Below are 234,549 nucleotides of genomic sequence, written 5' to 3'. Positions count from 1 at the left end.
CGCGTGATGTAGGGCTGGGTAAAAATATAGATTTCTCGATTTTAATCGATTCTCACTTTTACAAAGCATTATCGATTCTTAAATCCCAAGAATCGATTAGTCATCCTGTTTTCAGTTAATGAATGAAATAAACATTGTAGCACGCCTCCCATCCAATACATTTCAATAATCTTTGTGCTTTATTACTATTGATATGAAATAAAGTCTCAGATTTCAAATTACATCTATTTTATTTTACGAAATTCAAAAACATAAATACCGTTTTGGCGCGAGATCGCTCTGCCGCAGCTCAGCTCAAAAGAGGCAGCGCGGAGCGCACATGAACGGATCTTCCCTTCCGCCTGTAACAGCGCGAAATAAACATGAATGAGCTTCTGAAAGTGTGTTAAAAGATACAGGATAACTTACCGAAATCCATTTCATGTCACATAGAATAGCTCAATCAGTGTTTCAACCGCAGAAAGATGTAAGTAAAACAGCATGTAAACCATATCATGTAACGTCACATTTACCTCAGAAAAACCAAACCATAGCCAGTGTCCATAAACTCGTAGTCAGCTAGAAAAATTAACTCAAGAGAGGAGCATTTTGCTAATTATATGCAGCACGTTACATAGGATATTCATTGTCAATGTTCTTCAATATTTAATGCATGTAGGCCTATGTATAAATCTGGCAAGTTTTTGTGACAGCCACCATTAAATGTTTATATTTCAAAAACCTAATTGGAGTAGAATTATGATTGTGTAATTGTAAAGTTAATATTAAAACTTTAAATTATATATATATATATATATATATATATATATATATGTGTGTGTGTGTGTGTGTGTGTGTGTGTGTGTGTGTGTGTGTGTGTGTGTGTGTGTGTGTGTGTCATTTAAGTGTTTGTATACAAATATGTTAATTTGTACCTTCAATATTAGTAGGCTAATGTAGTATCAACTGACTCCCATAGTTTACAACATTAGTTCAGAAATTTGTTTTCCTGGAGAAAATTGTCCATGTATTATGATACATATCCAAAATCATCGATATTGAATTGAATCGAAAATCGAATCGAAAGCTTGTGAATCAAAATCGAATCGAATTGTGAAATTTGTGTCAATACCCAGCCCTAGTGTGATGCTGACGCAGGAGCTAGCCAATGGTGAGCTGCCGTTCTGCCGTAGTGCTTCGAAAGTGAACTAAGTAGGAGACTGGCGCAGACCAGTAGAAATTGTTGAACAAAGTCACTATATTTGTTTGTTTTTTTGCACACAAAAATTATTCTTGTCGCTTCATAACATTAAAGTTGAATCACTGGAGTCACATAGACTGTTTTAACGTGTCTTTCCTACTTTTCTGGGCCTTGAAAGTGGTAATTACATTGCTGTTTATGGAGGGGTCAGAGAGCTCTCGGATTTCATCAGAAATATCTTCATTTGTGTTCCGAAGCTGAACGAAGGTCTTAAGGGTTTGGAACAACATGAGGTGAGTAATCAATGACAGAATTTTCATTATTGGGTTGAACTTACCATTTAAAAACATTTCCATCTGCTTAAACAAAGGAGTGAATGTTTTATGAGCAGTAGGATAATTAAATTAATCTGCAGAGCCGAAGCACAACCACATATGTTCTTCCGCAAAATGCATGCAGTTTTGTTTTTTAACCATTATGTAAAGTTACAGAGTGTACCTTTAAATCAATACAGTGAGGAAAATAAGTATTTGAACACCCTGCTATTTTGCAAGTTCTCCCACTTAGAAATCATGGAGGGGTCTGAAATTGTCATCGTAGGTGCATGTCCACTGTGAGAGACATAATCTAAAAATAAAAAAATTCCAGAAATCACAATGTATGATTTTTTAACTATTTATTTGTAAGATACAGCTGCAAATAAGTATTTGAACACCTGAACGCCTTTGTTTGCAATTACAGAGGTCAAACGTTTCCTGTAGTTTTTCACCAGGTTTGCACACACTGCAGGAGGGATTTTGGCCCACTCCTCCACACAGATCTCCTCTAGATCAGTCAAGTTTCTGGCCTGTCGCTGAGAAACACAGAGTTTGAGCTCCCTCCAAAGATTCTCAATTGGGTTTAGGTCTGGAGACTGGCTAGGCCACGCCAGAACCTTGATATGCTTCTTACAGAGCCGCTCCTTGGTTATCCTGGCTGTGTGCTTTGGGTCATTGTCATGTTGGAAGACCCAGCCTCGACCCATCTTCAATGCTCTAACTGAGGGAAGGAGGTTGTTCCCCAAAATCTTGCAATACATGGCCCCGGTCATCCTCTCCTTAATACAGTGCAGTCGCCCTGTCCCATGTGCAGAAAAACACCCCCAAAGCATGATGCTACCACCCCCATGCTTTACTGTAGGGATGGTGTTCTTGGGATGGTACTCATCATTCTTCTTCCTCCAAACACGTTTAGTGGAATTATGACCAAAAAGTTATATTTTGGTCTCATCTGACCACATGACTTTCTCCCATGACTCCTCTGGATCATCCAAAAGGTCATTGGCAAACTTAAGACGGGCCTGGACATGTACTGGTTTAAGCAGGGGAACCTTCCGTGCCATGCATGATTTCAAACCATGACGTCTTAGTGTATTACCAACAGTAACCTTGGAAACGGTGGTCCCAGCTCTTTTCAGGTCATTGACCAGCTCCTCCCGTGTAGTTCTGGGCTGATTTCTCACCTTTCTTAGGATCATTGAGACCCCACGAGGTGAGATCTTGCATGGAGCCTCAGTCCGAGGGAGATTGACAGTCATGTTTAGCTTCTTCCATTTTCTAATGATTGCTCCAACAGTGGACCTTTTTTCACCAAGCTGCTTGGCAATTTCCCTGTAGCCCTTTCCAGCCTTGTGGAGGTGTACAATTTTGTCTCTAGTGTCTTTGGACAGCTCTTTGGTCTTGGCCATGTTAGTAGTTGGATTCTTACTGATTGTATGGGGTGGACAGGTGTCTTTATGCAGCTAACAACCTCAAACAGGTGAATCTAATTTAGGATAATAAATGGAGTGGAGGTGGACATTTTAAAGGCAGACTAACAGGTCTTTGAGGGTCAGAATTCTAGCTGATAGACAGGTGTTCAAATACTTATTTGCAGCTGTATCATACAAATAAATAGTTAAAAAATCACAGTGGACATAGCAGGGTGTTCAAATACTTATTTTCCTCACTGTATATGAGTGTAAATCAGATTTAGTTGTGAAAATAAGTAAAGTACAAAAATAGCCAACCAACCTCTAATGAAACTCACTAAACCTTGCTGAACTCAAGCTGATATTACTTGCAACAGAGTTATACTGTGGCCAACAGTTTTTTTGGCACTGACAACTTTGATAGAGTGACTTTATAATTAATGACAGAAGTGCAATTGATTTTTTAATGATCATAACAGAAATAGGTCGGGTTGAGGGTAATGATAATGTTGTTTTTCAAGATAAATATATAATTAAGTTGGTAATTATAAATTTGATCATGTAAAATTATGTGATAAATAGCAAACAGATAAGTATTTCCAATAGACCCTTTTCACATCTCCGGGTTTCTCAGAGCGGAAGTCATCATAGTTGGGTTAAATATTATAGCTGTGAATGAGAGAATACATTAAATATTTTTTTGTGTGCCCATTTGCTCACATAGCAAAAGAAAAACGCCACATTAGTGATTTCACAACTTTCAAAAAGAGGGAAAAAATAGAGTGAGACTGAAAGTCAAATGGACTAATAATATTAGAATGTTTCAAGACAACATGATCACCATAGAGGATTATATAAAGTAAATATGATGATGAATTGATAAGAGAAAGCTGAATTCTATAAAGAAAGTATCCGGTATTCATAATAAGAATAAAACTCGATCCTGTAGAATTGCCTCTGGAATTCAATACCAACGTATACCCTTTTCTCTCATGCGCAACCACTGGGGAAATAATTCTCCCCAAGCCAGCTAAATACTTAGGCTAAATGAAATTCCATTTATTTATTATCACAATGACTCCAAGGATTTCACAAGAGAATTAGCCACATTTTAAAGCACATCCTGCTGAAAGACAAAATGAACAGAGGGTTCGGCAGGCAGATATGGTTTCAGCTAGTGATTGCCATGACATATTTGTGCTATTAACTGGGTATTTAAGCCTGATCTAAAGCACAAGTTAAGTGTAATTGTCCAAACTTATAGGAACCGATGCCAAAGGCATTGTTCCATCGTATAGCCTATGGCTAACAAGTAAATACATAAATGGACATAGGACATTTGTTTTGAGTTTAAATGATCTTGTAAGAAGAAAAAAGAGAATGTGAAACGATACGTCAGTCATGAAATAAGCACAACAATGTAGAAAATCGGTTACATTGCACTCAGAGCAGGGTTATTATAGTTAAAGGCACAGTATGTAAGTTTCGCCACTAGAGATTGCTTATTCAAAACAATAACAAAGGCGTAGCTTGATGACACCATGAATGAATGCACGTGGAATCATGGGAGTTGTCGTCTTCTCCTCCACAAACGATGGAAAGCAATTTGATGGGACTCAGGCAGAAATCACGTTCATGGATGAGCTAATGTATTAAAGTTTTATTAATGTTACTGTGGTAAGAAGCCGGGTGGGGCTGAGAGCCTGGGACAGTTCACGTTGCTGTTTTTATTATGCTCATATGCCGCAGTCGCCCCGCTACCGCTCCTTTTACTTTGTTGTTACATTTAACGTTCGCCTCCTTCCCTGAACTTTGTTACAGTTACATTTAATCACTTTAATTCACATTATTTAATATCATTCTAATGAAATAGTGTGAGTGCTGATTTACTATTCATACAGGTCACTTTATTTGACAAATTAAAACTGTGGGGTAACGCAGCTCTTTTTTACTTCGTAGCCAACAGGACTAACCTGATAAAGGCATCCAAACAGTTGCTCACCTGTCTAATAAAACACATAATATATTAAAGCATTTTTAATGTTTCTACGGCAATAAAACTGGAAAGTACACTAGTCAACAAAATATATAACATTGTTCAAGTGGTTTTAATCCAAAAGTCTTACATATTGTTCCTATTAACTAAAACTATTAAAACATTTTCATTACTTGAAATGAAATAAAATATAAAAAAAACTTATTTTAATTGAGCTAGCTGCCAAGGAAATATTTCTCATTTTCATTTAGTTTAATTTGTAATAAGATAAAACTCAAATAAACATGAATAGAAATTATATTTAAAATATTAAACAACTATAAAATCTAAAAATAAAAACTAATTCAAAATATACTAGTATCTCAGTGATACGAAAATACCATACCACAATATACTGAAATGGATGACCTGCTTTAATCTGTAACAGTGGCTGTCTCAGAGGAACGAGAGTAGGATCCAGATGCAGCAAACATTTATTCAAACAAACATAATTAATGTAAATCCAGGCAAAACTGATAAATCCAGACACGGTCAAAGCAAACAAAACTGACAACAAGCGCACACACGTAACATCCAAGACCTGACAAAGAACACAGGAAACAGGGGTTTAAATACACAGGGGAAAACAAGACACACCTAGGGAAGACTAATCAAAGAACTAATGTACAAGAAAAGCTACAAAGGACTACAAAACATGGCGATACACAAGAAAAGTTTGCCAACTGCCATAGAACACCAAAAGAAGAAGAAGAAGAAGAAGAAGTAGTAAGACAGGAAAAAAGTCCACACAAGATCAGGGGAAAACAAGACAGGAATCATGACATAATCAGTCTGACTCCTGACTGAGCAATTACTGAATCTACAGTGCATCCGGAAAGTGCATTCATAGCGCTTCACTTTTTCAGAGCACAAACCAAGCCATGAAGTCTAAGAAATTGTCTCTATACCTCCGAGACAGGATTGCATCGAGGCACAGATCTGGGGAAGGGTACATAAACATTTCTGCAGCATTGAAGGTCCCAATGAGCACAGTGGCCTCCATCATCCGTAAAGGTTAGAAGTTTGGAACCACCAGGACTCCCGGCCAAACTGAGCAATCGGGGGAGAAGAGCCTTAGTCAGGGAGGTGACCAAGAACCCGATGGTCACTCTGACAGAGCTCCAGCATTTCTCTGTGGAGAGAGAAAAACCTTCCAGAAGAAGAACCATCTCCACCACTCCACCAATCATGGTAGAGTGGCCAGACGGAAACCCCTCCTCAGTAAAAGGCACAATGCAGCCTGCCTGGAGTTTCCCAAAAGGCACCTGAAGGACTCTCAGACCATGAGAAACAAAATTCTCTGGTCTGATGAAACAAAGATTGAACTCCTTGGCCTGAATGGCAAGCATCATGTCTGGAGGAAACCAGACACCGCTCCTCACCTGGCCTACAGTGAAGCATGGTGGTGGCAGCATCATGCTGTGGGGATGTTTTTCCACGGCAGGAACTGGGAGACTAGTCAGGATCGAGGGGACGATGAATGCAGTAGTGTTAATTTCGTCAGACGAGACGAGACTAAATATGTTCGTCAACGACCTTTTTTTCCATGACGAAGACGAGACGATGACGAGACTGCACTAATGTCCAAAAACGCTGACTAAGACTAAATTAACATGCATTATTGTTGACGAAAAAGGACGAGACTAAAATGTTTTGCATAAAATAAAAACTAAGATAAAATCTCTCTTCATTTTCGTCTACAATTGTCTCTACTTTTTCATCATGAGATGAATATTCAGCTGTTCAAAATATTCAGAAAGAGTTCCCGCTGTTGCTGGAGTACAGGTCTCTCTCAGACTCCGCCTGTCATCTCGCGGCCGCGCGCGTGTGGTCACGTGGTTCCCGCAGCGCTCAATACTTCTAGCGCTGTGTCCGTATATTAATGGCTTAAGCCGCGCAAGTTACACAACAGCTTCACTTTACAGGTGTTTGCAGCAATTTTTGTCAAACCCGTACAGCATAGTGTGCGTCAGCCACATTTACAGTATCATTTTATTATGGAGAGTGGTAGAGATGCAACATTGTTAACATTAATATTAATGTTTTTCTTGTATTTAGCCCTCAGGTATTCCTTACTAATTAAGTCACACTTATACTCATTGGTGGTCAAATGTGACCATACACCTTAACTATTTTAAAAATAAATAGCCTATATTTTAATTCAATAATATTTATTGAATATTTTGAGGAGATCTTTTGGTACTAAATACTATTTGTGCAATACTTATGGTCCATTAATGAACACTTAAAATATTTTTCTTCTAATATTTTTATTATTTATATCACAATTAGTGTATTAATTAAGGTTAAAATAGAGAATTCCACTGCAAAAAGGCAAATTAGAGCCATTTTGTGGCTGGAAAAATAAAACATTTAACTTGTAATGCCATTAATGGTGCCTGGCTCTTTAATTAATACACATGTAGTCTAGTTGCTCAAAGATTTGCAGATCATAACTGCTGACTTATTTGTGAAATTTTGAAATGTTAATAATAGTGAATAGTAAAGAATGCAAGCAAACATAATATAACCCCAAAAAAGTGTAAAAAACTTATTTTTCCTTATATGTACAGTAGCTATATACATATGAATTCATACTGAATCAAGATCGAAATCAATATTTGTGCCCATCGTCTCATAAGCTAATGCTGATTTTAGGCATCTACGCTGTAAACCAACCAGTTAGCTATGGTGTTGTGGCACAAACATTATGCAGGTTATATGTACTTTATGTAACTTATTTTGCCACACAATATATTGAGTTTTCCTTTGACTAAAGCTAGACTAAAATGACTAGACTTTTGGTCGACTAAAACTTGACTAAGATACCTTGAGTTGTCTTTTGACTAAAACTAGACTAAAATGATGAGACTTTTAGTCGACTAAAACTTGACTAACAAAAAAAGATTTGTGAATGACTAAATATGACTAAAACTAACAAGGACATTTGGCACAAGACTAAGACTAAGACTAAATTAAAAATAGGTGACAAAATTAACACTAGAATGCAGCAATGTACAGAGACATCCTTGATGAAAACCTGCTCCAGAGCTCTCTGGACCTCAGACTGGGGCGAAGGTTCATCCTCCAACAGGACAACGACCCTAAGCACACAGCCAAGATAACAAAGGAGTGGCTATGGGACAACTCAGTGAATGTCCTTGAGTGGCCCAGCCAGAGCCCAGACTTGAACCCGATTGAACATCTCTGGAGAGATCTGAAAACGGCTGTGCACCGACGCTCCCCATCCAACCCGATGGAGCTAGAGAGGTCCTGCAAAGAAGAATGGGAGAAACTGCCCAAAATTAGGTGTGCCAAGCTTGTGCACACCTAAGCTTGTGCTTAGGTGTGCCAAGCTTCTACTCAAAAAGGAAATTGGTGGCAAAGGTGCTTCAACAAAGTATTGAGCAAAGGCTGTGAATACGTTTTTTTTTTTTTTATTTGCAAAGATTTCAAACAAACTTCTTTCACGTTGTCATTATGGGGTATTGTTTGTAGAATTTTGAGGAAAATAATTAAAGGGGTGGTAAAACACATTCTTTTGAAGGCTTGGCTGTGTTTGTGGGGTGCACTGTAACATGTGTTCATGCTTCGTTTTAAAAAAAATTGCCTTATTTTTCATATATTTGACCTTTATTCTACACTGCTCTGTCCCTCCTTGTAAAACGGTCTGATGCTTTCCGGGTTGTATGAAGCCAGTCCCTCAAAAATACGCAGTGGGCTCAGATTGGTTAGCTGGCCCAGTGTGTTGTGATTCGCTAACCGCAGTGCACGTCGGAAACGTCACGCCCCTTACCGGAGGCTGTTCAGTATTAGAAACAACGGCGTCAATAAAACCATATGAGCTCGAATCAGACCCAGAACATTTGAGTGAAGATGATCGAGCAGAACCTGCTCAGTCCTCGAGAGTAAAGACTGCGGATCTATAATGATCGCTACTGAATGGCACTTTAACTTTTGTATTTTTAGAACGATTATAGCCAAATATCTGTCGCAAGAACTAACGTTAACCCAAAACGAACACTAAGCACTGGCTTTAACTAGTAAGTTAGCCAAATCACACACAGAAGCATGTTTAGCATGCCTGTAGATAAACAATACATAAAAGCTCTAATCAAAGAATCATTTACACTAATGCCAGGTTCGCTGTTGAGATTTTAACGTTAATGTTTGTAACGTTAGGTGTTCGTCGGATAACGTTAAGTATGAATGAGCATTTAACAGACTGGTTTGCAGAACAGCGTTGTCATCTGTTTACTTCCTTGCTACAACCTATTACAGGAAAACACATCGATGAAAAATAAATCAGACTTACAGGTTGTGGCCCGTAAACAGCTTCTGTTTGTAAATCCAGCTTTCAGGACAAGCCGTGGTGCATATCCTGTATTGAACTCGCGAAGTTTGTGGAAGTTTGTGTTGTCCTCCGTGAAATGTGCAGTGCGCGCGTCGTGCATCCACGCACCGGCAGTGTTTTTTTCACGCAGCTGACGTTGTGCAAATCCGGCATTGAAATCGCGAAGACGGTGGATGTTTTCCTCTGTTAGATGTGCTGCAGCCAGGGAGCCCTGCGCGCGCCTGATTCCCCGCTGACTCAAACACACGTGCATATAACATGCTGTGTGTTAAACGCTCTGCAACGCACCCCCGTCCCAAGGAAGGCTGAACAGAGCAAGTACCCCAGACCTGCAATCCGGATGAATATAACAGCGTTTCCTCGGCATCGCGGCAACAACACTCCAGCCTACTATACCACAACAGCGCCGCGATACAAAATGGCCTCACCCCCCCCCCCCCCCTATTTAATATTCTCGGAGGAGGGGTTTATGTAAATATTGAGCCTGGTGATGTCACCAACCCTGGAGGAATGTGTGTAGTCGCCTGCTGGCCGTTTGCTGTAGTTCTTAGAAACTGATTTCTTTAAAAGCAAATATCTCCCTTTGCTTTAAACTTTGAACGTTGTAACTTTGCAGATGTTGTTTATGCTCAAGCAGCAACATTACACGCTAGCTAAAGTTAGAATAGTGAAATCGTTGTTTACCACCCCTTTAATTGAATCCATGTTGGAATAAGGCTGTAACATAACAAAATGTGGAAAAAGTGAAGCGCTGTGAATACTTTCCGGATGCACTATACATCTGATTCACGCAAGTTATTAGTTATAATTTTCAGTGATGTCCAAATCATAATGGAATTATATAAATATACATATATAAACAATTATATATTGACAGTTATATCAATATATTTAGTCACAATGATAGTCATATATTGTAACTGTAGGTCAAATAGCTGCATCTTCAGCATTACTTTACACTTTTTACACTGCAACCCATGGTGTGCACATAAACATAGGCACTTAAAAGCTTTAGCACGCTCCACCCTCTATTTACATACATAATTACATCGTCATAAAAGCACTGTAAAGCTTAGAGGGATCGAGAATGTAATAAATTGCAATTGCGGGACCGAAGGATGAAGCTGTCCATGGGGTTAGAGGGGATCAATACAGCTCTAAACTGCAACGATCTGCAGAGGTCAAACTGGATGAAGTGTCGGTCCACTTTACCCCCGATCTCAGGCAGCTGTCTGAAGAGTACTTGTGCGTCTTTGCCTGTAAGTGCTTGATGCTTGAACGAGTAGAGGAGGGGAACTGTGTTTGAGAGACCTCAGTGGTCTCAAAGGGCCACTTGTGGTCACTCCGGTGGACTGAAGGTGTCTTAGTGAGCCAAATCAGTTTTAACGAATGCTTCCATGAGACTCCCATGAGAAAACCGTCATCAATCTAATCCAGGAAGCATTCTGACAGCATCTTTATTATTCTATTGCTTTTGCATGTTACAGTAGTGCTTGCGCTCTTTATCCTAGGGATTTTTAAACTGTTTTTAATAATATGAAAAACATTACTTATAATTAAAAACATTTTAAAGTATTAATATTATTCGTATTACTGTGAAACAGTATTATATAATAATACAAAATTACACAGTAAAAATGTTGTTTAAAAGTAAGTGTTCATGCTGCCTTAATTTGAAGTTTAGTCAACTTGAAATGTGAAGTAATAAGTGACAACTTGGATATTTGAGTTGACTAAACTTAATTTTAAAGGGATAGTTCACCCAAAAGTGAAAATTAGGCCATGATTTACTCACCCTCAAGCCATTCTATGTGTATATGACATTCTTATTTCAGATGAATACAATCGGAGTTATAATAAAATATGTCCTGGCTCTTCCAAGCATTATAATGGCAGTGAATGGCAGCCCAAAATTTGAAGCCCATAAAAGTGCATCCATCCATTATAAAAGTAATCCATATGGCTCCAGTGGGGGGTTAGGCCTTCTGAAGCGAATCGATGGGTTTTTGTAAGAAAAATATCTATATTTAAAACTTTATAAAGTAAAATATCTAGCTTCCACCAGACCGCCTTCCGTATTCAACTTACGGAAAAAGTGTAACTGGCGCGATGAAGCCGTTGGACGTAGCATAAAAAAGTGTAACTGGTGGGACGATGACGTCGGAAGCAGTGTAAGCATTTTGAACTGTGAGAGGCGCTACACTTTCTTCATAAGTTGAATACGGAAGGCAGTCTGCCGGAAGCTAGATTTTTTACTTTATAACGTGGTAAATATGGATATTTTTCTCACAAAATCCTTCAGAAGGCCTTTATTAACTCCTGGGGTCATGTGGATTACTTTAATAATTTTTGGTCTTCAAAATTTGGGCTGCCATTCACTGCCATTTTAATGCTCAGAAGAGCCAGGACATTTTTAAATATAACTCTGATTGTATTCGTCTGAAAGAAGAATGTAATATACACCTATAATGGCTTGAGGGTATGTAAATTATAGGATAATTTTCTTTCTTTTTTTACGTGTATAATAATAACAAAATAATATGTAAAAGGTTAATAAATCTAAAATAAAACACAAAAATTAAACAACCAAATTTAACATTATTAATGTTTTTTCTGCATTCTAAACATGGAAATCATGGGATCATCATGGGATTTTATTCTATGAAATGAATAAAATAGTTATTCTATATTCATTCTATCCATTATTTATTCTTTTATAGACAGATACAATACCAAAAATACAGTGTCCACTTACTACACATTTAAAAAGTCAATCATAGAAATCATATTTGGGCATTAAAAAGCTTGAAACCCCTGATTTACAGTACACTTAAATTCATTCTACATTTATGCATTTCTTCCAATTTCATTTACAGACCTGGATCTTTATATCCTGTTTTATTTTTCCCTAAACAGCCCCATCCCTTTCCCTCAATCACTCTCTCTCTCTCTCCCTTGTCATTATTATCGATCATGCCCATCTTACCCTGTTAATTAAAAGCCATTGATCGCCGGCTACATGCCAGCAATATCGTGGACGGCGTCACAGGAGGAGCCATTCAGAGATCAGCCGGTATGTGTTTGTATGTCAGTGTCTTTAAGAGGGACGGTGAATGACACTGGAAAATAAGGAACACGATTAACGCTTTTAGAAAGTAAATGTTCATGTACCTTTAATTATTACACCCTTTCATGAGACCCTGCTTGTTATCTTAGCTGAATTAATCTGATTTTAAACTGACTTTGCGTCATTAAGGAGTCTCAGGATATAATTTCACACTTTGCCGCCCAATCTTGAGCCTTCATTGCCATTCACACATCTTATAGTTATAAATCATATCGAGCTTCACAGTTCCATTCACGTCTTTATCTTTCTCACACACCGAGACGCCAATCTATCAATCTTCTACTCATTCATGCTCAAATCCACACTAGTTTCACCTTCACACAATCCTAGTTCCGTCCTTCTCAAGCTCATAATCATCATCTCTGCCATATCTCTGCAAACACATGTGTGCCATCACCTTTATTTGCCACACGCTCACACCCACTCTTATTCCCCTATATCCTCTTTTTCTCCATCTGAGTGAGCACGGTAAATCTGGACAAGTCAATGTGCCAGCACAGCACATTCACGGAGAGAGGCGAGTGAATTACTCTGGCAGACGAGCCATGGCTGCCGCAGTAATGGTAGACACACGCAATCTTTATTCATTGATGCATTGACTGAGTGCCATAGTGCATGTTGAGATAGGAAATTGAGCTATATAGAATTTCTTAAACACTGAACTCTGTGGGGATATTGTGGCTCATATCATCATCAGGTTGTCAAAATAGCAATCAAAATAAGCAATGGACATTCACTTTTCTAAACTGCCATTTTTGGCCCAAAATCCTGAAAACGGTGTCAAAGCATCAGTATTTTGGGTTAGAAGCTAGACTGGGGAAACCCAGCCCGATCTGCCGGCGATTTGATTTCGCCCTGCAGCTCAGGCTGGAAACCTGTACATTGTTTTATCATGCTTCTGTTACAAATTTGCGGAGACCAATCACAAACCGGCTTATCCACCTGGCGCGCTATTGGCGGGTTTAACACAACGATGGATAGAGAAGCGATTGGTCTGATTGGTTGAAGGACTATCCGATTGGGTACAGAGTCATTTGAACTATGCCCGTTGATCACGCCTCTTGTGCAGTAGAAAATACAGAGCAGACTCCCCAGACCAATGTTCAATCTTAAAAGACTGAGCTTGGTCTGGTGATAGCCAGTCAAGTTAGAAGCTGTACTGTAACAAAATAGAAATTTGTGAATAAAAATTCATGTAGTTTCACATGCCAAATCACAATACTAGCGCTTAATTTACCAACTAAACCAACTTAATTTACAACTTTTACGGTCACAAAGCAAGTTTTAGTGAAATTCCTATTAATCTTTGTTAACAATCAAGTTAATTGTTTAAGAGATTCTTAAACGCTGATATTATTCATTCATAAATTAAACTATGAATACATTTTATCAAAGACGAATGTTCTAAAGGTTTTATACAAAATGAAAGGTACACTATGTAACTTGTTTTGATTAAACGAGAATCAACATTGGCTTTGCTTTTTGGAGATGGCAAGAACTGAGGGATTTGAAATGTTGTAAAAGCGGTGCAGATATGGCGTTTTTATTGCTCATTAGCGGAGTGAGGTATTTTATTGAACAGATAAATTGCTTTATATAGCTCTCTAACAGAGTTAAACACAGTTTTTGTAGCGCTGTGCTGGAATTTATTTTCAAAGAAGCACAGTGTCTATTAATAGGTATAGCTAGCTACGGTAACATCTTCAGCTAGTCAGCTTTGAGATCCTTTCCATCTAAACTGGTTATATCTCTTAAGCCTATATAGGGAATGTTTTATAAGAAGTAGGATATTCTCTCTCTTTTTTTTTTGAGAAAAAAACATATTCATCCGCACAGTCATGCAGAGCCAAAGCACGACCAAAAATATGTCCTTCCCATGTGGCAACCTCCCGCGGTCTGTCTTGAAGCCAACATGGAAGTGACTTAAACTGCAATTCATTGACTGGCCTCTAGAGACAGGCTCCAAAATTTAGTCAAATCTGTATCTCTCCATGTTAAAATGCCCAACTTTACAGAAGAAAAAAAACATGTTTACAGCCTGGTACAAAAAGTGGTTTTGGTCTATACAGCTAATTTTGCCCTTCATGACAACTGAGAGGGGGTGAATTGTTTTATAACTCATCCGTTTAAATTATATTGAGCCTTAAAGTTCTGCATAAATAAGTGCGTGGCCACTTGAGTGACAGGTGGATTGCCACTATGGTCGCGCTAGGCGGGCGTGGTTTCAGCAACCAGGCACCTCAGCTCCACCCACGTCCCGCCTCTTTGCCCATTTTCGGTTATCCAGGAGTGGCGCGTTGCCAAAATGACAACGGCCCACTTTAGGCTTAAAAAAGGCTCTTCAGAAACCTACTGGTGACATCACAGACACTACGCCCATATTTTTCACATAGTCTATGGTTCTTTTCTTAGTTTTTTCAACTGCTAGAGGGCCAAAAGTTACATAGTGTACCTCTTAAGTCAATCATTCAGAAGAAATAAAAATGTATTGCTTGATTTATATGTAGAATGTTAATATAATTACATCCAAATCTAATAATCCCATATTCAATTACAGGTCATTGTAGTTAGTAACATTTTGTTTGTAGTGTTTTGGCAGTTCAGGCAGTTTTGAGGGAGGCGTAAGCAATGTGCGACTGCTTTCCCTCATAAATCCAGTCAAGGCCTGAGACGCTGCCCTCTCTCCCCACCATTAACTTTCCACCCTCCCTTGCTCCATCCCTCCTTCATGAACGAGTGATCAATTAAAACCTTGTCCAGCCGGGACCGCACGTCAGCAGAAAACAGGTCTACTTTAGTCCCTCAACTACTTCACGATATGATAGACATTGCAATGCGCCATGTCACACTTGATAGACTTCATACAACATACTACAATTGCTGCAGGATATAGTATATTCAATCTCTCAAATGAGTTTTTGCTTCATTATGCTCATTTACAGGTACATAGTTTTGTTTATGGGGGTTTATGGGGTCTACTAGAATCCGTTTACATCATTTAATGTTCAAAAAAACTACAATTTCTGATTGGTCAGCTGGCCCTTAGTCTGTTGTGATTGTTTTTCCACTTAAAGGGCCCTATCATACACCCAGCGCAATGCGGCGCCAGATGTGACGCTAGTGTTTTTTGATAATTTCACATTATTTGAATAGCAAATGCACTCGCGCCCATCTGTTCGGCCATGGACGTGCTGGTCTGAAAATGATGTGTGTTTAGGCGCATTGTTGGCGCATTGCTATTTTGAGGCAACTGAAAACGACTGCGCCATTGACCAACTAAAATCAGTGGGGCAATATTTTTTTTGTTATTTAAAGAGCACATTAGTAATATCCACCTATAGGCGGGTCCACAACACGCGTACACTCTGCTTATTACACACAGGGTAATGAGTCGGTGATAATTGTCGGTGATAATTGGTGATAATTGGCTCCGGAGGTTTCCTGAGGCGCTGTAAACACTACTGTAACTACGCTAACTATGGCAGCAGCACACAAACATTTTTAAATATTAAAAATAAAAGGATTCCTCTCTGAAGAAGTGTTCAGGTTTTCCACTCGCAAATTTCGGTTTTCTGATTGGTTTATTGTATGTTACGCCAAAAACACACCCATTACTCATTAAGAGAATAGTGACAACACTTTTAGACCATGTGCCGGGTGCGCCAACCATTTTTCCCATCGTTAAACTAGCAAGAGTGGATGCGGACACGCCCTAAGTGCACTTGCGCTTTAAACCATGCGCTTAGATAAAATAGGGCCTAAAGTGTGTGTCGGAAATGTAACGCCCCTTACCATAATCGGTGATAATTGGCTCCGGAGGTTTCCTGAGGCGCTGTAAACACTACTGTAACTACGCTAACTATGGCATCAGTTTTGCCAAATCAGTTTGAACCAGAGTCCGAAGACTCAAGAAGAACAGTCCCAAACGACATGTGCAAGCACAACTTGTACCGAGGTGGACATGTCTCTTGGAAATGGCAACAACACACTACTAACGCAACTCAACCAGGCCTCGCCCCCCTTTTTTTGCATATGCCATGGGCAGGAATTATTTAAATGGGGAATATTGTGATGTGTACGTTTTCAGTAGAAAACTGAAGACTGCAATTGAGGCGTTTGAAGGAGTTCAGAAACAGTGCTTACTGATACTTTGGAGTGACTTTGCAGACCTTTTTCATGCTCAAACAGCAACATTACACACTAAATAAAGTTGATTCTTTCAAAATGACTGTACAGGCAGAGTCCTACTCGTCTCTCATTCTGCATCTGTGCCGTCATATTGCCCACTCTTATTTTCAGCTCTGTCATTTTCCTTAAGCAACAGCCAGCCATGAAATGACGAAGCACAGACTGCATATTATTAAAGAATACTTTATTCAAAGATGGGAAATTATTTGTATCTGCATCTGAGAGAGAGAGAGAGAGACAGAGAGAGAGAGAGAGACAGAGAGAGAGACAGAGAGAGAGAGAGAGAGAGAGAGACAGAGAGAGAGAGACAGAGAGAGAGAGAGAGACAGAGAGAGAGACAGAGACAGAGAGAGAGACAGAGACAGAGACAGAGAGAGAGAGAGACAGAGAGAGAGAGAGAGAGAGAGAGAGAGATTTGAAAGTAATTTGCTTGGTCCCCCATTAAGATGAGATGGCTGGCATTTCATAAGAGCACAGCGAGCAGCAGCAATCTTTTGGCAGCATATTTTTTGGATGAACTTTAATACCATAACAACCACTAATTGCTATAATGACTTTAGCAATAAAGTAGTACTTGCAATGAGAACCACAACTGTTTGTAAGGACCACATATGTGCTGTCACCAGAAATGTTTTGCAGGAAACAGAAAAAAAAAGAAAAAAAAAAGGGTTTCCCATCTGATATATCATAAAAATTTACCTGAAAGATGTACGGGCCCCAGAGGCAGATTTAGAACAGTATACAGTCCATTCAGTGCAAAAACGACAATATGCTTCAGTCATTACTTCACCTTCACTGTGAATTGTTCATCTGCAACTCTATTTCTATATTTCTGTAAATTTCCTAGCCGAACAAGTCACATAACAAGACTCAAATTCAACAACACAATAGCCATGTTTTCTATCAAACTCAACTACAGCCACTCAACCTTCAAAGGAAAAGTCTACTTTATGTACAACTTGGTGAGGTATGCATGTCATTTCTACTCCACCAGCATCACCAGACGCAATTTCCCTGAACACGTACCTCATCTAAAACCGCTTTCAAATGTATAGTAGCAATCAAAATGACTCTCGCCTCACAGTTAAAACAGCCAATCACTTTTTAGAGGCATCTCCTGTTTGATTACTCTTAAATCTGAAATCTTGCAAGATTTGAGCTAGAGAAGCTCAATTTATTAAACCAGATTGAACATAATAGTGACCAAAATTGTTGTAGATTTTGGTCTTTCCCCATTTAATATGCGCTGTACAACATGGCCGCAGAGTGGACTAACTTTGGACTAATGTATTTGCTGAGCACTCCTAACTACCAAGACTGGCTTACTGGTATTGGTTTGGGGCAGGAGTACCTGTTTGCCCAAACAATGGCAGATGGGGGGGATTGTTCATGGGGTTCTTTTTATTTTCAGTTCTGTATGGTGCCGCAGAAATTACACCCAACAACTTTAAAGGAACAGTTCACCCAAAATGAAATTTATCCCATAATTTACTCGCCCTCAAGACGTCCTAGGTCTATAGGACTTTCTCCTTTCAGCCAAACACACTCAGTTATATTAGATCATATCCTGGCTCTTCCCAGCCTTGTAATGGCATTGAATAGTGTCCGAGTTCCAAAAAGTGCATCCATCCATCATAAAAATAATCCATATAACCCTTCTGAAGTAAAGCGATGGGTTTTGTAAAAAGAATATCCATATTTAAAACTTTATGAACTATAATCTCTGGCTTTCGTCAAAGGTCGTATGCACGTTGAGAGTCGAGTTTCAGTGGAAGGGTGACCTCTGACCCAAGGTAGGATGTAGCTCCTCTTCTCTTATATAGAAATCCTCCAACATTTTCCTTTAAGACATACCATTTTAGACTTCTAATTCGTGACCGGCGTTTTGTTTTACTCTATCCTCTGTGCTTCCGTGTTCGGCAATACTCACCTAAGCTTGTGCTACGCCTACGTCATACGTCAGGTCAGAGGTCACCCTTCCGCCAGAACTCGATTTTCTCATGAACACGCGTATGGCCGTTGCCGGAAGCCAGTGATTATACAAAACTCTGACACTATCCAAAACCATTAAAAAGTTGTGAAGAGCCAGGATATTATTTAATAGAACTCCAATTGTGTTGGCTGAAATAAAAAAGTCATATACACCTACACTCTAAAAAAAAAGGTTCTATATGGCACCAAAAATGGTTCTTCGTCGTAAAAGGAACCACTTTTGGTGCTATATAGCACCATATCTTAACATTTACTGTATATGGTAGCGGTGCTATATAGTACCTTAGTCAAAGAACCGGGGAAGAACCTCTGAAGAACCGCTGAAGAACCACTGAAGCACCAACATTTTTGGTGCCATATAGAACTTTTTTTTAGAGTGTAGGATGGTTTGAGGGTGAGTAAATTATGGGATCATTATTTTTGGGTGAACTATTCCTTAAAGTTGTAAATATAGTCAAAAATATTAACAAACCAACTGAAAGCTTTATATAGCTAATAGTAACATTCTGCCTTATCTTCATACAGCCATCAATTCTCCAAATTGCTTCCTTGGTGTTTAACCCCAATGCTTAACACCAACGAACAATTCAATTCCCCTATGCTGTCTGTTTTTGGATTGTGGACACGGGGAGAACATGCAAACCCCAGACAGAAAGGCCTCCTGGCTCAGTTGGGACTCGATCCGGGGAGCTTCTTGCTACGAGTCAACAGTGCTACCCCACTCAATCACCTTGCCCCATACAGTGCCCTCCAAAAGTTTGAAAACACCCCAAGGGACCATTCACAGAGATGAAATGTTTGCGTTTAAAACGTACATTCTATAGACATAATTTGTAAAAGTTGAAGTTTTAACTTGACACAGCATTCTAAAAATGCAGCACTCATGCGTGAGACACTGCAAAAGATGTGAGGCGTGAGAGCAAAGGTCAAACACATCCAGCACATTAATATGGAAAAGCAGTGCAGTGGACCGCAAAAACAGATTCTGTTTCACCAACCCCTAAGGTTCAAAGTGGGCAAAAACAGTATAAATCTTTCTCAATCCTTTCTTGGCATTAAAGCATTGTATTAACTTGCAATTATGTTTAAGACATGATGTCTGATTACTGGATTAAACAGGCCAAGGTTACTTTTTTGTTATTTACTATTATTATTATATTTTTGAAGATTATTAAGTCAGCACAACTTTACTGATTGACAGACCAATCGGAAAACAGGTTCAAAAACAGATCAAGTATGTTCTAAATTCATTGAAGGGGCTATATGTAAGATTTTTCATGTCAATGTGTGAAAACCTTGTAACGAAACTTTGAAAAAACTGTCAAAGCCTGTAGACTGATTTTTATGTAAAAGGCTCAGGGGAAATCCAAAGGATGTGATGGTTATGCGCTCTCCAGAGAACCTCTCATCCATTCAATGACACATTAAATTAATTCCGAAAGATCTATTCTGTACTGTAGTTTGAATTAATCCATTTTGTTTGACACATTGACATTATAGTCTCACATAGCCAGATCTATAGTGTATATAGTCTCAAATATACTTTATAATCAAAGTAGCATGTGTCATTTTTATTATCTCATCTGTCGACATGATGCCAGTGAATTGCAGAGCTTGTGCAAACATATCCACTTCGCTATGAACCGATGTTTTCTTAACTGCTGTTTTCTCACTGTTTTTGTTGTGTGCTTCTTTTGTTATTGAAAGGAAAGCACGCAGCACATATATATTCATCTAAACGTCACTCTCAGCAGCGTCGGTATGTTTGTTAACAGCGTATATATTCAAAGGTATTCCCAACTTCTGTTTGCTTCTTAGCAAAGGGCGAAAATCACGACTATATCGGGGCCTTGAAACACATTCAAGTGTTAACATGTGCACAAATGCGAGCATGAGCAATAAGTTGCTGGCTGCAGTTCCGTTAACGGCCAACGGTGTCGCTAATAACAAGGGTTTCTGAATTCTCCATAGAGCCTCTTTAATATATTATTTACTGATATGTCTTTAGAGTTTGTGTTGACTTGTATACATCCAAATGTCACACAATAGCTATGTTTACATGCTAGGGTGCGTCTAGATGTAAACACATCAATTGATCCGATTGGGCTTAACCCGAATTAAATTTTGACAGGAAAAAGCATGTTAAGGCATTAATCTGTTTTTCTCAATCAGACTGAAAAATATCTTCAACACTTGCGCAGTACCATGAATACATATGTTTACGTGCATTTTACGTTATACAAATGTGCGTATATTTACGTCTCATCTCATGTCTTACAAACTGGTCAGTTGATAAGACTGAATATTTACTAAATATTTGCTAAAGAACCTCTTATGACATAACCGCTTTCTTTTTAGCTATATCATCTAGACAAAAATGACAATTATATTTGCGGTAGCTCCAGTGACATTATCGCGGTGGCTTTCTCCGGTTCTGAACTCACCGGCATTCGCTCAAGTTTCGTTTTTAAAAAAACATGTAATGCACATGTAAATGAATTTGTGAATCATAATGTTTAGGAATCATATAAACACAACTTTTGGAATCTTAAATCTAAGGAGCCCCTAAAGGGAACTTTTCATACTTACGCATTACAGTTTCTGGTTTAGATATAGACGTTTTGCCTCATTGCTACAGATGATGGGAAGGAGAGTGTTTTCGAGCTTAATCTTAATCTTATTTTTCATAAGGTCGCAACATGATAGAAGAATTTGTTGATTTATTTTGAGATCACAAGATATTCCACAAGATTCAATTGAGAAACTAAGAGGATAAGGTAAATTGTGTTATAACAAGGCCAATTATAATTATCCACGAGTCTAATGTGTTCATGACATTCATATGCATTCACTGCAAATGTATTTAATAGCTGACCTTTCCTTTTAGACATGGTGTCATTGTCAATTATTACTGAAGACGACCTTTGAAAATCAGGTATGTCATCAGATATGAGGATTCATAAAAAAAAAATTTGAGCATGTAAACATACCTAATTAAAATCACAGAGATTTATGCTAATATTGCGCAAACCCCCATTTCACCCAAGACATTTTCCAAACATTTGTAGGACACTGTATGTGTAAGCAGGAACAAGAGAGCAAGAAAATATTGAACTTGTATACTTGTTTTTTTAAAGGTGCAGTAAGCGATTTCTTGTAAACGCTGTGTGATATTTGAAATCACCAAAACAAACACACCCCTACCCAAAAGGACCACACCCCTATCTTGATGTCTCCGCCCCCACATTCACGTACCCGCTGTGCAACACACGCAACGACTAGCGGAATCAGGGTATGATTTGTGTATGAGGGTATGATTTGTGTAAATATAATAATTTTATATTACTCTACTCCTCCAATGGCAAAGTCAACCCTTCAATCCCAAATTACAAATGTGACAAGATTAAGGCGTTATAGCAATCACTAAAAGGGGAACCAATAGAAAACAACATTAGTAGTACGTTCTCTCACTTTTTGGACACACTTTGGGAGCCGACGGTGGAAATGGGCGGCTGAGGAGATTTAGATGTTCCAGGCTTATAACAATAATAATGCAAATGAACAAACAAGCGCAGATGACACACAAGTATATTCAAGCACAGCAAAACCAACACAGCAAAACCAACGTTACTCACGTATCAGGAAGAAATAAAGCAAGTTTGGCGTCCGTTTTCAGGCCTTCCCCCTCTTTAAGGTCTCTCCAGCACTGGAACGCTTCTCCGATATTAACGCAGGTCCTACCTCTTGCCTGATCGTAACCCTTCTTTTATAGTTACATTTCCCTGGCCTTTTCCTCTTTCTAAAGAAAATTTTACTAATGTCTGTCTTGTGCACTGAGCTCTCTGTCCTCCCCCATCATGTGTGTATATACGTCCCTTACTGCTGATTGGCGACAAAACACTCCAATCCTAGCCTGACAAGCCAGACCCACATCAAGATGTTGGGTCTGGGAACACACCATTGGCAGGGCTCAATCCGAGGGGCGGGATAAACGGTTGTCTTTCAAATTCCCGTCTATAGGATAGCGCTACAACCAACCAGAGCAATGAAGAGGGTGAAGCGTAGCTAGTTGAGAGATTAAACTTTTGCCGTATCCGGTCGGCAAAACTCCGAACACATCTTCCTTTCTTAAGAATGACTTCAGTGCTGTTCTTTGTTCTTTTCTCACAGAAAAGCTTAACTCCAAGTCTTCCAGAGTCGCGGCCAAAGCCGATTCGAAACACAGCTGTTCGCCAGCTTCTTTTTTTTCAAGTAGCACGCGGAACCGCCGCCATTATGTTACGCCCACCCACTGACACTAGAGTTTGGTTTTTCCAGCACGCACGCCAACGGAGAGTTGTTAGACAACCCTGGCTGCAAATTATATTTGCTGCCGCTAGGGTGCGTCTAGATTTCTAGGCTGCTCCAATCCACTTTTCGACAGTGTTTTTCAAAACTGGCTTACTGCACCTTTAAGTGACAGTAGAGAATCAGGACACGGTTACTATGGTTGTGGCTCTGCACCTACTTAGATATGCAGAAGATCATCTCTGCTGTTTGAGAACACCACACACTGCCTGTCATTTCACAGAGATGATGGGAGAGAGGAAGGGAGATATAAGATTCTACCCATGTCTCCACTGTCTTTGTGCCATTTCTCCAGTATGTCTCAGGGGATTATTACTCTTTCTTCCCACACTCTCTCCCCCACTTCCTTTCTGCATTGTGTTTTTCTCTCCTCGTCTGTTTTGTGACGGATTCACTCACTGTTTGGCTTTTTGGGGCATGATGTGCTATTTCTCTCCGACAGCGAAGCCATACTTCCTCTTGCCAGTAAATGTTGCTGAGTCTCACTTACTCCCAACTGCCTTCTCTGTCTGTTTCTGTCCATCCCTCTCTAATTCCCCTATCACTCTTTCATTTTCTTATCCACTTGTCTGATCCACTTCTTCAGCCCATCCTTCTTTCGTTTTGCGCTGACTGTGTCTCTTTCTCTAATACACTCTGTCTCATTTTGTCTTTCATTACCCTTGTTCTGCTCTTGCCGCGTCTTCCTGTGAGGCCCTAATCTCTCCATCGGTCTACATCTCTGTCCACGTCAGGGGGGTGTTCCATCTTTCACTTCTGTATCTCTCCATTAACCGAACCACTCAAACCCTCCAGCAGTTCTCCCATCTGTCCTTGAAACAGGCGCCTTTTTCATTTTTTAAGAAGAGCATTTTTGATCTGGGTTCATACAAGCCATTCACAGCGCGTCTGCCACTATTATCAATATTTCTCTCTATCTCTTCTGATCTATCCCTCCCTCTCTCCTCGCCTACCCGTAGATGAACGTTACCAAAATATATTTTGACATCATAGAGAAGTTTTGTACTGTGCTAGATGTTAGATGTACAATGTCACACAAGTTTGAGTAACACGACTGGCCATTCCTCATGTCGGGTTATGAGGCGTTGGACACAGTTGAAAGGTCATTAATCAGTGTTTTCACTTTTTTTATGTTTCGTTTTTCATTCATTCCATAGCCGAACATTTTACCATATAGCGAACCAACCCCTTTTTCATTTACAAACACCTTTCGGTGAAGGTCTTTAGCGTTCCACCAACAAAGTTCAGTCTGAGATGTCTGAGTGGGCCTTAAATCTCCAGGATATTAGCCATTCAGAAGCATTCTCGATTCAGACCTTGGGATCCTGAATTATTCCAATCACAGTCTTGGGAAAAAAAAGCTGAGTCACTGTTTTGAGGAGAAAAAATTCTTCCCAATTACGGTCAAACCCAAGTTTCCCGAATCCATGTTCTCTTCCAACACAGCAATCAGATGAAGTCCTTTGAAACTGCCTCCACAAAGTTAGGGGCTGACATAAGAATGGAGATGGTGCAGATGATGTTGAAAACACTGAACGCCACCAGACAAAGTCTGTCAATTACAGCTGCAGCAAACTTCCACTGTTCGGCCACACTTTCGTTCTCGTCCTGTCCACGGAACCTATCTGCAACAAAGCGAATCTCTTCTAAAATAGCCTGAAGCTGTGGGTCTCCTCCGCTGCTGGTCCCAGAGCAAGAACAGCCTCCGCCACCGCCGGACACCGTGCTCGGACAACCCGTGGCCTCCAGATTGGGGGTGGGAGGCGGCGGAGGGCTGCAAAACTGTGAGGGCAGGTGAGGTGGCGGACTGGAGCCTACCGCTGGGGGCGACACCAATGCAGGACGTGGGCCGCCCGACATGCTGTTTCTCTGCACAGACTCTGCGAGCAAGGATGGCGGCGAAGCTTCGTCCAGACTGGAGAACCCGATGTAGAGCAGGTTGCCGTTGTTGTTGGCGCTGTTGGTCTGGTTGTGAAGATGGTGGGTGTGCCCAGCAGCAGCGGCGGCTTGAAGGAGGCTCTGGGGATGAAGCGGGTGGAGCGTTGAGGACGTGTGGTGGTGATGGAGATCTGCAGAGGCGGAACCGGGTGCGTTTGGCAGGCTGCCGCTCTGGGAACCTGAAGAGCAACGTCGTAAGTGGGGGGCACAAGGAGGCCGCTCAGGGTCTTCGCCCTCACCTGGACGCTTCATGCGCAAAAACCAGGCCACCCACTGGAGCAAAACTACCTGAACCTAAGAGAAGGAAGATGAAGAGGGAGAAATGTGTAAAAGAGAATGGGTAATGGTGTTGTATAAACATTTTTTGTTATTTTTTGTCATTTTGAACATTAAAATTCGACCTTTTTATTCTGACAGCAAGTATATAAATGTAAAAAAATAAACGTCATATTTTATATCAGACATAGTTTTTAAATCCTTACACCATGCTACTCTTTTATAATGAATTCTTATTTATGCTTTATTCAAAAATGTATGATAAGTAAAAGCCTTCTGTCCTGTACCATATGGGTTTCTTAGGGCTACTAGTTTCAGTGTTGTTAGTTGTTGTGGATACTGTACGGATTATTTATTTAAAGCTGAATTAATAAAACGGTGTAATTGGAGACATAAAAAAAAATGAGATCGGGAGATACCACATTTTTTCCCTCAGGCTAAAAGAATATTATCTTTATATAAATCTCCAAACTTACTTATTCCCCTACGGAACCAACTTTTAAAACGAAATCAGATTTCCCCCATATCCTGTTTTCTCAGTAAACAACATTAGCTTTGAATATTAAAAGTAAAAACCCCCTCCAATGAAGTGTAAGCTGATCATTTTATGTATGTATGAGAAAGCAAGCATTTCACAGCAGTGCGTCAAGCCATTTTGAACTATATATTGCACATGCTCTACACGTACTGTCAAAACTAAAGGATACAGCTCTGACTGAACAAAACAAAACAAAAAAAGCTAAATAATCCATGCTATATTTTTTTCCAAGCACTAGCTAGCGTCTGCTGAGTCAAGAGAAGAGAAGTTTTGGAGTTGTAAAACAGATATGTTTGTAAAACATAGGACAGCAAGGACTATGACACAGAGAGAAATAAAGAGGTGACAAGCTGGAATTATTTAGTTGTACTGCCAAGTCCTGGCCAAGGAGAGGCATAAAGCATGGCAAAATGTACGACTAGTGGGGTTGGCAGTGCTATCATTCAGAAATTCTGCAGTTTAAGCAACTAGGACCTTCTTTGGCACCTTCACACATATTACGGAGTATTAAAATATCACCGAATGCAAGCCAATGCATGTTTGGCTACATAAACACAATTAGTGCCACTAGTCCAGTTTCACAGACCTTGCAGAATATATGCAATGAAAGAACAGGTTCAAGACTAGACAGCCTTGAATCCGTTTCTCTTTTATTTTCTTCTATAAGTACAAGTCTAGAAGCCCTTGAGGGTTAGACGAGTGTTGCAAAAACATCTTTTTCCCCGATTACTCTCCACCTGACCCTTCTCTTTTAGCATTTTCTTCTGAACTGGATCTCTTTTATTTCTTTAGATAACTATGATTGCTGTTAAAAGCATTGCTTTTTCCAGGTTGTTCAGAGAAAGAGGGTTTTCTTTTTGAGTCCTGGCTCTGATGGACATTTTCAATAACTACACATGCCGAGTATTGGGTGTGAATGTTGCTAAAAGCTGATCCCTGGATAGGATCCTAGGACGTTGTGCTAAGGCAAGCACAACACTATTATTGTTTTATTAATCCTCAGCTCGTGTGGCTAAAATGTGCTGTTACTTTTCTAAGCAATGAGGCATGCAATTTTTGTCTGGTGATGAAAAATTCCCATAGTTTTGGGGAGTTTGGGGTCGATGAGATTTTTATTCTTCCCAAAAGTGACGCAGTATTCCTGTTTTTAATCAAATAAATGCAGCCTTGGTGACGCGAGAGACTTTCAAAACACATATAAAAATCTTACCGACCCCCAAATTTTTGATCGGTAAGTGCATATAGGCACTTGAGACCACTCACATTTTCTTCAGAAACATGTAAAAATCTTGTTTTGATGCAGAATTGATGTTAGTCTCCCAGAGTAAATACACCTGTCAGCTTCCTCTTGTTGTTGCGTTTGGCTTTGTAAGCGAATGGGGTTCGATCAGCACGACCGGGGCACATCAGCTGAGCTGCTAATTGGCTTGCAGAATACAGTCAAATACGGTCATTCATCAGCGCGGACAGATTGCAGATCTATATCCATCTGCATCCCAATTACTCATTTAGTCCCCTTCTGTTGGCTTTATCTCTATTATCATTGAATAAGTAAATTACTGCTTTCAATGCAACTGACATGAGAGACATTGTTGCATGCTTAAAGGGGGGGGGGGGGGGGGATTTGTCAGGCACAGTGTATGTGTTTGTGTGTGAGTAGACGTACCCATTTTGGCATGTTCCCTCCGTTGGGGTCGTGATGGTGATATTGGAGCACAACCACTGTCGCAATAACTGACATTCCAACAATGATCATTATACTGGCAAAATACTGCCCTAAGAGAGAGACAAAGAGAGAAAGGAAGATAATATGGTATGCATAAACCTATCATTTATTACTCTCTATAGCTTTTTATCATCCAGTCATACTAGTAAAAATCAGGGCAAATGTAACAAAAAAGGGGCTTTGATTATAAAAGAGTGACGCAGGGAAGAAAAGGAGACTGAGGAACAGATGAGTGAACCATAAAAACTCAATCATAAAGGAGAGGGGGAAGCAGACAGAAGAGACAAAGCGCGGTGGGTGAACACTCTTCCAGCAAACGCATTTCTGCAGATTACATCCTTGCGGCTTCTGAGGGCCTATAAACCAGAGGATGGGAAAAGAGAATGTGGGGTGAATTGCTTTTTTTTTCCTCAGAGGATCATCTCTATGTCTAGGTCTGTTTCATTTTTATGTTTCTCCTGCTTCTCTCTCCTGACCTGCCCATCATTTCCAGTTAACGGTCTTTTACGATTCATGTTGCAAATTACTATGAGAAGCCGAGCGTATGGTTGCCAAGACCAGGGCTTTTGGCCACGATACAGAATAGTGATCAATTTATACTCCAGTGCTGCAGTGTGTGGATCTGCACACACAAACTATACGTCCTTATGCACTAAATTTTACATATCATTAAGTTCAAAGGCTCGCATATTCAAAGAGCCCTCTGTTTTTTATTTGCAAATGAACTAAGTGGGGCAGACACATTCTGAAATATACTGTACAAAATACAGAGGAAAAAATATGTGCGTTAAAATATGCAAAAGAAAATGGACTTGCGTGCTTTACCTATTAGCGGGATGGAGTCTGAGGTTGCTGGCATGATCTCTGCCACCAACAACATGAAGACTGTTAATGAGAGTAGCACAGTAATACCTGTGAATGGGTATAAAAAAAGAGAAATGGACTTCATGAAATATACATGTAATTGCATATAATGAATTCTACACAAATGCTAAGACATTAGTTGTTTACTGATTTGTTGGTCCAAGAAGGTCAATATTTGGCCGTTTTTACACATTTATAGTTTCTTTTCTTTTCATTAAGTTCATTAAACTGTATGAAATGAATTTTATTTAAGATAGTTTCTGTATCTCTTATTTACAATAAATCACATCTACAACATTCGATAATCAGAAACATAAATTTAGGCCTGGTTTCACAGACAGGGCTTAGATTAAGCCAGTATTAGGCCTTAGTTTAATTAGGGCAATTAAAGGTAGCCTGGTCCTACCAGACTCTCGTACATTTCATTTGTCCAGAGAGTCTGGCCACTCTCCATTGACAAGCGTTAACTTCCTTGAAGACGGGTACTCTGTTGAAGTTTAAAACTATTGGATCTGCCCAGAGCCACTCTGGATCTGCCATAACCAATCGCTAACATTTGGTCGTGACGCATGTCATCTCAAACTAGCGCACGACATCAACGTCATCGTTCTCAGCCACTCCCTCTGTTCACTGATTGGACCGGTTAAAATTTGACCGGAGAAAACCAGAGAATCTACCACAATCCCAGACGGAGTACTGAAGAAAAATTTTAATTGAACGGAAGTACGTAGGAGGGCGGAGCCAGGCTAAAAGGGATAGTTCACCCAAAAATGAAAATTACCCCATGATTTACTCACCCTTCTTTCAGACGAATACAATCAGAGTTATAATAAAAAATGTCCTGGCTAATCCAAGCATTATAATGGCAGCGAATGACAGCCCAAAAATTGAAGCCCAAAAAAGGGCATGAATCCATTATAAAAGTAATTAACACGGCTCCAGGGGGTTAATAAATGCTTTCTGAAGCGAAGCAATGGATTTTTGTTTTTGTTGAGTTTTAAAATTAAATAGCTTCCGATGGACCACCTTCCCCTTATTTATGAAAAAAGCGTGACGATGACGTCTGACGAAGCAAGCGTTTTGAGCTGCGCAAGGCGTTACACTTTCTTCATAAATTGAATACGGAAGGCGGTGCGCCGGAAGATAGATATTTTTCTTTATAACATGTTAAATATGGATATTTTTGTTACACAAACCTATCAATTCGCTTCAGAAGGCCTTTATTAACCCCCCGGAGCCGTATGGATTACTTTTATAATGGATGGATACACTTTTTTGGGCTTCAAATTTTGGGCTGCCATTCACTGCCATTATAAAGCTTGGATTAGCCAGGACATTTTTTAATATAACTCAGATTGTATTCGTCTGAGAGAAGAATGTCATATACACCTAGGATGGCTTGAGGGGGAGTAAATCATGGGGTAATTTTCATTTTTGGGTGAACTATCCCTTTAAGTAGCTTTTATAAACGCACCTTAAAAACAAACATTACTTGTGTGCATCTTAAGACAAAACAATGGCACTGACATATTTTAAGATATATCAGCGCAAGTTTAATTTAAAACAGCTCAAAAACGCATTTTAGTCTGGGACTAGGCTTAAGCCTTGTCTGTGAAACCGGGGGTTAGTGTCTCCAAGACTTTTTATGGCATTATATATATACATATATACATTTACATTTGTGTATATATATATATATAGTAGGCATTAAATCTCCCACCCTGCAGTCTAGATATCAGCGTCTGCCACTGAAAAATCAATATCAGCTTACTAAAATAAATGCATAGTTATACAGCATCTCTAGTTATGTGCGACATTGGCACTACATAAGATGCCCAAACACAGCTTCTTATTGGATGTAACTCATCTTGACAGAATTTGATTGGATCTGATTGGACGGCAGTGCAGGGTTTGATGGAGTGATACATAAAGTGAATTACATCAGGCCATTTCTCTTCCTCAATTGCTCTTTAGTTCAGTTCAAGTCATCTCCCTCCCTCTCCGGCTGCTATCCATCTCTCCCTCCTCTCTCACCACACACACAATCCATCCATCTCTATCTGCTGTTTAAATCTGCTTCCGCTCTCTCACTCCACCTCCCTCCTCTTACATGTGTTTTTGCTCAGATTTATAAGTGCTATCTTGGCATAATGAACACTCAATAAAATTATTGTCACAAATACTCTGGCAAATGAGACTATGAGACTACATTGTGAGGATGAATGAGTCGCTGAATCATTCACTCATCCGATTTGTTCAAAAACACTGATTCATTGAACTGGTGTAAAGCAAAATAATAAATATAATAAATTAAATTAACATTGCGTTTTCTATCCCAAACACTTATCAATTTGAGGTAGAGGAGGTTATTGTTTCTTAAAGGGATATTCCAAACAACCTTATGTTGTTCCAAACCTGTATGGATTTTTTCTTCTGTGGAACATAAAAGATGGTTTCCATTGATTTCCTTTGTGTTTTTTTATCCATATAATGGATGTAATGGATATATCAATGGCAACCAAAACGGTTTGGTTCCCAACATTCTCCAAAATATATTTTTTTTTTTTTCCCATTCATGTTTAGAACAACATGAGGGTGAGTAATTTTCATGTTTGGGTGGATTATACCTTTTATTATATATTTTATTTTTTAAGTCTGTCCTAAAACTAGGCTCTGAAACTTTGTCAATCAAAGATGTTTCAATATTGCAGGCCTGGTTCCTGGAAAGTGCAATGCATTCTTTCTCTTTCTCTCTCACACACATTGACTCATCCCTGCTTTAATTACATCAATAGATTAATTGCCCATATGAGTGTACAGCAAAGCACTTCCCTTCACCGTGCTTGCAGTGATACGCATTCTTGAATTGAGGAAACTGCCTCATTTCCTTTCACTTTGGTTGCTTTAAGCTTCTGTCTTTTTGCTTCTCCACTTAAATATATTGTGAATACCCTTCAGTTCACGCCTCTTCACATTTCCTGACAGTCATGTCTAAAGTTCCTTCCATTCTATCTCAGATGGCTTTTTTTCTCTTTTGAACTATATGTTTTTTGATGGTAAAGGTCTCTTGACAGAGGGTGAAAAAAAGATGGATAAGAGCCCTTGATGTGAACCAAGAGATCATTTGACATGACACAATCAGGCGATGTCTTTGAAATGAGCACCCACACATTTTCTGTTGCATGTCCCTACTCTCCATTATGTGACTACACCTTGGCAAGGCTATGGATATTCAAACATATTCTTCTTCTAAATCAACCATGTTTATTTATGAAACATACAGATAATCTCTTTCTTTCATAATACCTAGTGAGATCTTCTCTCCGGAGTCGGCAGGCAGTAGGAAGATAAGCAAGGTCATGGATGAAAGGAGGACACAGGGAACAAGAAGATTCAAGGCGTAGTAGAGCGTCCGCCTACGCATGGTCACCACAAACGTCACATCTGGATAGGGTTCCTTACAGCAGTCATAGTACAGCTCGCTTCTTGAGCCCGGCACACCTGATTAGACACAGCATGTGAGGAGAACAATGAGTAGCTATATAATGATGAAGGTATAAAAAGAACACGTGTGTGTGCTTGTTTTTCTGTGGATTGGTCTCATGTTCAAAGAGAAGCTGTTGTCCTCAAGAGCAGCCGATGCTGCTCTTCCACCTTTGATCTACTAGGAAAAAAACATCCTAATCAGCAGATGCCAGCCAGAGGCAAGTTCTTCCCTGAGACTGAGCATCCCGCTTTTGTATGAACATCATTAGAGAACTTCTTTTATGCTGTCCTCTATAGCCTCTCATGAACGTGAAAGTATGAAAGCAAAACTAAGGGAGAAACCACTAAAAGAAAAGCTTTGCGTGAGAAAAAGACTCAAATATGGTGCCATTGCTGGTTTAACATCTATTCTGTTTCGTCCCGAGGGATAGAAGAACCAATGTTGTTCTTCAAAAATGTACCTTTTATGATCCGCAGATGAGAAAAAACTCATACAAACATGATGGTGAGTAAATGACAGAAGTTTCATTTTTGTGTGAACTATTCCTTTGAATCATCAGCTTAGCCAAGGTGGTCTACCTGCCTGCATTAACCAGGGGCCAGTTCAGTGGCGTAACTTGGCGTAATGTGGGGCCCCAGTGCAGGCTGTTACGACGGGCCCCTTCGGCTGCAGTTATGAAACACATACAAACACACACACACACTGAGCTCATGTCTAGAATTTGTGTGCCTAACCTAAGCTACTTAATTTAGACCAACTAAAATCAGTTTCTCATTTTAAATTGAACAGCTCTCTTTGCATGTGTATCTCAACACACACACTGCAAAATTATTGATCGTACTTTACTTTGGGGTAAAAAGAAATACCTTCGCAGCGTTATACTGTTAATGAACATCCCGACGACATACACACTGCTAAGAGTGCCGTTTAGATGAATATATGAATATGTTCTGCGCGCTTTTCTCTCAATAACAAATACACACAACTACAGAGCCCCGCACATGACATGCAGGAAAAAAATAGGATAAATCGTGTGTACGATTGACTAATTTGTTCCCTCGATTTATAGATTGTGTGCACGATTTACTCATTCGTTCCCGCAATTTGCTAAATCGTGCGCATGATTTATAAATAGAGGAAACAAATTAGTAAATCATGTGGACGGTTTAGCAAGTCGAGGGAACGAAGTTGTAAATCGTCCACACGATTTAGCAAATCGAGGGAATGAATTAGTAAATCGTGCACACAATTTTTTTTTCTTGCACGTCATGTGCGGGGCTCCGTCTGTACACAACAAATATGACAGCGGTGAAAAAAGCGTCTGATCTGATCATATGGATATGGATATGGATATGGATATGTATGTTTTTGGCCATACATAGAAGTGCTTTTGTAAAATAAAGAAAATAAACAGGGTGCGCTTTCAGCTGTCTCTGTAAAAATCTTTCTGAAACACGTCTGAAAAATTAACTGAAGCTCAGTGAATACTTATGACACAAACATGAAACATACGTCTAAAGAAAGCTTTAAATCGCTACTTTTAATGAAATCAATTCACATTTTAGAGTGAATTGTGGAACATGTTGGCATAGAGAGGAATATTGAGCACTCACATGCTCTGATATATAGTACGAAATGGTCGACAGTAAGCAGTAGAGTGTGAATAATGTGTGATTTCGAATCTCAAACCAGCGCATTTCATTTGAAATGTGAGTATCGCAGGATCCTACGTAGTCACTTCTTCACCAGGGGCCCGCTTGCAATGTGGGCAGGATCACTATTTCTGCGTAATAATCAAGGAACTTTGTTGCCGTACCATGTGTGCAACGTTGCAATGATATTACGCACAACGCCTGAAAATAGGCTAACTTCCATCAACATAATCAACGTGACAACCTGCTTGCACAGGGAGCGTGCTGGGGACTATTTTCAGATGCTGCGTAATATCATTGCGCCGCTGCACCCATGGTACGGCAGCAAAGTTCCTTGATTATTACGCAGGAATGAGAGTATAGTTCCTAGCCATATTGGTCTAGAAAATCACAACTTTTCATTTTCCGTCAGTCTTAGTACACAATGTAACTACAGAAGAGTCAAGTTTTAAATAGGAAAAATATTGAAAGTCTTTGGTCATTTTTTGAGCGAGATGCTAACGGTCTAATCAGATTCAATGATCTATGCTAAGCTATGCTAAAAGTGCTACCGCCAGACCCAGAGATCCGCTGAATGGATTCACAGGCCTCCACTCACAGCAGCTCAGAGATCCATTTGGTCAACTTTACTGAGGTAAACGCTGCACAATGATATCCCTCTTTAAAACGTCGGACACATAACGGTAATGAATATGATTAGCCTTTTGCTTGACTACGTTATCAAACAGCTAATAAGGTGTTAATAATGTTACACAAACCAATTTCCCGTTGCCGTTCGCCATCTCAGCCTGCCTTCTAAAAATCAGTATCCTTAGAAACGCTTTGAACAACTTAGAACATCAGTGGAGAAAGGCATATAGTTCATTATAACATCGTAATATACATCATATACATAATTCACCCCCTATATTGCTAAATGTACCCGATTTTTCATATCAACAGAAAAATAGACCAGGATAATCTGGCTTCTCTTGAGACTCCCCTGCTTTGCAGCACAGTAATGATGATTTGTTAAAGCCCGCCTGCCCTGCACGTTGACGTGATTGGTTACACGGTAGTTTGTGATGTAAGAAACATCAGCGATTTTTAAACCACATTTTTGAGACTGCCTTTGGTTCACTTCAGTTTTAAGCAATGGTGTTGACTTATGTATTTGCACATGGTTTGTCTTAAAGCACATTAACAACACCACATAGACAGGGGGTCTTTAAAGAAACCACCACAGGGGTCTTCGAAGAAAAGTTCAAGAGTGTGACTGGCATGATTTTACAGATGTGCACAGCAAGACAGAAGCAAAATAGAGAATTGCGCAATGAGGCAAAACAGAAAATGGTCAGTAAGAGACAGAACTGTGCCGTGAGAGATGTTTTTCCAGTCCGCTTCCTCTTATGCACTCAATTTAATTACAATAATTTGAACACTTACAGGCTCATCGGATGGACTATCAATGAATATGAACGGAGATGAATTTAACAAGGGCTGGATATTTTCTTTTTTTATTTTAAGGCAGATTTCTGTTCCATATAGGAGGTAAGAGTTATTCTCAGGCCTGTGAGTTCTACTAAAAACATTTACACTTTAAAAAAATATGCAGTGTGCATTTTAACCATTTAAACATGAAGCTGCCAAACTGACCTCTCACTGCTTGAGTCATTGTCAGTTACTACAGCAACACAAAGCGCACATCATAATCTGCCTGTGGGCGTTATGTTCGCTTGATCGTAAGAAGTTTACAGGAGATGTTGTCTGTTCTCACTCACCCACAAGGTCCCATTCTCCGTTGGGCATGTAGCCAGAGATATCAGCATCATTCATCTGGAGATCCAGCAGCCATCCGTCAAACGTCCACGAGCCGAATTTAAGCTCGCACTTCTGGATGTCAAATGGAAACCAGCGTACGTCCACGTTACAGGTGCTCATGAAGATACCTGGGGTGAAGAGAACAAATAAGAGCAAAACATATTTATGCTTTTAACTCTGATCCAGTATCAGCATTCAAACTGCCTGAAGAATGTACTGCCTCGAAATGCCACACTGCTTCTTCATCAGCACCGTATTGCGGTAACCAACTCCAAATTGAATCCAATTGACCTTTTCACTGGAGTAAAACCAGACAGTTAAAAGATACACATTCAGAAACGGCAGAGCCGTAGGAAACACCATTACATAAAGACCTTTATGCACCGTACAAATACCCAGGCTGACACTCTCATTATTATTACACACACGCACAGACACCAGCTAAATGAATCATATCACTAACTAAATAGACTCACTCAAGTTTAAATAAAGCAATATAGGCAGATAAACTCATTATTGTTTCAAACAGCTTGCAAATAAGCCATTTTGAATACTGAAAATGAGAATTATGACAGATATGGATGAGAATGGTAATAAGTGTAATTTATTTTATACCGCACAGTAGTCGAAGCCACCACCTCAAAGAGCTTCCTAATCGTACACTTACATATTTATTGAAGAAAATCACACTTGAGATGGAACAGAAGTTGGAAAAGGGAAGCTCAATAGGGCTTATGTTGGCTCTGAACACTGATTGAACAGTCCTGCAAATTTACCCAGATCAGCACGCCATGAACCATTTACGGTCTGTTCTGAATAAGTGATTCTCAGGCAGCAAACATATTAAAAAACATAAGGACCGAATCACCACAGATGTGTAAGTGAACAGTACTTGTGCTTGAATGAGATTATTGAAGAACAACTGACAAACTGCAAGCTGCAGCACTTATACTTTTCAGTTGCTAAGTGTTCAGAGTGATTGCTAGCTGGTTACTTAATGGCCCTAAAAAGAGCTCATCCTGATTTCAATCACTTACCAAACTAATTGCACATACATAGCTCATGTATCTTTCATGTCTGTAGCACATATCGTGATAATAGTGATGCTTGCTTGCCTTAGCAAACACCTCTAGTATTGAATGAATATTTCAAAGACAAGTGCATTTCAAAGGTAAAAAAACAGAACATGCTGTTCGGTACCCTGACTTTGCTAAATACATTGCGTTTGAAAAATAGTTTCCAGAGCTGAGAAAAAGAAGGAAAACGAAGAAACAATGATCTCCCAAAAGAAAGTGATATTTTTCAGGTCATACATAACGTTCTGCTGTACTGACCCAATCCACAAATCTCTTCAAACTGATCTACACTGCTTCAGAAAGTTCCTAAATAATTCACCTCTGATCTGGGCATCTGATATGAGACACAAGTTCCCCTTTAATCTCTGGTCCAGATGAAGACCAGAAAGTCTTCTGAAAATGGTCCCAGGAACTCAATTCCCAGTTTGGCCTGATCATACCACAATCGTAAGCCACAAACTTCATCACTTCTTACCAAAGAAAGAACGAGAGCAAATTTCTTCTATATGCTCATCATATAGAGCCTAGAAATCTAGACGCACCCTAGCGGCAGCAAATGTAATTTGCAGCCAGGGTAGTCTAGCAATTCTCCGTTGGCTTGCAAGCTGGAAAAACCAAACTCTGGTCAGGCCAATCACATCGTGTATAGAGTCGGTGGGCGGGCTTAACATAATGACAGCAGAGTTGTGGCGGTTCCACGTGCTACTTGTAAACAAAGAAGCTGGCGAACAGCGGTCTTTCGAATCAGCTTTGGCCGCGACTCTGGAAGACTTGGACTTAAGCTTTTCTTTGAGAAAAGAACAAAGAACGGCACTGAAGTCATTCTTAAGAAAGGAAGATATGAGATAGTATATATTTCGGTGTGGGGTTGTGCATATTAAGCATTATTTTACTAGATTTTTTTTTATTTTATTCGATTTTGTGTTCAAACCCAAAGTGAGATTTCGTTGCTTAGTGCGCTTAAACAGTCAAATACACACAAAATAAAGTCAAAATGCCGGTCTTGGCGAGTATTCACGTAAGCACAGTCAGTTATGTGAATGTAAACAGAAAGAAAACGCATGTGTAACAGTATAATGGATCCGTATGTCAGGTCTTAAAGTGACACCAGCCTAATATACCTGTTGCCAAATTATGAGATAATATTAAACATATATACATACATATATATATATATATATATATATATATATATATATATATATATATATATATATATATATATATATATATATATATATATATATATATATATATATATATATATATGGCAGTTTTTCCCCGTGGTATCAATGTCAAAATTGTGGCCAGTGAAAATGATAATTGGCTAGTAACTTTGGAAACCCACTAGCCACAGTGAGATAATATGAGATAATATTAAACATATATACATACATATATATATATATATATATATATATATATATATATATATATATATATATATATATATATATATATATATATATATATATATATATATATATATATATATATATATATATATATATATATATATATATATATATATATTATATATATATATGGCAGTTTTTCCCCGTGGTATCAATGTCAAAATTGTGGCCAGTGAAAATGATAATTGGCTAGTAACTTTGGAAACCCACTAGCCACAGTGGCTGGTGAGCAAAACATTTTTCATTTTTGTTGTCAGAGAAGTTAATTTTTGTTGAGTAGCACAACTCTTCTCAACAAACTGCATAAAGTCTCAATTTATATGACTAAGTTTAGCTTTTCTATTTAAATCCCTAAGTATGAGCAATTTGCCTTATAAAGCATCACTAATTACATTTAGGCCTACTTATGGAACTGGGGTCTTCCATGTGGCTAGGATCCAATGCCAGTCCTAATGCATTTGCAAGAAAATTATTCTTCCTTCCGGGAAAAAAAACAAAACTGTGTAGTAGGCACAAGCTAAAATATGCCTAGTATCCGCTGACAGTGAAATGAAGTGGAGGGGGCCAGTGTGTGACTCACTTATAAAAATTAGCCAATGTTGCATTTCCAAAGGTTTCCCATCCACAAATATCATTCCACTGAGAATTACTCAGCATTTAAACTGACATTCACTTTTGTCTTTGCTAACTGGACCCCCTCTACCATATATAAAAACCTCCTCTGGTACCTTGACAGAAATCTTATCCAGGGCAGTTTACGGCACGCTCAAGAGTACAATGGTCATTTTTTCAAATCAGTCTAAATCTAAATCGATACCGGACTTAAACACAGCTCAGTCTAAGCATCTCCGATCTCCGCTGGATTTTTGCTGCCTTTCTTTTCCATGTCGACGGCTTCGACTCCAGGGAACCAGGTGACTAATCCTAAAAGCTAATCAATAACGGCTAGCGAGCTAGCAAACCCACTCCCGCTTAATGGATTCTTTAGATGAGAGGCATGGGGCAAGCAGTAAAGATTGTGAAAAATATTGGATGAGATGATGCAGGGAAGAGCAGAAACCTCTAGCTGAGTGAAGCAGCCAGTGCATGCCAAAAACCTGTTATGAGCTCTTATACACCTGCTAATCACATTTCCATATGTCTGGGGTCATATGTAATCTATAATATTTTTAAGTGTTTCACTGGTCTCCACCACATTTTTTTAATAACATGGTAATTCTACAGGATTCTACCTGATCAAACCCTACTTTGTATGGCAAAAATAAACAAACTGCACCAAATACACATCCCAACTATGTGTAATACACACATGCAGGCACTGTAGTTCGCTTTCTGTCAGGAATATGAGTCACCAGCCCTACAGGGCATTTCCTGTCAGTACCAACAGGAACGCCAGCAAAATGCTCATGAGTCAATATTAGACTAGCGTGATCTACTCTGAAATGTACTTTGCACTCATTGCAGATCATTCTAAATGAGTCTCTGATCCACTGCACACTTATAGTAGTCGTGTTCATATCATTCAAAATCTGAGAAATACTGAGAGTACTGAGTAATCATGATAAATGTCAACATGGTCAGGTCACATTTCATTCCAAATTTAAAATGAAAGAAAATAAAATAAGAACTTGCATTATATGCATGACAATTAAGCACAGCAATTAATCCATATTTTCACACTCAGGGCAATTGAGGGACTCAAACACAAGAGGTTACTGATGCTCCAGAAGGAATTTTTAGAAGTTGTGTTTGAGTCCCTCAATTGTCCTCATTGTGAAAAGACGGATCTCAAAATCATACAGTCATTGCTGGAAAGGGTACAAATATGCAAAAGATGCTGGACAACTGAAAATTTTGCAGGACCTGAAGGATTTTTCTGAAGAACATTGACCAGATTAACTTTTGAACGGGATCGTTTTAATAAATTCAGCCATTTTTTGTTATGTGGGCTATATGTAACATCTTATTCAGGAAAGTACTATATAAAAAATAACAAGCAATTTGTATATATACATACAGTCATGTAAAAAAGATTGACACCCGATTGAATTCCAAGGTCATAATAAAAAATCATCTGGTCCATGGCAGGACTTTTGGAAAATATTTTACAAAAGAATTTGGAAAATAAAAACTCAGATGAACAACAACACATGACATATCACACCATGTCATTATTTTTATATAGCAAAACCTAGGCCAAAATGGAAAAGCCATGGGTGACAAACTAAAGGACAACCCCTACTGTTTTCATATAAGAATTAAGAGGGTAAGTAACGGTCAGGCACTGCAAATCAAATGTCTTTGATTAATTGATCACCAGCAAGTGTGATCACCTCTATAAAGGTAGACGTTTTGGCAGTTTGCTGGTCTGGAGCATTCATGTGTTAACACAATGCCAAGGAGGAAAGACATCAGCAATGATCTTACAGAAGCAATTGTTGCTGCCATCAATCTGGGAAGGGTAATATGGCCATTTCCAAACAATTTAAAGTCCATCATTCTACAGTGAGGAAGATTATTCACAACACAAGTGGAAGACATTCAAAACAGACACCAATCTTCACCTCAAGATCAGACCGTGTAATGCTCAGAGAAATTGCAGACAATCCAAGAGCTACACCTCAGACTCTACAGGCCTCAGTTAACATGTTAAATGTTAATGTCCATGACAGTACAATTAGAAAATGACCATAAAAGTATGGAATGTTTGGAAGGGTTGCCAGGACGAAACCTCTTCTCTCTAAAAAGAACATGGCAGCACTGCTTAGGTTTGCACCCCCCGGCTCTTAATGTGTCGTGTTTCCTTCTGAAGCATAAGTGAATGTTTAACCCTTTCATGCATGAATTATGGAAAACATTATTTCGATTTTTTTTAAGATTCTTTTTATTACTTTAATATGAAAAATTTAAAACCATTTTCATTTTTACAAAATTCAGTTTTATTTAAAAATTATTTTACTGTCCACGTATGTGGACACCATGCAAAAAAGGCGTAAAATGGGACAAAAAGCCATAGATGACAATATGGAACATTGTGTTTTTATTACGTCATGTTATGCTATGTATATCAGCTCTGTTATTAAAAACATTAATATTGCAATATAACAACTATAAAAAACATATTGCAGGAACTATAATGGTAGTTATATGCGGAAACCTATATGGACTGGGCTTTGCTGGCACATACTCTTCATCACTGCTTTCACTGTCACTTCCACTGTCCTCTGGGATATATTCTATATTATTCTGTACTGAGTGATTGACCTATGCTGTCCCTATTTAGACAACAAAATGCAAATCTTTCTCAGTATGTATGTGTAAAGTTGCCATTTAATGCCGTAATATGTAATTTTGAATGGTTATTTATGTTGATATATTTGTTAAATGTCTGTTTTATTACAATATAAGACAATTCAAAACATATTTGCAAATAGAACAGATATATTAGCAGGTTACAGAAATCAGACTTTATGCAATCTGACTCCACTGTTGTATGACGTCCACATACGTGGACAGTTTTTGGTGAATAAAACTACATTTTACTTTAAATTTCAGTTTATAAAATACTAACATATTCATCATACTTTACTGTACATAATAATGTTTTTTTTAGCTCAATTGACCTCCTTGTATAAACGTTTTTCACAGATATGCCTTGGGCATTTGGCACATGGCTATCGCTGTCAGCCATCTTGGATTAATGATGTCATCAAGCAATGAATATTTGGAATATAAGACGGTAGCTATTGTTACAATATTGCTGTCAATCTACTGACACTGCCCTCAAGTGGTTTGGAGAAAATTACCATGATAAATTAACCCTAAATGGAGTTAAATGAACTGTCCCCAAATGTGGACTCCATGCATGATTAAACCTTTTTTTAATAGTTGTGTTTGAGTCCCTCAATTTCTGAAGGACATTGGGCAGTTTAACTGCTCAGGGCAAACAAGGGACTCATGAACAACCATCACAAAACAAAACAAAAACAGCCGTGGATTATCCAGGGAACGACACACAGCACTGAGAATCAATGGTTCATAAACTTTTGATCGGGGTCATTTTAATAAATTCAGCTATTTTTTGTCTTGTGGACAATAAAATGATTCCCATTTTCACAGATTCTGGAAGCGTTTCACATACTTTTTCTTGCCACTGTATGTACATTTATAAATATGTGGTAGATTTGCAGATGCTGTAACACCTTTCATTGTAAGTATGTACTCATCAGCATCCATGTCTATAATATCACTGACTGACACAGTCGCCAGGACAAACAGTTGCAGCAAATAAACAAAGCTTTATTTTCCATCAGACTTTGTCTTCGTGTGCGTCCTTGGCATCTGCCCAGAACACTGGATTACCAAAATCTGTTCACACCCACAAGCCAACAATGAATAAACATATTTCTGGAAAAACACTATTTATGTCTCTATTTCTGTCAGTCTTTTTCCTCCCCGCTCATTTCCTCTCCTCATCTCTCTGCCTGACTTGACTTCAAAAATGCATTTGATTTCTGTTTGCTACTGAGGGACTGGATGACTTTAATGCAAGGAAGAGAAAGGCAGCGTTAAATTACAATGAAATCAGCGTGAGGAGAAAATACGAGCCATTGGGGCACGATCTGCTTGAGATAGCGAATGTGTTTGTTTGCATCTGCAGTGACTCTGATGGTTATTTAAAGACTCCGGCTTCATTGCTGAGTGAGTTGTTGTGTATGAATCTGCATGTGTGTGTAAGAGAGAGAAATGTAAGAGAGATGTTTTTCTTCACAGACACAAGCTGAAGAATCGCGTGACTGGAGAAACCATGTTATTGCTTCAGCCTGTGTTTAAACATACCAATGCATATATTTTCATCAAAGGGAAATTCTCGTTCTCGTTCAGTTTTCCAAAAATAAACGCAATATGCATTTGCAATGCATATTCTTAAGCACTACTTGCCCTCAGAGGAAATAAAGTAGCTGTAACATAATTCATGAACTCCCTATTTCCTTTTGCACCATAAACGTCCCTGTTTCTGATGTGCAAATCTATAAATTGATGACCCATGAACCATCATTTACTATGGAACATGAAAGAGGGTTCTTTGATTTCCCTTCTCGGCATGCAGAGAACTCTTTAATACTTAAACGGCTTCACAAAATACGTGCACTTCTACCGACAATATTATATTCATGTGTGCTTCAACTGTTGCACTTCCCATAAACCAGATGACCTTTTCCTACTTCCTTTCGAAGTTCATTTCCATGCAAAAATCATTTTATAGCTTAACGCTTTACTTTGAATGCCACTGGTGTTTTTGTGTTATGAACCGCAGCTTACTATTGCTTTTATCATTATATGGGACATAAACCTTAAGCATAAGCGTTCACACTGACCTGGAGGCAAGTAGTTGCAGTAGCCACTGGAGTTCACTACAATATTCGACTTGAAGGTGGAGTCAAACTTGTCATCTGCACTGCAAACGAAGAGAGGGGGGATATTTTTAGACATTTATGTTTAATAGTTTGCCTTTTTATGTTAAGTTGATGCAAATAGTATGGAAAGGACAGGGAATTATTGGGACTGGATGAGAGGGGCAGGGATCAGGAAGGCCAGATTTCCAAACATCAATGTTCACATTCAATATCCAAAGACAAAGACACGATTAACAGTCAGACCCAGTAATAAGGACAGAATCTTGATGCAAATTTAGGCAGTCATCAGATTTAGGGCTCTGATTAACTCAAAGTGAAAACTAAATATGTGAAAAGATTCCTGCGGTTCATAAGGTTATAACTATGAATGAATGAATAATGTGCCTTTCAAAAATTAGCTTAAGGCCATGATTAAATTTAATGTACAACTAAGCAGCAAGCTCCCAAGTGAATCAGCTCCGAATGAAAAAAAAAAAACCCGGAAAGTCTACAGCGAAGGATGTTAATAGGCTGTTTGGACACCAGCTCTTCGACTAAACTATCTGCTTTTGCCCAAGGACCAAATTTTCAGTTCATTGATCTGTAGTTGCTCTTCTGTTTAGCCTCACAGTTTGAATTATGGCTCCAATACCGCAATCCTCAATCACACGCACACAAACCTACGTCTGCTGATTCTGATTCCCTAGGATTCTTTACCCAAGCACACGCCGGGTTGCCATTTTTGATGTTGCAGCTGAATGTATCATCTCTTCTTATTCTGAAGTGTGTGCCTGCATGATCACTGTAATTACTGGGTTTCAGATCTATTACTTTACATCTCGTTGAGGGACACACCATATACTTCATTTCATTTAGCAAACACTTTTCCCCCCCGAAGCGACTTACAAATGAGAAATATTCAGAATACAAGACAAAGATAAAAATGTTTCACAGTATTTGGGCAGGTTTTCATTCCCTTAAAAGATCAAAGCAAAGCCTTACAGGGAAATAATAATACTATTCAATGCAATAATAACGAGAAAAAAAAGTATTGTTTCATAAATATAAATGCTTACCTATTGTACAGCAGGATGTCTGGCGTCCACACTTGGTCTGTGGTGAAGCGAAGGTTTTTGACACCTGGATATTCAGATTGGTTCCATTGCAGGTAATGATCATACCAGTGCTGAGGAATAAATACAGAAAGAACCATTTCAACACATGTTCATATACTAAATAAGTGGGATTTACATTTTGATTACCACAAAAATACATATTTTGACTCGTGGCCACTGGAGTTTTTATAGTACTTATAAATTCCTCTGTTAAAATGTGTGTATTATTTGAGTTTTAAAGCTGTTTCAATATTTTTTTACAGACATTCTCACAGTAATGTTGTCATTTCAACAAAGTTGTAATAGAAAAGGATAATAAGTGATTTGTTTTGTGACGCAAGTATTTAGTATTTAGGGCTTGGCCCCATTCACTTCCTTTGTAAGTGCCTTACTGTAACCCAGATTTTTGCTTTTTTAAAGAAAAGGGATGACAAATGGAAATGAATTTGTTTTCACATTAACATTATGCCACAAATGCTATCAATTGAGCAGAACTTGTACTGAACCTAGAACAACTGATGTCATTGGTAGATATATTAGGTCAATTAGTTAAGCAAACGTTTACTAATATGTGGCTTACCATGTTAAGCCAGATATTGGAGGTCAGTACTTGATTTTTCTCATCCTGTATGGGCAAAAAAGGTTTAGAGCGAGTTTAAAATCCATTGTGAGCTTAAAGATGAATGTCACAGAATGACAACTGTAAATACCACTTAGGGAGTCAGTCAGACAAAGCCAAATTTTAGACAAAGAACATTAATATGTTGGTGGTGACAAGAAAAAGGAAAACAAAGTGAAACAAACGGATAACAGATTTCATGAAACATCCAGAACCAGATAAAAATCTAATTTCAGACAGGCTCAGAAAGCAGCAAGGACAGCATTTGAGAAGTATATTGCATATGGATTTATACAAGACTAACTAGATAAAATACACCTTGGCTTCCCTACCAGATAGCCATACTCCAAAAAACACTAAGGAAGACTGAGAAAAAAGTGTGACGTACCACATCCATGATCTGTATCAAGCTCATAGACAGAAAGACAGTAAGAGGTTGAGAATCGTTGGCAACAGGCCTCTCCATGCGGTTATAATCCTTCAGGAGGTTTTTCAACAGGGTCCGCTGGTATGGACCTTGCACAGACACTGACAGAAAGACATGAATGTACTATACCACCCAGAACAGAGACTTCAAATCAACACATCAGTTCACTGAGTCAAGACACATACAGAGAGACAGTTAGTATGATGATGACAGACAGATCCAGATAGATACACCGATCAGGCATAACATTATGCCCACTGACAGGTGAAGTGAATAACAGTGATTATATCTTCATCACGGCACCTGTTAGTGGGTGGGATATATTAGGCAGCAAGTGAACATTTTGTCCTCAAAGTTGATGTGTTAGAAGCAGGAAAAATGGGCAAGCGTAAGGACTTGAGCGAGTTTGACAAGGGCCAAATTGTGATGCTAGACGACTGGGTCAGAGCATCTCAAAAAATGCAGCTCTTGTGGGGTGTTCCAGTGGTCAGTGTCTATCAAAAGTGGTCCAAAGAAGGAACAGTGGTGAACTGGCGACAGGGTCATGGGCGGCCATGGCTCATTGATGCACGCGTGGACGAAAGCTGGCCCATGTGGTCCAATCAAACAGACAAGCTACTGTATGCAGTGTAATGCGAAACCTTAGGTCCTGCCATCCATGTGGATGTTACTTTGACACATACCACCTACCTAAGAATTGTTGCAGACCATGTACACCCTTTCATGGAAACTGTATTTCCGGTATTTCTCTTTCAGCAGGATAATGCGCCCTGCCACAAAGCAAAAATGGTTCAGGAATGGTTTGAGGAGCACAACAACGAGTTTAAGGTGTTGACTTGGCCTCCAAATTTGCCAGATCTCAATTCAATCGAGCATCTGTGGGATGTGCTGAACAAACAAGACAGATCCATGGAGGCCCTACCTCGTATCTTACAGGACTTAAAGGATCTGCTGCTAACATCTTGGTGCCAGGATACCACAGCACACCTTCAGGGGTCTAGTGGAGTCCATGCCTCGATGGGCCAGGGCTGTTTTGGCAGCAAAAGAGGGACCGACACAATACTAGGAAGGTGGTCATAATGTTATGCCTGATCGTGTAGACAGACAGACAGACAGACAGACAGACAGACAGACAGACAGACAGACAGACAGACAGACAGACAGACAGACAGACAGACAGACAGATAGATAGATAGATAGATAGATAGATAGATAGATAGATAGATAGATAGATAGATAGATAGATAGATAGATAGATAGATAGATAGATAGATAGATAGATAGATAGATAGATAGATAGATAGATAGATAGATAGATAGATAGATAGATAGATAGATAGATAGATAGATAGATAGATAGATAGATAGATAGATAGATAGATAGATAGATAGATAGATAGATAGACTGAACAATAATAGAAACTGGTCTGAAGATAAATCATAGAGGTGTAAACTTTCCCATTTGATAATTAGTTTTGTTAGCTTTTAGCTTAACATTTGCTGTTGTAAATTCTCAAGAAATATATCAGTGAAGGACTAGAGTTGAAAAAAAACTCTAGCCTCAGAAATGAGGTTTAAAAGCAGTGTGAAGAATATGTATGTGCGTGGCATGTGCGGATAATGTATGACTAAATGGAAGAGATTAAACTTAGCATACGGTTAAAAGCAAGAATGGACCCGCTCTTGAATTTATTACTCTCATTCACACAAGAAAAGCAGTGCCAGCCTCCAGCAATAACAACAGGTTTAATATTAACAGATTCCCACCGGCATTCTCAACGGACTATGACCACTAGCAGCGATGAAGGTATTATATAGAGCTTGTTGTAGCATTACTGACATGAAACATCCTTCAGGGCGATTCTGTGTTGTTCAAAAGTATAAAGCAACGTATGACAGGTTTTCCCTAAAGCATCTGCAGGACATATCCACACAATCCGAAAACCCCTCAGCTGCATAATTACTAAGGTTAAGAAATAAATAGAAATATAGGTGGAGCCATAAGCATTGTTTACAGGAGTGAGGTTAAGTGATTGCCAGAATTAGACAAGCATGCTCCGCCGTCCGCCCACCTACACATCTGCATCTATACACCTACACATTTGAACCTTCACTTTTCAAATAAAACATCAAATGTGTATATTCAGTGAGGGTGCACGGGCCACGTGTTCACCAATGACTTGACACTCAATCAAGAAGGGTAATTAGACTCAAGAAAATATTTATATTTGAGGATAATTAAATTGAATAGTTAAAATGTTCCTTCACCATGTCTATTTCTCTGGGAATTATATTACAAGGTTTTCTTCATCAAAACTCTTAAGGTGACACTTTAAGGTGAAGGTATTTATTGCTTTCGAATTGCATCTCTTGAATTTTATAATCATTCTTCACTCACAGGCAAAAACTGATCACATGAAGGCATAAAATAAATATTTTTAGTTTGAATTTCAACTCAAAACTCACACAAAACACTGTGAATATGCAGATATATAGAGCAAATGTTCTGTTTGGGATCTGACAGACTCTGATACGGATGATTATTTTTAATAACATATAAATATAATTGACAAAAAAATAACATTAAACTATCAGGTTGATACAGCATAATATTTTCTTAGAAAAACTATTATAAAATGGAAGCACCGTTCTTGAAAAATGTAAAAAATTTTAGTGGTCAAAAAGAGGGAAAAGATTAATAGATTTTCACATGCAAAGACTCTCTGTCTTTGTATACAATTTTGTTTGTTTTGATGTCTTTTACTTGCCTACAGTGCGTTTAAACAGAAGCAACATTACAAAAATGAGCACCAGTAACACTGTAAAAAGTGATCAGTTGACTTAACTTAAAAAAGTGAGGTGAATAAACTTCATGCGCAATTGAAAAAATTAAGTTATGTGGAAAAGTTAAGTCGACTGATCACTTTTTACAGTGTACCTTTCTGAAAAGTGCATGAATAATTGATGGTAAAAGGAAGGGTTAAAGCTTCAATAATATCTGTCGACTGGTCAGAGGAACTCAAATTCATTTAAAGTCAGAATAAGGAGTCTAAGATTAGAAAAGTCAACAGATTCCTATGTAATTTCTATCGAAACACTTCATCTTCTGCAACCGTGAAAGATACATGAATGTTCTGTGATGTGACATTAAAGAGAATTCAATATCAAGAGAATGTACGTGAAATGAATCCAGATGACCTGGTGTGAGACCGACAACCCAAATAAAAGTTCTGCTTTACGACAGACAGGTGAAAAGAGGGGGAAAGAATGAAAGATAAAATAGAGAGAGGCTTTCCATGGCAACACACACACACTTTAGTCTTTCTTCTCCACTGCAGCAACATGTCCAAAAAAAACAACCGGAGGACTGGATCTACAAATGCATTCTGTGCCTCTGTCACCTCCATGCAGTCTATGTACTCATGGGTTTAGAGGAATGAACGAGAGAGAGGGAGAGAGAGAGAGAGAAAAGACGGGAGGGGGGAGAGAAGGTGCAATTTATGATTGCAGCTTCTAATTCTTCATGGCAAAGCAATTTTGTCTCATTCTCCCTCTTGTTCCCTCTGATTCAATCTGATTTTTTCCCTTTTTCTCTCTCTCGACTGCAACAGTGGTAAAAAAAAAAAAAAAAGAAACATCTGGGGGCACGAGGTAGCCAAAAGGCAAACAGGTTTACAGAGCACACATATGCTAGAACCGAAAACAAAACAAGATCGTAAGCTGCTTTCTCTTAACTGTGCACCTGCGTTCAAGTCTACATCTGTTTCCTGAATAACTGTATCATACACACACAGAATTAAATACTTACATGCATGTGAACATAGTGAGGAACCTACCCTGGATCAAAGCGGAGATCCCACAGAGAGTGAAAGCCAAAGAGTGCCACATTCCAGGAGATATGAAGGAAAAGCAGGGCAGAAAAACAGGAATATGTTCGGATATGGAGAGAGGAGGAGGAAATATCCTGGTGGAGTGAAGGAGAGGAGAGGAAAGCAAGAGCTGACTTGATGCAAGCAGTGGACAGAATAAATGTGGAAGAGAGAGAGAGGGAGAAAGAGAGAGAGAGAGAGAGAGAGAGAGAGAGAGAGAGAGAGAGAGAGAGAGAGAGAGAGAGAGAGAGAGAGAGAGAGAGAGAGAGAGAGAGAGAGAGAGAGAGAGAGAGAGAGAGAGAGAGAGAGAGAGAGAGAGAGAGAGAGAGAGAGAGAGAGAGAGAGAGAGAGAGAGAGAGAGAGAGAGAGCTTACCCAGTGATGTCTGCAAATGTGATGCAGCGAGTGAGAGAAAAGGGGAAAAAAAGACCTGACTGATTCGAGACTCACAAGTCAGCTCTCTCTCTCTCCACCCAAATCTCTGAGATTCCCTAAGAAGGACAGATGAATGGGAAGAAGGATTAGGAATACAAAGGCAGGAAGATCAAGGACAAAAAAAGGGGGAAACTGATCTTCCAGTCTACCTAAAATAATCACATTCGGTTTAATCTCCCACTGTTTAGTCTCTCTTTGTCCTACTTTCCTTCTCCATCATTGCTTGAATCATATGCATTCTCAAAGTGAGATCTCGAGAGGAATTGAAAAGTGCCACACTAGAAAAACTTTTGTTATGCAGAGGAAAATGTTTTTCTTTTCAAAAGTTTATTTAGAGATCATTATAATTTCACTACAGCCCTTGTGTAATAGATGGATATGTTATGAACAACAAACAGCGCTTTTAAATATTATAATACATATTTTTATATTTATATATTATATTAAAGGCTACATTATATGTTTGGGGTCAGTAGGATTTCTTTTAAAGAAATTAATACTTTGATTCAGCTATGACGCAATATATTGATCAAAAGTGACAGTAAAGGCATTTAGATTGTTACAACAAATTCTATTTATTTTTGTAATGCTGTTCTTTTGAAGTTTCTGTCTATCACAGAATCCTGATCATTACGGTTTCCACAAAAATATTAAGCAGCAACTGTTTTCAACATTGATAATAATCAGAAATGTTTCTTGAGCAGCAAATCAGCATATTAGAATGATTTCTGAAGGATCATGTGACACTGAAGACTGGAGTAGGCTAATGATGCTGAAAATGCAGCTTTATCACAGAAATAAACTACATTTATTTTAAAGTATCTATATTAAAGTAGAAATCAGTTTAAATAGAATATATATATATATATATATATATATATATATATATATATATATATATATATATATATATATATATATATATATATATATATATATATATATATATATATATATATATATATCAGCACAGAATAGGAAAAATACAAAGAAAAGTAAAGGTCTTAATTGCCACAACAACAACAAAACCTGTCAATATCTTCATCAGCGATAGGCTATTTCATCATTATACAAACGTTTGTGTTGACCAAAAACGTTGTAGCCCACTTTTTGACCCTAAATGAGATAAAGTAAATTAATTAGTTTTAATATAACACACAACGTTTGCCGTAAATGGTCCGTCTGTTTTCTCTTTCAACTAAGTTACTGTCATAATGGCTGAGGCGACCAACACTTTGAGGACACTTGCCAAACAAATCAATTAAAGTCTAAACATCTTTTCTGTTTGAACAATAATATTAATTTTATACGCAAAGCGCTTAAACGTGTATGTAACTAAGGTTTATGTTTGCATATAATAGCCTAATTGAAAAAGTAGACAGTACGTTTTGTAGCAACCTACTTCCGGTTTAATGTCGGATTTTGAATATGACTATCGCCCCGCCCGGAATACTGAGATATTACCGCCAGATCAACGCAAGAATGTTCCATCTTCGGGCCGCGCGGTTGTCACGCATTCTATCCAACTATGGTTCTGTCAGGTACTTGCATTTCGCGAATAAAGACTATGCATCACCCGCCTGTATTTCCGGACTGACAATGCCTGCAAAATGCGGTCAGACACATTTCGTAAAGCCTTGAACATCACCACACAACAAATAATGTAAAAGTCGAAATAATCATTTATCAGTAATATCACCATAAAATTAGAATTGACCATTCTTTGTTTTATGGAATCTTTGCCCTCATAATGTAGTCAGAGAGTAACCCAAAGGAGCGAGCTGATTCCATTCTAAGGTGCCCTTGAGGCTTGAGCAAGTCAACACCTAACCCCGAATTAGTTTCTGCAAAATTTGGAGTAATGTTGCACATTCATAATAATTCACATTTTTAGTGGCCTATCTCAGAAAAAACTAGATACAATGTAGGCTAATTGTTTTTTAACAGTTTGAAATTGCCAAATTTGACCAGTAGGCCTACAAAATAATTGTGAGGCATAGGCCTACCAGTAGTCAAGCATGTTCAGGCATGTGTGTGTGCGCGCCTTAATGGGATAACGGAGATTATGTAGGAGGGGGTTTAATTGAGGAAGTGCTGGTATATGCAAGTGGCCCACAGTAATGTGCTTAGTTAAACTCCTCCTCTCATTCGTCCTGACGAAGTGCTGAGACAGGGGTCTGGGAATGGGGAAACCAGAGAGCGAGTGAGAGCCCTATAATAGATTACCCTATTACTACAGATGCCCTTCGGTAGCCTCTTCGCATGGGGAGGGAGCCGAGGTGAGCGGAGCTCACAGTCAGGCATCTGGAGAGGCTTTCACACCCCACTGCTCTCTGAGAGAAAGCCTAACAGCGGTATAACATATAGATATGTCATGGAAAACAAGCGTTTAATATATCACCTAACGACAGCGGCATTAAAAATGATGATGCCAAGATGTTTGATTGCATTTAGTAGAGCTACACAAAACTGTTGTTCTTTAAAAAAAAAAAAAAAAGAAATTATTGTTGAGTCAACAAATAAAGAGTGGAAACTGAAAGTCCCGCAGGAATCGTGGTTCATGGAAATTGGTGATTGCATAACAGAATGAGAGTTTCGGGATTGTGGCGGCTGAAGGTCAAGTTCACCCTTGAGAGCATCCTGATGTATCACAATAAATAAATGTGAGGCTATTGTTTAACATGAACAAATATCCCACACAGCCTAGGGGTTTTCAACCTTTTAGATGCGACAAACACCGAAAATATATATATTTTTTCTCATATGAGGGACGCCAATCCTATAATTGAAAAGGCATCTTGCATAAAGACCTATTTATTCTGTAATAAAAATCCTAATTATGTCTAAAATATTATTTGTAAAATATTTATTTTCTATTAAGCTACATAATAATGTTCTTTAATGTGTTTATTTTTTTATTTTAATCTTATTTTTTATTTATTTTTACACTGTTCTCTTAACTTCTGGGCCGTCTGTAAACTCTTGTGTCCCTCTGGGGGTCCCAGAGCCCCTTTGCTCACCCTGTTTAACAACTTTTTGTCAACAAAGCATGATTTGGTGACCAGTAAACGTATGATGTAGTCGAAACAGAAAACCACATGTGCTAAAATGTGCAGACTTCTAGGTTACATATTTTCTGACACTATGTGGTCATTTTGGGAACTGCATCTGTGCTGGACGGTTGATAGGGCTCTTGCTCGAGTGTATGAAATGAAGAGAGAAAGTGTGGTACTTAGACTAATGTTCTTCATAATGGGAAAATTATTATCCATAGCATGACTGCATTGTTCCATAACATGGTTCATAGGAGAACACCATGTGGTAAAGATGCACCCTGATGATTTCATAAAGACAAATAAGAGAAAGTTCTGGAATGTACAAAAGTTTTGACTCATGAAAGTAATCATGAGATCCTCCCACAAGGCATCATTAGGCAGCCACAATTTGCAGTTGATTTGGTTAAAGAGGGACACAGACATTTTAGCCCACTGGTCTCGTTCCTGGAGGGCAGAGAATACAATTGAATTGATTCCATCATATTATCATTCAGGAACCACTGAAGATTGCAGTTCGGCAGAGAGAAGCAATCAACTAATGATCTCGGAAACTAAATGACATGACACCACTGTTTCCTGACAAAGGCTGCTATCTGTCAATGTGCTGCACTGTGGGAATTTAAACGCTGCGTAGAGGAGTTGGAGTATTCTAGCACACCGACACGTTCTGCACTTAATAAGGAATTATTGACGGCTCATCTCATACACTATTGTAAGCCAAAAAATTACAAGATACTTAACTTCTTTAGCACCTAGTTATTACCCAGTTTTTGCAATTACTATAGCAAGTACATACGTACATTGGGAAGAGGACTGTAAAATAGTGCATCACTTTATCTTGCAGTCCTTCTCTCGGGTATTAAGAAAAATGTCATATGCTGATGCTATTTGAACATTTCTATTCAACACAATGGGTCACTAGGTTCACTAACAACCTACTCATCGGTCTTCAGTACCATGGCCTTGATAATGAACGTCATCTCTATGAACCTTTTACGAATAGGAGAATGTTTGCACAAAAGTTGTTTGAAAAGCTATTCAGAAATCCATACACTTTGAGTTGTATTCAATTCAGCCACAACCTCAGCATTATGGCTCTTGCATTAAGTAATATAGAATTGCATTTTCCCACAACTTCAGGTGAATATACTCAAGGAAAACATGTAAGGGTTTTAGGATTATTCAAATTTGAATACTTGCTTCCATTCCATGCTGGTCAAATTAAATGTGCTGTTGAGTTTTTTACCAGAACCGTGGACTATTAGTTTCAAACTTGATTTGTATGTGTTTATATTCTAGCAATAAATATTTTTGTTTATCCTTTATTTTTCCAGGTTAGTCCTATTGAGAAAAATCTCTTCTTCCAGGGAGTCTGCATGGGCCAAAATGGCAGCACAAAGACTTTTGAAGAAATCGACTTTTATTCAGCAAGAATCCATTAAATTGATCCAACGTGACAGTATTAAAGGGATAGTTCACCCAAAAATGAAAATTGTGTCATTTAATCACCCTCAAGTTGTTCCAAACCTGTATGAGTTTCTTTGTTCTGCTGAACAGAAAAGATGATATTTAGAAGAATGTTTATAACCAAGCAGAGAGAGCAACCATTGACTACCATAGTAGGGAAAAAATACTATGTAGTGAATGGTTGCTCTCTCTGCTTGGTTACAAACATTCTTCTAAATATCTTGTGTTCACCAGAACAAAGAAACGCATACAGGTTTGGAACAACTTGAGGGTGAGTAAATGACAATTTTCATTTTTGGGTGAACTATCCCTTTAAGACATTTAGAAAGTTAAATATTTCTATTGCAAATAATTAAATATAATTAAATGCAAAAATATTAAGCAGCACATTTTCCGACAATATGTTGCAACAATTCAACATACTAGAAAGATTTCTGAAAGATCATGCGACCCTGAAGACTGGAGTAATGATGCTAAAGATTCAGATTTGCAATTACTTTTTTTATAGTATTTTTTTTATCATTTTCCTCATAATTTTAGTCACCTCTGTGGATGAAACATGACAGCTGGAATAAAAAACTCATCACAACATCATTGTAGCCCAAAAATTTTATTGAGAGAGAGAGAGAGAAAAATAGACACAAGGTTGGAGGGTGTTCCCATCAGTTCTTCAGACCTGGGTGTTTGGTTCCATCTTCTCATCTCTTGCTTGAATTCATCAGGCTGCTGTCACTGAGGCCAGTCCGTCTCCTTCCCCTCTCTCTCTCTCTTTCGCTCTTGCTCTCTGAAGACGCATCCAGAAAAGATCTTAATGCTGCTTCCTTCGGAAGGAACACCCTGGAGGAACGAGAATAAAAGAGAGGTCATTATCAAAAACAACCGCTAAGCTCATTAACAACAAAAGCTTGAACACCCCACAATGCCCTCAAACATTTGGAAGGCTGTACTTCTCTTTATACTGTACTCTTTTGTGAAGTGTAATTTCTGTACCTTTAGCAGCACCAAACAAAAGGAAAAACAAAGATTGCAAACAAAATTTGCAAAATACCACATCTTCTATTAGTTGGACAAACAGAATCCCTATGCTATACAGAACTTGTACTTTTCAGGAAACTCAACCTACGAACAGCTTGTATATACATTACTACACACTTCACCTTTAAATGGACCAATGCAATTCTTTGCTTTGTGCATTTCTAATCTCCATTTGCTTCTGCCAGCACAAAACCACACAAAGATCATCAGGATTCAACCAAATAAAACGGTTCCAAAGCATACAACCTCAAACATCCATCCAAAATATAGCTGAATATCTATTACCATCAGACAAACATTTGCAAGACTTTTAAGGTTTGAAAGATACCAGAGAGACTATAATGAACTGCCGATATGACAACAATGAATATATGAATATTCAGGAACAATATCATGCACAGCAATATTACTGCAATAACCACAAATCAGACAAAATCAGCTAGTGCAAAACATCTAAACTCACAATAAAGACTGCAAATATTGTCATAGTCAATGAAAAACTATTTTAATCTGCCATTATTTTAAGTCAGAGGCAAAATGTTTGCATTAGTCAGCTGCTAACTTAAAGAATAATCTGTAGTTCATATAGTTCAAAGCCATTTACAATATAGTAGTGTCAGTTTAAACCTAAGTTTCAATGACATCACACATCGTCCAGCATCAAAAGTGCATTTCCATGAGTTCAACCCTTAGTTTCGCATTTCAATTGGACAACTTAGCTTATGCATCATTCCTTAAAGGGCATATCGCAGGTTAAATTTCTCAAAATGATTATATAATCTTGTATGAAAATACCATATGAAAAGTTAAAGCAGGATTTAAAATGTTTTAAAAAGGCGTGAGGGCAAAATTCAGTAGATAAAGTGACCATTTTTTTGACTGTTTGTAAAAACCCGCTTTTTTTTCCTCGACATCATGTCATATTACGGCACGAGAGGGAATCGTTTGCCGGGCTCTGCGTTGGCTCAGTGCAGAATAGGTTGGTATTCAAAAGGAGTCAGCATCCCGGCGATATGATGGAGTTCAACATTGTAATACTCATGTAACGGATGATATAAACTTCCAGACGCGATGCTTCTTTGCCGTTGTTTTACCGTGAATCAATTTCAACATCGATGAATACAAAGTATGTACATTAACAAATGCATACAGTCTCTCACTTTTCAAAACTGTTTTGAATTAAGCAACTTACTGGTAAATATTTTATTCATGTACTGTATGTACATTCAGGTTCACTCAACTACACACTCATGGCGTCATATACATCCTCACACTATCGGTGAATAGGCACGAAATAAACCCCGAACACAAAATTAACGAATAAAGGATAACATGAAACATACAACAGTAACACTATAGTGTGACGGTCACGGATCCATCAGAGATGCAGCTTGAAGAAAACATGAACTGTGCACTGTAAGGCCCCGATCAGACAGAACGTGGTTTTTCAGTGAGAGACGTTTTTTTGGTTATAATTTTCTGTTGGCAGTGAGCGCTTTGCGTGCTGTTTATGCGCCCCCCTTGCGTTTTTGAAGGAGCGCTCTGAGCACATGAAGTAAAAAAAAAAAAAAATCAACGTTGAGCAGAAAAGAGCCCAACGTCTTCGCATTTTTTTTTTTCTATTGTCCAATCAAATGAATGGAGAAGCGGGCTTTTCGTTGTGGTGACCGTTACCTTGATTAGACTGACAGGAAAGCTGATTCAGGGGTTTCCTAGCAACATAAAAAAAATGCACCACACTGCTCTTTTCTAAATTGAAAAATGTCAACCAAAAAAAACGCCTCGCGTTTTTAACCGCTAGTGTTATATCATGTAAGGTTAGAATCACGTAACGTTTAGTGTGGACGGATATTAACGAGTGTGACATACACTTGATCAAGCTTATTAGTTTCTGTTATTGGGAAGTATCAACACTCCTAGATGACCAATACCAGCTTTGCTGTTGCTTGATACATGATAATAATCTGTACAGTATTGTGATCTGTGCGTGTATATATCTAGATGCTAACACTGGTCTCTCACCGAGACACCTGTTCTGTTCTCCACTAGTTCTCCTCACACAACTCAATTTGTCTCCTCTAATTGTTGTTCTGTCTAATCCTGGGCTGTCCCCAATTGTCTATCATAATTGTATGGCTGTGGTCCGTGATATGAGTATGAATTAACATTTACAATTTCTTCAGCGTCCGAACGGTCATTGTGATCCATTGTTTTCCTACTGTTGAAATTGACCGCACTCCCTCCCGTTACGTCACTTCCGTTTTTGGCTTTTTTAAATGCGCAAGTAAAATTCCCTCACAAAAACAACTCCAGAAGCCTTAGTAGCGCACTTATAAGTATATTTTTAATAAAATCTAGTTCCTAAATAATTTTTCTATACATGACTCACAGGGGTCTCTAACCTGCAATATCCCATTTAAATCCAAAGCAAATTATTCAGACATGCGATAAGCTAACAACAAAAATGGTCTCCAATATGACTACACAATGATAAAAATAGTAACTATTACTATTATTCAAAGTGTTTTTATTTTATTTAAATTGTATTATATTGAAACTGCAATACTAAATACTGTAAAATAAAAGCTGAGTATTTAATAATAAACAGTAACTACTAATATTTATGGAAGATACAGTATCCAATACATTAATTTCTAACATAATATAAAAAAATATATATATATTAAATGTACCGTATTTGAAAACACAGCACATTTCCCCTTGGATAATACAATTCACTTAGGACATATGCCTCAGGTTGAAAAATATGGTGTGGAAAAAAATTCACATTCCTGATTCTTATAAAGTAATGCTTTATTTTTACTTTAAAAACAGTGCTATTACAGTTAATGTCAAACCTAATTTCTTAAGGAAATATGAGAACAACAGAAACCCTCATAACATCAAGAAAATGTTGTGATAAACAACCAAACAGCTTATTTGATTTTTCCATTCAACTTTTGCTCCTAAACAGGTCTAATGTATGCACATTGTATCATTTTGGGCTGTCCCAGATGAAAGATGACCAATCATGGCATTTTCTGTGGCCATGGCTCAAAGACGGCCGGTGTCACGGTCTCGCAACCAAAGATAGCCTGCGATCATTTTCTGACAGCGTAAGAAATTAATCATGATCATCTCAGTGTTTGCTGCTATGACCAACTGACTAGCCAATAAAAATCCAACATGAAATGGCTTATTGATCAATGCAACATGGCGCTAAAACTTAAAACTACTTCCCTCAAGCTCCATTTACAAAATTGGCATGGCAAGTTGTCCTCTTTTCCCTAGAAGTGACCGCATCCATATTATCTTTTGCTTCCTCCTCTCTTTTTCAGTGCACATAAAAACCACAATTGCTAGTGCGATTGATCTTGCTCTATTTGTTTACCACTACCGCATGCTGATGATGTTTTATTCTACTATACTAACTTGTAGGGCTGGGTATTGACATTGTAGCACGCCTCCCATCCAATAAATCACAATAATCTTTGCGTTTTGTTACCATTGATATTAAACCAAGTCTCAGATTTCAAATAACATCCATTTTATTACAAAATTCAAAAACATAAATGCCGTTTTGGCGTGAGATCGCTCTGAGATCAGATTCTCTGAGCTCAGCTCAAGAGAAGCGGGAGCGCACGTGAACAGCGCGAAATAAACATGAATGATCATCTGAAAGTGTTAAAAGATACAGTACAACTTCCCAAAATCCTTATCATGTCGCATGAAATCGCTCAGTGTTTCAACCACGGAAAGACGTCAGTCAGTAAAACAGCTTGTGAACAATGTTATGTAACTTCACATTTACCTCAGAAAAACCATATTCAGTGACCATAAACTCATTTGTCAGCAAGAAAAAATAACTCTAGAAAGGAGCATTTTGCTAATTATATGCACCATATTACATAGGCTATTCAATATCATTTTTAATGTTCTTCAATATTTAATGCATGCATGTAATGAATAAAAGTCATGACAGCCACCATTTAAATGTTTATATATATATATATATATATATATATATATATATATATATATATATATATATATATATATATATATATATATATATATATATATATATATATATATATATATATATATATATATATATATATATAAAAAAAAAGAATTGGAGTAGAAATATGATTATGTACTTGTAAAGTTAATATTATAACTTCTTATTTTAAAAAAAAGCATAATTGAGTGTAATTTAAGTGTTTGTATACAAATCAGTTACATTTTACCTTCAATATTATAGTAGGCTACAACTGACTCCCATAGTTTACAGCATTAGTTAAGAGATTTGTTTTCCTTGAGAAAATTTGCCATGTATTGTACCTGATATATTTCCAAATAATCGATATAGAATCGAAATCGAATTGAAAGCTTGTGAAATTAAATCGAATTGTGAAATTTGTGTCAATACCCAGCCCTAATATTTAGCAAAATGCTCCTCTCTAAAGTAAATTTTTCTAGCTGACTTAAGAGTTTATGGTCACTGGACATGGTTTTTCTGAGGTAAATGTGTGAAGTTACATGACATTGTTTACAAGCTGTTTTACTGACTGACGTCTTTCCACGGTTGAAACACTGATCGAGTGTTCCATGTGACATGATACAGATTTCGGTAAGTTGTACTGTATCTTTTAACACTTTCAGATGCTCCTTCATGTTTATTTTGCGCTGTAACTGGTATTAAGGCAGAAGAGAAGATCAGTTCATGCGCCAGAGCGATCTCACGCCACAGCACCAATACTGTATGTTTTTGAATTTCATAAAATGGACGCAATTTGAAATCTGAGACTTTGTGTCATATCAATAGCAACAAAGATTATTTAGATTTAATGGATGGGAGGCGCGGTACAATGTTCTGTTAGTTCATCTGAAAACAGGATGACGAATCGATTCTTAGGATTTAAGAATCGATATCAGTTCGTAAAAATGAGAATTGATTAAAATCGAGAAATCTGTGTTTTTACCCAGCCCTACTAACTTGCACCGTAGCCTACAATTCAATAGGTGCCATCCTCGTACAGGCTACATACATTATACAGTACTGCCAAAATCTGTAGCAGGAATAAGTCTTAGTAAAAACACAAACAAACCTTCTGTGAGTCGAGCTTTTCCTCCGGTGGGCTGACACAGGACAGTTGAGCAACCAACACAAAGCACGACCGTCTGTGCGTGGCTGAACACCGTTGTGATCTTATAACATCCTGAAACACAAAATAACCAAAAAGACATGATTAAGACCATCCATACACTAACATGTACAATCACCCAGTATATTGATTAAGTGACACTCACCTGGACACTTGACATCCATGAAATAAGAATTGGGACTCTGTACGAGACGCTTCTTTTTGTGCCTCCTCCTCTCCTCCTCAGGGGTGGGGTGCAGCAAGTCTTTTGCGAGCTATTTACATAAATAACATGGTATTACATGAGAAAAGTGCTTTTAAACCTCATTTGACCAGCAACTTCACATTAACTTGTATTGAAATATGGTGAGCTGGCTAGCCAGACAGCATCTTTATTGCGTTACATATGATTTTTTTGGGCGCATATGATGCCCAAAGATATTGTCTTGGTAAGCAGCTCACTAGATTTTGAAGCAGTCATTCATAAGCCTTTGCGTCTTGATCATTTTGGCAACTTCAGATAAATGCGTGGAATCGTTTACAGCCTTTAATAACTTATAAGATGCAGGCATTAAACAACCTAGCAGTTTTAAAAATATGATTGAATAATGTAACACTGTATAAACACACCCGACACTTAAACGTCCGTCACGTTATAGTTAAACGTCCAATTTTTTTGTTCTATGTGCGCCGCCATCTTGATGCAGAGCGCGAACGCACGCTGCCGAACCATTCAAGACTTAACACTTGTTTTTATGTTCATCTCCTCGTTCAAGCGGCAACGCGCACATCCAGGTCAGTAATATGGATATGTTCGTGAACGCGCTTCGATATTTAGGTCTTAATGACTTGTAAGTGGTGTATATTGACATGTTTTTGCTCTCTGGTACTCACTGGCATGTTGGCGAAGATTTAGCCGCTGCCAGAAAGGAAGTTCCAAGCGGAAGCAGACGAATATCATCGGGCGAGCGCGGACGTGAACGGAAATGCGTCGGCGGACGTAGAGCGCGGACATGTTGGTAGAGGCAGGCAAGGTCAATAAAAGAACGTAATCGGGTTATTTACTTTTATGTATGTATTATTTTTTTTCTTTTATATATTTTTGGTAAATCTACTCCCTCCCTTTTTTATTTATTCTCCCTATTTTTGAGTGTTTAGGCTTTCTGAACGAATTAAAAAATATATAATAAGGACACATGTATAATAAACAGATTTAACATGTATAAAATATATGCTGGAAATATATGGTAAAAGATGACTATTTATTTTGATGATTTTTAGACATTTTTTTAATAGCCTACCAAAAAGTATGGTATCTGCATGGTTTTTTTCAGAGAAGATTTCATGGCTAACTTTGTATTTTACTTTTGAAGTCCCTTCATGAAGGCCATTGTATTGACATTGAATTAGGCCTCAAAATACTGTGGCATAGGCACTGATCTATCTAAATGACATTATATAGATCAGTGGGCATAGGCTACTATTTGATACCATGGTGTTTTTGTAAGCGTGTTTTTTTTCTGTGTGGTGTTTTATACATTTTAGCTTGTCATTAGGCCTATAAAACAATTTTAAAATGCAGCTGGTGATGGGGAGCGTCTTCTTAAAGGGATAGTTCACCCAAAAATGAAAATTATCCCATAATTTACTCATCCTCAACCCATCCTAGGTGTATATGACATACAACTTACGAAAAAAGTCTCTCGCAGTTCAAAACGCTTACGCTACGTCCGATGTCATACCTCGTGCCAGTTGCGCTTTTTCTGTAATTGAATACTGAAGGCGGTCTGGAGGAAGCTAGATATTTTACTTTATAACCATCGATTTACTTCAGAAGGCCTTTATCAACTCCCTGGAGCCGTATGGATTTCTTTTATAATGGATGGATGCACTTTTTTGGGCTTCAGATTTTGCGCTGCCATTATAATGTTTGGATTAGGCAGGACATTTTTTAATATAGGCCTAACTCCGATTGTATTCATCTGAAAGAAGAATGTCATATACACCTATAGGATGGCTTGAGGGTGAGTAATCCATTTTCATTTTGGGTTGAACTAACCCTTTAAGTGTTAGGCCGCCTCAAGTACACTAATAGTGTACTTGATCTGGAGTGAGCAGAACTCTTCCACACAACATCAGGAGGAATCAAGCCTGCTCACTTCCAGCTAATCATGAGAGACAAGTGTCTGCAGATGTGTCCACCAGAGACTTCAGACACTGGCAGCTGGGAAGCATCATGGGTCACGGCAATTGCTGTAGCAGCTCCTGATCAGCATTCCAAAACCAAGGGCAATTTGCCTACAATAGAACAATGAGATCCTATGGCTACACGCCCAGGGTTTACAAAATGTAAAAGAGGATGTTCAGGAAAAAAATGTTGGGTGGGTTAAAAATGATTGCCTATTAGTTTTCTCTGGTTATCTGTTACACATATCGCTGCATTTATTCAACACCCTGAGGTAAATGAGCCAGGTGTATTTTATCAGATAAGTGACTTGTGGTCAGGTTATTTATGCATGCTGTCCAGCTTTGGCAGTAATCTTTGAAAGATCTCTAGTACATGTGTAGATGATTTGGTTCAAATGGTAGAGTGCCTCTCAGTTTGTGAGACAGCTTGATCAATGCCTGCCAATCTGAAGAGCTGAAAACCCCATTTAGATTGTGGAAGTCACCAGCAGCAGCATCACTTATGGAGGCAAAAGGACTTTAGACTAATTCTTTTTACTTGATTGGGCCTAATGAAAATCCCATGATATCTCATGAAAAAGAGGGTATTTTAAATGTGATACGGTTGTCCTGTAAATGTCTTCACCTAACTTATAAATAACAGTTTGGTCAACCATTTAGCCTATTGTCAATAAAAACGAGCCTAATATTGATTAGCTATAATTTGAAGACACTTACAAATTTTATTAACATAATCACTAGAAACATCCGGTTTATTCCAACTTTTACTTTACTTGGATTTTTTTTATTTTAGGCAAAACTTAGGCTATACTTTTACAATCATGTATGATGTGTAAAACTATTTTTACACATAGGTTGTTACTTAATTTGGTTGTTTAGAATACAAAACAAACTATGGCAAGCCGTTTTGACTTTAATTAATTCCCAGAATATGAATTTGTGATATTAAGAAAGCCAATTCTTTCAGGAATTAGATTTACACTAACAATGGCAATTTTTGATATCAAGTATTACATTTCCACTAGTAAAAATATAAATTCTTGATATCAAAAATGACATCACTCACAGAAATATGAATTCTTGATATCAAGAATTGAATTTCAACTAGTAAAAAATAAAATTCTCACTAGTAAAAACCTTTATTTTTGATATCAATAATTATGTGGTTACTAGTGCAAATGTTTATTTTTAATATCAATAATTCAAATTGTCACTAGTACCACAATGTTAATTTCTGATATAATGAATTACATTGAGTGAAAACTAAACTAGTGAAAATTTAGGCTAATTCTTGATATCAGGAATGTATATTTTTTACTAGTAGGCCTATCAAAGTACTAATTATTGATATATAAAAATATTATTTTACTAGTAAGAACTGTATTTCTGATATGAAATTGGTAAAAATCAATTCTTGATATCAACAATTGAATTTGAATGCACTCAATTATACAGATATCATGAATTACAGTTTTTTTTACTAGTTGAAATTCAATTCTTGATATCAAGAATTTGTATTTTTTTTGAGTGATGATGTGATTTCAATGTTGATATCAAGAATTGACATTTTTACAAGCAGAAATCTTTTTCCTGATATCAAAAATAAGCATTTAACTATTGAATTGTTGATATCAAGAATGCATGTCCTGTAAACGATTAAAAGTCAAAACGGCTTGCCATAAACAAACTGGATTAAAATTCTAATTGAATCCCAGTTGTATTAGGCCAGTGAATAAAGATCTAATATTTTCTAATGTTTAGAAATTTTCTCAGACAAGCACAAATAGCCTAAGTTGTTTCTATCATAGCCTAGGCTACTGTAGCTACATCTATCATGGTCACTCAAACACTCTCGTTAACAGTAGATAACGCCGGTTTCACACTATAGCCTTATGCGTCGTTTGTCATTTTTCATATTTTCCCCTCAAATAGCTAAGACGTAATGAAAATTGACTTAAATCTTGCACTAGCCTACTTTCGTTATATGTACTGGCTCGTTGGTCTAGGGGTATGATTCTCGCTTAGGGTGCGAGAGGTCCCGGGTTCAAATCCCGGACGAGCCCGGTGTTTTAGCACTGAATCCAATAATCACCCCCGAGCCTGTATTTCATTACGCGTCTAGTCACGTACAGCTGCCCCAAGGCGCCTGTCAGACGTCGCAAAGTGTAAAAAAAAAAGTGTGAGAAGACTTCTGAAAAATACCGTTGGCTCCTTGTGCTTATTATTCAACTTCAAAAAAACAGCAGGTAGCTCAGAGTGTTGTAGCAACGTGATTTGTTCTCTGTATTTTTAGTCCCTTTGGCAGGAAAGTGTCTGATATGAATCTAAATGCAATGTAAAAGTCAAAAGACAGGACACAAAACAATGATACAATTTTAAAGTGCCTTCTGTTTCCAGCTTGTTAAAACATTTGGCCATAACTGGATGACATAATTAGCATTTTATTAATTTCCGGCATAACACAGACCTCATTTCATGTTTAAAATGATGTAATGATGTCACGTAACAAATGCACTGAGGGCATTTGACAATTGTTTATCATTGCATAATGCATAGTCTTCCATTCTGAACACATGGACGCAGTTCTCATAAAATCCTTTGTGTTTCATCCAGAGTGTCGGATTGGCGCGATATCACAGGCTATCAGTTATTTATCTGCTCCTCCTGATAGGTGGAGGTGGAGATGGCTCCGTATGGATCCACAACGGTTTGAGCGCAACGCACGACAGTAACAAACAAGAAGAAGCAGAGAAGACAGAGAAAAAAGAGGGCAAAGCCCAAATCCACATCGATCTCCAGCCAGGATACTGGCGGCACTGGCTGGTCCATCTGTGATGTGTGCGTTGCTCCAGAGATTGCTTGTGTTGAGAGTCAATTAAAGACCCGCCAGAGCTTGTCAATTATAGTCAGCACCAATGTTGAAGGAAATTAAGATGTTATCCATCCTACCTACGTTATTGTTTCCTTGCAATTTAGTCAAATTCCTTCGGTAGAACCGGGACAGAGTACAATGGCAATCCCTCTGGCAAATGTGCAATTTCAAGGTTTGTTTTTTTGACAGGAGATCTTCACTGCGCCCTTGCGAACTGGATCCCAGAACACGAGAGTGCTTGCTTACGGTGTATAAAGCCACATCACCCTGATTAAAAAAGAACATCATTATCAAAATGAAGCAGTAACATCATACAGGCAATGTAACTAAATATTTGCCGCCCACATTTGATGTCAAATTAATTAAGGCATGATTGATCTTTGAACTGTGAATTATAAATTAACTGAAATCTTAATAAACTTGACTGGCTCTGTTCCTATTACTTCATCAAGATATTGATGCTGAAGGGTGAGATGTCACCGTCATTGGCTCTGTTAAATCTAGAGGTAGCTAAGTTGCAGTAACGAAACTTCAGCAATTTGTGAAGCATATCTCACACAGAAGTCACTTTCAAACCAAGCAGCTTTTTGTTTATCAACATGGCGCGACTAATTTGAACCTTTCGAGGAATTTGTGGGGGAAAATTTTACCCTCACATGAAATTCCTGATCGCATGGATCCGTGACTGTACTTGCCCGCAAACATTTGCCAAACAATGGTAAATGGGATGAACAAAAAGTGCAGCTATTAGAGTTGTTCCCAGGTCTTACAAATATTTCCATCCCAAAGCAGATTCAAAACTTAGCTTGGCTCCGCCCTCCTACGTACTTCCGCTCAATTTTCATTTTCCTTTATATTCTCTGGTTTTCTCCGGTCAAATTTTAACCGGTCCAATCAGCGAACAGAGGGAGTGGCTGAGAACGATGACGTTGATGTCGTGCGCTAGTTTGAGATGACATGCGTCACGACCAAATGTTAGCGATTGGTTATGGCAGATCCAGAGTGGCTCTGGGCAGATCCAATAGTTTTAAACTTCAACAGAGTACCCGCCTTCAAGAAAGTTAACGCTTGTCAATGGAGAGTGGCCAGACTCTCTGTACAAATGAAATGTACGAGAGTCAGGCTATCAAAACCAAGCCAAAAGGAATGAAAACTAGCCTAATTTCCCCCCCATCCAATAACAGTCGACAGCTTCAGGATTCCTATAAATGGCCTAAAAATAGACTTGCTAGGCTATTTAATTCCTCTTCAGTTATTTTTTTTATTTTATTTTGGTAGCCTTTTAATTCTTATTTTACTCTGTCTTTGATATCACTTTGCATATGTTGTTTAAAATGTGAGCTATAAATATGAATGACACTAACAATGTAATACACTGAAAAGCCTACCCATAAAATGCTATGGCAATTTTTGCCCTAAAACACGTATTGTCCTTTAATTTCCACAATTAACTTTTTATGTGGTCACGATACATTATAAAACAAACACAACCCGCTGCTCTGTTTTTATTTTTCTCACGATTGCATTTTAAAAATAGCGCAATTGTGTGGGAAAACTGCGACCCTGGCAACAGGCGTGGCGAAATCCAGCCATTTCAAAAGGAATAGAGTGGTGCATGCATAGATATACATAATAAAAGCTAGATGTCTTACGGCGGAGTCTCTAACATCATCACCGGCAGCCATCTTGTCACAGGCAGGGCTCTGTGGTACCTGATGTAAGGCGAGTGATCTGCATGAACACAAATACTCTTTTCTCACTGAAATCTTGACGGATTTACAAATGGTTTGGTTTCTTACAAACGTTATTAACGTGGCTATAATTATGGATGCTTGAACAAATTATGAATCATTTTTCATAAGTATGCAGTGTCATAACTACATCTCAGACGTTTATAACAAAGCAAACAGTTTGAAAATCGGTAGAAAATTTAGCAAGTTATGGTTATTTAAAAAGTGCAAGCACCCAAGAAAACAATGTTACGAGTGAGCGAGCTGCCTGTGACAAGATGGCCGCCAGGTTTGGACGTCAACCTCCAATGGCCAGCAGCGCGGACGAGACATTATTACGGTATGTATTATTTATTATGTATATCTATGGGTGCAAGTATGACGTCACTTTGTAGGCCAATCGGAAAGTGTCTTGAGCAGTGTTGCCAAGTCCGCGGGTTTCCACGGGCTTCCGCGGGTTGATGCGACCCCAATTATGTGATATTTAGCCCCCGGAATGCTCATTTTTGCAGGGAACCCTGCCAAAAAAAACACACATTTTACCCCCCCGAACGCAATTTTTACCGGGGAAACCCCCCGAAACGCGATTGGGCTTGTTTTGGGCTAGTTTTGAGTAGCAATTGGGCGGTTTTTTTTGTGAAAACCTGGCAACCCTGGTCTTGAGCTTGTTGACAGCCATTTAACCAAAACCCGGTTCAAAAAAGCCATTGACTTCAGGATAATGGAACCGGAAGTGCTAAAATGCTAACTCGCTTCCGCATTTTGGCCTACAAAGTGATGTCATACCTGACAAGTGGTGCAGTTATGACGTCACTTTGTAGGCCAATCGGCAGTTAGCATCGCAACTGGTTCCCTCAACAAAAACTCAATAGGATTTTGCCATAGACTTTTGGATTATCGCTAAAAGCTCTTTGATCAACAAAAATTTATGATACTTACAAGTTTTGTCCATCAAGACAAATATCACCGATGAACACAACTTTTATGAATTTTGAAGCCGAAAATGCAGTCGCCAGAAGTAAAAAGCTAAAGGTAAACTATAAATGAACTACACCACCACGGTCGCTAAACTTCAATGTCACCAGCACTGCTTCTGACAATTCTTCCAGTGTTTATCTAAAAACATTTCCCCAGAGCTTTTGAGTTAGAATTATTTATAAGAGCATATAGAGACTGTAAATCGGACTGAATTTACCTGTTTGGCGTGATGACGTTTACTCTCCTCGACAGTCTCTGTAGTCCCATTTAGCCACTTAGCAACCGGCTTTTTCATGACACTTAACAGCTTCAAAAAAAATCACAAGTGGTGTAATATTGATGTATTTATGTTGTAGAATAAAACTTGAAAGTGTTTTGAGCTTGTGTTTACCACAGACCTTATTTTCAGCCATTTGACCAAAACCCAGTGACTTCTGGACGATAGAACCGGAAGTGCTAAGATGCTAACTTGCTTTCACGTTTTGGCCTACAAAGTGATGTCATATCTGCAACCACTCTATTCACACGATTGGGAATTTTGCGAGAGCGCAAATTATTTCCTCACGCAGATTTGACAAGTTAGTCAAGATGATCACAGAGATTCGCTGCGCTGACCAACAGCAAACTGCTTGGTTTGAAAGTGACATGCTACATACATCGCTACACTACTGACAACAGAAAATAGATTTTTTTTTACCACAAAATTAGACTATTTGCACTGTTAATAAGGTTACATAACTGAAACCTAAAAAAGTGACACAATTTGTGACAAATTTTGGGAAACTTGTAGCAATTGAGCATGTTGCTAAGCTAACAATATGCATGAAGTGGCTAAAACAGTCATTTTTAATTAGATGGACAATTGTTTTATTTTGGGGGTATGTACAGTATAATGGACATTTCTCTCACTTATTGGAGAGAACAATCTTTTCACTGAGCTCATCACAACACAACATGGGACTGGCTTTACTGCAGAAAGATATATGCGACCTCAGATCTCTGGCTATGTTCAGTTCCCCATGCTAACCTCTACATGACACACTTCTACATTACCATCTCTGCTCTCCCTCTGACAATCTTTCAGTCAAACGTCTCTGTTCTTCAAAGTACACCTGGTGTGGACATTCATCAAACAGAGCATTTGAATATTTGCGGCCTCCTCCTGGCATCTAAGCCATTATGAATAGTTTAACAGGAGTTGAATGACATTGGGTTTAGCCTGGCCGTGGACCAAGCTCTGCCCTTTGCTGAAGGCCGTGGTCCAGTCACCCGCCTGGTTCAAATGCGTCCGTAACTCAAGCAGGCCTCAGACCGAATAGGTAAGGACACGTCACACCGAGGGAAAAAAGCAAGGAAGGACAAAGAAGAATGTGACAGAGGGGAGCGGCCAAGAACAGAAAGACAATACGAGACTGCAATTAAGTTCACCACCAGGGGCATCGTGAGGGGAAATTGAGTCAATGCAGGGAGGCAATAGCTTTAATTTGATTGGCCGCCAAGCCAGAAAATGAACAGAGAAAGAAAGAGTGAGGTGATGTAGTTGAGATATCCTTTTCAGTTGGTTTCCACACTCTACAAAGGGAGGGAGAAAGAAGGAAAGAGGAAGTAATTGTTGAGTAAGCTAGAGAGATGGAGTAATTTCCAAAACCTCTTATAAATAATGAACAATCCCATAGAGATTTCATTAGGGTAACTGAATAAAGCTTAGCCAATGCACAACTATTCTGATGCCCCATGGAGGGAGATCTCATTTCAGGCACTATATACACCACAGCTGTTTAGGAATAAAATATTAAAATTAAGTTACATATTAAAACATTGAATTATTTAACGTTAATTGCTGATAATATTAATATGAATTAAAGAAGAAATATTTTATTTTCATTACACCGCTTTAAATATTTATCATCACCATGAACATAGAATTTTTCAATAGTGCAATTTTGACTTAAAGACTAAACTTTTAGAATTTTGTTGTATGCTTATGTATAATTGACAAGGTTTTTAATCATAAAATGGTCAGAAATGGTCCATTGCTCCTGGTTTTCCGGACAAAACACGTTTATAAAATCTTAGAAAATACCCTCAGAATTAGTTAATAATAACAAAATATGATTGCTAGTGATAATATATATATATATATATATATATATATATATATATATATATATATATATATATATATATTCCACAATAACATAACATAAAAATAAGAACAATTAACATTTTTTTATTTAGCATTGATGATAAGAAATGTTTCTTGAGCAGCAAATCAGCATGAAAGAATGATTTCTGAAGGATCATGTGACACTGAAGACTGGAGAAATTATGCTGAAAATTCAGCGTTGCCATCAAAGGAATAAATTACATTTTAAAATATATCAAAATAGAAAACAAAATCTAAATATCACAGTTTTTTCTGTATTTTTAATCAAATAAATGCAGCCTTTGTGAGATTAAGAGACTTATTTCAAAAAACACTTCTTTCAAAATCTTATTTATTCCAAACTTTTGACTTGTAGTGTATATATGCATGCCTCATTTTTGCAATAATTATATTAAGTATATTAGAAAATATTTCTATATTGTCAGTCTCTTTCCTGGAGACCTTAGCACAAAATTAGGCATGTTAGATAACACTTCCTCTGTTATAAATTAATTTGGCATCATGCACTCACCTGCTTTAAATGTCCCATCCCATTCTGGTCAGAGCTGTATAGACCTTACACATATAGCACATGATTAAAATGACCCGTAGGCCAGTATCACAGTGATATGGGACAGCGCTGGATCACTGCTGAAAGACATGGAGAACTGAACTCCAAGTGTGCAGCCGCGGTGACCTTTGTGTGTGGATGTGTGGTTAAGTGACACGGCCACATTACCATAGAGGACCAATTACAGTCAGTGTGTGATCACGCTAATTGCTGATCTGAGATCAGATTTCAGCCCATAACCCTGCATTAAGGCTAAGAGTCATAGTGTGGTCGGTAACTGATCAGATATTAAAGTGGCAGTTAACTGTAATGTGGCCCAAGGTTCATTACACAGGGGAGAGTCAGGTAGCCACAACAGTGGAGAGTTACAACGGTGGTATCAGAGATGTACGGCACAAATATTTAGTATGGAGCCCTGAATATGACATGCATGAAAAAAAATTATGTATATCATGGCCACAAATTAATTACATTATGTCGGCATTTTTTACTAATTCGTTCCCTCATTTTAAGTGATACATTCACATATTACATTTAATTGGCATATTCTTTCTTAAAAGGGGTTGGGGAATTGTGACAGTTGGTATTTATGCATCTACTACTTTTACAAGCATCAAAGAAAATTAGAATGATTTCTGAAGGATCATGTGACACTGAAGACTGGAGTAGTGATACTGAAAATTCACAGGAATCAATTACATTCAATTATTTTAAATTATAATATTATTTCGCAATACATAAATGCAGCCTTGGTGGGCAAGAGATTTCTTTCAGAAATATTTAAACAAAATCTTACCAACTTTTGTGCTGATTCAAAGCCAAACCAAATCTCCTAAAAAGGCCACATATTGAGGTCTGGGTAGATTAATGGTCGGCAAAATCATTTCTCGTAATCAACGTGTTGGATGCAAAAGAAATGGACAGGAATAAAGATCTGAGCGACTCTGACAAGGGCCAAATTGCTATGGCAAGGCGACTGGGTGAGAATATCTCTGAAACAGCGAGGCTTGTGGGTAGGGCTGGGCGATAAAATAATAACGATATGTAACGCGATAGACATGTAATCGGTATCAATAAAAAATGCGTTCAATAAAAAAAAAGATTTCCGTCGGAAGAAACCAGAGGTTGCGAAGCAAGTTTGGTTGCATGAACAAAGGCACTCGCTCTCTGGTAACCAAGCAACGTAGGGAGTGACAGGCTAACAGCCAATGTATCACGTTTGGTTGTGCCATATCGTCGTCTCGTGTTGGTTTAATTCTTCAGTAAACAGAACCGGCGTGGAGTGATAAGTGGAAAACGAGTGCCGCAGCGAGCGAGGACATTTTTGATAAAACAGAAAAACAAGTCGGCTCGCTAGTATGGCAGTTTTTTGGATTGTATAAGTCTGACCGTAGTTAGACCAATGTCATCTGCAAATTATGCAAGACTGTCGTCCCTACCAACACTGGTAATACCACAAACTTGTTTTACTAGCCTTGTTATACTTTCGTCTGGATCCGTAGCACGAGCCTCCACTGACAGCGCGCACGCCTCGTTCGTTTGGGGACGTGTTTATACTCGACGCGCTCGCCGTTGTGCTATTCTTGACTTTGGCTGAATCCGAAATCCTCAATCACTATTCCCTACTTTAATCCACTGATACAGTTCACTTGAAGGAGTGAATGAAAACAAGTGAGCAAATTCAGACATTGCAGTACAAAGTAGAATAGAATGAGTGCACTCAATAACGTCCACTATCGTTTTGGACACCACTACAAATGGCTGTCCCCTCAAAGAGCGCCCTATTTAAGGGTATAGGGGGTGATTTCGGATTTATCCATTGAAACTACATGGAGAGGTGCTCTGCATCAGTGCCTTATGACAAAGCATCTAAACGGTAACGGTTACACGCTTCAAAGCTTCATGAGGCCGTGTTTTGAAATCGTCATCACTATATAAGTCGTTATTTAGGGGTTTTTTTGCGCACAAAAACTATTGTCGCCGATTCATAAAGTTATTTTTGAACCACTGTAGTGAGATGGACTTTGTAACGACGTCTTCAGTACCTTTTAAGGGTCTTGAGAGTGTAACGTGCCATTGAGCCAATGGAGGCCTTTCAGAGCCATCAGATTTCAACTAAAATATCTTCATTACTGTTCCGAAGATGAACGGAGGTCTGACGGGTGTCCAACGACATGAGGGTAAGTAATTAATGACAGAATTTTCATTTTTGGGTGAACTAACCCTTTAAGTGTTCATTGTGATTTTAGATTGGTGTTTATATTTTAATTATTTGAGTGTTTTCCATGGTTGTGTTGACATTTCTGCCTTTATAACTGAGAGGATTATAATCAGAGGAAGGTTACGTTTAAAATAAAAATGTTCTTTAAATGTTCTTCTGGTCCTCATTTTAAATAGGTCATAAAAATATCAATAATTATCGATATCGACCGATATGAAACACTTATATCGTGATGCAGTTTTCAGCCATATCGCCCAGCCCTACTTGTGGGTCGCTCCCGGTCAACAGTGGCGAGAATATACCAACAGTGGCCCCAGGAGGAACAAACCACAAACAGGTGACAGGGTGTTGGGCGGCCAAGGCTCATCGATTCACGAGGGCAACAAAGTCTATCTCATCTGGTCCGAGCCAACAGAATGTCTACTGTGGGACAAGTCACACCTGCCCACAATTGAAATCTACAAACCTTAATGCAAATGTCGGAACTGGACCTTGGAGCAGTGGAAGATGGTCGCTAGGTCCGATGAGCCCCGTTTTCTTTTACATCAAGTGAACGCCGTGTACATGTGCAGCATTTACCTGGGGAAGTGATGGCACCAGGATGCACAATGGGACAACGACAAACCGGTGTAGGGAGTGTGATACTCTGGGCAATATTCTGCTGGGAAACCCAGGTTCATGTGGACGTAAATTTGACACTTGCCACCTATCTAAACATTATTGCAGACTAGGCCTCTTTCAGCAGGATAATGCACCCTGCCATAATGCACACGTTGTTCAGGAATGGTTTAAGGAACATGATGAAGAGTTTAAGGTGTTGTCCTAGCCTCCAAATTCCCCAGATCTCAGTCGAATTGAGCATCTGTGGGATGTGCTGGACCAACAAGTTAGATCCACGGCAGCTCCACCTCAAAAACTACAGGACTTGAAGGATCTGCTGCTAACATCTTAGTGCCAGATACCACTGCACACCTTCAGAGGTCTAGTGGAGTCTATGCCTCGGTGGGCCGGTGAAAACTAACAGAGCATATTAGGCAGTCATAATGTTTAATGTATAATTTCATTAAAAAAAAAATTAAATAAACAAGCAGACAAGAAAACTGTCACCCACAACAATCTTTATCTTTCATCATTGAATAATGACGATACAAAATACAACATAAAACAGGCAGTTGGGAGACTGATCAAATAGTTTGTGTGGTAGACCCACAGTTGACAGGACATGGTGGGGGGATTGGTCTTGGCACTGGGCCGCGAGGAGAGATGAAATTGAATGGATGTAAACAGAGGAGGAGTGAGAGAGAGGAGGATGGTCAAGCTTAAAAATCTAAAGGCGATGAGGTAAGGAACACAAAGACAACAAGCACACGTGGAAACAACACAAATAAACATTTGCAAATAAGGCACTTGTGAAAACATTTGGAAACTTAAAAGAACTTTTTAAAGCCTATACAGATGTCCTGCTCCACTTGCAAAAGTGCACCTGTATTGACACCGACTTTCATATACTCATATATCAACATAAAAAAAAAGAAGAAGAAAAAAAACAAACAAACACTGGACCACAATTTGTAAAACTTTTGCTTAAATTATTATCATAAGAGATCTTGTGGAAAGATGATGTTATACCTGACCTTACAGTTGACTATGCCACTTAAAGGGACAGTTCACCTAAAAATAAACATTCTGCAATCATTCATTCACCCTCATGTCGTTCCAAACATATACGACTTACTTTCTTCAAGATGATATTGTTTTAGTCCATACAATTAAAATCAATGATGTCCAAAGTTTGTCTACATCCCCCCCACACACACACACAAGACAGAAAGTCAAACAGATTTGGAATGACATGAGGATGAATTGTAATTTTTGGGAATACTTTCCCTTTAAAGTTTCACATGACCTCATGTAAAGCAGCAGACACTGGGCAAACAGTACATACTGGAGGACATATTGAGTAAATTCCATAACTGAACTCGTTTTGTTTTTTTTGTTGAAAACTATGGAATTCATTTCCAATAAATTCCACAAATGCAAGCCAGAGATTCAGTTATGTCAAAACGTTTGCTGACAACACAGTCATTATAATGCATTTTACATTAGACAGAGTTACAAAGTGCATCCAACAGTCAATACTGATTATTATCAAAATAATTTATATCATATTAATGGAAAAGACACAAACATCAATTACAGGTTTTGCTGCCAAGTACTTTGTTTTGTTTTCTGCTGTTTTCATACAAAGCAATTTTCCACCTACTGCATAAATTATCAGCTTATTAGGCTTGCTAAAAAATCTGGACCTTAAATAAAAAAAAATCTTAAATGAAAAACCAACAAAGAAAGATCTTTAAAATAACTCGTATGGGTTACTGATATAACTAAGAATGAGTCTTTAACAGAAATGTGTTACAGGACACACGCTGGCCAAAAATCAAATATTAGATATGAGACGCACACATTTGTTGCTTCATCACAAGCACAAGTTAACGGACAAACGTTAAATGCGAAAAAGCAGCATATCGATTCAGCGACTTTGGAACGGGCTATCATGGCTTTACAAATCTTTGTGTCTCTATAAGGTGGTAATGTAGCAAGACCGGGTCAATAATGTTTATTAGTGCAATTGCATTGGAGAAAGATCAGTGAGGAAGACCCTCGGTATACACACGCCTGCGATGAAGGTCACGTGTGTTTAATAAGGAAAGCAGGCGTGTGAAGGTCACTTGGTGAGACCGTTATTGACAAGCGAACAAGTAAGACACGAACAATGAAAAAGAATTCCAGTCAGTTTCTGGCAACTTCAGAACGCAAATACTGGGAAATCTAACAGTCGACCAGAAAAAAAAAAAAATGCCAAAACTTACTGACAACTAAAGGGTGGATAATAATGTGCGTGATGCCCAAAAAGTCCAAAAGGAAAAGAAACGCATGAACAGCAGTACAACTTTGTACTAAAAAGGTACGAAACGCGTACTAAACTGGAGGGAATATTTCCAGTAGAACAAGTGAATGTTGGATTCACTAACATTAGACAATCTACAACAGACTCTGAATGGAAGAAAAAAAAGGTTATTTAAATGATACAGTGCCTGTTAATAGTGTTTTAAATATTTTGCAAGGAGGAAGAGGTTATTTTGCTCCTCTTTTCTGAAGTATGTCTGTTTCCAAAAATTAGTATCACTTATATCGACATGTATTGTATGTTTGTGTGTTTGCTCTGGGCCTTTTCAATCTATCAAACACCCCTGACATTAGTTTGTTGGTCTCGTCCATGTGCACATGACGGGGAGTGTTGTACCTCCTCTCTCGTCTCTGCTAGTATCACTCATTTTTGCGGTGATGGTTGTTGTTTAGGGGAGAGTGGCCGTTCTGCACTGCTCCGTTTTTCACTGGTGTCTCGTCGTCCTCCTCATCATCAGATTCCGTTTCTTCTCGGTCACTCCTCTCGTCCTCCACAATATTCTGCAGCAGGACAAATTGACTTTGATGAAGCTTTAAAATCCTTGCAATTCATATTTCTTATAATTATATGCATTTTTTCAACTCAAACCATTTAACAAGGATAGTTCACCGAAAAATGTCATTTCGCATGAACACGAAAAAAGGAACTGCTCTTTTTTTTGTAGAATGAATTAGATTAATTAATTAGACCTTTTATTTTCATTGTACGGAGAAGAGCAGCGTGGACGATCTGCTAAATAACTTTAGTTTTTTCCCCTGTGTGAAAAACTGTTCAATGGCAAGCAACTGAATTTGAGAGTCAACCAACCATTTAAAAAAGGTACAAGATGTAACCTTTGGCCCTCTAGCGGTTAAAAAAAACATGTGCTTTCGCTCTTTGTGACTGTCCGGATGAATATGGTTATTTCTCATAACTAAAAAAAAGAGAGAGAGACACAAACTACTGCTAATAAGACATTCACTACCAAGCTTAGCAGTTCCATTTTAGAAGGAAATGATCTCAAGCCAACTAGCTGAAGATGTTACTGTAGCTATACAAATTAATAGACACAGTTCTTCCTTAAATTTATTCCAAAAAAATCATATTTCAAATTGTAATGCATTTTAAAATGTAACTACGTATGTACCTGCTGTACATGAAGGAAGACAATAGCCCCTTTCACACAGCAATCCTGGTAAATTACAGTAAAATTACCAGATTGACTTTACCGGTAAATACATAAATATGCTGTTCACACAAGCAACAGCGTTCAGGCTTTTTAACAGTAAAAGACCATTCACACATCGGCAGCAAAATACCGGTAAATTATGTGATGTCAGTCATCGGAAATTATCTTTAAACGCTGCGCCGTTGTCTTCATCCGCCCGCATAACAACATCTGTTTGACGTCTGAGTGACAGGCATGATGATCAAACAGAATGTGTGTTTGCTCTTAAAAACACAACACTCGCATATCCAACTGCAAAGCCACAGCGCTGATGAATGGAAAAGAAGGCTGGGACTTGAGCACGTTTACATGCAACGTGTAAGCTGATAACTCACAAATATCAGCTAATTGAAATAACCAGTTTTCCCCGTTTACATGCAAACCAGTAAACTGACAATGCAAGTAAACTGCATTTACATGACTTTATTAATAAATTGGATTATTTCCTTGTAGTGACGTCAAAAATAATAACTTCCATATCTGACTCTGAGTATTCCATATGTTATGTCGGTTGTGATGTTAAGTAAAGCTTACAATGTGTCAGCGGGAAACTTACGGCTCATATACACTCTCATGCAGTTACAGATGCAGCGTTTTGACTGAACCATTTCTACTGCACGAGAGATGAGAACACATTTTTACAATTTTCTGGGTCTTAAAAGAGTCTGCGTTAGTGATATATTTCCTTCTTTCTTTCATGCAAAATGCTCGCTCTGTCTAGATGCGTTTAAATCTGCTCTGAGTATGCGTTTCTGTCACCTATCACACATGTGCACTTCAATAAGCCGACAGAAAGCAGGTTAATGTGTTTACATGCCGCGCGAAATCGGGATAAGAGGCAAAAAACTACCTGTTCTGACCGGTTTATGCCTAAAGGCCTGTTCACACCGGGACGATTTTCGCGTGAGTTTATCGCCGACGTTTAACGCCTCGTGACTAAACAAAGGGCGCCACCAACGCGTAAAACGCCAGGCGTAAAAGCGTCATTTTTAAAAAAACGGCTAGGGTTTGTTTTTTTATTTTGACGCGGCACGTTAAAAACTGGCTGACCAATGAGATCGCCGCTTTTGTTCACGTGCCTGGAGCTTCTGAAGTGACAGTAAAACATGACTTGGTGGTGCTCAAGCACAAAACGGTCTTGCCGAGCACACATTGATACGACGAAGAAGTAGTAAGAAGACAAAGAAGAAGATGAGCTGCTAGTGCTGCTTGCCAGTTAGCAAAAAGTGTGTGTGAATGGTTTTGGCCATAGACATAATATGTCTATGGTTCGGGCAAGCACGTAAATACTGTCTCTCTTCTTCTTCTGTGTGAGAAGCAAGTGTCAGTGCTGCAGCACCACCTTGTGTACCGGGAGCGCTATCTACCGAATGTGCACGTTCACTCGGTGCGTCGCCAGTGGAAATCGCTTGGGTGTGAACACTCAAGACGTGCCGAAAAACGTCACAAAAAACACTGGCGATAAGCGTACGCGATATTCGTCCCGGTGTGTACAGGTTACCGCGTTTACATGACCATGTTCGTTGTCGGCTTATCAAGCATAATCGGCTTAAGAACGTGCATGTAAACGCACTCATTGAAAAAGCTACGAGACACAACCGTCAAAATGTATCATTTAGCGCATATTTAAAAAGAAAAACTATTAAAAACCTTATTGTAAATAGCGCAGAGTAATAAAGTCATCTTCATAAGTCTTTATGATTGGCCAAAGCAGACTTCTTACGTCAGCACGTTCTGATTTCATGTGTGAATATACTGGTAATCTTCATTCCGAGTTCACACAGCGCACATTACCTGCAATTTACTGGTAAAGTTACAACTTCCTTTATTGGAAATTAGCTGGAACCAATTTACCGGTATTTTTTTAAAAAGGTTCTGTTCACATATGATCGGTTACCGGTAATTTACCAGTAAAGATTGTATGTGTGAAAGGGGCTAATGTAAGCATCTGATATTTATAACTAAGGGAAGAAAATCATATTTTATGGGATTTTTTGGGGAGGGAAGAGGGCCATTTTTGCCTTCTGGGTTTGAAATCAGTTACTGTTACAGAACTATAGTGCATGAAATGCCAAAATGAAATATCCAAAGCAGTGCAGTCTGTGTTGGTTAACTTACATTGCCTGGCAAGAATTTGATCGCCATACGCAGGATGAGTACGGCCCAGAAGATGTGCAGACACAGCAGTACAAACAGCAGCCCGTTAAAGAAGTAATATCCAAAGAACGGACGATAAACAGTCACTGGATACACCCAGGTAGTATGGATGATCCTGAGAGACACAGAAAAGAGAGAAAGTGAGAGTTTTACATCTGACATTTACCTAGCAGTGAAGAGAAAAAGGCAGAGTCAATTTTCACAAAGTTTTATAGCATAATTAAAGACTGGCATTTCCAACAATCTTTGAGATGAGCACAAATGACTATTTATAGAGCTTTCATTTGATATTTCATTTGATGACTCTTGACACATACAGAAAGTGGGTCAAGATAAATTATTGATTTAACCTTGGAATCAAAATAGAAAATTATTTAACTCACCAAAATGGGAAGATGACGAGTCTGGTGATTATGAAGCTGACAGCAAAAACGATGAATATGTAGTTGCACGCTTTTCTCCAGCCGGCATAGTTAAACATCTTGGCAGACTGTTATAGGACAGACAGAGACAGGAAATATGTCTTTGACTCTTGCACAAAAGCACCACTAGGGGGCAGTGTTACACACCATGATGACAGACTGAAGTAGATTTACTGAATTAATTCGGGCTTTTACAGGGTCTACATGAATTTAAAAGCATAAACTCAGTAACAGCACTGGACAAGATTTTTTAATATTTAAAACTATAGCTTACAACTATCAATATAGGACACCTGTGAAATCATGCACTGGAAAGACTGGGATCTGGATGTGGATGTTGCGAAACTCAATTAAGTAGGCAAGACCTATGTATGTGATGCAATTATATTAATGGAGACTAACATTATTTCAAATGTCAAATGTCTCCTTACTGGTTTCATTGTTACATCGAATGGGATGCCAGCTGTACTTGAACCACCACCAAAATGGTATTTATTTTGCTCAGAATGTTTGTTTTCAAAAAGGTCTTAATTCATTGTAAAGATGTACCAGGCACTTTTAGTTAAGGTGTTCAGCAAAGAGCAAAATAAACAAGGAGAAGCCACAATTCCAGAAGATCTGGATGGGATTAGACTTCTCCGAGGGAGTTAGCAGAAAACCCATTTGTAATTTGCTCCATGATGTTCACTGAAATTGTGAGGAAAAGCAGATATTAAAAATCAAAGCATGTCTGCAAAACACTAATATCCCAAACCTCTTCAGAGACAACTAGTCCCATCCAAAAAGAACAAATCAACTCACCACAAGCATTCTGTTAAACATTCTGATATAAATACATTTATTCTAATGTTGCTTGAAAAACGTTTGTTTTTCTGAACTGAAGTGTAACAAAGTTAAAGCTCCACAGACACAGTCTCAGCGCTAATGTTCTTTAGATGTTCCATTACCTCCAGGAGATAGTCAGAGGCGTCGTGCACCAGCATAATGAGGGTTCCTGCTCTGATGTAGTTCACAACCCAGGAGAAACTAATCAGCAGGATGGTGGCAACATGGTGCACTATTTGTTCTTTAAAGTCCTGAGGAAGAGAGAATGAGAGGCAATATTACCTTACCAACCAAATAATACAATGGCTTTGGACATGGCATTCCTTGGAGTAATATGGAACACTACCGATCAAAAGTTTGCAGAAAGATTTTTTGAACGAAATCTCTTAAAGTCACAATATGTAATTTTTTTGACGCTAGACGTTGCTTATTCAAAAGTGCTGTAGCTTGATGACGCCATGATTTCGTGGAGCTTTTATCATGCCGCAGACGGCCGCTTCCGCCTTTTCCGGTCATGTGTATGTGGGGTAATGCAGCAATGTTTTATCATATTAGATTATTTGAGTGGAAATCGAGGGTAATACAGGTATGTCATTGATAGGTGACGCACGGAAATGCTCTGGCCTGGTAAAAATGGCTTATTTCTCTGGATTTAAACATTCCTGGAAACATTTGAGATAAGTACACAAGTCAACAAAATAAATAACATGGTTCTAGTGATTTTTTTCTTAAATATTGTGCCTTTGAGGCCTCATTCATTTGATCAAAAATCACAGTAAAAACAGTAATTAAAAAATTACAATTTAAAATAAATGTTTTCTATTTTAATATTCAGTCGTGGTCAGAATTACTGGTACCCTTGGAAAATATTATAAAAGGCGGCTGTGAAAATAAATCTGCATTCTTTATCGTTTTGATCTTTCTTTCATTACCAAAAATTGTATGTTAAAAATCTAAACAAAATGAAATTATACATGTTGGCCACAATTATTGGTACCCCTAGAAATTCTTATGAGTAAAACATATCTGAAGTATATTTTCCTTCATATTTACAATTGTTAGCAAACCAGCACTAGGAACATGATATCCAGCCATGACTTCCTGTTTTACAGTAGTATAAATATGTAACACAAAGGCCAAATTCCCTTAATCATCACAATGGGTAAAACCAAAGAATATAGTTCTGGGCTGGGTTTCTCAAAAGCATTGTGAGTTGATCATATACCCCTTTTCCACCAAAGCAGAGCCAGAGCTAGATCGGAGCCAGAGCCTAGTTTCAAATCGGTTCTTTGTGTTTCCACACACAAAGCCCCAGCTCCGAGCCAGGAAAAGTGGTTCTTAAGTAGCACCAAAACATTGCTGGGCTAGAACAGGGCTAGAAGTAAGAACCGATTACGTCAGGCGCTGGGGGCGGGGTCAACAAGACGAACACAAACTTTAGATCCACCATTTTTGAAATAGCAGCTAATGGAGCTAACAGCTGCTGCTCGTTTGTAATCTCCGTCTATACAAATTACGGCGAACTACATGAATGCGTTGGATTCGCTGTGTTTGTGTTGTGTTTTGATGCCGATGTAGGATCGTTAAGCCATGTGAATGAATAGTAACGCAACGTTTGCATTGTTGATGGATGGCTTGTTCGCAGCGGTGCTGTGCAGAGACCGATCGCCGTATGATAACGAGTCCAGCGAGAGCACACGACTCCTTATGCTTTTGATTCACTCATGCGTTTTTTTATATCATACGTGGATCGGTCTGCGCAGTGACGATGCATCTCGAACAAGCCTGGTTAGTTTGTGTTTCCCGCTGCCCAGGGTTGCCAGGTTTTCACAACAAACCCGCCCAATTGCTACTCAAAACAAGCCCAATCGCGTTCCAGGGGGGGATTCCCCAGTAAAAATCACATTTGGGGGTAAAATATGTGTTTTTTGGCACTAAAATTCGCATTCCCGGGGCTAAATATCACATAATTGGGGTCGCTTCATCCCGCGGACATGAAAAAACAGCCCGCGGCAAAACCACATACTTGGCAACATTGCCGCTGCCTCGCTAGCGTTGCTGAGAAAGATGAGACGTATACAGTGACGTAATACATGGCTCTGTTGTGGCTCTCAGCCCGTGGAAAAGCAAACCGGTTCTTAGAAGGCTCCTCAGTCGAACCAACTATGAACTGGGACTAGCTCTGGCTCTGAATTAGCTCTAGCACTGCCTTGGTGGAAAAGGGGTAATAGAGACCATTGGTAGCAGTGGTTCTACGACCTACTTAGCTTATGATGCTTTTGAGAAACGCAACCCTGTTGTGCAGCAAAAGTTGTTGAGTTTCAAAAAGAATGGCTGTAAGAAAATAGCTAACACATTGAAAATTCCCATTTCCACCATCAGGGCAACAATTAACAAGAAATGTTATTAATCTGCCTGGAAGAGGACGGGTATATATTGCGTTAATGCACGGCGAGGAGGATAGTTCGAGTAGCCGAAGACTCTCTAAGGATCACAGATGGAGAATGACAGAAAATAGTCTTGGGTTCAAAAAGCACCTACAACAGCAAACGATGTTGTTTGGGAGGGTTTCAAGAAAAATCCTTTGCTCTCATCCAACCTATTGTCAGACTACTGGAACTTCAAACAGGACCTGGTTTTGGCAGCAAACCAACAGAGATTAACCCTTGACAACCTCTGCTAGAAATCTTATAATGATCGTGGCTGGATCTTCCATCAGGCAGTGATCCAAAACAAAAATGGGACACTCGGCACAAAATTAAGGTTCTGACATCCCAGTCCCCTAACCTGAACCCTACAGAAAACTGAAGAGGAAAGGGTTTTAACATGGACTTGGGAATTTGAAGGATCTGGACAGATTCTGTATGTAGAAATTATGTCTGATCTCGTCAGATGTTCTTCAAACTCATTAGGTGTTAAAGAAGACTAAGAGCTGTTATCTTGGCACAATGAGGTTGCAAAAATTATTGAATAAAAGGGTGCCATTAATCTAGGCTAATGTGTATTAGAGAAAAACATTTATTCCATAATGAGATTTAATGGTTTGATGCTCAAGAAACATTTCTTATTATCAATGTTGAAACTAGCTGATTTCATTAACAGAAAGTTCAAAAGAACAGCATTTTTTTTAAATAAACTGTAGCATGTAAAATTTTGTACATTAAAATAGTGTCTCCTGACTAAACCTATTAATTAAAAATATATAACTGAAGGCAAACTTTTGAATGGTAGTGCATATTACAAAATATCATGGTATTATAATACTCTCACCAAATCATTGCATTTCTTCACAAACAAACAAAACGCATACAACCTTGTACATAGTGCATCATTGTTAGGTTATGCTTGTTTATTTTTTGCTAAACTGCATCTGCAATATAGCTGTTGCATATTCCTTCTCTTTTCCTATGAATTTAAGGCACTGAATTTGGATTTCACATACTCTGTTGAGTGATATGATTAGTATGATATTGCCACAGCTTTAGAGTCAAAGTTCAGGATGAGCACCATAGACTAGGTGACTGATTAATCTAACAATCATGTCAAATAGATAACCTATTAAAATTCAGTTTGTGAAAACATCACCAGGTGACATTCGATCTCTTGCATTTTATTACCTCAGGCAGGTGTTTTTTTTTTCCATGTTAGAGGAAACGTGATTTAACGTACAACCCAGATGTAAATAGGTTTTGGGTGAATGTATCAATAGACCCTCAAATGTTTCTTCAAAGTTTAGAAAGTATGTACATTGATGCATGCTCTTTATTCAGCTCAGTTATGAAGCTATGCTTTATTCACCCAGTTGGTTAGAAGTTTAATGGATAGCACTAAATATGAGACACACCACATGAACAGCTTTAAAAGATAACCTGATGTGCGAACATACTGTTCTGAGACTCCAATATCACTGCTTTTTAAAGTAGCCCAAGTTTGTTTGCTGATCTTAGAGGGTTTAAGATGGTCTCCTACTTTGCCAAGCTTGTCTTCAGCCAAGTTGAAAAGCGCCCAAACCCCCCTCTAAATCCCGCCAACAGAATAGCCAAAACCAGCTTAGGCATGTTTTTTTTTTTTCATAGGGGTGATACTAAAACAATTAATTAATGATACTAAAAATTACGCAAATGATGTAGTAGAACTGCTGATATACTTAATCCTGCCATTATTTTCCTGTTGTGGCTTGGCTAGCATTCTTTGTGCTGGAGACAGACTTAAATTTATGTTTTTAGGCTCAATGAGATGAGATTTTCCAGAGGTGCACAAGTAAAATATTAACTATCCTCACATGCATACACAAACACGGCAGATAACATCACACCTGATAGACATCTTGTGGAAATACTTGTACAAATCAGTGGTACATAATAAACTTTTCAAAACGAATGCTATGGAAGCTTGTTTAAATTTTTTTTTTAAAAAGGTACCGGTATAAAAAAAAGGTAATTGCGACATTTTAATCTTACAAGTCTGACTACTCACAATTGGTACTGTTTAACTCACAAATTGCGAGTTAATATCTCACAATTCTGAGAAAAAAGTCAGAATTGCAGCATATGAACTCACAATTCTGAGAAAAAAAGTCAGAATTGTGAGATTAAAACTTGCAATTGTAAGTTATAAAGTTCAAATAGCAAGATAAAGAATTGTGAGCTGACTTTTCTCAGAATTGCAAGTTTATATTTTGCAGTTCGTACTATATAACTCACAATTGAGAGACAATTAAAATGCAGATTTGTGAGATATAAACTCTGAATTGTGAGGGGGGAAAAAGTCAAAACTTTAAGAAAATAATTCACAATTGAATTAAGATAAAAAGTCACTATATAACTCACAATTGCAAGTTCATATCTCACAATTTTGAGAAAAAAATGTAAAAATTGTGTAGATATAACCTGAATTGTGAGGGGAAAAGTCAAAACTGTAAGATAAAAAGTCACAATTGAATTAAGAAAAAAAGTCACTATATAACTCACAACTGTGAGTTTAGATCACAATTTGGAGAGAAAAAAAAATTGTGAGGGGAAAAAAGTCAAAACAGTAAGATATGAAATGTCATAATTATCCTATTTTTATTCCGCGGTGGGAAATTTGTATTAAAAAGATTTTTGATATGCTTTGATATGCTCAGGACACTCACTTTTCGCTTGACGTCCGACGCTACACTGAAGAGGAGTGACATGTAAAACCCTAGTTCGATCATGTAGTACCAGTACTGAGAAGGCAGCAGCGGCTGGAGAGAGAAAGAAAACAAAGAAATGATTATCACGTATGAAAGATGTCATCTCAGTGTCACAGACGTCATCATGACCCGAAGCTGTAGAGTAATCTGGCATCAGTTTGCATATTTCCTATGGCAAATTCAAAGTTCTCAGATCCTCCTCAAATCCTTGCTCTTATTTACATACTGTAAGCTTATCAACATGAAAATTCCCTGAAAGATCGCCTTAGATTAGGACAAGGTTGTGAAGATGCTTTTCAAACCTACAATCAATGGAAGAACAATGAAAGATGTGAACATACTAGCATTGGAAACCCCGCCCACATCTCCTCCATTTTGTAGAACCAAGGTTTCTGCAGAACACAAACAATAAGAAGAGAATATGAGTCAAGACAAAGAAGCGCTCACATTTCATCTCAACAAAAGCAATGCAGGTCACAAGTATGAGATTACACAAGTTAAACATCACTCCACCATCATGTTAGGAGTGATCCTCCTCCATCACTCCTAACATGATGTATGACATGATAACATGAGTAAATGGTCCAGTCAATAAACCACCAGTCAAACATTTGGTTAGTTGGTGTTTTAACGGCATGCCAGCTTACTTGGCTATTTTTGTGGCGAGTAACAAGTTGAAATACTGTAAAAGAGCCGTTTAAAAAAAAAAAATGTATTTGCTTTGGGGAAAAATAGAGATTAGCAAACGTTTGGACACTAGATTTAAATTTAGGTTCTAAATGATCTTATCTTATTTTGAGCATTTAAGCAAAAGACCTCAAATGTAATTTGTGCCCATGAATGAATTTCTTTTTTTAAAATTCTAACAACTTTTAATGTTTGATCTTCGTTTGCTCATAACTCCTATATATGTAATTTCATAGTTTTGATGACTTTACTTTTATTCTAAAATGTATAAAATAGTAATAATAAAGAATAAGTAGGTTTGTCCAAACTTTGGATCTGTAGGTTACATACACCGATCAGGCATAACATGACAGGTGAAGTGAATAACACGGATAGTGGGTGGGATATATTAGGCAGCAAGTGAACATTTTGTCCTCAAAGTTGATGTGTTCGAAGCGGGAAAAAAAATGGGCAAGCGTAAGGATTTGAGCGAGTTTGACAAGGGCCAAATTGTGATGGCTAGACGACTGGGTCAGAGCATCTCCAAAACTGCAGCTCTTGTGGGGTGTTCCCGGTCTGCAGTGGACAGTATCTATCAAAAGTGGTCCAAGGAAGGAACAGTGGTGAACCGGCGACAGGGTCATGGGTGGCCAAGTCTCATTGATGCACGTTGAGAGTGAAGGCTGGCCTGTGAATTGAGCTAAAATTGCTCAAGAAGTTAATGCGGATTCTGATGGAAAGGTGTCAGAATACACAGTGCATCGCAGTTTTTTGCATATGGGGCATAGCTGCAGACCAGTCAGGGTGCCCATGCTGACCCCTGTCCACCACCGAAAGTGTTAACAGTGGACACGTGAGCATCAGAACAATACCACGGAGCAATGGAAGAAGGTGGCCTGGTTTGATGAATCACGTTTTCTTTTACATCACGTGGATAGTCTGGTGCGTGTGCGTCGCTTATCTGGGGAACACATGGCATCAGGACTATGGGAAGAAGGCAAGCCGGCAGAGGCAGTGTGATGCTTTGGGCAATGTTCTGCTGGGAAACCTTGGGTCCTGCCATCCATGTGGATGTTACTTTGACACCTACCACCTACCTAAGCATTGTTGCAGACCATGCACACCCTTTCATGGCATTCATGAAAAACGGTATTCCCTGGTGGCTGTGGCCTCTTTCAGCAGGATAATGTGCTCTGCCACAAAGCAAAAATGGTTGAGGAATGGTTTGAGGAGCACAACAAGGAGTTTGAGGTGTTGACTTGGCCTCCAAAATCCCCATATCTCAATCCAATCGAGCATCTGTGGGATCTGCTGAACAAACAAGTCCAACCAATGGAGGCCCCACCTCGAAACGTATAGGACTTAAAGGATCTGCTGCTAACATATTTGTGCCAGATACCACAGAACACCTTCAGGGGTCTAGTGGAGTCCATGCCTCGAAGGTTCAGGGCTGTTTTGGCAGCAAAACGGGGACCAACACAATATTAGGAAGGTGGTCATAATGATATGCCTGATGATCGGTGTATATAAATATGCTAGAATATACATATAATGTTAGCACATAAGACATACACAATATTCCTGAAATTAAATGGATAAATTTATGGATAAAAATGGGACATCAACAAATATTTCGGTGAAGTACGAATAGGTTTGTCTAGAGATAATACACATTTTTGGATTTCAAATAAATTAGTGAAATTTCAGCAAGTATTGTTTGTTTTATACAACAATACTTACTCAAAATTCATTAATATATTTGAAACCCCAAAATGTGTATTATCTCTAAACAAAGCAGCAATTTGAAAATGGCAGAAGTGCCAACCAGCTAAGATTCATAATGACTACAGCCATATTATAGGAAATGTATAAATATTATAGGCCAATGTAGGTTTTGGTTCATGCCGATAAACTCTAAATGACCAAACATTGTCGATATACTTATATACCGCTAACAAATTGGAAAAGGGAAGCATTTGAAAAACTTACATCAACAAGTGCAGCAAGGCCAGCAATGAAAGCAAGAAGGTAAAAGGTAAATCTCCAACTGTAAGAAAATGTACATCCATTTCAGCAAATGACATCCAAAAGTAAAACACATTATCAGCAACATAACATACAAAGCAAGGCATCTTTCATATCAATAAAATACATCATTATTTGTATTATTGGTTCCAAAACATTATTTGAACACCAGCCATTCAATGTAAGCGTCTACACTTATTTTTGCATTATGAAGTTACTACAGTACACACTGCGACAAAATGTACAAAAACAAGCCAAAACAACACTGATAGAGTCCACTCACAATACAAACTGTACTATTACAAGCCCACATCACGAACAACAGCCCCTACGCCTATATTTAAACCATCTAAAGACCTAATGTTGTGACTGACAGTAGGAGACGGCATGAACAACCTCATTTAAAGGATGTTTTCAAAGCTCAATACAAGTTAAAAGCTATCGACAAGCCTTTGTGGCATAATGTACATTACCACAGGAAAAAAAGATTCAATTACAGTAGTGCACTTATAAGTAAACTGGGTCATGCACTTTTGAAATATGAAGCTTGTTAAATCACCTACATGAATTATATTTGAACTGTAAGGTTGTCTGAATTGTAATTTGTTTTGTAAGTGGATGAGCTTCAATGGTATTGAAAAAAGCTTTACATGGTCGTGAATGGATAAAACTGGATAAATGGATGGATTAAACTTTGCACAAACATTAGTAAACAATACCACACTAGATTTATGTTGACACGTATAATATTGAAAACTGTACTCTCAAAACATTGTGGATTGTGATGTTTGCTGCTCAGATTGCTGCACTTTTTGAAAATATTTGAAAAGGTAAATCAACATTATCCCAAATGCTTCGGATAAATCTTAACTTGTATTGAACCCTGCACATTCCTTTAATCACACGTGATGGATGTGTTTCTGCAGCACAAGACAAATAGATGTTGAAATGTCAAGGGCGAGATATTAAAGGGCCAACCCACAGTTAGTAAAACACTGAATTTATTTTATACATGGGGACATTAGCCAAATTGTATTCCGTTTATTAATACCACATACCGTTTCTCCAGTGTGCAATAGACTTCCTACCACCTAATGGAAAATGTATGTTTTTTTTTCTCTGTTGTACAGTGAATATTGTGTATTCTGTAGAATAATTGCACATCGTACCATTCAATACTCAATCATGTTACTCAATCATTTTATGATGTTTACGACATTAAGCAGTCTATTGCTTCTTGCAAGACTAATAAAATATACAGCATGATGCAATTTATGGCCATTTATGAAAGGATGGGATTAGACAGATTGTGTACCTGGCCTCTCTGAACTTCTTCAGCTGGTTGGGTCTCTCTTGGTTCCTTCGTCGGCGGAACCATCTGTGGATCCGTCTCTCCGAGTACCCGGTCTTTTTACCCAAACTCTCGATTTCACCCTGTAGAGTTACAGATAACATGAAGGGTCCGTTAATGGTGAAATATGCGTCTGATATGTCGATCACGAGTGGACTGAAAAAAATCTGAAAATGTGTATATACAGTACATACAAGACTTAGCGAACACTTAGCGTTCTGTACTGATGAGTCGGGCAGTGTAGAATATGTTGAACAGTACCTGTTTGGGGTTTTTACTTGTGATTTTGAAGTATGACTCCAGCACGGGGTCGTGTGCCACATGCACTCGGACTTTCTCCTTTACGCCCATAGTTGCGGCCAGAGGAATGGCCACAGTCCTAAAGTTGATAAACAGTATTAAACTCTAAACACTTGAGTTGGAAAAATCTGCATCAATGTTAACCATATTTAAATATTGATCGTTCAAAGGTTAAGTTTTTGAAATGTCATACCATGTCAACTAATTCAGATTGATTACTAAATGTTTCCATTTAGATGATGACAGATGTTGAAATATCAAATATCCTACTTCAGAGCTGCAGCACACAGTTGCTAGTTTAATTCACTGCATATTACACTACCTTTCAAAGATTTGGGCTTACTAAGAATTAAAGAAATCTCTTTGAAAGAAGTCTCATATGCTCACCTTATTTGAACAACTACAGAAAAAAAATAGTAATATTGTAAAGTATTACAATTTACAGTAGTATTTTAATACATTTAAAAGCTGAATTTTCAGCAGCCATTACTTCAGTCCTTCAGAAATTATTCTAATAATCTGATTTGCTGCTCAAGAAACATTTCTTATTTATCAATATTGAAAACTGTCACGTTGCTTAATATTTCTGTGGAATTAAATGTTTTTCAGGATTCTTTAAAGGGGTACTTCAGCGCTGGGAAGATGAATGTGTATTTAAACTGGGTAATTTATGTAGTAGAAATTTAAAATTATTTTTGAATTGGGTGCCTTCTAGACTGAGAAAAGACAGAAAATGTACCGGAATGCACTTGCTTCGCTGCCCAATGAGGCCACTCCCAAAGACACGGCTACTGGTTATCACTTGCCCACCAAGACACCGCCCCCACCGTTGTTTTGATTTTCATAGTAATAAAATAATTTAGTTCAGTTAGAGAATAGACACTACAATTAAAAACTGAACGTGTCTTTTCAACAAAGTGTGAGTGAGCCGGATGAAAGTCACGGCACAAACGCAGCAGGAGTCAGATTTCATTCATCACGAAAGCGAAGAGCTGAGCAGAGCTGAGGTAAGCGTGGCAGTCATTCACGACGTGTGTCCAGTCTGGCGTGTTTTCAGATCATGCCTATGGAAGCTTAAATTTCATAGGAATTCAGTGAAAAGTGGAAACTCTCACTTTGCTCAGCACCGCTCCGTTATGAATGCCCGAGCCGAGCGGCCGTGCGCTTTTACATTCTGTGAGTGAGATCCCACCCCTATGGGCGGGTTGATAACATGCGGAACTAGCTCCTACTGGCTGTAGTCTCTAGCCTCTGGCCAAAAAAATCATCCGATGACGCAAGGATTTTTTCCAGAAGTAAAATGCATAATTCTCTCGTCTCAGGGGGACATGAGGGGGGAAAGTACGATAATTTGAATATATTACCGGGTTTCTACTGATACAAAGCTTAAAGCTAATCGCTGAAGTAACCCTTTTGCACTTCTGATAAAGCCCACTGCATAAACCATATATTGCTAATACAATATTGACATACTAACCTCTCAAAGACCTGTCGTATGATAAGGAAGGCGAGGGCAATGGGCAGGGTCACCCAGAGGTCAGCAGCCTTGGAGTAGATGACACCGTCGCGATCCTCCAGGTTGGCCCAGCCGAGGCCTTCTGGAAACCACAGCCTCTCATTCCAGAACCACTCGCTCAGCCCGAACAACATCTTGATGCAGAGGAAGACAAAAATAACACATAATCAGACATTTTCTAAGACTATTATTATTAAAGTTGTTTTCATGGGGCTTCTGTGAGACACACACACACACACAGATCACTCGCACACAGAGATCAGAGATGTAAAAATGAAAGGTGCTTCACATATCCTGTCGGGAACTCAAAGAACGTCAAAATGCCTCAAAACTCTTTCTCTGACAACAGGATTACTGGTGGAACTATTGGAAGTCTTTGCAGTTCTGGGATCCTTTAAGCACTTTGTATTCAGTGCTGAGTTTATGGAGTCACCTTTTCATTACCATGAGACCGAAAAAGTGCTTCGGGGAAAATAGAGGAACTCAAATTCCATAAAAGGGTTATTGTAAGATCTGTAAAAATGTAAGTGGTTCCTGTAAGATCTCTTTTGTAAAGGCCATTTTATTATGAATAATAATAATTGTATTATACTTTTCAACACATTCATATACACACATATATGTAATTTATTATACAATGTTTTACAGTGTTTACCACTTGTTTATAGCACACTATGGCATATGAATGATTAAACCGTTTTAGCTGTGATGCTAACTAATCTAATGAACGTTGTGCTACAAAATTATCTTATAGACTTATTAGTCTTTTTATTTTGTCATTCAGCATATTGTACAACTATGTTTTTTATTTAGGCGACATGACTATTTTTAGCACCCGTGTTATTTTTAGTGCATGGATATAATCAGCTTTGTTCTTTGGTTTCCCCAGAACAACCAGTAAATGTCTGAAATAATGTGAACATTTCAGAGGCTACATTGAATTACAGTACCAGCACCACATGTAAGTATTTGTATGACCTTTTCTGTATTAAATTGTATTTTTGGTGTACTTTGTGTATATTTATTTTTATTTATTCTCTTTACCTACCTAATGTGAATTTAAAGTTCAATGACAATGACTGATAATGTTAGACAAGGTGCCGTTATGCGTAAAGTCTCAGAAGTAAATGAAACTTTAAGCCACTCTTGTCCAATCATCAAAAGTAAATGGGGATAGAAGCTTTTCAACTTTAAAATCCACTTAAAACGATCCATACACTATATTCCTCGTTTTTAGAATAGCTATGTTTATGAGAATCAATTACTCTTCCCTCATTCCGCAGTTCTCAAATCTCATCTACGTTACTCGGTTAAATAATATGATAGCTTTGGCGTCAATAACGCCTGATACCTTTTTTATGCAAGCCTTAATCATTTGCATTGTGACCAATTTGAATAGAATACATCCCTGTATGTGGTTAAGATTATTAATGAACTCAAATTTTAGTCTTTTATATATACATTTAATATATAAAAACCTATTATACGGTTTCAGAACACTTTTAACAATTCATTACACATGAGTTGTGGACTCATATGAACAGAATACTTATCTATTTTACATACATTGATGTATTGAATTGAACGAGACAAGTTTACGTAAGAATGGATTCATGAATGATCTACGAAAAACATGTTTCTGCTTGTGTGTCATGCAGTCGAAGGGAATGGTGACTGGGGTTGCATTATCCCCGAGATCTGCTTTTGGGTTCCACAGATAGAAAGTCAAACAGGTTTGAAACGTCACAAGGATGAGGAAATAGTTTTTATTTTCACAACTATGAAGTTAATTACATTACTAACAATAAATGTTAAACTTTGCAGGGATCTTGGCATAGTATGCTGAAAAACAAGTTTCAACAGGAATGAAAACCTCTTGTAGAGCTCAAAATCAAGTGCCATCTACAAGAAAAGAGAAAAAAGAAGCCTGGCAGAAAACGAAACTGCTGCATCTTTTCACTTTTCTGACTCAATTACATCAAACTTTGGTGAGGTATTTAATGCTGCTCCGGGTGTTGTGTGTCCACGGTTTGCAGTGTGTTGGTGTTCACTACTCACTATTCCTAATGTGTGTGCACTAACTTGGATGGGTTAAATGCAGAGGACAAATTCTGAGTATGGGTTACCACGTCACGCACTTGGCCTTCACGTCACATCTGTCAAAAATGTCCTTTGTGAATATATTATTTATATTGATTGCATTTTATGTTGTCAGGGCGTTTCAGTGAAATGTTGTGGGCAAAAGGGTCCATTGTTCAATGTCAACAGTGTAACGATGTAATGTATGAGGTTATGATGTTATCCGCTTATGTTGTGACGTAAGGAATACTGTTTCCGGGTCCAAGCCTCTACTAGTTTCTAGTGAGAATACCCAACAGAGCACTTTATGAGCACTGTTGATTCATAATCACACATTTAAGATAAGCTTTTTAAAAGTCAAGGTGTACACTTACAGTCTCGCGGCATCCCAAACTTCAATATTTTAACGATTCATAAAAGCTGAATAGGTGTCTGGCCATCTGAGATTTCATTATGGAGATAAGAGTTAGGATTACGAGTTTTCAGTAGTATTACAGTAGCACTGTGAGTCTACATTAGCATTGTTTGTTGTTTACTTATGGCAGCTGATAGAGCTTTTAGACCAGGAAACAGTGACGTCAGACTTAACAAAAGAGGATTGAGAGACTAATGTTTTAAAGTGGAGTATGCAAAAAAACATTTGATTATTATTATTTATTTATTTTAAATGGAACATTTGTGTTCCCATGCATTTTGCCGAGATGTATTGTCTTGTATAGCCTATTGCATATAAATGGTTGATTTTTCATGTTGCTTATGTATTATACTTTTTTTCTATGTATTCATTGTTATTTGGCCTATTACTAGCTTTTTCCCAAGTTCATGCAAGTGCATGCTTTAAAATGTATCTAAAATATGCTATAGACAATTCTTAATTTGTATATGGTTCAGTTTTTAAGTTTATTATAATAGAAGTTAAATGATAACTATAGTACAATAAAATAAAATACATTAAAATACATTTCAAATTCAGTTCCTGGATAGCGTGACGGTGTCATACTCAGATTCTAGTCAGAATATGAAGGTGCGACCCAATTCACATACTTATGCACTCTTCTACAACATTTTTAAGTATAAATAGTGTAAGTAGTGTGTTCACACTGAAAATTCCAAAAAGAAAAAGTGCACTTTAAATACCCGGATGATGCACTAAATTAACGGAAAAAAAACGAAGTGTGGAATTTTGGACACTTCATGCACTCAACTGTCGCAGCTTTAATTACGTAGTGGGGAGGGGGAGGCACTACTAGATTCCGATGTTGAATTACATAATAACCATGTAAAGTTCATATGCTAGACGGTTGAGTACATAGTGCATAGTGTATAGTGCATCATTTGGGACACAACTTGAGTCTGATACTGCTCCATTGGGCTGTGATTATGAGGTGCTACAACCAATCAGAGTCAAGTGACGTGTTGAGCGACGCATAGTTGTCAACAGAACTCTGCACGCACGCTGGAAGAAGTAGAAGAAGATGAGTGTAAACGATCTTTGCTGGTGTTGTAAAAAGAATTTAAGGATACACGGAGTACTTACCTACACGGTCATCATTTTTGAGAGAAATAGTAAAGGTGAATGCATATACGAACAAGTTCTCCGTTTAGGATTAGAACGGATTCAACCCAAGCGCTCTTTGGTGACGTGGATGATTACGTTACTGTCGATCATCTGTCCATCATCGTATAAAGCCCGCCCTGACAATTTGATTGGTCCGAACAGCTCTGGTTCGAGTATAGTTGCTCCACAACGGATCAAGTCCAGACCGAACTTCCCGACCTCAAATGTTGTGGGCGGGGCTAAGTTCTGCTGGCATCCAGGCTAGTTCCTGGAGGCACTCAAAGCAGTTCCACACTGCTTCATATAAGGTTGTGTTCACACTTGGCATGTTTGATTCAATTCAAATGAACCCTGGTGGGATTGCTCTGTTAGTGTGGGTAATTTCAATAAACTGTGATGGGCAACATGACGACTATGACATAGAAAAAAACAGGCATGCGTGAGCATTCTGTCCTAGGGTCTCATCTTTCTGATTTTGGTTCGTCTTTGGTCCGTGTTGCATTCATATATCATTCGAACCACACCAGTTAGTTTGGAAGTGGTCTGATCTTTTCACCAGAGTCCAGATGGCCCTAGTGCGGACCAAACAAGCGGACCGAGACTGCTGAAAAGATCGCTCCACTTCCAAATGATCCAAAAACAGGAAGATAAAACCCTAAAAAGGGCAGAATGTTCACGCATACCTGTTTTTTCTCATCACAGTTCGGTACAGACATCAGAACCGCGTCTCCTCGCAGCGGATCTTCGTTTGTGTGCGTGATGGAGGGATTCCTGCCGCTGTTTTGACTCCTTATAAGCTCTTCACGAGTTCTCAGCTGGTCAAAATACCATCATATGCAGGCTATGCGCATACAACAAGAGCATTTATCCCAGCACACAGCATTATTTTGGACGTTCGGTAAGTTCGGTCTCAAAACAGGCACGTCTCGAAATAGGTTCGGTATCTTTAGGTTCAGTGATTAAAAAAAAAGACCTGAACACTAAGTGGACCAGGACTAAATGTTTTGTTTTGGTCCGGACCAAACGAACCGACCTACAAGTGTGAACACACCCTAAAGTCCAAAGTATACTTCGACCGTGTGACGTAAACGTGTGCATCCCAATTTTTGTGCCCGTGCAGAAGGTGCGCATACAACAGTGCATGTGCGAGTGACTTGAGCACTTGGAAAAAGTTGGAAAGGCCAAAAGGCTCCTTTTTATTTTTACAGTGATCAGAGGAATCATGTAGGAGTCACAAAATTTGACTCAGACGACCCAATCGTGGCCAGATTCGTGAAGTGTGAACCCATCTTACATTGTTTCCTTGAAACGGCGTTTAGATTCAGGAGCACACCTAATAACGCCATACTGTCTATGCAGGCAGCTCACTAGTGTTTGAACAGAGCACGTGTTTAAAATACAACATTTACACAATACACAGTCAATAAACCTTCACAGAACACTAAAGTAACACATTAAGAGGATTTAATACAGATACAAAGCTGCCATTCCCTTAGTAAACACTCAGGTCAACCAGCCTCATTACTGATAATCCACATTATTCATTCAGAAACTAAAATGTGAGCTTAAGTGCACTGATGAGCTATCATTTCAACTTTCTTTAAAAGATGAGCTCTCCTGGGAGGGACATGAACACATCCCTGGTACAGATTGGTGAACCATTCACACGGGTCCAAGAAAAAATGTGGAGGACTTTTCAATGAAAGCCACTCCTTATCTTCGTGCTGTCAGTGACACGGTTTGAGCGGATGGGCCGGCAGCTGTACTAAAGCCTGCTCGGTTTCAATGGAGTCATTCTGAGAGGTCAGCATGACATCATGGCCACTGTCATTGGCTGGCAGCGGCTGAAAAGCTGCACTGTCACCTGTGGTAATGAGTACTGCTTGGAGCCGGCCAGGCTTGAGAATGAGACAGATTCTCTTCCTTGCTGGGCCATTCTGTGTGAATGAAGAGCTAAAAGCACAGCGATAATACAGACTGTTAGAATGTTATCGGAGCAAGGCTTGAATATATCAGCAATGTCATCATTTCTTCAAAATTTCGAAGATTTCCTATTCAACAATATCCTTTTTTTGTCGAGCGGCAATCCAAAACACTGTTTATTAGAAATCACCACAGCTACTAATGGACATTTTTGCAAACTTTGGGGAGTTTGAAATTGCAAAAATGCCTCTCAAAGGACTTAATTAATCGCCAAGCATGAAATAAGAAAACTGGACTTTGAACAGGGAGTCTGTCTGGAAAAGACAGCTTTTGTTTGTATTCAAACTCGGCTTTGAAGAATTGTTTGGTTAGCAAATACCCAAACTATTAAAAGCAGCTGGAGAGCTCTAGTGGTGTTTTTGTTTGTGAATGAATCAGTGACTCATGTTTTTGACAACCTGGAGGAATCACCTTTGCGGTTTTGTGTGGGGAAAAAAACGCATTTGATGCTTAAAAATTGCAATGTAGGGGGAGTAAGATTCTTTATTCTGTATTGTGACGTCCATCCGAGTGTAGTGAAATATGGGAAAAGAAAAAAAAGGACGGCAGGGATTGATTCTATGCATCAGTTTTTGATTGGATTTTGAGATGTGGGCTTGAGCTCGCAGGGACAGGATTTAAACCATAGACTGTAAAAAAAATATGGACGTAGGGACGTGACGTCACCCATAGGATTCTGAAGAGCAGTTTTGAAGCGTAAAGTAGGGTCAAGCTGGCCATTGCCATCTTGGCAGCGCGTCACTCCAGGGTAACTGAAAATGGGCAAAGAGGCGGGACGTGGGTGGAGCTGAGGTGACGCGATGACTAACAGACAGGAGATAAATGGCTACCCACCTGTCACTCAAAGTGGCCACGCCCTTAATTATGCAGAACTTTAAGGCTTTATATAATCTAAATGAATGAGTTATAAAAAAATGCACCCCCTCACAGTTGTCATGAAGGGCAAAATGAGCCGTATAGACAAAAAACACAATTTGTACCAGGCTGTAAACATGTTTTATTCTGCTGTAAAGTTGGGCATTTTAACATGGGCCTCAATGCGATTCTGCTCCCTTCTGGAGCCTGTCCCTAGTGGCCAGTCAATGAATTGCAGTTGAAGTCACTTCTGTATTGGCTTCAAGAGAAACTGCAGGAGGTTGCCGCTTGGTTTAAACGGACTAAAAGATTGGAGAAAAAATTAAACGTGCACAATAAGATTTATAACATGCATTTCGAAGTTTCATTTCATGCCGACTTTAAGACGACATATTTGAAAATAATGAATCACTTCAGTGAATGATTCATAAAAACTATGCACATTTGAATACAAAAGACATGTTTCATGTCCAAATATGCCTACTTCCATATATTATACAAAAAGTGGTAGGTCAAATGAGTATTATGTCTATTTACGCAATTTTTTCAAAACATAAGGCAATTAATATCGGGATGACATTAATGAATCTTTTAGTTAACGATTTCTTTAAATGTGTCAATTTTAGCGGCATCTAGCACAGTGAGGTTGTGAATGCAACCGCTCACCTCTCCCTGAAGCACACAGAGAAGCTACGGTGGCCGACACAGGACAAAGATGTGGTCGTCTGAGATAGCAGAGAGTAGTGTTGTCAAAAGTACCGACCGGTACTGAAATGTAAAAAATGTGACGCTTTGAGCGTTGTTGAGCTGGAATCATAAACACCTCTGACTGGCCATTGTGCTCAAGCGCTCATCGGATGTGTCTGTGATTGGCTACAATGATCAACGCACAGGAGCGTTTGAAAGTGTTTTGGAAGCGGGAGCATCTGAAAGCACAAGCAGGCGTCGACCAGCGGACCGGTAGGCTGATAGGCGCGTGCATTCAAACGCTCCCGTGTGTATCTGTGAAAGCGCTCTGTGAAAAGCGTCATTGATGTATATTTACAACATGTTTTTGAAGCACTGGTCATTGTAGCCAATCACAGACATATTTGATGAGCGCATGAGCACAATGGCCAATCAGAGGTGTTTACGATTAGGACTCAAGTTACTCGAATTCAAAAAATAATTTGCCTCGAAGCTTTGTGTAGTCCATTTAACTACACACGGTCATGTTGCAGAAAGACAATTCTTGTGTGAGGACTAGCGCATATTGCGGTTATATCCGCAGGTCAGGTGGGTAAAGTAATAAAATGTAACATTCTAAAAATTGCGGGTGGATGAGAGAATATTTAAAACGCTTAAGCTTAACATTTGTGGCAGTTCGCGGAACTTTACGCGTCAGCTGAAGAGATACCAGCACTCAAAACACACAACCAGCATGAGTGGAGTTTGCACATGCATCCCCGTCATTGTGATGTGTATGTGAAATGTTTAATGGGACTTTATATACTTGATATCACCGGAATACACCATTCAAATGTTTTTAAAGCTAAGCGTAACAAATAGCAGAACGAGCTGTAACTGCTGTGTGCGCTCCTGTTTTCAGAGTTGCGTGCTTTCATTGATTTGCGTAATTTAAATCTCACACTTTAAATCACAGGCAATTTATAGCTCCTAACTTAATAAAACAAGCTGCGTTACTATGATGAATGATTAGCTCAAAATGTAGATCTGTATGTGCAATGAACTTTATTTGAATTAAAAAAAGTGAAGTCAAGTAGAAGCACTCACTTCCTGATGGCTGAGCAGTACGTACTATTTTTTACAAAAACGGCTTCTACGGGGCGATAGTGTAAGCTACAAGGTAATGGAGCCTTTTATACATTGTCGTGTATCTTTAGAAATAAACCATGGACAAATGGAGTCTTTAAACGCCTCAGATGCAAAGTTATTCGCTGTCAAAGTGACGCCAAAATGAATGGGAGTCAATGGAATGCTAACTAGGGATGGGTCGCGATTTTCGAATATTCGATTAGTTATTTAATTATAGAATATCGAATAGTATGTGCGATTATCGTCCCAAAAAAATCCCCATGTTGTCGGTGCTGATGTGGCGCCTCCGCAGTGTTGGTCTGGTTTCACACTCAACTTGAACCCTGGTGCGTTTGTGTTCATCTTACGTCATCACAAACGTGCACGGGCGTGATAGAAAACAGAACGCGGGTCAATATATTGAGCTTTTTTCAATTAATTTGGTGCTATTATGTGCAGCTGAGTAAACGACACTTGGGTTTACCGTATTTGTGTCGCTTGAAGGCGGCTTTGCTGCTTGCAAAAAGACTCTTTTGAGGAGACGGTGAATTGCCATTCATTTGTTGTCCTGATTGCACTCTATGCGCGAATACACTGCAGGCTCGCTCTCGCGATCGTATCTCAGCTAAATCATCAACACTATCATCTCTTACGTGTATGTTATTGAACTAATGACATTGTAATCGGCTAAAACGCATGCGCTGGTTACTTTCTTCCAGAACAAGTGCGCACCCGAGTGTTGTTTGCACATTCACGTGAATCACGGCTCAGCTCCGAGAGCAACCGAACTCCGGTTGAGTGTTCTCGGGTTCGGTACCTCAGTGCACACCAAGCTCTGTAGGTAAGCTTTCACATTAGCAATTTTTCATGCTAACCGTGCCCCATTCCGAACTAAAATGCCAGAGTAAAAAATGCCCTGAGACAACAGAAGAATAACACATCGTCTCACGCGCACGCTGTAGACTTGTGGCATTTATCAGGTAACTTGGGGCGATGTCACATTACAGTCATATGTTTCAGCATGTTACAATAAATATATGGCTTGAGTTGATATAGCCTATTCCCTAATGAATTAAACAGTTTGTTATCCTACAGATTGAGAGCGTGAATGGTCTCTCTCCCTCTCTCTCTCTGTTTATGTGTGTAGCCTTTACACGCGTGCATGCGGTGGAGGAGTTGCGTTTTTCGAATAAAAAAATCGAATAATTCCCAGCGATCTTCGAATATAATTTTTGGTTAGCAATGGCTGCCCCTATGGAAGGGACGCTTTCCGGGTGCTGGATTACCCCCTTGGTAGGAACCGCTGCGGAGGAGCACAGTCCCTGTGTGACTCGCCAAAGACATAAACAGAGAGAAGTAGCTCCGGCTGCAATGTTCTTCCGCAAGACACATGCAGTTCTGTTTATTAACCGCTAGAGCGCAAAAAGTTACGGACTGCAGCTTTAATGCATGCAATTTCAGCAATAAAACTTAAAATTTTTCTAAAAAGGAAACAAATTAGTTGTTCATTTTAAGATACCGGTCTTGTTTTCTCTTGTATATTTAGTATCGCTCTTTAATGAAGAAAAAGTACGTCTTATCCGATTAATCGATAGGAATAAATGGTAGAATACTCAATTACAAAAATATTCAATAGCTGCAGCCCTATTTACGGGCTCAACAGCGCTCGAAGCGTCACATTTTTATAATTTCAGTACCGACTTGGTATCGCGGTCTGTACTTTTGACAACACCAGCAGAGAGTGACAAGCGCTCTGTAGAGAAGTTTGTCCGTTACGGGCTACTGTAGAAACATGGCGGTGCAAATTGGTGTCTTCACTGTAAGGGGACCCGCGGTGTATGGAGATAGAAATGGCTCATTCTAAGGTAATAAAAACATAACAGTTGATTATATATGGTTTTTATACACCACTGAAAACATTGTGATGTATATTGTATTGCATTTCTGTCAATAGATTCTCATAAATATTACACACTGCACCTTTAAAACATATCAAAGGACATAGTTTGTTCTTTTGCGTTTAATATTGAATATTAATATTGGAACATCAGGTTAGGTCTTAGTTCAATTAGAACATTTAAGTAGCTTTTATAAACGTGGCTTAGGAAAAAAACATTGCTTGTGTGCTTCATGAGACAAAACAAAGGCACTGACATATTTTAGGATATGTCGGTGCAAGTTGCTTTCAGCTCAAACACGCATTTTAGTTTGGGGCTAACCTTGTGAAACCCTGCACTTATGCTTATCCTTATACTCCACGTCCGCCATGACGTCATACATAGGCATGAGAGTCCACTTCAAAGCCCTCGAGGCTCCAGTGCAACACGAGACGACAATCACAAGTTGATACGTTGACGAGGAGTGCTCTGTTAGCCTTCCATTATAACGGTTTGCATACATTAATACCTGTTTGTGAACAGACGACGTCCCTTAGCGTGAAAACAGTCGTGTCTTACAACAAGATTCGCTCCTGATAGTCTGCAAAAAACGATCTAACGAACGTAAAAACCAATCCTCAATTTTGCACTGACAAACAATGCATTATCCGAGCAGCTTTCAAACATGAAACCCGCTACTTAAAACCAGGAACACTAAGTTTCTCGACGTATTGTTCCATAAGCGGCGTCGGATATATAAGTTACGACGGATATTTGTTCGTAGTCTTGATGTAATCACTAGTTTATACTCAACATCACGCGCTACTAAATTGTAGTGTGTAACTTTACTTCGATTGCGCCGTTCCCAGTGTAGGCCGTATACATCAAACAACCGACTTCAAGAGGCGATTGAGCCAGAACCAAACATTAGGTTAAAAACCCAACGAATATGAATGTTTGAAAAAACATACAAGAAAAGGACCGTTCAACTACAAAGAGCGAAGCAGGAATGAGCATAACTGCGTATTACGGTACTTACTTTCAGCAGTAGTGCGAAACAAGGATGTGAGTAGATGAGATGAGATGGATTTAGGAAAGGTGCATGAAAAAGGAAGTAATCTCGCAGTTATTCAAGGCAATGTGTACAATTGTGATCGTCCTTCATAATCCATAATCCAATCGGTCTGCATAGTTTTCTTAAATCCCCGTAATAAGAAGAAAAAAAAACCGCTAAGGGAAGTCAGGCGTTAAAAGTGACGTTCAAACTCTTCCACTTTGTGGTGTTTCCCCCGCTTCGTTCTCCGTTGGTATCCCGAATTATAAACTTTACTCTTCACATGTCCGAGTTGAAAGTGTCGACGTACTTTTGCCGGGTGTTGTTGAGAGCCGAAACGAAGCAGGCGAATGAAAGACAGAAGAGGAGGGCCAAAAAAACGAGGAGTGCGCGATACTAAATCTGAAGGGCGGGGCAGGAGCTATTTAAGGTGACGTTTAACCGCATGTGAGTTATGACGTTTTAAAGATGACGAAACCTTGGAGGAAGCGATTACTGACTGTAAATGACAGCTGTAAATTGCTAGGGGTGATTATTTATGTGTCTCAGTTGCTCATTGAATTGGAAGTAGTACATAATAACGTAAGAATCACATATATATATATATATATTTATGTATATATGTATTTATGTATGTATGTATGTATGTATATATATATATGTGTGTGTGTATATATATATATGTGTGTGTGTGTATATATATATGTGTGTGTATATATATATATATATATATGTGTGTGTGTGTGTATGTGTATGTATATATATATATGTGTGTGTGTGTGTATGTGTATGTATATATATATATGTATGTGTGTGTGTGTGTGTGTGTGGACTAGAGTAGCCTAATCTTATTTAAAACATGCTGCATTTATGTGCACCGATACAAAAAAAGTATTAACTATTAATATTAGTTATGCATTTGTTTGTTTTTTGTTTTAAATTAAAATGATTGCTTTTTAGTTGAATATTAAAAGTTGATATTTTTCAGTTTTCTGTTGTAATGTTTTAATCCAGAAGTTCAATGAGGTAAGCACTTCGCATTTATAGCCTTCAATGTGCATGTCTTTGATTAATAAAAGAGCAAATTTAGTCTCGTACATCTTACAGTTGTTGGAATTAGCAGGATAGACACCATAGACACTAAAGAAGAGTCTATTCAAATCATAAAGTTACATACAGCTACTATAAATATGCAACACTGCCTTTTCTAAAGCCAATGCATACATAATTAGCATACATAAATGAGTGAAAATGTTCTGCAGCAAGCTGGTAACAATATATATGTGACCCTGGACCACAAAACCAGTCATAAGGGTCTTTTTTTATTATTATTGAGATGTATACATCATCTGAAAGCTGAATAAATATCCATTGATGTATGGTTTGTTAGGATAGGACAATATTTTGCCGAGATACAACAATTTGAAAATCTGGAATCTAAGATATCTATAAGATATAAAATATATTGAGAAAATTGCCTCTAAAGTTGTCCAAATGGAGTCCTTAGCAACACATATTACTACTAATGATAATTTTTTTTATATATTTATGGTAGTAAACTAACAAAATATCTTCATGGAACATGAAGGCAATTTTACTTAATCTTTCAATTTTACTTTACTTAATATCCTAATGATTTTTGGCATAATTGGATAATTTTGACCTCCTACAATGTATTGTGGGCTATTCCCACAAATATACCTGTGCAACCTATGACTGGTTTTGTGGTCCAGGGTCACATATTTGAAAGATTCTTCTAATGAATTTCATATTAGCATTTTAATCTGAATTTTCATGCGTCTACAACCATCACAAACAGCTACACATACATTTATTCCAGTAATCACACACAGACACAAACAAAAAATATTGTTTAAAATTTTATTCAAATTTTTTTTGACAGGTTGTGAAACAACAGTTGAAGAAAATAAATATAATAATAATAATAATAATAATAATAATAATAATGATTGTTCATTAATGGTAAATCTGTAAATAAAATGTCTAAAAATACATGGATTCATCGGAACATGTGCCAATGATCCTCTATCTTCATAAATAATTTAAAAAATGCCCTCCAAGAAATCGATAAATTAATTGCAAAAAAAGATAGAAATCACTTTCCCTAAATAATAGTAATAATAATAATAATAATAATAATAATAATAATAATAATATCCCAAATGTTTAAATCTTGACCTTCATTTTAAAAGCATGATATATACAATGAAATACATTTTTAAATGTTTTTACCATTCATGAATCTTCTCGAATCATCCACAATTTTTTTTCTTAAAAAGAAAGAAAAACTAAAAAACAAACAAAACAAAAACAAAAAACTCTAACTACAGCCTCTCTGTGATAAACTATATTCAGTCATTTTAGGGAGGATTGCAATATCGGACCAGCATCCTATACCACAGGTCATTCGTTTCTGTAAGAATTAAAGATGAAGAACTATGTATAACCGGACTCCGATTAGAGACCAAGAGCAAATCCTTCAAAACTTCTCTAGCTACCATACATACCACCCATGATTCTTTGCTCTGATCGCATTGACCCAGTCCCACCCTCCCAACTGTTTCGATATGTCTACACATGGTCCCCTGGAATTTCTATATACATATTTTAGATTGCTGCAGAAAGACTTTACTAGTCCGTGGTTCGTTTGAACCCAGAAGTGAAACTTGTGTAGTACTGACATATTTGCATTGGTCCCATTTGTGTGTGTGTGTGTGTGTGTGTGCGCAGGGCGTAGATGTGTGGGTCGAGGGCAGAAAGGTCACGACCCACAAGCACACGGCACAACAGCTTGTGAAGCAAAAGAGTGAGTGGCGTTGCGTTGCTGATTGGTCCTATATCGTATACTGTTAAGGTAGTAAATCATTCTATTTCACCTGCACTTCCTGCGATAAGTCTCGTCTTTATAATTATTAAATGTATATTTTTTGTTTACATAATCTCGGTAGGTCTTATACTGTAGTTTTGCGAAAGTTGTTGGTCCCGTAATTTGCAGCAGAGGAAAAGTGACTCCTTTAGTCCTCTCCTTTCTTCCCTGTGAGAGAGAAAGAAAAGGAAAACGGCAGTTAGGAGCAAGTCACATCGATCCACAAAAAACAAAACAAAAACCACACTCCTAGTTGTGTCACAAAGTTATTGTGCATTAGGGAAGGTTATCTAATCTTACCATTCTATACTTCCATGCAACCTATGTTGTGAGTCAGTGAATGGGTTTTTTTTTTTTTGTAATGCAAGTGTGTGTTTTTCTGTGTTAGTGATCGTTTAAAGTGGGGATACATTTCTGGCAGGCAAACAAATTTCCAACATGCACCATAGGAATTCTGGGCTGTATCGTGTTCACATGGTGGCTTAACTGCGTCTTTTTTGAGTGCTCAAACAAATGACTGGATGTAAATGAGCTAGAAAAGAGTTTGACTGTAAAATAACCCAGAATTCCTACAGAGGAATGCTGTTCTTTGGTCGGCACAATGCGTCACTTATTTCACCAAAACAACCACAGAGTGTCACCTCAAACCTCAGCGTGAGAGGTTTGAGAGGTATAATGAATGAAGTTCCCTACCTCTCGCTCTCACGCTCAAACGCACGGTTCGTTCGCATCATTCACGCAAGCACGTACACAAGCTCACTCGTTGGCACGAAACAGCATATCCACTAGCACAAACTCTGAGAAGGTCCTCACTGCAGAATACAAGATCCAGATCCAACTCCTCCCACTTTATATGCCGTGCTTCGGTATTTTTTCTATTTCGTTGTGCTGTTAATGCATTTTGCATTTTGCGAGATGCTCTTATTATAATATATAAATTAAGTCAGATGCCCATGTGAAGTAATTTATGTATAAAATTACAGAGGACAACCTGACTGCTGCAATACTTTAGTCACAATTTTTTAAATAATAATATGCATAATCAGAGGTGGAAAAAAGCACACATTTTCTATTCAAGTAGAAAGAGAACTTGATTTAAAGGATTAGTTCACTTTTAAATAAACTTTTTCTGATAATTTACCCACCCCCATGTCATCCAAGATGTCCATGTCTTTCTTTCTGCAGTTGAAAAGAAATTAAGGATTTTTCTCCATATAATGGACTTCAATGGGCTCCAAACAGTTCACGGTCCAAATGACAGTTTCAGTACAGCTTCAAAGGGCTTTAAACGACACCAGACGATGAATAAGGGTCTTATCTAGCGAAACGATCAGTTTCCGCGAGAAACCGAGCAGTATTTATGCTATTATTTTACCTCTTATCAGACGAACGTGATAATCTCTGAGCTGCGCCTTAACTTCCGCTAAGTGAGGTCAAAATACGAGCGTGGTGTTGTGAACTTCAGTTGTTTGTTGAAGAATAGACCAGGAGACGTCGGATCAAGACAGAATTATTCTTTTAATGAGAACCTTCTGTGCTGCAGGTCGTCCGAAAACAGTCTGATTTTAACAGTACAAAATAAGGCAATTTATCTACATGTTAGGGGGAGTGGTTATACAGCAGAGGAGGAGACATTCAAACAAAGGAAATGCATATGTTGTGTCGGTAAAAGACACACCCTACTATGAAATCCCTACCAGTCCCATTGAATCAGCATAGCTATTCGCATGCTGATACTAGCCAGGCCAAAGAGCCATAAAAGATCAATGTCTGGGCTGGGCTCCCAAAGGTGGGCTTTGACTCATTTAAAACACAATAGAGAATAACAGGTCTGGCAGGAAAGGAGACTCTTGTTAGAGCCTTTGAAGTCAGTAAAACAGGTCTGGGAGATTTGCGTAGCAGACTAATTCATCTGACATCATCATTTTTACCTAAAATCCTAAATGCAATGTACTTTCTAAAATGTGTAATCCCACAATTGTCATAGATGTATATGTAGATGCCTCATTAGCGCCTGCACGGATCAGTAGAATGAGGCATCTACGATCGATATATCTATGACCACACTCGTATTTTGACTATGTTATGGCTGAGCTCAGAGATTATCACGTTCGTCTGATAAGAGGTCAAATAACAGCATAAACACTGTTCGGTTTCTCGCAGAAACTGATCGTTTCGCTAGATAAGACCCTTATTCATCGTCTGGTATCGTTTGGTATTGTTTAAAGCCCTTTGAAGCTGTACTGAATCTGTCATTTGGACCTTGAACCGTTTGGAGCCCATTGAAGTCCATTATATGGAGAAAAATCCTGGAATGTTTTCATCAAAAACCTTAATTTCTTTTCGACTGCAGAAAGAAAGACATGGAAATCTTGGATGACATGGGGGTGAGTAAATTATCTGCAAAAGTTTATTTAAAAGTGAACTAATCCTTTAATATTACTCCGATACATGTAGAAGGGCTTATTTATTAATCTACTTAAGTCAAGGTGCACGTGGACTACTGAGAGTGGTAAAGGATCAGCCAATCAAAGAATACACATCTTTTAAGAAATATTTATTTCTTGCATGTAACTACGGGTTTTTTAGGGAAGGTGAAGGGTATGTTTTTTTTTGTTTTTTATGTTTTGCGATAAAAGCAAACATTTTTCCAAATGAAAATATTCTAATAAAATACTTGGTTATTGCCCACCACTGTACGTAATTATAGGTGCACATTCACACAATATACAAACTACAGTTTGTAATTGTAACTAAGCATTTTAAAACGTTATTAAAATTATTAAGTTTGTGTTTCTGTCAAAAGAATAACTTTCTTTAGTACCGACTCAATGCGGAAGCGCTAGAGCAACAACACGAGTAATTATGACGTGAAATCCATCGACCAATCAAAATGCAGTGGGAGGAGTTCTGGTTCTAGCCCCGCCCCCCCAGATCTCGTATTCTGCAGCGAGGGGCTACTGCAAACTCTCTTGGAATCAAATACAACCACACTGAGACCCCCCCCACCCCACATTCACAGTAACTATAACACCACCAGACTACATATGGGAGTATTTTGTAGAAGAAATAGAGTCATGACCAAACAAAACACAGAGGAGACTGATCAAAAACAAAATCCACCCAAAGGTAGCACATTGAGCTGGTTGATTAGAGTTCAATGGATCAATTTAGTTTGAGTAACTCCATTAGCTACGAGTTACGTTAAGAGTAAATCACAGATGTAGTGTCAGTTATTGATCAGTATTTATAAAACAAAAAGAGAGAGTCACAACGCACCAAACACAGTCCATAGTCACCACGGTAACCCGCCATGCACTCTCAGCATGGAGGATACATGACAAAGGGCCAAAAAACAAAACTGCTAATGGCAACCATCACAGGCAGGAATATCGCCACAGCAACCAACACAGGCCAATCAACTTACAAACCAATGCTGTGGGAGGAAGGGGGAGCTTTATCGGTTGCTAGGCCACCGCGACGTGGTCTCCGCATGAGTTATGATTGGACGGGGCAGCCTTGGTGTGGATGAGGTTGTGTTTGTTTGTTTTGATAGTTTTTTTTGTTGCAGGAGAGTGAACAATGACACAGCACAAAAACAATAAATGAAAGTAAAAATTAATGAGTGTTTTTTTTCCTTTACGTTTTTCAGATCTAATGCTGATGAGTTACGCTTTTATTTAGGTTACAATTCTTTTAATCAATCAAAACAGAATATTCTGGCTAGACTGGTTAGTTTAGAACTGGTCACACATTATAAAGCATAATACTGAGAGATTTAGTGAAGAGGCGCTTGTTGTCTTTTCTGGTTTTCCTCACCTGTCCGTCTCAGTATGGGCGGTTGGCGTCTTTAGGCCTCTTGAGCTGAACTTTAAGCCTCTTCATGCCGATCTGAAAGCCGTTCATGGCCTGGATGGCAGCCTGAGCGCTCGCCGGGTTGTCGAAGCTTACGAAACCTATGACATGAGGGACATGAGAAGCAACAGGAAAGAAACAGAAGATGAACATGATGTGGAGGAAGTGCCTCGGTGAGTCACTGATGATCTTCTTGTCATTTAAAACGTTTAAACAGGAAACTTCTGCTTATAGCTGCGGAGAGATTTAAATAAAGAACCAGATAATGAAATTGTCATGGAACGTTGCGATAAATGCGTGAAATACATATTTAATTTGTTCCTCACCCTCAAAACTTTGACGATTGTGACAACGTTTTTCATTTCAAGGCTATCTTGTGTCATATATCCGGTGAATTTTCATGTTACACAAGTGAATACATTTCACATTTCCCAATTTATGCTTTTGTACTCCCTTTTTGACTGCAACATTTAATTATGTATAAAATTGTTTTATGATCCGCATTTCATGAGGTTTTTCATTTTAAGGTGTATTCCTGGTGGGATTTAATGTCCTTTTTAAAGGTGAAGGAAGCGATTTCTGAGAATCATTGTTGAACACTGTTGATATTTGAAATCAACCCAAACAAACACACCCCTCCTTGCAATGCACAAACACGCAAAGCAAGATTAAAGGTCTCTTTATCATAAAAGAAGTTAAGCAAAATAATCCTTGGAAAAAAATAAAGCGAAGATGTGAACTAATGACAAGGAAGAACAAAAAAATGAACATGCAGTACACAAGTATATACAAGCGAGAGTTGGTTGTTATTCACCAGTGCCAGACAAGCAATGACCCTCAAAACTGTCCTGTTATTATAGCTAACATTAAAGGTGCGGTGTGTAAATTTTAGCGGCATCTAGCGGTGAGGTTGTACATAGAGAAGCTACGGTGGCCGACACAGGACAAAAATGTCATCGTCAGAGAGAGCAGAGAGTGACTAGCGCTCTGTAGAGAAGTTTGTCTGTTAAGGGCTACTGTAGAAACATGACGGCGCAAAATGGCGATTTCACTGTAAGTAGACCCGAGGTGTATGTAGATAGAAATGGCTCATTCTAAGGTAATAGAAACATAACGGTTCATTATGTCAGGTCTTTATACACCACTGAAAACATAGTAATGTATATTATATTGCATTTCTGTCAATAGATCCTCATAAATACTACACACTGCACCTTTAAAACAACTGCATATCTTGGTTCCGTGAAACCAGTGTTACTCACATGGAGCAGAGACAACGCAACCCAGTCTGCATCCATTTTCAGGCCTTCCCGCTTAGGTCTCTCCAGTGCTGGAAAGCTTTTTTAATATTAACGTGGGTCCTAAAGCTCTTGCCTGATCATAACCCTCCTTTTTCCAGTGATATTCCCCTGACCTTTTCTCTTGTGTAATGTCTCTCAGCCATCTCTCTTTCTACAGTCTTTCTTCAAACCTCCCTCTCTTGCTCACTTTCTCTCCTCCCCCATCCTGAGTGGACACGCCCCCTACTGCTGATTGGCTACAAGTTTGTTGTGGTGCTCGGTCTCATTCATTTTCAACAGCGTTTCTCCGAAATCACTTATTGCACCTTTAATGTTACATGAATTTTATTTCATTGCAACATTCCATGACACATTTAATAATTTAATTGAGTTTAATTGATTTTAATCGCTCTTTGGAAATCACTCACCAAAGCATTTACTCTGATTGGTGGCACGGTCAACGAACACCTTGGCTGAGATGACGTTACCGAAGGGCAGAAACATCTGCAGCATCTCTGAGTCGGTGAACTCCTGAGGCAGATGATAAATAAAGATATTGCAGCCTTCTGGTCCTGAAGAGAGAAGGAATGAGCCAAAAAAGAGGGAGGGAATGCAATACATGAGACCACACGGTTTTTAATCATAAAAGGAAGTAATCATGTCGATTTCTGGAAGAAACATGGTGCTTTGAATCTTTTGGCGGCACAGCAAGAGATTAGAAGAACAATGATTGAGAAATATGTTCAATAATAGACCTATCAAAACAGGATGTCAGTGGTCATAGAACCCAATGGAACAGGAAATGACATTGGTACCTTCTCGTTGTTGCAGCTGTTGCGGCTGCTGGGGTTGCTGGGCAACCAAGGTGGGCTGATGTGGAAATGGTTGACCGACCAATCCATAAGCAGCAGGATATGTAGCTGTGAGTGGAGTAATGAGGTTAGAAATGAGACCAGGGGTAAGTCATCTTTTCAAGTGGCATTCTGCAGTCTGTATTTGTTATCTTGAGCAGATAAGACCTTGAGAAAGACAAACTGTTTGCAATAAAATATAGCTTAGCCTTAAATTAGCAGTCCTGCATTGTATCATTGTAGCACTGGTGTAAATCTCGATTCATTTCTGTGAATCAGTTCTTTCGACTCTCAACGTCAATTACTTCACTCATTTAGCAATTCATTTACGTCATTGTCATTCACGGAAGTCCACATGTAGCAGTTTACATAGTTTAAATACTGCTGTTTATGAATAATTATTGTTAGATTGGTGTTACATTCAGTTGTACTTTACTTCTTGCTTTTGAAATGTGAACTGGTCTAAGCTGGCTTTTTTCCTGAAAAAGGGAGTACTATATTCCACATTCTTCAGTGTTGACAAATTTCAAATGGAGTTTTAGGAGTTGAGAAGCCTCACCCGTGTAGTGTTGCATGCCTGTATATGCCTGCTGGAGAGGATCCAATGCAGGGCTCTGAGCTGAAGGATACATAAATATTGAAAACAAACAGAAGAATAGGATGAGACGACTGGAACAAAATACAAATATTTATACGTGCATCAGTAAGAGCAAAGTGTGAAGGTTGAACTAGCAAAGCAATAGCACAGCTGTTCATAAAATATTGCAATCCACATAACATAATGGGAGGAGAAATATCAGTGTGTCTTTGTGGTGTATCGAGAGCTATGGTATCCAGCGTAAATGCCGGCATACCACCACAACAGTAACTGTTGACAAAAGAGGAAGCTGTCTAAAAGGGATGTCCAGGTACTAACCCAGATTGTATCCAAAATACATTAAACCACAGCTGCCCAACTCACTGCATAATTAAATGTGCAACTCGACTCTCCTGTTTCCACCAAAACTGTTCATTGGAAGCTCCACATAGTCAATATTCATGGTCGGGCTGCTATAGCCAAACCTATGGTCATGCCAATACCAAATGTTGGTTTAATTGGTGCTAACAGTGCAAATATTGGGCTGTGGACAATGTGAAACATGTATTGTTTTCTGATGAATCAACCATCACTGTCTTTCCCACATTCTGGAAGTTACAGTGTGGAGAATCCCCAAAGAGGCTTAACACCTGGACTATTGCGTACAGCAAGGGGTGAATCACTGATGATTTGGGCTGTGATATCATAGGCTTCCCTACTGTGCTTGATGGGCATGTCACTGCCAAGGACTACCAAACCATTCAGGAGACCATGTGCACCTAATGATTCAAACATTGTACCCTGAAGGGGGTGCTGTGTATCAGGGCTGTGTATCAGGATGATAATGCACCAATTCACACAGCAAGACTTGTGACAGAATGGTTTGATGAACATGTTGAACATCTCCCATGGCCCGCACAGTCATTTTTGAGCCACTTTGGGGTATTTTGGGGGAGTAAGTCAGAAAACGTTTTCCTCCACCAGCATCACATAGTGACCTGGCCCCTGTTCTGGAAGAGGAATGGCTCAAAATCCCTCTGGCCACTGTGGAAGACTTGTATCCGTCATTCCCAAGACGAACTGATGCTGTATTGGCTGCAAAAGGAGGCCCTACACCATACTGATAAATTATTGTGATTTGACATATGATATAAACATATATATATATATTGTAAAGCATCACAATAAAAATACTGAGTACTATGAGTATTAAACAATAATACAATACAGCATTACAATTTATAAACACTGAAGAAAGGTCCTCACCCTGATATGGGTGGACTCCATTGGTGTAGAGGGTTTCAGAGGCAGACTGGCCATTGGGAGGTGCAGGGACTTGTGGGTAACTGTTGACTGCGATTGGAGGCAGAGCAGGCACAGGTGTGGCAATGGTTGGAGGAGTGTTCGTACCTAGAGCAGAACGACCAATGACAAATATACAAATTTAATCAAATACAAGAACACTTGGAAAGAACTTGGAATGCTAGATATGAGGGAGCGTATTGATGTTGTAGCAGTCAGGCTTTCATTTACCTGAGGACGGTGTGATTGAGGCGATGGGTGTGGCTATGATGCTGCTGGGATTGAGAGCAGCCAACTGCTGCATCTGCACCGCGGCAACCGTCGCCACGGGAGACAGATATGCGGACTGAGCCACCAAGGCCTGCTGTTGGACGAGCTGGTTAGGACAACAACAAAAAAAAAAGTGAATCCAGGACTATGACATGTAAAACCTTCAGAAGAGTCCTGTGTAGGGGTTGTACTAGGGTTATCAGGTCAATGCCATTCCAATTAGAACTAACTGTGTGTAGAATAGAAAGTAATTATGGAAGTATTTCTGGTACCAGACCTAATACAACCTCCGGTTATTGCTTTAATCCCAATGTGTTTTCTGTGAACTAAATCCTGGTCATAAGGTGGCCCAAAAAATATTTGGCACTTAAGCCACATTTTATGCATGAAAGTCATTGCATTATACAAGAAGATATCAAATCAAGTAGAATTTAGTTTAAACAGAAAAATATTTGGTTCTTCAGTGGACATTAAGCTGTTGTTATGACTCTCATTCAGCTTATGTAAAGGCTGGAATACACTACATGACTTTTAAAATCTAAACAGATGTTAAAACACTAGGCTTAACACTTGGTTACAGAGAAAAACATCAACGACTGAGGATCATACACTAACAGACTTTTGAAATTGTTCCAAACACAACAAACTCACAAAGAAACATGCAAAGATATATAAACATAGATGCCTCATTAGTGGCTGTTTCTATGGGCCGCCATACGTTAGCCGTCTGCCATATTGGAACGGTCAAAACACCGGTCCGTGAATATTCGAGAGCAAGTTGATTGTGCGTCTGCAACCGTAGTTAGACACATGTGTGAACATCTATATCTGTAATAGACTTTCAGCAGAAGATTTCACTAAACTAACACAATACAAAAAGACAAAGGCGTCAGCTATCACAACATTAAAAAGATATCATGGTATAAAAACAGTCATTTTTATATGTTAATACATATAAAAACACAAACCAACAGATTCTCACCTGTGAAAGTTTATCCCATTTCTTCAGGAATTTAAATCGTGGCGGTTTCACAACCAGAAGCTGCGCAATATATTGACGCTTGTTCTGTTAATTTACTTTTGTTTTGTTAGGGTAGTTGTATTGTATTTTATTGCAACACTGGTAGATAGAGGGCAGCTTTGGTTTCAGTAGCTACACGTCATAGCCACAAGTTCATCAGTCAAATCTTTATTAACCGACAGCAGAGTTATCTGGTGGAGAGTAGAGCACACAACACCGACGGGAGCAGCTCCAGTGGAGAACAGTATCTCATATCTCCGTCGCTGTTAGTTACCAAAACCACACATGAAAACCCGCAACACACAGTCGACACATGTTTGTGCGGCGTAGAGTGGCTCTCTCGCACTTTGGTTCCGCTCACACAATGCATGTTTTCCAAGAATGCGGTTGCGAGTCTGAATATTTACGGGTGTGAGTCTGGTTATAGAATGTGGTTGTCACTCGCATAAATAACTGAACTGTGTGTGAAGTTGTGAACGTAACTGTGTAAAGGACTCAAATACGGTACTGACAACCGTATTCTGCTGCTGTTCTAAAATCGCCTCAAAACATCAGACGTGTTTTGATGATCTGTCAACTCCGACTGCCCAAAATCTGCAGACTGGCGCAGACTTTCGGCAACTAATGTCGGCTCATCTAAACTGCAAATCGGGGGGGGAATTCTGAGCAAAAGTTGTGTAGTGTATTCCAGCCTTTATATGTACTACTGTTCAAAAGTTTGGTAAGAAGTCTCTTATGCTCACTAATGCTACATTTATTTGATCTAAAATGCAATAAAGACAGTAATACTGTGAAATATTATTACATTTTAAAATAACTGTTTTCTTTTTTATATATTTTAAAATGTAATTTATTCCAGTGATGGCAAAGCTGAATTTTCAGCAGCCATTACTCCAGTCTTCAGTGTCACATGATCCTTAAGAAATCCTTCTAATATGCTGATTTGCTGCTCAATAAATTGTGGTGTTAGTGCTTACTGCCTGTGTGTAGGCGTTGTAGGCGCCGAGGTGTAGGCTCATGGGACTAATGACACCCAGCTGGGAGGCCACTTGCTGCATACGCCTGATTCCTCTCTCCTTCTCTGTGTCTGCAAACTTTACCACCAGACTAGAAGATGCACCCTGAGGGGATAAAGAAAATTCTCATTCTCAAACAACATCAAATAAAAGAAACTGAGAAGTTCTGAGGTGAAATATGCAGTGGGTGATGTTAAAACAAAGCACAAGGCTCGGAAGTGAGTGAGTATGAGTATATGAACAATGGCATGCTGTGTTTGTGTTATGCTTGTAGGTGTGATAGTGGGAGGAATCCTGAATGTGACCATGAACGAAACACTAACCGGGAGAGTGCGGCTGCCGTGTAGAGCGCTAATGGCCGCCTGTGCTTCTGCATTACTTTGATATTTTACAAATGCACAACCTGCAACACACAACACATCATTAGACAAAGCTGGAAAAATGCATTAGGCTGACATTTTATAAGTCATCAAGTGGGAGTATTTAAACATCCCATTACACAAATGAAATCAGATACAATAAGCTGAGGTTGGTATCAATGCCCACACCATTTCCCAAAGCCTACATCTGTACATATGGAAGAGCAAAAGTGAAACTGTTAATGATTTACTACAGCAGGTGCATCTGTTCCATTCACACTCACACATAATTACCCAGAGCACACACATCCATCACTTTATAAATCACAGCCTGTGCCGATTGGACTATCATTCATTAGCCAACATATGCATGCATGACCGAACACTCACTGGTCCAACCCTACTAGTGTTGTAGTAGGGATTGGCATTGGTATTTACAGACATTCTAAACTCTATTGAAGTTAGAAAACACGTGTCAGGGTGTTGTCAGCTCAATTTAAGATTGAACATTGGTCTGAGGAGTCTGCTATGTATTTTCTACTGCACAAGAGGTGTGATGAACGAGCATAAATTAAATGACTCTGTATGCAATTGGATAGTTCACCAAGTCAACCATAGTCAACCAATCAGACCACAAGAGGCGTGATCAACGGGCAACGACCCATCGCTTCTCTATCCGTCATCGTGTTAAACACGCCAATAGTGCGCCAGGTGGATAAGCCAGTCTGTGATTGGTTCCCGCAAAAGTGTAACAGAAGCAGTAGAAATTAATGTACAGGTTTCCAGACAGAGTTGCAGGGCAAAATCAAATCGCCGGCAGATCAGGCTGGGTTCACCCAGTCTAGTGTCAGGGCCCACTCATTGTCGTAATCATACTTTAGATCTAATATTGTCACATGAAATCACTGTTGATGGCGTTGAAATTCTGCAGCAGAGCGATGACATCTCGGATCATTACCTAATTTTTGTGTATACTCCATTTAGCCAAGGTTGCAAAACAAACTCTGTTCCAAATATGGTAGAACCATCACTTCTACCACTAAAGATTGCTTTATAAATAATGTTCCAGATCAGTTTCTATTCCTCGGCATACCAGATAACTTAGAAGAACTTGATGTTGCAACAGAAACTATTGATTCTCTCTTTTCCAGCACTTTAGACACGGTTGCTTCTTTGCACTTAAAGAAGATTGAGGAAAATAGTCCAAATCCATGGTATAACGAGCACACTTCGGCCCTCAAGAAAGCAGCCCACAAAAATGGAGCGCAACAAAACTATATTTCATATATAGGTATATAGGTATTTCGCATTTTGTGGAAGGAAAGTGTTATTGCAAAAAAAAAGCCCTTAAAAAACGCTAGATCTGCTTACTTTTTTGACTCTCTTAGAAGACAACAAACACAACCCTAGATATTTATTTGAAACAGTGGCTAAATTAATGAGAAATAAAGCTTCAACTTCAGATGTTTCCAAATAGCACAGCAGTAATGACTTTAGGAATTTCTTTACTTTCAAGAATGACACTACTATTAGAGACAAAATTATAACCATGCAACCATCTACTACAATATCACATCAGACATTGTGCTATAGACCCCCTGATGAACAATTCCATTCATTCTTTGCTAAAGGAGAAGAAGAATTGTCTAAACTTGTTGAATCATCAAAATCAACATATGTATGTTAGACCCTATAACAACTACGATACTGAAAGAGATGCTTCCAGATGTTATAGATTCTCTTCTATTATTAATTCTTCATTGGCATTAAGATACGTACCAAAAACTTTTAAACTGGCTGTTATTAAACCTCTTAGTAAAAAACATAACTTTATCCTAAAGAATTAGTTAACTGCAGACCGATCTCAAATCAAAATGTGCTGTCAAAAATACTCGAAAAGGCAGTATCTTCTCAACTGTGTTACTTTTTTAGAAAGAAATGGTATCTGTGAGGATTCATTCATTCCATCGTTCTTGACCTCAAGGTTAGATTATTGTAATGCTCTACTGGGTGGTTGCCCCGCACACTTAATAACCAAATGCTCCAGCTGGTCCAAAAATGCAGCAGCTAGAGTACTAGAACCAGGAAGTATGACCATATTAGCATGGTTCTGTAAACTCTGCATTGGCTCCCTATTAAACATTGAATACATTTTAATCTTGCTTATTACTTACAAAGCACTAAATGGTTTAGCTCCTCAGAACTTGAGCGAGCTCTTAACGCATTATAGTGCTTCACGTCTATTGCGATGTCAAAATTCTGGCCAGTTGATAGTACCTAGAATATCAACAGCAGGCAATAGATCCTTTTCCTATTTAGCACTCAAACTCTGGAATAATCTTCCTAGCCTTTTCTGGAAGCAGACACACTCTGTCAGTTCTCTTCAACCTGTCATACACATAACACATTATCAATTTCTATTATTCAAATCAGTAAAATTATTGTTAGGCTGTATAAACTAGGTCAACCGGAACCGGGAACACTTCCTATAACACCCGATGTACTTGTTACATCGTAAGAAGAATGGCATCTACGCTAATATTAGTCTCTCTGTCTCATCCTTATCCCGAGGTTACCGTAGTCAGCCGGATCCAGTCCATATCCAGATCAGATGGTGAACCTGCACCTAGACCACAACGCAGCCCTGAATGTCAGCTGAGACGGTGTCTACTAGACAATCCCCTGTGAAGGCCTCGTCGACACGACAGCCGTGGGCACAGATCCTCAGCAAAGACCACAAGAACCAGACAGGTCGTCCGCACAGACCCTATGGCCAGCTTTGGCTCCATACCAGCTTGATGAATTCCGATCTTCAAGCAAAAGGAACTGGATGAATATTTGAATGCTACCGGTACCGATATGATTTCTGACTTGTGATGCAGCCTGAATCATAATCACACCGTGTTTGTTCGTTAGGCTCTGACTAGGCCTGGTTTCTCTCAAGGTTTTTTTTTTCTCCATTCCGTCACCTGATGGACCTTGGGTTCCTTGCCCCTGTCGCCTCTGGCTTGCTTAGTTGGGGACACTTCATATTCAACAATTGTATTGATCTGACTGCACTGACGCCGTTGTATGAGAACTGAAGTGAGCTGGACAACGGCATAATTTTTCGCAGAACTGCTTTATAGATGAAATGAACTAATTTAATAATTGATGATCTTTACAACGGAACTGAAGCAACAATGAACTGACTTCAGCTGAACAACAACAGAAATGCATAATTTTCCAGTTATCCATGTAAAGCACAATCTGTATTGTATAAAGCGCTATATAAATAAAGGTGACTTGACTTGTACAGATGTGCTTTACCGTCTGCAATCTTACTGAAAGAGCCTTCAAGTCAAAGACAACTGGCAAGGCTTGCTGAAACAATTGATTTGTAACAATTTATATTTATAGTATGTGCTAAATGTGCAATCAATGTTCAAAATGTGAGTCTGTGAAAAATGGGGTTTACTAAAAGAATATGCTTGTAAGAGAATGTAATAGAACAGACAGAAGACTTAAGCCATATCTTTCAAACAAGAAATGCTAATAAATGAAGAAATAATAACAATAATCATCATCTTAATAATCATAATAATAATTTAATCAATAGTAAATAATTACTAAATTAATTACATTATTCAATAAAATATCATAATAATAATAGTATTTATTATTATTAATAGTATTATATATATATATTATATAATAATTAATAAATAAAATAAATATCTGTCAGAATTTAAGCCTCATGATACACCTGGTTATCCCTATTGCAGGGGAAGGAAGCAGTGCATGTATTTAAATGTGGTTTGCGCACCTTTGCTGGCTCCGTCAGGCCCTCTGAGTACTGTGCACTCCTCTATACTCCCGAAAGGCTCAAACATTTTTCTGACATCAGTGTCTGACAGCTGTTTCCCCAACATCCCCACAAACAGCTTCCTGTCTACATACAGAAAGACAGATCATGATAAGTATACATATACTGGACAAGTGGCTGTGTAAGATCATGTATCATTTTAAAGTGGTAATAACCATCAAATGATCGCAGGCAATATTTGTCACTCCGTGCTAGTATGAGTTTCATGTCGCGATAACTTTATTGGCCACTAGAGGGCCCTAGAGGACTGTCACTTGCTGACCAACACAATGGCACAGCTCATGTTTTGTGTGTGTTTTAATGCAGGATTAAAATGAAAGAACCATTTGCATTGGATTTTGGATTGTGTTGACGTTTACATCCAATAAGAGATTATTAAATCAGTCTGTACTCATTCCACATTCATTTAATGGGTTTCAAATGTTGAATTCTTGAATTATTAATACATTTGGTTGTGTGTCTACTTGGATATACTTTGAAGACAAAACTATCCCCGTAAGTGAGTTAAATGTGTCAAAACTTTCCTTTGAAGACGTGCTCAAAGGTAAAAATTATTCATAATTCATGGTAAAAAGTACTCATTAAAAAAGGCAATAGAATTCTATGGTTTGTCCAAATGGTCGATAGATCGAAAGATCGATCGATAGATATATAGATAAATATACAGTTTGTACAGTACATGTGTTGTACGTGTGTGTGTTTTACCTCCTCGGCCCTCACTGTCCGCTGGCTTCACTTGAATGGGCCGGTTCATCTGAAACACAGAGCACATGATCACATGATAAACTGTACTTCATAATCCAGCTCTTTCATTTCCTCTGTGTTTGTGTGTGCGTTTATTGCAGAGCACTGGCTGAATGTATGTGCGTGAAGTAGATCACAGGACTTGCCCATCTGCCTCAATATTCCAGAGTTAAAAGAAAAATCTCCACACTGGTCCTGCTTCTGTTGTGTTTGTGTCCCTTTATCTCTGCTCTCTGCTCTCTCCATGTAGCCTTTGTACTTGTTTGCCTCCATTTGAGGCCTAATCGCCATCTCTCACGTCCACTTTTATCTCTCATCAAGAATCGGTTTTATGCTCTTTCTCTCTCCATCACACCTAATCCTGCCCCTCTCTCTCTCTTTTTCTCAGGCACCAGGAAAAGCACACACCCACGCGAGATTGGAGAAGTGATGGGATTAAGCACGCTCGCTGGCTAATCTGGATTACAGACGCACGGCAGATTAAAACGGTGAGAGATTCTAGGCTTGTGAAACAGAAGAGAGAAAGAGGCACCAGGGGAACAAGGGAGGGATGGTGATATGAGAGGAAAGAACACGAAAATAGAAAGAGCGAGAGAGAAAATGAGAACAGAAAGGGGAAAAAAGAAAGAAAAATTGTGCATAAATAATCAAATATAACCAATGTTAGGTGGGAAAAACCCCTCATTTGATAGTTTTCATTATTATATTTGGATACACAATTTGTCATTAATGTCTTTGTCTTGCTTTCAGTCAAAATATCTAAGCATCTTTAAAACAAAATAGATACCTGAGCAGCAAAATTACATAAAATACTGAATTTTTTTGTGATTTACAGATTTTTCTCTTGTTTTCAGCATTCACCTAATAGATTTTAATATAGAAAACACTGAAGCCATTGAATCCAGAAAATGTAAACACAAATGAAAGGAATGTACGCACAAACACACCACACCCACGTCCGGCTGCTGAAAATCCAGCTTTGCCATCACAGGAATAAAATACATTTTAAAACACATATCAATTGGAAAATGGCTATTTCAAATTGTAATAATATTTCACAGTATTACTGTTTTCAATGCATTTTTGTTTAAACAAATGCAGTCATGGTGAGCATAAGAGACTTTTAAAATCATGACAAATTGTATATGTATAAAATGACTGTAGTATAAGACTACGTATAACTGTAAAAGAAATGTGACAACACCTTACTAGTGGGTTATAAAACCATATTATTCTCTAAAAACAACCATTAAATGATTATTAGGGCTAAACAATTTTTTTTTACAGCAAAATGAATGAAAACTATAAATTAGCATGAACAGTAGATAGTATTCGTATTGTAATTCAAATGACAACGCGATTCTACGTGGAATTGTTCAATCACTCCAGCTCTAATTTAAATAAATACAATTAGTAAAAGGAGTGGATGAGAGGCAAGGAGAGATGCTGTGAGCTAAATTACCCAAACCAACATAAAGGCGTTAATTATGCAGCAGGTGACATTTCGGCCCAATTCAGATCGCTTGGTTTTATCCGACCAGCCGCGATCGCTCATTTGGGGTCGGTATTGATCAGGCATTCGCTTGCAATCACTCACACACACACACACACACACACACACAGAGCCATATAAACCATACATAATGACTTTCACTATTTCACAGCACGCCAAAAATATATTACACGACTCACGGAAAAGGACGCAAACAGAAGGGCATTTATCAGGATGACTAATGAAGCAGGCCTCATTGATTGCTGCAGTAATGTAAAGCACTGTAAAGATCTCCAACACCTACTATATACGTCTGTTCTGGATCAGTTCTTTTGCTTTCCTAGTGTAACTCCCTCTGGTGATTACTAATCTGATCTCAGTGTAAGAGCTTGTTTTGCAGCGCTTAAATCTGATTTGCCCAAATTGCTTTGTTTATCTTCAGAAAACACCAGCATACAAGGGGAAAATAACTTTTGAGGGCGTTTTATCATTGTATTGGGGGCTGCTGCTCCCAATTTAGTTCATACACAAGGTTCTTTAATGGTTCTTCCATCACTTTCAGCCAAGAACTCTTTTCTTGAACCCCTCCAAATTCAAATCATTATTCGCAAATCTTCTTAAATTCATAAGTTCACGTACATTCACTTGAGGAACCATGTTGTGTGGCACCAGATTCAACATTGATCGACGGAAACAATGGTGTTCGTGTGCCATATTTGAACATTACCGTTCAAAAGTTTGCTTTCAGTAGTGTTTTTTTTTTTTAAAGAAAGAAAGAAATACCTTAATTCAGCAAGGGCACATCATATTACTGAATTGTTCCGAATAAAAGAATGTTTTTTTTTCTTAGAAATACATGGTGCGTCTTAAAAAAAACGGGTGCGTCTTATATTCAGGGTCTAGACTTTTAAATGACAATAATACACCCGCAACAATAGGTGGCGCCAAATACGCGTAAAACGTGTGTGCCAAGAAATACGGCGAGTCCGATTGTAATGCTAGAAGATCGCGAGTGCAAAAAGACAAAGAAAAGCTTACCGTCTAACAGTCGCATGATTGTCATGTTTGCGTGCCTCGCTGACGGGACCAAATTTCCCCCGTATGTGATTTTAAAATGTAAAACAGTACCCAGATTCACTTCTACTGTTAAGGAAATTTTGGTACATGGTTTTCACTATGAGATGGATAGCCTAATTGTTATAATTCAGGTTATTTTTATGGTATGCCAAAAAGTTATTATTTTTTAAATGTGATCGTTTCGACATTTTACCAGTACTTACCATACTTTCAATATAAAAATTTAAATATGAAAAATATGCAATATGAAAATTATTTTCAAATGAAAGCATTTTCTTTATAAAATACAAGATTTGGTCTTCAAAAAGCCTTTTTCCAAAAGGTACATCTTGAAAATCAGGGTCGTTTTATATTCGGAAAAATACAGGTTATCAAAAGTGACAGTAAAAGACATTTATAATGTTACAAAAGACGATTAAAAAACACGATTTCCACAAAAATGAGCACAGACTGTTTTAAGCATTGATAATAATAATAAATGTCTCTTGAGAAACAAATCAGCATATTATAATGATTTCTGAAGGATCATGTGACACTGAAGACTGGGGTAATGATGCTGAAAATACAGCTTTGCATCACAGGAATAAATGAAATTAGAAAAATGGTTATTTTAAATTATAATACTTGTATTATAATATTACTGTTTTACAGCCTTGGTGAGCGTAAGAGACTTCTTTCTTTTGTCATGTTTGAAGCGGATATCATAACAAATGTCAGCAGACCGAGAAGATTTGAAAACCAGCGGTTCATTCATAAATCCGTAGATCTTATCTTCGTGCTGTGAAAAAACAAACCAGAGGACAATGAGCGCAGTGCTGAAAAGGGGCGTGGCTACATACGATCTATAGCGATAAAGCGAAAGCAACTAATATTTCATACAGAATGATTATATGCTTCAGAAGACTTGGAACACAGCATGATCCACTTTTATCATTTGTTGAGCTCAACAGCACCTGTACTCATTCACTTCCACTGCATGGTAAAAGATTCACCAGGAAAACATCTACAAAACATGACATAATTTTCCATTTTTAGGTGAACTGTTCTTTTAACAGTTTAGATCAATGTATTGATCAACCAAAAGAGGAAAACTGAAGACCTCCGGGGTTGTCTTTTGACATTAAGCTGTAAACCCTTTTTTAGACCTTTGTTTTCAAGGGAGTATAACACACACGTAGGTAGCTGGCCAACTGTTGACTGCATGAGCACTTTGAAATGGTCAGCAAAATGGATTAGGTTAATGACTGTGCCATTTTGGATTCATTTTCGGAAAGGAGCCAACTCATATCAAGGTTGACACAAGGGAACAGCTCACTCATTTAGCATGCATGAATCAACAGGAAGATGGCACATCAAACCAAAACAATACTCAAAAGCATAATTTCTGTTCTGATACAAGGCGGTACAGACTATAGATGCACTATGGGGTACGAGAAAATCCTTGACGACCTTTATTCACGTCTTTCCTTGCACTATGATGAGTCACTGTGCTTCAAGGATTACAGAAAGGAAAAACAGAGACAGAACAAAAAGGAAAGAAAAGGGTACAAAAGGACGAGAGAGACGGGAAGAGACAAGAAAGAGTGGGAGAGAGAAACAGAGAGAGAGAGTCGTGGCACTGCCACTTCAGGTCGGCACGGCAACCAACCCTCTGTCACCATGACAACGGCGAGGCGAGCTACCCAGCAGGTAAACAAGGTTGCCCCGGACGACGAAGGGAGGGGAAGGTAGTGATGGGAAAAAAAAGAACAAGAGAGACGGGGGAAGAGAGAAAAATAGGGCGATGGAGGTATCAAAATGGATGAAAAGTGAATTTATTTACGTGAAAAGAAAATAGAGAGAGACAGAGATAGATAGATAAAAGTAGCGGGTGTAACTGCTATGGTTGCCAAAGCAACAGAGGCAGTGAAGACTCTCCATCCTCTAGCCGAAAGAAACCTGTTGGCTTCCACAAACGCTCCTCGACAAAGACAACCAAACTCATCATAACCACACTAATAATTACAGACGTCATACTACAATTGCGTTTACATTCATAAACTCTACTATGCTTTATACACTACCCTTCAAATGTTTGTGGTCGGTAACATTATTTTTAAATACAGTTAAATATTTTAACACAAAAATACAGTAAAACACTTGATACAATTTCAAGCAACTGTTTTCTATTTGAATATATTTAAAAATGTAATTTATTCCCGTGATGGCAAAACTGAATTTTCTGCATCATTACTCCAGTCTTCAGTGTCACATGATCCTTCAGAAATCAATCTCATATGAATTAGGGCTCAAGAAATATAATCAACTTATTATTAATGTTGAAAACAGTTCAACAGCATTTATTTGAAATCAAATCTTTTGTAACAATATAAACGTCTTTACTGTCACTTTTAATCAATTTAATGTTGAATAAAATAATGTATTTATGTAAAATAAAAAGAATGCTGATACCACCAACCATTCATAACAACCCTTCAGGTATTTCCCACAACAACAACAACAAAAAAGTACAACAATTTATTAAAGTAAATGATTCATGGGCGTCGGGAGCTAAATAAATGTGGGTGGGTCCTCTCTCAGAAACTTTTTACTGGAGTAGACGCCATTTACATTAAGTACAAATATACTGCGTTGTTTATTAAACGTCTGGTTGGGCCAGACAAAATTACGGAAATCACTGACCCATTTAGAGAGGCAATAGTGTAGGGGGTAAGACACATGGCATCAAGTTTTGGCGCAAATCGACCCGAGGTTCGAATCTGCCTTTTGCCGAACTCGCTCTACTCCCTTTTCCCATCACATATCAGATCAGAAAGGCAATGATTTTCAATAAAAATGAAGAAAATATTAGAAAAGGGGAAATAAAGCATCTAACGTGTTTAATAATAAGTGTTTATCGGTTAGGGGTAGGTAAACAGACATGAATTAGAGACGATAAAAGTGAGTGGGTCCAATATCATTGGTTGTAAAAAGTGGGTGGGTACAATACAGTGTGTGTGTGTGTACGCTACAATATGTGCAATTGTCTGCTTACAAGAATAGAAAACGCCCAAAAAACACATCCATGTAATATCTTTCTGAACAAGCCATTAGAAGCACAGGTCATAACCGTCGCTTGGTTCGTCTGCTAGCAAAAAAACTCCATTGACATGATGAGCACACACACTTAATCTCCGCCTTGATCTGAGGCCAGGGATTTCAGTGGGATTATGGGATATTAAATCCATAGATTATTCAATCAACTGACATTTACTCTGCCGCCACCCTCCATGCAGTGCCTCGAACACATACAAACAAATCACAGCGTCTGACTTGTAAAATACCTATATGCTTATGCACCCGAAACAAAAATGTGAAGACACACCCAAATTTGACTTTTCCATTCACACAAACCAATGCACGATATGAGCAAAATTCAGAATACCGGTGACTCATAAGAGCACAAAAATCAGATCACAATTCACGTTCACTCATTCATGCACACGATATATGCCTGCAAGGCATGCTGTTTGTTCATACTCCCCAAGTTTCTCTGTGCATGGAAAGAGTGACTGTGTGTGTATCTGTGTGTGTTTTGCACTCAAGCTAGCTCAAGAGGAGCTCTCTTGCGACTTGTCAGTGTGTGTGTGTGTGTGTGTGTGTGTGTGTGTGTGTGTGTGTGTGTGTGTGGCAGATGTTAAATTAGGTGTGTATCCACACAAAGACTATTCTCAATCTTGCCTCTGTACCCATCATGCAATGCTGGCCATTGCATTGAGCTGGTTCCCTAGCAACCCAGCATCCCTTGTCCCAGCCGTCTCCTGGCAACAGGACCTGCGACCGTAATCAACCTGCGCGCCACCCCACCCCCAATATATTCCAGTCTCTTTCTTTTCAATCTCCTTTTCTAGCTTATTCTTTCAGCCGCTCTATCATTTCCCATTTTAAAACAACAGAAATATATTCAAATATGCCGTTTCATGCCCATTAAACATGCCAAAGATAACAATATTTCTTGTGTTTCTTATACTCAAACACAAAATTCTACATTTGATATAAACACATTCAGTTTAAAGAATACTTGACCAATTCAACATTAAGATTGTAGCTTAAATTTATATCAATGTATAAGGGAAAATGCATATGGCCACCATTTATTTGAACTTTGTCATTTTTTATATGTAAAAATAGTCCTGAAACACTGAATACAAATAGTCCATTATTATTAATTATGAGGTCATCGAAACTGCATGTATGATAATCCCATAAGAATTAGAAATAGCATGTCACACTGCTGTTGCTGCTTGAAAAGTCACATCAATTACTCTTAGACAATGAAACACCATCTTGGCTGGACGATTAAAGCCCCTAAAATCTTCATTCTTGAAAAAAAATCAATAAGCTCTAATCAGTTTGCCTGTTTCAAATGTGCCAATCACCAGACCTTAAGCAATTACAATAGGAACACAGACTTAAAACTGTCAGCGTGAACGCCTGCTTAAATAGAAAAAAGATGGACAGAGAGAGGGCGGGGGGGCATGTGTGAAAATGGCACTGCTTGGGAAATGGAGATGTGCATTGGTTGAGCTTGCTAACTCAATATGCATATCAAATTCTGAATGTAGCACATTCAAACAAACTCGTTTTTGCCAGGCAAACAGACCTCAGATGAGCAATGCTTGCAATAGCGCTGATGTCTAACACAGTGAACACGCAGTCAACATCAGAGAAACTGTCCTGTTGATTGAGACGGGGTTGCTACTTTATTATTTGGGAACCAAATGCCAAATGGAAGAGGAAAGAAATAGATTTCAACACTCTTTTTTCAAAGTAAATATGCATATTTCTTTGCTACTCTTTACAGATTATATCGACTTGGCTCTCAGTTTCTAAAAACAAATAAATAAAAAGGTTATAGTAGATAGTTATGCACTTAAAATCATTGTGTGTTTGACCCATTGACTTCCACTGTAAGTACGGTCTATGGTAATTGTCAGTATGTTTGTATTTAAAGGTGCGGTGTGTAGGATTGACAGCTAGTGGTCGAAATAGGCACTGCAGTCCACATTCAAAATATTGAAGATTGTATTTTCCCCGCCCCATCCTGCTCAGACTCGACGGGTTGCCACACACTACAGGAGCGAGCGCAATTGACAATGAAAGCCACTCTGTATGTTGATAAGTTGATTTATCCGCGTTTTAATATGTTCTCGTTCAAAGAGATTTCTAGACGGATGCCGAGGCTTTTTAGTTCGGGTAAAATCTGCGGTCAAATTGTGGTTTTGGTCTATACGGCTAATTTTGCCCTTCATGACAACTGTGAGGGGGGTGAATTTTTTTATAACTCATTCGTTAACATTATATAAAGCATTAAAGTTCTGCATAATTAAGGGCGTGGCCACTTCGAGTGACAGGTGGATAGCCATTTATCTGCTGTTTGTTAGTCATCGCGTCACTTCAGTTCCGCCCACGTCCCACCTTTTTGCCCATTTTCTGTTATCTGCACTGCAATGGCCATCTCATCCATACTTTGCGCTTCAAAACTGCTCATCAGAATCCTATGGGTGACGTCACGGACACTACGTCCATATTTTATTTACAGTCTTTGGGTTTAACACAGACGAAAACAAAAACGGACATTCCAACACGGAAACAAGTAGGTGAATTTAGCATGTTTCCTAAATTTCTGCAAACATATTATGGTATTGTTATGCTTTAGTAAAGTGAAAAACTTACATACAGCACCTTTAACGCTATCATAATGAATAGTCTTCATTTGAAACAACTGTACCTGGCAAAAACAGGTATAGAATATTTTGCCCGGTTTCACAGACGATGCTTGAGCCTAGTCCCAGACTAAAATACATGTTTAATGAAAGCAACTTGCACTGACATATTTTAAAATAAGCAGAAGCACACCAGTAAAGTGTTTTCTTTTTATGAAAGCTACTTAAATGTCCTAAATAAAACTAAGGCCTAGTCCTGGCTTAGTCTAAGCCTGGTCTATGAAACCAGGCCAATATGTTTTAAAACATTATCACGGACACTTCAAATTGAAAATTCGATACGTCCTTATTACTCATCAGGAAATCAGCAAATGCCATATTCATCATTTAGTGCCTTTATGGCTTTTCCTGAGCAACGATATTGATCTGGGACACATTCAGAAAGAAGACAGATTACAGCCAGCAAACAAGCTCTTAAGATTGCATGATTTGTTGCAGACGACGAAAACCAACCAAATCAAGAGAGGAAGTAGGATGGACCCAAGAGGATCTGTTGTCCGTGACTTTATTATAATAAATGTCTGAGCATCGGAACCCTACCACAAAAGGAGTGAATGAAACGGGCAGTATTTGCAGCTAACTACACTTTGAAAAGTAGAAAATGCCCATTAGCTAGTTTATTTTATGTCTCGATGGTGTGAAATAATCTGCTGTGCACAGTGGATACATGTCCATCAGATTAAGTTCTGCTCTCACAGAGTGTGTAATCATCAAAGGCCACACACATGCGCGCACACACACACTTGCTAGCAGATGTCTGTCTTTAAGCTCATGGACGTCCGATGCCTCCCCCCACCACCACCCCCGGCTCATTATGTCAAATTTTCTTTCATTTCCCCCCTTCCCCCAATTCACCCCTCAATCTTCCCCCTTTTCACATATCCGTCCAATTTCTCTTTAATTAGACCTACTTTCACCTCTCTCCCTCTTTCACGCTCTCGAACCCTGTAACCCTTCAATCCATCTGAACAATGGACTCATCCTGCCTGGATGTGAGTATAGACACTGACACCAAGTCAAAAATACTTAATCGCGCATATCTGGAAAGGAAACGCGAGCAAATGCAATTTCGGATTGTCGGATTGTGTGTGTCTGATATGATCGGTTGTCTTTTATTTGTGTAAAAAGTACAGTAATATAGTACAGAGTTTGAATACGCTTTCTTACACACAATACAATTGGATTTTCATAGAAGTACATTTCACATGTACACATCATTTAAGCGCAATGCACTGTATTTGTAAAAAGCATGCACTGAACAAAACATGACACATTTTTAAAGGTACACAACCACCAATCTTATCTTATTTGACTTTCCGGGTACCCGAAACATACTACGACGGAAATCAGAATGAGCACATTGTACTAAACTACAAACAAACATCCAGACATTCACTCTCACACACTCCATCCCCCTCTCTAATAACACCTGCCCTCCCTTCCCCCACAACAAAGGCACAACAGACGCTCTTTTAAACACATGCGTTCAGACGCACAACTCGTCCCAAATGTGAAAATGCCCAAATGTGTGCACGCACACATCATAGGCAGGCATTTAACTGCCATTTTGCTATCAATAACCAATTGGAGCGCTAGTTCGATAGAGATCGGGCGTAATATGATGCTTTGAATCAAAATGATAATAGTAAAAACAACATTAACAGTGCAAACAGAAGCTATCTGGTCTGTCCTGCTGATCTACTACGTCTTGCTTTCTTGTCACAATTTTTGTGGCTGAGGCAGGAGTAAGAGTAAAGCTGTTCCTGAAACAGCAAATAAAACAAACCACAAAAAACTCAATGCGAAAGCTGATATTTATCTTAACTGAAGTCAGATAGGATCCAGCTGAGTCACATTTCACCATAAATCGCCAACACAACAACGGTGTTCCAAATTCATCTGTTTTTTTTTTTTTAGCGCTGTAGTGCACTAGCTGCAGGTTTTTAAAATGCTAAGAGGAGGCCAAAACGAGTACGATTTGAGATGTGGCCAATTCTAAAATAGAGGAAACGATCACGTTTAAAAGCTTGAACGAAAGCGTGAGCGACTTAAGTGTCTTGGATGAAGCCCGCCGCTTTGTTGTGCCCGTGCAAGTGGGCCCATGTGATAGACAGAGCTAAGCAAACATGTTGGGATGGCAACGATAAGCAAAGAGCGAGAGATAGGAGAGATGGGGAAAGATACGAGGGGGTGGAGGAGGAGGAGACCATGGGATTGAAAACCAGAAAGAGGACTCCAGGTCTCCATTCTCCTCCTCTGTCTACAATCACTGCAAGCCTCTCACCTGAAATTAAACATAAGGCCAGGTGCCACTCCAGCCATGCCATCTGTTCAACCCCTCCTCCCTTGTCTTCCTTTAGCTCTCCCTTCAATACATTGCTCTCAGTTGATCTTTTATTTAGAGTTTCAATATTAGCGGAACTAGTGTTTTTTTGTTACACATTTTACGCTTGCCTAAACAGCAGTCTAAAATGCATAAAATATGATTATTACAAACCCAAAACACATGTTTAGAATATCAATTAAACATTTTTAAGATTGTTTTTTGGTCATTCAGGACACTATATATATAAATATATATATGTGTGTGCGTGTGTGTGTGTGTGTGTGTGTGTAATGGCATATGCAATATGCTATAGTATCTAAATTAACTCATCACTCTTTCCCTATATAGTGAACTCTGTAGGTTTCACTATGTAGTGATTAGTGAATGTGTGAAGACAGCAGTTTTAGACAGAGTTCAACATCATGGCAAGATGTCATGATGTACATAAGCAGAGGTATATTTTTCTGCTTCTTATTCCACAATGACAGCTACTCCCAGTTGTTGTAGCGAAAGCAAACACTAAATCATTAATACAGCAATTTATGTAGAAAATGCTAATATTAATAGGGAAAATTCACCCCAAATATTAAAATTCCGGCATTATTTACTCGCTACAGAACACAAAAGAAGATGTTTTGAAGAATGTTTAAAATGAAATGAAGCTAAAATAAAACAAAATATAAATATGAGATGAAAAATTTAAAGCTGCAGTCCGTAACTTTTTGCGCTCTAGCGGTTAATAAACAGAACTGCATGCGTCTTGCGGAAGAACATTGCAGCCGGAGCTACTTCTCTCTGTTTATGTCTATGGCGAGTCACGCAGGGACTGTGCTCCTCCGCAGCGGTTCTTACCAGTCTGGCTTGAAATAGTCCCAATATAAACACTTATTATAAGTGTAACGTAATGATTCAGGGTAAGACAAAAACACGGTTTGGAAAATGGATTCATGTTGTACATTCTCATTATATAATTTTTGTAAATCTTGAACACAAAAAAGTGTTACAGACAGCAGCTTTAAACTTAAAAACCTTAAAGGAACATGCCACTATTTTTAAAAATAAAAATAAATTAGGGGAGTTGGCAAATTTTCCAACTCCCCTAGAGTTAAACAGTTGAGTTTTACCGTTTTTAAACCCATTCAGCCGATCTCCGGGTCTAGCGGTTGCATTTTTAGCATAGCTTAGCATAGATCATTGAATCTGATTAGACCGTTAGCATCTCGCTCAAAAATGACCAAAGAGTTTCGATATTTTTCCTATTTAAAACTAGACTCTTCTGTAGTTACAACGTGTACAAAGACCGACGGAAAATGAAAAGATTTTCTAGACCAATATGGCTAGAAACTATACTCTCATTCCTGCGTAATAATCAAGGAACTTTGCTGCCATACCATGAGTGCAGCAGCGCAATGATATTACGCAGCGCCTGAAAATAGGCTAACTTCCGTCAACATAACCAACGTGACAACCTGCTTGCACAGAGGGAGCGTGCTGGGGACTATTTTCAGGCGCTGCGTGATTTCATTGCGCCGCTGCACCCATGGTACGGCAGCAAAGCTCCTTGATTATTACGCAGGAATGCGAGATGCTAACGGTCTAATCAGATTCAATGATCTATGCTAAGCTATGCTAAAAGTGCTACCGCCAGACCCGGAGATCGGCTGAATGGATTTGTAAACGGAAAAACTCAACTGTTTAACTCTAGGGGAGTTGGAAAATTTGCCTATTTTCAAAAATAAAAAAAACGTGTTCCTTTAAAAGAAAATTAGAAATGCAAAATGAAAATTATATTAAATTATACTAAAATAAAACTAGTGAAACTGTGTTTAGAAAAATTGTGTTTAGCAGAAGAAAGTTTCATGAGGGTGAGTAAATGATGATGAAAATTGTCATTTTTGGTTGAATTATCCCTTTACTTACACTATTTGAACAAGCGGGTACGTTTTCACAACTCGCAAATTGTCAATGCAAACAGCGAGTCTTAAAGATCACATCCAAAACAAAAAATCTGAATTCAGTCTAGTGTGAACACAGCCTGAGAGAAAAAGAGAAAAGGAGAGAAATGAAGGTTCCAAGCCAATTTCGGTCTTATCTTATCTGTCTTTCTCCCCTCATCGTGGTAACAATTCCTATCTCGCCCGCACACACACTCTAAACACACATCACGCAGCGTTGCCGGAGCCATTCGCTATGATTGACAGGTTGGGGGCGGGGCCTGCTCTGAATGGCAGGTGCCATGAGCTGGTAATAATGCCACACAGCTGGGCTGTCTGCATGTGCGTGAAAAAAAGAAAAAAGAATGAAAGAGAGAGACAGAGAAAGAGGAAGAGAGATTTCTCTTTAGGAGAGAGGGGGGGCTGTAGTATAGTTCTTAATAACATGGTTCCCTTTCGTACCTCATGGGGGAGGTTTGAACACCGTCTTACCAGGCTTAGGTGAGGGGGGTAGACTAATAGAAGGATGGAGGGACAGAGAAGGAGGAGAGAGGATTTAAAGCCGAGGGAACCCGCTGATCTATGCCTGGAGAGGTCGCAAAGGTCAGACTACTGTCATGCTAATAATGGGATTTGTTCTGGAGTTACTCTTGAGCACACATGCGCATAACGTTACGCACCATGAGGAAAAACAATCTAAACAGATGCTCACAAACATCGCTTCTCTGAAACTAAGGCGGAACGTGGTTTACTTCGCTCGCACTTTCGTTTTAATTCTTTCGCTTCTTACACTACTCAACCAGCCTTTGATGCTACTCGATGTGACATACGGAGTAATAAAGCCATATATCCCTTCATTAGCCGATGTCTGGTGGGACCACACTTGGCTTAGAGTCTGCTCAGATGCACCAGAAGCTTTTGTTTGGCCGCTCAGTCCACATCGTGTCTCTGCTTTTACAGCATTTTTGCATGCAGCTTCCTCTCGTGCAAATTAAACTCGCTTAAATAGAATTGGAGAGGAAGCAAAAGATTCCCCGTGGGTCTGCTCGCTTCAAGTCTAATCAACAGGAAAAAAACATCATGCGAGCACTGAGCGCATAGTTGTATTAATTCCTCATTAAATCTCAAAACAGACCATATAATCTCATCCTCAAGTTCTATACGTTGACGTCGAGTACGTTCGACTCGCTACACCGCTCATAATGATCCCGTGCATCTGGCAAATCAAAAAAGTCTGTGATTTACGGATGAAAACATAAAAAGGCATTAAAAAAAAGATGAAGAGATTGGAGGTTTCTGAATTTACAGGTTGCCCGTCACGGCAGATGGCCTAACAGCTAATCAACGACTTCAGAGAGCGACATGATCGCGGATGCCTTCAAGGATTGTGCCCTCCTACATACCTAATTAAAGTCTGTTCAGTCAACACAGATTTCCACAGATCCTGTTTCCTGAACCACATAACGTGTTATTTCCACTTTTAGAATCAACTTCATGTTCCCCCGGTCCTGCTAGAAGAGCTTTATGATGAAAGATTTATTCTATATGCAGTCTGCTATATATAGACAATTGGAAATGTTTGTCTGATTTATATAAATCAATTTTTTAAACAGCCCGTCTCTGCGTTCACGTCATTACCAGCGACAACTCACCCCCGGCAATGTCTTCTGCTCGTGCAGTGCATTCTGGGCCTTCAAGGCTGACTCCCTCGCACAGTACGTCAAGAACGCACATCCTGAAGAGGGCACAAGAAAACAACGTGGGATGAAAAAATAAAAACCTAGACAGTCCATGAATATCAAGCAGTGTTTTGCGGGCATAAAAGGATATGACAACTGTGACTAAGAAATGGAAAAACATTGAACAGATGCAATTTCTAAGAATAGATTTCTTTATCTCAGAGTGCTAGACCATCGGAAGCAAACTCAAAATGAGGTGGAAGGAAATTAATGCTATATGTGACCCTGGACCACAAAACCAGTCAGAAGTCTCACGGGTTTATTTGTGGCAATAGCCAACAAAATATTGTATGGGTCAAAATGATCAATTTTTCTTAAAGATATTAAGTAAAGATCATGTTCCATGAAGATATTTTGTAAATTTCCTACTGTAAATATATCAAAAATGTATTATTATTAGTTATATGCATTGCAAGGACTTCATTTGGACAACTTTAAAGGCGATTTTCTCAATATTTAGATTTTTTTGCACCCTCAGATTCCAGATTTAGTTGTATATAGGCCAAATAATGCCAATCATACATCAAGGGAAAGCTTAAGTGTTCAGATGATGTATAGGCCTAAATCTCAATTTCAAAAAAATTGACCCTTATGACGGGTTTTGTGGTCCAGGGTCACATGTGTCAAACTAAAGGTTAAAGTTTCTACACATTAAAACCCAGTATGTCCAACTGTCAAAGACGACGTTTCTCCTCAGATATGAAAAGGAAACTCGTCTAGCACCATTAGTCTCCCATCTCCCCTTGAGACTGTCCGTTCAATAGAGCCGCGTCAATCTCGTTTAATTACCTTTGTGCATTCCCGTGTACTTGTCCTTGATCACCGTGAGCTCATAGATCTTCCCAAACTGCTCAAAGATGGGCTTCAGGTCCTTCTCCTCCAGATTCCGCGGGATCTGGCCAATGAAGAGCTTGATGGCGTCGGCCTCCTTCATTAGGACAGTTTCCTAAGGGGACGGAGCGACAGCTGCGCCCGGGGTTTCAGCACTGGAGAGCGGCTCAGCGGCGGAGGAAGAGTCGCGCTGTTGAACACGAGCCCCGGTGGAAAGGTTTGAACCGTGACAGCTCTGCGTTAAAAAAGCAGATAACGCTAAAATACTCGCTAACACTTTATAATAACTCCCATTGACAGAATTTAGATTTGTAAAAGACACGTGATGCTTGTAAAGCAGCCAAAGAAAGGCGTTAAAGACTGTCAGGAGGGGAATTTTCAAAAGGAATTCGGTTTAACGTTACATCACCAGTTAAGTATCTGAGATACCTTTAAAAAAAAACACTACAGTTTTAATCATATATCTGTGAAATATAGAACGAATAAAGTGTGTTTAAGTTTAGCCATTGTACCGAGCGATAATAATGAAGCGCTGGAGCGGTCTTCTGTTGCTATGGTTACCTCTTCAAACCGTTCCTGTTCTTGAGCGAAGATACGAAGAATATGGGCACTGACTAATTTGCAACCTGTGGAAACGTTTTTAAATAATTAAATACGCACTATATGCGTTATTAAATGTAAAACATCAACTTTTAGGCCTCGTCCACGTTGCAATATGAAGGCAGTTAGCTAGATATAAGAACGAAAGATCAATCGCAATTCAATATGCAAATGAATGAAAGAAAGACCACCAATCGCCATTCAACTTGCCAGAATTACATTTTTTTTTTAAAGTTTTAACGTTTATATATAGACAGATAGCACACCAAAGCAAAACAGATATCAAAACAAAGTTCAGTAGGTTGATTGGTTTGAGGTGAATGAATTGTATAATATTATGGAGGATAATAAGGATTTCAATAGTGCTGGAAGCACTGAGATGTCAAACATAACAATGCTTAGTCGATTTGTGGTGTAAATAAGCTATGAATAACACTTGAATATACACTAATGATATGTTTAAATGAATGCATCGATATCAATAATGTAAGCCATTACAACGTGTTACCAAAACATAGAATAAGAGTGATCTATATATAAAGGATTTAAGAGAATAAAATGTTATAGTAGAAAGAATAAACTTATGTTACGAGCTCTGCCAATAGAGCACATTCAAATCGAATGCAATAAAATAAAAATGCTTATAAATATTGACGGATATCCCCGTTGCTTCTTTGTTTAATCCACACTGGAGGCTCAGGCGTATGTGGCTCTTTGTCACGACACCAACTGCACATACGCACATACATGACAGAGAACAAAAACACGCAACTGTCCATGCAACTTCACGCCTTCAAATCAATAAAGACTGAAAGAAGTTTATTCAAATCTTACGGGCTCTCTGGTGTGTGTGCGACGGCGAATTTTGCTCTCGTTTCCTTCCCTCTCTCGCTTTTGTTAATCCCAAGGGGATGTTTGTTTATTTGCTGCCTTTCAGCCTGGTTGTAGAATATGGTCTGATATTCTACGTGCACGGATAAAGAGAGCTGATGGAGAGCGGATGGCTTGGACGCAAACCACTGGACATTCAACTAAATCCGTGCATCTGTCACCCTTGAAGCGTTTTGGTTTTTGTCTCTCTGTGCCCTCTCAAATATCTCCTGTTGACTAGAATACATGCATGAATCAATACACGTACAAATGCCACTAAAAATATATTTCACTCACGTTTTAATGCAGAGGCAGTGAAGAAGACGCACTGTAATGCTGTAGCCTATATTCACGGTGTTGACACTCCGTATAACCCGTAGCTTTTGACGTCGAAAGCCGGTGTCCCCCTCCTGTCCATCTCCTGTCCTCCCTCGGGGTGTGGAAACCGTGATGCTTACTCGGCTTAAGGGAGCGTCTATATTTTCCTCTCACAAACCATTGGGTGCTGTCAAAAACGAACAGCTGTCCTTTTTCATTTCACTGTGATATGGAAGTAAAAAGAAAACTTTATTTCTCCTAATCGCACCTATATGTCTCTCACAGTTGAGACTTTATTGTTTTGTATTTGCACTATTATATCTTACAATTGCAACGGTTTCACAATTAGTTTTGTTTTTCATAATGCATAGGCTACCTCACCTTCAAATATTGTAACTGTAAAGTTATATAAAAAGGGATAGAGTTTATTTGATACTTTCTCACAATGAAAGCTAATCTTAGTAAAATACCTTTGAATAAATGCAGTACAATAGCCTACTATAATTAAATTGTACAGGCACGTTCTTGATTTGTTTTTTTTGGAGAATGAGTTGAGTACAAGGGACATATTTACCATATGCATACAAGAAATCAGTACAATTAAAACAAGTAGGCCTATAAAGAAAAGAGAAAAAGGCGATAACATGTCCTTCTATTAATTATAAAGAACAATAGTAATAGTTATATTAATGAAACTTTTATCCATGAAGAACAAGGATCCAAAAATGAACCACGTATTATTCAAAAGAAATTTGACAGTGAAATAAACAGGTTTACGTTTCGCCACTGCTTTATTGTAGTGTTCGCTTTTTGCGTGTGCGTGTAACATTTGGACGGTCCCTGATATCAAGGACGCTAATCCGCCTTTTGTTCTCGTCGAGCTCTGACCACGGTGCTGAAACTACATTGAGCCAAATCATGTTTTCTCGCAAATTAACGCCCACATAAACTACGTGCTTTCCTCACTCTGTGGTCGAGCAATTTCTCTATCTCAGTGCACGTTCTGTCAGGGAATTCATTTGAATTAATTCTCGATTAATACAAAAACAAACAAACAAAATCAAATTACCCTTTAGAAAGTGATATAAACCACCATACACACAGTGTGTTCGGTTTACATCCTCCAAGACATCAAGTGCATCTGTAATTGTTTAATGGTCAGTAGCCTATATATCAGGCTGTCTGGCTCTCAGGGTAAACTAAATTAAAGAGTGTACTTGTGTTCATTTACTGGGATTGGCAACCATCTGCCAAGAGCCCCTAAATCCGCCAATGCTGTTTTTACCCTTGACCCAAAAAACATATGAATAAAAAAAAAATAATCTTTCTGATAACCTCTCTTTAAGACAAAAAAATACTCTATACTATGACTCAAAGCACGACTCATTCACGCACACAAGAGTACGCACTTACAATCACAGATGACTCAACTGATTATACCAGACAGTTGAATTAACGACGACATCTGCTGGTTATTCCAGTATTGCAGCATTGAGAGCTTGTCGGTGGTCTGTCAATTATGCAGGAAGATCAATTCAATTCAATGTAATGTCCCGTGGCTTTTTCAACCAATAGCCAAGAAATATGGATGATAAACAAACTGCTCTCATCATTAGCTTCCTTCATATAAATTCATATCAAGCTGCTTAAGGCCTATATGTTTGTGAGCTATGAAACGTTATATCAGCTGCATCCCCTCACTGCAAGTGAACTGGCATAAAGGTCACCTACTGATCTACCCTGACCTTTACGTTGTGTATTCTTTCGAGCAATAACCTGATTTGTCAGTTCTGGGTTAGAGACTATACTAGGTATCCTATGTATTCATTCACAAATACTGCCATATTTGTTTTGTCTAAAAATATTTAGGCACAATAGTGTCTGCATCTTCATCGCAAGCACAACAGAAAAAAATAAGCCCCAATAAAATACACTATATTGCCAAAAGTTTTGGAACGCCTGCCTTTACATGATGCACTTGAACTTTAATGGCATCCCATTCTTAATCCGTAGGGCTTAATATGGAGTTGGCCCATCCTTTGCAGCTATAACAGCTTCAACTCTTCAAGGCTTTCCACAAAGTTTAGGAGTGTGTTTATGGGAATTTTTGACCATTCTTCTAGAAGTGCATTTGTGAGGTCAGGCGGTGATGTTGGACAAGAAGGCCTGTCTCGCAGTCTCCGCTCTAATTCATCCCAAAGGTGTTTTATCGGGTTGAGGTCAGGACTCTGTGCAGGCCAGTCAAGTTCCTCCACACCAAACTCGCTCATCCATGTCTTTATGGACCTTGCTTTGTGCACTGGTGCGCAGTCATGTTGGAACAGGAAGGGGCCATCCCCAAACGGTTCCCACAAAGTTAGGAGCATGAAATTGTCCAAAATGTCTTGGTATGCAGAAGCATTAAGAGTTCCTTTCACTGGAACTAAGGGGCCAAGCCCAACCCCTGAAAAACAACCCCCACACCATAATCCCCCCTCCACCAAACTTTGCACTTGGCACAATGCAGTCAGGCAAGTACTGTTCTCCTGACAACCGCCAAACCCAAACTCGTCCATTGGATTGCCACACAGAGAAGCGTGATTCATCACTCCCGAGAACACGTCTCCTGCTCTAGAGTCCAGTGTCGCCGTGCTTTACACCACTGCATCCCACGCTCTGCATTGCCCTTGGTGATGTAAGGCTTGGATGCAGCTGCTCGGCCATGGAAACCAATTCCATGGAGCTCTCTACACACTGTTCTTGAGCTAATCTGAAGGCCACACGAAGCTTGGAGGTCTGTAGCTATTAATTCTGCAGACAGTCGGCGACTTCTGCGCACTGTGCGCCTCAGCATGCGCTGACCCCGCTCTGTGATTTTACGCGGCCTACCACTTCATGGCCGAGTTGCTGTTATTCCCAATTGCTTCCAGAGCCGGCTCTCCCTATAAGCGAACTAAGCGGTTGCTTAGGGCCCCGCCACCACTAGGGGGCCCCCTAACTACAGATTGCACTCGCCAGCGTCGCCGCAGTTTATCACGCAAGACGCTCAATTCGCGTCATTCGCACCGCGCGAAAAGCGCCTTCCGCGCCGCGGGACCTCTAGACGCGCGTCAACGCGCCTTTCCATTGACTTAACATTGAAATCAAATCACTCGCGCCAGACACTCTATTTGTGTTTGGTGTGAACGCAGCATAACGTTAGCTGTCCGTCGATTATGCTGAATCAACATTGCTTGCGCTAGGGTCCAGCCGTCGGCCCCAGCTCTGGGCTACAGACCGCGTAGAGACAGACCCACCTCCTATGAATGTATTTTCTTTTTAACAGTTAACGTTACATGACCTACACTAGTTCTGGGAAAGAAAAAACCGACAAATCTTTGTCTCAATAGACGCTTATTACAATAAAAAAATAGTTTAAGAACATTCGAGAGAAAGAAAGTAATAGGAAGAGAAAGAGCAATCATTTGACAGTCAAAATCAAAATGAAGTTTAAAATAAAGCGGTTAAATACAAGCTTTTTCTTATGGTCTTAATTGAATAGGCAATTAAAGATTATTAATAAATATTAATCTATATACTATTATGAAATATTTTATATAGGCTATTGTTAAGCTAAATCGCCCAGACCATTTAAACCTAAAGAAAACACAGTGTCCTCTCTGAAACATTATTGAATGATGATCGATACAAGACACCTAAAAGCAAAATGGATTTGTGGTAAATTTTAGTAAAGAACACTGTAAAAAAAAGCAGGTCCCCAATTGAAAATTTTCTAGTGAGCGATCACATCTAAATTTTTCAGTTGGCCAAATTGAGTTAATGTGAATTGATGCATTTTAATTCAATTAAATTTCAAGAAATTAAATTTGGCCAACTGAAAATTTTAGATGTGATCGCTCACTAGAAAATTTTCAATTGGGCACCTGATTTTTTTAGATGTGATCGCTCACTAGAAAATTTTCAATTGGGCACCTGATTTTTTTAGATGTTATCGCTCACTAGAAAATTTTCAATTGGGCACCTGATTTTTTTTTTTTACAGTGAATGTATTACTGTATGTAATCATTAAAGGTAAAAAATATCTCACTCCATGCTGTGAAGGTTTAAAATATGAACAGTATGTAAGAGTTAATCAACCAATAATTAAATAATATAATTTAACATTGGATTTCTTTTCATTTACCCTTAACATAATTGTAAAAAACTAAATGTCACTTTCTCAGGAGGAGCCATTCTTAAATATTTTGGTGGTCGTGGAGAAACATTTCAGGAGGCTGACACAAGTAAATATTTCCCACTGCCTTTCTTTTGAATAGTTTTGTGCGCAACTTCAACATAGCTAATTTTCCTCTTGCCAATAAAAAATTTAGTTTTATAATCATAATTCACTATGTTGTCTAATTGTACTTTAATATTAATTTAAAATTAATGCGTTTTATCTACTCTGCATACTGTATTTATTATTAATTATATTGTAATCTCAGCAGCTGGAGGAGGTGACTCTACTGCTGCTTCAGTAGAGCATAGCGAGCCGCATACCACTATGGCTAATGTTGTAAGTTAGCTATATATTGTTAATGCTAAATTATTAATATTTATTTGTTTACAACAAATTGACCTTAAATTTGCAAATCTATAATCTTTACTTTTACTGTTTCAGTGAGTGTACTTTAATAAGCAGTAAAATAATTGTAGGCAATCATGTTAAAAGATATACAGATGAAATATGTAAGTGTTAGATTGTATACAGTTGCTGGTTTGCAGTGCAATACTCCATTATTCACTGCAAGGCAGGGCCCCAAAATGATCCTGCTTAGGGCCCCCAGATTTACAGAGCCGGCCCTGATTGCTTCCACTTTGTTATAATACCACTAACAGGTGACCGTGGAATATTTAGTAGTGAGGAAATTTCACAAATGGACTTATTGCACAGGTGGCAACCCATCACGGTACCACGCTTGAGCTCATGAGAGCGACCCATTCTTTCACAAATGTTTGTATACAGGGGTGTCCCAATACTTTTGGCATTATAGTGTACCTCTAACAAGGGAACACGTTAACCCAGGAGGCCTATAATAGTTGCCTTTAGCAACAAAGTAGCAGCTCATTGAGATCACTTTGTACCAGTAGAGGGAGATAGAGCTCTAACTTTCCACTGTGGTTAATGCATTTGTACAGAAGGCCTGAGTGGGAAAACAAACAACATTTGACCATGTGTACATCCCTCATTGCAATAACCAGTAACTTTAAGACAACATTACATTTTATCCACTGCACTGGCTTGTGCATTGTACCACGCACCACTGACTTAAGAGTTCTGTGGACTTGCAGCCTGAGACAATTTACAGTTATATAAAAGGATTATTAAGAGGTACTGAGTGTGCTCTCTGTGCAACAGAATATCCTTTACCTTGATTTGCAAGCGGATGGGATACAAGGGCATTGAATGTCCCCTCAAGCACCCTGTTGCTGGGCAGACAAAGTCCTTCACCAGAAGATCTGCATACATTGAGGAGGGACAAGGGGGAGAAAAATAAAACAAAAGGTTGATTGGGTTAAAAGACAAAGACATGACAGTCGGGAGGGGGAGGGGAAGAAGTTGTAAAACATTAATAGAAAGCACAACCTTATTATTTTAGTAAGCTAACATGTACTGCATGTATCCAGTATCAGTAGCATACTTATATAGTTTCAGTTCAGCTCCAAACACATGTAACTTAAAGAGAAAGTATGAAATTCTATTAAAATCACATTAGTTATAGCCTATATTTTCAATGCATGATCATGCACAAAAGAACAAAAGCACTGGTTACTTGAGCAAAGCGTTTATTTTAATAGGCTATTTGAATAGAGTTAATTTCGAGCTAACTGTGTATGACGAGGCCGGGTAATTTCATGGATCGCATCCCACGCAGCTGTGGAAAGTTTTGCACGGCACGTCACTTGAAACGTGCACGCGCGCTTCGCGTATGGGGGTGTGTCCCTCACAACCAATTGAATAATAACTACGCTACGTAAAATAAACATGCGAGCTGACGAACATCACTGTAAAACCTCAGCATCACTGTTTTTAAATTGTAAGATTTAATGGTCTATGGTTTTATGACATTTACTTATAATATTGATTACACTAATTATATTCTCTATTAATATAATCGTTTGATTTAATATATAATAAGTATGTATTATAATGTCAAGGCTTTAAATCTAATAATTGCATATTAACTAACTAATTAGGCCTGTAATATATGCTAATTATATATTTAAAAGGTTGCATCTCTTTATTTCCAGTTCAGCAACTCGAAAATAACATCCAGAGATTTTGTGTGCGTGTGTGTTATAGCTACGAGTATTTTTTTTCACCCGCAAAGAAATACGAAAAGGTATCATAATCAATGAGTCTTGAAATTCGAGTGCTTCACGATAACCCCTTACAGTGTTTTGTCAATACACCTACGTTAGAAATTCAAAAGAAAAAAACTTTGCATATTCATGTGAGAAAGGCGCCAACCTGTTTTTAAACGGCAATGGAATGCAAATAAAACTATAACCGTTGAGCTCTGGCATTTTTGAAATTCTGTAAATTAGTCTGTTTATGAAATGTCATTGAAAACCATGAAGGCATACTCTGTACATGTTCTCTCACGTGTATTTGTGAACACATTACATTAAATATGTAAAAAATTAATAATACCAGTGGATTAGATAATGTTTAGTTTAGGCTAAACATGAATTTAAAACTCAATTGCCCAGTTTTACACACAAGGCTTAAACCTAGACGCTGACTAATATTTATGTTTGAGCTGTCTTAAAGGGATAGTTCACCCAAAAATGAAAATTCTGTCATAATTTACTCACCCTCAAGTTGTTCCAAACCTGTATGAGTTTATTTGTTCTGTTGAACATGAAAAGATATTTTGAAGAATGTTGATGTTGGTAACCATGGACTTCCATAATATTTTTTTCCTACTATGGAAGTCAATGGAGACTATCAACTGTCTGGGTACCAACATTCTTCAAAATATGTTCAATATAACTCATACGAGTTTGGAACAATTTGAGAGTGAGTAAAACACAAACTTTGGGTGAACTTGTCCTTTTAACCAAAAGCAACTTGCAGTGACACATCATAAAATATAGGCCTATGAGTGCCATTGTTTTGTCTCAAGATGCACACCAGTTTTTCTTCTCTATGGTACGTTTATAAAAAAATACTTAATTGTTCTAATTTAACTAAGGCCTACACCTGGCTTAGTCTGTGAAACCAGGCCAATATTTCTTTCATTTATGCAAAAAACGTGATTTAGGTGCTTGATAATTAATCCTAGTATGCAGCGTTTACATCAGATTTTTTTTTTTTCACCAAATCTCAACACAATAATGTGTTATGCCTGTATTGTTGGAAACGATTCATGATCTTAAAGAACAGTTCAAGAATTTAGGTTCTGTTTTACTGACAGGTATTTCAAAACTCTTTTCTTCATGCACATCTGCGTTTTTCCATGAAAGAGGAGATCAGCCGTATGACACCTCTAAAGCAGGAACATCAGAGGGCAAAAGGGAGTTTGAAAACCCCTGGTGTGAAACTAAAGAGTTTTGCTAAACACCAGATGTTTTCTTGCCATGAGTGTTCTTTTCTGAAGAAAATTCACTAAAATGAACAGCAAAATGCATGTGCTAGTTATGATGAGGATTTTGTTGTAGGGTACAAAATCCAATGAGTATATACCAGGACATGATTGGGCTCCCCTCAGCACAGGGCTCAGGGCAACATTCAGGGCTGTCTCCCCCTGCTGACGACCATGTGTAAATATATTTGTTTTGCAACTTGCATCAAAGCTAATAGTGGTTACACACTCATATGTCTACATCTGTTGCTTTTGGAATGTAGACGGACACATAAGTTTAAAGCAATTAGTGAACTGTTCAGCTTTAACGTGTCTTTAGCAATTTAATGCTTATTTAATGAACTTAAAAAATTGCTTCACTATAAAGGACAATTTATAGTTGTCATTAATTACTTCCTCTTGTGTCGTTCCAAATCTGTAAGACTTTCGTTCATCTTGGGAACACAAATGAAGTGTGTTTGATGACATTTGAGAGCTTTCTACCCCTCCATTGACAGCTACACAACTACCACTTTGAGGCTTCAAAAAGGTCATAAAGAGATCATAAAACTAATTCATATACATTGAGCGGTTTAGTCCAAATTTTCTGAAGTGACACAATCGCTTTATATGATGAACAGATTTAATTTAGGCTTTTATTCACATTTAAACATTAAATCAACTCCCACATCAGTTACAGTAAACGAAAGCTCAAGCATGTTCGCTTGACGTGTGAGGACCAATGAGGTTCATTTTCGTGTTACGCAGCATGTTTGAGCTTCAGCAAGAACCAATGAGGTTCATTCTCGTGTTACTAAGCACGTTTGAGCTTTCGCACGAACCAATGAGGTTCATTTTCGAGTTATGCAGCGCATTTGAGCTTCCTCAAGAACCAATGGGGTTCATTTTCGAGTTATGCAGTGCATTTGAGCTTCCTCAAGGACCAATGAGGTTCATTCTCGTGTTACGCAGCACGTTTGAGCTTCAGCAAGAACCAATGAGGTTCATTCTCGTGTTACGCAGCACGTTGAGCTTCTGCAAGAACCAATGAGGTTCATTCTCGTGTTACGCAGCACGTTTGAGCTTTCGCACGAACCAATGAGGTTCATTTTCGAGTTATGCAGCGCATTTGAGCTTCCTCAAGAACCAATGGGGTTCATTTTCGAGTTATGCAGCGCATTTGAGCTTCCTCAAGGACCAATGGGGTTCATTCTCGTGTTACGCAGCACGTTTGAGCTTCAGCAAGAACCAATGATGTTCATTCTCGTGTTACGCAGCACGTTTGAGCTTCTGCAAGAACCAATGAGGTTCATTCTCGTGCTACGCAGCGCGTTTGAGCTTCAGCAAGAACCAATAAGGTTAATTCTTGTGTTACGCAGCACGTTTGAGCTTCAGCAAGAACCAACAAAGTTTATTCTCGTGCATCAAGCAGGTTTGGTTGAGCTTCTGTTTATGTTGGCCGTCACTGTTTATATGTGAATAAAAAACTAAATGAAATATGTTCATCATATAAAGCGGACTAAACCGCTCACTTCATATGGATTAGTTTTACATTCTCTTTATGAACTTCTTGAAGGGTCAACGTGGTGTTCTGAAGATGAACTAAAGTATTTTTTTCCAAAAAGGTTTTGGACATGAGGGTAATTAATGACAGAATTTTCATTTTGGGATGAACAAACCCAACTGCATAACTTTAGTTTTTTAGCTAGAGTTACAATTCACATTTTACAATAAATTAAATATTCAATTATTTTGCTTACTTTTCTCTTTAATGAAATACATTTGAAGAATGAAAGACGTGATATATTGAGGTACCTGGAAAAACCCTGTTTCAAAACGTACTGGAATATTTTACTTTTGTGCTCCAGACCTTTCAAAAGATTTCTGAAACAGAACAGTTATTCTGAAATAACGCCATGATCAGCTGAATTACACAAAATGGCTTTAGCCAGCAAACATCTAATTGTAACTGATTTGCAGGCTAAAGGACGAGGCAAATTTTTCTTTATTGCTATAAGATTTTTTAAAAACTCAGGAAGTCGTTACCCTGATCTGATTCAAGGAGCTGACTCTTTTGACCATTAGCCACAGCTGATCCTTGAGAATGAGTGACATTAAATGAAGTGGAACCATGACGCTTATGATGACGGAGTTCTTGTGTAAATTCTTTGTCTTATATGCTACATTTATTTCAGAGACACAACTGAAGTGGGACCAGAATGATCTCTTGATAAAGGTCCTTATTTCATCTGAAAAAAGAGCTTGCATCTTAATTTAACTGTCTGCATATAATTTGACAATTTTAACAGTTAAAATTGTGCAAATGTAAGCTTAAAGTGAGTTAAAAATGCAAGAACTTTAAGAGGTAGATACTCTGCAAACCAGACTAGAGTATGTGAGAGGAGCGTTTGGTCCAGGATCACTAAGCAGGAAGCAGGAAACCCGAAGTGGAACTGAAACGGATCGATTATAGAACGCTTTGAGTGAGGTGAAAATTTAGCTTGCATTAACTGTATATTTCATTGTTTTTTAAAAATGGCATACATCAACTCATTTAAACACCAATTAAGAAACTTGCTTTAAATGCCTTTGATTTTGGTTCTAGAATTAAACATGGTGTTGGACAAATCTCAGTCATTTATAATCAACATGAGTTGCAGCCATTTAGCTACAATATATATTTCTGCAGGTGTTGATCATATTTTATTGATGAATGTTCGCGAAAATGTGAAGAGCAAAGAAATCAGTCACTGAAGCAACTGAGATGAAAAGACTCAAAGAAATCATGGTTGAGACCGCACTTCCCCACAGTGATTTGTCTTTTTTTCAAACACATCTTTATTTAAATCAGTACAGTAAAAGCCTCTGGGAACTGAGGGAGGCCATGATGATTCTGCCCGACAACTTCGTTTCTTCTGTATCTTCTGCCACTGCTGGCAAAAACGGCTTGTCTCTGTACACCTCAGCACCTTGCCTCAAAATTGTAAAGATTACTTTTTCTCTACACTGCTGTTTGTCCATGACAGATGATAATGAAGCTTAACTACCTGTTAGGGCTACATTTAAATTACACGTACAAAATAAGATGCGGTGAATCAAAACTACCAGCTTTGCATAACAATATAGCTTGATCATCAGTAGAACTTAACTTCAGAAGTAAAAAAAAATATTACATATCAATCTTAATTAAACGTTGATCCAAAAAAAACAACAGTTCTTTCCCAAAGATATTCGCAAGACACATGCGCAAACATTTTTGCTAAGGGAAAGGACATTTTGAATTAACTTTTAAATTAGAATTTTTAGACACAAAAACTATCGAAATTAAAGAATTAATGAAATGAAATAGAATAACCACCTCTTGTTTTGTCTGCCTTCAGATTCCATCTCATTCCACCAGCATTCCTTGCCAGATATTCTTTCCATTTCTCAGCTCCAGTGCTCCTTGACATCTTGCCGCACAACTGCTCACGGTTTGCATGTCTTGATCATGGAACAGAACAGATCTTGCTCAAGAGTTTTTGGTGATCTTGTTGCATCCCCCTGGTTGCTTGAATACATTTGCACTTCTCTATTGTGATCTCATGAAGGAGTTCAACACCATCCCCTTTGCGTCATTGTCCACAGGAATCTTTGACTTGCTGATAACCCAACAGCAATTGGACTTTACTTGCTCACTGTGACATGCACTAAACACCTGAGCATAAGAATCACAATAGACACTTCAGTAATGCGGAGGCATGAAAGGTCTTTTAGGGGGATAAAAGGGGCCCCTGACTCTGGGAGGTCCACCAAAGGGTGGGCCGGGGCGCTTGCCTCTTTGAAAGGGTAGCTCATGGTGGCCCGGTGGCGGCCGACGCAGGGGCCTAGGAGGAGGATAGTGCCCAGGGTGAGGTGGACGAACATGGTGTGGCGGCATTGGCCTGTGCTCCAGGTGAGGGGGAACCCTGTGCTCTGGATAGTGAGGTGGTATTTCTTCAGGATAATATTCTTGTGCGTGAGGAGAAATCGTGTGCATGTCGTAATGAGGGGGAGAGGGGCTATGTGGTGGATGGTCGTAGTATGGGTCAAAGTACGGATCTTCAGGCAAAGGTTGAGAAGGACTTGGGGCTTCATGGTAACCTCTTACTGGAGGAGGAGACCCAATGTGGTGATGGGGTATACTTGGAGGATTCTGCAGAGGTACTCTTGGTGGATGTTGATGGTTGTAGTCCACTGGTCCATTCGGTGGGATTTTAGGAGCATGGTGTGGTGCATGAGCAGAGTGAGAAGCCCCATCCCCATGTGGATAGAAAGGCTCCTTGTTTGGAACCTCATGAGACAAGCGTTCATAATCGAAGTTTGCTGGGGCACGCAAGCTATCAACACCCCCTCGTTCTGCTTCACCGAAAGGTTCATGCAAATCCCTGGGAGCACAAGGACCACTTGGCCTCAAAGATGATGCCGGAGGCATGAAGTCTTGAGGGGGAGGAGGAAGATTTGGGATAGGTGGGAGAGGTGTGGTAAAGAAATTAGGCGCAGCGAGATCCTGTCTTGGTTCTTTGGCAAGGTATGTTTCAGCACCGTATGTGTCAGAGCTGGCAAACACTTGTTTCTCTTGATTATCTCGATATGCGTAGCTACCTTCCCCCAGTTTAGGATTTGGTCCCACATCATGGATTACAGGGTTTTGTCTCAGCTCTTGATGCATCACACCGGATCTCTCGGTGGCCTCTGTCTCTCTCAAAGGTTGCTGGTTGCTGGACTTAGAAGAGGAGCGCATAGCTTCAATGCGTTGATGCCGCTTAGCTTCTGCCTCAGCAAGAGAGGGCACAGAGGCTCGAAAATCTTTTTTTGGTTCAGTCATCTGGTGCATTTCCGGCTGAGCTTGTTGATCAGTGTGAGCATTTTGTACCTGCCAAGATGGAAGTGGATGAGTTGATTTAGCATCTAAAGCTGAGGACGTAGACGCTGTTTGCCCCTGCTGATACGGGAATGGTTCTGTTTGAGGATCATCCATAATTTCGTCTTGCGTTGGTGTAGCACCAGCCTCATCCCTTACAGGGGTTCCACCAAGGTTCTCTGCACTTGCTGAAGGGCTATCAACAGTTGCCTTAGGCCATGGCAAAACAGATGGAAACCCCAAATTAAAGCCTTTCAGTCCTGTGTTCCCTTGGAGTAAGTTATCGATCTTGCAGTCCAAGGAAGAGTTGAGAGAAGAACAAGGATCTACTTTTTCATTCTCAATATTGGACTGCAAAGGAGGTGGAGCCACACATCCTTGAGAGGTATTATCCCTGGCCATTGGGACACTAGATGGAGTAGGTAACACTTTAGGGGTTGTAGGAGTCTCAGCTGTTAGAATAGTGGTCAGAGATTGCTTGTCAGATATTGAAGTTGTGGTGGTCTTTGCAGCCGGGTTGTTTAGCAAAGAGGACAGACCTGGGAGGAAAAATTAAAGAAAGAGAAAAATAGGGGTAGGGACGCAAGGGTCAGCAGATTAATTTAAAAACAAACCACATTTTCTAAAGAAACTATACAAAGTCTTTTCTAATATGGGCCGTTTCAGCCAAAACTAGGCAAAAGGTCTATAAAGTAATAAATCAACATGATACAACATTCTCAACTCATTTAACTTATGTAATATGACTTTTCTAAGTAAACAGCATATTCAACAAGAAAAAGTAGGGTGGGATTGCAACCATTACCAATTGTGGACAAAAGTACTAGAATATAGACACAACTGAATGGGAGTTCCCATTCGACTGTGGAGGGCTACTTTGTTCCTGAAACACCGGCACTATCTTTTGGCACATGGAGGCTGAAGATCAAATTTACCCTTGAAAGGATCTTAATGTATCCCAATGCCATTGCCTATACATGATATGCCTTTTTTTTCATCCCCATTGTTATTTACCATAACCTTCATTATAACTCAGCAAAAAAGAAACGTCCTTTTTACAGAATACCGTATCTTGATTGGAAAGGGTTAAAAAAAAACATGCTTGTACAATGAACCATAAACAATTATTGCACATGTACCTGTGGAACAGGCCTAAAGACACTAACAGTTTACAGGTGGTAGAAAATTAAGGCCACAGTTCCAATAACAGAAACTAAAAAAGAGACCTTTCTACAGACTCTGAAAAACACCAGGTCCCTTTTATCACCTGTGTTAAAGGGATAGTTCAACCAAAAATTCTGTTTTTTTTTTCCTACTATGGTATTTAATGGGGGCCGAGATCTGCTTGGTTACAAACATTCTTCCAAAAATCTTCCTTTGTGTACATCAGAACAAAGAAATGTTTACAGGTTTGGAACAACTTGAGGGTGAGTAAATGATGACAATTGAAATTTTTAGGTGAACTATCCCTTTAACATGCCATAGTCCTGCTGCAGGGAGGCATGAGAATGAGATATGGCCAGAGCAATAAATTAGAAACAATCGGCTATCGCTTAGCATAAATCTGTGGTATTAGTTGATTGTGAACTGCGCTGAAACCATGAGCCTGTAGAACGTCCAGCAGCACCGTGTACTTAATTTGAACCATTCAGGGCGCACGTTTAATTAAATCATAGCCTTTTGAAGTTTAACAATCAATCACAATGAGCCATATCATGATTCCTGATTATTCCCAATATTTAAGACCGTTCTCACCTTTCTTATGGTGCGTTCACACCGGACGCGAATGACGCGATTCGCGCGAGTGATTTACATGTTAAGTCAATGCAAAGATGCGAATAGACATTCTGCGGTGCGATTCGCGCAAATGAGGTGGCGCGAATGAGGCGATTCGCGCAAATTGAGCATTTGAAGCGTGATGTTGAAAAATCTGAACTCTGGCGCTTCAGGAGCTTGCTCTAGTAGTGACAACAATGAGGAGAAAATCTGTATATTAATATCTGGTTCAGATAATATGATTATCACTGTGATAACATTAAATTACATGAAACACAACCCAGTCTCTTTTTGTTAAATGCAAGTTTATGTTTGATCAATAATACAAAAGTATATGTAAAAGGTATAATAAGCTATATATGAAATAAAGCAAACAATTCAGTCAAACATTCAAAGTCAGTGCTAGTCGGCTACAACTGTAACAAAGTTATAGCCTAAAAATAAAAAAGTAATAAAACTTCACTTTGCCAGGGAACAAATTATAGATCCATGAGACCAAAGATCGCCCGTTACATATACACGAGACGTATTATAGCTCGAGAGACACCACAGAGACATCAGAGCAAGCGGCAGACAGTAGAAGGACTAGCCGAGGAAAGGCTACTCTCGCCGGGGTAAACTAGCGCGGAGCGCTGCTGATCCACTGGAGCTCACAACTCCGAAAACGCCAGATAAAATGTTCAAATAGGCATTTTTTTTATAAATAAACCACAGATTTGAGCTTTAAACAACTACATTATCACCTGAAAAAGTCTTAAAACTACGTTTTGTCACACATTAACAGTAGATTTTAACAAAAAAGATGTGTAAACAGCCCATGTCAGCCATTTCTCAACGAGACGAGCAGGTTGGCAGAAGCCCCTCCCATGACACGAATTTGCGTCTGTTGTGAAGTGAATTTCACGCACGAATGAAGCGAGTAAACTCAAAATGTTCAAGCGTCCAACTTTCGCGTCATTCGCGTCCGGTGTGAACGCCACATAAGACTTTTCTTATACCATTTAAGAAACTTTTTATGGCCGTAAATTTGATACAATTTTATTTAAGACTTTTAAGGACCCACTGGGAACTTGTTTTATGCTCATACAAATATTTACATGTTAAGTAATTTGCTTTAAAAAAAACTGTTGAAAATGAGAGGACGTTTCTTTTTTTGCTGAGTTTAGTAATGTTAACCTGCACTAAATAACCGCATTAACTATGAGCAACATTATCGAAAAGATATTACCTTAAACAACAGCTAAAAGTGTAATTTAGCTGTTTATTTTTTATTTAAATGTTATTTAGCTTATTGGCTTTTGATTAACATGATTACTGGCCAAGGTGACATCTTCTGAGAAGAAAGATGTTTCAAAGGTGGAGCAAGTTCTTCCATTTTGATAAAAGATTACAAAGTATGTCCTGAATAGCATACACTAATTAAGTCACATGCCAAAAGTCTGCAAACATGTATTAAAAGAAAAATAAGGTTCATTTTGATTTCAGGTTGACTTAAAAAATGTAACCATGCAACTACTTTTATGTTCTTGAATTTCTTATCTCTTTGGATTCTTATATCATCTTGCTTTTCCATTTCTCACCCTGAAACCCCCCATGGGTTTGTGTTTTGGATAAAGCGCTGAGCAAAGTGTTGGTGTTGATGTCCACTCTAGAAAGGATGCTGGCCAGCGGATTGGCTGGAGGGGCAGTAGTAGTCGGAGTCTTCTGAGTTGAGCTTGGAGTGGAAGGTACACTTGGGGAAGACCGAGATACAGGACTAACCCCTACAGCTGCAAAGGAAAAAGTAATGTTTGAATGCATGATGTTACATAAAATGTAAATTTGTTAACATTTCACATTTCATTCTATCGTGCAAATTTTTTTTACCTGTGGGCTTTTTTTGCCACTTTTTATTGACACATAGAAGACAGGAAAGTAGGGGAATAGGAGCGAGACAACACAGGCCACATTCAAACCTGCATTTCTCAAATGAGCACCACGACTTACCACTGGGCCATGGATCTCACCAGTATGCACTTTTGCTATATCAACCTGTGTATAACATGCTGTACAAATCAAACTACAACATCTCACCTGAGTTCTTCATAGCATTTGTAATTGTGCTGAGGATGGAGCTGATCTTGCCTAGATCAACGCCAGCAAGGTTGACTGGCAAAGGTGTGGTTGGTGTGGTTGTGGTTGTTGATGTTGTTGTTACTGTTAAAGGTAAGGGAACTGCCACTGCTGGGGTCTCGATCTGCTTTGTTTGAGTGCCTTCATTTGCTTGTAAAGATTCTGTGACAGTTGGAGTGACAGAGGACTGTTTGGACACAACAGCGGGGGCCACACGTTCCTCTACTGGAAGGAGGAAACAAAATGAAGAAAATGATTATAAAAAAACCTGCAACCTAACAGCTTAACCATCAGTTATTGAATGTATTACATGCGAGAAACATGCTGAATGCCAAATATAAGGTCCTATAGTACCTATGATGGCAGGAGTTTCTGTTTCCTCTACATCCGAGAGCTCCATGTCCTCTATGTCACGATTGTCTTTGTCTCCCACAGAGACACTTCGTGGTGGGGAACCCCCATCAGATGAGAGGGGGCTGGGAGCATCAGCCAAAGCAATAAGGTCCTCCTCCATCGCCTGCCCATCCAGATCTGGGTCTGGGGTACCAATCCTTTCCAGAGCGCGGAAGGGTGACTCGGAGCCCGTGGGTGAAGGGGCATCTTCAATGGGGGAGGGGACGGGGGAGTCGTTTGGATCAGGCAACATAGCCTTCAGTGCATCGAGTTTGCGCTTAAGGTGCGACACCCGGTTCGCAAAGGTCTCGTAGGCCTGGAAATGCATGAATTGAAGAGATGTTTCACTGTTAGTTTCACAATATTTGCATATCAACAATACAAAGCAATACGAACATTGAACATTACAGTTCAAAAGTTTGGGGTCAGTAAGCTTCTTATTAAACAAATGAATGATTTATTTAAGCAAGGATGCATTACATTGATCGAAAGTGTCAGTAAAGATACTTTGCAAAAGATTTCTGGTTTAAATAAATACTGTTCTTTTGAAACAACTTTTTCCACAAAAATAAAAAGCACTTTTCAATATTGATATTGATAAGAATAAGAATGGCTGGTGAAAATTTAGCTTTGCAATCACAGCAATAAATTACATTTAAAAAATATATTAAAATAGAAAATAGTTATTTTAAATTGTAAAAATATAAATTACAATATTACTGCTTTTACTGTATTTTAATCAAATAAAAGCAGCCTTGGTGAGCATAAGAGACTTAAAATATACACATATATGATAAGTTTTTAATTTATATTATTTTGCTTAAACCAATATTGTGAATATTGAATTGATGTTAGTTAACATGATTTGCGCAGTGAAGTTCCCAAAAGATTGTGTCCACTCACAACAAGCGTAAGGGCAAACATAAGGCAAACATATTTTGATGGTGTCGCCATTAAAATAAAATATAAAATAAAATATACACACACACCGATCAGGCATAACATTATGACCCCCTTCCTATTATTGTGTTGGTCCCCCTTTTGCTGCCAAAACAGCCCTGATCCGTCGAAGCATGGACTCCACTAGACCCCCGAAGGTGTGCTGTGATATCTGGCACCAAGACAAACTGCAAACTGTAATGCACTGTCTATTCTGACACCTTTCAATCAGAACCAGCATCAACTCCTTAATCAATTTCAGCTACAGTACCTCATCTGTTTGATCAGACCACACGGGCCAGTCTTCGCTCCCCACGTGCATCAATGAGCCTTGGCCGCCCATGACCCTGTCACAGTTCACCACTGTTCCTTCCTTGGACCACTTTTGATAGATACTGACCACTGCAGACCAGGAACACCCCACAAGAGCTGCAGTTTTGGAGATGCTCTGACCCAGTCGTCTAGCCATCACAATTTGGCCCTTGTCGCTCAAATCCTTACGCTTGCCCATTTTTCCTGCTTCTAACACATCAACTTTGAGTACAAAATGTTCACTTGCTGCCTAATATATCCCACCCACAAACAGGTGCCGTGATCAAGAGATAATCAGTGTTATTCACTTGACTTGGTCATAATGTTATGCCTGATCGGTGTGTGTAAATATTATTATATATATTAAGTATATTTCTCATTGCCCAGGCCTAATTATATTATCATATATTACACCACTATCAAAAACATGTTTAACCTTGCAAAACCATTAACCACAAATGAAATTATCCCAGAAATGTGGAAAGTCCAACAATTATTTGAAAAAGAGTTAATTATAAAATATACACATATTTTTATGAAATGGTCAAATGTGGCCGTCACAGACAGGCTAAATAAAACAACATTGCTACACAATGGTCGGGATGTCTTTGTTTTTGAACAAATTCAATTGCGGCACAATGCAGCTGAAACCACTAAAAGCATTAAATGAGCATTTGGTCATTACTTCTAAAAGGGCTATTTGCTGCTTTCAAATATAAAGATAGTTTTTTATATGTGCACTGAAATAATAAGTCTTCTGGAAGGCCTGAGGCTGCTGTGAGTGAGGAGATTAAGAGCTCTTGTTGAAGCAAACGGAAATAATTAGATTTCATAAAGTGCTTTTTGGAAATATAAATAAAACAACGTTTTACTTATTTCCTATGCAGCCATTTCATTTTAAAATGACCCGATGGCTCTACATTTATTCTAGTCTACCAGTGTGGAGAATTCATAAATTTAGTAATATTTGCAACAAACACAGCAAATTGCGGTGTAAATTATTTTGTACAGGAGTGTAGCTAATGTATGTTTACTAAGAATATAATTTCAAATTGCACCCAAAAATATAATTAAACTCATCTGCAATACTCACTTTAGCCACAATCTTGACCTCTTTATATTGCATCTCATAGAATATGTCTGCACTCTCCAGAGCTTCCACCAAAGGAGGGCCTTTTTTGACCTCTCCATCCATAAAGGAAACAAACTCCTGTAGCTTTGTGCTCCCATCTTCAAAGTCTTTAGAAAACCTTTTACCTCCCGCCTTGTCTAAAGTTGGAGATACAGAAAGAACGAAAACATAAACGTGAAAAATACAGATATAATAATTCATGTAGATCCATTTATTACAAATTCAGAATATTATAAAATACTGTTTCCCAACCTTTCAGTTTCTTCAGAGCCTCTGTGCTGCACACATCCACTCTCATTGCAGCTAACTGTTTCTCTTTGAGCTCAATCTCATCCATTGACTTTCTGTACTTGGACAGATGTTCGATAAAGGCTGAGGGCTGACAGGTAATAATAAAAACAAGTAGAAGTTAAATAATTGAAAACTATAATCATTTTTTAAAGTTTGCCCAACCAAGGGACAAACAGAAATACTACTTACCACAAACTCAGCGACGATCTTGGATTTCAGGGCTGATCTGGTGTTGACTGGAGCGGAAGGTAAAACTAAGGCACATCAGAGAGAAAAAAAAATTGTTTGCAAGTTGTATGCAAGTTTTTACATTTTATTACATTACCCCACACTGTATAATATATTAAAACACTAAAGACTATCAAAGTTAAACTCAAAAACATACTGACAAGCACATAAAATACTCAAGAGCAACATTAAGTTAACATTCTTAAAGGGGTCATATGATGCTATTTTAGTTTTAAAAGTGTATTATTTTGATTATTGGATGAAACGGAATTGGTTAACATGCTTTAATGGTTAAAAAAAAACATTATTTTTCACATACTGTACATTAGTGTAGCTCCTCTGTTCCCAGTCTGTCTGAAACGCTCCGATTTCTACAAAGCCCCTCATTCCGAAAAGCTGAGTGCTCTGATTGGCCAGCTGACCCTGTGTCGTTATTGGCCAAACACCTCAAGCGCGTGTCGGAAAAGTAACGCTCCTTACCATAATCGTGAGCTTCAGCTTCCAAGGCATTTGTCAACACCGTTAATATAATAAATGTTATTGTGTAACAATAATTAATGTGGAGATGGTGGTCTAGTGGGTTAAACCATGGAACTGATACGCAGAAGGTTGCTAGTTCGATCCCAGTGGTCACCACCAGTGTGTCCTTGAGCAAGGCACTTTACTCCACGTTGCTCCAGGGGGGTTGTCCCTGTAATACGGGCCCTGTAAGTCGCTTTGGATAAAAGCGTCTGCCAAATGCATAAATGTAAATGTAATAATAATAAATGTTGGCGTTTACCGTATCAGTACCGAGTTTGATTCTGAAAATGCAGATGATCAAGCCGATCGATTGGAACCAACTCTGCAAGCACGATTTAAGCAGAACGTTTCACAGTGGCAAGTAGTCTTTGTATATATTAGCCTGCATTGTACTCTCCCATTGTTCAGGAAGCTGTCCTCTATTAAGTGCGCTGTGCACAAGCAAACTTTTGGGTTGTACTTTTCAGGAACAGCTTTATAAATAAATCTTAATCTCTGATTAACCTCTGAAAGCAAAAAACGTTTTTGCTTTCACTAGGGCTGGTCCAAATACCATTTTTTGAGCTTCGAAGCTTCAGTAGAAATAAACATTGAATATTCTAAGCTTCGGAATGAAGGGACTGAACATAAGCCCTGTTTCCACCGAAATTACCCGGAACAATTTGTACAAGGACATTTTTTCCCCCCAGACCTGCTTCTGTCTGCGTTTCCACTGCGGACTAAAGTACCGTGAAGATTAGGCAAATTAGTCCAGAGCGACGGACAATAATCATTTTTGTGCGATACTGTCTGCAACAATAACAAGTGGAGGAGATTCAAGCAGCGCTGCTTTTTCTGGTTATGTATTGGTTTACTAAAGATATAATTAATAAACCGGCAGAAAAGAGACGAGTATTTTGAAAGCCCGTAAAGCTAGATTTAAAATAAGACAACGTATGTTATTATCAGCTTTTACAGACATTAACCGTGCGATTGCGGAGACGAACGCGCGCCATCGGACAGAAAGAGAAAGACTGACATTTACTGAACGCAGAACGAACCTCGCAAGACTTTTAAAAATGCAGGTTGAAATAAATGCTGTGTGAGCTCAACCAAACAGCATGTTCAGCGGCCAAGTCCCACCCCCGAAAGTTCCTGAACTTTGAAAAAGTACTACCTCGCGAGCAGGGCCGCTTGGAGGGGGAAATATTTACCCGGAACTTCATTTAGACCCTGGTTCCTGCGATTGAAACACACCGAGTACCACCCCAAAGTTCCTAGTTCCTGGGGAAAGTTCCTGCGGTGGAAACGCGGCTATATTCGTCTCTCTAATAAAAGCAGGAATCTCGAGAAGTGGCGCGCCTCACGCGGGCAGGGCCTATTTGCTCCGAGAACGGACACACTAGTGATACAAAACACACAGGTCTGTTACGTCCCAGTTTTTATATATTATAGTAAAAATAATTTTATTCAGTTAAAGCACAGATTAACTACAATTAGAAAGTGGATGTGCCACGTGAGCCGAACGAGAGTCACAGCACAAACTGCAGGAGTCAGATTTCATTCATCACGAGAGTGAGGAGCTGAATGACAAGATGATCGCGGAAGATTTGGTTTCAAAGCGAAATGTAAAAGCGCCTATTTAAGGGAGTTTGTCATTGTACTGTTTTGTTGATTTGTTTTTCACTAAGAATAATAATCTAATGAACCCGCCCCCGAATTGGGAAACTGTAGCACTGTAATGTGACGGTGAGGGAAAATTCTCACCGTCACATCCCTAACAGGTAAAAAGGCTAATACATTTTGATTCTATTCTATTTTCCACAATGTCAAACCAACGCAGCTCAACCCAAAATACAAGCTCAGGCATGCGCTTCTTCCATATAAGCTCATACAGTTGTGCGCTCTAGACAGAGAATAGCCTACTCCGCTGCAGGGTACGCTAAGAAGAAGCAAATATATTTATTAAGTAATGAGGTTGGGTTCCTATTCAACTGTCCATCCTATTAAAAACTGCTAGGCTATAAAATAATTGTAAAACAAAAAAAGTATTGTATTACGGCAGATTTTATAGTGTAAACATATGCAAGCGCGAGAACCATTTCGAGAGGGATGCCAGGTGTGCGGGGAAAAAAAACCTGACTATTCGAATCCCAAATTTGGAAATCGAAAACCAACCCATCGAACGAATATTCTGGTCCAGCCCTAGCTTTCACATCCAAACACACAGCACCTCCGTAACATGACCAAAACACTTCAATTCACTGAAAACTGGGGCATTATACTGGTATTGGACATTGTGACGTGAACTTTTGAGGAAGTAAAATCTGGACCTGGAAGTAAAATAACCTGTGCATGTGTTGTTTAGCCGATGACGATATATTTAGTTCAATAAAACACATGTAAAGGGTTGACAGTGTTGATGATTTACCTTGGATACAAGCGAGAGCGAGCCTGCAGTGTATTTGCACATAGCAATCCACGGTCTCCTCAAAAGAGCCTGTTTGCAAGTAACAGAAAGCCGCCTTCAGGCGACACGCATACAGTAAACACAAGTGTTATTTACTCAGCTGCGCATACTAGCGCCAAATAAATACAAAACACAATATATTGACGCAAGTTCTGTTTTCTGTAATGCTCTGTACATGTTTGTGATGACGTAAGATGCACGCAAACGCTCCAGGGTTCGAGAGTCAAGTTGAGTGTAAAACCAGACCAATGCTGCGGGGTCACACCGGGAACAATCATGCTCGGACTGCAAAAAAACTGTGCCCAGTGTAAAAAAACACCCTTAGATATAGAATAAATCCCTTGGTGGGAGACTGAGCTTTGTAACTTTGCGGAGGTATACATGCACAAACAGATAAATTACACACGAAAGGAAAAGGGAAACCTTAAAACGCATCATATGATCCCTTTAATTTTTAATGTGCAATTCAGACCTTTCACTGGTTCTTCTTTCTGGACCAAATTGTTCCTCAGCTGACTGATGAACTCCTCTGTATAGACATTTCTCTCTTCCCAAATGGACAGTATCCTCACCACTGACTTGTTCACCTTAGAATCCTTTGTGGCACTGAAAGGAAATCACAGACATTTACAAAGATTCATAAGGTAAATTTCACACAATGAAACATGATAGGATTTTAGAAAATAATTTGCATGCAATGAGTCACATTTAAAGGGATAGTTCACCCAAAAATGAAAATTAGCCCATGATTTACTCACCCTCCTAGTTGTATATGACTTCTTTCAGACGAATAAAATCTGAGTTATATTAAAAAAGTCCAGGCTAATCCAAGCATTATAATAGCAGTAATAGTTGCTCTGTAATAAAAAATGCATCTGTCCGTCAAATAACGTGCTCCACGCGGCTCTGGGTGTTAATAAAGGCCTTCTGAAGCGAATCGATGCGTTTGTGTAAGAGAAATATCCATATTTAAAGCTTTATAAAGTAAAGTTTCGGCCGACCGCCTTAAATTTATGGAAAAAGTGTTGAAAGTGCCTCTGCCGATCGAAAGACTAACGCGACCAGGTACGCTCATCAGACGTCATGTACGCATCTTGAATTGGAGAGAACTTTCAACCCTTTTCCACGGAAGGCGATCGGCTGGAGCTTTACTTGGTAAAGTTTTAAATATGAATATTTTTCTTACACAAATGCAACGATTCGCTTCAAAAGGCCTTAATTAACACCCCAGATCCGCGTGGAGCAAGTTATTCGACAGACAGGTGCAGTTTTTATGGACTTCAAAAACAGAGCAACTGCTATTTTTACTGCTATTATAATGCTTGGATTAGCCTGGACTTTTTTAATATAACTCAGATTTTATTGGTCTGAAAGAAGAATGTCATATACACCTAGGATGACTTGAGGGTGAGTAAATCATGGGCTGATTTTAATTTTTGGGTGAACTATCCCTTTAATAGAGCAACCACATCTACAATACACATTTACAATACTTAGTTAGAAGCACCTATTACTAGTGAATTTCGAGGCAGAATCAGACAAAACTGTCAGTGTCAGTCACTGATATACTTGTAGAAACACTTTTTTTACATTTCACATTAACAGTCAAGCATGATTTATTAAATAACAAGTAAATTTAATAATGTAAACAAATTATAATTCAGATGTATCTATTTGACAGATACTGATATTTGATTGTCTTTATTCAATTATTCAACTTAATTGTCAAAATGCAAAACATATAAATCAAGTAAATTTGACCCAACTTATGAGAAACTATGAAAAGTTAAAAAAAATTGCTTAAAAACAATGGTGTAATACATTGTGGAGATGGTTGGTTTGGTTCGAGACTCTTTCTTGGGGAACTATGTGGAATTTCGACAATTAATCAAGGAAAGATATTTCCAGAACTATGAACGATGAGAAAGTGGTCACTTTTGTGGTCAACAGTCATGCATTAAAGAAATCTGGGGTGTGTTACCCAACAATGTAGCTCGCTGATTAACTACCACAGTACGATGCATCACTGGAGAAACTAACCAACTAGTCACGACTGTTTCATGAAACCGTAGAACCATGGTCGCACCTCCATTGTTTGAACCACATTTGTTCAACAATATAGGACTGTTGTTAAGGACGTCACCTACAGGTGGAGGAGTAATAACTTCTAATTAAACTGATTAATCTATTCGAGAACTCAGAGACACTGCTTTAATGATCATGGCACCTAATCACTACATCACTGCTTTTGTTCCAGGTCATTTTGCTTGCTTCAATGTTTGATTCTTTGGTTCCCGCATATGTCATACTCCGGGGTTCCCTTGCGCAATTTACGCACATGTGCACTGTTCAAAAACTGAAAGATATATTCAAATTGAATTAAGGATATAGAATGCAGTGCACTGCATGTTAGCTTGCTTATTATGCCCAACATCATGATCTATTTAAGTCCACATTATGCTTTTAACAGGTCGAGAGTTGTAGTTCAAATCACATAAATGTGCAATGCCGTTTCCAACCATAGCTGGCTAATGATGCTTTTGGGAAACGCACCCCTGGTTAGTTTTTATGTTCTCGCAGTCTCACCTGATGAGGTTCATAGCTTCTGGCAGCACATCAGTGAAGGTGGTGCGGTAGACTATGGCATTTTTCCTTTTACAGTTCTGAATGACATCATTCGCCAGATAGAAGAGATTGAGCCTGTGTGATGCATCCGCTGGGAAAAGAATAGGGAAAGTTTTATTATTTTAATGGTCCACTTACAATGGCAAGACCTTTGTCTAAGTAAAGATGGGCAAAACATAATGAAGTGTTAAAATGTACTCTAAATTACATTGAATAATTCATTTAAAGAAAGTCACATTTCAGCTCTTTAAAAATCCATCACAAGCAACTATTATCAAAATATATCATCATACCAACAAGATATGGGTGTTTCAACTACTTTTATGGAGCAGTTTTAATATTTTATTAACTCAAAAAAGATTGGATGGATGGATGGATGGATGGATGGATGGATGGATGGATGGATGGATGGATGGATGGATGGATGGATGGATGGATGGATGGATGGATGGATGGATGGATGGATGGATGGATGGATGGATGGATGGATGGATGGATGGATGGATGGATGGATGGATGGATGGATGGATGGATGGATGGATGGATGGATGGATGGATGGATGGATGGATGGATGGATGGATGGATGGATGGATGGATGGATGGATGGATGGATGGATGGATGGATGGATGGATGGATGGATGGATGGATGGATGGATGGATGGATGGATGGATGGATGGATGGATGGATAGAATTTTTGTCATAAAATCCACAGTAAAACTTTCTTGGAAGGTTTTTACTATGTGTACATTTATTTTTAAATCCCTTTATATTCAGATTGTGTTGTACCCTTGTCTCAAGACAAGTTAAAACTATGATTTTCTTCACTGTGAAATTGAATAACATTCTTACTAAAGTTAAAGCTGTCATTTTATTCCAATGTTTAAAAAGTGACTTCCATCACTATCATTTCCACTACAGAAGGTAATAAAAAAGTAATACATATTAGAAACTCCTTCTGTTTGTTAAAAAAAAAAAAATACAGAATTCACAGATCCAAAAGTGCCCAAAGATGAAGAAACATATACTTATGCAATACACAACTCACTACCATGATCATCATCATTCTATCTATCTACCAGTATTACCATTTCACTCGTATCTGACTCTTGGTGATTCTATGGCCATCTCTTGTCATATGCAAAAGATTGTCCATGAATTTTCTTGAAAATAATTTTTTCCAGGGTAGGTTGCCATGTCTTTTCCCAAACCTCCCCATTACAAGGCTTGAAACTCACACAACACACATTCACACCAGACCGCCTTCCATATTCAACATACGAAAAAAAAACATAACTGGCATGACACATGACATTGGACGCAGCGCAAGCACTGTGAGAGGCGTTACACTTTCTTCGTAAGTTGAATACGGAAGGCAGTCTAGCGGAAACTAAATATTTTAATTAATAAAGTTTTAGAGATAGGGATATTTTTCTTACACAAAACCCATCGATTCGCTTCAGAATCTACCTTTATTAACCCCCTGGAGCCGTATGGATTACTTTTATAATGGATGGATGCACCTTTTTGGGCTTCAAATTTTGGACTGCCATTCACTGCCATTATAATGCTTGGATTAGGCAGGACATTTTTTATATAACTCTGATTGTATTTGTCTGAAAGAAGAATGTCATATACACCTAGGAGGATGACTTGAGGGGGAGTAAATCATGGGGTAATTTTCATCAATCATTTTTGGGTGACCTATCCCTTTAAGATACCAAAATATAAAATACATATTATTTGAAATGTACTAAAAAGAATTCAAACTAAATAGGTTTTTCAGAATAAAGTGGTGAATGTCATGTTTTATCAAATTATTTTAAAAGGAAATAATGCACACACAAAATATGCACTTCATATCATAGACCCATTCATTAGCCCAAAATGACAAAATATCTGCATGACATTTACAGATGGAGAATTTACCTGTGAAATGCAAGTTATGCACTGAGGAATGCAATAGCCTACATCTCAAACACATTAACGAGCACAAGTATCTAGAACAGTATAAACGGTATTGCCTCGTTCCACATCGTTTATTAAAAATATATTGATATATCGTACAAACTCGATATACAGCCCCAGCATATAGTCACCGGCATGACAGGATGTGCAAATGGCACTCAAAACACCAGCCTAGGTTGGTGTAGGTTCACGCAGTGACACATTGACGACTTGTTTTAGGCAGCTACGACTTTACATTTCTCATGCACTTTGATCTTTGGAACTTTGCAAACCTTTTACATTCACAAACCAGATTACTCATACACGAAAGTTAAAAGGCACTTTAACTACAGGTTAACTTCGCATTTATACTGCTGAGATCCTTCAAACATGCTGAGCAATGGGTTACACCAAAAGGTAGAGCACGCGGTTTGATGAAATTTGATAACTTCTACCCTTGTTAGTTCTATGGTGTTTAAAGTGCCCCCCTTATGCTATTTTAAAGTTTCCTAATTTAGTTTTGGAGGTCTCCAACAACAGGTTTACATGCATCAAAGGTCATTTTCTCATAATATACATTGCACATCACATTGTGTTCAATGATTCTCAAACGACTCGATGGATGAATCCGTCTCTCTAATCCCTCCTTTCCGTGAGCCTACTCTGCTCTGATTGGTCAGATGGCCCAGTCTGTTGTGATTTGTCTACTGCTTGCACTTTTTTAAGCCAGATTCTATTCTGTGGGATTTCCTTCCTTATAATGGCCGTCGTCAATAGCAACGCATAACGCATAAATAATAATAATTTGGTGTAAATATAATATCTAATATTATCTCTGTAAATATATTCTCAAGCAATATTCTCATCAGTGTCCTATCAGCTATGACACATTTAAATCTAGCATATTTTGTGTATGAGCCCAAACAGTATCCTAGTGAAATAAAGCATATCCATATTTTCCTTCATATTTTATTTGATTAAATATCAAAAATACCCTGACACCTAGATGAACACTTCACAGCTGGTTTTGTGACTAAGTTGTTCTCTTCAAATGCTATAGAAGTTAGACGTGTATAATCTTGTATGTAACTTTAGAGACGGTCCCTAAATTCATGAATCTCAAACATAAGACAGCGTTATGCCAGTCATATCAGATGCGCTGTGGTTCTGCTGTGTTTGTTTGAAACTATTTTCGCTGCTGAAATAGAACAAACACAGTCAACCACTGTATGATGAATGAATCTCCTGCATATATCGCACGTTTTCAGTGAGTGAGAGCGCGCTCGACAAAACTCTGGCTAATCGGAGCGCCTCTGATTATTAGAAACACGTGTGGTTGGTTATACATTTGTAAAAGCCAAAATATGACCACACCTCAGATTTGGTCCTTTTAGAAGGTTGAACAATCCCCCCCGAGTGCTGTCACTGCCATCTGCCATTTCTTCTCATTCAGAAAACAGCGTTGCACGCTGCGCCTGCACCAGACTGACGCTGACTGTACAGGATTTACCGCGAGTTTTCAAAATCGTGATAATCACGAGCGGTTTTAATGATAATTAATTTTTAAACGATATTACTAACCGTCAGTACATTTTATCGTGGTTTATCGTGAAACCGGTAATCGTTCCATCCCTAAACGGGAGTTAGCCGGTTAGCCAGATACCTACACAATATGAAACAAACACATTGTAGAGCACAGCGTCTTCTCGACATGATGCTATCCAGTATCCACAGGAATCAGCCGCAGTGTTTGAGGGAGTTCAAGTTTTCCCTGGTTGTCTATGCGCGCAATAATTGGACGGGCAATATGCTAATGTTTCGTCCTGACGTTACAATGAAATGGCTTTTGATTTGTTTTAAAAACGATTCATTTAATTGACTCTGTCGAATCTTACTTTTGAGAGAAAATAACTTTATATACGATGCACTTTCAGATGTAATACTTTGCAGGATGTTTTCATTCACTTAGAGCTATGTTACACACTATATGAAAGGTAATCTTCAAAAATCCATAATAGGGGCACTTTAAGAATAACAGCATCTATCCCGCATGTGCCTATACGAGACCTAGACATTTTTCATAATTTTTGTTTATTTATTTATTTATTTTTTCTTGGACATTCGTTAGAATTATTGCACTTATAAAATGAACCCCGTTATTCATTCTACATATAAAATAACTTTCCTTCATTCTACCTAGTAGGGGTATGCCATTTCATACAGTCCACAATAACACCGGTATAAATTTTTACATGATAAAAAAAAAAAAGTGTCATATCGTGATATAAATGATATAGTGATGCAATGACGTATGACACTTTTACGTTCCCTAGCGTGCACAACAACAACAACACCTGTTAGCAGCATGTCAGCCTCCGATGACGATTTAGTACCTAAAAAGGGAGCGGTCAGACCTCTTGACAACTGACAAAACATTGATAAACTGTTATTGATTTTTGCAGCACAATATTTGACCGAAAAAGTAAAATTGACGTTTATTTTCATCAGTTACGGCTCTAATTTTGAGGCTATATCGCCCAGCCCTACTACTAGGCCAAAAATTATCATCAAAATAAAAAAAATTCATGTCAGTCGATATCAATAATTATCACAATAAATGTAAAATCTTTATTTCTTTCAAGTTTAAACATTTGACAGTATTTCTGCGCCAAATACAGTCCTTCAAAATTCAAAAGTTTCTGAAAGTTTATTTCCGAGTATGGCGCTGTATGACGGCATAAAGGTCGGAAGTCCTTTTATGGGCACTTCTCCCGGATGAGCGCGTACGCACATCAACCAGAGCGAGAGCAAGAGCGCGCCCATCAACAAGCTTGGTTTGGGTTACGGAAGTCATTTTCAAAGAATCTGTACAGCGTAACTGTCTTTTAGAAATATGATCAAACTAAAGACTCTACGGAGATATGAATGATCAGGGCTCCAGAGTGCGACTAAATGGTCGCATTTTGCGACTAAAATTTGAGAGTGTGCGACTGAATTTTACATCCAGTCGCACATGTGCGACCAGTAAATTTGCCTGCTGTTGGTACTGGATAAATTAAGAAAATACACTTACTAATTATAATTGATAGACGTTATGTCTGGCAAATTCTATCTTTGCCAGCCGTTTCTATATGAGATAATATTAAATCATTTGTCCGTGATGCATTTTTGCCATTCGCAATCCAGAAGAGAGAGAGAGAGAGAAAGCGAGCGAGCTCTCTCACGTGGAGCTGCAGCGAACACAACACCACAGTCAGCTTAATGAGTGAGGATGGCCAAGAGAACTACACAGAAGTTTAGTCTGCTTAAACTTTAGGGATGTGCTGTGATATTAATCTAATTTTATTTTCGATTTTGGCTTCCAAGAATTATAAAAAGATGATATGAGGTAAAACTATTCCTATAGCCGTGTTCCGTCGAGCGCGACATCCTTCCCTTCACAGCTGCGCTGTCATTTCTCCCTAAACCTAAACTAAACGTCAGATTCAGTGATTGTTGTAAACTGCGGTCTCTACTGTTGCTAAACTGCGGGATGTGTGTGATAATAAATAGCTATTAAATGCAGTATAATCCGCGCAAGAGACGCTGTTTCCAACTTCAAGGCAGCTTATGTGTGTGTGCTGCGAAATGGACCGACTTGCACTTAATATTTTAGGCTTCGTGTGCGCGTCTAAACCATCAAATAAACAACAAATAGCCGGTGTCAAATTGACCGGATTGGAGAGTAGTTATTTTAACAGTTTATATCTTAAATGGGCGTAAATAGTTTGGAGAAATAGGAGAATATGATATTATTAGTTCTACATTCGATCGGTCTTAAAGGGGCAGCGTCTAATAAACCTGCTGACGATTGAGCCATTAATTCGAATCGAACAATTAAAGGCAAATAGAAAAGATTCACATCTCTTGAATTAATAACTTTAGCTTTTATAAGCATTAATCTATCAATTTACACAGTGAAAACTATGCAGTGTTATTTTACATTTCATTACTTTATTAGATTTCTTTGTAGGTTTGTTCTTTACTGTAATATTAATGTTAGCAGACCTTCCGAATGCCTGCACACTGGTCCATTTACAAATAGATGTTTTATATTTTTGTTCAAACTTTGCGGTTTCTTTTGCTATATATATTTTACTTTTTCAAGCCATGTTAATTATGTTCTTAATTATGTTTTTTTTTTTTTATAAAAAAAAAAAAAGTATAATAAAAAGAACCGGTAAGAATACTGTTAAAGTACCGGATCGATAAGCAGTATCGGTAAGAGTAGTAATACCATTAAAACCTTAACGATACCGATCCCTATTAGTAATACAGTGGAAATTAGTAGATTTGGTTAGCATGTTGATTTATGGTGTGCGCCCCTAAAATTTCTGGTTGTGCCCCTAAAATTTTCAGTAGGGGGCCACTGGGCTCCAAGTGAAAAAAGTTAGTCTGGAGCCCTGATGATGCAATACTACTCTCTATAGGTACTAGGCTTGCTACGATAGTCGGTGTTGCTGGTGTTATCGGTATTCAGACTCAACACCAGTTACATCACTTGCCCACCATGCACGGCCGCACAGAGTGCGCATTAACGGACGAACTGTTATTCATTCATGGCGTGCATCTCAATCAGCTCCCTAGTTCAGTAGTCAGGTCACTGATCAGGACATAACTCAATGCCTGATCAGTGCCCTGACTACTGAACTAGGGAGCTGATTGAGACGCACCCATGGCCTCACATTTACAGATGTGCAATCATTCACGGTGTGTGCGCACTGACGCGTTTTCAGGTCAGTTTTCAGTTGTGTTATGAAAGCCCGAGCGGTCGTGTGCATGTTACTTTCGGTTAGATAGAATTAGTGATTTAAAAGTCGAGTCGTTGATACCGGTATTACCAGTGTTGTCACACGTCGATTAACCGGTGGGAAAATTTCCTCACCGCCACATCCCTAATAGGTACTCAAGATTAACATGAGATTGGCAGAAACGGTGTGTGTTATGTACCATTTAAATCCTATATGCAAGACATGCAATGGTATATTCATACTAGTGCGGGGAATCAATACAATAAAAAAAAATTAAATCGCATTGTTTTCTGTAATTAATTGCAAGTTTTTAATATTTTGATATTGTAATAATTTCAGTTACTCTCCAAATTAATGTAGAAACAATTTAAAGACAGCATATTTTAAATATGAGTTGTAATGGCTTCTTTTTATGAATGAAGGCCTCTATGAAACATTAATGACAGTATAAATGAAAGCTACCAATTTCAACATTTATTAGGCTTTAAAAAAAACTTCTAATTTAAGTGAACTTAAAACAATCTTTACATAAACCCATTATAATAAATGTTATATTTACCCATGGCCTTCCCTGTTAGACATATACAGAAATGTAATAGTTACCAAACACCTTTCTTAACTGCATAAATAATACATTAAATATAGATGAATCATCTTTTCTCTGTTACCTTTGTTTTTTGATGAACATTAATGACAGACATCATCAGTGCTGCGGTCACTTTATGATCGGCCGCTGCCGAACATGACGCGGATCTGACGCACTGTCACGTGCATCACATTTTCTCACGTTTATTTAAGACTTTAACTCATTTAAGACTCCTATTATGAGAATACTCAACAAAACTGGCATTTTGGCAAAATTCTCTGTGTTATTGTTGTTATTGTTTGTTCAAGAGCGAAAGAGAACTCGATGTGTGCACGAGACTGGCGCAACTACGGATCTGATTGAGACACAGCTACACAGACAGGACATTGACATACAGCGCGTTCTCTTCTGTCTTGTCGCGCTTAGATGGTTTTAAAGCATTTACATGAAAAAGAGCGTAATCATATAATGAAACGCTAGGCAAAAATGTATATAAAAACAAACGCTGCGTTAATTGCGTTAAATATTTTTAATGCGTTAAAGTTTAAAAATTAATCGCCCGCATTAACGCATTAATTTTCCCAGAACTAATTCATACAAACAGTAACTTTAATGGACTATGATCCCATTTATGACGTAATTTTGAAATGTACAGAATATAACAGTATGATGAAAGCATCTCAGCAGTAGGCCTGTCACGATAACAAATTTTGCTGGACTATAAATTGCCCAAGAAATTATTGCGATAAACGATAATATTGTCGTTCTGAGACCATTTTCATCTAAAATAATGATAATGGCATAATAATGCTGGTACACCTTTTCAAAGATCAATAAACTTTTATTTCTAAAGACTATTTAACACTGAAAATGGAAAACATTTTAAATATCCACAATAAATGAACAAAACAACCAAAAACAATAAAAGCAATGGACTCTCAGTCTGTTAACAAAAATTGCACTTGAATAAATACCAAAAACAATAAATAAAATGGATGAAAACTGCAACGGATGATTGTGTTTTAGGTGCATATTTGGGGTGGCACGGTTCACAAAACCCACAGTTCGTATCAAGGTTTTAGGCACAAGGTTTTCGGTTCTGTCCGTTTTTTTCTTTTAATTGTTAACACTCCAGAAATGTACTTCAGTATATGATAATTAGCTTAATTATCCACAATTTAGGATATAGTATTAAAAAAATTGTCATTTCATGTACAAACTGAATTTGACTTGACTTTAAGCACATTATTGGGACCATCTCTGAGGAAAGCTAGGTGAGATTTTGATCCAGCAAGAGAGAAGACATTGATGACATGCTTTTCATTTATTTGGCAAAAAAAGGAGAATGTATTGCGATCTCTACAGGAACTTATGTGCCTTTTTAGCACACAAAGATTAAGCTGAAGAATTAACTTGCATTTATCAAACTGCCAACTTCAGTGTAGCTTTAAGCCTTGTTTAAACTCGACGCGAGCGCGAGGCAAAAATGGCGTCAACGCGGAGCGACCGGTAGTGCGAGACCCCATTTCGCTTGCCGGTGTGCACGTCAAATTTTGTAACTTTGCACGCGGCTCCTCAACCGAAGAAGCACGAGTTCCAGGCGAATCTGGTCGAGTATAACGTCTCATCACGGCGGCACCAGGGAGAGAGAGAGAGAAAGAGAGACGAGGAAAACAAACAAGCATGCAAGTGGAAATTATCGCGGCTGGAAAAATTAGAGCTCTTTTTTTTAATTGATTAATTGATTTATTGACTATCGCGACAGGCCTACTCAGCAGCAACTAACAGCACATTCGCAAGTGACAGCAACCTGGCCACATGAAATTGTATGCAATATGCTATTATTGAAGAATTTAATACAGTGTTAATGGTTTGAAAATGAACAGTTAACAGTTATTCCTCTGAAGCTTGCTCTGTGGCCAGATATTTTTGGACATGTGTTTTTTTAAGCCATAAAACTACTGTAAACATCACTGGCGAAGGCGCTCCATGCAAAGCACAAACACAAAGACTGTATATAATTGCACTGTAATAATAACTATTATCATTATTGATTAGTTGTTGCAGCACTAAAAAAAAATCCCTTTATGAGCACATCCTCAGAAAAAAATTGTTCGGAAAACAAGACACTTTTATCTGGATCAATATTTCCAAAACAATAACACACCAAGCCATCTAAAGAGATTGAAAAATGTAATTTATCTTGATGCCTCTACAATTACATTCCTGGCATTCAATCACAAAAACGCTCACTCTTTTTATCAGCGTCTCCTTCAGATTTAGCAGAGGTGGTCACCGACCCCACCTCCCATCCCTCAAATAAGCATCTGATATAATCACATTCATAAATAATACTATTTTTCCAACATATTTTTGTATTTTTCCTACTATACACTAAATGCCATTTATTATACATATCTTGAACTACAAATTGTCCTAAAAACATCCAGTCAGTAAATAGATAGATTAGACTCGATAAGAAACTCCACTGTTCAAAGCACAATTAGTTTTGACGGATTCATGCAATGCATTTCCCATCTAAATATATACTAATAATGACAAAATAGTGCAAAAGACTTTATTAATAAAACATAAAGAAGATATTACACATTAACAGCTAGTGGCATCATGCTATATTTATGCATCTCTTGTCTGTCATCATATTCAAGAGCATAATATCATAAATGTTGGTTCGGTGATCTAAAAAGGCAGTAGAACAAGCCGCAATATTTTCACATCATGCCAAATTTCTCCTAATTCAACAGACCCTTTCTTTTCCAGTACATTGTGCACAACCACTGACCACGTCATGCAATGATGCATTTACAGTGCAATGTCATAAAAGCTCAAAATAACTTAAAACTCCTAGACTGTCAAAAAGCATCAAGTTTCATCCAACAACTAGGATACTACAGCAATAACTGGGATGCCGTTTGAGTCAGCAAAAGGGCTCGACAGTGAGACCATTTCACTCCCATTTGCGACTAAAAATAGATGCGTGCGAACTGTAAAATTAAATGACATCCCTGCGGATCAGTTTTCTTAAATGTAAGATCATAAAGTCTTCAATACCTTAAATGGTGTAACAATAATGATCATTTTCAGGCATCTTATATTTTGGGGATGGAAAAAACATAAATCTCAATACTGTCCAGGGCATGACATTAACACACGCCAACTTGCCATTTGCAGGTGGATTTCAGATGGGGCGTGTAACACAGTCACTCCCACTAGCCACTTTGGCGGGTTGAAATTTATTGTAGTCTTCCAAAAGGCATCTCTTATAATCGCGTTGCACATTATAACCACTCACACGCGATTCTGTTGAGTTTATGAATGCAACGTCTAATAATCAGAGGCATTCAGATTAGCCAGTTCTGTTCCGAGAGCGCTCTCACTCACTGAAATCTGCACTTTCCTCATAAACAATGCAGAGATGCGTGCGATGTACCTACGTAGGAGATTCATTCATCATACGGTGATTGACTGTTTTTGTTCCATTTCAGCAGTTTCAAATAAAGATCACAGCAGAATAGGGATGAAACTAGGGCTGTAACGATTTGACCAAAAATAAAAACCTCGATTAATTGAACATTTGACCTCGATTACGATTAATGAACGATTATTTTGCTTTTTTTTTTTTTTTTTTGCCCTCACAAGTTTTTTGAGTAAGTTCCTGATAAGGTTTGTACTGTAAATATTTTCTACTATTAAAGGTGGATTTTTTTTTTTTTCTAATGAAAAAGAGCATTTCTTTGTGATTTTAAAATACTTGAAGGAAACGGTTCACTTTCAGCAGTTATTGTCTATGGAGCAGATTTCTGTTTGTTGTACATCAGATACAGATAAATTAACACTGTAGGCCTACATTACATTTATTTGAATGCATTAATGAGAGAGTGATTGTATGTGTGAATTACTCTTACTGTCTCTATTCATTAGAAGCTGTGGTTTGTACTTACTTCAAAGGTATTAAAATAACGGTTGAGTTTCTAAGCTACTTTAGTGACTTTACTTTAGTCACAGGACAGATCCTGCATTTCTGTGCTCCTCTGCGCGCGATCTTCACGTGATGTGCGAGCTTCTGTCTGAGTGTTCGTTTGTCACAATAAATCAGGCATTAGTCCAACATAACACACATCTGATGGTCGAAACTCGCTTTAATGTTCAAACTGACAGGGCTTAAACCATCTACAAATGACAAAGCTTTGCGAGAATGCAGGTGAAAGAGGTCTGCCTTCAGGGCGCGCGCGTTGTCGCGTTTAAACGCATTTACTTGACAAACTTTACGAGCACGAAAGTGAAAGCGGCTTCGGGGCTTGTGCGCGCCGTCTCTCTGTGTGTGTGTGTGTGTGTGTGTGTGTGTGTGTGTGTGTCAGCGCGTAGGCTATAAGAACAGCAATTAACTGACCTGTATAAACTGTGTAAAACATGCAGTTACTATATTGATTCTGGGCATCTATAAACACAGATAACCGTTCCTGCATCTCTGTGTGCCTTCAAACTGCACTTGATGTGACTGACAGGGCGGAGTCACGTGAAAACCGAAATAACCGACATGGGAAAAATACGTCGGTTAGAGGTTCTGAATGCCGGTTTCGGTTATTTTTCGATTCATCGTACAGCCCTAGATGAAACGATTACCGGTTTCACAATAAACCACGATAAAATGTAGTGACGGTTAGTAATATCGTTTAAAATTTAATTATACTTAAAACCGTGTGTGATTATCACGATTTTGAAAACTCGCGGTAAATCTTGTCCAGTCAGCGTCAGTCTGACGCAGGCGCAGCGCACCGCTGTTTTTGAATGAGAAGAAATGGCAGATGGCAGTGACAGCGCCGGGAGATTTTTCAGCCTTCTAAAAGGAATAAATCTGAGGTCCAAATCCATATTTTAGCTTTTACAAAAGTCCTGAGGGAAACTTAATCGAAGATGGTCACCCTGTCTGCAGAACATGCCAGAAGAAAGTCGCTGTAATAGGGGGAACACTTCAAAACTACGAACGCAAGGCAAGTGGACTTTGACCTCAATACCAAAACTACGTCTGGGAAATAATAACGTGAAGCGAGCGAACAAGTTCAGACAAGACTAGTGTGACATTTAAGGGATAATAATCAGGGCTTGACATTAACAACCACAATTTGCGGGTGTATATCGGCTGCACACTAGCCACTTTGGCGGTTGAACTTATTATAATCTTCTCAAAAGCCATCTGTTATAATCGCGTTGCGCATTATAACCAATCACACGTGTTTCTATTGAGTTTATGAATGCAATGTCTCATAATCAGAGGCGTTCAGATTAGCCGGAGTTTTGTTCAGACGCGCGCCGCTCTCACTCGCTGAAATATACACTCAAAGCAGAGATAAACGTGCGATGTACGCAGGAGATTCACTCATCATACAGTGGTCGACAGTTTTTGTTCTATTTCAGCAGCGAAAATAGTTTCAAACAAACACAGCAGAACCACAGAGCATCTGATGTGACTGCCATAAAGTTGGCAAATTTAGGGACCGTCTCTAAAGTTACATACAACATTGGTAACATTATACGTTTCAAAGTTCAATAGCATTTGAAGAGAATGACAGTCATAAAACTGACAGTAAAGTGTTCATCTAGGTGTCAGGTATGATGCACACCTTTTGATATTTAATAAAATAAACTGTCAAATCATATGAAAATATGGATATGCATTATTTCACCAGGATACTGTTTGGGCTCTTACACAAAATATGCTAGATTTAAATGCATCACTGCTGATAGAACACAGATGAGAATATTGCTTGAGAATATATTTACAGAGATAATATTAGAGATTATATTTACACCAAATTATTATTATTTATGAGTTATGCGTTGCTATTGACGACGGCCATTATAAGGAAGGAAACCCACAGAATAGAATCTAGCTTAACAAAAGTGCAAAGAGCTGCTTGATTTATTTGTTGTTTGTTGATTTTCAAATATAAAACTTATTTAAATATTTTAAGTGTGTGCATCTGTTCTTTTTGAACACTTTCATCTACTTTGAACAAAACCGTGATAATATTGATAACCGTGATAATTTGGGTCACTATAATCGTGATGTAAAATTTCCATACCGTTTCATCCCTACAGCAGAACCACAGCGCATCTGACGTGACTGGCATAAAGTTGTCTTGACGTTGAACGTTCGATATTCGCAAATTTAGTGACTGTCTCTAAAGTTGCATATGTCATCGGTATACACGTTTCTAACTTCAATATGAAGAGAATGACTTTCAGTCATAAAACTGTAAAGTGTTCACTATTTGTCAGGTATGATGCACACCTTTTAGATTTTTTGTAATTTAATCAAATACTGTTAAATCGCTTGAAAATATGGATATGCATTTCACTAGGCTCAAAATATGCTCGATTTTAATGTCATAGCTGATAGAACACTGATGAGAATATTGCTTAAGAATAAATTATATTTACACCAAAAAAATCTGAAAAATGAAAATAATGTAATTTATTACTCACCCTCATGCCGTTCCAAACCCGTAAGACCTCCGTTCATCTTCGGAATGTAAATTAAGATATTTTTGTTGAAATCCGATGGCTCAGTGAGGCCTGCATAGCCAGCAATGACATTTCCTCTCTCAAGATCCATTAATGTATTAAAAACATATTTAAATCAGTTCATGCGAGTACAGTGGTTCAATATTAATATTATAAAGCGACGAGAATATTTTTGGTGAAACAAAAAAAACAAAACGACTTATATAGTGATAGAGACAGAGCGACACACGTCATAATCTGAAAACCACGCCCAAAAGGGGGGGGGGGGGGGGCAATCCAACGCTCTCCATTAACTTTGCATTGCGTGAGGCTCCCAGAAGTTTTAATAAGCTGTTGACCCAAAAAACAAGCGTTTAACTTCTTAACCCGCACCGGTTCGTGGACGGGGGGGTTGACGGAAGTGGGGGGGTGTGTACTTTTATTTACTTTTGTTTTATACAAAATATTCAATCAACTATCACAAACTATGCATCATTTGAAAGCTAAAACACTCAAGATTCATGTTCTGAACTTGTTTTTGCAATAAATACACCAGAGAGGAAAGGGTTAAATGAAACCCTAAAGGACCGGCCATGTAAACATTAGAAAAATATCAGCGTTACTCATCTTTCATCTCCTGTCGTTCAGATCAGATCGGACGAATCCAATAAACACCCGCATACATCTCTGTGTAAGAGTCCACTCTTCAAAATGCATCCCACTTTTTAATCCAAAACAACGAAAAAATAGGGAAAAAACTAAAAATCCTCCGTTGTTTGCAAGAGAGTTTTGAGTTAGCGTGATCAATCATGTCCATTTTCAATGAAATATCGATTCTATTCCGTGTCTGGCAAACTCCCCCTGCTAGAATGGCTTCTCCCACGTATTTTAAACCCTCCCCCGTCTCTCTCCTTCAATCAGAGACTCTTCTGGGATGCATCATATAGAGGAAGTGCCTTACAGGCTTGGTGAGCTGTCAATCATTGCGCCCATGGTTTTCGTTGGATAAAGGCACTCGGTGCCCAGCCAATGCCTTTCCAACAAAGGTTTGATTGATGGACTTAGTAACCAATCAAAAGGCATTATCTTGCGCAGTTTGCGTAAGTAGGCTTTGGTGAATACTGTTTGCGCGCTGGCTGCACGTTCTCCATGGCGCAACTCCAGTGGAGCGCGCTGTCTCTCACTGACGCTTCCCATCAGCTAAATGAGTTTTTTACACTTTGTAATCTCTGTAAATAGTTGCTTTAGTTTTTCAGTAACTGTTTATCCATTATAATTAGTAGTATATTGCAGTTTATTGCAGATTTATTTGAATGAAAAACTACTCTTTACAATAGCAAATGTTCTGAAATAAATGGCCTTTTTGAAATGACGCCTAGACTTTTCTTGACATAAAAGCTCACAGAAGCTACATTACTGAGAGAATCATCCTCATATTTGAATCATGACATGATTAGACATTCAGTTTTATATTTAAGTTATTTTCAGGCTCTTAACATTAAATTATAATATTTTTTTCCCTAAGTGAATACAAAAAACAAAAAACGTGAGTCACTTACATGTATATTTACATGTATATTACTCTGTTCCCATATTACTTTGAGTTATTATGACTCTTGGGTAGCAATATTTCAAGTGTCTAGTTTAAAATAAGACCAGGTTTATGAATATAGACCATAGGGTTTAAGAGCTGCAGACATTTTCATTTGGGTATATCGTTTTCAAAAAATTCCACAAAAATGGGGCGCTTGTTAAGAGGTTAAGGACACAAAAGTGGATACAGGCAATTGAGACATGTTATATTACACTGAGAACTACGCCCACTAGAGGGGAACGTAATCAGCGACAGGAAATATTATATATAAAACTGACATTTGGATATTTGACTTCACAGGTGACAAAATGTTTACTGCACACATAGGCATACTGAGGCATACTGAGTGTCAAGATCCCAAAATTGACCCATTCTTCCTGCTGATGGTCCACGTCTTATTGCCTGTATCCACTTTTGTGTCCTTAAACGCTCGTTTTTTTTGGGTCAACAGCTTATAAAAACTTCTGGGTTTCTGGTTCTGGTTTTTTTGTTAGCTTGTTTGCTGTACACTTTGTCACATAACAAAAAATAGATCAATGTCTAAAAGCTGTTATAAGTCCAAAATGACAAGGAGGCAGCCTCACGCAATGCAAAGTCAATGGAGAACGTTGGATTGAACCACTGCACTCCCATGAACTGATTTAAATATGTTTTTAGTACATTAATGTATCTTGAGAGAGGAAATGTCATTGCTGGCTATGCAGGCCTCACTGAGCCATCGGATTTCAACAAAAATATCTTAATTTGTGTTCCAAAGATGAATGGAGGTCTTACGGGTGTGGACTTTACACACAACCTTATAAGAGCTAAATGGGCATATTTGATGACCTGTCATGTTATACATTTTCATGTAGATTTGGGTGTGTACAGTGGTCATTTATGTATAGCCAACATCAAATTTCCCAACAACAACATTTTGGCCACTGAAAATGCTGAGTGGCTAGTGACTTTGATATAGCCTAATGTGATAATTAAGCTTCAAAAGTCTATGATTTCATTAAATAAATGTTGAGAGCTTCACGTTTCAAACAGGACTGCACAATATTGGAAAAGAAACTTATATCGCACTATTTCGTTTTTCTGCAATACATATTATGATTTTAAAACAATTTCACCAGATGACTATTTGAAAAGAATGAATCATTCTAGAATAATTGGGGTGATTTTGTAGGGGAGTGAATCTGCATAGAAAATAATAAACACATTACAAGCATAGATAAATACAACAGAAGAAAGATACAATCGAAATTAGCAGTGCTTTATGTTTTTCAGGTAAATCTAACAGTATTCAGGTACAGAAATGAATAATCAAATGTAAAATAACAGTCTTCACCGTATAAATGAAATATAACTAATTAATAATTAATTCAATTAATACAAATTATCTTTGTTAAAGCTACAAAAGCCTTTTTCTCTTTCTCTTTTGTTGTTTGATCACCATTGGCAAAAAAAAACACTGTGGTTAAATTAGACTGCTGTCCCTTTAAGATGAATGCACAGACCTAATATAAATGACAAGCATCTGTTTGGACTGACATTTTGACTTAATTTTGCGTGTGCGTGTACGTGTCTGTTTAAGCTTTAAAGAAAGACAAGCAAACCTGAATTTGGCGTTCACGTGCTGTCTGCGCGGGGCTGTGTGTGCACATAAGTTACAGTTCTTTAACGCTTGATTCCTGACTCGACTTAACACATGCAAATACTTAAACTTTGCGTAAACTTTGCAATTAACCCGCGAATCACATGCGTTCTGAACCGGGGTTCAGCTGTCCCATATGGATAACGGATCAACTACAATCACTTGACATCGCATATCCTGCGATGTGATTATCGCGAATTTCGATATTGATGCTAAAACAATTTATCGTGCAGCGCTAGTTTCAAAGCCTGAATGTGGCGCTGTTGTGCGTTCTACAGGCTTGCTCAACAGTGCTTCAGAGCAGTTCGCAAACAATGCAATTTATACCAAGCAATTGCTTATGAACTAATGTTGATCAATTATGACAATGATTACTTTAGAGTGTTTATCTTGTAATATGTTGTATACAGTTGTAAGAATGCATTATTTATCTCCCTCAACTGAATTTGAATGAGCATCCTGCAATAATAAAAGCATAGACATTTCAAAATAAGAGTCCTGTAGATTTTGGGCGTTTTTATCAAATAAAAGTCACGCAGTGTGTCCAATTTCCACCCCAGTTATTATTTGGTTACACAAACTGTATGTAATTTAATTTAATCTCCATTTAATTTAAAGTAAATTATTTTAACTTCTGTCTGGGATACCGCGTCACAGGAAGGAAAGACTGAGAACATTATTTGACAAACATAATTAAATATATAGATTTTACTAGTATCAGTGTTATTATAATTAACAAAAAACATAAATCTCTTTACTTTACTGTTAACGGACATAAAATAAAATATAAAAACTTGAAATTAACATGTTATTTAGTTTCATTAACCTGATGTACCAATCTAAAACTGAAATAATTTATAAAAATTATACAGATATTAAAAAAACAAAAAAAATGAAGAAACAACAGAATTACTAAAACTTAACTAAAATTAACAAAGGCAGAATTAAATTTAATTATTTCAAAATATTAAAAACTTTATAGTATCTCAGTGATACTAAAATAACACCAGTATGGCAAAATCTGTTACAGTGCGTTACATAATATATGTAAAAGTGTAGAAATTGTTAGTTGCGCCCCTAACGTTTCTAAATGCACTCCTAAATGTTTCAACTTAGGAGCACAGTTATAACTTAGGGAAAAAAATAAGTGTCAAGCCCTGAGTAAAATTCTCTTCTTTAAGAAATTAACACTTTTATTCTGCAGAGATGCATTAAATAAAAAGTAAATTCATCATGAAAATATCAATTTCAAAATAAATGCTGTTCTTTTGAACTTTATATTTAGCAAAGAATCTGGAAATAAATTTATCACAGCTTCCAAGAAAATATTAAGTAGCACAAGCAGCACTGTTTTGAACATTTATGATAATAAGATATGTTTCTTGAACATCAAATCAGCATATTAGAATGATTTCCGCAGGATCACGTGACACTGAAAACTGGAATAATGATGCTGAAAATTCAGCTGTCATCACAGGAATAAATTACTTTGTAAAATCTATTGATATAGAAAAGTTATTTTAAACTTTTATAATTTTTCAAAATATTATTATTTTTTTATTTTTGATTAAAGAAATGCAGCCTTGTGAGACTTAAAAAAAAATTTTTTTTTTTTTTTAATCTGATCAACCTAAAACTTTTGAACAATAGTTTATTATTGCATATCATTAAAGCATAACTCATTACAGGCAACCCGCTCACACATCATTTTTAAATTAAGCCAGAAACAAAGTAATTTATGACCTGTAAACAGTAGACTAGACTATAAGTATTATTTTATATTGGGGGTGTTGACAATAAATAGCTGAGATAAAGTCTTGTTTTTCTTTTTAGTTAAGTTTAACTTTTTACTTAACTCTAGTTAAGTTTGGGACTACTTCTCATAACACAAGTATTGTATGTCCAAAGGAACGTCAGCCAAAGATTCACATGTCCAATTAACGGACTTATTTAATACATATTTATTGCATAACACCTCAGCCCCAAGCACATAATGTATTTAAATATATATATTTTTTTTAATTAAGCTTAATTTACATGACTTTACATATATACTCATGGTACTGAATATAATCTCAAACCATCTTAAAAAGGTACACTATGTAAGCTTTTCTGTTTTTCTTTTTGAGTCAATACATCAATCCTTCTTCCAAAACGTGCTGTTGTCGTACCCTGATTCACTAAGCCTATTATAAGTGTACGACTATAAGCAAATTGGATGTTTTTTGCAGGAAATTGTGTAGGCAACTCGACCACACGCGTCTTGTCATATACATAAATAGGGAAAAGTTGCTCCGGCTACTTTGGCGCGTGTGTGGTGTGGGAGTGACATAGGTTAGTTGTCACAACGAGTGAGAAAGGTTGACAGAGCACGCTAAATCTCCAACCTCCAACAACCACTTGTTTTAAAAATGCTTAGCAGGAGAGTCGGCGGGCAAAAAGACAACACGAAAAAGCACGTAGTCAAACAAGAATCAACATTGGCTTGGCTTTTGAGATGGCGAAAACTGAGGGATTTAATAAAATATTGTAAAAGTTATGCGGAGACGCCGTTTTTATTACTCAGCAGGTCAGTAAGGTATTTTATTGAACAGATAAATTGCCATATGTAGCTCTCTAACAGAGTTTTTTGTAAAACATTGTCTATTGTGAAGGGTCATTTCCATTATGGTCATTGTAGCGTTGTACTGGAATTTAAGGAAATGGTGTCAATTAATGGGTATAACTACTACAGTAACATCTTCAGCTAGTCAGCTTGAAATCCTTTTCATCTAACTGGTTATACCGGGCTTTCTACTGGCCCGGTTCAAATTTTTTACTTACCCAGCCAAAATTTTCACTAGCCCCACCACAAAAAAAGTAATGGGTCAACTCAACCAGAGGTCCCTGGTTAAATATTTTGATTAAAAAATAATTTCTGGTGAAAGAAATACATAACTGAAGAAGAAAGCCAATATATTAAATGTCATGAATTTAGTCAATACGACTATTTTGTGGACAATTTTAACCTGAGATTTGGCCAAATTGCAGGGGGGGGAAATAACTTCAAAAGATAGCAGCATAATTATTTTTTTTTTACTCAGAGATTGGTAGGTCTATTAGTTAAATCTGTTTACGCTAAGAAATCTTTGTTGCATTATATGCCAGTGGTGACAGTTCAAAAAAGAGGAAAAGGCACTTGTGTTTTTTTGCCCCAAGTTTGCATGCCTGTAACCAATTATTATAGATATCTAAATATGATTTTAAACAAACATTTCTTTTGAAATCCTAATTTTTTAGGTCCTATATGGTTCAATCGAATAGATATGGGAATCCCAATGTGCTGCATGTTCAAATAGTTGAATTTAACTCATTTTCAATGGTCAAAAACCAAATGTGGGTAACTTCTGTAATGGAGATTTTGAACATAGCAAACTATATCAAACCATATAAAGGCGAGTTTAATTATATTAAACTTATATAAGATGTTTTTGTTAAATATAAGGCGAATTCAAGTTTTCTGTAGTAAACACGTTTTTGTTTAATAACCCTGTTTGATAATACTTTTCTTAAGAGAACTAGTGTGTTCTTTGTCTGTAGCCTTGAACAAGTTTTCTGAAACTTCAAGGTGGGACAGCAGCAGATAACACCAACTAAGGAGTTTGTTATTGTGTTTTTGTGTTATTGATTAGAAGTCCTCACCCACTGAAATGAGAGTATAAAAGAACGAGTGTGAGGCTTCCACTTTGCCTTTTCTGACTGCACAACCTGTATGTCCAAATTGACCTTGAAGAATAAAAGCTTTTATAGACACTTAGCTTGTTTTTCAATTCCAGCTTCACCATGATAATTATTAAAGTTTCTTTTTTCCATGACCTTCAAACAGCTGATACTTATTGTGTTTAAAGAGGAATATCTGAAGAACAAATAATACTGAAACTAGAAATGTATCTTGTTTCCCTTTATCAAAATAGCTGCATTCAACATGCCTCTCTGACTCTGAGTGCCAAAAAATATATATTTTTCTGAAGTTTACATGTCTGTAACTCATTAAGTATCAAAGACATCTGTTTAGGTTATTTTCCTATGAAACTTTTTTGGAATCTTAATTTTTAAGGCCCTATATGGTTCAATCCCAGAGATATGGAGATGTCAATGCGGTAACATCTAGTTATGATACTGTAAATTTGAACTCTTGGTAGCTTCAGAAGCTTCATGTACAAAATCCCTTCTTCCAAATACCCCTGCAACTGATTAAAATATAGATTCTTATAAATACACCTCCTTTGAGAGCACCTCCTTAATGTGCCTCAACTTGAATACAAGAAGTATCAGCTGTGTGCAAAGTGAACCACATTTGGTTTTTGATCATTGAAAATGGGTAAAATTCAACCAATTGAACAAAGTCGTATAGAGACCCCCATATCTATGGGATTGAACCATAAAGGGCCTTGAAAATTATGATTTCAAAAGAAAACTTAAGAACCAGAATATAACCTCATTTAGAGGGTATCTTAAATACTTTAGGTGCTTTATTTAAATTACTTTAGTGCCAGGCTTGCAAACTTTGGAAAAACAATATTTATGGCACTCGGGTATATTCCTTGCAATTGTGTTGATAGAAAAATGAGATCCATTTCTAGTATCAACATTATTTGTTGTTCAGATATTCCTCTTTAAAAAAAAAAAAAACAGTTGTATGCATAGTGACCCACATTTGGTTTTTGTGCGCAATTGACCAATTTACTCATGGAGCTGCATTAAGATCTCCCTATCTCTGGGTTTGAACCATATAGGTTCTTTAAAAATGAAGATACCAAAAGAAATGTTTATTAAAAAGCAAAATACAAAAGGATACAAGATATCTTTAATACCTTTTCAGTTACAGACATTGGGGCAAACTCGGGGCCAAAAAAACAAGTGGTGCTTTTTCCCATTTTTGAACTGTAACCATTGGCATATAATGCAACAAAGATTGCTAAAGTAAACAGATTTAACTAATAGACCTACCCATCTTTGTGTAAAATAAAATAATGCTGCTGCCATCTTTCTAAAGTCATTTTTGGTTTAAAAAAAAAAAAAAGCAGTAGAAAATGTGGTTAACACCCGGTCATGCATAGAGGAAAAAAACACCGTCATATACCGTGAAACCGATATAATTTTGAAAAATACCTTGATATAAATTTTTGGTCATACTGCCCAGCACTACCTCAGAGAATCGTATCTGTCGGATTTACATCACATATATTCATCCTCGTCTCACGAAATACATGAAAGTAAGTGACCGGAGAACTGGGAGAAGAATAGAGTAAACTATAGTTACAATATAATGTATATCTGATATGAATAAAACACAGTCAAATTATTACTGTCTGAAAGGATTGTCATTGAAAGAACCATGTTTTGGTTGTGCTATAGACTTCAGTGTGTTTTGTTTTTTTGCTAGTAATTATGTGCATTTAAATGTCTGAAACCTAAAATAAATATTATGTGGTTGAAAACACTGAATAGTTGTGATATGTCTGTCTCTGGCTCGGCGCCAGCTACAGCGCAAAAGCACGTTTGTTACATACCAATTATATAGGTACCGGTGCCAATATGGGTATTTCGGTACCCAACCTTACTCAGTAGTGGACAACACGAAAGTTAAAAAAGCAAATATAGGCAAATATAAGTTAACACTGGAATCAAGCCACAACAAAAATCACCACAAAATATTGGAAATGCTCCTTTTATGGCCATTATAGAGGGTGTGTTAAAGCTAATGACTTTATACTAGAGGTAATGGTCTAACAAAATCCACTGTAGCACCCATTTGTTAAAAAAACAAACAAACAAAAAAACACTTTAACTGCATCACTTTTTTAATTATTTATATAGCTACGTAAATTTAAAGTGTCATTTAAAAAGCCTGGTTCAGTAAAAGCTGTTTAAAATTTGGATTTTGTTATACCATTACCTCTACTACAAAGCACAAACTTTAATTTTAAAGCATCCTGTAAGTGGCCAAGAAATGTCACTGTAAAATGAATTCAACAGTAATAATGTGCAAAGTTCAAGGGTCCATAAAAAAACATTGGTATGGTAAAAACTGTTCAAAATGTGAATTTCTTTAGTCCATTTACAGTAGTATAAAGCCTGCATGTTAACTTTAACACCATCTATGGTGGATGAGAAACGGCACCACAAAATGAGCTTATTGCGCAACAGACAGCTCTGTATGCATTGGCCCACATTGGAAATTCGAGGGTTCATTAAAAATTGTCTAGTACAGTAAAAATGGCAGGGGAAGAAAAAAATAATAAAAAAAAAAATCACCAAATGTATGGAATTCCATAGCTGCCAAAATAATAAATAAATAAATACATAAATAAAGATACAAAGAAATATATTTTTTAAAAACATGCATAAATATGTAAGTAAATATACAAAGAAATGTAAAAATTCCACATTTATTCATTATACACATTTATTTCATTTCTTTTTCTGTATGCTAAGAGGGCCGTGTTTCACCTCAGACATTGCAATCGAGCTCAGAGTGGAAATGCTGAAGCTTTAAGGGCCACGGTGACACTTTGTGGTGTGACCAAACGAAATGCAAGAGGTGTGCTGGCATGCCTTTGCAAGACACACGAGAAATTAATGGATGGGCAATATATACAAAATCTTATATCAGGGTTTAAGTCATTTAACATCATACTAACTATATATACGGTTACCATTCATACTGTTTATTCCGGACGTGGCCGTAAAACATTGTCCGGTTGGGACTTCTATAACGTCTTGGCACACATGAACAAAAACCACTTCAACAGATCTGATAACTAGGGGTGTAACGACACACTCGTGTCACGATTCAATACTATCACGATACTAATCTCTTGATACGATAATAATCGCAATATTTTAAGTCAAAATAAAGAGATTTTTTTAATTATTACTTTTTTATTATTATTGAAATAATATTATTGTTATTATATTATCACACAAATATTGCATTACTATACATTTTATTTAACATTATATATAGTAGTTTAATGTAGTAATGTCACTGAACAGTTCCTGGCGACGCGCACAAAGACTCCCAGTGCCCGCTGTTCTGCCTCTCCTGCTATTAATGCACTATACATACAAGAATAAACCATTTGAATATTCATACTACTAAAACTAAATGGGATATGGTGATTTAAATGACGTTTGCGCCTTCACTTTGAGCAGCCGTTGCGGCAGCGCATGCGCTTCAGATGATCAATGCAATTAATCACAGTTCTAATCGCAAAAAAGCGTCTCAAAATGATTATTTCCAAACTGTAAACGGTTAGTTCTGCATTTACTCACTCATGTTGTTTTCTTGCATCACGCAAGCATTTTGAAAGTTTGTATTTACTACAGTATGCGCGTCGTTGTAAATCTGTTCATCATATAAAGCCATTGCATCTCTTCAGAAGACTTGGATTTGGATTTGACCACTCGATTTATTCTTTTTACGATGCCTTTATGACATTTTGTGGATCTTTTAAGTCTCAGAGAAATTGAATTTAAATGGAGGTAGGCCTACAGAAATCTTTCTCTAGTTTCTTGAAAAATAACTTCATTAGTGTTTTGAAGTTAAATAAAAATCGTATAGGTTTGAAACAACATGAGGGTGAGAACATGACAATTTACGTTTTTGAGTGAATTATACCTTATTCTATAGCGTAAGCTGAGCATTGGATAAAACTAACTCTATAATCGCAAATCATATAGTTTACATAAACGATACATATTGTCACATTTTGATATCGCGATATCTGAATTTACAATGTATTGTTACATCCCTACTGATAACAGATGTTTTGAAACCGAAGCACGTGAAATTATCCACTATTAATCACATTTAATATAAAGGTGTTGGAAGGGATGATAAGAGCTTGCATTTATTGTCAATGAAACTCACACACTTGCTCAGAACGCGGAAAGGAACCAATGGTAAATTGAAAATTGATCAATGCTTGACTTGAAGATAGTTAACACCACATCAGCTACGTAAATTCATTAACTAACCATTCAGAAACATCCTGTTGCATTCTACAGGTTGTCACTTCTTTGTGAGTCTCTGCTAGGGCTGGACGATATGGCCAAAGTTTATATCACAATATATTTCTGCATTTCGGACGATACAATATAATTCCGATATCGATATGGACTATATAAAAGCCTCAGAAAAACTGCCAAGAACACCCACAAAGGATATCTGTACCTACAAACTCTGACTCTCGCTCACTTTATTAATCTCTTTCTGAAAGGCGTCCAGGAGCACCAGCTTATTTGCACGTTTTTGCTCACTCTCAAAAAGTGAACATTTTAACATGCTATTAATAAAAAATATCGGTGGGGTATTTTGATACACACTCACCTACAGACTCTGGGGATATCAGACTTAGCCTATTTTACATCTTGTACAAAGGGGCATAATAGGACTCCTTTAGAATATAACGCATTTTCCAAAGATGATGCTTAGATACTGATTAAGCACAAGTCAACAATTGGAATTATTCAGAATTAAATCAAACAAAATGTGTCTATGTAAACACACTAGACACATATCACGCCATTCATTGTAGATAATTACACAGAAGCTAACTGCATTTTTTATGTAAAGTCAAAAAACAATGTTGACAGCAACAGAAACAAACTTTTCCTCTAAGAAGTGATATTTCCCCTATATAGCTATTGATTTAAAGGGGCAATTTTTTTTTTCAAACCTTATTATACATATGCATGTTTATGTCATATGGGTCAAGTTCCATATTTCAAACGATAAATTCAGTTAGAATAATAAGGCACAATAGAGCTGCACACAGTACAATAAAATCAGTATCAACAAAAGCCATCTTTGCACTGCAGATGTGGGACATACTCTGAAGTGGCATTAGGTATTTTTACACACACCGTTTTATGCAGAGGAGGCATGAATGCATTTACACTGCAATTACAATTGCATAAATTAAAGCAGACGGATACATATCGCCATCGGAGAGAAGAGAGAAAGTGAGAACACGCAGCTGGTATCGTGTATCGATCCTGCAGAAAAGGAGTATTGACCATTTCGGATATTTCAAAATCCATATATCGAAATATCAATATTTTTGACAACACTAGTCCACACACCGCTTGCATTTTTTTTTTTTGGTCACACCACAAGGTTTCCCTTTGGCCTCAGTGTCCCCTTGCCACTCTGAGCTCGATTGCTTTGTTTGAGGTATAAAACGCCCCCATATGGACAAAGAAATGTAGGAATAAATGAATTGTGAAAATAAATTAATGTGGAAAAATACAATTATACACAAGATAATAAAAGTATCTATACTTATTTGTTTGTTTGTTTTTTACATTTCTTTGTCCTGGGACCCAGAGAAAAAAAAAAGTGTTTTGAATTTAGTATTTTTTCATGTCGTTATTACATTGTTTAGGGATGTCCAACCCTGGTCCTGGAGAGCTACCACCCTGCAGATTTTAGCTCCAACCTCAATCAAACACACCTGAACTAGCTAATCATGGGCTGTTTCCGAAATCGCCCCCTATACCCTCATTCACTATTCCCTACATTAGTCCAATGATATAGTCCACTTCGAAAACGAGTGAGTGATTTCGGACACTAAGTGCGCCGGAAAGGCTACCGTTTTTGCAGTTTGTGCTTGCTGTTTGGCAGCTCCAGTAATAATGAAAAGATTTATCCTGAACTCTGCTACGGAAACTAGCATGTAACCTTAATCAAACAATATAATAATCATCTTAAAAAGGATCATTTATACCTGTATGCATGATATTGGGCTGGACCAGTGCGGTTCGGAAGATGGATGGATGATTGATTCAGCTGTGGGCACTATTTGAGGGAACAGCCATTTAGTGGTGTCCGAAACCATAGTGGACGTTATTAAGTGCACTCATTCAATCCCACAATGCGCACCACAATAACGAGTTTGCAACCGATGTATGCTCGACGGCTAGAGAATACCCATAATGCACTGTGAGAGTCGCGCCGTGCATTGAATGAATTCCCGCGTTTCGCCAGGAGATGGCATCGTCTCACACACTTTTTAAGACCAATGATATTGGGCCCACTCACTTGTATCGTCTTTGAGCATGTCTGTTTACACACCCTGATAAACACTGATTAAACGCGTTAGAAGCTTTATTTTCACTTTTCTAATATTTTCTTCATATTCATAGAAAATAAATTCCTTTCCGATCTGATATATGATGGAAAAAAGGATCAGTGCGAGTTTGGCAAAAGGCGGATTCGAACCTCTGATCAATTTACGTCAAATCTTAACGCCATGCGTCTTAGCCCTACACTATTGCTGCTGATGAAGATTGTGTATTCCGTAGGTGTGTCTTCCTCAACCAGACGTTTAAACAAGCCGATATATTTAAATATATTTTAATGTAAATTGCTTCTACTCCAGTAAAATGTTTCTGTTAAAGGACCCACCGACATTTTTTTTTTGCTTCTGACGCCCATAATATAAATAGTAGCCTACTATAAAGTATGAAATATATAGGCCTACTATACTATATATATATTATACTATATACATATTATTGTTATTTTTTTAATTAAATGCTTATTAGTTACTTTATTATTCCCCTTTCCAAGTAAGTTCAGTGCCACACAAGTAAAGAGTTATAGGGTTAACTTTAAGCTTGTTGGCTCGTTTTTGGAGTAGTGGAGTAATGGAGATTGAGGGTAAATAGGGCGAATCGGACAGCGATAAGTTCATTCATTCAGGGCGCGGCTCTCACAGTGCGTTGAGCGTACACTAGGGATGTGACGGTGAGGAAATTTTCCCACCGGTTAATTGATGTGTGACAACACCGGTAATACCGGTATCACCGGCGGAGGCTTTTAAATCACTAATTCTATCTAACCGAAAGTAACATGCACACGACCGCTCTGAACTGAAAACGCGCCAGTGTTGCGTATTCACACACCGTGAATGACAGCTCGTCTGTAAATGCGCGCTCTGTGAGGCCATGGGTGCGTCTCAATCAGTTCCCTAGTTCAGTAGTCAGGGCACTGATCAAGCATTGATCAGTCTATGATTGAGATGCACGCCATGAATGAATAACAGTTCGTCTGTAAAGCCTCGTTTATACTCGACCAGGGTTTCCGTTGTCCGGTAATTACCGGACATTGGCCGGGAAAAAAATTAAATGTCCGAAAAAATTAAATCTTTTCGGTCAAATTGTCAGATTAAAATTTCAGATTAAAATCTGACAAATAGCTCTCCAAATCTGACAAATAGCTCTCCAAGAATATGCAGAACCAGCGATCAGAAGGATTGTTTGCCATTTTACAAGCCTTGAGTCTGCGGACACCGCTCCTCTTATCGATACCGTAAGCCTGCGACGTGATGCCCTCGCTGTCATGACAGCGCTCCGTGGCTATGGAGGATTGCATTTCTCCACAGCCTGCGAAGTCCTATGTGATTTCAGCGAAATGTATCCAGAGTGGACCAAGCTCGCCAAGATAGCCTGTGTAATCCCTGTCTCGAGTGTTCCTGCAGAGAGGGGGTTCTCACTGCAGAATCGGATCAAGACGAAGCAGCGAAGTCGCCTTGCGGAGAACAAGGTTACGCGGCTTATGCGCATTGCAAGTTGTGGAGAGACACTGCGACTTTTGATTTTAAGTCGGCAGCTGCACAATTCAGCACTGCAAAAAAGCGTAAAAAGTAGCCAAAAATGACGCGAGACAATGTTATAGGCCTAGTCATTTGTTTGTTCAAGTTCATTTGACAAGGAGTCATTTACACGGTGGCTAATTTAAATGTTACCAACTAAATGAGACATACTGAGTTTATAATTAAATTTGCTTGAGTAAAAACAATGCTATATTCGGATATTTTATGTGGGGAAGGGGGGTTGGTTTGTTAAACTATGAAATGTGAAACCATAGTAAAAAAAAATTGGTTGATTGACGCCAATCAGACGTTCATGTTTTTTTTCCCGTCTATTTAAAAGTTAGGCTAATAAACATGTTGCATATACGGCCTGATTATGTCATTTTTTTAAGTTACATAAACTGCTTTCAGTTTTCCTCAACTTGAATAATTAAGAGGCGATATTTGACCGGCATATCATCAAAATGTCCGGAAAACGAAACCTCTGCCGGTCACTTTGACCGGCACCATTTTTTTCTAGCGGAAACTCTGTACTCGACGCGCCCGCACGAGCGCGAGGGTGCGCGCGGCAAAAATAAATGCGCGCAGTCAGCGTAGCGGAGGCTCGCACTGCGGAGCCAGGCGAAAGTAAACAATGCGCTCTCTGTGCGGCCGTGCACATTTAACTTTCGGTTTTGAATTAGCGCCAATTCGGCTGCGGGTTGCTTGAATTATAGGTTCATTAGTCTATTATTTTTAATGAAAAACACAACAACAAAACAAATGACAAACTCCCTTAAATAGGCGCTTTTACGTTTCGCTTTGAAACCAAATCTTCCGCGATCATCTCAGTCAGCTCCTCACTCTTAAATCTGATGAATGACTCCTGCCGCTGCCGAGACTCACGGTCGGATCCTGCTTTATTAAGCAGATACGTTCAGTTTTTATTTGTATTGTCTGTTCTCTAACTGAACTAAATTATTTTATTACTATAAAAAAATCAAAAAGACGGTGGGCGGTGCCACGGTGGGCAAGTGATGTAACCGGTGTTGAGTCTGGACACCGGTAACACCGGCAACACCGACTATCGTAGCAAGCCTAGCGTACACCGTCTGGTTGAGTGAGAGAACGATTCAAAAGCATAAGGAGTTGTTTCTCGTTTGCTCTCGAAATGCTCTCGCGGGACTTTGCTGTCATACGCCGATCGGGCATCGAACAAGCATATTCTCCAGCGCGTACATCTACTGTACACTCGTTATTGCGGTGCATGGTGGGATTGAATGAGTGCACTCAAAAACATCCACTATTGTTTCGGACACCACTACAAATGGATGTTCACTCAAATAGTGCCCTATTTAAGGGTAAAGGGGGCGATTTCGAACACAGCCATGGTGTTCAGGGTGCTAGATAATTACAGACAGGTGTGTTGAAGCAGGGTTGGAACTGAAATCTGCAGGACGGTAGCTCTCCAAGAGCAAATGGAAAAAAACATTTTTGAAAAATGATATTTTATTCATATGTTATGATATGTACCAGGACTCAGTTGTTTAAAAAATAAAATGACATGAAATTGCATGTATAGGCAAAAACAATGGGATTTATTTTTAATTCACCAATCAATTTTTAGGTTTCAGGATTTTTTTTAAACAAACTTTGTTTAAAGATGATTCTGAACTGCTATGAAAGATATAACGGAATGCATTGATAAACCATTTTACCTTATGAAATATGCGGGTAAAATGGCCATACATGGATTTTCCCATTCAACACAATGAATCTATACACTGCATCTAATTTGCATATTAATGTGTTCTTGGTGCAACATGTAATGAAAATAGAAGTGTAATAATGGGAGTAATAATTGGCAACATTTTCATAATAATATCTAATATTTCATAAGAATATTGATATGTAATTTCTTTCCCTATTCACTTGTTATGTCTCCAAAATGCCTGATAAACATGATTTAAATTCCTGGCGTCCACTACAGTGGACATTTATGAAATTTAAATTATAATTAAAAAATATTATCATATTTCCATAAGAGTGCTAAACATTAATGTCAGCCATTTTAAGGACCAAGAAGTTGTCCTGGTGAAACCTCCAAACATTAGTATCTCTGCAGAGCCCTGAATGTGCTCTTTACAGGACATACAGACTGTGACATGTATGATGTCAGAGAAATTCCCTAAAATATAACGTCCACTACAGTGGACAAAAGTCTATTCGTGGGTCCCAGGAGGATATTTATGTATGCGTTTATTATTTTGGCAGCTTTGGAATTCTATACACATGCAGATGTGCAAAGCTTGTCACATAAACAAAAAGACTTGAGGCTGTAAAGGTGCTTTATACGGAGTTAAGGGTTTGAATACTTATGCAATGAACTCATTTAAGTTTTTCCTTTTTAAGACATTTGCAGAGTTGTCGTAAATCCGCTTTGCCATTACGGTGTGTATAGAGTGTAGATTGATGTGAGAGAAAAGTCATTTAAAATAGTTTAGCATATCAAATAAATGGTATGAATACTTTCACAAGACAATGAATATATAATGGGGAGAATTGGGGAAAGACCTGGCAACCTACCCCGGAAAAATCATTAAAAGGAAAATTCATAGTCAGTCTCTCGCTTATGGCAGGAGATGACCATAGAATCACCAAGAGTCAGACTGGAATGGTTAATGAGATGAATTTATGCAATAAAATGTGTACCGATATAGCTTGAATCATTACACACCATTTTGTTACAGATTGCTGATTCTGAAGTGCTACAGATGCCCAAAAATGCTGCTGAATTGGAAACAAAATGCAGTTGAAGCTGAACGCCCTCATTCTGCCCTAAAACATACATTGCAGATTCAAAACACGTCTATGACATCCAAACACCCCATCCTGCCAAAAAGTGCAGCTGACAACAAAACAACCCCCTTTTAAAACACTCTTAAAATGTAGCTGTGCCAAAGTGCCACATTCTGCCAAACAAAAATGCTGCTGGCACCAAACACCTCTTTATCGCTCCAAATCTTTCGAAACGTGCCTATGACACCTGAGATGTAACTGACCCGGACAGCTCATTCTGCCCCAAAATGCACCCTTTTGTCGGCCAAAAAGTTGCTGACTCGAATGGTGCTATGGCACCTAAAATGCAGCTGACCCAGAACTCCTCTATTCTGAAAGGTGGTGACGCCTAAAAGAGCTGCTGCCTCGGAAAGCGCCAAAACGCCGTCTAGGAAGGCACCTCATCAGCTTTTGAAACACGACCTGCCCTGACCTGATAGGGGACAGATTAGCAGTTTGCTAATAAGCCACAACAGTTGTCTAGTGTGGTGAAGAAGAGAAACTAGCCAGTCACAATAACTTATGTGATACTTTTTCGCACAAATACCACGCACGTCCACTTTGGAACCCCGGGCTAAGCAAATATGAGCCCTTAAACAGGTGTTGTGTTACAGCTAGGCTCAGATTAGCCGGCTAACGTGCTAAATACTCACATTTGCGCATCCACTTTGTCCAGTATCGCACGATCACGCTGTGGTATTTCTTGTTCTCGATGCACCAGGAGGATAGTCCTTGAATGGATTCCATGGTGTTGGATACAGTCTGAAAGCGACGGTCCAAAGTGGACTCTAAGCGCGGCGATGAGCCACTATTGTGGCCGCTAACGCCAGCACTTCCAGCCGCCATTTTCCAGGTCTTCTGGTCGCGGACTCGCGATGCTGCCGCTTACAGGTTCATGTGTGGATACTGCATGGACTCCATTATCACCAATATATTACAATAACAATACTTGACATGTACAGTTGATCCCGGTTGATACTCTTACTTTTCTCTTTCTTTTTTTATTTTTTTCCTTTCTTTCTTTCTTTCTTTTTCTTTTTCTTTCTTTCTTTCTCTTTCTTTCTTTCTTTCAAAACTTTTTCCTCCTTTGTTCACGGTCTGAAATCACAATGTCAAGGAGAATGTCTTTATACATCACATGGTGTCGAAATAAAAAAATTGTATCCTCGTGGAATCACCTTGAAACATAAATATGAATATTTCATATTGCTCAGATATAAAACAAGCAGATATCCAGCAGGGGTCAGTCATGTTCAGATAGAACAATCGAGAAATGTAGAGCAGAGAGCTGTTGGTGTATCTGTTATCCTATTGACATGTAGCTATGTTACTAATACGTATATATTTATTTAAATATATTTGAATACGTAATAATATGCGTGTATAATTATTATACATTAGCTACTAATGTATAATACAAATATTACGTATTCACATATAATTTAAATAAATATATATCCATCCATCTTCAACCGCTTATCCAGGGTCGGGGTAGAGAATATTTAAAATATATATTTAAAACAATTATATTATTATTATCATTATTTATTTTTAAAAAGACCTTTGAACCTTTATTTAAAAAAACTATTTGAAATAAATGCTCTTCTTTTTAACTTTAAATGAATAAAAATCAAAGAATCCAGAAAAAAATGTATCCGTTTCCACAAATATATTAAGTTTTCCACCTTGATATACAAATGTTTCTTGAGCAGCAAATCAGCATATTAAAATGATTTCCGCAGGATCATGCGACTCTGAAGACTGGAGTGATGATGCTGAAAATTCAGCCGTGTCATCACAGGAATAAATTACAATGTAAAATAGATTCATATTCAAATTAAAATAAGAAATACATTTTAAAATGTAATATTTCAAAATATTACTTTTCTAACTGTAAAAAAAAACATGCGGCTTTGGTGAGCATAAGAGATTTCTTTGAAAAATATAAAATAAAAGACCTTCCTGGCCCCAATCTTTTTAAAGTTATAGTGTACATTTAAAATATATTTCCAATTGTATTTAGTTTTTTTGCTGTATAGGCTATACCATAATTAAGGTTTTAAAAGAAAGAGATTGCAGATAACCATATAAGAAACTTTGAAACATTTAATGATATCAAAAAGTAGAACATGTTGAAAAACTTTTCAGCAACCTTGACAAAAAACGTTGATACAATAACAGACTTACAAAAGAAAATGGGTTTGAACAATGAATAGAAAAAAAAGAACAGTGCTAAAATTGATGACTTTCTGAACAAATAAAAAAAACTTCCTCAAAATGCTATACCCCCACAATCACATGAAACGGTTAATCGATACATTTTCATATGCACTTTTCCCTTATAGTATGATCTCCTTATGATGGCAACAATATACTCGTACATTTTCACGATACTCGTACAGCTGCACAAGGACGTGACAACATGCGTTTCAGTCAACAAAAGTTCTTCTCATGCCTCATGAAGCTCAGACCAAATACTGCATCTATCATTTCAAATATATTCTACAAATAGCTAAATAAGAGTCTTATCTTCCTCAGTGTGATCTTTACAGTGTGGGACACTCCACATAATCATATGTTTTAGAGAATGGTTAATAATTGCAATGCTGATACTAACAAAAACCAATTCTAAATGGAAAAAGACTTTTCAGGGGAGTAAAAGGAAACAACTTAGATTTCTGTGACAAAATTAACTTTTACAACATGGAAGCAGAACAACATAAATGTGCAAACTGTGTTTGGCAAGAACATTTCCAATAAATGACCATTTGCTCACCAGATTATAGAATAACACTTCATGATGCATCCCATCCGTTGTTAATAAAAATACAACACTGAGCTATGATAATGACCCATGGCCCACATGTATGGACTCTTAAGGGTCATTTTAAGGCTGCTTATAAGAATTATATGTTCAAGTAATGAAGTAATAAATAAAACTGCCTCAAAATATCCTCCACATGCATTTCTATTCCATTCGTTGCTCAAAGTGGTTATCAATTCAAGTCAAAGGACATTAAGGTAGATTTTATGGACGTTTTATCAGACTATTCGTCTGCAATTATCTAGCTTCCTGTTGCCATGTTCATAAATATTGTTGGAAGCCTGTGTTATCATGAAAGGCAGTGCAGTAGAGTGTTTGATAGCTGTGCATGTTTCACCGGTTGACCATATGGCTCAAGCACGTATTTTAAGACACATCTCTGACCTCCTCGGACTTTAGAAATGTATAATCTAGAACCTTATAATAAAAAAATCTTATGCCATATTGTACATATGATAACTTCTGTGTTGTACATATATGTGTGGCAGAATGTAAAGTCTGACAAACTGAACAACATTTTTCACTTTGTGAAAAACAACAAGTTCCCAATATCAACAGGCTGGAAAAAAAACAGCTATTTCAGCCATTTCTTTAAACGTGAGAAACTTCAAAACGTTATGTGTTTAACATCTCTGTGCAATGTTTACTATTAACCTGTTTTTCTGGCCCTTCTTCTTTTACACATTGCAAATCTTTCCCACTTATCATCAAGTCTGCTGGTGGGACAGAAGTAGGAGTTGTGGAGGACACTGAACAATCCTGCATGCCCAAGATGCTGCCATCTGTGGCTGGTGGTGGTATTACAAGCGGAGGCGGTCTTCTTGTTGCTGTCACAGGGGTTTTAATTAAGGAGTTTGTCTTTTGCAGAACTAGAAGATGGCTGATGTGTTTGGGTTCAGATGTAATAAGATTTTGATTTGTACAGATTGCACTGTCTTCTTCGAGTTCGCTAGATGTGGTTTCAGAGCAGCTGAGCCATGAGCTAGTATCGTTGGGGCTCGGTCCTCGATCGTCCTGTAGAAAGCGTTTGCTACTTGAGGAACTTTGCGAGTCAGAGTCTGACCAACTTAATCTGCGTTTCTGAAAGAAAAAGGGTTTTGATGTTAACGAAAGAGGCAGTAGTAAACCATTCAAGATTGTTGTAGACTGTAAAGGCGCTGATATATACCCATATAACACGATTGCTTTATAAGACGATTTAATTTATGCTTTTATTCACATATAAACTTTGCTCAGCGAACATAAACATTGGTTCTTGAGGAAGCTCAAACATGCTGCACAACACGAGAATGAACCTCATTGGTTCTTGCTGAAGCTCAAACGTGCTGCGTTACACACGCTTGAGCGAACATGTTTGGGCTTACGTTTACCACAACTGATGTGAGTTGATCAATATTTATATGTGAATAAAAGCATAAATTAAATCTGTTCATCATAAAGCGATTGTGTCTCTTCAGAAAATTTTGACTAAACCACTTCATTCATATGGATTAGTTTTACAATTTTTTAAGAACTTTTTGAAGCGTCAAAGTGGTAGTTGTGTGGACTGTCAATGGAGGGACAGAAATCTCTCAGATTTCATTGAAATATCTTAATTTGTGTTCCGAAGTCATAATCGCGATAACATTTTGGGTGAACTAACCTAACCCTTTAAGTGGAAAGACTTTTGTCTCAATACTGTTTTTTAAAGCACTTCTATCTGCTTACCTTCACGGGAATATGTAACTGGTCTTGATTCCAGCGTGGAGGCAGACTAGCCATAAAATTGTGGAATGAGGGGGTGCCATCGCGATGCTGAGGCCTCACCAGAGGGAACCAGGCCTTTAACATCATCTCCAGCTGCAGAAGAGTGCCCATATACTTCTCTCTATGGAGGTAGAGCAGAAAAATATGATTTAATAAAAGGCAGATTGAATGAAATGCATTCAATCTGATGCAGAGAAATGCATCAAGTTCAATAGAATAAAGTAACATACCCAAGGTCGGGTTTTTGTAAAACACCCACAATCCTCCGCAGTCTATCCATGGCAACACTCTGCTGAAATGTGCTCAAACCTGCCAAAAAGAAACAAATTAATAAATAAAATAGATCTAAAATTACATAAGGTGTGGACAGGCACTAACATTCACATGTTTGGGGTTGGAAAGATTTTTTTATGTTTTTGACTGTATTTGAAATCAAAACTATAGTAAAACTGTAATAGAAAACAATTATTTGAAGTTGTAATAATATTTTATATTTTAATACATGTTGAAAACAGCCAGCTGTGTTGTTTAATATTTTGGTGGAAACCTTGCTACATTTTCTCAGGATTCTTTGATGAATAGAAAATGTAAAAGTCTTAATCTTTAGTAACATGATACATATCTTTACTGTCACTTTGTATCAATTCAATGCAATCTTGATGAATAAAAGTATTTTTTTTTTTTTTTTTAAGTAATCTTACTGGCCCCACTTTTGAAAGGTAGTGTATATAAATAAAAAATCCTGCATTACCTTTATCATATCGACCTGTTTTCAACCCATTCAACAGCTCCAACAGGGGCCTGATGTACCCATGCAGCTCTGAACACTGTAAAAGAAATTATAATGACATTTATTTACCAATAAAAGCATCATAGAAACATTTAATAACGGCAGAGTCTTGGAGGCTTAAGCAAATGTAAAGGACTCATATAATGAGGAATCAATCTTTCCTTGGTCGTTTGAAATAAAAGAGCTTGATGTTCTATGAAAACACACTGTAACATTTAGAAGTCAAAATCTGTATTAAAAACAAGCTGAAAATATAGCTGCAAGCAGCAATTAAGGGGCCAAGCACGTAAGTCATGCCAGGTGGCTGGGAGCATCAGACCAACTGCAACAATGATTAATTAAAGACATATTAAGTTGATTTTAGGCAAAATGGCTAAAATCATAAAATACAAATGACTAGTAATGTGATTTAATGGTTTATCACTTTTGACCAACAGCTGGTGCTGTTATCAAATTATTATGATGTGGTCAGTGTGACAATGACATACAGGGCCCTATTTTACGATCGGAGTGCATGGCGCAGGTGCACTTAGGGTAGTTTAACGGCGGAAAAAACGGTTGGCGCGCTAGGCATATATCAGGCATAATTTTGTATCTAGCCCTTATGGTTCAAAATGTATTAGCAAAAACACAAGTGCAACTTTGGACAGTTGGTGGTGCAAGAAGGATTGAGTTAAAGACACCAAAATTGCTGTGGTTAATGTTCATTAATGTCCTCTATCGGTGTGCCAAATTTCATAACTTTGATACGGTTCTATGGACTGCCATAGACTTCAAAAGTGGAAGAAGAAGAACGCCAACTGATACAGTTGTTGACCTGTAGTGCTTGGCCTCTAACTAACATATACAATAGGCGTCATCACAAAATGAGTCATTCTGAATTTCCAAACCTTTGTGTTATTAAAAAGTAGCACACAGATCAATGCATCAACATGACCACCCACAAGTGTACGTCAATGATACCTACTAGGTGATCAGATACAGCCACGGTAAAAGGACAAGCTGCCATTTATATTTAACAAGGTTCTTGATCGTTTCAATCAGATTTGTTTGTTCGTAACATTTCAGCACATATTGGTTCGTGCATCTGTCACAATGGGATGCAAGGACTTTGCAAAGAGGCTTATATTGAAGGATGGCCCAGTTACTAAACTATATTTGACACGACAGCAACTCAAGCTGATGTGTGAGAGAATGTGCTTAGTAACGGTGTGCATTTCACATTCGAAAGGGGAGCTTAAAGGTACAGCAGCAAAAAAAAAAATACTGTTTACATGTAAGCCTCCCATAAAAAACTACTCGGCTTAAATAAGTGGATCTCAGAGAGGAAAAAATAATGTATAAAATTGAAAATTGGTGCTTTTTTACATTTTCAACTTTCTTTAGTGTATAATGTTGCCGTTTGAGCATGAAAAAGGTCTGCAAAGTTACAAAGCACAAAGTCACTCCAAAGGAAGTTATTCTTTATATCAGAATAAGCACTCCCTGAAACACCTCAAATGTAGTCTTGAGTTTTATGTACACATCACAATATTCCACATTTAAATAATTCCTGCCCAAGGGATATGCAAAAAAGGGGACAAGGCCTGGTTCAGCTGCATTAGTGGTGTGATGAAACTCACTGGAGCTAAACATTGTCTAAGTAAGCATTGTTATCCAACTATGGTTTTGCACGTTCCGTTGAGCAATGTTGGTAATGACAGAAATGACCATAGTTGGTTTTGGAAAACACACCCCTGAGAGGTGCTGCAATAATGTAAAAAATAATGGTGGTTTTTTTTTACATTCAAGCATAAAAACCTATTCTAGTAGGCCCCGAAAACAAAATCAAGACAAAAGGGCATAATAGGTCCCCTTTAAATCGAAAAATACATTTGAATAGACTGACATTTATGCAAAATACAAGAGAAGCAGAATGCATGCAAAAATTACAGGGTAGAGAGATTTTCAGACTTACTTTGCGTGCGAACCTCAGGTCTCCCTCTGTGGGAATCCTTTTACATGCCGCTGCGGTCTGACCGGTGTAAGCTGGAGATGCTGAGGAACATCCAGTTTGACCATTTTCACTCCTCTTGTTCACAAAGGTGAGAGTCGATTTGGAATTTTGAGAGCTCCCACTGGCGAAGGAGAATGGCTTTGGACCAGGCACAACTCCTGCAGCCTTACTCTCAGAGGAGAAGACCTCCGATTCGTCCTCCGTCTGCTCGCTCTCACTGTACAGGAGAGAACTGGGGGTCGAGGAGAGGGAATCTTGCTCTTGCCATTTGGAAGGACTCCCTTGAGACAGCATCACTGAGATGTGAGAAAACAGATATGTGTGAGGAGGCAGATTGTTTAAAGCTGACGAGCGATGGGCTGAAATGAACTGAACTGATCGTAGCAAGCGATTTCTCTCAAGGGAACATGGCAGCTGAAAAGCATGAAGAATGTGAAATATGAGAGCATGTAAACAGAAAGCACACCGATGGGGGAAGGGGCCATTTGACAGAACTGTCACTGGTATGTCTTGGACACTGTGGTTGCAAATCCTTTTTAAAACTGCAAGAATGACTTAGAAGTCATTAAGATTTTTGAAAGAAGCGCCGTATTGCTCACCAAGGCTGCATTTATTTGATCAAAAATACAGTAAAACAATAATATTGTAAAATATTAACATAAAAAAAAATTCTGCATCATTACTCGTCTTCAGTGTCACATGAGCCTTCAGAAATCATTTTAATATGCTGATTTGCTGCTCGATAAACATTTCTTATCAATGTTGAAAACAGTTGTGTAATATTTTTGTAGCAATATTTTACATCCTTTTATAACAATTGTATCCTGATAAACATTGTCAGGTGTGTGTGTGTGTGTGTGTGTGTGTGTGTGTGTGTGTGTGTGTGTGTGTGTGTGTGTGTGTGTGTGTGTGTGTGTGTGTGTGTGTGTGTGTGTGTGTGTGTGTGTGTGTGTGTGTGTGTGTGTGTGTGTGTGTGTGTGTGTGTGTGTGTAGGATAAGCTGAACTACTGGCTTGACTGGACTTGAAGAAAATAATCCTTATTGTTGAGGTCTCCCGACAGACCAAAGAAAAAATGTATAGAAACTTCCCTTTTCTGTAAGTCAAGAAACAAGAGAAGTGCAAGCACCAACCAAACAATTGGGAAAATAAAGCAAGGATGAAAACAAACAAATGCAGGAACACGGAACACGGTCCAAAACAGAAAGAGAGATCAAGGAGATACAATCATTTAAAAAGGAAAAAAAAAAAATCTCAATATCCATGAAGAACAGCAGACCATGTTCCTTTCACTAGGTGAAAGGCCACAATAACACATATGGTCTGTATCTCAAGAGAAAAAAAACATAGGAGTTTTGAAAAGCACATGAATACAATATGTGCATGCTTATAATGCCTATACCCTATAAAGCTATTTAGATGGACAGCTATAAATACGGTGTAGGATTTCAGACTGGGTTGAAAAAAACACTCTCGAGGGCATGTGGCTCATAAAAAAATAAACAGCTAGGCGGTGCCATTAAGACAAATTAACTTTCACCAGATGGACTGGTTTGGTGTTTTAAAAAAAATAAAAAATAAATCTTTATAGAAGACAGACAGACATATAGTCGTTTTGGATAAAAGCTTTTGCTACATGAATAAATGTAAATATTACACATTACACAATGTATGCTGTGTTGACTACGCTCTTGGACCATATGTTGGGTGTGACGCATAACAATCCATAATTTATATGTTAGCTTTTAAGCCAATAATCAGAATTAATTATTCTTCACATTAACATTAAAATAATTTAAAAGTAATAAGACATCAACCACATGTGGAAAAACACAACAGAAAAACATTTTTTTTTAAATTATAAACTTCACATGTTCGGCTAGTATCAGGTTGTAATGAAAACGTAATCTCCTACTTTTAAAATGTATTTTAATCGCAAATATGACATCGTCAGATGTTGACAAACATAGACTGGCAAAACAAAGGGATTATTCAGCTAAGCGTGGCGTAAACACACAACCAAGCGAGATGGCATGCACGTGGAGCATTTCTGGAATATAACAGAGACATTTGTAATCATTTTTAAAATATAAAAATTCAAAACATTTCCTTACCTTAAAAACTGGGTCGTTTCTGGGTCGGTACCACAACAACCTAGCGCCACTGACACGAGCTGACGCGTTATTCGTACGCCTAAAAGTACTTTCAAACACTTTATTGCTTAATAAGATTTTGTGTCGGCGTCTCCGTCGTTCTCACTATTGTCCCTGAGAGAATTTTTGGACTTCTATCCTCTTCCTTTCTCCGCTCACGTGACGTCACGTCACTGTACAGCGAGGGACAACATGTGAACCGCATTCGCTACACGTGCTGGACAAAAGCCAACGCAGGCTGCGCTCCCATTGGCTGACGGATCAAAGGCGAGTCGCTGATTGGACAGAAAGTAGAACCAATCTTTTAATGTCTGAGTCGTGATTGGTCGGCCTCATGTGTTTGCACACCCAACTCTTCGCACGTGGCATTCGAGTGGAAAGGCAGATACTACGGATTGAATCACGTTATTCAGATGGTGCTCGTTGTTCCACATTGGGAAGAGTTTGTACCCGTGACAGTTTGCTTGGAACATAATACATTTACTGACAACGCTTTATTTTAGATGACCCTCAAAATGTTTTAGAAGCAACCAGAGAAACATACTACTCTTAATTATATTATTTAGCTTTATATAATTTAGCTTTATATAACATATTTAAATATAAAAAATTATATATTGTGTTGGTTTTTTTTTAAATCTTCACAAGAGTTGATATTTAGAATAAATTGTTTGTTACTTCAACCAAAATCAATGTTAACTGAAATAAAATAGAATATAAAAATATATATATAAAAAAGCTTAAAATATAAAGAAGCTTTTCCAAGGCAACATTTCTCATTTTCATTTAGTTTAACTTAATGTAGCTACTAAAATAACTAAAACTTAAAGTAAATTCATATATATATATAATAAAAATATAAATTAAAAAAATAAAAACTAATTAAAACACGAGAATTGTATGTCATTAATACTAAAATAACTCTGGTGTCACACGAAAATGCATTTTGCAAGATAAACTAGACTTTAAAAAAAAAAAGTCTAGTTTATAGATTGCATAATCCACTCACTTCGAATTTTTTACATTTCTTTTAGGCTTGGATCATTATCAGTTTGTGTTGAACTTTCCTTTTAGTTGATAGCAGAACTATGAGAGAAGGTCATCTCAGGACAAGTGCCATTGGCTCAGTTTCATTCAAAACAAATGAGCTTATGAGTGCTCCCTGTGGTCAGCGAATTTACCAGGCATTATTATCCACAATGATACATTACATTGCTCTGTATTCTGGGCGTGGCTTGTTTCATGGTTATTATGATCAAAAGGACACTGTCAAGAGTAATTATCAAGTCTTTCAGGGTAGATAAATTGATTATGAGCCAACAACAAATTTCAAGTAAGTGCAATCACTACTGAAGACCTGTTTGAAATAAAATTAGGTACATATTTTTTCATTGTTGATGAATTCTGCATCCAAAATTCACACAAAACCCACTTGGTGAATCTGTAACCCATTGAAGGTCACCGACTTCAGCTTCCCCCAGCTCTGTTGTTGCCCACCTGTAGGTCAGCAATCAATGCACACAACAGAATATAGGTCAAACGTTAACCATGCTCTACATTCTCAAGATCAACTTTCCCTCAGTCACACCAGCAACACCATTTTTGGAGCTAAAACCAAGGACAATGGGATCTCAACCTGCTAATCACGACTCTATGGGAGGCTGGGCACATTAAGGCCCTTATTGCCATGTTAACAGCAGGAGAGACAAACTCATCTGTGGCAGATCAGTACACTTGCATTTGATTAAGTCAAACATATGTTTTTTTGCGGACATCAGTGTAATTTTATTATCTCTGGGATAGTTTTAGTTGTTTATATTTTTTATATTTTCTGTCATTTCAATTATAGTTATAGTTATTTTGCAGTACATTTTATTTTAGTTTTAAGTTGTGTCCCAAATGACGGACTATACACTTATGTCCTTCTGCACTTGACCATATAGTGTATTCATTTTATATGGTTATTTTGTCATTCAACATTCGAGTCTGACATCCACTCCCCTTCTATATAATTAAAGCTGCAACAGTTGAGTATTTATACTATTATACCTATTATACTTATACTATTTATACTACAAAACATCATAGAATAGTGCATGGGATGCACCTTTAGTTTTAGTTATTGATGTGTATCAAGTTAAACGAAATAAAAATGAGAAACTTATAAATATATATATGCTTACACACACACACACACACACACACACACACACACTATATTGCCAAAAGTATTGGGACACCCCTCCAAATCATTGAATCCAGGTGATCCAATAACTTCCACTGGTCTTTAGAGCAGGAGACGTGTTCTCAGGAGTGACGAATCATGCTTCTCGTCTGGCAATCTGATGGATGAGTCTGGGTTTGGCGGTTGCCAGGAGAACGGTACTTGCCTGACTGCATTGTGCCAAGTGTAAAGTTTGGTGGAGGGGGGATTATGGTGTGGGGTTGTTTTTCAGGGGTTGGGCTTGGCCCCTTAGATCCAGTGAAAGGAACTCTTAATGCTTCAGCATACCAAGACATTTTAGACAATTTCATGCTCCCAACTTTGTGGGAACCGTTTGGGGATGGCCCCTTCCTGTTCCAACATGACTGCACACCAGTGCACAAAGCAAAGTCCATAAAGACATGGATGAGCGAGTTTGGTGTGGAGGAACTTGACTGGCCTGCACAGAACACCTTTGGTATGAATTAGAGCGGAGACTGCGAGCCAGTCCTGACCTCACAAATGCGATTCTAGAAGAATGTTCGAAAATTCCCATAAACACACTCCTAAACCTTGTGGAAAGCCTTTGGTGTGGAGGAACTTGTCTGGCCTGCACAGAGTCCTGACCTCAACCCGATAGAACACCTTTGGGATGAATTAGAGCGGTGACTGCGAGCCAGACCTTCTCGTCCAACATCAGTGCCAATTACCTCACAAATGCACTTCTAGAAGAATGGTCAAAAATTCCCATAAACACACTCCTAAACTTGTGGAAAGCCTTCCCAGAAGAGTTTTATATGGAGTTGGCCCAAAGGCTGTTAAACCCTACGGATGTCATTAAAGTTCATGTGCATGTAAAGGCAGGCGTCCCAAAACGTTTGGCAATATTGTGAATATATTATATACACTCACATACAGTGCTGCTTGAAAGTTTGTGAACCCCTTGAAGAATCTGTGAAAATTTGATTTGAGCAAAATAAGAGGGATCAAAATACATGTTATTTTTTATTTAGTATACTGTCCTGAATAAGATATTTTACATAAAATATGTTTACATATAGTCCACAAGACAAAAAAAAGTTTATAAAAATGACCCCGTTCAAAAATGTATGTACACTTGATTGTTAATACTATTACCTGGACGTATTAAGAGCAGGGGGTGAAAACTTTTGGAATTTGAAGAGCAAGGTATAATTGTACTTAATTTGTCTTCCCAAAAACATGTAAGCATCTTCTGTTACTTCCGAAGGGCAGTACTAAATGAAAACAAATTGATATTTAAACTAAATAAGAAAAAAAAAACATTTCTCATCCTGTTCAAAAGTTTTCACCCCCGGCTCTTAATGCATCGTGTTTCCTTCTGGAGCATCAGTGAATGTTTCAACCTTTTTTAATGGTTGTGTTTGAGTCCTTCATAAATATGGATATATAAAACAATTATATTTATATTTATATACGTCATTTAATTGCCCTAATGAGGAAGTAATGGGTTATGAAAGAGCAAATAACAGAGTTACATCCAGAGATTCTTGCTTAAAACTAAATGAGTAATGAATGTTTTCTTTAAATAGTATGAATACAAAAAAAAAAAAATTAACTGAAATTAAATCAATACAAAAATTGTATATCCTCTTTACTGCATAAGTAACATTCATCCTTGTTTTCACTTACTAGTTCATTGTTGATTGCACAGTGTTTTTGCATAAGAGAGGCTCCATCCACAACTATATGAACTCACTAACCCAGCAGCCCATCCCCCTGGTTTACATGCATTGAAAGAATATTGTGAACCCTGTGGCAGAATGTCACATGACTACAGCTTGAGATCCTTTTCAGTGCATAGTTCACCATGCACAATTAGACCAATCAAACAAACAGAGCTTTGGAGACAATACTTATGTTTAAAAATAGGAAATCATTCAAACGTCGACTGTAAATAAACAACTCTGCAGTGAAAAATAGCTATTGTGAATTACATTGTTTAGCCCCAAAGAAGCTAAAGCAACAGGAGTGGCATGTCTTGATTTTTTAGATTTAAAAGCAAACATGACTTCATGGAAAGCATGACACTTCAACTAGTGCTGAGGCCCAATCCACAGCTATACATTGAACGTAATGACCCCTAGAGAGAGACCCATCCCCCATGAAATATCACAGAGACCTTGAGCTCAGTGGAAGAGCACTTACTATAAGTTCCTTCCAGTTCACGTGTGCAATTCAGCTTTTCTCAGTCTGGTCACTGAAGCATGCCGAATTTACAGACTGAAGAATTATATGACAGAAATCAAGGGTTGATATATTAATGATAAGTTTCTTCTGGAAAGCATTTTAAGTGAAAGATGAAACATTGCACAAGAATAGGCCGTTTTAACTTAACCTTAAACGATAATGTTATAATACTACACTTTTGCTGTGATATTTAACAAGCCACTATAGTTAAAGGGATAGTTCACCCAAAAATAAAAATTCGCCCATGATTTACTCACCTTCAAGTCATCCTATGTGTATATGACATTCTTCTTTCAGACGAATACAATCGGAGTTCTATTAAAAAATGTCCTGGCTCTTCCAAGCTTTATAATGTTTCTGTTTTGAAGTCCATAAAAATGCATCTATCCATCATATAACTGCTCCACACGGCTCCCGGGGTTTAATAAAGGCCTTCTGATGCGAAGTGATGCTTTGAGTAAGAAAAATATCATTATTTAAAACATTATAGACTAAAATAACTAGCTTCCGGTGGACAGCAGTACACAAGCCGACTTACAGCAAAAGAGTAACCCATGACGGGATGTATAAGAACATTGTATGCTTTGACGCCTCTCTCAGATAGGGCTGGGCAACAAACTCAAGCCCCTCTTCTCTTAAATCAAAATTCTACGCCATTTCTCTTTAAAAATTCTCATTTTAGACTTCTAATTCATGACCGGTGTTTTGTTTTGCTCTATCCTCTGCACTTCTGCGTTCGTCAATATGCATGCGTCAAGGGTTCAATGGTTACTCTTTCGTCGTAAATCGATGTGTATGCGTTCCCCCTGAAGTTAGTTATTTTAGTCTATAAAGTTGTAAATATGGATATTTTTCATGAAGCATGCATTGCTGAGAAATATAATGTAGCGACTCAGTAGCGAAGCTATTTTATCATTAAAGTCAAGGGGCAGTTTTAAAGGGATAGTTCACCCAAAAATTACAATTCTGACATCATTTACTCACCCTTATGTTGTTCCAAAACTTTATGAGTTTCTTTCTTTTGTTGAAGTAAAAATAAGATATTTTAAAGAATTTCGGTAGTCAAACAGTTGACGGAACCCATTGACATCCATAGGGGGAAAAAAATACAATGGAAGTCAATGGGTTCCGTCAACTGTCTGGTACATAGACTGTAAAAAAATTGGGACGTCGCGACTTCATTGGCTTCTGCTGAAGTAACTGAAGCCTCCAGAGGTCAGAATATGGCGCTGACATCTTGCGCAGATTTGGGACCAGGTCTGCGCAGTAGCGATCTCGGGACCGGAATCTGCGCGGTAGAGAGCAGGAAGTCGAGGTGTGACATCAAAAGCCCGCCCACACTCTCACAGATACAGAACAATTCATTATGTTGGTGGGAAATTAACAGTTATGGAAATGTAGAAATTAAAGCTAAAGCTGCAATCTCCTCCCAAAAATCCCCAAAAAAAGTATGTTCGTGCCTCAGTGACAACTTCACTTAGAGAAGCCGTCAATCTCAGCTGTCAATCATGACGTCACGCCCCCCATTTTTATAACATCAAATAACTAACTAAAACTAAACTTATTTAAAAAACGAACACTTGAAATTAAATCATTGTGATAAAAACTGCCTACATTGACAGAAACCAACTTTTGGAAAAAATTATTTGAAGTGTAATTGGATTGTTTAGTTTGTCTCGCGTCCATTAGAAAACACGGAGGAGCGGGGGTTAGGACCACCTAGGGGCGATCGAGGCGCGGAGGCTTCAGTTTCTGAGAGGAGTGCTACTGGCTTGGGTCTGGTAATATTTTTAAAGGAACACGCCGACTTTTTGGGACTTTAGCTTATTCACGGTATCCCCCGGAATTAGATAAGTCCATACATACATACATACCATCTCCGTGCGTGCCATAACTCTGTCTGACGCACACCCACCGCTAGCCTAGCTTAGCACAAAGACTGGAGGTAAACGGCTCCAGCTAGCCTACAGCTCAATAAGTGACAAAATAACGCCAACATTTTCCTATTTACATGTTGTGATGTGTATAGTTACATCATGCACTAAGACCGACGGAAAATGAAAAGTTGCGATTTTCTAGACCGATATGGCTAGGAACTATACTCTCATTCCTGCGTAATAATCAAGGAACTGTGCTGGGTGCAGCGGCACAATGATATTACGCAGCGCCTGAAAATAGTCCCCAGCACGCTCTCTGTGCAAGCAGGTTGTCACGTTGGTTATGTTGACGGAAGTTAGCCTATTTTCAGGCGCTGAGTAATATCATTGCACCGCTGCACTCATGGTATGGCACAAAGTTCCTTGATTATTACGCAGAAACGAGAGTATAGTTCCTAGCCATATCAGCCTAGAAAATCACAACTTTTCATTTTCCGTCGGTCTTAGTGTACGATGTAACTGTGACATATTATACTATTCTTCATACAGTGGACTATCAGTAAAATTGATACATATTTGGGACCAAATTTATTCAGACACTTTGACCTGACCTTGTTTTGATTTAAGTGTTTTTTCTTTAATTGCTAAATGTGACCTTTTACACCACAGACTGAACAAAATGAAGCATTGCTTGGTAATTGGTTGACCTAAATTGGTATTATCTAATTGTGTACTTAAAATTAACAGCTGACTGACAGCTGATTGGTTAATTGTAATCCATTGCATACCATTCTATCAAACTTATCTGACATTATCAAGATTAATTTGTTCTGACACAGTTCAACTGTACACAGTTCTTGACATATCTTATTGCTATTTTCTAAACTATAGTGAATAAACTGAGAAAATGTCTGAATACATTTTTGGTTTGGCTGTATAACTAATTGTCCCTGGTGGAAGAATATGTATCTTTAAAAAGGTTGCACTAAAGCCACCAGATTCAGACACACAGTGGTGTTTTAACTATTCATATGTGAAATGACTTCATCTAGACTAGAGACATACATTTCACTGTTTGCTCAAGGGCCTGTCATTCATATGTCACATAGTATATTTTTTTGACAAAGTCTGGTTTAGTCTTTTTTAAAGCCCCTGGTTATTCCACTTTAACAGACAAAGTTTAGCAATACTGCCCCAATATTTAACCAGTCTTTTAAAAATGTAGACAAACTACATAGAAAAAAAATCTTTGTTTCCACTTCAATGATTCACTGATAAGTGTCAGATTTTACCAGACCTTTTGCATTTTAAAAATGTTAGCATGGAGAAAAGATAAGATTAATGTGTGACTGCTGTTCCCACTTCATTTAGCATTTGTTTAAACCACTTTAAACTTCAAGCATTGCACAGTGTGCACATTTTAACTACTAGCATTGATAATACACCGATAAAATACAGATTTGTATTTATTGTTAATGATGCTAAATAACAATGACAAGTTCTTATGATTTAACAACTTTTTACTATTAACAATGGTTAATAGCATACAATATCACAACATTCAAAATGGCAATAAGGTGATGACAGAACACAGTCCTGCAATGACCTTATGATGGTCAATGTGTTCAAATGTTCCCGTGGATCTTCATCTTCGCAAAACACCAAAGGTGCTTCTGAGGCAGATCACGGTGCATGACTCATCTATTGGTCAACGTGAGTCCGTTTATGTCATCTTAACACCCAAGCCATGGGTCTTGTCTTTGTGTCCTTGCTACGAAAGATATCTTTCGGGCCATCTCAGTGTTGTAGATTCTCTTACAGTTGTCATAGCTCTTCCTTTGTCGCTCACGACAGGGTTTCTCATAGTATCTTCTACGTCTCACAGATTCAATTATTCCGTCCGAGGACAGCACTCTGCAAGGAAAAAGAGAGAGAGCATGTGACAACTACAATATTTGTAAACATGAAACCGCCTAATTAATTATTCGGTTATATGGCTGAAAACAAGGCAACCTTTCAAACCAAATCCAAGCTTACGTGTTGCGAAAGTAAGATTATAAAACCTATCCGAGTTTTGATACAATCATGTTTTGATCAAATGATCAAGCCCAGATTGCAAGGCTACAACTCAACTGCACCCTCTATAGAAACTTCTGCAGTGACATATCTGCCTTACAATTTTTCATTGACGTTACTACTTAATTTGATTTGCCTAGGACTGTTACTTTATATCATTATGTTTCACTTAATTTGTGCTTTACAGATATTTTAATATAACTTTTTATTTTATACTTTTTAAAAAATATATATTTTATAGCAAACATTTATTTTTTTTATAGTACTTATATTATTTTCATATATTTGACATTACATAGTTTCTCATCAGAGCTCATGCTACTCTGCAAAACCTTTGGCAATACAAATGCAGTTTCGTCATGCTAATAAAGCACACTAAAATTGAAATTGAGACTATTAAAGACCAGTGTTGGGCACGTTACTTTAAAAAAGTAATTAGTTATAGTTACTAGTTACTTCTTACAAATAGTAACTGAGTTAGTAACTGAGTTACATCATTATAAAAGTAACTAATTACCAGGGAAAGTAACTACTGTGTTACTTTTTTTTCTTTCAAATGTTCCAATTTGTCAAATAACTTGGATGCCCCCAATTTTAAATATGTTAAATGAATGAATTGGACACTAAATAGAATAAATTGCTATTATAAAAGATTGTACATTAAATGTACACTATTGTAATGTTGCTGTGGGACAATGTGAGAGACACCTATCAAATTCAATACATTATTGTAAATATTATCAGTAGTATCAGTACTAGTGTAAATATTGTGTAAATAGTATCAGTACTTCTTTACTACTCCTCTGGTAGTGGAGCTCACGTTATCACCTAGGTTTTTAGCCACTAATGTTGTGGCATATGATGATGTGAGGCGCTTCAGAATTACTTGCCACCGACGTGGAGAGACTCTTTCTTCCTGGGCATAAGTTGCACGTTACATAAACATTTTTACCTTTCACCTCAACGAGGAAAAAGTAGCGCTTATACTTCCAGTTTGCGAAAACTACCTTTGAAGTCGTTGGACTGCCATCGCTGACTGTGCATATGCGTGTGCATCATAGGTGTGTGTGTGTGTGTGTGTGTGTGTGTGTGTGTGTGAACTCAACCTATCAACCTCAACCTTGTCTCACACCCACCAATCATCATCAGTTATGTGTACCACCCAACCCACCCCCAACACGCATGGCTGGCGCGCACACACACACACACACACGCGCGTTGCAGGTCCGACTGACAGAGAGCCTGTTCGGATGAAACCGCTTCAGTTATAGTAACTGAATTATAGTAACGCCGCATTTTTTTCCCCAGTAACGCTAACGGCGTTGTAACGGAAGAAACAGTAATTCGTTTGATTACTCGTTACTGAAAAAAGTAATTCCGTTAGTAACGCCGTTTATCTATAACGCCGTTATTCCCAACACTGTTAAAGACATTATTCAGAGTGATTTTTCTAGCCATTTACAAGGTCAGGCAACCAGGGTTATTATCCTTAAACTGAAACTATTAAAAACATTTTTGTTAATTGAAAAAAGCAGAAAATGTTAAAATGTTAGATTTAAACCAAAAAAAGTTACACTAATCCAAATTTTTGAAATCTTACTTAGTTCGGAATAACCGAAATAAGTTAAAGTTGAAGTACTAATATTACTAATTAACTAAAGATAACTAAAACTGAAATAATATATTAAACCTAAACAGTAATATATATAAAAAAAACTAAAAGAACTAAAAAAAAACAAAGCACAGAGAAAAACCACATAAAATTACTAAAATGAAACTGAAACATATCGATGTGTCAAGCTAATAAAGCACTAAAATCACAATTGAGATTATTAAAGACATTAATTATTCAAAGTGATTTGTCTAGCAATGTCAGGCAACCAGGGTTATTTTCCTTAACTGAAACGATTAAAAACATGCAGCAGAAAAATGCAGAAAAAAAACAAATATTAGAAACTTTAAAAGAACTAAAAAAAAAAAAAAAAGCACATTCAATTACTAAAATGAAACTGAAATATAAACTGAAAATGTAAAGAAAAATAAAAGCTAAATTAAAATATTAATACAAACTATAATAGCTTACAAAAAAATACTAAATTAACACCACATGCAACAAGGTTTATAAACACAGCATTTACGATTAACCCTCAAACTAATGACCTGTTAATCATAATATAACATACTATTATTCTTTAATCATGGTATTGTGTGTTACAAGGAAAATCTACTAAATCTTTTTTTAATCCATTGTTTGGCTCAAAGTCTTGAGTGCGGTTTGGCAGTGCATGCATTGGGTCTGGGGACCCCTAGGGGTCCTCCAGAAAGTTCTAATGGGTCCCCAGAAAATTTCAGAGAATAAAAAGACAAAGCAAAAATAGATGAAGTAGACTAAACATTTCCGTATAATATGTTTGCTTTGTATCTTTCTAGTGAGTTTGCCTCACTATAGTCCCCTTTATCTTGCTCACTGGGGTTGTAAGGCAGTTTTCTTAACGCCGTGCGTAAGCTGCTTACCAGGCACGTGCAGAGGGGGGGGCTTTGGGTGCTCGAGCCCCTGCCCTTTTTCAAAATGAATCAAAAGTGCCCCTTCTCAGACAAATATCAATGATAATATCGTGGTCAATAAAACTAAATAAATGTGATTATTATAACATGACAATGTATACAATAGTAACGAACGGCTCAAAAGTCGGACAATTTCTGTTGAGGCGTTGCTATAATGTGTTGCTATGGGTTGCGTGCGTTTTGATTGACAGCTGATTTTCCACTGTTCGGAAGCGGCTCTCGAGCCAAATATGGTCCTTTCAGAGAGTGTGTGGCCTCGCGGGAAAAAAGTAAACCAATTTTTTTTTTCATCCATAATCAGAGCTAATGTGTTGATTTAATTACAAATCTATATATTATATATTTTAAAGTATTACACAATTCACCAATGCCCGTTTGTCATGTATATACACCAACCAATCGTGATCTGGCAAAGCAAGTTCAAATTCCATTGGGTGATGTGAAACGGTAATTTTCTGTTCTTATTCATAAATCGGTTGAAAATTACATGGACAGACGAACTAACGTTTGTGGAACGATTTCCTGCGGTTTGTCTCATTTTATAAATTGCATCACTGACAAAATGGATTTTAACTGACAACAAACAAAACCATGCAGCAGCAGCAAAAGTCGCATTAATGGTAAGTAGAGTTAAATTCACTTGTATTTATGTATATTGATATACACCGTTTACTATTTCATGAAACTATCAAAGTTAACAAAACCCAAGTGCCACCGGCTCCTACAGGCCTATTATGTGAAGTGTAGGCTGGCGAAATGGTTATATATATATATATTTTTTTTTTTTTTTTTTTTTTGCCCCTTTTTTACATTTGAGCCCCTGCCCATGAAGAACTCTCTGCACGGCCCTGCTGCTTACATACATGTATTGTGTAAGATGCTTATACAAATAAAATATTCTTCTTCAGGTTTATACATCCAAAATTAAGTACGGCCAATTTAAGTTTGGAAACAATATGTTGTATTTAAGGGGTCCCTCGTAAAAGGTTCATATTTGGGGGTCATTGGCATCATAAAGATTGAAAGTCCCTGAACTAAATGACCTAACGTTACTAAGAACAGATCAGTAACTTAGTAGCGGTAGGCAGGCTTACATCACTCGTTAAGATAGGGTCACAGTCACATCAGTTACTAGAGCATAACTAAAGGATGTACGACATTTCCTAAAATATATAGACCTCAAAATTGCTCGACATCCGATAAGTACCTGCTCAGAGCGCCATATGCCGCATCGACATTGCCGTTCTGGACCATGACAGTCCGAGCGACGAAGCGAAGGTGGTTCGCCATGTTTCCTCCGTGTTACCGTCAATTATGCTCGTGTGGAAATGCGGTCGTTTGAGCAGACAGTTCCTGGACGTGATCGCGCGAACTCTAGGTGGCGCCAAATGGATTTCAAAAAACAACGTTTGCGCTTCATGGACCAGAGTGTTTTGCAACGGCTCAGTCACAATGAAGATAAATTAATTCAGGAAGTCTACATGTATTAATTAGATTGATACTGATAGACTTATAGATAATTTTATTGATTATAGCCAAAGACTTTAGATATACATATTCTTGAAAGTGACTTTGTTACTTCATAGGCCTACCTACAAACAGAACGGAACAGAACAGGATGGAAATAAAAAGCTAAAGTTAACCATTGCTCACTCAGTGAGAGATTACATGAGGGACAAACTTGATGTTAATTTTTATTTACTTTATGTACATTTTCATCTGGAGGATGACTAACAGGATGAACATTTAAATTAAGGACACGGCAAAAACCTATGAAATGATTACCTTTTACAACAATATTGTCAGGAATGCATTTTTTGTTGATTAGAAGAAAAATTAAGATACACCTAATAATAAAATGTTTGTTTTTTTATTCTAGAATTTATATATAGTATCTTTAGGCCTACATAACATTATTTTAACTAAGCCTTCTATACTATTCGTTAGGCCCATTGAGCATTTTGTGACACGAAAGGCTCTTCACTTCACATGGCATATGGACTTAGGTCATCAGTGATTATCACAAACTGCTCACTTAGTCTCCCAATAATTGACTTTTTATGTAGAAAAATTCCCCCTCCTTTCGCTGTCTTTCTCTTTCATACATGAATTCCTCATCGACTCCTGGATAATGGGGTCAGTAGTAGGTGAGTGTGGGATCAGGATTGTTTTCTCATTCAAATTCAAGTAGCTTTATTGACTCGACCACTTCAAAGATAGACTTTTAGGGGAAGCATTCAAAGTGAGAGCAAGAAAACAGCTTGAACTTTTGCCACTGTCTCCATTCTGGCTGAAAATATACAGTTTCTTCCTTTCTCTCTCACTCGTTTCCCCCCTCCGCTTTTCCTCTGTTCCATTTCCAGGGATATCATTTCTTATCCAGACTTGTTGAAATGTTCTTGGTAGGGGGGTGGGATCCGGGGGTAAAGGGAGAGAAAAGAGACGGGGTGGGGAGCAACTAAGGAATCGACTGGTAATTACCTCCGAGCATTTGGAGAAGAGGATGTGGTTTCAGTTTACATGGCCTCATTCTTTCTCTCCTCCTGGCTCCCTTTTGGCCACTCAAACAGTCCATTTGCTTCTCGTCTCCTCCGCTGCTTCTTTCACGCCATTTGTAGGAGGAATGTGGAGATGTGCACAAAAGGAACAAAAACGAAATGAAGTGAAGCAGATTAGAGAAAAGCGAGAGAATGAGAGAGTGAATGGAACTGATTATAGAAAACTAATGATGAGACTTCATAATGAGCCGTTGTCAAATTCATGTGGATAAACATGAATATAATCATTAAAAAAATATGCTCTGATTGAAATAATGGCCTTGTTTAGAATGATTGAAAATAAACCATTTTAAAATGAAGCTTTTTACCATAGAGATGCGTAGATGCCACATTTGACCGCTCCGGATACGTTGGCACGCCCAGCATCAGCCATCTTGGAATGGTCAGCGCGTCTTCACTGACAGTAAGAATCAATTATGCCACAGCATTACGCAGCTTCTGGTTATAAAAATTGGAAAACTTTTCACTGGTGAAAATGTGTTGGTTTGTGTTTTTAACTCACAGGGTTTTAAGCTATGGTAACTTATTAATGTCATGTTAGCTGACGCCTGCGTCTTGTTGTATTGTGTTAGTTTAGCAACATCGTCTGCTGAAGTCTTGTGCAGATACAGATATTCATACACGTGTCTAACTATGTTGACGCTTTGACTGTTCCAATATGGTGGACGGCTTATGTATAGTGGTCCATAGGAACAGCCACTAATGAGGCATCTACTATGCAGGGGCGCTGCTAGCAGTTTTGGGCCCTATGAAACAATATGATGTTGGGCCCCCTACCGCACCAACCTAGTTATCCAAAATCTTTGTCTGCAATTTAATAATACTGACCAATTAAGCTTTGCTCGCTCAACCCAGAGTGCCCCAATTGGCTGATGAAACATTGATTAAAATTAAGATAAAATTTATACAAAACAAAATCATGTCTGACCCACTCCATGTCTCCTGGTATTGCGCATCTTATGATGTGTCCTTTCTCACTCGTGCTGTTCACTTTTCATAATCAACATAGATTGACAACATAGATAGACGTAAAAAAAAATTGCATTATAATATTTTAACATAAATTCAATTCAATTGTATTTGTATAGCGCTTTTCACAATACACATTGTTTCAAAGCAGCTTTACAGAAAGTGCATTTCATAAATGTACATAGAAAAATGTTAGAAAGAGAATGTTAAAGAAAAATGTTAGAAAAAGTTAATCAATCATGTATTAATTTTTAAATATAAAACTAAATACCTTTTCTTAATGGCTACAACAAGTATAGTAGCCTACAGTACAGAGAAATTTCATGTAGGAGTGGGATTTGAGCGTGAGCGGTTCATGAGTGGACCGTTTTGCTGGATTTTGCCGGAAATGCAGAAATAAGCCTGAATTTTGTTATATTTGTGACTCTTTGGTAGATTATACATTTGTAATTTCTATTACATTACTACTAGTACTGTTACTACTAATAAAACCAATCTCTGGGGGCCCCAAAGTGCGTGGTCCCTTAGAATCGTCCCAACTTCCCCCCCCTTAGCGGCGCCCCTGCTACTATGTATTCCAGGGTTTCCACAGGTTTTAAAAAAATCTTAATTTGACTTCCACAATTTAAGGGCTTAAAAATTGGAGGAGAAAGTCAATATCATGGCATTAAATTAGGGCCCTATGATGTTTGCAATGCAGAAAACGTGGACTGAATTGCAGAATCTATTCATAAAAATGGAATTTACTACAGAATGTCGCAGAATTTGTTACATTTTGGATGAATAAATCAATATGTCAGTACACTTCAAGGGATAGTTCACCCAAAAACGAATATTCTGTCATCATTTACTCACTCCAATGTCATACCGAACCCGTAAGACTTTCGTTCATCAGATAAAGCAATCGAGTCTCTTTAGAAAATTTGGATTAAACCGCTTGATCCGTATGAATATGGATTAGTTTTAGGATCTCTTTATGAACTTTTTGAAGTGTCAAAGTGGTAGCTGCTTAGACTGTCAATGGAGGGACAGAAATCTTTCAGATTTCATTAAAAATATCTTTTGTGTTTCGAAGATGAATGAAAGTCAGTAAAATTTAAACGAACCATTAAAGCAGAGTCCAGAAAAAAAATAAATAATAAATAAATAAAACAGATTTCATAGGGCCCTAAATTTAATTGCAAAATGATATTGCATGCATTGCAAAAAAAAGGATGTTCTTCCTCAGGATTTTTATTTTCCAGTACAAATCCTAAACATCCTTAAAGGTCCCATGGCATGACATTTTTATTTTCTGAGGTTTTTTAACATGAGTTCCCCTAGCCTGTATATGGTCCCCAAGTGGCTAGAAATGTTGATAGGTGCAAACCGAGTTCGGGGGGTCCTGCTCTGCCTTTGAGAAAATGAAAGCTCAGACGAGCCGATCTGGAATCTTCCCTGTATGTCGTCATATGGGGAACGGTTACCTCTATGGTTACCTCCCCTTCCTCTGCTTTGCCCGCCCAGAGAATTAGGAGAAAATGGATTCCGCTTATCGGTCGCGATGTCAGCACAAGCTTTACAAACAGACTTTTACGACATGGATTCGACAGCACCGCCACAAACAGTGAGTAACAGTGTTCATTAATGCCTGATCTGTGATCAGTGATTTCTGATGTGTAGCTAATCATTCAAGTTCACGCAGATTTTCTTTCTAAATCGTTTAATACTGTCAGTCCCACCGCTGGCTAAACTTTACATTGTTTCTGTTAGTAGCATGAAACAAATCTGTTATTTAAATGATTACAGATCAAAGAACGCTCTTTATAATGTTCAGAGCTGTGAATCACACGTTGCGAGTGTATCTGCACACTTGTCCAAGCTGCCATAATAATGAATGACACTTATGCTGCACAACGAAACTCTTACTGTATTCATTTCGATGTCATGTTTGCTGTTAGTTGTGGTCAAAGCATTTTGTGAGAGAAATAGCGTTGCAATGACGAGATCACTGCATTCACGCGATCAACAAGACTGCATGTTTACTCAATGCTCATCACTGCAACTTTTCATGTGATGGGAAAAGAAAGAAAAATAATGCTATAATCAACACTTTGACGATTCGTTCATCTCAACGGCTTTGATGGTAAAAAAAAACGTAGTAAAAGTATTCGAGAGGGGTTCCACATGTTACAATGTTCGTAGAATAAGGAGGAAGAAGACAGGTTCGGCGTGACTGGGACTCGTGTTTATTCAGAACTCAAATAAACTCGCGCTCACGGCGCTCTCAACAAATAGGTACAATAAAACTTTCTCAGCAATCTTTCTCCAGCTCTCCGTCTCTCTGGTCCACATGCAGTCCGTCTCTCTCCGGCAGCGCTTTCAGACCTCGCTAAACCACGCCCCCTCCGCCACATAATCTAATACTCATTTCAAATGCAAAGATCACAACAGTGGGCGTTTTCACTGAAGTCTCACAGCAGACACGCCCCTTGAAACAGGGCTTTCAAGCCAGACACACATACGCGCGCACACACACACACACACACACACCGCCGTCTTCATGAGAACGAGTGTTCGACGTTGAAAGCAAGTTCGCGAAAGGTTGGTATCTCGTGAACACCTTTACACAATCACACATTAAAGTGGTATAAAAATATTTTTAATTCAGAATATAATTTTGTCAGTGTGTTATGTCGACCCGAGAAGCGATTGCTACTTTAGAAAGTTAACTCGCAAGTTTGAGGTAAAATGCACGTGGGTTGTCGATGTCAAAACACTAGAAGCTGTGATTAAAATATGAAATAATGTTATGTCATTAGGCTATATTGTATAGGGTAAATTTAGTATAGGGTGTGAAAATTGCACAGCTGTGGTATTTGTAGCCTATAGGTTTAGCTCAATTTAGGTTTAGCTGTATATTTGTATTTTAGCTCACAAATGGGTTGAATACATGCGGTTCTGTGTAATTAAATAGCATTATGTGGACAACTTATCTTATATAGAGAGGAATAGTATGCTATTACTTTATCATACATTTACATGAGCAGACAGATAGCATTTAAGTCATTGCTTAGTAACTCATAAGTGTAGCTCTAGATGTGAGTGCAAAGATTTTGCAAACGCAAGTTACAAATACCCTGGGGGCTAAGCCCCCCCTGTCTTCCAATCCTAGTGACGTCCCTGCCACAGACACAGAGGAGTCTACAGCAGCGCTCAGCAAGAGACAGAAGAGAGCCGAGATTTGAAGCTGTGATATGATTGACTGACAATGGCTGACTGTTGTGGTTTGAATACCAACAAAGCCCAGCATGAGATGTCTTTGTTGGCATGTTTATATGAGGGAAAGGGATCTGAATAATATGGAGGTTTCCATCATTTCAATTTTTTTAAACAAAAAGTAATTGTTTGACATAATGGAATGCTTTCTAATTCAGTTAAATGTAATATATTATTTAAAACAAGTTACTGCAGAACTCCACATTGAGAGGAGGTGTGTGATCCATGAGCAAGGAGGAGTCTAGTCTTGTCAGCAGTTGCTTTGGATAAAAGCGCCTGCTAAATAACACGTATTAGGATGTAATTGAAGGAATTAGCAGTATGACCCGATCGCTCAAGGCAAATGATGGGGCAAATAGGGGTCTAGTTGGATCTTTACTGGAAGCACACTGTGCGCGAGCAGCGGCCGCCCAATGAAACGCACAGGCGCAAACGCTCCGGATTGGTCGAGAACTCAGCGCACATTTACAGGCTGATCTGAGCGAGAGAAAGAAGCTGAACGCCGGCAGATGAGAGGAGAAGAGCCGTCCAAAAACAACGGGTCGAAATAAAAGATAAGAAGAAACATGGAATCAAACGTGGAATCAAACGTGGAGCGAGCTTTTTCTGACTTTTCTGGATCCTGGAAAATGAAAAATTCCGAGAATTTCGAGGAGCTTTTGAAAGCTCTCGGTGAGTTTTAAACATTAGGCTATTCATTATTATAAAAGAATAAGTCAAAGATGATTAAAAGGAGAAATCATTCAAAGTTTTTAACCCATATGTTATCTTTGTGAGCCGGTTATTTTACTTTAATTTAAATTTGTAAGGCTTAAAAGTAAAATGTCTTGTTGCAACTGCCTTGTGAAAAAGGGAAAAAAAAGTGTTGGAATAGGTGGTTGTTATTATGACTTTAAATTTTTTACATTTGTTTTACGATATAAAATGTGCCATTTTGTTATCTTTTTGTTGTTTGCTATAAACCAAGCCCCCCCAAAAAACTTGCATGACTGCATGTCAGTTATTTAAAAATAATACAACGTTACACTTTATTTGGATATTCCACTTTAGACATGATATAAGTAACTTTGCAACTACATGTCAACTCTTATTAGATTATTAGAAGACTGTTATGTTAGGTGTTAAGGCTCGGATTAGTAGAATAAGTTGACATGTACTTGGAAAGTTACTTATAGTCAGTAGAATGCCTGTTGGGGAGCATTCAAATAAAGTGTTTGCAAATATTAAGCAGACAGTTGCAAAGTTACTTTTAGTTAGTAGAATGTTTAAAGTGGACCATCGAAATGAAGACATACCGAGACCCAGTTTGACCATAAACACAATCAATGGAAAGCTGCATGGAAAAAATTTTATGCTTCGCTTCCTCATGGGATTGTGATTAGGCTCACAAACCCTGAAACGGGGCCCCTCGGCCAGCCGTTTGGCTCTGCAGACACACCGTCCCTCGACCCCAATTATTCACGCCATGGGGAGTTCAATTAGACTAAGTATGCTGTTGCCCCTAAAGAAAATATAATGAATTCACTGTCGTAACTCAATATTAAAAATATATACATTTCCTTGTAAACATTAAGACCGGGGCACCCTAATTTTGATTGCATAAATATGCAACTGCTGTTTAAATTGTAAAACATTCCAGTGGAAATTGGACACGCTCATTAAGGACAGGAAACTGGGCGTAGGAAAAATGGCTTTGATTTATGATAACGATAAATGGCCTTTTAATTTCTTAGCACATTTGTGGGTGTGTTCTACAGGCGTAAATGTCTTTCTGAGGAAGATTGCAGTTGCAGCAGCCTCCAAACCAGCTGTTGAGATCACACAACAAGGAGAAAGCCTCTCCATTCAGACCTCCACTAGTGTGCGGACCACTCATGTGTCCTTCACGGTGGGCGAGTCCTTCAACGAGACTACGGTGGATGGACGCCCATGCACAGTAATACCATCCATCATCTCTCTATCAATCCATCATTCCACGCATCTCATATTTTTCTCTCTGTAAATTGCTAAACGTAATCATGTTAAATGTAATATTAAAGTATGTATTATCATGCATTTAGTTTACGATTAGAAAACAATATCAATAAATATTATAAACGATATTATTATTAATATTTTCTAACACTAAACTCTATAAATTCATATATAACTTTATTCGATGGTGAAAGTTCACTTTTATCTAAATTATCTATATTTCAGCAAACAATCCTTTATGCGACTATAAAGACATTATAAATGACATATCCCCGCTCTTAGTTGTTTTCTAACTATTTCAATTTCCCCTCAAGAGTTTTCCAAAATGGGAGACAGACAGTAAAATCACTTGTGAGCAGACGCTGCAGAAGGGGGAGGGGCCTGAAACATCATGGACACGTGAACTGACCAATGATGGCCAGATGATTCTCGTAAGTACTCCACTTGGTATTTGGAATTATGCCAGTAGCATAGACTACAACCACTCTGAGCATCTTAAAATGCTCAACACCTTACAATGATAGATGTTGTTCACATAGATGTTCACATTATTAGAAGTCACACAGCTCCCATTAAGGCCACTTACAGGAAACAGGCACCTTGATGCCAGTGTTTTCTGTTCCTAATAGATATTTTGTAACATTCATTTAGTTAAATCAGTGTCGCATGGTTGGAAATTAAAACGACAAATCAGAGAACAAGATCTGTTTTGATATGTGAATATTTAACATGTGTTGAAATGTTAAACCCATGCATCGGATATGAATCTTAAATTGTTTAAACAGTTGGATGGTGGTTTGTGATGTTTATTTTTCAGACCATGAGAGCCGGAGATGTTGTCTGCACCCGTGTGTATGAACGAGACTGAAGGACCTCCGTTCATAACATTCCATTCCATCTCAACTATACCCACCACAGTGTGCTAAAATACTAGTTTAGCATTGTACAAATAGCCTGTTCCTTCCACTTTTTATATGTTTAACATGTGCTAAGTTTGTGTAGAGAAGGAGAGATGTTTGAAGGGTCAAAAGCGGTACTTGTATAAAAATGGTGTGAGTTTGCATTGTTCTTTCTGATGCATTATCTGAAAAGTGTATTTATTGTTGTTGTTGTTGTTGTTGTTTGTGCATTTTATGTCGCAGTTTCATGTATATACCACAATGTGGCTTATCAATCAAAAATGTTTTTGGCAATAAACCTTTATACAAATAAACCCCCACAAAATCTCATGACTACTTCATTGTTATCATCTTGCCTGGATATATAAATCTCTTTGACACTGACCTTGGTTGCACTTTTCCAATTATTTTCTGCCTCATTCCTTCTCTTCAAAGTGCCCTTTGTGACTGTTCTCGCTTTCTGTCTCCTGATCCAACCACTCGCTGGTTTAAACAACACTATAAATTTGTACTTCACAAGTGTACATCAATTGTCGAATTATTTCCTGGCAAAGAGTAATGTTGGAATGAGGGAGAGGTACGGAAAGAGTGAGCAAACGTTAGAAAAGAAAAATGATTTCATATTTCGAAGGTTATATTCCCTCTGCTCTTTCTCCCATCTGCAGCTAGTTACTGCATGAGGTCAATGAGAACGGCTGTCATTCCTCTCTTTTTTGTCTTTTTGCAACCAGATCCATGATCCAAACTGTTGCTTTACTCTAAATCTGGGGCACATGCGTCTGGAAGTTCAATAAAAGAATATGTATGAATAAATTATGCAAAAAGTTGCTGATGTACTTTTAAACTCTTAATTCCATTCTGCCACAGACACACATTTATTCAGCCATGTTCAAAGACTGCTGTGTTTTTCCAGTCGGCTGCCAATGATGAATTTTCCAGGTTTCCAGACAACAGAGCTCACAGTGGACTTATTCAAGATTGCACATAATTTCATTCTGCTGTGTTGAGTATGTGTGTTCTACGATTCTCAGTGGTCCTGTAAAGATTTTTAAGCTCATATAACCCATGAAGTGTATGTATGCTGCAGTGTACAGAGGTTGCAGTTAACTTTACAGACTTTCTGGAAGAGGTTGAGAAGGTTAAAAGCTCTTCTAAACAAAATCAGATGCAGTGATTATATTTTTGGGGAGTTTGCTAGGCATTAAGAATGAAAACTAGTAGTTTGAATCTATTACTATTTTTTATACTTGCCATCTACACTCTAAAAAAAAAAAAGGTTCTATATTGCACCAAAAATGGTTCTTGGCTCGTAATCATAGGGGAACCTTTTTTAGTGCTATATAGCACCAATTTTGGTGCTTCAGTGGTTCTTCAGCGGTTCTTCAGAGGTTCTTCAGCGGTTCTTCAGAGGTTCTTCAGAGGTTCTTCACCGGTTCTTTGACTAAGGTGCTATATAGCACCTCTGAAGAACCGCTGAAGAACCACTGAAGCACCAAAATTGGTGCTATATAGCACTAAAAAAGGTTCCCCTATGATTACGAGCCTTTTTTTTTTAGAGTGTAGCAACCACCTAGAACCCTCTAGCAACCATCCAAAACACCCTAACAACCACCTAGCAAAGGGCCTAGCAACAACCTAGAACCCCCTAACAACAATATAGCAATGGCCCAGCAACCACCCAACAATACACTAGCAACAACCCCGTAGCAGCCACCTAACAATACACTAGCAACTACCTAACAATACACTAGCAACAACTCAGCTACCACCTAACAATACACTAGCAACAACCCCCTAGCAGCCACCTAACAATACACTAGCAACTACCTAAAAATATATAGCAACAACCCAGCAACCACCTAACAGTACACTAGCAACAACCCAGCAACCACCTAACAATGCACTAGCAACAACCTGGCAACCACCTAACAATACACTAGCAACATCCTAGCAACCACCAAACAATACACTAGCAACAACCCAGCAACCACCTAACAATGCACTAGCAACAACCCGGCAACCACCTAACAATACACTAGCAACATCCTAGCAACCACCTAACAATACACTAGCAACATCCTGGCAACCACCTAACAATATACTAGCAACAACCCAGCAACCACCTAACAATATACTAGCAACATCCCAGCAACCACCTAACAATATACTAGCAACATCCCAGCAACCACCTAATAATACACTAGCAACAACCCAGCAACTACCTAACAATACACTAGCAATATCCCAGCAACCACCTAACAATACACTTGCAACATCCTGGCAACCACCTAACAATACATAGCAACAACCCAGCAACCACCTAACAATACACTAGCAACATCCTGGCAACCACCTAACAATATACTAGCAACAACCCAGCAACCACCTAACAATATACTAGCAACATCCCAGCAACCACCTAATAATACACTAGCAACAACCCAGCAACTACCTAACAATACACTAGCAACATCCCAGCAACCACCTAACAATACACTTGCAACATCCTGGCAACCACCTAACAATACATAGCAACAACCCAGCAACCACCTAACAATACACTAGCAACATCCTGGCAACCAACTAACAATATACTAGCAAAATCCCAGCAACCACCTAACAATACACTAGCAACATCCTGGCAACCACCTAACAATACACTAGCAAAATCCCAGCAACCACCTAACAATATACTAGCAAAATCCCAGCAACCACCTAACAATACACTAGCAACAACCCAGCAACCACCTAACAATACACTAGCAAAATCCCAGCAACCACCTAACAATACACTAGCAACAACCCAGCAACCACCTAACAATACACTAGCAACATCCTGGCAACCACCTAACAATATACCAACAACATCCTAGCAACCACCTAACAATACACTAGCAACAACCCAGCAACCACCTAACAATACACTAGCAACATCCTGGCAACCACCTAACAATATACTAACAACATCCTAGCAACCACCTAACAATACACTAGCAACAACCCAGCAACCACCTCAAGGTGCTGATCCACTTGTTCGTGCAACACTTCTGTCGCGCCGCATTTCACTTTATTCCTATGGGTGACGTCATGCGACTTCAACACGCCCGCAAAGCATTCCGGGAAGGCGGCCCGTCAGAAAAGCTGGCCGAAGCTCAACTTTATGCAAATGAATCCATTGAACGTGACGCGACTATCCAATAGAAGTAGAGCACATGGAGACGGAGGGAAGTCTCTCGCTGGTCCTTTGTTTTTCATTCCCCACTGGCTCAAACGCACGGCCATAGCGGTAAACTTGAGGAACGCCCATCAACATACACATGAGGGGAAGCGTCACAACACCACGCTTCAGTCGTGCCGCAAAAGTGGATCTGACGATTAACAATACACTAGCAACATCCTGGCAACCACCTAACAACAAAATACTAGCAAAATCCCAGCAACCACCTAACAATACACTAGCAACAACCTAGCAGTAACTTAACAATACACCAGCAACCACCTAACAATACACTAGCAACATCCCGGCAACCAACTAACAATACACTAGCAACATCCCGGCAACCACCTAACAAAACACTAGCAACATCCCGGCAACCACCTAACAAAACACTAGCAACAACTCACTAGCAGCCACCTAACAATTCACTAGCAACAACCCAGAACCATCTAACAACCATATAGCAATGGCCCAGCAACCACCTAACTAACAACCCCCTAGCAACCCTTCATAGAAAACCCATAACAATACCCTTAGCAACCACCCAGAACTCCCTAGTAACCCCCATCAATGCCTTTGCTACCACCCAGAAAACCATCACAACCACCTAGCAACGCCCTAGCAACCCTCTACAGCACCATATCATTGTGGCAGCAAGTTTTGCACAAGAAACGCTAACATTTTCTTCAGAATTCAGCATTAACTTCTATTTGTTCCATCTGTCTGTCTAGAGTTCTTGACTCAGTTTACAATTCCAAGAGAATGCCAAAATTCTTTCCAGACACGGATTCACATCCGCTGCAACTCCTGGCATGTCCACTGCGCACCTCGTTAACCAGATTCATTTACAAGCACTCTAAAACAAGGTCTTCAAGTCTTCACTGTGTATTTAACTCTAGCCTTATGTAGTTTAAGCCCATTGTGGTGGTATGCACTAAATTAGCCCTAGATCATGATTTCTACCCTTCTTTAATTGACACCATACTGCTGGGAATCAGTGGCAAAATCCACAAGCCCACACGGTCCACTAAAGCGCCTTCCATCCCTGCTGGTTTCCTTGGCAACTCACCAGTGCGGGCTTCATGTCAGCTCATTCCACAGGCGGTGATGTCATGGGGCCATGCATCGCTTGATTGGCTGAGGAATGTTGTGGTTTCAAAGGAAAGCAAAAGGAAGCACGGACACACCCACTTAGGTTATAAAAGAAAGATGGTTTGGGGAATTAATAGTGACAAATCTTCGTCACTTTAGTATAACCTTCCTCTGAACTCAAAGATAAAAAGCATATTGTTTCTCCGTGAATGGTTCATTTAAGGTCCCTTTCCTGTTTACCATTGCTCTGTCATGCTCATTGATTAATGTATTGCATTTGAACTTCACTGGAATCTTGCACACCAAGATCAGAGCATAAAAATAATGTGATCCAGGAGCCATGCTGTCTCAAAGCCAATTGGTGGAGTGTTTGGTTTCCGTTCAATATGTGTGAATTAGTCAAGACTGAAGTCAAAGTGCTGCCTTGTTTTTGGAACATTTTATAATTGGCAGCAGAAACTCTAAGATCAGAGAAAGTGTCCTGAACTTCTCCAGTGAGGTCAAACTTTTAAAAGTGATTATGTAAATGGAAGTAAATGGAATTGAACAAACAGTTATATGAGAGAGCACAAAGAAGGGTTTGTGTGTGTGGCCTGGTAAACCCTACATTATGGGGACTAATGCTGCGTTCCATGCAGGGTTTTGAGCCCGTAAGTTACAACTTCATACCACGACTCACGACTTTGTAGCGTTCCAGGCAAAGCCACGCCAAACTTCCTGAGCAAGGAATTGTGGTAGCTAGATGTAAACAAGCATGGCGGACCTTACGGGGCTTAGGCCTTTGCTCATTTCAGAGGTGGACAAAGTACACAACTCCATTACTTGAGTAAAAGTAAAAGGTACTATTGTTACTATAGGTACTAAGTACTATCGGTTAAATATTACTTCATTACAAGTGAAAGTTGTAAAGATAGATTTTTACTTAAGTAAAAGTACAGAAGTACTTGCTTTTAAAAGTACTTAAGTATCAAAAGTAAAAGTAAACACATTATTTTATTATTGTTGCATTGTTGTATGAATGCACGCTGTTCCACCATTGTGGTTTAAGCCAGTCATGCTCCATCTGACATGCTAGCATACCTCATTTAAATACTTGTTTAAAAGTTACAAAGCTCTTATCAAAGTCAAAATCATACTAGAAAAGAAAGGTTTCTACATTGTGTTTATTTGACAGGATTATGTAAAAAACATTTCTGAAAGGACTTCAGTTAACATTATTAGCCCAACTACGTTTTTGCATGCTAACTAACATCATTGTCGAACATTACCTATGCGTTAGCACTGTATCCACAAGGCTATGTCAACTTGGCGGGTAAATCTATCAAAATAATTTGACCAACCATACTTCTTACCAGTGTTAATTTTGACAGCAAATTTTTATTTAGTTTTAGTCATAGACTTTTGACTATAACATTTTAGGCATCTGAATTGTTTTAGTTTTAGTCTAGTTTTAATTGACTATAATAAGATTTTAGTAGATTCAATAGACTAAAATTCAGTACTTGTGGTCTGGCGTCTGAGAAGCAGCTTTCTGTGTGCACTGTCGTGTAGTCACACTTTTTCAGACTTATCCACGTCTGCTCTTCTGAATTTTAACTTTTAAGTATGGCCATGGTTGCGCACACTGCGTCTGGGAACTGCTGCCTTCTATTTTGCCATCAATTGATTGGTGTTCAAAAAATACTTGGAAATCATTAAACTTCATGTGATCCTACAAGAGTGATTACTGATAGACTGTCTGCAAAAAAAAAAAAAGATTCACGTTTTAAAGAAGAAAACAAATCATCCACTGACTTTCAAAGCGGCTACGCCTTTCTACTTCGAGGGCCTTGATAGAAATGTAGTGGAGTAAAACTCATAAGTTTCCAGAAAAAATACTACTAGGTAAGTACAGATACTCAAAAAGTGTACTTTTTGTACAGTACTCAAGTAAATGTACTTAGTTACTGTCCACCTCTGGCTCATTTACAATCATTTCTATCTGCAAAGGAGCTTACTCCTTGCTTATTTGAGGGAAACGGATGAGAAAAAACGGCGCATACCTTTTATTTTACGTCATTTGTTTAAAAAACACCGCATCTGTAGGGGCTGCCATTGTTGTTTTGCGGGCTATGTGACGTCAGAGCTCGTAACTGGGAGTACATCGATCTAGTACGCGTTCAAGGGTGGTGAAGTCACGGGTTTGACTGCCGTTCCAGTGCACTCTCACGGGTAGAAGGTTGGAAAAACACGGGTTACGGGTTGCCTGGAACGCTGCATAAATGTCCACACAAAGATGGCAATATATCCGAAATCCTTGTGGGGACATTTTTGGCTTAGAATTCAGATTATGTATTTTTAAAATGTAAAAATACAGAAAGTTTTCTGTGATGGGTAGGGCTAGTGTAAATGGATATAATATACAGTTTGTACCTAGTATAAAAAACTTTATGTCTATGGAAAGTCTCCATAAAAGATGAAAACACGTGCGTGTGTGTATGTGTATGTGTATGTGTGAGTGTTTGAGGTTGTTTGTGTTTGAGGTATCATATGACTTGACTTTCTGCCCTCCTGTCACCCATGTGAACTCACATGACTTGAGAATTGCAAGCCTTCAGCAATGTTCCCCGGCCCGTGTGACAACTTGCCCCGATGCCCTTCCTATATTTTACAGAGAGAAATTAGAATGCTGACTCAATTTTCGAGGCAACAGTGACGCCCAGTGGTTGAAACGCCAAACGGGAACCGGAACCGCATGAGATGTGATGTGATGTGATAGATAGATAGATAGATAGATAGATAGATAGATAGATAGATAGATAGATAGATAGATAGATAGATAGATAGATAGATAGATAGATAGATAGATAGATAGATAGATAGATAGATAGATAGATAGATAGATAGATAGATAGATAGATAGATAGATAGATAGATAGATAGATAGATAGATAGATAGATAGATAGATAGATAGATAGATAGATAGATAGATAGATAGATAGATAGATAGTGGTAGGCCATGCCTGTTGTTGAAATTTTTTCCCCTAAAGATTCTCCCCCATCATGTGACATAATTACCTTTTCTCATTGGCTTTTAACCGTCATGTCACGCAGCCACTTCCTCGATGGCTCTCTTTCTGTTGTGTTGCCATGTCCGCTTATTATAAGCGGCTTATTTATATATAAAAAGGGCCATAACGACTGGGTTATTTAATGTAGTAATGTGAATCTTTTGTTGTTGTGAATTTAAGTTGTTTTCAAAAATATTTTATTTTGCAGTTTACTCCTCCAGAGCGGAAAAGGTATTGCTCATTTTCCTTTGTTTTTCAGATTGAATGCTTATTTCTCTTGTGCAACCTGGCAACAGCCCTGTCATGTGATAAACACATTTCCTGTACACTAGCGCTATACACCAGTGATGTCAGAGTGAAATTGAAACAAAATCGTGTCTCGCTTAAAATCCAACAAAAGAAAATAAGTAAATAAATAAAAATACCAAAGAAGAAGGCCATAAACCACTTAAAAGGAGGACAAGATGTGTTATTGATTTGAAACGGACACCTGACGTCTCGTTGTAATGTCTGTTGGTTAGCTGGTTAGTGTTAACCGTGATTTGTTCAGGTTAAATTGTGTTATAATAATCAGCTATTTACTAAACTATATTAACTTCTGCCTGTAACAATCCGTTACACAACACTGTTCTGGTCTGTACTTGGTCATCACGGTTGAGTTTAACCTCTTTTTACATCTTGGCAAGCTCTAATCTGCCAAACCAGCACCAGGATGTCAAAATACACCACTTTTCCTGAATCAGCCGATGATCATAATCCATTTCAGGTAATATATTTTTCTAGTTTTTGCAACTATACATTAGAAAACTGATGGTGTTGTTGTTGTTCTCATTTGTGGCCTTATTTGTGTAGTACTACGGTCTTGTGATGCAGACTTAACGGTCATCAGACCAATCATATTAGGTTACATGATAATGTTTTTGCATGGTTGATCCTTCCACTGGTCTTTGGGTTCTGGTCTAATACTGCCTTCACGTGCTATCGGAATTAGCGTAAATACTAGTTTCCTATTTAAAAAATTGGACATGAACGCCCTCTCAAGTCAAAATTTGAATGCGATGAGCTCGTAATCACGACTTCAGAAGTGGGAAGTACGACATTTTCGATAGCACGTGAAGGCAGCATTAATTTGACCTGCTAGTTGTTGGGAACTTGTTGCTTTAAATATAGATACATTAAGAGTACATTTACAGGACAATGTACTAAAAATGGAACAAAGTGAGAGGCAGTATTAAAGATATAGTTCACCAAAAAATGAAAATTGTGTCATTACTTGCTCACCCTCAAGTTGTTCCAAACCTGTATGAATTTCTTTCTTCTCTTGAACACAAAATAAGATATTTTGAAGAATGTTGTTAACCACATGGTTGACGGCACCCATTTACTTCCATAGTAGGAAAAGAAAATACTATGGAAGTCAATGGCTGCTGTCAGCTGTCTGGTTACCAGCATTCTTCAAAATATCATTTGTGTTCAACAGAAGAAATTAACTCATACAGGTTTGGAACAACATGAGGGTCAGTAAATGATGACAAAATGTAATTTTTTGGGTGAACTATCCCTTTAACATTAAGTGGCTTTGCATCTTATTATGCACAGAAGCCATTGTGCCATGTGCCAGCCCAGTGGATAGTGACATGTGCTGTTAAAACTTGTGGCATGTGCTGATGGATTGCCATGTGCCACTGACATTGTTGCGGAGCATGTCATCGTATGTTGTGGCTACTCCAATGACCTAGTGGCACATGCGCACTTAATGGTAGAAAGACATTTAATTAATAATATATTGCAAAGAGTGTTTATTACATCCCGGTGTTCATTTTTATAACAACCATTAGGCTTCGCCATATTGGTAATATCATGGCCAGTTGTATGTATTTATATTTAAGTTTCTTTTTTCACATTTATACAATGTCTTTAAATGCATAAATACATAACTAAACACTTTTTTTTTCTATTTGCATATAGGATTGTGTCATTTGGAATCATAAAACAGTATAGACACTATTTAGTGAAGCTAATAAAGAGAAACGTTCTAATTAAAGTGGTACCAATATGTGCCACCACAAACTGACACTGACCATATTATATAGGCCATTTCATATAGGCCTAATTGTAAGATAGCATGAGAGAAAATGCCACAAACCATTATAAACTGACACCTACCATTCTGAAATGAATTATGAAAACTGGCACAAACCACTCAGAAGTGTGCTGGACCTTGACACTGGCTCTTCACAATGCAGAGTAGTGTGGGTCTGTAGATGTCTATTATAATGTGGCTACAGCAAGTCATATACTTTAACAAAACATTCAGGCATCTCCAGAAGGAATGCATGTTCACATTGTTAAAATTCTATACAAGTATTTGTGAAATATTAAAGCCACAGATGAGAACGACTTACCATATATTAAATTATATCCATATTTTAAATGAATTTGTAGTTGTTGTAGACCAGAGCCATAGAGAGAGAGAGTTGCGACAACGGAAGTTCAAAACG

The 234,549-nt window shown here is 38.2% G+C and overlaps 8 protein-coding genes across 16 annotated transcripts in view; 2 read left to right on the top strand and 6 right to left on the bottom strand.

Moving 5' to 3' along the window:
• Positions 1 to 24,095: 24,095 nt before the first annotated feature.
• Positions 24,096 to 49,308, bottom strand: chrna11 (cholinergic receptor, nicotinic, alpha 11). Its single transcript, XM_079828751.1, has 10 exons — positions 49,118 to 49,308; positions 45,243 to 45,382; positions 44,816 to 44,860; positions 44,197 to 44,306; positions 43,103 to 43,182; positions 35,194 to 35,361; positions 31,601 to 31,795; positions 28,256 to 28,342; positions 27,371 to 27,480; positions 24,096 to 25,184 (listed from the first exon to the last, which is right to left on the bottom strand). The coding sequence occupies exons 1-10, from the start codon at positions 49,167 to 49,169 to the stop codon at positions 24,402 to 24,404; spliced, it is 1,770 nt and encodes a 589-aa protein (XP_079684877.1). The 5' UTR covers positions 49,170 to 49,308; the 3' UTR covers positions 24,096 to 24,401.
• A 5,393-nt stretch (positions 49,309 to 54,701) lies between these two features.
• Positions 54,702 to 61,227, bottom strand: rps27.1 (ribosomal protein S27 isoform 1). The gene is made up of 4 exons (XM_079828300.1): positions 61,184 to 61,227; positions 60,456 to 60,564; positions 60,254 to 60,364; positions 54,702 to 54,944 (listed from the first exon to the last, which is right to left on the bottom strand). Exons 1-4 carry the CDS (start codon positions 61,187 to 61,189, stop codon positions 54,916 to 54,918), a joined length of 255 nt encoding a protein of 84 aa, XP_079684426.1. The 5' UTR covers positions 61,190 to 61,227; the 3' UTR covers positions 54,702 to 54,915.
• Positions 61,228 to 74,095: 12,868 nt separating this feature from the next.
• cers2a (ceramide synthase 2a) lies at positions 74,096 to 103,221 on the bottom strand. Of its 2 annotated transcripts, XR_013817452.1 has the most exons (12): positions 102,793 to 103,218; positions 91,569 to 91,741; positions 90,053 to 90,170; positions 89,756 to 89,874; positions 88,405 to 88,462; positions 86,091 to 86,141; positions 85,708 to 85,800; positions 80,696 to 80,824; positions 79,710 to 79,816; positions 79,288 to 79,441; positions 74,901 to 76,462; positions 74,096 to 74,699 (listed from the first exon to the last, which is right to left on the bottom strand). XR_013817452.1 is itself a non-coding variant. In XM_079828753.1 (11 exons), exons 2-11 carry the CDS (start codon positions 91,739 to 91,741, stop codon positions 76,322 to 76,324), a joined length of 1,143 nt encoding a protein of 380 aa, XP_079684879.1. In that variant the 5' UTR covers positions 102,793 to 103,221; the 3' UTR covers positions 74,096 to 76,321. The 2 variants fall into 2 exon arrangements, 1 of the variants encoding a protein (XP_079684879.1); XM_079828753.1 differs by having other exon boundaries at positions 74,096 to 76,462; positions 102,793 to 103,221.
• Positions 103,222 to 104,781: 1,560 nt separating this feature from the next.
• celf3a (cugbp, Elav-like family member 3a) lies at positions 104,782 to 195,441 on the bottom strand (the record flags this gene model as incomplete). 6 transcript variants are annotated; one of them, XM_079828804.1, is made up of 16 exons in its annotated part: positions 104,782 to 105,862; positions 109,514 to 109,650; positions 111,258 to 111,401; positions 111,645 to 111,749; positions 112,240 to 112,299; positions 113,524 to 113,667; positions 113,791 to 113,935; positions 115,828 to 115,971; positions 116,190 to 116,269; positions 120,031 to 120,156; positions 120,796 to 120,844; positions 135,081 to 135,163; positions 135,957 to 136,233; positions 137,766 to 138,008; positions 143,176 to 143,264; positions 148,731 to 149,085. In XM_079828804.1, 12 exons carry the CDS (start codon positions 136,099 to 136,101, stop codon positions 109,523 to 109,525), a joined length of 1,353 nt encoding a protein of 450 aa, XP_079684930.1. In that variant the 3' UTR covers positions 104,782 to 105,862; positions 109,514 to 109,522. The 6 variants fall into 6 exon arrangements, 4 of the variants coding, with proteins under 4 accessions (XP_079684930.1, XP_079684931.1, XP_079684928.1 ...); XM_079828805.1 differs by lacking the exon at positions 104,782 to 105,862 and adding an exon at positions 108,841 to 109,212; XR_013817474.1 differs by lacking the exons at positions 104,782 to 105,862; positions 109,514 to 109,650; positions 111,258 to 111,401; ... (7 more) ...; positions 120,796 to 120,844; positions 135,081 to 135,163 and adding exons at positions 137,433 to 137,705; positions 153,611 to 153,799; positions 154,104 to 154,367; ... (5 more) ...; positions 162,995 to 163,124; positions 195,227 to 195,441 and having other exon boundaries at positions 136,117 to 136,233; positions 137,798 to 138,008; positions 148,731 to 150,793.
• A 1,220-nt stretch (positions 195,442 to 196,661) lies between these two features.
• Positions 196,662 to 204,269, bottom strand: ciarta (circadian associated repressor of transcription a). 2 transcript variants are annotated; one of them, XM_079829580.1, is made up of 7 exons: positions 204,042 to 204,269; positions 201,891 to 202,225; positions 199,895 to 199,970; positions 199,374 to 199,452; positions 199,105 to 199,264; positions 198,153 to 198,477; positions 196,662 to 197,527 (listed from the first exon to the last, which is right to left on the bottom strand). In XM_079829580.1, coding segments are annotated over exons 2-7 (975 nt in total). In that variant the 5' UTR covers positions 202,224 to 202,225; positions 204,042 to 204,269; the 3' UTR covers positions 196,662 to 197,525. The 2 variants fall into 2 exon arrangements, with proteins under 2 accessions (XP_079685706.1, XP_079685705.1); XM_079829579.1 differs by lacking the exon at positions 196,662 to 197,527 and having other exon boundaries at positions 197,861 to 198,477.
• A 6,765-nt stretch (positions 204,270 to 211,034) lies between these two features.
• Positions 211,035 to 216,349, bottom strand: mrps21 (mitochondrial ribosomal protein S21). The gene is made up of 2 exons (XM_079829639.1): positions 216,238 to 216,349; positions 211,035 to 212,303 (listed from the first exon to the last, which is right to left on the bottom strand). Exons 1-2 carry the CDS (start codon positions 216,318 to 216,320, stop codon positions 212,123 to 212,125), a joined length of 264 nt encoding a protein of 87 aa, XP_079685765.1. The 5' UTR covers positions 216,321 to 216,349; the 3' UTR covers positions 211,035 to 212,122.
• Positions 216,350 to 222,110: 5,761 nt separating this feature from the next.
• Positions 222,111 to 225,515, top strand: crabp2b (cellular retinoic acid binding protein 2, b). The gene is made up of 4 exons (XM_079829440.1): positions 222,111 to 222,487; positions 223,573 to 223,751; positions 224,104 to 224,220; positions 224,607 to 225,515. The coding sequence occupies exons 1-4, from the start codon at positions 222,382 to 222,384 to the stop codon at positions 224,655 to 224,657; spliced, it is 453 nt and encodes a 150-aa protein (XP_079685566.1). The 5' UTR covers positions 222,111 to 222,381; the 3' UTR covers positions 224,658 to 225,515.
• Positions 225,516 to 232,351: 6,836 nt separating this feature from the next.
• scamp3 (secretory carrier membrane protein 3) overlaps positions 232,352 to 234,549 on the top strand; it is a 23,043-nt gene continuing 20,845 nt past the window's right edge. Inside the window, exons 1-2 of one of the 2 annotated variants that reach the window (XM_079829071.1) lie at positions 232,382 to 232,572; positions 232,735 to 232,814. In XM_079829071.1, the coding sequence (XP_079685197.1) occupies positions 232,761 to 232,814 (54 nt within the window). In that variant the 5' untranslated portion in view covers positions 232,382 to 232,572; positions 232,735 to 232,760. Of the gene's footprint in view, positions 232,815 to 234,549 lie in introns of both variants that reach the window. The other variant, XM_079829070.1, reaches the window with a different exon arrangement.

This window comes from Gobio gobio, assembly GCF_949357685.1.
Source record: "Gobio gobio genome assembly, chromosome: 11".
Taxonomy (NCBI): Eukaryota; Metazoa; Chordata; class Actinopteri; order Cypriniformes; family Gobionidae; genus Gobio; species Gobio gobio.
Note: the sequence above shows the minus strand (reverse complement) of the source record. Positions and strands in the feature narration are given on the sequence as shown.

Bases quoted from the DNA above. Each gene is read 5' to 3' on its own strand.
- chrna11 (XM_079828751.1), bottom strand. From the start codon at position 49,169: ATGTGGCACTCTTTGGCTTTCACTCTCTGTGGGATCTCCGCTTTGATC. The intron at 43,183-44,196 runs GTAAGCATTTAT...CTTCGTTTGCAG, and splicing joins GACATCCTGCTGTACAATAG to TGCAGATGACAAGTTTGACT. The intron at 28,343-31,600 runs GTATTATGAAAG...ACCCATTCACAG, and splicing joins CGGAGAGAAGATCTCACTAG to GTATTACTGTGCTACTCTCA.
- rps27.1 (XM_079828300.1), bottom strand. The intron at 60,365-60,455 runs GTGAGTGTCACT...TTTGTGTTTCAG, and splicing joins CATGGATGTCAAGTGTCCAG to GATGTTATAAGATCACAACG. The intron at 54,945-60,253 runs GTTTGTTTGTGT...TCGTTCCTCCAG, and splicing joins AAAAGCTCGACTCACAGAAG to GGTGTTCCTTCCGAAGGAAG.
- cers2a (XM_079828753.1), bottom strand. From the start codon at position 91,741: ATGTTGTTCGGGCTGAGCGAGTGGTTCTGGAATGAGAGGCTGTGGTTT. The intron at 80,825-85,707 runs GTGAGTGTCCTG...TCTCTTCCTCAG, and splicing joins CGTCGGACGTCAAGCGAAAA to GACTTTAAAGAACAAATAGT. The intron at 79,442-79,709 runs GTGAGTTAAATA...TGTGTCTCTCAG, and splicing joins CTCGTCATCTTCCCATTTTG to GATCATCCATACTACCTGGG.
- ciarta (XM_079829579.1), bottom strand. From the start codon at position 202,223: ATGCTGTCTCAAGGGAGTCCTTCCAAATGGCAAGAGCAAGATTCCCTC. The intron at 199,265-199,373 runs GTATGTTACTTT...CTACCTCCATAG, and splicing joins TTACAAAAACCCGACCTTGG to AGAGAAGTATATGGGCACTC. The intron at 198,478-199,104 runs GTAAGCAGATAG...TTTTTCTTTCAG, and splicing joins AGTTACATATTCCCGTGAAG to AAACGCAGATTAAGTTGGTC.
- mrps21 (XM_079829639.1), bottom strand. From the start codon at position 216,320: ATGGCGAACCACCTTCGCTTCGTCGCTCGGACTGTCATGGTCCAGAAC. The intron at 212,304-216,237 runs GTACTTATCGGA...TTTTCCTTGCAG, and splicing joins GCATATGGCGCTCTGAGCAG to AGTGCTGTCCTCGGACGGAA.
- crabp2b (XM_079829440.1), top strand. From the start codon at position 222,382: ATGGAATCAAACGTGGAATCAAACGTGGAGCGAGCTTTTTCTGACTTT. The intron at 222,488-223,572 runs GTGAGTTTTAAA...TGTGTTCTACAG, and splicing joins GGAGCTTTTGAAAGCTCTCG to GCGTAAATGTCTTTCTGAGG. The intron at 223,752-224,103 runs GTAATACCATCC...TTTCCCCTCAAG, and splicing joins TGGATGGACGCCCATGCACA to AGTTTTCCAAAATGGGAGAC.